The sequence below is a fragment of the Oncorhynchus tshawytscha genome, linkage group LG06 (assembly GCF_018296145.1).
Source record: "Oncorhynchus tshawytscha isolate Ot180627B linkage group LG06, Otsh_v2.0, whole genome shotgun sequence".
NCBI classification, from domain to species: Eukaryota; Metazoa; Chordata; class Actinopteri; order Salmoniformes; family Salmonidae; genus Oncorhynchus; species Oncorhynchus tshawytscha.
In genome coordinates this window covers 9276600-9520483 of record NC_056434.1, presented here as the reverse complement: position 1 = coordinate 9520483, position 243884 = coordinate 9276600, and the positions used below count along the sequence as shown (strand labels likewise).

The following is a 243884-nucleotide window of genomic DNA, read 5'->3' as shown; positions in this document are numbered from 1 at the left end:
AGGCACTCTTAACGACCACTGATACGGCCGACTTGACATCTTTAATCACTTCTGCCATTACAGCAGGGGTCATCTTCGGAGAGCCTGCACTTCCAGATGGAGAATTGGACATGCATGCAAGTTTGGAGAGAGAACCTTGCAGGCTGTCCTGCACACAGGTGACGAGGGTGTCCTCTGAGACACCTAAGAGGACTTGTAGCGAGTCAGAGTTGGTTGTCTTCTTCTGCACATCAGACAGAGAGGTTCTTGAAAAAAAAACAGAAATCATCACAGTCAAACAAATAATATGTAATGCTGTGAGGAACGTTGCTCTGGTGGAGGTGTGTCAAACACATCTGCACCATTGAAAATAGTGGGGGAATCGTTGCTTTTGCTCTGGGAAAACACCTTAGTGTGGTGGAGGTGTGTCAACCACATCTAATAATAAAAAATAATAATTTATTCAACTTCTATAGTTCTTTTCATTACAGAAAGATAAAAGAGAAAAGCTTCTGCCGGTTTGGAGAAGAAAAAAAAAGACTAAATTATTCTGTTTTAAAGTCAAATAATATGATAAATTAGAGTACTTTTTTTGTATAAGTAATTTGTATTGAAACTGGCTTGTACAGTTGAAGTCGGAAGTTTACATACACTTAGGTTGGAGTCATTAAAAGTCGTTTTTCAACCACTCCACAAATTCCTTGTTAACAAACTCTAGTTTTGGCAAGTCGGTTAGGACATCTACTTTGTGCATGACACAAGTAATTTTTCCAACAATTGTTTACAGACAGATTAGTTAACTTATAATTCACTGTATCTCAATTCCAGTGGGTCAGAAGTTTACATGCACTAAGTTGACTGTGCCTTTAAACAGCTTGGAAAATTCCAGAAAAGGATGTCATGGCTTTAGAAGCTTATGTTAGGCTAATTGACATCATTTGAGTCTGTGGATGTATTTCAAGGCCAACCTTCAAACTCAGTGCCTCTTCGCTTGACATCATGAGAAAATCAAAAGAAATCAGCCAAGACCTCAGAAAAAGAATTGGTTGGAGCAATTTCCAAATGGCTGAAGGTACCACGTTCATCTGTACAAACAATAGTACGCAAGTATAAACACCATGGGACCACGCAGCCGTCATACCACTCAGGAAGGAGACGCGTTCTGTCTCCTAGAGATGAACGTACTTGGGTGCGAAAAGTGCAAATCAATCCCAGAACAACAGCAATGGACCGTGTGAAGATGCTGGAGGAAACAGGTACAAAAGTATCTATATCCACAGTAAAACGAGTCCTATATCGACATAACCTGAAAGGCAGCTCAGCAGGGAAGAAGCCACTGCTCCGGAAGCCGCCATAAAAAACCCAGACTACGGTTTGCAACTGCACATGGGGACAAAGATCGTACTTTTTGGAGAAATGTCCTCTGGTCTGATGAAACAAAAATAGAACTGTTTGGGCATAATGACCATCATTATGTTTGGAGGAAAAAGGGTGAGGCTTGCAAGCCAAAGAACACCATCCCAACCGTGAAGCACGGGGTAGCAGAATCATGTTGTGGGGGTGCTTTGCTGCAGGAGGGTCTAGTGCACTTCACAAAATAGATAGCATCATGAGGATGGAAAATTATGTGCATATATTGAAGCAACATCTCAAGACTTCAGTCAGGAAGTTAAAGCTTGGTCGCAAATGGGTCATCCAAATGGACATGACCCCAAGCATACTTCCAAAGTTGTGGCAAAATGACTTAAGAACAACAAAGTCAAGGTATTGGAGTGGCCATCACAAAGCCCTGACCTCAATCCTATAGAACATTTGTGGGCAGAACTGAAAAAGCTTGTGCGAGCAAGGAGGCCTACAAACCTGACTCAGTCATACCAGCTCTGTCAGGAGGAATGGGCCAAAATTCTCCCAACTTATTGTGGGAAGCTTGTGGAAGGCTACCCAAAACATTTGACCCAAGTTAAACAATTTAAAGGCAATGCTACCAAATACTATTTGAGTGTATGTAAACTTCTGACCCACTGGGAATGTGAAGAAAGAAATAAAACCTGAAATAAATTATTCTTTCTTCTTCTATTATTCTGACATTTCACATTCTTAAAATAAAGTGGTGATCCTAACTGACCTAAAACAGGGAAATTTTACTAGGATTAAATGTCAGGAATTGTGAAAAACTGAGTTTAAATGTACTTGGCTAAGGTGTATGTAAACTCCGAATTCAACTTTATATGGCCATATCTATCCTCTAAAAAAAAAAGTGAAATTGCTATAAACATCAAATACTGTTTAAGGACAATCATAAATAAAAGGCAGTATTGAAGAATGGTTACAGACATACCTCATGGCTGGCTTGGGCAATGGTTTTGGGCAGTAGCTTCCACTGCCCAGACTGCCCATCTCCTTAGTCAGGTAAATCTCCTTGAACTTAAGTTGTTGTGATTCCTGCTCTTCTTCCTCTTCCTGATCCATACAGTTGGAGGAAGGGTAGGGAGTCGGGATGCGAAAGCTATTGTAAGACTTTCGACTGCCTGGCCTCTTAGGTACACCAGCCTCAGTAAATCTCACGCGGGACTTGGTGTTAACCTTATCGTCTAACAGACTGGTGAGTGACGCTGTGAGAGATCTCTGTGACAATGGAGAGGCAGCATCTTGGATGCCCAGTAGTTCGTAAAGACCTGGGATGATGATCTGCATCAGCTTGTCCGATAAAAACTGGACAATCCTCAGACACAAGCCGGCAAGCTGTTGTTTTGTCAGCTGTATTCCAGAAACAGAAGAAGTGTTTTAAAATGTTGCATAGTGCGTCTTTCAAAAGCTTATGAACAAGGCTAAACATTCAGTGATCATTGTATTCTAAATAAGCTTTCAGATCTTACCGGGTCAGAAATGCCATTACGAATCCTACTCCATTGCCTGAAAATTATTCATATGAATTATTCATATTAATAGTATTAATATTGTCAGAAATGTCGGTCAGTAGAGTCATCAGATTAAACAGTATTTTACACATGCTTTGTAGCAATTGTTTTGACAACATTGTGGTGTGATGTAACTTTTTCCGCAATGGAAATGTAGTTGATGAATCTGCTTTCATACAATCCTTTACAGGTTTGATAGTAGTACTGTACCAAAGAAAATAGAACATACTCCTCAGTTAGGTTCTGCAGGAAGTTGATGATCAGTGAAAAAGACTCAAGATTTTTCGCACTGTTGAGGCTCTCTTCTTCTGTGGTTTCCACAGTGCTGCTTTGCTTCTGGTAGAAATAAACATTATGAGTCTCAAATAATGGCACCAACAGAGTCAAACTTAACATATACAACAAATATCATACTGAAAGAACTTATGAACCGTTAGAGAGTGGAGGAGCATTGGCAACGTTGGACAAATTTAAACAACTGAAACACAACAGAGATGGTTGTGGTACGTCAACATTGCCAATGATAGCATCACTATAACATTTTATTGGATTAATGTTGTAATATGAAATGACAAGGTCAACTTACCATCTCATTGACAGCTTCAGAGGTCAGGTGGTCATCCATCACACAGACAGGCAGGTCTAGAGACTGGGACAAGGCTCTATGGTCATAACCAGGAGAGAATGGAAACAACATCAGAGCAGTCCCAATGGCAGAATCTAACCACTGTCTTCATGTCAAAGACTCACTCACTCCTTTGCTTTGTCAAACCTACCCCTTAGAATGACTTCGATATTAACACGGAATATATTTTGTTATTAAGACATCTCTCAATAATAATTCTCACAATAGCATATTGGTAGTAGTCAGTGACATATTAAAGCTTAAAGCAGGGCTGGGTGTAGTTAAAACCCTGGATGGGGTTCGATCCCGGGCTGAGGTGCTGCCTATTGTTTTTTTCTGAAAGTGTATATAATGTTGAAAATCTGACATGGTTTCAAAGGTACAAATTCAAGCTATTTTCTAACAAGGTTTGGCTATGCTGAATTTAGTTTACAATGATGACATCATCCTGTGGTTGAAATTTCACCCTCAAAACAACAGTTATATACCCCATGTATGATATGATTTATATTTTACCAATATATATGTAAAGCATTGTTCTAGAAAATGTGGATTAAGAGAAGCAAAATGAAGATCTCCATGTCAAACATTTCTGCGTGATTTAAAAAAATTTCCTAAAATGTTTTTGCTTTGTCAATTACGTTGAAACAACGTTGATTCAACCAGTTTGTGCCCAGTGGGATGCCTGCGCTGTAACGTGTTAGTAGAAGATAACACTAACCACTGGTACAGGGTCAACTGTTCTTTCACCCCCCTAATGGGTCATCTGATCCTAAACCTGTGGTTTAAGACAACCGATACCTTGAGCTGATTAAAAATACAAATTGACCAGAAACATGCTAATTTTGAAACAAACCTATTGTATATGAAGATGCTTGTGTTTCCAACTTCCCAAAGTTAGTAAACATCCAGAGTTTAGAGGATGAAGACAGTGTAGGCCTATACCCCATTTTATCCACGACCCCCCCACACACACAACTTTATATTTGACCAATATATATGGAGCCACCAGCCCTAAAGCATGAACATGTTTTTTTGCAAGAAAATGTGGATTAAGAGAAGAAAAATGATCCTTTTCGCTAGTTTCATCTAAATAGAAGGGCAACATGACATTGACAAACTTTGACATATCTGCTTTCACCAGGATTTAAAAACCCAGGCTTTCCTAAAATGTTTACCTCAGCCAGTTTAGAACCCAGGTGTGTCTACAAAACACATGTACTCCTCCATAAGGTTCATGGGTTCCCTATTGTTTTATCCCAGTACAAGAGGGGCAACTGGATTCAGGATTAAACACAAGCAGTCTTTAAGGTATATCTTATTACAGTTTAGGCCTACCTTATTATTTTCTTCCATCTGGCAAAATCATTTAAAGTAATGAAATCTGTTTTGTTGCTAGTATTATTATTAACTGTAGGGAAATACAGCTGTAGAGTACAAGAATCAGCTACTTTCTGAAGGGAAGCCAAGCTCATAAGCAATTTAGAACCTACAGACAATTATGACAAAATTGGAACGCATGAATGTGTCACAAACGCCTTGTGGTCACATGTTATTTTAGGGCGTGGCTCCGCATTCGTGACCGGTTCTCTTATTTCTATTTCCCGGTATCCGTTAGTGCTGGAATTTGCGATTAATACTTTTCTCATGCCGAAACCGGATTAAATACATACCGGTAGTTAAATGTCAAAAATGATTATATTCGCAATGTCATTAAGCAACAACATAAATAGCTACTACAATTTCGAAACATGATTTTGTCATCAGGTCAGTACCATTTGTTTGATTTTGTGGACCCACGACTAGACTTTATCCATGTTAGCTAGTTGCTAGCGACGCTAGTCAGCATAGGCTGCCACGTGATAAACAGTTCGCGTTAGCGAATTAGCTACCTAGCTAGCCAGCCTAACAAGCTGTCACATCCAGTGGAAACCGATGCAACCCTGCTGCCAAATAAGGGCTAGCTCGATGACCCGTGGTAACAGTGAGGTCCCCATGAGTTTCAAGGCTTTAATAAGTGCTATCGTGCAGAAAAAGCGAATAAAATACTGGTTGATGAGCTAGCTAAGTTAGCAAGACGGATATGACCGTTAACAGCGTGCATGCACAAATGCATGACGACACATTGAATATAAGTGAAGCAGGCATGCAGAACGAGATCGCCCCACCAAGCCAGATAGTAGAGGGGTGCAACAACGCTGAGACACAGAGGCATAGCTCATACAATTATATTTTGTTCCAGTCAATGACAATACATGTTGAAAAATAAATACCTGCGTCAAATATATGGAATCGCATGCTAGTGCAAAGATAGCTTGCATTATTATTTTTTTAAATCCGGTGACCACTAGATGTCCTCGTATATCCACATTTAGAGCAACTGTACTTGATTTTTCATCAGTACTGTGAATGACAAGCCCACTGAATCTAGTTTAATAATCTTTATACTCAGCAGGTAGAGGCCTAGGTACTTCAAATCAGTGCTTAATTTGAGCAGGATCATGCCAGAACAGGATCCGGCACCTTTCCGTTCTGGACTGTTTTGTTCCGGAACCTATTTGGACGAATCCGGTACCTCTCGTGCCATGAAAAATCATTTTCACTTTTTGCTATGTAACAATTATAATAAAAGCGATCAAAGTTCATTCGAGTTGCCTCTGTAACAGGGTTATATTGGTGATTCCCCTTTCCACTTTATTGTTAAAGCCAATGGGTTTTTGGTTTGAGTTTGTCTTGCCTTCACCTACTCAACATGGCATCTTATTGGCTGGTTTGCGTAGCTTGCTTACGAGGGGGGATGTTCCAGTTAAAATCGTCCCAGTGAACAAGCACCAAACCAGCGGTAAGTTGTTGGTTGCAAAGTACTGTACATCAAAAGTGATTTTTATACTCTCAAGTGATGATTTAAATGTACAATTTATATCAAATTGTTTGTAAATGTTATTCGAACATCACACATAAGATGCAGCGGTTTTTGGAGAATATTTGTTGTGCATTTTGTTGTAGAGAATTCCCGCCAGTACTAGCTAGCAACTTACTGTGTCTGGTGGGGGGTTCATATATTTTGTACAGTGCGTGAGTGCAGAGTTGGATGGTGAGACGTGCATTGCATGACGTGCAATTTTGTGCCGTTCCTATCAGGTACATTGTTTAAAGATATTATATTGTATATTGTAATTGTATTATTTTGGTAACTACCCCAGTGAACAAGCACCAAACCAGCGTGCGTGAGTGCAGAGTTGGATGGTGAGCTGCACTTCCTAACCTCCTGCCCAATGTATGACCATATTAGAGAGACATATTTCCCTCAGATTACACAGATCCACAAAGAATTCGAAAACAAATCCAATTTGGAAAAACTCCCATATCTACTGGGTGAAATTCCACAGTGTGCCATCAAAGCAGCAAGATTTGTGACCTGTTGCCACGAGAAAAGGGCAACCAGTGAAGAACACGCACCATTGTAAATACAACCCATATCTATGCTTATTTATTTTATTTTGTGTCCTTTACCATTTGTACATTGTTAAAACACTGTATATATATGTATATATATATAATATGACATTTGTAATGTCTTTATTGTTTTGAAACTTCTGTATGTGTGATGTCTACTGTTAATTTTTATTGTTTATTTCACTTTATATATTATCTACCTCACTTGCTTTGGCAATGTTAACACATGTTTCCCATGCCAATAAAGCCCTTGAATTGAATTGAATTGGTGAGACGTGCATTGCATGACGTACAATTTGTGCCGTTCCTATCAGAATAAATCTACATGACTGGTGCTACATGTTGGAGTTCCGTGTCGATGACTGATTGTACACAACGCAAGAAGAGTACTGTTACACCTCTTCGTCAATTATCCTGCCCCCTCATCTCTCCAGAGTTGCACTTCATCATTTGTTTCCTTATAGAATCATAGCTGCATGAAGGGTTCTGGAGGAATTTTCTAAAGTTACGGAATTACTGCTGTCTGTTCAGAAATAAATTAAATCATTCAGAATAGCCTAATACGTCATGAGAAACCCTATAATTTAGCTACAGAGGACCAATGGCCCCTTTTTTTTAAATAGCCTAGCTGCGGATTGTAGCCCAATAACAAAGAATAGCATGGTTAGTCGGGGGAGAAGCCTCCCACGCTGAGACAGCACTGGCCTTTTCCATATTTGGAATACAATCGTCAGTGGGAAAACACAGATTGAAAAGCAATGACTCTTGCTGAAAAGATAAGACTATGCTGTAGACTACCAAAATATTTGATCAACTCCCAAACATTGTTTACAAAACAGAGAGAGGGATGGTTTTGACACGAGCGCATCGAACAATCTCCAGCAGTGAGCTGCGTCATGGGTGAGTCAGAAAAGAAACTGGAAAGCAGTTTTTAGGAATATTTCCTGTCATATAGGCTACTAAAAATGTTCCCCAGTAGGAGTGTGGTTATGTGATAAGGGCTCTACCCAAAGTAGATGATATGGTTCAATGCTCTAGTAACAAAAGGTGTGATGGGGTTTACTACATGAGTTCTGGTTACCACAGAACCCCCTCTAGCACCCACTCTTTGTTACCAGTACCTCCATGGTTATGTGATTGCTCCTTCAGGCAGGAGACATGGTTATGTGATGGGGTGATAGTACTTTACAATAGGAGACATGGTTATGTCCTCACTCTTTGTTCTGGCACAGTTTGATAATTAAGACAATAGTACTCTACAGTAAGGAGACATGGTTATGTTCATGGGGTGAAGTACCTACAGTGGGTTAACATGGTTATGGATGGGGGATAAGACCTACCTTGTCAGGAGACATGGAACTGTGCAACCTTGGTTACTAGTCAACATGGTTATGTGATAGGCTACTTGTCTTCATGAATGGTTATGTGATGGGGTGTAGTCCTCCCAGTACTGAGACTGAGCTAGGTAACACAGTACGATAAATCCAGATAGGAGACATGGTTATCAAGATTTCTCAACGTGCTGGCCATGTACTTCCTCAGTAGGACTATATGTGATCCCAGTACCTGCCACCCCCCACTACTTATGTTGGGGTGATAGTACCACAAACCAGGCAGATGTTCTGGTTATGAGCTACATGGACCTGATAACACAGAGGAATCATGGTTATGTGATGGGGCGATAGTTGTCGCACCCCTATTACCAGCCTGTAGGAGACATGGTTATGTACTACAGTAGGAGACATGGTTATGGCATTCATAGACACCATAAGTAGTGGTTACCCTGATGGGGTGAAGCCTCAAAGTAGGAGACATGGTTATCGATGGGGTGATAGTACCTTCTCAGACTGGTTATGTGACGGGGTGAAAAGTAGGAAGATTCAATGGGGTGATAAAGTGACTTATGTGATGGGGTGAGTCATGTAACATGGTTATGTGATGGGGTGATAGTATGTAGAGACATGGTTATGTTTGGGGTGATAGTACACAAACAGACATGGTTATGTGATTGATAGTACTTACCTGACAGACATGGTTTTCAGGAGACATGGTTATGTGATGGGGCGATAACCTACAGTTATTGTCTAGACATTATGTTGGTGGATTTTATACAGTAGGAACATGGTTATGTGAGGGAAGTACCTACAGTGGAGACATGGTTATGCACTGATGGGGGATAGTACTTAGGAGACATGTTCCTGTGATGGGGTGATAGTACACATACGACATGACAAACATGGTTATTGATGATAGTACACACAGTAGGAGACATGGTTATGTGATGGCGGCATAGTACCTCTTAGGAGGCTGGCTGATGTACCACAAGGAGACATGGTTTCTGACAGATAGCACCTAAGTCAGACATGGTTATCCTGTGCGGGCCGATATACTAGGAGACATGGTTATGTCATGGGATTGAAATTATGATAATCAACAATGTTTATGTAGATTTTGTCTATTTTACATCATTATAAACTGGGTGGTTCGGGCCCTGCCCTTGGCTGACAGCCACCCGTATGCTCACTGGTATGACCATACATTTTTATTGCTCTAATTACATTGGTAACCAGTTTATATGCATAAGGCACCTCGTGGCTTCCTTGAGTGGCGTTGTGTCAGGCAGGTGCAGTAAAGCTGGCTCTTGAGATCTGGTTCAAGTCCAGGCTCTGTCTCAATGGCCAAGACTGTAACTACCCAGCCACCGGGTTGTAAAACGCACTTGACTCCTGTGGCTATGGCTGACACGGTCAACAGGTTAAGCGTGTGTCAAACAACACTTGGCTGTGATATAGGCCAGGATGACTCTACCCATTGATGGGAGTTGTAGCATGATGTAAATATATGTCAATTGGGTACCACTTTAAAAATGTTACTTACCCCATCAGTGTTGAGCCCTCTCATACTTGATTGTATCTATACATCAACACACCTCCTTATGTTTCCACATGTTCCTTGCCACTTTACTATCCATGGTTTAATACTGTATCTCAAGTAGGTGACCTTCACTGGGTCCTGATATCAGGCTATGCTGGTGCAATGCTGCTTCCATCTGGGTCCATGTCAGATGTTGGAATTCACCCCTACACTGCCATCTATGACACTACGGTTAAGGTTGTCTGCCAGATTACTTCCTCGTTTTGCATTGAAAAGATATCACTTCCTGAGCTGGCTATTGCATTGAACAGCTTCATACTATGTGTTGTAACATAAAATGTTGATGATTTGATTTGATTGTAGCCCAATAACAAAGAATAGCCTACAGTCGGGAACGCGAGGCAAATCTGTCAGTGAAAAAACAGCAGGCAGACAAAACAGGCCTTTTGCAATATTTCAAATACAATCGAGGGAAAACACAGATTGAAAAGCAATGACTCTTGCTGAAAAGATAAGACTATGCTGTAGACTACCAAAATATTTGATCAACTCCCAAACATTGTTTTACAAAACAGAGAGAGGGAGAGATAGGCTTTTGACACGAGCGCATCGACAATCTCCAGCGAGTGAGCTGCGCATCATTGGGTGAGTCAGTGAAACTGGAAAGCATTTTTAGGACTAATTTCCTCCTCATATTGTAGCCTACTATATGTTTCTCCACAAACCTAGGCCTATAGGCTATTGATGGATTCAAGACAAGGTCGTTTTTATTGATCTCAGATACTAAGTTTGTCAGTGTCAAAGTAGCCTGCCATTTCGATCATTTGTGCGGATTAAACAATTATAATGCCAAAGTCTCCAGTCATGTAAAATTATGTAGAATTGCACGAAATGCGGTTTTAAAAAGGCCAACACTTTCCCGGACCCTAGGGTTACTAAAAATGTTCCCCATGTGTGCACCTTCTATAAGTGGCTCTAACCAAATGTGATGATATGCGTTCAATGCTCTATTATAATAGGTGATCTTTTTTCTCATGAGTTCTGGTACCACAGAACCCCCCCTCTAGCACCCACTCTTTGTTCTGGCACCTCCCAATTTACAAATTAAGCTCTGCTTCAAATTTTAAATACTTTTTTGCCCCACTGTATAGTGTGGTGGTATATAGTATGGTGATATATAGTATGTTGAGGTCACCCTGCTTGAGACTTAAAGTAATATTGCCCTTGCTCAACCAAGACCATGGTTATGGTAGAGTGATTGGTTAGTAAGGACACTGCTTTATACCGAGACCATGGTTATGGTAGAGTGATTGGTTAGTAAGAACACTGCTTCGTGAGTGTGAAGTGTTGTTGTACAGAGGTCCCTGGGTACATGTCCAGAGCCAGACAGGGACAGAACTCACTCTGTTCCACAAAGTTCTGTGGAAGATTTGCTAACAGAGGAGAGTGGTTATGTATCTAAGTACAAATTTAACCATCAGAATAATGTTTATTTGTGTTCCTTACTCCTTACTTACACATCCCATCATTGACATAGTCAAAGCCAGACCTTCTGTCTGTCTCTCCTTCTCGCTGGTTGACTAGAGTGGAAATCTATAGTATTGTATGGTTGACCTGGGATAGAGCTGAAATGTGGCCCGATGTAGTGTTGCCTTTGTACCAAACACCCTTACAGTCATAAACCTTTTCCCCATGTAATCGCCTCGACCTCAGTCTGGTGTTCGCTAACAGTATCTGAAGAGTCTGTATACCCAGTGGTGTATAGTACAGTAGAGTACAGCAGACAGAGTACAGCAGACAGAGTACAGCAGAGTACAGCAGAGAGTACAGCAGACAGAGTACAGTAGAGCACAGCAGGCCGTATAGTAGGAGAAGAAGAGGCCCTTTGGGTTCATTGAAATACATAGTCATAATATTTCTGTTAACAATTTAATCTGCACCCAGATTAGTCTTCAATTTAATTTTCACCCAGATTAGTGTTCAATTTAATCTGCACCCAGATTAGTGTTCAATGTGATAGAACAAAACTCAGTACAGCACATGAATTAGAAAATGTTGTTACAAATTTGAGCCACGAGATGGTGGTAGATTATAAATTTAATTAGCATGGACCTTTGATTTGTCTCTGGATAGAAATTGCCCTTGGGCACAGATCTAGGATCAGTTTACTCTCACCAAATTCTAACCTTTACCATTAGCATTAAAAACACAAACCAGACCTAAGATCAGTGCAAAGGAGCCACTTCATTTTACCCCTGTAATTATATGACTCCTAACTTATATATACTGAGTGTACCAAACATTAGAAACACCTTCCTAATATTGAGTTGCACCCCGCCTTCTGCCATCAGAACAGCCTCAATTCGTTGGGGCATGGACTCTACAAGGTGTTTGAAAGCGTTCCCCAGGGATGCTGGCCCATGTTGACTCCAATGCTTCCAACAGTTGTGCCAAGTTGGCTGGATGTTCTTTGGGTGGTGGACCATTCATGATACACACAGGAAACTGTTGAGTGTGAAAAACCCCAGCAGCATTGCAGTTCTTGACACAAACCGGTGCACCTGGCACCTACTACCCCGTTCAAAGGCACTTCAATATTTTGTCTTGCCCATTCACCCTCTGAATGGCACACATACACAATCTATGCCTCAATTGTCTCAAGGCTTAAAAATCCTTCTTTAACCTGTCCGCGCCCCTTCATCTACACTGAAGTGGATTTAACAAGTGACATCATTAAGGGATCATAGCTTTCACCTGGATTCACCTGGTCAGTCTTTGTCATGGAAAGAACAGGTGTTCATAATGTTTTGTTTACTAGGTGTATAAAACACAACGTAGATATTTATGTAAAACAAGTGATTTTACTGTGTGTCCATGGTCTTATACTTCAGCGAGAGCCGGTGGTGCGTGTGTTCAGTGCCGTGACGGGGGAGACCCTCTCAGTCTTGGGCACTGTGTTTCTCCTGAGTACGTCTGTGGCCAGGCTCATGACCCTGGTGTCCCAGCAGTGTGGGCTTCCCGTCAGTTCCTTCAGACTGAGCTCTCCCACCGGCCTGCAACTCTACGACTGCAACCGGCTGCATGACTACGCCATTGACCTGGGTATGGCCTTCCTTGTGCAGTAGATCAATGGTCCTCTGGCTCAACACCTTATGGATGTAACACAGAGACAAATGGACTGTATGGAACACATTCTTGGTTCATGGCAACCAGGAGGACAACCTGCATGTGTCTCTGTCTCCCAGGGGCTACTCTACGGTTGGACACCTGGGATGGGTGGGCGGAGTTCCTCAGAGGCTGCTTCCTGGGACACAGACTGACCGTCCAACGACACCTGTCTAGGGAGAGACCTGTGATGAGGTCAGAATACACATCTACACACTGAACTGTATGACAGACTTACTATCAACAGTGATGGTACTGACCCTGTATATAGCTTACAATGATAGTACTGACCCTGTATATAGCTTACAATGATAGTACTGACCCTGTATATAGCTTACAATAAATGGTACTGACCCTGTATATAGCTTACAATAATGGTACTGACCCTGTATATAGCTTACAATGATAGTACTGACCCTGTATATAGCTTACAATGATAGTACTGACCCTGTATATAGCTTACAATGATAGTACTGACCCTGTATATAGCTTACAATGATAGTACTGACCCTGTATATAGCTTACAATGATAGTACTGACCCTGTATATAGCTTACAATGATAGTACTGACCCTGTATATAGCTTACAATGATAGTACTGACCCTGTATATAGCTTACAATGATAGTACTGACCCTGTATATAGCTTACAATGATAGTACTGACCCTGTATATAGCTTACAATGATAGTACTGACCCTGTATATAGCTTACAATGATAGTACTGACCCTGTATATAGCTTACAATGATAGTACTGACCCTGTATATAGCTTACAATGATAGTACTGACCCTGTATATAGTTTATATTCTCGTGTTTTTTTCCTTCATACGTTTTTTCTCTTACCCTGATATTTAATACTGCATTGTGGGAAAGAGCTTGCAAGTAAGCATTTTACTGTACTGTTTTATAACCCACTGTATCTTGTGAACTTGACAAAAAAAACTTGAAACGTGTTATAAATACATTGATTCTGTATTATTCCAGGTTCCAGCTCCGGGTGGCACTCTACATCGCTGCTTCTCTGGGCCACCTGGACCTGGCCGGCTGGCTGCTGGAGAGGGGGGTCCATGTCATTGAGCCGGTGGGGGTTCACCCTTACCGTGAGTGGTTTATAACCCCGACGTCGCCAAGTCTCCCGCTGTCACCTACATCGAGCGCGACCAGCTCACCATCTTCAAACTCTTTATCGCCAGCAGCGTTCTGACCCTTGCCTGTCGGGATCCCCAGGGTCGTGACCCCCTGAGGATCGCCCTTAGTAAATACATTGAGTGTGTATTATTCCACCTGGCCACAAGCTGTGCTCTGTGGTGGTCCTCCCAGGTATGGCCCTGCCCATGCGGACATACCTCCAGATAAAGGGCTGGGTCTGGGGGCCACATCCAGGCACTGCATGGGCCTCAACAGGGCTCCGTTCAGGACCAGGGTGGGCGACACGGTCCTGGTGGACGGCTTCACCCTCCCCAAGATGTCCTCCAAGCCCAGGAGGAGTGAGGCCAAGGCGGGTATCAGGGTGATGTCCACAGCCTCTCGACGTTTGACCCCCATCAACTGCCCATCTCATGTATCCTGCCCGCTCCGCGCCCTGGCATCCCAGGATAAACCTCTTCAACTACCGAAGCTACACCCTGTGGCCACGAGGGATGAAAGAGAGAAGAAGAGGGGATGTGGAGGGAAGGGATGTGAGGAGGATGAGAGTGGGGATCAGAACAGCAACCAATGGAGGAGCAGAGTACCGCTCCCGCCCATTTCCAGAGACACCAATCTCAGACCTGTTTTTGCCTCGCCAAACTCCGCCCAGATACTCACCACCTCACTGGAGGCCTTTTCTCTCCACTGCGATCGCACACCCAGATAAAACGCCATATACTGTTTGGCCTTGGCCAGGTTAGTCCAAGTTTAAATGACAGCTACGGTGAATATGAATATTTCTCTGGAGGTTTCTTATGAAAGGTGTGAATACTGTCAGAAGAAGCCTCCTATAATCAGTGGTGGGGGGGACACATGTAAAAGCTGTTTACACACTTTTTATTTTATTTTGTTCAAGCATTTACCCACCTTTTGTGGAAGATGCATTTAAAGTAGAGGGAGCGTTACTTCTTTAATCCTGAATGGCAATCAGCATTTACCAGTCAATGGTTTTACCACTTCATCACTGCCTATGATATACCCTTATCCTCCCTGAATAGATTTCAGTACAAACAAATCATGAGCCAACCATCATGCTTAGAAGGTATATAGTCAAATCAACTCAACTCAAACTTTAATTTGTCACATGCGCTGAATACAACAAGTGTAGATCTTTCCGTGAAATACTTTACTTACAAGCCCTTAACAAACAGTGCAGTTCAAGAAGAGTTGAAGAGAATATTTACCCAATAAACTAAAGTAACAAATAATAAAACAGTTGAACTTGTCCGGTGGCCATTTGATTAATTGTTCAGCAGTCTTATGACTTGGGGTTAGAAGCTGTTATTGGTTTACCCTAACAAGTCCTGAAACAAATCATGAGCCAACTATCATGCTTAGAAGGTATATAGTGTCAGTCTTATTGGTTCACCCTAACAAGTTGTTTCAGTATGGGGAGAGGATAGGATGTAAGGGCACTACATTAATGTATTGAGGCCATTACATATACAGTATTTCCAATGCTAGGACACATATTTGGTCTCCTAACCTTGTTCTGGTTGATTGACTCTAACAGTGCCTTCACACAGAGACCATGGTTGCAGCAGCTGAATGTAGCGCGGACTCTGGCCAGGAGGAGTGCTCAGCACATTGGGTAGACACCAGGATCCTGGTCATTAGACTGCTGAACAGCTTCTACCCCCAAGCCATACGACTGCTGAACAGCTTCTACCCCCAAGTCATTAGACTGCTGAACAGCTTCTACCCCCAAGTCATTATACTGCTGAACAGCTTCTACCCCCAAGTCATTAGACTGCTGAACAGCTTCTACCCCCAAGTCATTAGACTGCTGAACAGCTTCTACCCCCAAGTCATTAGACTGCTGAACAGCTTCTACCCCCAAGTCATTAGACTGCTGAAGCTTCTAGCTTCTGACAGCTTCTACCCCCAAGTCATTAGACTGCTGAACAGCTTCTACCCCCAAGTCATTAGAAGTCATTAGCTGCTGAACAGCTTCTCCCCAAGTCATTAGACTGCTGAACAGCTTCTACCCCCAAGTCATTAGACTGCTGAACAGCTTCTACCCCCAAGTCATTAGACTGCTGAACAGCTTCTACCCCCAAGTCATTAGACTGCTGAACAGCTTCTACCCCCAAGTCATTAGACTGAACAGCTTCTACCCCCAAGTCATTAGACTGCTGAACAGCTTCTACCCCCAAGTCATTAGACTGCTGAACAGCTTCTACCCCCAAGTCATTAGACTGCTGAACAGCTTCTACCCCCAAGTCATTAGAGTGCTGAACAGCTTCTACCCCCAAGTCATTAGACTGCTGAACAGCTTCTACCCCCAAGTCATTAGACTGCTGAACAGCTTATACCCCCAAGTCATTAGACTGCTGAACAGCTTCTACCCCCAAGTCATTAGACTGCTGAACAGCTTCTACCCCCAAGTCATTAGACTGCTGAACAGCTTCTACCCCCAAGTCATTAGACTGCTGAACGTTAATTAAATGGCCACCTGCACTATTTGCATTGACCCCCTTTGTTATTGATGTATTTTTCTAATTGTTTTCCACTGACTCTCTTGAATTGGCTCGATGCACACTCACTACACTCTACCCACACATTCACTGTGACACTGACCGACTTTCACACTAGCTGCTGCTACTGTGTTTATTATCTATCCTGACTGCCTAGTCACTTTTACCCTTACCTACATGTACATACTGTATTACCTCGACTGCCTCGCACCCATGCACATTGACTCGGTACTGGTACTCCTTGTATATAGCCTTGTTATTGTTATTGTGTTACTATTTAGAAAATATTTTCTTACTTTTTTAACTCTGCACTGTTGGGAATGTGCTCGTAATAAAGCCTCTCACAGTTGTTTTCTGCGTATGTGACCAATACGATTAGATTCTCATCTGAACAAATGAATGCTCTCGTTGTTATAATGAGGAATTTAATTAAATAATTTGGTTTTCCTTGAAGATTTGAATGGGCTGAGAAAGCCTTTCGTGATGGATCTAGACAATCTGGTGAAAAGGGAGGGTTTGCGACTCTTCTCTTCAAGTGGGAAGGACGATGCGATATCATAAATTCCCTCTGGAGAAAAGGAGCCATGAGATGTTGTCATCGTCTCTGCAACGAAAGACCATCCAGCATGCCATTAATTTACATTTTTACTCATTTATCAGACACTCTTATCTAGAGAGACTTACAGGAGCAATTAGGATTAAGTGCCTTGCTCAAGTGCACATTGACAGATTTTGCCTCGTGAACTCAGGGATTCTGAACCAGCAACCTATCGGTTACTGGCCCAACCTCTTAACCCACTAGGCTACCACCCAGCCCACAGTACAGTATGTCATAGGTAACAACTCAGAGGAGTACAATGTCTTTCCAAATGAATTAGTGGAATGGTAAAGGGATAATGTCTCAGTCTTGACTGAGCAGCAGCCTAAACAGCAGCAGGGCTTACCTGTAAAGTACACAGTAGGGGAAATGTTCTGAGGCTGGTACTCCAGAGACTCTTGAGGACAGAGGTTCTTACTAACTTTCTTGGAACCCTGGTTGGTGGGAAAAGGCACATTAAAACAAACTGAAAATTGTTCGATATCTTAAAGTACAGCTTATCAATTGCAAAGAAGCAGTGCAATGCCATGACACAAATAATCATATATCTCACAAAAGGTCAACAGCAGTGTTATTCATGAAAGATGTATGTGTACTATACCTTTGTGTTAAAGGTGAGGACCTGCTCTCCAGTACTGCTGATGGTATCCCTTTCCAAATCAAACACGCCTTCTACAATGTCACTGGTGGCCACGCTGGTAGCGGACTCAAAATAACATTTAGCAGTGGCTTTGGTGATCATTTGAAGAATGACCATGCAAGTAGAAGTCTTTGGATCGTTCTGGACTGAAACATCAAAGTTTATGTTTTCATACTCATCTGACCACTGTCTCAGGAAGCCCTTCACTGTCTCTTCAGCAAATATCTGGAGAAGCTGAGAGGAGAGCTCCTTGGATATGGCACATTGTTCCTTTCCCCATTTCAGCCTTGAAAGAATGGAGTCTGAAGCACTTTTGGCTGCTTCCAATGTTAAGACCTGTGGAGTGCTGTGGCTGTCCTGAAGGGCTATCACTTTATCCACCAATTCATGACTGAAAATGTGGATGGTCCAAGTGGAAATGATTTTTCTCAATTTCCTAACAGCAGATCGGAGGTCGTCAAGATGAGAAGCACCCTGTCCATCTTCCTGTGTGTTCTCAACACTTTCCACCATAATGTCCACTACCACCCCAGCAGCTTGCCTGACTTTGTCCACAAAGGTTACAGGAAGTAAGTCCTCTGTGTGAAAGAAGTCCTCAATGATTGTGTTTCTAACAATGGGAAAGTCCATCTGAGCAGGAAACTCAGTGGGGATGGGAGTCCCGGGTAAGGCAAAGTGCCATTTCGACTGCCTTAATTTTGAAGTAGGTGTTAGAGAGATGGAGGAGTGTGAAGAAGAGGTATTTCTTGTATTTTGGCTGTCAGCACTCCTACAACGGATCGTGCCAATATCCTCCAGCATGGATCCTGAGAGCTCAGTGGTTTTAGATAGTAATTTGTGCGGAATGTCCACACAGGCATCGTTTCCACCAGGTGTAACACTGCTCTGGTTGACCTCAAGATGGCCGAGACTTGCTCTTTGTGATGCAGGACTGCTTTGATATGTAAAGATTTGGATTGAACCAAGTGTTGTGTCTGATCTCTGAAGATCTTTTCTGAGAAACTCCGTAATCTTACTTTGCAGACTGTAGTAGATGTTACGAGCAACAGACCAGATCCTTTTCTCAGAAACCTGTCCAGTGGTGAGCAGGGAGGTTCCAGATACCATGTCAGATGATTGGGTGGTCTGGGTGAGCTCCTGCTGGTCTTTCACCATGGTTTGTATAATATCAGTAGATGTGGTGGATGTAGATACAGACTGGAGGTACTTATCTGTTGTGCCTTCCTCCACAATGTTAAATGATCTAGAGATGACCTCACTCACTCCTTTCTCAGCTTTGGTTTGGAACTCATGACTAGAGAGTTTTTGGAGGCTCTTTGTTGAAAGACTGTGGGAAGATGCAATGCCTTTGGAGGCAGCCGTGCTGCAATCTAGACTTACTGGAGAGGTTCGCTCAGGAGAACCTTGGAGACGTTCAAACATGTCTTCACATGGTGTTGGGGACCTTGACAAGGAGATGTCCTTCAGCTGAGACAGAACACCACCTACCAACATGTTGACCTCAAGGGACATATCAGATATTTTCTTTCCTACTGTGGAGAAGCAAGGTGCATTTGATGCCTGATCCTCGCATGAGGTCAAGATTGTTGAAATGACCTCTTTGGTACTATTGGTCAGTAGAGCCTCGTCTGTTTCAGTCCAGAGAAGTTTTGAACTCTCGCTGACACCCCTGTGTAGAGCCACTTCAAGGTTCAAACTGTGCAAGTGAGGCACACTCTTACTAGCTTGCCTCAAGTCCTGGCTTGCCAAACAAATGTGCTCCTTAGTCCCAAGATGTCCAGAGTCCTCTGTGGGTATATGACTAGACATTCTGCTCAGCATGTCTGACCTCCGCTGGTGAATGATGAAGTCCTTTAATGTCTTCTTAATATTGTTATATAAACTAGTGGTAGCAGACCAGATCCTGCTCTGTAGCTTTTGTGCATTTTCCTGGAGGTCAGGTTCTCTCTCCTCTACTTCTGCAGGTTGCGCCGAGCTCTGCAAGTCTTCCACAAATGTTTCAATGATGCCAAAGGCAGCAGAATCCGCACAAATATCCTTTGACCATGTGTACTGGTTTTGAATGGAACAAGACCTGGATGCTACAGAATAAGCAGGCTGTGCACTAGTTAAGCTACTGGTGGACTTTTTAACTAGGAACTCACTCACTGCTTGAGTGGCATTTCTCTTAAATTCCTCACTTGAGAGTTTTCTAATACAATCTAACAGACTGGTCAAAGAAGCTGTGGCCTTACTTCTGCTGTCCTCATTTTGACAGGAGAACTCACATACTATTGGTGATGAGGACCTGGAATGGGAGATATCCCCAAGCTGAGCCAGAACACCCTCTACAAATTTCTCTCTCTCAATAGAGAAGCCTGATCCTTTTTCTCCAACAGTGTACAGGGGTCCTCCTTTGACATCTCAGTGTTGTACAAGACCAGAAGCTCTGAGATGACTTCTTTGGTGCAAGTTGTCAGAAGGAGCTTGCTTTCTTCTGACTCAGTTTGTGCCCAAAGAAGTTTTGAGCTCTCACTTAGGCCTCTTTGTAAAGTAACTGCACCAGTGGACTCTGGCAACTGAGGCTCACTCTTACTGGGCCTATATTTCATGTTTAAGCAAGGAAGTGGAACTGTCTCCTTAAACTCAGCATTTGTGATGTTATCATCAGATGTGACAATGCTCTTTAAGGCACATCGCTGAAGCTTGCCGAAATAATCTTTCAAGTTGTTTTGGATGCTGTGGTAAATGTGAACAGCAGCAGACCAGGCACTCTTCTGTTGGGGACTCTCTTCAGATTCAGCCAAGGACTTCATATCTGACACGAAAGTCTTAACAACTACTGACGCTGCTGAGCCCACTGGGTGAATTGACTCTGTCTTTACAATGCCAGACAATGTTTGACCTGATACAGCACCTGTTAACTCAGACTGAACGACTGAACTAGGAAAGCTCAAACTACTGACTTTTTTGGCAAGAACTCCACTCACTGCTTGTATTGCTGATGTTTGAAACTCCCGGCTGGAGAGTTTTTGGATGCTCTTAGACGTGAGCGTGCAGGAGGAACCAGATTCACTAATATTGTAGCTGCTCTCATATTTCCTTATCAGGGCATCAAGATCGTCAATGAAGCCAACATGCGATGCCAAAAACGTGATCTTGTCCTTCAGATCTTTCAGCAAATTCTGTTCGTTCTCGTCAACAAAAGCCACCATTGTGTCAGAGATGGTGGTCATGACTTGCCCTGTTAGACTCTTGCTCTCTTGGTCAACTTTTTCAAGTTTAGCAGCCAGCTCTCTCATCATGCTCTCAGTCACCTTGGTCTGTGAGTCTCCCCTTACCGGTGTCACTAGAGAGGTTTGACTTGCGGAGGCACTCTTAACGACCACTGATAAGGCCGACTTGACATCTTTAGCCAACTCTGCCATTACAGCAGGGGTTAGCATCATAGAGCCTGCACTTCCAGATGGAGAATTGGACATGCATGCAAGTTTGGAGAGAGAACCTTGCAGGCTGTCCTGCACACAGGTGACGAGGGTGTCCTCTGAGACACCTAAGAGGACTTGTAGCGTCTCAGAGTTGGTTGTTTTCTTCTGCACATCAGACAGAGAGGTTAGAGTCCTTGGGAAAAAAAAAAACAGAAATCATCAAAGTCAAACAAATAATATGTAAGGCTGTGATGCACATTCAGTGTGTCAAATACATCTGCACCATTGAAAACAATGAGGAAAACGCTGCTGTTTCTCTGAGAAAAAACCTTAGTGTGATGTCAGCCTAACTGCTTAATTTCTAAAGCCCAATAAAATGTATTTTGTATAAGTCATTTGTATTGAAACTGGCCTGTAGATATCTATCTATCCTGGCAATATCTATCCTCTACAAAAATCCAAATTGCTATAAACTTCAAATACTGTAACTTCTAATAACTTCAAGGACAATCATAAATACAAGGCAGTTTGAAGAAATGTTAAAGGGAAATTTCTAAATGTTTCAACTTCATATTCATCATCTCCAGCACCACCCCAACATCAGCATATGTGAAAAACGGGCATTTCTATGTTTTGTAGTAAAAAAGAAAGAGGAAGATAAGTGTTTTCTATGACATCATCAACCAATTAGTAGGCAATGCCTACTCATAATTGGTTAAAATCACACGATGCACACTGATGATGTCATTAGAATCTAGAGCTGAGCATTTAACCAACATTTTTGTTATTTTTCGGTTTTTAAACAACTAATTGACCGACGTCGGCTCAATTATTTGAATTCCATATAGTTAATTTTTTTCTTCTTCTGTGAGCTCGATGCTCAGTTTCTGTAGAGATAAATCAGATCAAGCACGAACTATGCAATGTAGTAGGGAGTTGTAGTTTCCAACAGGCCAATATTCTACATAGTTTAGCACAGAAAAAATGGCAATTAAAGCCCATAATCCATTGCACGCCCACTTGTTTGTCCACTCTGTGTGGAGCAGATACGGAAACCTCATTGACTGAGACGGAGAGACGAGAGAATGCATGAGAGAGAGAGAAAAAGCAGTTGCATTGCGAGGATTCTCTACCTGGAAATACATGATCTAAGTGATTGACAGTTGGTGTTCAGCGGTCATAAAAGTAGGTCTTATTTACTTAGAAGAACTACTAAAATAGTGATTTTGTCAGACAGGATAAGCAGCAGCTCTATAGAGATGAGTTGATGACTTGGAATGAAATAATAAAGTCATCAAATAAATATTTTAAATGAGAAAGTAAATGATGGTTGATAAGTCATAAACAGTAATGGACAGTCACTACCATCATGGGACTTTTATTCATTGTTTTATTATGTGTTGTTACAGCATTCAACACACATAATCCATAGTGCATTCAATGTCTAAAAAAAGTATTGAAATCCAAAACCGTGATTATTTTTTAAATATTTGAATCGAAACCAAACCAACCTCAAAAAGCACTAATTTCTCAGCACTATTGGAAACAGTTACGTCCCTCTATATTTTTTACTACAAAGCATGGAAATGTGTAATTTTCACATATGGTGATGCTGGAGATGAATATGAAGTTGTTAAATTTCCCTTTAAGAACATACCTCATGGCCCCCTTGGGCAGGTAGCTTCCACTGCCCTTAGTCAGGTAAATCTCCTTGAACTTAAGTTGTGATTCCTGCTCTTCTTCCTCTTCCTGCTCCATACAGTTGGAGGAAGGGTAGGGAGTCGGGATGCGAAAGCTATTGTAAGACTTTCGACTGCCTGGCCTCTTAGGTACACCAGCCTCAGTAAATCTCACGCGGGACTTGGTGTTAGTCTTATCGTCTAACAGACTGGTGAGTGACGCTGTGAGAGATCTCTGTGACAATGGAGAGGAGGCAGCATCTTGGATGCCCAGTAGTTCGTAAAGACCTGGGATGATGATCTGCATCAGCTTGTCCGATAAAAACTGGACAATCCTCAGACACAAGCCGGCAAGCTGTTGTTTTGTCAGCTGTATTCCAGAAACAGAAGAAGTGTTTTAAAATGTTGCATATTGTGTCTTTCAAAAGCTTATGAACAAGGTTAAATATTAGGCAGAGTTTTCATGGTAATCTAATTAAATTGTCAGTAACATGATCTTACCGGGTCAAACATGCCCTCACGAATCCCCCTCCATTGCCTGAAAACAATATTGTTATAAATGTTGTCATATCAGGATGCGTGGCAGAATAGTTTTTATTTAATTATTTGCCTGATCGTGAAGTTATACTTGCTTTGTGTCAGTTGTTTTGGCAAAATTGCAATGTGACAACTTTTCTAGCACTGAACATTTTTTTCCGATTGATCAGTTTCTAATTTGATCCTATTTCCTTGAAGGTGTGATAGTACCAAAGAAAACAGAACATACTTCTCAGTTAGGTTTTGAAGGAAGTCCATCAGTGTCAGATGTTCCACATTGTTGAGCTTCCCCTCTTCTGTGGTTTCCATCACTGAGGTTGCTCTGCTCCTGGTAGAATTGCTCTGCTCCTGGTAGAAATGTAATTATATTGCAAATAATCAAACTTAATATACAACAAATATCATACTGAAATGATTATTAACTGTTAAAGAGTGGAGGAGCATTGGCAACGTTGGGCCAATTAAACAACTGCAACACAACAGAGATGGTTGTGGTACGTCAACATTGCCAATGATAGCATCACTATAACATTTTATTGGATTAATGTTGTAATATGAAATGACAAGGTCAACTTACCATCTCATTGACAGCTTCAGAGGTCAGGTAGTCATCCACCACACAGACAGGCAGGTCTAGAGACTGGGACAAGGCTCTATGGTCATAACCAGGAGAGAATGGAAACAACATCAGAGCAGTCCCAATGGCAGAATCTAACCACTGTCTTCATGTCAAAGACTCACTCACTCATTTGCTTTGTCAAACCTACCCCTTCAAATGACTCGGCTGGGGACTTGACCCTGAAAATATTTTGAATTAAGAGATCTGCCCAATAACAAGTTCTTTCAATAGTCATATTGGTAGTAGTCAGTGACAAATAAAGCTAACAGGGCTGGGTGTAGTTAAAACCCTGGATGGGGTTCCTGACTCTCTGAGTGCAGAAACATCATTGTTTTTTGTTCTGAAAGTGTATATAATGGAAAATCTGACATGGTTTCAAGAGGTACAAATTCAACCTATTTTCTAAAACTTTGGCTAATGACTGTTTATTTACAACTGAACCATTTCCTGTGGTTGAAATTTCACCCCCTCAAAACCCATTTTGTTGCCTTATAACCTGGAATTAAAATAGATTTTTGCACTGTCAACATTAAATGCCTGCGCTGTAACCAGATTTTTGCCCTGTCAACTGTGGGACACTTAGGTATATTTTTCAATATGTCAGCCCAATCAATTGAATTTACCCTAAGGTGGACTCCAATCATGTTTTTTTGCAAGAAAATGATTAAGAGAAAAAATGATGCCTTTTCAATAGTTTCATCTAAATGGAAGGGTTTGAATATTGACAAACTTTTTCATATTGCTTTCACCGTTTAAAAACAAAAATGCTTTCCTAAAATGTTTTTGCTTTGTCAGCCAGTCTAGAACCCAGGTGATTGATGAAAAATGTTGTGTAATCCATTTTAGAATTCAAGGCTTAACGTTTTATCCCAGTACAAGAAATGTGTAAAATCAAGGGGTTAAATACTTTCAAAATGCTTTAAGCAGTCTATATATCTTATTACAGTTTAGGCCTACCTTGTTATTTTCTTCCATCTGGCAATATCATTTAATGGAATGAAATCTGTTTTGTTTGTTTTGTTGCTAGTATTGAATCAGCTACTTTCTGAAGGGAAGCCAAGCTCATAAGCAATTTAGAACCTACAGACAATTATGACAAAGTTGGAACGCATGAATGTGTCACAAACGCCTTGTGGTCACATGTTATTTTAGGGCGTGGCTCCGCATTCGTGACCGGTTCTCTTATTTCTATTTCCCGGTATCCGTTAGTGCTGGAATTTGCGATTAATACTTTTCTCATGCCGAAACCGGATTAGATACATACCGGTAGTTAAATGTCAAAAATTATTATATTCGCAATGTCATTAAACAACAACATAAATAGCTACTACATTTTCGAAATATGATTTTGTCATCAGGTCAGTACCATTTGTTTGATTTTGTGGACCCACGACTAGACTTTATCCATGTTAGCTAGTTGCTAGCGACGCTAGTCAGCATAGGCTGCCACGTGATAAACAGTTCGCGTTAGCGAATTAGCTACCTAGCTAGCCAGCCTAACAAGCTGTCACATCCAGTGGAAACCGATGCAACCCTGCTGCCAAATAAGGGCTAGCTCGATGACCCGTGGTAACAGTGAGGTCCCCATGAGTTTCAAGGCTTTAATAAGTGCTATCGTGCAGAAAAAGCGAATAAAATACTGGTTGATGAGCTAGCTAAGTTAGCAAGACGGATATGACCGTTAACAGCGTGCATGCACAAATGCATGACGACACATTGAATATAAGTGAAGCAGGCATGCAGAACGAGATCGCCCCACCAAGCCAGATAGTAGAGGGGTGCAACAACGCTGAGACACAGAGGCATAGCTCATACAATTATATTTTGTTCCAGTCAATGACAATACATGTTGAAAAAGAAATACCTGTGTCAAATATATTACATCGCATGCTAGTGCAAAGATAGCTTGCATGGATTTTTAAAAAATCCGGTGACCACTAGATGTCCTCGTATACCCACATTTAGATCAAATGTACTTGATTTTTCAGCAGGACTGTGAATGACAAGCCCACTGAAACACTGAATCTACTTTAATAATCTTTATACTCAGCAGGTAGAGGCGTAGGTACTTCAAATCAGTGCTTAATTTGAGCCTTTCTGTTCTGGACAGATTGTTCCGGAACCTATTTGGCCGGATCCGGTACCTCTCGTGCCATTAAAAAACATTTACATTTTTGCTATGAAACAATTTGAATAAAAGCGATCAACGTTCATTCGAGTTGCCTCTTTGTCAATTATCCTGCCCCCTCATCTCTCCAGAGTTGCACTTCATCATTTGTTTCCTTATAGAATCATAGCTGCATGAAGGGTTCTGGAGGAATTTTCTGAAGTTACGGAATTACTGCTGTCTGTTCAGAAATAAATTAAATCATTCAGAATAGCCTAATACGTCTTGAGAAGCCCTATAATTTAGCCACAGAGGACCAATAGCTTCTAAGAAGAAATTCTTATGACGGCTTTCCAAAAGGCAAACGGCCTCCTGCGGGGACTGAGGCTGGGTTTAAAAATAAATTAATAAAATATAAATATAGGAAAACACATATCACGACAAGAGAGACCTAAGACAACAACATAGCAAGGAAGCAACACATGACAACACAGCATGGTAGCAACACAACATAACCTGGTAGCGACACAACATGGTACAAACATTATTGGGCATAGACAAAGGACAAGCACGTATAAACAACAATACTTCATGCAAGGAATGCACAACTGTCAGTATGCGTGTCCATGATTGGGTCTTTGAATGAAGAGATGGAGATTAAACTGTCCAGTTTGAGTGATTGTTGCAACTCACTCCAGTCGTTAGCTGCAGCGAACTGAAAAGAGGAGCGACCCAGAGATGGGTGTGCTTTTGGGGCCTTAAACAGAATGTGACTGACAGAACGGGTGTTGTATGTGGAGGATGAGGGCTGCAGTAGATATCTCAAATAGGGGGGAGTGAGAACTAAGTGGTTCTTGCGACAGGTATACAGAGATGAGATTACAGAGGCGTATGATGGAGATGGCTGTGAGCAGGTGTGATGTCGTTGATGTTTGTATGCTGTCGTATGTTTTGTAAAAAGAAGAAAATAAATATATATCTTACAAAAATATGAAATTTTGATATATGAGTATACGATGACACCTTGTGGTCGTAAGGGTGATTTGTCCCTAACCATCATTTAGCGCCAGTTTCTGTTTAGCCTGTTGCTATCTGGCAGTGATACTTATGTACATTTGGGGTATTTGACAACTTAAAATATACTTCAATGTATGGGATACTTTTGTATCCCATACATTTTCCCTGATAGACCACCACAAGTACATTTGGAATGGTCAGGCATGACAGCAATCAAATCGTGTTGGTCACATGAACCTCCTGACCCCTCTGGAGCAGGTTGTCATTACAGATCTCTCTGTACTTTGCTCCGTTAATCTTTCCCTTGATGCTGACTCGTTTCCCAGTCCCTGAAAAAAATCCCCACAGCATGATGCTGCCACAACCATGCGTCACTGTAAGAATGGTGCCAGGTTTCCTCCAAACGTGACGCTTGGCATTCATGCCAAAGAGTTCAAGCTTGTTTTCATCAGACCAGAGAATCTTGTTTCTTATGGTCAGAGTCCTTTAGGGACCTCTTGGCAAACTCCAAGCGGCCTGTTGTGCCTTTTACTGGGGAGTGGCTTCCATCTGGCCACTCAACCATAAAGGCCTGATTGGTGGAGTGGGGCAGAGATGGTTGTCCTTCTGGAATGTTCTCCCATCTCCACAGAATTACTCTGGAGCTCTGTCATTAAGAATGGAGGCCACTGTGTTCTTGGGGACATTCAATGCTGTAGACATTTTTCGGTACCCATCCACAGATCTGTACTTCGACAGAATCCTGTCTCAGCGCTCTACGGACAATTCCTTAGACCTGATGGCTTGGTTTTTGCTCTGATACGCACTGTCAACTGTGGGACCTTATATAGATAGGTGTGTGCCTTTCCAAATCATGTCCAATCAATTGAATTTACCACAGGTGGACTCCAATCAAGTTGTAAAAACATCTCAAGGATGATCAATGGAAACAGGATACACCTGAACTCAATTTTGAGTCTCATGACAAAGGGTCTGAATACTTATGTAAAATAAGGTATTTCTGTTCTTTTTTAATAATTTTGCAAAAATGTCTAAAAACCTGTTTTCACTTTATCGTTATGGGGTATTGTATGTAGATTGATGAGGAAAAATGTTTATTTCATCAATTTTATAAAAAGGCTGTAACGTAACAAAATATGGAAAAAGTATTACCGAAGAATACTTTCCGAAATCTCTGTATGTCTGTGAAAACAAATCAGAGGTTTGTGGCACCTTAATTGGAGAGGACAGGCTCATAGCAATGGATAGAGCAGAAAAGGTGGAATGGTATCAAACACATGGTTTAAATGTGTTTGATACCATTGCATTTGCGTCATTCCAGCTATTATTATGAGCCATTAGGCATTTTCAAGACACCAATGTTTCTTAAAAGGACTAGAAGAGAAGTAGTCAATTTCTCCTTAACCATTTTATATATATAGAGAGAGAGAGTTTACAAAACTGGAGTATGCGTATAACCTAGGGGTGGGCAATTCCAGTCCTCAAGGGCCTGATTGTTGTCACAGTTTTGCCCAGCCCAGCAAACACACCTGACTCCAATAATCAACTAATTATGATCTTCATTTTAAAATGCAATTTGATTAATCAGCTGTGTTTTCTAGGGATGGAGACAAAGTGTGACACCAATCAGGACCTCGAGGACTGGAGTTGCTACCCCTGAATTATAACCCAGTGCCACAATAAGTATGGCTACCTTTGCAGGTCACTGGGAAGAATGCGTTGTTATAGCAACTCTATATTCTCGCGATGATAAAAAATAAGAGGGTGTCGGCGACGGTTGTCACTAGTTACCACAGCCATAAAATAAGAATGGTTTATATCGTCAAAAATCATGAAAACTAAAGCTTTTTGGTCCTAATGTAAGGTTAGACATAAAGTTGGCATTGAGGCTATAGTTATGGTTAAGGGATTAGGTTTAGATTAAAATCAGATTTTAAGAGGAGGAATTGTAGAAACGGGCGGGGTTTAAGTCGTGACGACTGTCGGCGACTGCTGCGTTTTTGCCGCTAGTCGCCTCCTGTACTTCAGTGGTCGCCACAGACACAACAGCGTGCGACTTCGGGGGGACATACCAAATACTTTCAGCGGTGAAGTTAAGCGTGTTAATGAGACAACCGAGAGTTTGGAGTGCAGGAACAGTTGTAAACCAAATCGGGATTTTGTCTTTTTGACTCATAAAAGCAAAGGGCACAAAATTTAAGGTGCATCCGCGTACCAACTAGTTCTGATAATTGACAACCACTCTCCAGTGAGTGACCTAGCGCTTGTGGAAATGGCAGCTCCCCGGCCAATAAAAGGTATTCTGAAGAACAAGAACAGCGGGACGGGTATCAAAGTGGGCCCAGTCGAAGAAGTGCCAGTAGAGACTCCAGAACAAGGCGATCCTGGACTTCTGGAAGATGACCAACAGTGAGTAGACAGACAGTCAGCTATCTTAGTTTCTTGTTGACACCGACAGTCTTGGTAGCGTTAGCTTAGCTTGCTCTGCGTTGTGTGCTGCCCTGGCTGAAAACTTTATGGACTTGCTAGCTAACGTAAACTCGTCAACAATGTGCCAGGTAGTGCATAACACGAACTAACTAGATAACGTTAGCAAGTCAGTTGTCATTGCTTGCTTTACAATTCACTCACATTCTTCTCACTAGGACTGTTAACGTACCAGTTAATGTTGGCTAGCCAATTTGCTAGCTAGTTTGCCCGAGAAGGTAACATTGGCTAGCTACGTTACCTAGCTAACGCTAGCAACGTCCCAAATGTCTACTTGTCGATGTCAGTTGATAAGGTGGCTAGTTAATATTTTATCCGGTTTCACACCTGTAATCGCGAGTAAATGTGGCTTTATCATCAGCCAACTCACTGATGTTAGTTGTTTTTAAAGGTGGGCGATGAAATGGGTTGACTGGCTAGTTAGCCAAATTATAGTCTAGCCACAGACATTTTTACCAGGGCAAACAAACAATTTTGAAGTTTTTTTTTTTCCCTACAGATATGTTTTTAGTAACAGACGATTTTAGTAATTTAGTTAAGATTTAAGAAACGTTATGTTGGCATCAGGTATGTTAGCCAGCAAGTTACCCATTCCTACTCTCCATCACACACATGATGTACAGCAGTAGCTGAAGGATTCAGACCTGTAAATGATATTCACTTATCATTGTGTGGTGGGCACAGACTGTCCGATACAGTTTAGTTTCTAAGACTGTGGGTAAATGTGGAAGCTGGATGGTAGCTTACTGTACACTCCACCCTTAGTGCCTAGTGTGCCATCAGAGAGTGTCTGCTGTCAAGGCACTGACTTCCACATCCCAAGCTGTCACGTTATATTTACACCATTGCCCTCGGGTTGTCAGAACTATGGTGAGTTTATGCCTGAAGTAGCTTTGATTGATCTAATTCACTTTGCACATTAAACTGTCAGTGAGCTAGTCCTTTTGAGCTGTTCAGTTGCTCAAATGATACCTCTAGCAAATACACCTCGGCTAATTGCATCATGAGTGTTGTTTCTCAATTCCAGCTTGTCTTTTTAACAAAGAGCTGGTGGTCCATGTTTAGATGCACAGGTGGATAGAGATGGAGGTTGTTTGAGTTTCAATAATTCATGCATGTGATTTATGTAGTTCATTTATAGTGTTAGGTGGCTATCCTTCATATAACCTACTATGAGACTCATAACTTCCCGTCCATGTGAGACTTCCGTCCTTGTATGGCCTACTTATCAGTGAATTCCATTCCCAGCCGTAAGTCAAGCCAGTTCTGTGTTGATACCAAAATATTTTCTCTGTAGGAAATGGGTAAAAAGGTTTCCTGAACAATTCTCTTTCTTCAAATGGAGTGGGATGAGACCAGCACGGCTGACTGCGCTGTAGCCTACTCCTTCAGTTCCAGCTATGTCTGTAGCAAACAAACAAGAACACACACAGACAGCTGCATGCACACACCCCTTCAGCACCAGAACTCATAGGGTGGTGTTTATATCCTGTCTCTAACAGTCCTCACAAACCAAAACCACACACATGGCTTATTTTTTTCATCACGACAATTTTTAGGCTCTTTCCCAAATGTTTTGCTTAAGCCATCTGTCCATATTAGGGTACTACTTTCAGTCGAAATCAGATTTAAATTTGATGGATGAGCAGTAGGGTTGGGACGACACCATTGTCACCGTTTTTTCCATGCCAAAAATAAAACCACAAAGCAGGCAACTTTTTGGTCCTTTTAAAAACCTGCTTTATGTAAAATATTGTGTGCCATAGCTTGGAAAATAAATCTAATTTTGGATGACAACTGGTTGAGAGAATATCAAGGCAAAGGGTGGCTACTTTGAAGAATCTCAAATATAAAATATATTTATTTAGCACTTTTTTTGCTTACTACGTGATTCCATATGTGTTTTGATGTCTTCAGTATTATTCTACAATGTTGAAAATAGTTTTAAAAAAACCTTGTATGAGTAGGTGTCCAAATGTTTGACTTGTACTGTATGTGCCAGGGAAATTATAACACTGCATGCTATTGTTATGGCGAAACAACAAGCCACATATGAAGTACTTTATCCTTCTACACCAACACTATTTGGCTATACCATCTCAAGGTTAGCTTACTTCGTTCAGTTTGCTGTGCTGGCAGACAAATGAATGAACTAAAGCTATCGGAATTGTATCTATGTTAGGCTCATTACCACAGCAGTGGAGTTTTCCCATGCTTTTCTAGATTTTTTTATTTTTTAAATCTCCAGGTAGGCTAGTTGAGAACAAGTTCTCATTTACACCTGCGACCTGGCCAAGATAAAGCAAAGCAGTGCGACACAAGCAACACAGAGTTAAACATGGAATAAACAAACATGCAGTCAATAACACAATAGAAAAAGTCTATAGGCAATAAATAGGCCGTAGTGGCAAAATAATTACAATATAAGAGTTAAACACTGGAGTGATAAATGTGCAGAAGATGAGTGTGCAAGTAGAGATACTGGGGTGCAATGGAGCAAAATAAATAACAGTATGGGGGATGAGGTAGTTGGATGGGTTATTTACAGATAGGTTATGTGCAGTGATCTGTGAGCTGCTCTGACAGCTGGTGCTTAAAGCTAGTGAGGGAGATATGCGTCTCCAGCTTCAGTGATTTTTGCAGTTCGTTCCAGTCATTGGCAGCAGAGAACTGGAAGGAAACGCGGCCAAAGGAGGAATTGGCTTTGGAGGTGACCAGTGAGAGAACTGCTGGAGCGAGTTCTACTGGTGGGTGCTGCTATGGTGACCAGTGAGCTGAAATAAGGCGGGGCTTTACCTAGCAGAGACTTATAGATGACCTGGAGCCAGTGGGTTTGGCGACGAATATGAAGCGAGGGCCAGCCAACGAGAGCATACAGGTTGCAGTGGTGGGTAGTATATGGGGCTTTGGTGACAAAACGGATGGCACTGTGATAGACTGCATCCAATTTGCTGAGTAGATTGTTGGAGGCTATTTTGTAAATGACATCGCCGAAGTCCAGGATCGGTAGGATAGTCAGTTGAGCATGAGTGAAGGAGGCTTTGTTTGCGAAATAGGAAGCCGATTTTTCGAGATTACATTTTGGATTGGAGATGCTTAATGTGAGTCTGGAAGGAGAGTTTACAGTCTAACCAGACACCCAGATATTTGTAGTTGTCCACATATTCTAAGTCAGAGCTGTCCAGAGTAGTGATGCTAGTCTGGCAGGTGGGTCCGGGCAGCGATTGGTTGAAAAGTATGCATTTAGTTTTACTTGCATTTAAGAGCAGTTGGAGGCCACGGAAGGAGTGTTGTATGGCATTGAAGCTCATCTGGAGGTTTGTTAGCACCGTGTCCAAAGAAGAGCCAGAAGTATACAGAATGGTGTCGTCTGCATAGAGGTGGATCAGAGAATCACCAGCAGCAAGAGTGACATAATTGATATATACAGAGAAAAGAGTCTGCCCGAGAATTGAACCCTGTGGCACCCCAATAGAGGCTGCCAGTTTCTCATTCTAGATACAGTTTCTCATTCTTTAAGTCATGTATTGTTTGGGAAAACGTGTTCCTATCTGTTGCTAGGTTTTCCTCCAATTGGTGGCAGATATTCTAAAACCTGCTTAAAAACAATATGCACATTTTTGTCCACCTGAGATCAGTTTCCATCAAATTGACTTGTTGCCACTTAAAGGGTGTGCCTAACAAACTGCATTCTTTACTGAGTTGTAATGGGAGGGACCACACAACATACCATGGAAGTTTTCATTTGACCAACTCAAAAAAGATCCTACCTTAACTAGCATATATGGAAAATGTACTGATTTTTAAATGTGCTTTTTCCCATCAGGCCTGTCGTAACATAAAAAATCCAACATGTACTTTATTCATGTGAAATGGTTGGATGGAACCCTGGAAAGGGTAAGTGGTACCTAGTCAGTTGTCCAAGTGAATGCATTCAACTGAAACTTCTGCATTTAACCCAACCCCTCTGAATCAGAGAGGTGAGGGACGATGACTACTGCATTAATCCACGTCATTGGAGCCCGGGAGCAGTTGTTGTTGTTGGGGGTTAAGGGCATCTAGGGCAGATTTTGTTTTTCTTTTTCTCACCTTTCCGGCTTGGGGATTCGAACCAGCGACCTTTCTATTACTGGCCCAACGCTCTTAACCACTAGGCTGTGTTGCCATCTCTTGTTTACCAAAGGGGACAGAAAAGACTGGAGCTTTCAATTCATTATACAACACCAAGGGGATATCCTGAGCCAGCTTTCCAAATATCCATATTGCTTTCCAAATAAACGTGTTCCTATCACAAAGAAGTTGTCCACTCTGCACTTGTCCAGAGTCCAAACAATCACAACTTCCTGCCATAGAGTTCTAGAAAGTGTCATTGGGGCATGACTATTGGTGCCCCGTAAACAATAGTCAAGTATCTTCTCAATTTCAATGTAGGCCATTTCATTGCACTCACTAATCAGTCAACATTGACGCATGGACCCCAAGCTCAGTCATTCATTATTCATGATAGTCAATGACTTTTAACTGAGTCACAGGCATTGTTCCATGAAACTCTATCTCTCCTCCATTGTCTTAGATGCCCAATCTGACCATTTCATGAGTGGGTTGAGGGACATTCATCGACTATCATGACTTTTGTGGGGAGAAAATGCCATTGGAGCAACCTGCATAGTAGCCTACTTCCTGCTCCAGTATAGTAGATCAAATGGGCACTGCAGTCCCTTGACAATGGGCTTCACTGGGTTCAAGCAACAACAACAAAAATAAAATTATTTTTAAACAGATTTATCTCAACATGAGTGGATTTTTAGTCTTTCCCCGCCTCTCCAAGTCCCTACTACTCCCTATATTGACTTTAGTGTGCTCTGGTTTTTTACAAATAACACATCTTAACATTTTAGTCATTTAACAGATGCTCTTATCCAGAGCGACTTACAGTAGACCGCATGCATTTTTGTACTGGTCCCCCGTGGGAATCGAACCCACAACCCTGGCATTTTTGAAAGCGCCATGCTCTACCAACTGAGCCACACAAAGACCATGGCTGGAAAGCATAGACCAGAGAGCTGTTTTAACACACTGCTTGTCTTAGCATATGCTATCTGATAGTGTAGTCACCTCCCACTTTTAGAGGGATGTACCCAGCTGTTGGCCTCTCCAAGAGATGCTCACTGCACACACACTGAATGGGAGAGTCAAATAGCATCCGTTCTCAAATCAAAGTTTATTAGTCACATCATGTGCCGAATACAACAGATGTAGACTTTACAGTGAAATACTTACTTACGAGCCCTTAACCAACAAATCAGTTGAAAAATAATAATATAAGAATAACAGAAGTCATAAGATGTTGTTTTTTTACTTGAAGAGGTGGTTGTCGTCATTCCATTATGTATTTTTATTTTTTAGAAGAGAAAAAATCTGACTGGCTGCGTCAGGTCTTGAGTGGATTTGCACGGGTGCTGTGTACTGTAAATCAGGCCAGGCTGGCTGGCAGTGTCTGGGATGTGTTGTATAACCAACCCCCTCACACATACAGAAGGATAAAGACAGACGCAGAAATACACAGACTGACATACAGACATTTTAGAGCAGTGAAACTGGCTCCTCTCCTCTACTGGCTTGTCAACACTCCTCACATACAGACAAAACTCCCTATCTGCCCTGGCCCAGATGTAGTCACACTGGTTTGGCTAGTGTTTTAAATGATTTAGAAATTATCCATAAAGGTATGGTTCAAAGTCTGGTGAATGTAGACGCATCAAAGTAGGGTTGGTGAAATTTAAAAAGTAAATGCAAACTAGTCATTTCCACATATACAGTGAGCTCCAAACCTGTTTGAACAGTGACAGATTTCTGTTATTGTTTTGACTCTGTACTCCCAACACTTGGATTTGAAATAATACCATGACTATGAGGTTAAAGTGCAGACTGTCAACGTTAATTTGAGGATATTTTCAACCATATGGGGTAAAACATTTAGAAATTACTGCACTTTTTGTACATAGACCATTTTAGGCGACTAAAAGTATTGGGCCAGTCACTTGTGTTCTCACGTTTAGCATTACATCTCATATTCATAGCACGCAATGATTACATCAAGCTTGTGACTCTACAAACTTGTTGGATGCAGTTGCTGATTGTCTTTGGTTGTGTTTCAGATGATTTTGTGCCCAATAGAAATTCATTGTAAGTAATTGTATTTTGCCATTTTAGAGTCACTTTTATTGGAAATAAGAATATAAAATGTTTCTAAACACTTCTACATTAATGTGGAAGTGTACCATCATTACGTATAATCCTGGATGAATGAGAAATACACACGCACAAATATCATACCCCCAAGACATGCTAACCTCTCACCATTACAGTAACAGGGAAGTGTTTTTTGTTTGTTTTTGGTTATGATAATTATGCCTCAATTATTCATTCATTATTATTATTATTATTATTCATTCAGGATAATCCATAATTATGGTAGCTTCAACATTCATGTTGAAGTGTTTAGAAACATGCTATTCTTATTTACAATACATTCTTTACCATTTACATTGGGCGCAAAATCATCTGAAACAAACTGCAAATGCATTCAACAAGTTTGTAGAGTCACAAGCTTGATGTAATCGTTGCTTGCTATGAATATAGGACCAAATACTAAACTTTTGACTACTTTAAGAAGCATATGAACCCAGCAAAAAAAGAAACGCCCTCTCACTGTGTTTTATTTTCAGCAAATGTAACATGTGTAAATATTTGTATGAACATACGATTCAACAACTGAGACATAAACTGAACAAGTTCCACAGACATGTGACTAACAAATTAAATAATGTGTCTCTGAACAAAGCGGGGGTCAAAATCAAAAGCCAGCTGTATTAAGTACTGCAGTGCATCTCCTTCTCATGGACTGCACCAGATTTTCCAGTTCTTGCTGTGAGATGTTACCCCACTCTTCCACCAAGGCACCTGCAAGTTCCCGGAAATGTCTGGGGGTAATGGCCCTATCCCTCACCCTCCGATAAAACAGGTCCCAGACGTGCTCAATGGGATTGAGATCCGTGCTCTTCACTGGCCATGGCAGAACACTGACATTCCTGTCTTGCAGGGGAAATCGCGCACAGAACGAGCAGTATGGCTGGTGGCATTGTCATGCTGTAGGGTCATGTCAGGATGAGCCTGCAGGAAGGGTACCACATGAGGGAGGAGATTGCCTGCAATGGCAACAAGCTCAGTCAGATGATGCTGTGACACATTGCCCCAGACCATGACGAACCTCCCCTCCAAATCGATCCCGCTCCAGAGTACAGGCCTCGGTGTAACGCTCATTCCTTCGACGATGAACGTGAATCCGACCATCACCCCTGGTGAGACAACCACGACTCGTCAGTGAAGAGCACTTTTTGCAAGTCCTGTCTGGTCCAGCGATGGTGGGTTTGTGCCCATAAGCGACGTTGTTGCTGGTGATGTAAGGCAGGTTTTCACCAGACAACAGGCCTACAAGCCCTCAGTCCAGCCTCTCTCAGCCTATTGCGGACAGTCTGAGCAACGATTGAGGGATCGTGCGTTCCTGGAGTAACTCGGGCAGTTGTTGTTGCCATCCTGTACCTGCCCCTTAGGTGTGATGTTCAGATGTACCGATCCTGTGCAGTTGTTGTTACACGTGGTCTGCCACTGCGAGGATGATCAGCTGTCCGTCCTGTCTCCCTGTAGCTCTGTCTTTAGGTGTCTCACAGTACGGACATTGCAATTTATTGCCCTGGCCATATCTGCAGTCCTCATGCCTCCTTGCAGCATGCCTAAGACCCGCAGATGAGCAGGGACCCTGGGCATCTTTCTTTTGGTGTTTTTCAGAGTAAGTAGAAAGGCCTCTTTAGTTTCCTAACTGTGACCTTAATTGCCTACCGTCTAAGCTGTTAGTGTCTTAACGACCGTTCCACAGGTGCATGTTCATTAATTGTTTATGGTTCATTGAACAAGCATGGTTAACAGTGATTAAACCATTTACAATGAAGATCTGTGAAGTTATTTGGATTTTTGTGAATTATCTTTGAAAGGCAGGGTCCTGAAAACGGGACTTTTTGTTGTTGTTGCTGAGTGTAAGTGCATTTGTCCCCTACCATGGGGGGGACTAATGTACAGAAAGTGCTGTAATTTCTAAACGGTTCCCCTGATACAGATGAAAATACCTTCACGTTAAAGCTGGCCGCCTGCCCTTTAACCTCAGTCATTATATAATTTCTGAAGTACAGAGCCAAAACAACATGTCTCACTGACATACTTTTGGAGCTCACTGTATGTCTGACAGTTTAATGTAATGATATCATTTTATGTTTTGTCTTCACTAGCTTACATTGGTTTCTTACATGTATCCCATGGGTTATATATGTTGTGAAACAGTGGCTAAGAGCCGGCCTACCTCAGCAAGCCTGACTGAGCAGTATTGATATGTGCCTCATCCCATGATGTGCCATTCTAGTGTGAGACACAGCTGTACAGGGCACGTCTCCCATTGATTTAGCCCAGTGCCATCGACAGTCAAACTGCCTGCTGTGTGCCTGACTTATTGTGTGTGTGTGTGTGTGTGTGAGCAGCTAGCGATGGCTCTGCAGGATTACTGCAGCAGGGAGCAGATTTATCACCCCCCCCCGCCCCTCTCTACCATGATGGCAGGCCTCTGCCTCCATAAACACGCCCGGGAGGCTGGCTACTTTGACAAAGGGAGGGGGGCGCGCCAGCAGAGACAGTTTAACGGCTGTATTTGGCACTGTCTCCAAGTCCAGACAGCGGTGTTATTGAAGGCGCCAACTCTAGCCAGAAGCCCAGAGAGCGCCTACAATTTGTACCTGGGGAAAGTACATTTGTGAAGCATTTCAACCCACCCACTCACACTCACTTGCTTGATCAGCCTCCGCATCATGCTGAAGGTGAAGTGACCAACCTCTGTCATTTTTCCCAACAATGAATCATTTAATTGTACATAAGACCCTTATTTTTTTTTTTAAATTGCTGCCTTGTTTTTGTTCCCGAAATACACTACGGGAGTGAAAACTGGGTCACTGTGTAGTCCTAGATTAAATCCGCCAGGTCTCTAAGGTAATATCTGGTTGGTTTTTAGTACTACCCTGAGCTCATCTCTGGACTCATTCTTTCAGGAAGAAGTCACAGAAATGGGACGAGATGAACATCCTGGCCACGTACCACCCGGCAGACAAGGACTATGGGTTGATGAAGATCGACGAGCCCAGCACGCCCTACAACAGGTGAGTCGCCCCATTCGATGTGTAAAGCACGATGCAATTCATTCACATGAACAGGTAAGGACAAAGTTACCCAGCTACTGTCAAAATGGCTTCCCATAGACAATGTTATCCAGTATTACCCGTTTTCTACTTTTTTTGTTTACGAATACCTCATAATGGTATTCATTTATTCAATTAGTTAGGCCTATAACATGTGAAAATGACAGTTGGACTTTTCACACTACATATTCTTGGCCAAGGGAAAACCAAAAGACAAACTACTTTTCTCGAGTCAAATATACACATTTGTTGAGAACAGAGATTTGTGATTGACTTGGCCTGAGAAGAAACTCTGCTCTGGTAAGTTTGGCGTCATCCTGCTTTTATAATGTGTGTGAACAGTACCGAGATCCCAGACTAATGTGACGTAGAAAGGAGACTATAATTTGATCCATTTTTGTAGATAATATACTCACCCCGGATTAGATACAATTTAGATAGCAGATTGGCCTGCTCTCACAGGGCACCTCAATTTTGCAGTGCAGGTTCGGTGTGTGTACGTGCGTGTGGATGAGTTTCTGCCTAGTCTGCATAAAGCGTAGGTGGGGTGGGCCATCTAAACTGGCACGTAACTCAATCTCCAAGGCCGCTGCATAGAAAGTCACCGTTGTGACACACTGTTCTCTCCTTCTCTCTTCCTCAGGATGGTGGGGGACGAGGAGGATGAAGGGGCGCACAGCGACTCAGAGGTCAACTTGCCCACTGTGGGTGACCTGGCCTCCAAGTAAGTTATTTCTGACTGAAGAGGTCTGGGAGGGTGAAGGAGGGTCATCACTGACTGGATAGGTCTGGGGGAGGGTCATCACTGACTGGATAGGTCTGGGGGAGGGTCATCACTGACTGGATAGGTCTGGGGGAGGGTCATCACTGACTGGATAGGTCTGGGGGAGGGTCATCACTGACTGGATAGGTCTGGGGGAGGGTCATCACTGACTGGATAGGTCTGGGGGAGGGTCATCACTGACTGGATAGGTCTGGGGGAGGGTCATCACTGACTGGATAGGTCTGGGGGAGGGTCATCACTGACTGGATAGGTCTGGGGGGGAGGGTCATCACTGACTGGATAGGTCTGGGGGAGGGTCATCACTGACTGGATAGGTCTGGGGGAGGGTCATCACTGACTGGATAGGTCTGGGGGAGGGTCATCACTGACTGGATAGGTCTGGGGGAGGGTCATCACTGACTGGATAGGTCTGGGGGAGGGTCATCACTGACTGGATAGGTCTGGGGGAGGGTCATCACTGACTGGATAGGTCTGGGGGAGGGTCATCACTGACTGGATAGGTCTGGGGGAGGGTCATCACTGACTGGATAGGTCTGGGGGAGGGTCATCACTGACTGGATAGGTCTGGGGGAGGGTCATCACTGACTGGATAGGTCTGGGGGAGGGTCATCACTGACTGGATAGGTCTGGGGGAGGGGGTCATCACTGACTGGATAGGTCTGGGGGAGGGTCATCACTGACTGGATAGGTCTGGGGGAGGGTCATCACTGACTGGATAGGTCTGGGGGAGGGTCATCACTGACTGGATAGGTCTGGGGGAGGGTCATCACTGACTGGATAGGTCTGGGGGAGGGTCATCACTGACTGGATAGGTCTGGGGGAGGGTCATCACTGACTGGATAGGTCTGGGGGAGGGTCATCACTGACTGGATAGGTCTGGGGGAGGGTCATCACTGACTGGATAGGTCTCAAAGGTTTGGAATGTTAAATGTATCAAGGCTGTATGAGAAGGGTAGTGATGCAACTCAAACATAGCATCTTGATACGTCTCGGTCTTATGAGACTGAAGGTGGGGGGACTCCGTATGGAGTTACAGCTTGAACGCGCTATAACAGAATGTACTCATCTGGATTTCAACTATTTGCAATAGGGTCTGGCTGCAGCAGAAGCCTTCTTACGCCACAGATGCTATGAGACATACGAACTCAGACAGGATGTTGAATGGTGCCAGAGAAGATGGTGCGTTACCGCCACCAACAGCACAGGTTCTGAAATTACGTTTAGAATTAGAAGATGGGTACTTGCTAGTGTGCTAGCTAGCGTGTGCTAGAGAGTTTGTGCTAGCTAGCGTGTGCTAGAGTGAGTTTGTGCTAGCTAGCGTGTGCTAGAGAGAGTTTGTGCTAGAGAGCTGTTCAAGCCACGGTGGTTAACGCAACACCCTGGACCAGCGTTAGTGCGCCGACTGGTATGTGCACAGCACAGTGACGCCCTGGAATAAAGCCACTGACTCACGCGATACACCAGGCCCACAAAAGCCTACTGGTTGCGCACAGCCGGATACTTCTCACTATTTGACATCAAGGGCATGCCCCCCCAATAACATTGAGTATAGAGCGAATGTTAATCTTGGTTAAATTGAATGAGCTAAATACTTTAGTAGCTGTCAGAAGACGGTCTCAGCAGTTGAGTTAACAGTAGAGGTAAAACTGCAGAAGTGAAATCACCCCCATTAAAAAAAAAAATCAAAAATCAAAAATTAACACCCTTGCCTTTCGTGAACTTAAACTGTCGTATATTTTTTTTCCTACTAGCACTGACTTTGCTGATAGCTACTTTTTATTGAGGAAAAATGTACTTATTATGACTGAGATGTGGTTGTCCCACCTAGCTGTCTTAAGATGAATGCACTAATGGTAAGCTTCACTGGAAAAGATTGTCTGCTAAATGACTCAAATCTAAATGTAATCCATTTGAACTCTGCCATCAAAAACCCTTATCCCATCAGCTCCATTTGACTAAAGGAGAAGTAATTTTCCCCAAGTATCCACTGTTACTCTCAATTAGCCTACAGTCCAAGATTTTTAAAATGTTTTTTAATTTATTTTTTAAAATGTAACCTTTTGTGAACTAGACAAGTCAGTTAAAAAATAAATGATTATTTACAATGACGGCCTTCTCTAACCCAGACGATGCTGGGCTAAATGTGCACCGCCCTCTGGGACTCCCGAGCGCGTCTGGTTGTGACACAGCCTGTAAACGAACCAGGGTCTGTAGTGACTCCTCTAGCAATGCAGTGCTTTAGTCCACTGCGCCACTCGGGAGGTGTTAAGATAAGCCTCTTTCCAAACTCAAACATTGTGTGTGGTACACTTCCAGTAACTGATACCCTGTTTATTTACCTACAGTACCAGCCAAAAGTTTGGACACCTACTCCAATGGTTTTTCTTTATTTTTACTACTTTCTACATTGTAGAACAATAGTGAAGACATTAAACTATGAAATAACTAGTGAAACACCGATATTACATTTTTGACAGATACCGATATCTGATATTTTCAAAGCCGAAAAACTATGCCGGTTATCTCAAATTTTAGCGGCATTTTAAGCATTCTTTAAGTACAGTTTAATAGTTAACACACACATGGACTCAGCGTTCTAAGGCACTGCTGCTGGCACAGCATACCACTGCTGGCTTGCTTCTGAAGCTAAAGCAGGGTTGGTCTTGGTCAGTTCCTGGATGGGAGACCAGATGCTGCTGGAAGTGGTGTCGGCGGGCCAGTAGGAGATACTCTTTCCTCTGGTCTAAAAAAATATCCCTATGCCCCAGGGCCGTGATTGGGGACACTGTCCTGTGTAGTGTGCCGTCTTTCTGATGGGACGTTAAACGGGTGTCCTGACTCTCTGCGGTCATTAAAGATCCCATGGCACTTATTGTAAGAGTAGGGGTGTTAACCCCGGTGTCCTGGCTAAATTCCCAATCTGGCCATTAAACCATCACGGTCACCTAATAATCCCCAGTTTACAATTGGCTCATTCATCTCTCCCCTATAACTATTCCCCAGCTCGTTGCTGCAAATGAGAACGTGTTCTCAGTCAACTTACCCGGTAAAATAACGGATAAATAAGAGGCATCACTACAGTCCCTTGGTTAGAATGCAGGCTGTATCACATCTGGTCGTGATTGGGAGTCCCATAGGGCGGCACACAATTGGCCCAGCGTCATCCGGGTTTGGCCGCCCATTGGAAGTAAGAATTTGTTCTTAACTGACTTGCCTAGTTAAATAAAGGTTACACACACCACGCTGACCAAATAGTTATTTTTTTGGCATTTATTCATGTCCCCATTACCAGTAAAACATAATCAAAACCATATTTCTTTCACTTACTGTGCTGTTTCGTTGTTCAATCGTTTCATTCAACCAGGATTGCATCATACATGTCAAGCAGTGACGTTTCAGCACTGTCTGTCCGTGGCCTCTCTTCCTCGGTGCTTCACTGTCACTGTGTCCGTTTCCATCTTGTCTGTCCGAGGCCTCTCTTCCTCGGTGCTTCACTGTCACTGTGTCCGTTTCCATCTTGTCTGTCCGAGGCCTCTTCCTCGGTGCTTCACTGTCACTGTGTCCGTTTCCATCTTGTCTGTCCGAGGCCTCTTCCTCGGTGCTTCACTGTCACTGTGTCCGTTTCCATCTTGTCTGTCCGAGGCCTCTCTTCCTTGGTGCTTCACTGTCACTGTGTCCTTTTCCATCTTGTCTGTCCGTGGCCTCTTCCTCGGTGCTTCACTGTGTCCGTTTCCATCTTGTCTGTCCGAGGCCTCTTCCTCGGTGCTTCACTGTCACTGTGTCTGTTTCCATCTTGTCCAGCTGTGTATGTAACATTTCACGTAAACCCTGTTTCTTGTCTGCATCGAAGTAGCGGTCCTTGTACATAGCATCGAGCATGGTGGTGACACCTAGCCTGTGTGGGCAGTTTTGTTGCTAGGGCAAACTGTTGTCAAGGGCAACTGTTTAATTCGCCAATGTGGGCCAGTAAAAGCATCCACCTCGTCGGGAAAAGGGGCCATCTAACGTTACACTCTAGCTGCTAGCTAACTGGTTATCTTAGTATTAGCGAAGTCAGAATGGGCCACTGTCGTGACAGAATCGGCGGCGTTAGAATTAGGAATTAGAATACAAAGTCTACACTGAATAAAAATATAAACGCAACATGTAAAGTTTGTCCCATGTTTCATGAGCTGAAAAAAAAAATATTTCAGAAATGTTCCATACGCACATAAAGCTTATCTCAAATGTTGTGCACATTTTGTTTACATCCCTGTCAGTTTTGAGCAGGCGTTTCAATGCCATGACCGTGGGTATCACGTCTGCTGCAGGCACAGTTGATGAGCTTATTTCTCCAGTCTGTTGTTTGAATGGACCGAGCTAGTGTGTTCATGTTTAAAACATGTCCTCAAGTGCCATTTGAAATGGCAGCAGCGGTATGACAACCAGCATATTCATGAGCATGCAATACGACTTTCCTCAGTATGAAATCCTCTACGACCCACTGTGCTGTCAGATTCGGCATGCTCATGGGGCTGACATCTCTGGTCCAAATGTCAGTCGTAAAGCTAATAGCAGAGACGCTATTACTGTATAACTCTGGTAGGGCAACATCTGAAAAATAGTACCCCTCAAAATAAAAAGTGCTAGACCAGTCGGCAAAAGCCAACATCACCCACGGCAGAGAACGGTTGATTGTCAAGGGCAATGAATGCCTTTGGGTTGTCTCGCTGAAATGTTCTTACTTTCAAATGACTGCTCGACTTGACTGCTCAATCCACACAGCAGACATTGTGGGCTAGGTTAGGAATGCTGTGTAGCGCAACATTTTACATGGTGTCGTTACGTTATGTACCTACGTTACACATCAAAGATGTTCTTATCTGTGTTATATAGTTATGCATGTAAGCGTTGACATCGGTTTTGCACATCGGCGTTAAACTAGACATCGGGTCGATGTTGGCATTTTTAGCTAATATCGGACAATTCCGATATGTTCACCGACTAATCGTGCATCCCTAGAAATAACCAAGAAAGTGTTAAACAAATCTAAATATGTTTTAGATTCTTCCAAGTAGCCACCCTTTCAATTGACTGCCAAGAGTGTACAAAGCTTTCACTCAACCAGCTTCACCTGGAATGCGTTTCTAACTGTCTTGAAGGAGTTCCCACACATGCTGAACACTTACTGGCTGCTTTTCCTTCACTCTGCTATCCAACTCACCCCAAATCATCTCAATTGGGTTGAGGTTGGGTGATTGTGGAGATAAGGTCATCTGATGTCGCACTCCATCACTCTTGGTCAAATAGCCCTTACACAGCCTGGAGGTGTGTTTTTGGTTACTGTCTTGTTGATAAACAAATGACACTCCCAATAAATGCAAACCAGATGTGATGGCATATCACTGCAGAATGCTGTGGTTGCAAGTGTGCTTTGAATTCTAAATGAATCACGGATGGTGTCACCAGCATAGCACCATCACACCACCTCCATGCTTCACGGTGGGAACCACGCATGCGGCGATCATCCGTTCTCCTACTCTGCGTCTCACAAAGATACGCCGGTTGGAAGCAATCTGTCATTTGGACTCATCAGACCAAGGACAGATTTCCACTGGTCTAATGTCCATTGCTCATGTTTTTCTTGGCCCAAGCAAGTCTCTTCTCGTCTTCTTTTTGGTGACCTATAGTAGTGGTTTCTTTGCAGCAATTCGACCAATGAAGGCCTGATTTACACGGTCTCCTCTGAACAGTTGATGTGTCTTACTTGAACTCTGAAGTATTTATCTGGGTTGTAATTTCCTTTCCTGTAGCGGTCCTCATGAGAGCCAGTTTCATTATACTGCTTGATGTTTTTTGCGACTGCACTTGAAGAAACGTTCAAAGTTCTGGAAATGTCCTAAACTAATGATGGACTGTCGTTTTCTCTTTGCTTGTTTGAGCTGTTCTTGCTGTAATATGGATTTGGTATTTTACCAAATAAGGCTATCTTCTATATACCACCCCTACCTTGTCACAACACAACTGATTGGCTGAAATGCATTAAGAAGGAAAGAAATTCCCCAATGCGCTTTTAACAAGGCACACCTGTTAATTGAAATGCATTCCAGGTGACTACCTCATGAAGCTGGTTAAGAGAAGGCCAGGAGTGTGCAAAGCAGTCAAGGTAAAGAGTGGCTACTTTGAATAATCTCAAATATGACATCTACTTTGATCTACAGTGAGGGAAAAAAGTATTTGATCCCCTGCTGATTCCCTCATTAAAATGCAAATCAATTTATAGCATTTTTGACATGTATTTTTCTGGATTTTTTTGTTGTTCTGTCTCTCACTGTTCAAATAAACCTACCATTAATTATAGACTGATCATTTCTTTGTCAGTGGGCAAACGTACAAAATCAGCAGGGGATCAAATACTTTGTTCCCTCACTGTAACACTTTGTTTGGTTACTACATGATTCCATGGGTTATTTCATGGTTTCGATGTCTTCATTATTATTCTACACTGTAGAAAATTGTAAAAATAAAAAACTCTTGAATGAGTAGGTGTCCAAACTTTTTTGACTGGTACTGTATAAATATTAGATTGAGCAATGTCGGCGTGGCATTGACTAACACACAGTATGAGATGAGTAAAGCAGCATGCAAACATTTTTAAAATGACTAGTGATTCCAGGTCTATGTACAAAGGCCAGCAGCCTCCAAGGTGCAGGGTTGCGTAACCAGGTCGAAGCCGGCTAGTGATAGATGCTTCCTTTCAGTCTCTCGGTCCCAGCTTTGATGCACCTGTACTGACCTCGTCTTTTGGATGATAACGGGGTGAACAGGCCGTGGCTCGTGTGGTCGATGTCCTTGATGATCTATTTGGCCTTCTTGTGACATCAGGTGTTGTTGGTTTCCTGTGAGGGCAGGTATTCCCCAGCGACGCACCACCCTCTGGGGAACCCCTGCAGTTACGATGCGGTGCAGTTGCCGTGCCAGGCAGTGATACATCCCGACAGGATGCTCTCAATTGTGCATCTGTAACTGGTACCTTATATACCATAACACGGTGAGAGAGAGAGGGGCATGGCTATGATAACACTGTAGATTTTCAGTAGCGACGCAGTAGGAGCCAGTCTACTGCTTTAGCATTAGCTCTCATCATAGAGTGGAGCAGATGCTCCGTCACAGCCTGAAGGCCAAACTCCACTGAGGCAAAGGTCTGTCACATGTTCTGTTACCACATGTTTTTATACCCACTTAACAGGCAGGGAGGTCAGCCCTTTGTGTGTGTAAGTAACATGCCATTATAGCAGTTTTTATCTAGTGTGTGTGTGTGTGTGTGTGTGTGTGTATTTTTTGGGGCATATGTGTCCCATGCAGGAATAGAATCCACGACCCTGGTATTGCAAGCGCTGTGTCCACTCTAAGTATTTCTATTCCCTCTAAATCGACTCTGCCTTGGACGACTGCATTAATCTCAGTGTTACCTTTATCCCTCAATGTGATCACACTACTGATGCACTGAGTGTTTTCTTTGTGTTTCAGACAGCGTTTCAGATGAATGCATGTGGGTTAGAGGGAGTGAGTAAGCCCTTGTGTCTCTTCACTGGTATGTGTTCTCTCGGACATTTTCATCCCGGTGTTGACTACTAGGCCACAGATGCTCAAGGCACAGAACTATCTCTAACCTCACTGATATTACCTCTCGTCCTAATCTCCCCCCAGTGGAACGTATTGGCTAAACATCACGTAATGGTGTTAGATGGATCTGCGCCCAGGAATTTGTTTCAGTGAAACAGCTTGGATCAATAAGTGCCACTCAATAGATCCCATCAACCCTGAATCCAGGGGAATGAGGACAATGTAACGGGAGGCGATTACAAACTTGGATCAGTTTACTTCCTGCAGCGTTGACTCGACCTGTCCAATTGGTTTAAACCTGTGAAATGGAAATGAATAATTAACTTACACACAGCCTTATCTTGTGTTATGCCTCTTTTGACATGTTCAAATCAAAATGTGTTTGTCACATGCTTCGTAAAAACAAACTGTGTGGACTAACAGTGAAATGCTTACTTACGGGTCCTTCCCAACTATGCAGAGGAAAGGGTAGCCTAGTGATTAGAGCGTTGGACTAGTAACCGGAAGGTTGCAAGTTCAAACCCCTGAGCTGACAAGGTACAAAATCTGTCGTTCTGCCCCTGAACAGGCAGTTAACCCTGTTAACACATTTTGTGTTACAGCCTGAATTCAAGCTCTGTCAAATTGGTTGTTGATCATTGCTAGTCAGTCATTGCGTGTCTTGCCGTAGATTTATGTCAAAACTAACTTGGTCACTCCGGAATGTTCACTATCGGCTTGGTAAGCATTTTTTATCCCTAAAAAAACTCCCCGGTCCTTAACGATTACAAGCATAACCATAAAATGATGCAGCCACCACTGTTTGAAAATATGGAGAGTGGTACTCTGTAATGTGTTTTGGATTTTCCCTATAATAACATTTTTGTATTCATTTCAAAAAATGAATTGCTTTGCCACATGCTTTGCAGTATTACTCTGTCAATTAGGTTAGTATTGTGTAGTAACTACAATGTTGTTGATCCATCTTCAGTTTTCTCCTATCACAACCATTAAACTCTAACTGCCTCATGGTGAAATCCCCGAGCGGTTTCCTTCCTCTCCGGCAACTAAGTTAGGAAGGAGTCCTGTGTCTTTGTAGTGACTGGGTGTATTCATACACCATCCAAAATGAGGGAATGTTTAATCCTGATCTTTAGGCTTGCAGTAACTGAGGGGTTGATACTTGATTCAAGACTTTTCAGTTTTATTAATTAGTAAAAAAACAGTGCATTTGGAAAGTATTCAGATCCCTTGACTTTTTTCCAGATTTTGTTACGTTATAGCCTTATTCTAAAATGGATTAAATAAAATTAAAAAATCCTCTTCAATTTACACAATACCCCATAATAATAAAGTATGCAAATGTATTAACAAAAAATGGATACATTTACATAAGTATTCAGGCCCTTTGCTATGAGCCTCGTGCATCCTGTTTCCATTGGATACATTTACATAAGTATTCAGGCCCTTTGCTATGAGCCTCCTGCATCCTGTTTCCATTGATCATCCTTGATGTTTCTACAACTTGATTTTACCCAACCTGTGGTAAATTCAATTGATTGGACATGATTTGGAATGGCACACACCTGTCTATATAAGGTCCCACAGTTGACAGTGCATGTCAGAGCAAAAACCAAGCCGTGAGGTTGAAGGAATTGTCCGTAGAGCTCCGAGACAGGATTGTTTCGAAGAACAGATCTGGGGAAGGGTACCAACATTTTCTGCAGCATTGAAGGTCCCCAAGAACACGGTTGCCTCCATTCTTAAATGGAAGAAGTTTGTAACCACCGATACTCTTCCTTAAGATGGCTGCCCGGCCAAACTGAGCAATTGTGGGAGAAGGGCCTTGGTCAGGGATATGACCAAGAACCCGATGGTCACTGACAGAGCTCCAGAGTTCCTCTCTGGAGATGGGAAAACCTTCCAGAAGGACAACCATCTCTGCAGCACACCACCAATCAGGCCTTTATGGTAGAGTGGCCAGACGGAAGCCACTCCTCCAGTAACTGGCACATGACAGCTCCGTTGGAGTTTGCGAAGAGGCACCTAAAGGACTCTGACCATGAGAAACCTGATTTATCTGGTCTGATGAAACCAAGATTGAACTCTTTGGCCTGAATGTCAAGCGTCACGTCTGGAGGAAACCTGGTACCATCCCGACAGTGAAGCATGGTGTTGGCAGCATCTTGTGGGGATGTTTTTCAGTGGCATTGGACTGGAGACTTGTCAGGATTGAGGGAAAAAATGAACGGCGCAAAGTACAGAGATCCTTGATGAAAACCTGCTCAGGACCTCAGACTGGGGCGAAGGTTAACCTTCCAACAGGACAATGACCCTAAGCACACAGCCAACACAATGCAGCAGTGGCTTTGGGACAAGTCTCTGAATGTCCTTGAGTGGCCCAGACAGAGCCCGTACTTAAACCCAATCTAACATCTCTGGAGAGACTTGAAAATAGCTGTGCAGCAATGCTCTCCATCTAACCTGACAGCTAGAGAGGATCTGCAGAGAAAAATGGGAAACTCCCCAAATACAAGTTCACCAAAACGTGTGGCATCATACCCAAGAAGACTTGATGCTGTAATTGTTGCCAAAGGTGCTTCAACAAAGTACTGAGTAAAGGGTCTGAATACTTATGTAAATGTGATATAAACTTTTTTTTTTGCATTGTCATTATCGGGTATTGTGTGTAGATTGTTGGAGGGGGGATAAGGCTGTAACGTAACAAAATCAAGGCGTCTGAATACTTTCTGAATGCACTGAAGTTCCACTTTTATCTCATGGGGTTTTGTGTGTAGGCCAGTGACGATAATCTCAATTGAAAACATTTTACATCGTATAACAATTTTTGGGGGGATACAGTCTGTGGGAATACTTTCTGAAGGCACTGTATATGTACATATCTACTATTACCTCCTACCCCTGCACATCGACTCGGTACTGGTACCCTGCGTATATAGCCAAGTTATGTAGGAGTGAAGTGACTAGGGGTTACTAGGCAACAGGATTAACAGTTGATTTAGGGTATGTGATGAGTCAAAAGTGTTTGTGCAAAGAGGGTCAATGCAGATGGTCCTAGTATCTATTTGGGTAACTATTTAGTAGTGTTATGGCTTAGGGGTAGAAGCTGTTTCAGGGTCCTGTTGGTTCCAGACTTAGTGCGTTGTTACTGTTTCCCGTGCGGTAGTAGAGAGAACAGTATGACTTGGGTGGCTGGACAATTTGACCATTTTATTTTAGGTCCTTCATCTGACACCGCCTGGTATAGCGGTCCGGGATTGCAGGAAGCTACCCACTGTAGCGCCATGCGGTCAGATGCCAAGCAGTTGCCATACCAAGCTGTGACGCAGCCATTCAAGATGCCGTCAAATGGTGCAGCTAAAAAACTTTTTGAGGATCTGAGGGGCCCATGCAAAATCTTTTCAGCCTCCATAGGGAGAGGTGTTGGTGTGTGTGTGGACCATGTTAATTCCTTAGTAATGTGAACACGCTGTCGACCCGCTCCACTACAGCCCTGTCGATGTGCTTGGCCCTCCGTTTCCTGTAGTCCACAATCGGCTCATTTGTCTTTATCGCGGTAATTTATTTCTACATTGAAATGAATGATATATCCTAGTCCTACACACTTAACTGTCTCAACGGATGCTGCACATTGCATATCCCCCATTTTAGTTGGAGGGATAAAGACCACGTAGTTCAGTATTACATATTTAACACAGTATTCGTCGCGTGACACTACAAATTAAACATTTTTCCGGCTTTGTCACCAACACGTCTAAAATAATGTTTGTTTGACTATTCAGTCCATTTCTCCCTCAACTGTCAAACTTAATGCACCGCCATCTTCAGAACAAGACACAGGATATCATGACTGCTGTTCAAGGAAATAAAAGCACTTGGAAAGGTTTAAAGGACGCTGTTTGAAGTATTACATCAGTGGCCGTCTGGTCGGCTATTGTGCAATCATACTGGGTCTGGTCTAGGCTTGAAAGAAATGTCTGTTTATGCTCTGGGCCTGTATGCATTGCTCGTGTCTACTCACATCAAAAGCCTGGTGTTGTGGAGATGGATGTCAGTAAATAACTGAAGAGGATTGTTCTGCTCCGGCCTGAAACTCTATCTGAAGGCATTGTTTATTTTCACTCAGTGTACCATTGTTCAACCTCATCCTATTAAAATGGCTACTGCCTGGTCTCTCTGTTTTATTTGTCCCTCTTTCTCTTACTCACATACTCGTTTTGTTTCTCTCTACTTTCCCCTTACTCCCTTACCCTCTTGCGTTTACTCGTTCTCTCCCCCTCCCCAAATCTATCCTCCCTCCCTTTCTTATTCTGTCTTTTGTCTCACTCTGTTCCTGCCCTCATCTGTATCCCTCTCCAAGAGAACCAGGGCCTGTTTTTAAATCATTCTGCTCTTCCTCCTTTAAAAAGTCATTTAGAAAGTGAATGTGGACCAGGAACAGTTGTGACCGTGACTACTGGGATGCTCATCCTCTTCCAGTAGGGAACTTCATAGATATATAGAAGCTCATAATCATGCTATGATATTGTCTGAGTCAAGCTCTTCTGGCCTTCACGAACAAGAATGTTAATTAAGGACAACATTTTATTTTAGTAGAAGTGTTTCTCACAGTCAAAAGTCAGATTCTTGTGCCATATCCCAAACTTCACCCAGATTTTTTTTGAGGCAAAGAATTGAATGGTTTTGTCTGAAGGCGTGAAAGGTCACGCAACTGGAAAAATGTTTGCCTGATTCAGCTGGTGGAAAATAAGGGAATTAGCAAGGCACTGACTTAACACCAGCAGTGTGACTCTGAATTCCTCTAGGGTGTGCGCCTGTGTCGTACTGCATTTTCACCCATAAGAGTATAAGCCCTGTCTAAGCCGCAGGGGGGTCTTTGGTACCAAGGATCATTTTGCTATTTGATTTTTGACCATTCGAAGTATAAAAAATATATATTTTAAGAATGATTTGACATTTTTTATTTGGCCTTGCTGCTATTAGCTCATACAAACCCATTGAATAACAGATTCACTACATGAAACGATAGTTTGTTCTGAACTGTCTGTCCTATATCTGAAAGATCGGGAAACGTGGTTATTTTACATGTATTTAACCCCTTATTTTTGACACAAAACAGTCTCCCATATATACTTCTATAAATGTTTCAACTGATACCGGGGAACCTTCAGTCGTGAGATCTGTGGGTGACCTAGTGCACGACAACCAACATGTTCATGATTCTCACCTTTTACACAGAGGGGTCATATTACTGTGTAGCCAAATCTGTAAGGACGCTACAGAGACAAGTTGGCAGAGTTGGTACCGACTTCAGACAAGTCCCAAGACGCTTGTGGGGGGTCGTAGAGTGAAACGGAGAACACCATCGTGTTCGAGAGTCATCTTTCCGTAAAGGGGTCATAATAGTTTGTGGGCCATAAATGATTTTGTGAGGATACCTAAAAAAAAATTTGGGGGGGGATGTCTCATGGTCTGACAAACACCGCTCTAGCTCTGTCACCTTTCACCTCAGAAGTATTACGTAGGAAGATGTGGTGGATTGGAGACTCATCCAATGCAAATAAAATATCTCTAGCTTAAACTGACTCTGTCTGTAGCGTCCTTACAGTAATGGCTACACACTTATATGACCCTTCTGTTTAATGTGAGACCCTCATGAACACGTACATGTTGGTAATTAGATTTCCGTGGGGATGTGGACATTGATCTTGGAGGGTTGACTTTGATTCACGTGTGCTGATGGCCACATCTACTTCCCCTGCACATGTTTATTTCTGTCTTTTTAGACACTTTCTCACTTATTTCTCCCCCAGGTTGACGGCAGCAGAAGGAACAGAACCTCGCTTCATGAGAGAGGAAGAGGAGGAGAGCAGTGAGGAAGAGGATGAACTAACCCCAGAGGCTCAAGGTGGGGCCTGCCCCCCCCTTTGTTGTCCTCCTCTCACCCCCTCACATCCCTATTCCCACTGGGCATCAGGCCCTGACTTTTCCCTGACCTCTCCTTGTGTTGTGTCAAGCGTTCTGTGCCTGATAACGGATTCTCTCAGCTCAGCAGCCCTGGGCACTGCCGACGGTCCAAACGGAGCTTGCTCCCGGTGACTGTTCCAATTGACTGTAGTCCATTTTGGCTCCAGACACACTTGTCTCTCTCCTCGCTTTCCTGCATTTTTATCTCTGGAGTAAAGGGGAAAGCAAGAGCTTAACATGTAAATTCTCCCCAAATACTGAAATGTGTGTCCAGGCATACTCTCAGATTTATAGTGTTGCTATGAGTTAGAATCCTACCCGTTTAAAAAAAAGTTGTTTCTAAAAATAAATAAAAAATCACCTATAATATATTTGTATATGAGACCTGCTGACCTTCATACATACTATTCTTCAGAGTTAGACAGGCCATCAACTGAATACAACATGTATTTAATATTAGATTATCTTTTGAGGTTCTAAATTATGAGTGACCTGGATTTGAAGTAGTGTGCTTCGAACAATCAGCAAGGGAATTGATTGATTGGAGTGATCTTGACGACTAGTAGTAACAAAATTCATCCCCAACACATTGAGCCAGCTGTCCCCTAACCTCACACTGTTACTCCATGAGACTGTACTAATGTGACATCACTAAGCCTCCAGACATTGGCTTCCAAATTTGAAATCTGTGTCACATCCTCTCTGCCACCTAGTTTCCATGTAACAATGTCCCTCAAGGTTGTTGCTTCACACTCCAAAGCTATTGTTTGCTAAAAATAAGCCTCTCCTGACAGCCTCTCGTGTACGGCTGCAATTGCAAGTCATCTTTTGAAAGTGTCTCTTATTGCTTTCAGAAAGGGTTCCTGGTATGTTGGCTGTAAACATGTTATTTTATTATTATTATTTTTTAGCTCGTCGGCATTTACTTTTCATATAGCCGCCATTTTACTTTTCATATAGCCGCCATTTTACTTTTCATATAGCCGCCATTTTACTTTTCATATAGCCGCCATTTTACTTTTCATATAGCCGCCATTTTACTTTTCATATAGCCGCCATTTTACTTTTGCGGGGAAGGAGCAAGAAACGTTAAACTTTGAAAAAGGTGGCAAAAACGTTGACTGAAACTTATTGGTATGAAAGGTATATTTGTGTAGTAGTAGTAGTAGATTGATTGCTGGAATTAGAAAGCAGTTATTTTGACGGTTTCATCTCAGAACCATGTCCTTGAAGGTAGATTAGATTCAACTGGAACTGTTCAGTCAGGATCCTCAGGAAAGTTTGTTTATGGGTGTATTGATCCTTCAACCGCCATTTTGAGGATAAGCATGTTAAAACTCTCCCCTTTCAACTAAAACCTCCTCCCTTTTTTCCTTTAGCTTTTGAATACGCCATCCTAGCCTCTACTAAAGTAACTCTCTATGTATCACTGTCCCCTCCACAGACTGGAAATCAGGATATTTACAGTATGTGTCTGAGTTGTGGCTCCCCCTAGCCTCTCTTTCTCTCTTTCAACCCACCTCAATTCAAAGGGCTTTATTGGCATGGGAAACATATGTTTTACATCGCCAAAGCAATTGAAACCTCTCTTTCTCCCCATCAGCGAAAAAGAAGCAGTTTGAAATGATGAGGAAGATGCATTACAACGAGGGCCTCAGCATCAGGATGGCCCGACAACTCATAGCCAACGAACAGGCGGAAGAAGAGGACGAGGACGAGGAGATGAAGGAGGACATGGAAACAGAGGACTTTATTGTAGATCCCCCGCATGACGGTAAGACAAACGGGCATACTCAAACCTTAAGACGGTAAGCAGGGTGTATGCAGGTCCTTTACTATTGTGCCGTGTTCAAATACTCACACTAACCATACTATTTGTGATGTTAAATTGAGTACGCTTATTGGTCATAGTATGGATAGTTAGTATGCCAAAAGTTCCCGGATGTCGTACTAAATTCGCCAAAATACGAAGTATCCACCATATTTGAAGAAAATGGTGGAAAATATTCAGTCGAAGTCCGAGCGCATTACAAATTCATTACTTTAACTAATTATGACAAATGTTGAGCACTGTAATTAAGTAGTTATCTTTCAAATCAGTTACGTTACACGTTAGGTTGGCTGACAATGCTGTCCTTACGTACCGCATAGCATTACAGCAGTATGTGTTTTATTTTAAAAAATATATATATTTTACCTTTTAAAAAATGTTTTAACTAGGCAAGTCCGATAAGAACAAATTGTTATTTTCAATGACTGCCTCAGAACAGTGGGTTGACTGCCTTGGTCTGCCCCTGAACGACAGATTTAAAAAACTTTTTTTTTTTAACCTTGTCACCTCAGGGATTCGATCTTGCAACATTACTACTAGTCCAACGCTCTAACCACAAGGCTACCTGCCGCCGTTAGTTGGTTACTAATACATCGAACTTTCCAGGCAGTATATTAACTATAATCTAACTACCCAACGTTCATTGACTTGATTATTCACGTCATTCTTAGCTAAGTGGTATAGTCGTTGTGCGTTCTCCATGGACATGGCTAATTCTGGCTATCTACTCCGATTTCAGAGCACTCTTGTCTGAGTGTGCCAGAGTGCAGAATAACTGATGAGTTTACGAACGCTCCACACCTGTTGAATATGGCCGGGGCCAGTAAACATCGGCAATTAAATTGTTGCCAGCAGCACAGTTACAAGCACCAACAATCTGGATAACATAAACTGCCTAACCAGCTAGGGTGGGTAAAATGGGTAATGTGTTCTCTCATTTGTCTGGAAATAGCTAGTCAACGTTACCCAGTTAGCTTGGGCGCTTGACTGCCGTTGTGAGGTCAGAACTCGGATCAACTCTTCGGCCAGAGAGTCCAGTGAAGCGCTCCAAGAGCGACACGCTCTGAATTTACGAATGACAGAGCTCTTTACAAACGACCAGAGCCAGATTGAGTCCAGTGATTGAATTTACGCGCTCCAGATTGAATTTACGCGACCAGAGCGCTCTCTGAATTTACGAATGACCAGAGCGCTCTCCAGATTGAATTTACAAACGACCAGAGCGCTCTCCAGATTGAATTTACGAACGACCAGAGCGCTCTCCAGAGATTGAATTTCCAGATTGAATTTACGACCAGAGCGCTCTCCAGATTGAATTTACGAACGACCAGAGCGCTCTCCAGATTGAATTTACACCCAAAATCGTAAAATGTCTAGCTAGTAATTTGTTATGCTAGCAAGAGGTTGCATAGGAACAGCATCAACTTCCGGTAGATAGGCGAAGCTAGTATGTTCAACTGAAAGGATACAGTTTGTTTACAGTATACTAATAGTATGCAGTGTATTTTTTTTAAATTTATTTTACTAGGCAAGTCAGTTAAGAACAAATTCTTATTTTCAATGACGGCCTAGGAACAGTGGGTTAACTGCCTGTTCAAGGGCAGAACGACAGATTTTGTACCTTGTCAGCTCGGGGATTTGAACTTACAACCTTTCGGTTACTAGTCCAATGCTCTAACCACTAGGCTACACTGCCGCCCCAGTATATACTCATTAACTATGTAGTATACAGTATGTTAGTATGGGTATTCGACTACACAGCTTTGGTCTTAAATGAATGAATCTGATTTTAAAGGCCTTAATAATCTTAATGTATTTAATTTTGTTTTGAACGGTCCTAGGAAGTGCGACGGAGATGACTATGGTGTTTGTGCCACTGCTTAGTTGTTTGCACGTCATGTGCATTTTTCAAATGTCAATATATAGAGGAAATGATACCACTTGACAGAGTATGTCATTGAGATGATGTGCAAGCAGAACAAAGCATATTTAGAGTTAGCAATCTAGCTAATATGTGTTTTGAGTTTCCACTTCCTCCGGAGGTAAGTGATATGGGGCATAGCCTAGATCAATATGCACACAAAAAAAACAGGCAGGCAAATGAATCTCTAAAGAGACAAAACAAGATATCTGATTATAATGGATCCTATTTTAAATATCCATCATGCATTGCCTGAACATGTTAGATGACATAGCAAACTTTTTTTTTTTTCATGTCTCGCTTGCCACTGGAAGAAGTCCGTCCAGAGCCCTCCCACACCGCTAGACTACAGGAGAATGCTCATTGCTAGAATAGCACACCTACTTGTAAATATGAGCTATGTAGGTTATAGCCTTCGGTGAAAGAGCCAGCTCTACAAATACTACTCTTTGCCAACATTGGCTCATTTCTTGAGAGGAATATTAGGAGTGTGGTGCGCGAAGAACTCAAATGGTATTGCATTTCAAGTGTTATTAAAATGGTCTGAAGTCTTAAATTTAACCTCCGGATACTTTGGGTAAGACAAATGGGGGTTCTCAGAAACCTTAGGACAGGACTAGTCAGAAAATGAACATTGGGATCACACTCTGGCGATATCCATTGAAAGAGAGAAAATGGTTGATTGTGTTTTTGTATAACATTTACTGCAGCAAGCTGACAGCGTGCTAAGAATGAATAGCCAATCCATCACGGGCTGGAAGCTATAGCGAGCCTTTATAGGTCAATCACGCCATGACATGGCCAAGCTTTTTCTTTCTCCAACTTAAGCCCCGCCCACACTCTTTTCGCTGAGCTTTTTAAAAATGTTGTTGCCCAGCTAACTTCGTTTGTAGTGAACAAACGTCACTGCAGACATCTCGGTGCTCTTGCTTTTCTGTTATTACCATGTATGTACAGTGGGGCAAAAAAGTATTTAGTCAACCACCAATTGTGCATGTTCTCCCACATAAAAATGTGATTTTTCTGGATTTTTTTTTTCTCATTTTGTCTGTCATAGTTGAAGTGTACCTATGATGAAAATTACAGGCCTCATCTTTTTAAGTGGGAGAACTTGCACAATTGGTGGCTGACTAAATACTTTTTTGCCCCACTGTATATCCTGGGAGGATTTATTTTCTTTCAATGTCCCTCAGTCAAGCACTCGGATTTCCTTCAAGCCTTGCTGAGTAATATCATATGTTTTAGCAGACGTTTTTCTTTATCGCAGAGGTGGCACCGGGAATCGAACTCACAACCCTGCCGGTGCATGCGCCATGCTCTACCAACTGAGCCATACAGGACCACAGGAAGCACTGAGTACGCTGTGGAGACACTTCATTACCCTGTAGCCTGAAGTAGTAATATATAAACAGGGGGAAATGATAAATGTTCTCTTGGTTTTAAGACTTATGCACTAGCGTACATGCATGGGGAACCTTCTAGAAAGGCAGTTGGATTCTGAGAGGGTTAGATATGTGTAAAGCTCTACATAAACGTTACAATGCTCTGATTTATAGTAGGCCTTCCAAATTGCAAGAGGTCATGCAGTTCCTCCACAGGGGGACTGATGTGGCGCATTGGAGAAAAGATTAAAGGTGTTAATACTGGACTCAGCTGTTGACAGAAAACAGTCTGAATTGAGAAAGGGGCCCGTATTTAGGATCAGTTTGACCGACCCTTTTATTCATTCTGATTTAAAGGGGCAAAACCGATCCTAGATCAGCACTCTGACTCCGAGACACTTTGTGAATACAGGCCCCATGTTCACTCTACTATAAGACTACTAAAATGTTAGCGTTTCTCTGTTCCAGTTACTGTTGTAATGAATTAACGCATATGGTGCTGTCACTCACATGTCCTCTCTTTTTGGATTGCAGCTCTGGATTCCTAGAGGAGGAGGACACGCCACCTCTCCTGTCCCCAGCCTGTGTGTCTCGGCTCTCATAAAACATTCAAAAGAGACACTTTGCTACATGTGCCGGGCCATAGAGCCGACCGCTTCATAACCTCACCTCGAACCCCCCCCCTCTCCCTCCCTCCACGCGTGTGTATATTTCCCAGAAACACTGCAATGCAAAGCATATCGACCCTGCCGGTCACTTTTCCTCGTTGCGAAAGAGTCCCTCTCAAAAAGTTGCCGTCACTTCAAAGGAAACCAGACCTATAGGATCCGAGACCTAAAGACTGTTATAACAGACTGTTATTATCAGTGAGGACTCCTGCCTCACTCAATCACTCACCTGCTCGCTTGCTAGCTGCAGTCTGTCTGTCTTTGTTTGTCCGACTGTCCTGGCTCCTCCTGAGCCCCTGGCAAAAGCTGTCGGAAACCCCACTTCCTAAAAAAGCAGCAGCACCCATTGGATGGAAGTGGTGGTGTATAATTATGATGATGATGGTGGTAGGAGGATTTTGGTCTTTTTTTGTTGTTGTCTTTAGTTTCCCCTGTACCCGTACCTGTTTTTTATTTCATTTTAATTTGAACTAACTACCAACATAACTCGTTGAAGAAACCTTGGCGAGAGAGCTTCTGTCCTGGGTTTTTGTCTCCGTTTCCTCCGTTCCCCTGATCTTGGATGTAGGTTTGTCTGGTATGGATATAGGAACAGCAAACTTAACATTTACAACCAGCCTGCAAGGCACCTCGATGTCCAAGGTGACCAGCATTTCAGTCCTACATAATATATACACGCCCACTATAGGATATTTGGTACAGAACATACATGTCCACTGACTAATGGGAAAATATATGTTTCCAACAAGGTACCATCATCTTAATAGGGTGGCTAAATGTACTGTAATTGACAGCAAAACCCATTTATTTTCGTGCAATAAAATGACCATTTATTATGGATTGCGTTGTGATAAGTAACCATAAAACAGCGTAATATAACGTCATTTCTCACAGGACATCTGCATATTAAAATGGAGATGTCCAGGCTTGCCATTATACCTATGGGACGCAGCTGTATTGTGCATGGCTACTAAAGCCTTGTGCTTATCAGCACTCATGCCATGTTCGCTCACGAAGATAATAAGAAGGACAACATTTGGGAAAGGAACCTCCCAGAGAAGGGTTTGTACTACTGATAAGCAGGGGTGTATTCACTAGTAACCAAACGGGCCAAAACAGCGAGGGACTAACTTGCATTTTATCCATTAAGAAATGCTTGTTTTCATTGCAAAACATTTTGCTACAGTGTACACTAAGGAAAATACTCCAGGACTGTTTCCTGTACAATGTCAATAATACTACTTACCATCCTGCAGTAGGACTTTTGGGGGTTTATGGGTTGATTGGCTGCATGAACGGAAAGATTTCTGGTATGTAGTTGATATTATGTTCACTATTACATTCTGTATGAAAGGTATGGTATTGTGAGGTCGTTGATTTGGATCAATTTACCCCCTTTTTAGTTTTTGCTTCCCGTTACCTTTTGTAATTTGCTAGCTAGCTTGGCGGACAAAATGAGTGATATCTGGGCAACCAAGACAGTTGGTTACTGTGTATTTATTGCCTCTGATATTTACGTCATGGCACATCAATCTACATGAACCTCTGAGAACCACTGTCCTCCAGTGATAAATGAAGTCTTAAACATTGAGTTTTGATGTCCTCTTCCTGAATGAGCACATTTACAAAACATTTTTTTTTGTTTTATCAGGGCATGTAGAGATGGTTTATTTCTTCTCAGAACTAGACTACCAAGCCCTTTTAATTCTGGGGACTGAATGACCATATAAGCTAGGTGTCCATCCATTGGATTCTGTCCTCACGATTTCAAAAGCTCAGCAGTGCTGGATTCCTTTTGAAAATTACAGCATCACATCCACAGGAAACACTGATTGAAACACTGACTGTTCCCACTATCCTCCTTGCTCTTTGTTTTCTACTATTATCCAAATAATGAGGGAAGGCACATAGGAGAAAAACAAACAAAGTCATTAACACTTAAGAGTTATTACTATGAAGATTTTTTATTTTTCTTCCAATTTTCAGGACTTAAGACAAAAGGATGAGGTTGTCTGTGAATCAACTTGTATGACATTAACCCGGGGTGGTTATTACAAGGCAAATGTGCCTAGATGATGTATTTATGTGTATTGTGAATGAATAGGCTATGCTCATGTTCTTCCCTGTGCAGTTCAAGGCTTGGATTCTACTGGCTACTTGTTGTCTTGCTTATATTCCACCAAATTTTCTTTCTTTACGTTGGACAGTGGACTAACATTCTGTCTCGTGATAATTTGTCTGTCCCCAAATAATGGACTTTTGATTTATTTTAGTTTTTTTTGTATCTTTAAATTTGCATGTTCTTAAACATAAGGATGTGTGTATTTTTGTCTCCCATAATTAAAAGATGCTGTTTATGAAGCGTCTGCTTATGAGCTTGGTGTTTTTATGTGGAAGTAGAATGTAATACCATTGAACACCATTTATTCTCCGGTTCATGTTTTTGATCCAGTGTACCTACGCCTAACAGATCACGCAGTACTTCTCTATGGCCACCAGATGGCAATAGTATCAAATCTTCATGTTGAGAGGTGCTATTACTCCATGCTGTTAGTGCTCTGGATTCATATTATATACGTTCTCCTTTTGTATTAGAATAATCCATTGGCAACTAGATGAGGTATGATAAATTCTGTAAGGGTAGATGTATTTTAATTGAAAAATATTTAAACTCCTGATTTATTTATTTTCTTTTGTTACTCTACAAATCCTTATTGTTTTTTTTTTGTTCAGTTGCTAACAAGCGTGGGTCAATACTGAAGCCAATTTTTCAAAACTCTTCAGTCTGCATTATCAACATGCATTTTGGCCAAAGCTCACCTCCAAAATTAACTCAAAACACTTCATACATGTCTCAAAATAAGCTTGTTCAACCATAACACTGGCAATAATTCTCACTCAGAAAGCATACATTGTCACTCATAACACACGGACCTAAAAAATACTAACAGAGAGCATTACATAAATGATTAACTTTTATCTTTAGAAGTTTCTATGATTTTTCACATCAGTATTTCATTATAGAATCACACTTATTCACTTTATTGACTGTAAAAGTATATGTAACAAGAATGAATCAGAAATGCAGCAATTTGCTTCAATAGACTTTATTTTTTCTATATCTTTGCAAATAGTAATTTACTTGTGGAAAAATAAGTTGAAACAAAACAAATTCCCGAGATTCTAAGGCTGCAATAATTATTACAACAAACATGTATAGTATAATCACACATACTTGTACAGTCCTGTGAGAGTTCTAGTTCTCCCTCTCTCCTGCATTTGGCCCCAAGTTCTCATCACATCTTATGTCTTCTCTGGCGATGCATCTTGGAAAAATATCTAATGGAATGTCAAATCCAACCCTGGCAGTCTTCAGGAGAAGTGTCTCCACAACCCGCATTTATGGCATTCAGTAAGGACATCTGGTCATAAACCATCCACCTCCACGCAGAGAGAAACTCCTCTATGGGGTTTAGAAAGGGGGAGTATGGAGGCAGGGATAGTACTGACATCCTGGGATGTGCAGCAAACCAGTCTGTGACTGCAGCAGAGTGGTGGAATGCCACATTATCCCACAGAACAACGAAGGTAGGGGTGTTTCTTTCCCTATCCTCTGCGTGCACAAATCGATTATGCAGGTCATTCAGAAAATAAATGAACCTCTCTGTATTGTAGGGGCCAGTGAGTGGCTTGTGTAACAGCGAACCATCATTGGACAGTGCTGTACACATTGATGTTAGCTCCTCTCTGGCCTGGGACATCTATGGTTGCTCTCTGTCCAATCACATTTCTTCCCAGCTGTGTTTTTTCCCCCAGGTTGAATCCAGCTTCATCCACAAAGATGAATATGTGCAGTTTGACTGGCTTCCATCTCCATTACTCTCTAAAATACAGTTAATACAGTTTTGCAGTACTTTACATAATGCATAGCTGTGTATGTCTGTTCAATAAGCTAACAGGGTACATCTTACCTGGACATATTGATACTGGTGTTCTTTCACATGTTCACCGTTTCTCTTAAAGGGTGCAGTGTACAACTGCTTCCTCCTCATTTTATGTTTCTCTAGGACTCTGGCAATTGTCGTTGTGCTGACCGTATTCACATTCCCAACAGTGATATTGCCGTTGTGCTGACCGTATTCACATTCCCAACAGTGATATTGTCGTTGTGCTGACGGTATTCACATTCCCAACAGTGATATTGTCGTTGTGCTGACCGTATTCACATTCCCAACAGTGATATTGTCGTTGTGCTGACCGTATTCACATTCCCAACAGTGATATTGTCGTTGTGCTGACCGTGATTCACATTCCCAACAGTGATATTGTCGTTGTGCTGACCGTATTCACATTCCCAACAGTGATATTGTCGTTGTGCTGACCGTATTCACATTCCCAACAGTGATATTGTCGTTGTGCTGACCGTATTCGCATTCCCAACAGTGATATTGTCGTTGTGCTGACCGTATTCACATTCCCAACAGTGATATTGTCGTTGTGCTGACCGTATTCGCATTCCCAACAGTGATATTGTCGTTGTGCTGACCGTATTCACATTCCCAACAGTGATATTGTCGTTGTGCTGACCGTATTCACATTCCCAACAGTGATATTGTCGTTGTGCTGACCGTATTCACATTCCCAACAGTGATATTGTCGTTGTGCTGACCGTATTCACATTCCCAACAGTGATATTGTCGTTGTGCTGACCGTATTCACATTCCCAACAGTGATATTGTCGTTGTGCTGACCGTATTCACATTCCCAACAGTGATATTGTCTGACCGTATTCACATTCCCAACAGTGATATTGTCGTTGTGCTGACCGTATTCACATTCCCAACAGTGATATTGTCGTTGTGCTGACCGTATTCACATTCCCAACAGTGATATTGTCGTTGTGCTGACCGTATTCACATTCCCAACAGTGATATTGTCGTTGTGCTGACCGTATTCGCATTCCCAACAGTGATATTGTCGTTGTGCTGACCGTATTCGCATTCCCAACAGTGATATTGTCGTTGTGCTGACCGTATTCGCATTCCCAACAGTGATATTGTCGTTGTGCTGACCGTATTCGCATTCCCAACAGTGATATTGTCGTTGTGCTGACCGTATTCACATTCCCAACAGTGATATTGTCGTTGTGCTGACCGTATTCACATTCCCAACAGTGATATTGTCGTTGTGCTGACCGTATTCGCATTCCCAACAGTGATATTGTCGTTGTGCTGACCGTATTCGCATTCCCAACAGTGATATTGTCGTTGTGCTGACCGTATTCACATTCCCAACAGTGATATTGTCGTTGTGCTGACCGTATTCACATTCCCAACAGTGATATTGTCGTTGTGCTGACCGTATTCACATTCCCAACAGTGATATTGTCGTTGTGCTGACCGTATTCACATTCCCAACAGTGATATTGTCGTTGTGCTGACCGTATTCACATTCCCAACGGTGATATTGTTGTTGTGCTGACCGTATTCACATTCCCAACAGTGATATTGTCGTTGTGCTGACCGTATTCACATTCCCAACAGTGATATTGTCGTTGTGCTGACCGTATTCACATTCCCAACAGTGATATTGTCTGCCAGCACTCAGTCCCGAATTTCCCGCCGTTTTATTGCGTTGTTGCCAATCACCATGTCAACAATGGCAATTTCCTGCGCGTCTGATAATATTTTGCCTCTCCCTCCTGTGGGAGGCAACCTTCGGATCCTACTGAAAAACACAAAACAATCAATATATTTCAAAATGTCAGTACATGTAAAAAAATGTGAACATACTGTTTGAACACTGCAGATTTGGTTGGTTGCACCCTTAAACTGGCCTCTCTCAAAGAGAGACCATGGTTTACAACATGGTCAATAATTGTGGCCTCTCTCATTATAGACCACCGCTCTTGGTCTTCCTCTCCTTTGTCCTCCACACATTCTCCCTCTGTTGTTGTTATACAAAATGAACAACAGTGGGCCAAAATTTGAACCCTGCGGAACACCTGAGCACACCTTTATGGACTCAGATTTACAACCATCTGCCATTACACATTGTGTACGATTTGATAGGTAATTAATAAACCAATCTAGAGCATGACAATTAATTCCACAACATTTGAACCTTTGCACTAACACTGCATGGTCCACTGTGTCAAAAGCCTTTGACAAATCAATACAGACAGACATACAATGTAACTTCTTATCAAGAGCCCAGTGGATGTCATTTAAAACCTTCAGTGTTGCTGAAACAGTGCTGTGGCCAGACCTAAAACCTGATTGCATTCCATTTAAGATGTTGTTTTCTTGGAAGTAGGTCTTTAGCTGCTTAATAAGGACTCCAGTACCTTTGACAGTACAGACAATGTTGATATGGGTCGATAGTTGTCAAGTAGCGAAGGATCTCCACCTATCAAGAGAGGCCGTACAAAAGCAGATTTCCGTAACTTGGGGATTTCCTTCACATCAAGCGTGAGGTTTAAAATACATGTTAAGAGGGGAGCAATGATGTCAGCGGCTAGGTATAGGAAGCAGGGGTCTAGTTCATCAGGGCCAGGGGATTCCCCCCCCCCATCAATTTCTTTCAGGGCTTTACACACTTCTGAAAAAAGGGAAGGATGAAAAGGAGGAATTAGGAATTTAACCATCTCTCACACAGGCAATAGCACAGTGATCACATCTCATTTGCAAAAATACCAGAAGCATTCAAATGAAGAGTATTGGTTAAGATCAAATCAATCAAAGAGGATTTTTATATTCAACCTTGTTACACACTTGACAATCTAAGTGAGATTTAATAGGTATTGCATTGAATTTATTTTAAATTGTTTGGTAACGAGACTAAAAACAGGACACCTCCGTAGGGTTTCAGCTGAAATTGCAATCAGCCGTCTTTGGAATGTTCCGATATTCTACTGAGATGTTCCGATATTCTGCTGAGATTTTCTATATGTTTCAGTCTGGTTACTGCAGAAATGCAAGACATTTGCAATCATTCTGTTTTGAATGTGTTTTTAACAGTTTTGGAAACGGTGTTTTAGCATTTGAAAAGGTGCTGCAAATATATAGTTTTGCAGGTGGTGGAGTATGAATGAGAAGAGTTCATGGATTTCAGAGAATGTGGTCATTGAATGCATTTTTTTGTGAACGCAATGAAAAAGTATTCAGTTTGGTCCATACACTGCTGTTTCGCTGACTGTGTGAAGAATTTTGACAATGTGACTTCAGTTTTGACTGAATGTTAACAATTGAAAACAAACTAATGTTAGATCGAGGAAGAGGCGATGTGAGAGTTTTTACTCCGCCCAAAATCTATCCACGAAAATAAGCCCACAAAGTGGAGGATTTTTGTATGACGGTCAGCTAACTGCTAGTTTTCTACATGGGGCTCATTTGATTGAAAAGAAGTTGCGTAATGTTTAGGTTGTTATGAATGACCTGATAGAAGTGGACACATGCCATTTGGCCAATTGTTAAAACAACTACTATATGAGAGTATTTCTGCTTGTCACAGAGAGAGAGGAATCATCATGGATATAAACCATCTTAGTATGAACATTGCCATTGAGGGCTTCCACTATTTTAAAGTAGTCAACTGGTTGGGGATTCCTATGAGTTGGGAGCGATCGGCCAATAAAGAAAAAAATTGCCAAATTTTGGCACTTTTATGGGCTCTTGAGTGGAGTGACGCTGCGGTCTAAGGCACTGCATCTCAGTGCTAGAGGCGTCACTACAGACCTTGGTTCGATTCCAGCCTTTATCACAACCGGCGTCGTTAGGGTTTGGCCGGGGTGGGCCGTCATTGTAATTAAGAATTTGTTCTTAAGTGACTTGCCTATAGTTAAATAAAACAATTCCGCTCACCACTAAATATGGTGATGAGGCAGTCTAGTGGGAGAAGATGGAGCGAGATGGATGGAACATTTTTATTTCAATAGAGTTTTCTATTCCCAAAACTAGACTCTGTTACAAACAGAGTGGACTACGTTTTGTAGACTTTTAGCCTTTGTCAAAGTTTTTTTTAAATTACATTGTTTTGGAGTGCAAGAGCGAATTGACCAACTGCAAATGCGCTGCTCCTTAAAGTAGGCGTTCCATAACGGACAGCCAATAGAATCTCGCAAACTTGTGCTTGGCTCTGCCCACCTCCTTGCTTGTTCTGCCCACTATGATTTAATTTGCTCCAATTGGACAACAGCCTGCACCCCCCCATCTTGGGTTAATTATAAACATCTTTGGCATTAACATGGGCAGGGCCATTTGAAGAGCGTCCACCATTTTAATTTAGTCGACTGGCTGGGACTCCTCCTGGTGACATGTCCAACCGGGTTATTAAGAGGGCTCAGCCAATCTTTAAGAAGACCATGTACTTCATTCAGTATGGTCTATACTGTCACAGACGCTACACTCGCACAGATACACAAAGAGGAGTCCTCTATTTATCTCTATGGGTACAGTTCCCGACTATACCACATGTCCAGCCTCCTAGTCCCGAAGAGAGCCTTCTCTTTGGATGGTCCAAGTATCACTCAAGTCGTTTTTTCATGGATCAGGAAACACTGGACACGATGATTCGTAGATACAGCAGCTTGTAATTGTATGCGTGAAATGAAAAGCCTCATCCACTTGGCTGCTATAACCTAGCTAGTGAAGCGATATTTTCCTATTCAATTTAAACAAACAAAACAATATCCATTTTAAAAAATTATATCTATTTTATTTAAGTAGTTATTTTACTTGTAATTTGTTTATGGTTGCATTGTCGGGAACCTATTATTTGTCAGCCAGTTTTGCCGACGTGTTGTGGGTTGATTCCCAGCTCTTTAACGGGGTAGCCGAGTCCAAAACAAGGGACAGCTGTTTATAAATCCTAGTGTTTTAATCCCTGTTTTTACTTGTTCAAGAAGATGAAGATAACGGTGGAATTCGAGGAATGTCTCAAAGACTCTCCGAGATTCAGGTAGACCAAATGTCCTTGCTACTTTGTTCCTCCTACATTTATCTGACAAGTTAGTCAAGTTTTAGCGAGCTAATATTACGGAGACGTTAGCTTGCTTCTTGTCAAAAAAATAAATAATTAGCTTTATTAGCTCAGGGGACTCAGCTCTTGTCCCCTTAGCTAGCTAAATTACCTAACCATTTATCTGTGTATGTGAGACGGAATAACAACAAAATGTCAGTACAACGACTAGATGTATTTTATTTTGAAGAGGAATGGTAAGCTAGCGGAGTGATTGCTATTTTCATTGCCAGGGTCAACTCTGTTGCACAGTGCTACCTGCATTGTAACATCATCACAAGCACTTATTTTCTTTGGTTTGTTTGGTGGATGGGAGGTTGTCATATATTCTTATTACCAACATGAAAAATGGAGACCTCTGGAGATGTTCAACTGGCAACCATAAAGTTACAAGTTTTATTGTTGCTCATGATCCTACAGTAGTAACAAACATTGCAGCTTGGTTCTAGGTTTTCAACAGTGCTTTCATTGACCTCCATTTACATTGTCTTCAAGAATAGTAGGCAGTTAGTAGCTCCTAATATAATGCCCTGTGCTTGCTTTGAAACTGTAGACGATGCCTCTGCCTATCAAAGGTTTTCCACCTTGTGGTTAAATGTTTTTGCTTTTTTTGTTATCAAATTGTTATTTCATCCTATTCAGTAAAACGTGGGCTTCCCGAGCTTTGAGAAAGAGCCTCCACTTCCTCTCGGACTGCCCCCTTCTCCCTCCCGCTGCGCTCAACAACATCCTCTCTTAAAAAATGACAAGCAGATGTTAGAAAGTTGTTGGCAGGAAACGTGGAAAGAGGCTTTAAAAAATGTTTTTGTTGAATGAAAACATTTCCTCAAGGATCAGCTTGGGGGATGAACAAAAAAGCCTTACAATCAGCTGAGCTTGAAACGATGACTGGTACTCTGGTTGGCACTGGTTGTGGCACCTGCGCTTTTGTTTTGGCTCCTTGACAAGACTCAAAATGCCTGCAATATCATAATATACGCCATTGAGCAGATGCATTTAGCCAGAGCACCTTAGGCATGCGTACATTTTTTAAATATTATTTTTTTTTAATGATTTTTTTATACATATGGGTGGTCCTGGGAATTGAACCCACTATTTTGGGATTGCAAGTGTCATGCTCCACCAACTGAGCCACAGAGGACGTTGTCATATCACACAGCCTAGTTTCCCTATCTGAATAATGTAAGAGGCTCTGCTCTAGTGGACTGTCTGTGCCACTATTTAATTTAATTTTTTGTATTTGTTATCATATAAGGCAAATGTGCCCAGGTTTCTACTGACCCCTGCACTGTGACAGGTAGACCTATGGACAGAGCCCAGGTTTCTACTGACCCCTGCACTGTGACAGGTAGACCTATGGACAGAGCCCAGGTTTCTACTGACCCCTGCACTGTGACAGGTAGACCTGGACAGAGCCCAGGTTTCTACTGACCCCTGCACTGTGACAGGTAGACCTATGGACAGAGCCCAGGTTTCTACTGACCCCTGCACTGTGACAGGTAGACCTACGGACAGAGCCCAGGTTTCTACTGACCCCTGAACTGTGACAGGTAGACCTATGGACAGAGCCCAGGTTTCTACTGACCCCTGCACCGTGGGGGTCGTCGCTTCCAGTCACATGACCCTAAGCACCGCTGGGGTTCATTGTGGGTTAGAATTTGCCAAATATCCTTAAACAACATACATTCTTTCCACTTTGACCACCATTGCTTCACTCTGTTTTCCATCGTGTTTGATTTGGCAGAGAAGAGGACAACGAGAGAGCGGGCGAGTAATGGATGAAAACGGGGATGCAGACCAGCAAAGAACTGTCTTTTGACATCTGTTTCCATTTGTGTGTGTGCACTTTCAACTCTGTGTCCAATGAATGTTTTCTTTTATTCCCAAGTGGGTAGGCTACACCCCACATTACCACCTCTAAGGTCTCATTTTTAGATGTAGCCGAAGTTATCATGTTGCCCTGAAACCTGTTTTCTACAACTTCTCCGGGACTCGGATGCCAAAAGGCTGCTGATTCTGTATACCTTATTTGCGATATGTTATGAGATTGCTGAAATAAATACTCTAGCTCACGTATCTACAGTCAAAGTTTTCAGTGACAGACAGGCCGAGACTATATGTCAGCTTTTGATGAACTTTGAACCAAATTTTAGGCTTTAAAGTGCTTGTCAAACTCATTCCACGAAGGGAATGAGTGTCTGCAAGTTTTCGCTCCACCCTTGTACTTTGTTAATTAAGCTCACTAATTAGTAAGGAACTCTCCTCACCTGGCTGGCTAGGGCTTATTTGAAAAGAAAAGCCAAAAACCTGCAGACACTCAGCCCGTCGTGGAATATATATATATTTTTGTGACAGTTTGGTTTTGCGCACTGTTGTTCGACACATTCATTTCAGCCTACAGTATATTCAGCATTTTGAGGAAGTTTGTTGTTTAATTTTGCAATTCTGGATTGTCCTTATGTTCTCTTTCCTCCTCACCCTGTGACATTCTTTGTAATTGAGAGTGATGCAGAAACCGAGCTTGGCTGAGTGCCATTTACATGATGTCATAGGCCGCTCGATAGTGGTAGCAATTTGACCTGCCTCATTGACAAACCCACAGCTGACACCTCATCACTGACATTGATAATGCAGAGCAGAGGTCGGCCTCCGGGATACATTCACCACAGTTCAAGAACGTTGATGATGGGCCAGCCAGTCCCTGGGCTAACTTTAGTTAGCCTTTGAGTTTGTTCCTCACAGACGTCAAGTGGTGGTTGTACACTAACATCTTTGCTACCCTTCAGGTGAGCTCATTTGCACGCCCGATGTAGCCTCAGCCTAATCTACGATTCCCTCTGGATTTTACGGGATACCATTAGCAATGAACACACAGGACCTGTTTGCTTAACCGACTACTGAGCAGCTGGAACACTACTGGGTACAGGAGCTAATTAAATATTTATCACTGTCTTTTTAAAATAGGTATGATCAAGGTTGAGGTTTGTGGTTATGACTGATTTTTGGGTACACCTTTAGACCTGGCCTACAGTTGAGCAGAGCACTTGAGATGATGTCTGTCAGCCGATTTACACTGCAATAGAGTAGTGGTATGGGGATCGTCAGCCGATTTACACTGCAACAGAGTAGTGGTATGGGGATCGCCCGCCGATTTACACTGCAACAGAGTAGTGGTAAGGGGATCGTCAGCCGATTTACACTGCAACAGAATAGTGGTATGGAGATCGTCCGCCGATTTACACTGCAACAGAGTAGTGGTATGGAGATCGTCAGAGTTCTGGATGGAGTCAGAGGACTTGTGAAACACTAGGTAACACACTGATTGTGGTTCTCCCTTGGACTGGCTCCCTAGTTACTGTAACTGAATGACACACCCAAACACACACATGCTTACTCATTGAGTCACTTAGCCTACACCATATGGGGCCATACTGTACTTTGCCTAAGATCCTTCATTTGAATATTAGCACCAAGGATTTTATCTTGTTTGTTATTCCTTAGTTTGTGTGTAATGGTGGGTTCTTAACCCAGCGGACCCCCCCCTCCCCCCCTCCAACATCCCCGTTCTCTAACAATTACAGGATATACGCCACAGCACAGGGGCTCGACCCCGGTCTTTAATTTTTCCGACAAGTATGAAGTAGAAGTACCAATCGTTGGGACTGTCATCCTGTCCCTCTCAAACCACACTTCCTGCTTGTCTCGTAGGATCCTACATGATATCGACGTCCTAAAAGTTGTCAGGAAGAGGCTGTGAGACACGGCTTTTGATTTGGGAGGTGTTACGGGGATTACAATTCCTGGAACTTTCAATAAATTCCCAGATTTCCCAGAAATCCTGGTTGGAGGATTCTAGATGTTCTGCTTATTCTCTCCTGATTCTAGGGTACACCAGGGAATTTATAGAGAGTTCCCAGAAATTTGCAACCCAATAGTGTGACTAACCTGTTTTAAATACCTCACTCCCGCTCTTAAGCCTACCACACAAACCCTTCTTGGCTCACAGCCAGCAAACCTCCTCTAAGTAGCCAGAGGTTTACACAGGCAATGCTCAATGAGTCATTGGGAGGGAGTTCATTTACGTCTGTTTTTAGAATCGATACAGGTCAAAACCAGTGCTCCAGAACCTCTAGTATGGCCATTTGATTGTCTTTGTGGTGTGGGCATGGGTGAGAAGGTTGGCTGAATGTAGGCTAAACGGACTCCCCACTACTCTCTGTCTTGACAAGCCTGTCCACACCCTCCCACTTGTAGCTCTGCATTGTGAAATGGTATAGCGGATTGTGTGTGTCAGCCTGGGCGACTTGAGTGGTTTGGCCTAAAAAGGGGTGCTATATTTATGAGAGACTTGGTACAGATGAAGTTGGCCTTACATATGTGCCCTGTTGATGTCAAAGCTCCCCCAAACATCGATCTAGGATCAGCTTTCTCTCCCCTGATAAACTGAATATAAACTACAGCAGCCAAACCCAAAACATTCTTGGACCAGTGCCTTGAGTCTGCGTCGTGGCCTAGACGGCCTCCTCTCTGTCGTTGCTGTGGTTTCCCCAGACCTGACTGAAATGAGTCTTCATGGACCTGTTTCAGCCTCCGTCATGCCACACACCAGCCTGAATCTCACTCGCACCCGAACTGCACGAAACACAGTTCCTCTGTCAATTTTAGAATTTTCATACCGCAATAAAGGGCTATTAACAATTGTTCTGTTGTCTGGCTTTTTCTGAGAGGGAAATGTGTATTCGCATACTTTCACACTGACTCAAATGAAGAGGTTACTGAGTGTGCAGGTCTTGCCGGTCAGACGTGGATTGTGAAATGGAAGTAGACCAGATGACTCCCTGTCTGCCTTTTTGGCAGCTAGCTGTCTTTATTATTAGATGGAGAGACGCAGATACCTGCATTTTGGCCAGGATCCCTGTGAGAGGAAGACGGGACACCTCTATCTCCTCCATAATGTTGCTTTTATCACAGCTCAGCGTGAGTTCTGGTGCTGCTCGGATGGACGCTGGACTTTTTAAAATTTTTATTTTTTAAAGCCATTATGAAAGGATGTGGTAATAACCAATGTATTATAACGATTTAAGATGTGTTGGCGCAAGATATAATCATTCTGCTACTGTAGGAGCCTTTTATGAATGAACAATATTCTTCAAGTGAGCGTCCAATTTCATTATTCTGCATCGACGCCAGTTTTCTTTGACGTGCATCCTATTTAAAGTCTAGAGCTGCAGACCGGAGTACTGTGTCTGCTACTTTACCAATGCGTTTTAATGTTTGGAAATGCTGTGAAAGTATTCAGACCCCTTGGATTTTTTAAATATTTTTTTTACAATTTATTCTAAAAAAGGATTAAATAGTCTCCCCCCCTTATTAATCTACACACAATACCTCATGTCAAAGCAAAAACAGGTTTTTAGAAATGTCTGCAGATAAATACAGGTGGGGATGAAGTCAATCTCAGGCTGTAGGACCTGACTTGTTGATCGTGTTCAGAATGCAGAGCAATGCTTTATTATGGACAGACTTCTCCCCATCTTAGCTACTGTTGTATTAATATGTTTTGACCATGACAGTTTACAATCCAGGGTTACTACAAGCAGTCTAGTCTCCTCATCTTGCTCAATTTCCACATTTTCTTTTTACTATTTTCTACGTTGTAGAATAATAGTGAAGACAAACTAAGAAATAAGACCAATGGAATCATGTAGCAACCAAAAAAGTTTTTAAACGAATCAAAATATATTTTAGATTATTCAAATTAGCCACCCTTTGCCTTGATTACAGCTTTGCACACTCTTGGCATTCTCTCAACCCCAGTTTCATGAAGTAGTCACATGGAATTCATTTCAATTAACTGGTGTGCCTTGTTAAAAGTTAATTTCTGGAATTTCATTCCTTCTTAATGCATTTAAGCCAATCGGTTGTGTTGTGACACGGTAGGGGTGGTATACAGAAGATGGTCCATAATATTTTCCTGAGAACAGCTCAACTCCGCAAAGAGAAATGACAGTCCATCATCACTTTAAGACATGAAGTTCAGTCGATGCAGAAAGTGTCAAGAACTTTGAAATTTTCTTCAAGTGCATTTGCAAAAACCATCCAATTTCACCTCTATTTACAGAGGATAAGTTCATTAGAGTTAACTGCACCTCAGATTGCAGCCTAAATAAATGCTTCAGAGTTCAAGTAACAGACACATCTCAACATCAGCTGTTCAGAGGAGACTGTGTGAATCAGGCCTTCATGGTTGAATTGCTGTAAAGAAACCACTACCAAAGGACACCAATAAGAAGAGACTTGCTTGGGCCAAGAAACATGAGCAATGGACATTAGACCGGTGGAAATCTGTCCTTTGGTCTAATGAGTCCAAATTTGAGATTTTTGGTTCCAACTGCTGTGTCTTTGTGAGATGCAGAGTTGGTAGAATTAAAGGCACACTTAACCAGCATGGCTGCATCAGATGACCTGGCAGCAACATTGGTGGTAGCGGCAGTAACATTAGTGGTAGTGGCAGCAACATTGGTGGTAGCGGCAGTAACATTAGTGGTAGCGGCAGCAACATTGGTGGTAGTGGCAGTAACATTAGTGGTAGCGGCAGCAACATTAGTGGTAGTGGTAGCGGCAGCAACCTTAGTGGTAGTGGTAGCGGCAGCAACCTTAGTGGTAGTGGTAGCGGCAGCAACATTAGTGGTAGCGGCAGCAACATTAGTGGTAGTGGTAGCGGCAGCAACATTAGTGGTAGTGGCAGCAACATTAGTGGTAGTGGCAGCAACATTAGTGGTAGTGGCAGCAACATTAGTGGTAGTGGTAGTGGCAGCAACATTAGTGGTAGTGGTAGCAGCACATTAGTGGTAGCGGTAGCAACATTAGTGGTAGCGGCAGCAACATTAGTGGTAGCGGCAGCAACATTAGTGGTAGTGGTAGCAACATTAGTGGTAGTGGCAGCAACATTAGTGGTAGTGGCAGCAACATTAGTGGTAGTGGCAGCAACATTAGTGGTAGCGGCAGCAACATTAGTGGTAGTGGTAGCGGTAGCAACATTAGTGGTAGTGGCAGCAACATTAGTGGTAGTGGCAGCAACATTAGTGGTAGTGGCAGCAACATTAGTGGTAGTGGTAGCGGTAGCAACATTAGTGGTAGCGGCAGCAACATTAGTGGTAGTGGCAGCAACATTAGTGGTAGTGGCAGCAACATTAGTGGTAGCGGCAGCAACATTAGTGGTAGTGGTAGCGGCAGCAACATTAGTGGTAGTGGCAGCAACATTAGTGGTAGTGGCAGCAACATTAGTGGTAGCGGCAGCAACATTAGTGGTAGTGGTAGTGGCAGCAACATTAGTGGTAGTGGCAGCAACATTAGTGGTAGCGGCAGCAACATTAGTGGTAGTGGCAGCAACATTAGTGGTAGTGGTAGCGGTAGCAACATTAGTGGTAGCGGCAGCAACATTAGTGGTAGTGGCAGCAACATTAGTGGTAGTGGCAGCAACATTAGTGGTAGCGGCAGCAACATTAGTGGTAGTGGTAGCGGCAGCAACATTAGTGGTAGTGGCAGCAACATTAGTGGTAGTGGCAGCAACATTAGTGGTAGCGGCAGCAACATTAGTGGTAGTGGTAGCGGTAGCAACATTAGTGGTAGCGGCAGCAACATTAGTGGTAGTGGCAGCAACATTAGTGGTAGTGGCAGCAACATTAGTGGTAGTGGCAGCAACATTAGTGGTAGCGGCAGCAACATTAGTGGTAGTGGTAGCAGCAACATTAGTGGTAGTGGCAGCAACATTAGTGGTAGCGGCAGCAACATTAGTGGTAGTGGTAGTGGCAGCAACATTAGTGGTAGCGGCAGCAACAGCAACATTAGTGGTAGTGGTAGCGACAGCAACATTAGTGGTAGTGGTAGCGGCAGCAACAGCAACATTAGTGGTAGCGGCAGCAACAGCAACATTAGTGGTAGTGGCAGCAACATTAGTGGTAGTGGCAGCAACATTAGTGGTAGTGGCAGCAACATTAGTGGTAGTGGCAGCAACATTAGTGGTAGTGGCAGCAACATTAGTGGTAGCGGCAGCAACATTAGTGGTAGTGGTAGCGGCAGCAACAGCAACATTAGTGGTAGTGGTAGCGGCAGCAACAGCAACATTAGTGGTAGTGGTAGCGGCAGCAACATCAGTGGTAGCGGCAGCAACATTAGTGGTAGTGGTAGCGGCAGCAACATTAGTGGTAGTGGCAGTAACATTAGTGGTAGTGGCAGCAACATTAGTGGTAGTGGCAGTAACATTAGTGGTAGTGGCAGCAACATTAGTGGTAGTGGTAGCGGCAGCAACATTAGTGGTAGTGGTAGTAACATTAGTGGTAGCGGCAGCAACATTAGTGGTAGCGGCAGCAACATTCGTGGTAGCGGCAGCAACATTCGTGGTAGTGCCAGCAACATTCGTGGTAGTGCCAGCAACATTCGTGGTAGCGGCAGCAACATTAGTGGTAGCAACATTCGTGGTAGCGGCAGCAAAATTCGTGGTAGCGGCAGCAACATTAGTGGTAGCAACATTAGTGGTAGCGGCAGCAACATTAGTGGTAGCGGCAGCAACATTAGTGGTAGCGGCAGCAGCATTCGTGGTAGCGGCAGCAACATTCGTGGTAGCGGCAGCAACATTCGTGGTAGCGGCAGCAACATTAGTGGTAGCGGCAGCAACATTCGTGGTAGTGGTAGCGGCAGCAACATTAGTGGTAGTGGCAGCAACATTAGTGGTAGCGGTAGCGGCAGCAACATTAGTGGTAGTGGTAGCGGCAGCAACATTAGTGGTAGTGGTAACGGCAGCAACATTAGTGGTAGTGGCAGCAACATTAGTGGTAGTGGTAACGGCAGCAACATTAGTGGTAGTGGCAGCAACATTAGTGGTAGTGGTAACGGCAGCAACATTAGTGGTAGTGGCAGCAACATTAGTGGTAGTGGCAGCAACATTAGTGGTAGTGGTAGTGGCAGCAACATTAGTGGTAGTGGCAGCAACATTAGTGGTAGTGGTAACGGCAGCAACATTAGTGGTAGTGGTAGTGGCAGCAACATTAGTGGTAGCGGTAGCGGCAGCAACATTAGTGGTAGCGGTAGCGGCAGCAACATTAGTGGTAGTGGTAACGGCAGCAACATTAGTGGTAGTGGCAGCAACATTAGTGGTAGCGGTAGCGGCAGCAACATTAGTGGTAGCGGTAGCGGCAGCAACATTAGTGGTAGTGGTAACGGCAGCAACATTAGTGGTAGCGGTAGTGGCAGCAACATTAGTGGTAGCGGTAGCGGCAGCAACATTAGTGGTAGCGGTAGCGGCAGCAACATTAGTGGTAGCGGCAGCAACATTAGTGGTAGCGGCAGCAACATTAGTGGTAGTGGTAACGGCAGCAACATTAGTGGTAGTGGTAACGGCAGCAACATTAGTGGTAGTGGTAGCGGCAGCAACCTTAGTGGTAGTGGTAGCGGCAGCAACATTAGTGGTAGCGGCAGCAACATTAGTGGTAGCGGCAGCAACATTAGTGGTAGTGGTAGCAACATTAGTGGTAGTGGTAGCGGCAGCAACATTAGTGGTAGTGGCAGCAACATTAGTGGTAGTGGTAACGGCAGCAACATTAGTGGTAGTGGTAGCGGCAGCAACCTTAGTGGTAGCGGCAGCAACATTAGTGGTAGTGGTAGCGGCAGCAACATTAGTGGTAGCGGCAGCAACATTAGTGGTAGTGGTAACGGCAGCAACATTAGTGGTAGTGGTAGCGGCAGCAACATTAGTGGTAGTGGCAGCAACATTAGTGGTAGTGGTAACGGCAGCAACATTAGTGGTAGTGGCAGCAACATTAGTGGTAGTGGTAACGGCAGCAACATTAGTGGTAGTGGCAGCAACATTAGTGGTAGTGGTAACGGCAGCAACATTAGTGGTAGTGGCAGCAACATTAGTGGTAGTGGTAGTGGCAGCAACATTAGTGGTAGTGGCAGCAACATTAGTGGTAGTGGTAACGGCAGCAACATTAGTGGTAGTGGTAGTGGCAGCAACATTAGTGGTAGCGGTAGCTGCAGCAACATTAGTGGTAGCGGTAGCGGCAGCAACATTAGTGGTAGCGGCAGCAACATTAGTGGTAGCGGTAGCGGCAGCAGCATTAGTGGTAGCGGCAGCATTAGTGGTAGCGGCAGCAACATTAGTGGTAGTGGTAGCGGCAGCAACATTAGTGGTAGTGGTAGCGGCAGCAACATTAGTGGTAGTGGCAGCAACATTAGTGGTAGTGGTAGCGGCAGCAACATTAGTGGTAGCGGCAGCAACATTAGTGGTAGTGGTAACGGCAGCAACATTAGTGGTAGTGGTAGCGGCAGCAACCTTAGTGGTAGTGGTAACGGCAGCAACATTAGTGGTAGTGGCAGTAACATTAGTGGTAACGGCAGCAACATTAGTGGTAACGGCAGCAACATTAGTGGTAGCGGCAGCAACATTAGTGGTAGCGGCAGCAACATTAGTGGTAGTGGTAGCAACATTAGTGGTAGTGGTAGCGGCAGCAACATTAGTGGTAGTGGCAGCAACATTAGTGGTAGTGGTAACGGCAGCAACATTAGTGGTAGTGGTAGCGGCAGCAACATTAGTGGTAGTGGTAGCGGCAGCAACCTTAGTGGTAGCGGCAGCAACGTTAGCGGCAGCCACGATAGCGGCAGCCACATTAGCGGTAGCATTTGTGGTATTTAGCAGTACTGATAGCTGGGCCTGTTTTTATTTATAGCTTTTGATGTGTCTGTGAATTCCTGGTCTAAAGCGCTGCCTTTGTCTCGGAACTTCCCTCATTAGTGTGACTCTTGCTCTCTGCTCATTATACAGACATACAATGGACTCGCTCCCAGGCTGTGACTGAGGCTACGTTCTAGATTTTGTTTGCCGGAATCACTCCTCAGCACTTTCACCAGTTCTCCCCCGAGGCACAGTTTCATATTAAAAGAAAACATTCATTTTCTCTTGGCTATAGAGAGCAGGAAAGTGGGCCAATTCATTTAGATTTGGGTTTGATAGGAGCTATTGCGATTTTTCAAAGGAATTGACCAGAACTGGCCTCCGTTAATTACCAGACTACGTAGCCCTAGTGCTACGTTATTCCCAGGGGGATTTGAAGTTGGGCCTAACCTTTTTTAAGTCTGTCCTTAAAGTTGAATCAGGTTGGATATTGTTAGTTGAGTTAGTGTTGTCATCGCAATGTTACATTTGTGATTTATACCCTAGTCATCGTCCATTGATATTTTCCAGGAGGCATAGTCATCCAGTTTAACCTTTTTATTATGAATGATAAATCAATGAAATGGCATTTGTCTGTGGCCACCCAGACACAGCCATTTTGATTTAACAGTGCTCTGTTATTGTGGAGAGCACAGGGATCATTTTAAGCGGTTGAATCCATTTGTTTCTTTAATTTAGTCCCAATCTATTTTAATTTTTTTAAACTGAATGGGGGGGGATTATCCAATGCAAACTAAGTGGTATTTTGTGCAGTTGGGGTGGAATCAACTGCTTCAGCAGCTGGAGTGTGCAGTCTACCATTATTGTCTTTGACGTGTCTATATTGCACATTGCAAGTAGTAATCAGTGGCAGCTCATATCAACCTAGAACTGCCCAGCGGAATTGTGAAACAAAGGAATGTGGCCTATGGTATGACTTGGCTTCTTGTTTGAAATATACTGGGTGGCTCGAGTCATAGCTCTTTTGGCTTCAGCCAACTCCTGATTTAACAGTTCTCATTTGGATTGCTGTCAGACTGTGAGGATGCGTGGTGTCTGTAAATAGGCTTTTACTACTCCCTATTGTTTGTTAGTTCGGTGTAGGTGTGTTGATAAGTTGTTCAGCTCCATGTTATGCCAGTAGCCAAACAACCATTTCTTTGACTCCATTCTGACAACTTAGTATTAAGGGAAAGCGTCTGTCTGCACATCTCCCATACACACAGACAAGGACAGACGGACGGAGTAGTCTTTAAGGGCTGAATTGGGATGATCTTTCGAAAAAACATCTTCTCACTTCTCTAGGAGTCGACGGCAACATGTTTTCATCTTGTTATTCACACTCCGCTGCCAGATGCTGTGGCGGGACGTGGCAGTCACAGAAACAGCTGTAGGGGTTTTGGATGGGCTCTTCCGCCTGGTCCCCCCCCCCGCTACACTGTCTTAATTTGATTACGCCGGATGCACCATTCAACCCCAATGACGTCGCATCAAACCCAAAGGGGATCATTCCAACTTTCCCAATCGCCACTACCACGCGCTTATACAGTCTCGCTGATCCCTACCGGTGGCCCGTTATCCCGATGAGGAACGACCCTAGGGATGTTTGGAGGAAACGAGATAAGCTTTCACTGCAGTATGTGTTTGCAGTGCGGAGGAATATCCCAGACTAACTCTGCACTCATTCATTTACAGTATTCAGAAAGTATTCAGACCCCTTGACTTTGTCCACATTTTGTTACATTACAGCGTCATTCTGAAATATATTTTGTTTTCATCCATCTACACACAATACCCCGTAATAACAGTGAAAACAGGTTTTTAGACATGCATACACACTTTTAGACATTTGTAAACATTTATGTATGCATTGCATATGCAGGTACGTCAATTAATTTTCATACATTTGCTAAAAATGTCAAATCCCATTTTTGCTTGGTCATTATGGGGTATTGTTTGTAGATTGAGGGGGGGGGGGAACAATTTTAATCAATTTTAGAATAATATTGTTACAAAATGTGGAAAAAGTCGAGGGGTCTGAATACCTTATGAACGCACTTGTACCTTATGAATGCTCTGTCTTTGGCACTGTTTGTGCCAAATTGAAATAGTATACGCCTACATAATTGATATTTAGGAGTGAGGGGGATCAATACAGTTTAATATCGGGATATGATTATTGAGCTAGTTTGCTGTACCTGCACCAAAACGCCGGTATTTGTTCTTTCATAACAAAGCCCATTTGTTATCAGCCCTTCTATTTCCATGACTGATGAACTCGTTTTCTTATGTTCTCTTCCCTCTGCGGCGATATATGGTGAGCAATATGTTTTGGAACATCGAATTGCAATATAATCACTATAGAATCGCAATACCTATCCTATTGGCACCTAAGTATCGTGATCGTATCTTAGGTCCCTGGCAATTCCCAGCCCTAATATTTAGCTGGATTGCAGAATGTCTGGGTTACGTATTTTATTGATTTAACAGGACAGATGCAAGTATAGCGTGGGAGACGGACATGGAGGGGGAGGGTACAGCGTATTCAAAGAGCTATGCCTGTACTGTATTGGTCTTCCATTCTACTCTTTGATCAAATGTAGATATGACGAGGAAACAGTGCTAACATCACAAGCCAATGTGCCAGAAGGTTTTATTAGTGTTCAGTGGCAAGGGTCTCAAATACTTTTCACTAACCGGTCCTATATATGTTCACATAAGGGCTCAAAGTTCTCAGTCGAATTGAGATTCTGAAGCAGTGATCACCAATTGGTCGGTCTCCAAGGCATTCCTAGTCGATTGCCAAACATTCCTGAAAAAAATAAAACAAAAGACCAGCCTCTTATTTTTTTATTTATTTAAATTATTATTCTCGTTCTGTTGGTGGTAGGTGCTTCCATCTTTTCTTTAACCATGTTGCTATGTGCATAATAGCAAAGTTACTCAGCTTGTAGGTGTTGAGAGAGACAACTTAATTAGGTCTATAATCAACAGCCTAACTGTTAAATAAAAGTTTATTTGTCACGGGCGCTGAATACCTTACAGTGAAATGCTAACTTACAGGCTCTAACCAATAGTGCAAAAAAGGTATTAGGTGAACAATAGGTAAGTAAAGAAATAAAACAACAGTACAAAGACAGGCTACATACAGACACCGGTTAGTCAGGCTGATTGAGGTAGTATTTAGATATGGTTAAAGTGACTGCATATATTTGTTTTTTTATTTGACCTTTTATTTAACTAGGCAAGTCATTGAAAATAAGAATTTGTTCTTAAATGACAGCCTAGTGGGTTAACTGCCTTGTTCAGGGGCAGAATGACAGATTTGTACTTTTTCAGCTTGCAATCTCGGGGATTCGATCTTGCAACCTATCGGTTGCTAGTCCATTGCTCTAACAACTAGGCTACCTGCCGCCCCCGGCAGAGAGTGAACAGAGAGTAGCAGTAGCGTAAAAGAGGGGTTGGCGGGTGGAACACAATGCAGATAGCCCGGTTAGCCAATGTGCGGGAGCTCTGGTTGGTTGGCCCAATTGAAGTAGTATGTACAGTTAGTGACTATGCATATATGATAAACAGAGAGTAGCAGCAGCGTAAAAGAGGGGTTGGGGGGAGGCACACAACACAAATAGTCCGGGTAGCCATTTGATCACCTGTTCAGGAGTCTTAAGGCTTGGGGGTAAAAACTGTTGAAGTCTTTTTGTCCTAGACTTGGCACTCTGGTACCGCTTGCCATGCGGTAGTAGAGAGAACAGTCTGTGACTGGGGTCTTTGATAATGTTTAGGGCCTTCCTCTGACACTGCCTGGTGTAGAGGTCCTGGATGGCAGGAAGCATAGCCCCAGTGATGTACTGGGCCGTCAGCACTACCCTCTAGTGCCTTGCGGTCGGAGGCCGAGCAATTGCCGTACCAGGCAGTGATGCAACCATTCAGGATGCTCTCGATGTTGCAGCTGTAGAACCTTTTGAGGATCTCAGGACCCATGCCAAATATTTTTAGTTTCCTGAGGGGGTATAGGCTTTATCGTGCCCTCTTCACAACTGTCTTGGTGTGTTTGGACCATTCTAGTTTGTTGTTGATGTGGACACCAAGGAACTGGAAGCTCTCAACCTGCTCCACTACAGCCCCGTCGATGAGAATGGGGGCGTGCTCGGTGCTCCTTTTCCTGTAGTCCACAATCATCTCCTTAGTCTTGGCTACGTTGAGGGATAGGTTGTTATTCTGACCTCCTCCCTATAGGCTGTCTCGTCGTTGTCAGTGATCAGGCCTACCACTGTTGTGTCGTCTGCAAACTTAATGATGGTGTTGGAGTCGTGCCTGGCCATGTAGTCATGGGTGAACAGTGTGTACAGGAGGGGACTGAGCATGCACCCCTGGGGGGCTCCAGTGTTGAGGATCAGCGTGGCAGATGTTGCTACCTACCCTCACCACCTGGGGGCGGCCTGTCAGGAAGTTCAGGATCCAGTTGCAGAGGGAGGTGTTTAGTCCCAGGATCCTTAGCTTAGTGATGAGATTTGAAGGTAACTATATAGTGTTGAACGCTGAGCTATAGTCAATGAAGAGCATTCTCACATAAGTGTTCCTTTTGTCCAGGTGGGAAAGGGCAGTGTGGAGTGCAATAGAGATTGCGTCATCTGTGGATCTGTTTGGGCGATATGCAAATTGGAGTGGGTCCAGGGTTTCTGGGATAAGGGTGTTGATGTGAGCTATTACCAGCATTTCAAAGCATTTCATGGCTACGGATGTGAGTGCTACGCGTCTGTTGTCATTTAGGCAGGTTGCCTTTGTCTTCTTGGGCACAGGGACTATGGTGGTCTGCTTGAAACATGTTGGTATTACAGACTCAATCATGAACATGTTGAAAATATCAGTGAAGACATCTGCCAGTTGGTCAGCACATGCCCGGAGCACACGTCCTGGTAATCCATCTGGCCCCGCAGCCTTGTGAATGTTGACCTGTTTAAAGGTCTTACTCACGTCGGCTACGGAGAGCGTGATCACACAGTCGTCCGGAACAGCTGAGGCTCTCATGCATGCCTCAGTGTTGCTTGTCTCGAAGTGAGCATATACGTGATTTAGCTCGTCTGGTAGGCTTGTTTCACTGGGCAGCTCGCGGCTGTGCTTCCCTTTGTAGTCTGTAATAGTTTGCAAGCCCTGCCACATAAGACGAGCGTTGTAGCCGGTGTAGTATGATTCAATCTTAGCCCTGTATTGACGCTTTGCCTGTTTGATGGTTCGTCGCAGGGCATAGCAGGATTTCTTGTAAGCTTCCGGGTTGGAGTCCCGCATCTTGAAAGCGGCAGCTCTACCCTTTAGCTCAGTGCGAATGTTGCCTGTAATCCATGGCTTCTGGTTGGGGTATGTACATACAGTCACTGTGGGGACGACGTCCTCGATGCACTTGCTGATAAAGCCAGTGACTGATGTGGTGTACTCCTCAATGCCATCGGAAGAATCCCGTAACATGTTCCAGTCTGTGATAGCAGAACAGCCCTGGTTTTAGAAATCATCCATATATAAATAAGACGGATCCTGCTTGTGATTCAGTGAGCACCAAGCTTCACGCAACCACACGGATAAACAATTTCACAAATTCTTCTGTTTTTTAAAATCTTTGCTGTAATAAAGGTTTGACTTTTTTTTTTCTTCGTCTTTAGAACATCCTCTCCGGTATTACTTATATAATTTTACTGTTTACACTGTTCTAAATTCTCAAAAAATAACTTATTTTCCTTTATCTCCTTATTGTTATTACCATTGTTATTGTAATCATCATTATAATAAGTAATATCATCATTACTAGGCTTTGTATAGTAGTCTTGTACAACCACTATTGAGCTGTATGCCTAAGACTGCATCCTGTTTAGTCTTCATACCGTAGCTAACTTCTGTGTGTTTCAAATGCTTTATTATAGGTTACTGAATCATCTATTCGTTCGTCATTCATGATTTGTAATGCAATCAAGCATTTTAGTTATAAAATAAAACATCAAAGCAACCATTGAATATTTAGCGGAAAACAATAAACCGTTCCGTGTCGATTGCATGAGACTGTTTTTAGCATTTTCTGTAATAAAGGCCGAAAAATTCATTCCAACCAACTCTCTGGTACGCTTATAATTATTATAATTATTTTTACATTGTTCCAAACGGTCAGTAATTATATTGTAAGCTAACAGCACACAGCACTTGCTCCTTAACTTATTTTTCTTTATCTCCAGTATTTTCCACAACTAGTCAAATTTATTCCACACATCTGACTTTCCCTTTACCTCCTCAGCAACCAAACATTCCCCCGTTTTTCGAATGTATTTGTCACATAGTCTGCATCCGTTACGGTACGCTGCTATAGGGCAGGCCCTGCTGGTCACATCAATGTGTCACGCAAATAGAGCAAATGTTGAGGGAATGTATTTCCTAAACAAATGAGGGATTTCGGTTATAGAACCTTTCAGTCAGAAATGCATGTAATTATGTTGGAGTGTCATTAACACGGACAGCGTGATTAGCACTGTTGCTGCAGCAGGGAGGCGAGAGCGACAACGAATGCTAGTCGCACGTGCTATAATTTTTTTTAACACAGCGTAGCAAGTCTGATCCCGTTTGCACAATCAAATCGATTGCGGTCGGACACCCTCTAGTCATTTGTGTGTGTATTTTTTTTAAACGGCGCGCTTAACATCTGACAAGCTCAGTGCATGTAGTTGATTAAAACACACAGGATGTGTCTATGGGAAAATCAATTGATCGAAAGAACAGACAACTCTCGGTAGATTAAGATGTTGCTGTTGGACAGCCCTACTTTCTGTTCAATACCTCTTTTTTATAAGTCATAAAATGCATGTTCTCCTACTTCCACTCACGCTACAACCAGCACTGCAGCTGTAATGAATGACTACAAAAGTTTATCGATAAGCTTGCTTTGTTATTAGCGGCTTGCTTTTTATCAAAGAATGTCACTTTCTCTGGTCGTAGGAGTAACATGATTTTGTGCATGAGGCAGAATTAATGTGGTGCGACTTGAGTTTTTCCATCAGCTGGAAGACTGTTCCTTTTGTGTCGGCAGAGGAACTAGAGAGCGGAGTGAGTTTTGAGAGGTGGAGACTGACCATCAGATGCAGGCTCCATCAGCCCAGAGCCATAAAAATTAAAAATATTTTTAAATGTATGCTCACTGAGCTGTGCCTCACATGTAATACAACTGATATATTACCAGTGCTGAGAAGAACAACAAAGCATTGGCAGGGCAATTCAAGCAAAACCAATATGCGGTGCTGTTTTGCCCCTACTGCCCCCACCTGCACAAACCTCATTACTACAGAACTGTTTTTAATTGGTTAATGTTGCATAGTCTTAAAAAAAAAAAGATATATATATATTTTTTTTGTCATGAAAAAAAAAAACATGGCTGTCATTTTGACTCCGTGATCTCGATTCAAAAAGGTTGATGACCTCTGTTCTAAAGTGACTTCTTGAAATTGTTATTCCAGTTTCCTCTTCCTCCAGTGGCTTGCTGCTGCTCCAAGGGTGTTGTTCCTGGGAAGACCAAAATGTGCTTTGCCACGTTTTAGTTGGAACAAAGTGGCAGATTTAGGCCCATGGCGTTACCCAATGTGTCATCTCTCAATCTGGCCCCTCGTGGGGTGTGTTCCCTTTTCCCTCCGCTTTTTGCTTCCTTTCTGCGTCAACCCTACACACAGCACCAACATCACGTGGAATGCTCATTTCAGTTGAATGACTCACCTTCCAGTGCAAAGCAGTGTATCAACTGTCCATTTTCCCTTGTATCCTTTAAAATAAATCATTGACTGTTATCAGTTGAAATGAACCCCCCTTCTACAAGTAGAGTAACTGTAATGCTGTTTTTCTCCTCACAGGGCCACTATAGAGGAGGTGGAAGGGGATGTTGGAGAGTTGGAGTCCAAACTCGACAAGGTGAGTCCATATGGTCCAGATTTGTGCTTGGATGAACACAGTGATGGAACTCCTGCTGTTTGTGTAGATGAACTACTCCCTCGTTATAGTAACCCTGTATCCCGGTCCCCTTTAACTGGCCTGAGATCAGTACGAGTTGACCTGGAGCGACCCGGTGTCCCGGTCCCTTTTTATAACTGGTCTGAGATCAGTACGAGTTGACCTGGAGTGAGGGAACGAGAGTCTCAATCTGGAAAGATGGGTACATAAGGAGTGTGATGAAATCCCACTTGTAGTTCTATAAAGACCATGCAGCCAGTCACTGGAGCATTTTTCTTTAAAAAACAAAATGTTTTGTTGGACTGCGGACTGCATTGTTATTGGTGTCTCCCCCACCTCTCATACCATACCCTGGGGTCACTTCCCTGTTGCTCTGCAGAGGAAGGATCTGCTCCAGGAGTCGTGGTGTGACTGCAGGGTGAGGGATGGAGGGGTGCGCCTGGAAGAGGAGGCTAAAGTTCAGGCTTTTCTTAGAAACTAGGCCTTGCCATTGAGAAAGAGAGCTACCCACACAACCAAGTTGAATCTTAAAGCAACAGGTTTCATTGGGACAATATTAATTCCCCTTGGGTGTAAAGAATATAAACTACAGATAATAACGTTGAATGACCAGTCATACAATCAAGGAAATCAGTGGCTATTATTATTTATTTAAATTTTTTTATTCAAGATTGAATCTGCTGCAGGACAAACATTGAAGTATCTAGGAGGTAGCAGTCAATGATGGCACGAATGCCCTGACTACACCGCCCGCGTCGCAAAATAAATGTAGGAATCTATGTTATTCAATTATTGCACCCACACTGCTCGCGTGCGTCAACGAGCGTCAACGAGCGTCTGCGTTGCCAAGGGCTAAAATAGAAGTGATTTCTATTTCTGATGCAGATCGCGCTGCAAGTCCTGCCTCATCTCCTCATTGGTTTATAGAATCAGGTACCCACGTGCCATCTCCTCATTGGTTATACACACGTGGGTGATTGAAAGACTAACTTTGTTGTCGGTCGTCGTATGTGAAATACTATGAAAGTTTAGATGCCAATCACCATATAAGTTCTAAGATGAAAAAGCCTGGAAGGAGGAGAGATAACTAGAAATTATTCGGTTGACCATTTTATGTGTGGATTAATTGGAGTAGAGGACCTTGTGCATTTCAGGTAAAATAACAACTCAATGTTTATATCCCAGGACAAATTAGTTAGCAAGTGCAAGCTAGCTAGCGAAATTGCCATACATGTTTAATGCTTTTCGACCTGTCCCCAAATTAATGTAACGGGTTCCGAGTTTGTTTTGATATTTTAACCTGCGTGTCGTGAACGCGTTTGGTGTGGGGGGGGAAAATAAATGTATGCATGATGGCGCACGCAGCCAGTTTGGGTTCCGTGTTACACGGAAGTGCGCAGCTATCTTGGGAGGGAAATGCAACCTCAGTGACCAGTCTTTTTTTTTCTGGCTCAAAAAGGGGCTTAGGTGGTGGCCGTGGTCGGCCCGTTGGTGTGTGAATTTGAGAACATTTTAGAGGCCCCCCATCGTTGGCGGTGTATAGACATTTTAGCAATTTTCTTGCGGCTTTAAAGCTAATTTCCTTTATTCTACACATTTTGTCATTCCGCTGAGAGAATGTTGCCGTTTTTAAGGGATCCTTCGGTATTTTAACAATGAGGCCCTTTGTCTACTTCCCCAAAATCTCAGATGAAGTCGTGGATACCATTTGTCTCTGTGTCAAGTATGAAGGAAATTGGAGGTAGTTTTGTGAGCCAAAGCTAATGCATTTTGCCATGGCTAATGCTGCGTTCTTCTGCTCAAACATAACTATATACTGCTAAATATTATTAGTAGTATTTTTTTTATTCTTACTGTCTAGCTTTTATTTTGGTGATTGATAGTTCAAGGGTTATATAAAATAAAAAGTATATTTCTGGTGGATTTAAATGTTAGATTATCATCCTTTCTCCAAGTTGTTTATTTATCAAACTTCCAGTTTTTGAACATGGACAAGTGTTCCAAAGGGCCAGCGTGGAAAGCAAGTGCTATTTCATCCATTACTCACTTCTGTCATCCCTCTCCCTTTCTCTCCCTTTCTCTCTCGTTCTCTCACCTCTAGCTGGTGAAGTTATGCATCGGGATGATCGACGCTGGCAAGGCTTACAACACGGCAAACAAACAGTTTGTCAATGGAATCCGCGAGCTCGCTGCGAGCTCCACCAAAGATGAAGTCATTGAGGTAAAAGACCTATGTTAACTTAGCTTGAGATTCTCAAGTCCAAACTGTCTGTTCATACTGTTAGACAACCGCCAGTTCCCTCAACTCTCTTTACTGGGACTCCTCTGTTATCTTCTCAGACATTTCTGCATTGAGGGTTCTGCATTTCTGTTCCTTTTTTGTGTCACTTTCCTTTACAGCTTCTCCCCTGGGTCTGAAGTTCAGCCATAGTGCATTTTTCTGAAAGAATGCCCTGGCTGAAGAATTCTCCCTGAAAGCACAATTGTGCAATCTAATGACCTAAAGCAGCATAGCTCTACACTCGTGGATTTCCTCTTACCCATACCTCAGTCACCCTCCGGAGGTTCTACTAGTCTGGAATTCAGTGTTTATACCCCATCGCTCATAAGTGTGTTGTGTGTCAGGGCTTGACTAAATGTCCACTGGTGCCACTTCATTTTACAGTTGGTGGCACCAGCCCATGATTTGGTCACACCAGGAAAGATATCTGAAATGTCACTCAATAGAAAAAGCAAGTCATTTCTTATTAAGCCATTCACAGTGCTTTATTAAGACATGTAATAGACTACTGGGATGGTAGTCAAGAAATAATTTGAATCCAACGTATCCATACAGGAACGGTAAATTCCATGTCCTAAATAAAACGATGCGGTTGTAGCCACTCGTAATGGCCGATGCGGGTTTTGCACACTCCATATCTCATAAAGCCATATAAAAAAATCTTGGTTGTAAAATAGTTATAGAGCACAAATGGGAAATAAAAAATGATACCTACAGAAAGCTGAGAACCTCCTCTCTTTTTAAGTGTGTTTTTCCTGCAATTGGATTTTGAAATGTTAGTCTACAATCAGGACAAACACTTTATTCTCCCAGTGTGCTGGGGGGAGAGGGAGTAGGTCCACCGAAATTGGCACAGCTGCAGGGCGGGACTTTAATGACAGGATAAATGTGAGGATAATGCACATTTATGGTTTGTCCAAATCCTGATTTTAACCTCCTGGGAAAAGAAGTGACCATGTAGAAAGGGCAGCCAAGTCAAAGGGTCGCAAAATGCAACTAAATGGTCGCAGCCTGGAGCCGTGTGTGTGAGGCTATTTCATACAATAGGACTATTATCCATGGAAAATACATTGTCTTAGACAGAGGTTTTCACACAGCACTGTTCTGTCCCGTGTATCTGGACCTAACGTTGCAATACAGATTGATTTAGATTTTTTTTATATTTAACTTTATTTGTCACATGTGCCGAATACAACAAGTGTAGCAGGTAGCCTAGTGGTTAGAGCGTTGGACTTGTAACCAAAAAAGGTTGCTGGATCGAATCCCCGAGCTGACAAGGTACAAATCTGTCCTTTTGCCCCTGAACAAGGCAGTTAGCCGGGCACAGTTCCCCGATAGGGCACAGTTCCCCGATAGGGGCACAGTTCCCCGATAGGGCACTGTTCCCGATAGGGCACTGTTCCCGATAGGGCACTGTTCCCGATAGGGCACTGTTCCCGATAGGGCACTGTTCCCGATAGGGCACTGTTCCCGATAGGGCACTGTTCCCGATAGGGCACTGTTCCCGATAGGGCACTGTTCCCCGATAGGGCACTGTTCCCGATAGGGCACTGTTCCCGATAGGGCACTGTTCCCGATAGGGCACTGTTCCCCGATAGGGCACTGTTCCCCGATAGGGCACTGTTCCCGATAGGGCACTGTTCCCGATAGGGCACTGTTCCCGATAGGGCACTGTTCCCCGATAGGGCACTGTTCCCCGATAGGGCACTGCTCCCGATAGGGCACTGTTCCCGATAGGGCACTGCTCCCGATAGGGCACTGTTCCCGATAGGGCACTGCATAGGGCACTGTTCCCACTGCTCCCGATAGGGCACTGCTCCCGATAGGGCACTGCTCCCCGATAGGGCACTGTTCCCGATAGGGCACTGTTCCCGATAGGGCACTGCTCCCGATAGGGCACTGCTCCCCGATAGGGGCACAGTTCCCCGATAGGGCGTCCATGTAAATAAGAATTTGTTCTTAACTGACTTGCCTAGTTAAATAAATAAAAACTGTGAAATGCTTACTAGCCCTTAACCAAAAGTGCAGTTTAAGAACCAAATAAACTAAAGTAAAAGAGAATAATTCACACAATAAAACAATGAGGCTATATACTGGGGGTACCGGTACAGAGTCAATGTGCGGGGGTACAGGTTAGTCGAGGTAATTTGTACATGTAGGTAGGGGTGAAGTGACTATGCATAATTAATAAACTGAGTATAGAATGATTAATTTGATTTAACTGTTCAGCAGTTTGGGGGGGTAGAAGCTGTTAAGGAGCCTTTTGGTCCTAGACATGGAGCTCCGGTACCTCTTGCCATGCGGTAGCAGAGAGAACAGTCTATGACTTGGGTGACTGGAGACCTAGTATCTAACGTGCAGACCTAGTATCTTTGTGTTACTCTTATTTTTTTTCTCCCACAGTCCAGTCTCACAACATTTGCTGAGAGTCTACAGGAGATGATCAACTATCACACGGTATGACATTTGATTTTAAAACAGAACGTGTGTCTAACCCAAAGACCATCAATGTTAAGTGCCAGTGGGTGGTTTTGACAGAAATGGGACCTTAAAATAGTCGGGCTTTCGTCTCGCTGAAAAGCAGAACTGCAAAACCAAAAACATCATGTTCCAAACACAGCCTTTAACCGCATGTAACAGGGAACAAACGTCCTGCCTGCTTCAATGCCTCCCTAGTCTCTTCTTTCAAGTGTGGTAGGATACTTGTTAATGTCCTACCCTCTCTACCATTCCCCCTAAACCCTATGGTGCACCAGAGCAGGTTTTAGATGGTGACTTAACACTGGAGAGACCTCCCATGTCCTGTCTTTAGTGTCCTACTGCCTAAACCCTAGGGTCTGAGAGCATGACTCGACACTGGAGACTGCAGTGAGATCAGCTGAATGATTTGTTCCAAGTTTGCTACTCCAGTGTTAACCCCGAGCACATGATCCTTAAAGCACAGAGCCAAAAATCTGTTTTGTCACCAGAGCACGTCCCAACCACACTGGTCATATTGTCTGGTCCTGCATCAGCAGGTTCAACACCGTGAGGCCTTCAGCTTTGGTGTGTCTGAGGCTAATTTAACTAACTGTTTTTGGAAGGAAGCTCTGAGTCGGTCTCTGACTAACTAGCTGCGTCACAGCATGTCATTATTGGGTTTTGAAACCTTATAGGCTGGTGTGAATTTAAATATGTCTGAAGGGGGACAGTCCGAACAATGCTGATTTTTATTTGTCACGTTTTGTGAACTCCTCTATAAAGTAGAGGTACACACCCTGGTGCGATGGAGTGCTGACTTGCAGAACACACACCATTTGCGTGTTAATAAATGAGTTTCACACACTCCAGCTTGTAATAATTAAATGTGAAAAGGTTGCGGCTGTTACTCGGTTGGACAGGTACTTAATCAGTCATTTGTTTCTCTGCTTATAGATTTTGTTTGACCAGGCCCAGCGATCGATTAAGACACAGCTTCTAACATTTGTCAAAGAGTAAGTATAAGTATGTCAACACATCACTGTTCTTCTTGTACACAATAACAATGGACATTAAGTTATGAACAGTATCTCTGTATCTAACATACAAATGGTTTCTGATAGATCATGATCTTGGTCAAAAATAAAGGAAGTAAATGACATGGTCGAGCCGTGTAAAAAAAAAAATACAAAAAATTCACACCGCACAACTACTCAAAAGGAGGAAGCCCACGCACACAAAGCATCACATGCTTATGAATGAAGAGATTAGGGACAGCACATCGATACAATGGAGGATGGGATTAGACTCAGTCCAGGATGCAATGTGTAATACTAGGTTATTTGTTCAGAATATTAGCTTCTGTCATTTTCCCAGAGAGTTTGCGTAAGAGTTTAAGCCTGCCTTTGCCCACACCACATACAGGCAAAACTCCTACATCAGGGTTCTTTTTTTAAAAGAAACACTCAAAACTATCTAACCAAACAATTACTCACTCCTCCTAAGCAGTCCAAGGTGACTTTTATTTTACTCAGACTCGAGCAGTACAAGCCAAAAAACATTGAGTTGAGGTAGTAACCTTTTCCTCTGTTTAGAGTAACTAGTGTCCTCATATCTGTACCAATTCATTTTAAATGTACAATTCACACTGCACACACTAGCAAATGATTCAGGGTGCATGTGAAGCTAATAGCCGAATAGTCATTAATTGCTTTGTCAAGTACTTAACTCGAGCATATGACATCACTCTGAAGGCGGTAGACTCATTAGGACTCACAAGAAGGGAGAGAAATTATATGTTTATGGACGTTGCTTTCCTTTAAAATACGATAGACATTTTTCCTCAAATGATTAGCTAGACTGCTTGTTAATACATTTTTCAATGTCGCACATTTTCTTATTGTCGCCTGATTGGCATCAATTGGTCCTCTCTTCTTGGTATTTGGGCTATTACAGCCACTTTCTGGTAATTTTTTAGACTATGTGAATCATAGAATCTCACTTGCGCTTTTTAAAATTTATTTGAAAAACAAAATGAACCATGTGAAACCAGAGAGAATCTCATTGCCTTCTCCATTCAACTTGTACAACCAAAACATGGCTGCAAAAGAATGTCTCAAAAATAAAAACAATTGAATGCCAATGAATGAAAGAAATGCCTATATTCCTGGATGAAGTACAATTTGACTAAATTGACAAACATATAGCAGATATGAGGCTTTCCTCAGTGTCATACCTATTTCTGACCTATGTTTTAACTCCCGCCCTTAGGGACCTGCGGAAGTTCAAAGAGGCCAAGAAGCAGTTTGACAAGGTGAGTGAGGAGAAGGAGGCGGCGTTGAACAAGAACGCCCAGGCGCCTCGCAACAAGCAGCACGAGGTGGAGGAGGCCACCAACATCCTGACGGCTACGCGCAAGTGCTTCCGCCACATCGTCCTTGACTACGTCCTCCAGGTACAGACCCAGGATCAGTTTACTTTATAAATCCTTAACTTAACCTTCGGAGGTAAGTAAACATGCTTAGACTGACTGTTACGAATCCCTTTTGGCCCGACAGTCTAGGGGGGGATGGTAATGAGACCCGTAACATAACTCATGCAAATTATTATTGTGACAAAGTAAAAGTGTGAACGAAATAACCACGACAACAGAAATCTACCGTCAAACTCCAGGTTTATTTATAAACACACGGTAATGGGGGGGGAGCAGGAAAAGGGGCTGAGCTGGACCCAAGGAAAGAAACAATAAATATACAAAAAACACCCCTAAGCTAGACTAGCCTACTTTAACAACAGCTAACTAACTAACCAAAAATAGTGGGTGGTCCGCCCAGTTCTAACTAGTGTATTTAACAAAGTTCACCTACGGGTAGTGTATGCCCATGGGCGACTTGTCTTGGTTTCCCCCTTTTCCCACCAGCAACAAACAAACACCATAACCAAAACAATACTCACAGGTGATGACAAAGTGCTATGGAGGTGCTCAAACAAAAGAGGTTAAGACACAAAGCGAGAGTGAAACACAGAGACCTACAGACATGGCATTTACAGAGAGATTGAGCTCTAGAGCAAACAACTGATGGGGTTTTTAAACCAAGGGAAAGGAACTGTGATAGGGTAGGAAACAGGAGGAGGTGTGTCTTCTGATTGATGATTGATTGTTGACTGATTGGGGAGTGATGAGGGGAGAAGGAGAGAAGAGAAACACACACAGGATACACACACAGGATACTTGTATCCGTAACACTGACCTTTTTTTTTATATCCGTTTTTCAACTTCATCCTACTATGAAGTAGCAAAGACATGTGTTCACCAAGCCCTGTCCTGGAGCGCAAACCCCCAGTGTGCCGGGTTTAGTTTCAGGCCAACACCTGCAAATAGCAGATAATTGGCTGAATCCGTGTCATGTTTGTATTCAAGGGCAAAACTTAGCTGTGCACTGAAAAACAAAAAAATGGTGTTTCAGTCCCTCAGTTTCAGTCAGTTTTCTTCTGTTTGTTGTCAAATTAATACAATTCAGGTGTGACCGTGTTAGGCTGGAACAATAGAGCCCCACAGTGGAGGTGTCATAATAACCATTGGACTGTTCGCTTAAGAGGCCCATCGGACATATTCTTTGGCCACTATACCTATTTTGCCAATTGGCCTGGTTTACCACACGGAGCCCTGCTGATCCGTCTGCCGACGTAACAACACGAGGGGGCCACAACAGACTTTCTTCCATCGCGACGTCCCTCAAAGGCCCTTCTGCTAGCTTGCTAACCCCGGCTCGCTAGCTGCCTGAAGCCACTCACTGGACTCCTATGATCACTCGGCTACGAATGCCTCTCCCTAATGTCAAAATGCCTTGTCCATTGCTGTTTTGGTTAGTAATTATTCCCTTATTTCACTGTAGAGCCTCTAGCCCTGCTCAATACGCCTTCGTTAACACTTTAGTTCCACCTCCCACACATGCAGTGACATCAGCTGGTTTAAATGATAGTCTCTAGAAATATCTCTCATCTTCACTCTATGTACAGGTTTACCCCCACTGTATTCACATCCTACCATCCCTTTTTCTATACATTATGCCTTGAATCTATTCTACCTTGCCCAGAAACCTACTCCTTTTACTCTCTGTTCTGAACGTACTAGACGACCAGTTCTTTTAGCTTTAGCCGTACACTTATCCTACTCCTCCTCTTTTCCTCTGGTGATGTGGAGGTTAATCCAGGCCCTGCTGTGCCTAGCTCCACTCCCATTCCCCAGGCACTCTCATTTGTTGACTTTTGTAACCGTAAAAGCCTTGGTTTCATGCATGTTAACATTAGAAGCCTCATCCCTAAGTTAGTTTTATTCACTGCCATAGCACACTCTGCCAACCTGGATGTCCTAGCCGTGTCTGAATCCTGGCTTAGGAAGACCACCAAAAATCCTGAAATGTCCATCCGTAACTAAAATTTTCTGACAAGATGGAACTGCCAAAGGGGGCGGAGTTGCAATCTACTGCAGGGATAGCCTGCGGAGTTATCTTACTATCCAGGTCTGTGCCCAAACAATGAGCTTCTACTTTTAAAAATCCACCTCTCCAGAAACAAGTCTCTTACCGTTGCCGCTTGCTATAGACCACCACCTGCTCCAGCTGTGCCCTGGACGCCATATGCGAATTGATTGCCCCCCATCTATCTACAGAGCTCGTGCTGTTAGGTGACCTAAACTGGGACATCCTTAACACCTTGGCCATCCTACAATCTAAGATAGATGCCCTCAATCTCACACAAATTATGAATGAACCCACCAGGTACAACCCCAAATCCGTAAACACGGGCACCCTCATAGATATCGTCCTAACCAACCTGCACTCCTAATACACCTCTGCTGTCTTCAACCAGGATCTCAGCGATCACTGCCTCATTGCCTGCGTCCGTAATGGGTCCGCGGTGAAGCGACCACCCCTCATCACTGTCAAACGCTCCCTAAAACACTTCAGCGAGCAGGCCTTTCTAATCGACCTGGCCTGGGTATCCTGGAAGGATGTTGACCTCATTCCGTCAGTAGAGGATGCCTGGTTATTCTTTAAAAGTGTTTCCTCACCATTTTAAGTAAGCATGCCCCATTAAAATTTTTTTTAACCAGGAACAGATATAGCTTTTGGTTCACTCCAGACCTAACTGCCCTTGACCAGCACAAAAACATCCTGTGGGGTACTGCGTTAGCATCGAATAGCCCCCGCGATTTGTAACTTTTCAGGGAAGTTAGGAACCAATATACACAGGCAGTGTATGTTTCATGTGCATCCTATAGCACTAACTCCCAAAGGTTCTGGGACACTAAAGTCCAAGTCCAGTCCTCCTCCCAGCTGCCCACTGCACTGAGGCTAGGAAACACTGTCACAACAGATAAATCAGCGATTGAGAATTTCAATAAGCATTTTTCTACGGGGGCCCTGTTGTCCTCTGGCAGTCTCTATGGGTGTGCCACAGGGTTCAATCCTCGGGCCGACTATTTTCTCTGTATACATCAATGATGTCGCTCTTGCTGCTGGTGATTCTCTGAATCACCTCTACACAGGCGTCACCATTCTGTATACTTCTGGCCCTTTTTTGGACGCTGTGTTAACAAACCTCCAGACGAGCTTCAATGCCATACAACTCTCCTTCCGTGGCCTCCAACTGCTCTTAAATGCAAGCTAAACTAAATGCATGCTCTTCAACCCATCGCTGCCCACACCTACCCCAGCATCACTACTCTGGACGGCTCTGACTTAGAATACGTGGACAACTACAAATACCTAGGTGTCTGGTTAGACTGTAAACTCTCCTTCCAGACTGACATTAAGCATCTCCAATCCAAAGTTAAATCTAGAATCCTATTTCGCAGCAATGCATCCTTCACTCATGCTGCCAAACATACCCTAGTAAAACTGACTATCCTGCCGATCCTTGACTTAGGCGATGTCATTTACACAATAGCCTCCAACACTCTCCTCAGAAAATTGGATGCAGTCTATCAGTGCCATCCGTTTTGTCACCAAAGCCCCATATACTACCCATCACTGCGACCTGTATGCACTCGTTGGCTGGCCCTCGCTTCATATCCGTCGCCAAACCCACTAGCTCCAGGTCATCTATAAGTCTTTGCTAGGTAAACCCTGCCTTATCTCAGCTCACTGGTCACCATAGCAGCATCCACCCGCAGCACGTGCTCCAGCAGGTATATTTCACTGGTCATCCCCATAGCCAATTCTATCACATTTACATAAGTATTCTGACACTTTACTCAGTACTTTGTTGAAGCACTTTTGGCAGCGATTACAGCCTCGAGCCTTCTTGGGTATGATGCTGCAAGTTTTGGCACACCTGTATTTGGGGATTTCCTCCCATTCTTCTCTGTTTTCCAGAGGACTTCCTCATATAAGCTCTGTCAGGTTGGATGAGGAGTGTCGCTGCACAGCTATTTTCAGGTGACTCCAGAGATGTTAGTCCGGGCTCTAAGCAAGTCCACTCGAGCATTCAGAGACTTGTCCTGAAGCCGCTCCTGCGTTGTGCTGGCTGTGTGCTTAGGGTCGTTGTCCTGTTGGAAGGTGAACATTTGCCCTAGTCTGTGGTCCTGAGCTCTCTGGGGCAGGTTTTCATCAATGATCTCGTGGTTCTTTGCTCCGTTCATCTTTGCCTCGATCCTGACTAGTCTCCCAGCCGCTGAAAAACATATACGTAGTATTGGCCAGGTGGTGAGCGGTGCATGGTTTCCAGGCGTGACACTTGGCAATCAGGCCAAAGAGTTCAATCTTGGATTCATCAGACCTGAGATTCTTGTTTTTCATGGTCTGAGAGTTATTTAGGTGCCTGTTGTCAAAACTTTTGCTCTGACATGCACTGTCAACTGTGGGACCTTATATAGACTGGTTGGTTGGTTGCGGTCTCTCGTCTCTCGCTCTCTCCTCCATGTTCCTGTGTCACTTGGAGTAGCCTACACACACAGCACGGCCCCTGCTAGAACGTCACCTCTCTCCCTCCTCTCACAGTAGCCTACACACACAGCACGACCCCTGCTAGAGGGTCACCTCTCTCTCCCTCCTCTCACAGTAGCCTACACACACAGCACGGCCCCTGCTAGAGGGTTACCTCTCTCTCCCTCCTCTCACAGTAGCCTACACACTCAGCACGACCCCTGCTAGAGGGTCACCTCTCTCTCCCTCCTCTCACAGTAGCCTACACACACAGCACGGCCCCTGCTAGAGGGTTACCTCTCTCTCCCTCCTCTCACAGTAGCCTACGCACACAGCACGGCCCCTGCTAGAGGGTTACCTCTCTCTCCCTCCTCTCTCTCGCGCTTTATCAGATCCGGATGTAGCTTAATAAGTAGCTTAATAATGGACTTTTCTGCTGTTTCTCTCCCTCGGATCGGACCGGGTCTGGGTCAAACCAGGTCTATACGGAATGTGTCTAGTTGTCCTCGGGTCCGTTAAGAACGGGTCTCTCTTTTAAAAATTTATTTCTGCAAATCAGGGCCGTCTGGCAAAGTCCCTGGGCCCTTTCGGAACGAGTCCAACTTTTTGAAACTGTGAAGGCCTCTACTCTGTAGCATGAAACTAAAGGCCAAAGTGTCCATGCAATGCAGACCCTGATAAGAATCCTTATAAGACTCTGGGCTAAAGTAGTGCACTATATAGGGAATAGGGTGCAGTTTGTGACGAAGACAGTGTTGCTGTGAATGGGGAAGTGGACTGTTTTCTAGTGCATACGTTTCACAATGAGAGCATTTTTTTGTTTTCAAGGGCTGATTGATAAATTATCTCTCTCTCGTCCCTAAATGGGGTAGTGTAGTATTTAGCTTTTCTGTTATTAAGCGTCGATAACCTATAGCCCATGCCTTGAAATCACAGCTGGTAAAAACAATTTAAAAGGGGGCATTCCACCTAAGTTGTACATTTTTGAATGTGTTCTGTACGAGTGAGTTGTTCGTGTCGACGACCCCCTTTTAACAGCTGTACTGGAATATTAAGACCTTTTCCAGTTGACTCTGTGCTTTACGTTGCTCAATATCCTCTCAACTGCCCAGTGGGTAAACAACCAGCGCCCTGGAACCTTCCGCGGGTCTTTAATCCTTCAGCAGATATCAAGGAGATATGAAAGATGGTAGAAGCAACATGGTGATAGCACTCCAACTCTCCCGTCCTTTGTCGCTTGCGTCCACCGATCAAATATCTACACGCACTACATCATGAATTTGTCCGCGTTAGCCCAGATTAAGAAAAGCCCCTGTTTCTTTTATAGCTCCTCCGGCTTGAAATGAACCTGATTTGACCTGCAGACTGCAACAGGCTCGTGTGTGTGTGTGTGTGTGTGACGTTAATTAACTCTCTCTAAAGGGTAAACCCGATAGGTCATAGCAGTTTGTGTACAGTGCAGCTGGGCATATGAGATCACAGGACACATCCTGACTGCAGCATCTCTCTGCTAGAGGGAGGAGGGGCTCCCCCTGATGTCAAAGAGAGGGATAGCCATCTATTCAATCTAGAGTGGCGTAATTCTTGCTAATTATATGCTAGTCATGATGCCCGTTTTAATGGGGACCAATTCATTTGAAATACATTTAAAGTTGACTGGTTGGAACTAGGAAGTGTTTTGATTCCATAATTTCACTAGTACAGTGCTCTCACTAGCTTTCTCATAGACATAATCTAACCCTGAACTTTCCTCCCCCCCACACACAGATCAATGTACTACAGTCCAAGAGAAGATCGGAAATTCTCAAATCGGTAAATATTGTTTTCCAGAGGACTTCCTCATATAAACCTAAGTACCAGTATGTTGATCCTACATCTCTTGCCTCATAGCCGACATCTCTGATTGGTCCGTTTCTCTCCGCAGATGCTGTCCTTCATGTACGCCCACCTGACCTTCTTCCATCAGGGTTACGACCTTTTCAGTGAACTGCAACCGCTGATGAAACAACTGGGGGGACAGGTAGGCCTTTACCCTGTTGTCTCCCGTTGTACTGTAGCTACAGCTGGCCACAGCCCTGGGCCTCTCATGGACTTAGCGCAGTGTTTTATCAAACCTTGCCTCAGTTCAGGGCTATGAAACCTCTCCCATCTCACCTGATTCACCTAGTCGGTCTTTATGATTAGTCGACATGTTGAATCAGGTGCTCTTGATCCGGATTATATCAAATGCATGTAACGTCAGGGCGCCCCCCGAGGAGAGGTTTGAGAACCTCGGTCATGGGCAGGGCGCCCTCCGAGGAGAGGTTTGAGAACCTCGGTCATGGGCAGGGCGCCCTCCGAGGAGAGGTTTGAGAACCTCGGTCATGGCATTGCACTCAGTACAGAATGGTGTAGCCATGATGGAAGTTAACGCTCGGCCTCCCTGCTTCGGAGTTGAGCTGAAAACGAATTGCTTCTGCCTATAAACAGTTCTGGGTTCACAAATGTGCCCTAGTTGTGGCACTAGGCAGGGTCTTTGGCCAGAAATAATGCACTTTCGTGTGTGTGTTTGCCGTGGTCACTGGTCAGATAAACAAGCAGATTTCTTCCTTGCCAGGGGAGGTTTAAACGGAAAATGTGACCGAGCTCTTCCTGCTGCTGTTCCTCCTGCTGCTGTTCCTCCTGCTGCTGTTCCTCCTGCTGCTGTTCCTCCTGCTGCTGTTCCTCCTGCTGCTGTTCCTCCTGCTGCTGTTCCTCCTGCTGCTGTTCCTCCTGCTGCTGTTCCTCCTGCTGCTGTTCCTCCTGCTGCTATTCCTCCTCCTGCTGCTGATCCTCCTGCTGCTGTTCCTCCTGCTGCTATTCCTCCTGCTGCTGATCCTCCTGCTGCTGTTCCTCCTGCTGCGATGATTATTATCTTGGTAGAGCAGAGTGGAAATGAGGAAGCTGGATGAGGAATGGTTATTTGTGGTTCATTGGAACTCTAAGCCTAAGTAATACGTTTCCTCTGTCATCGGGTAGTGTTTTCCTCTCTGTGAGATGAGTTATCCTAGCTGCTGATTTAGATTCACAAGACGAGACTAGAATTACACTGATGTAGGAAACAAGCTTTGGTGTCATCCAGTGACCTAATTAAACAGTCAATAAGTTACTCAGTCTGAAGTTGTTTTAATGGAGTGGATGTGGCGCTAACCACGAAGGAGAGAATAAATCTCCCCACGATCCAATTTCACACATGATAACGCATCAATGGTGGCATCCATTTTGTTCAAGGAGGAGAGCTCATCTCTTAGAGGAGCAGTTGTTTATCCACGGTACATCGACATGGCTATGGGCTAGTTTGAAAAGGAGCAAGCAGACTATCCTCTAGCTACATCAAAGGGCTGTTCAAGATAGTTGAGTAGCCTAGTTTGGGGTCTCTGGTTGCTAGTTTTCAGTTTCCCCTACAGACAGACTTGATCTCCAAAATACTTGCTAATCTAAAGTCCCTTCCTCGTCTCACATCCTTCATCTGCACTGTTCTGAAAACACTAGATCCCCTATACCCGACTGGTGGGGTCAGTACGGGCCACAGGTCCTGACTACAAAATCACACACCAGAAAATATATATTTATTATAATTTTTTGGGGTGGAACTGTCAGGCTTCGACTTCTGGTATCATAAAAACACACGTCATGGAAAATGTGTCGAATTGCAGGAAATTAGCTTTAAAGTAGCGTTTTCTCTCCGTCCACAAGCGTGAACAGTTTGGGGTTGCGAGGTGGGGGGTTTGTTACTATGCCGATTTAAATGACAATATACATATGAACCTTTGTCACCTAGGACATTTGTGTGCCCATTGGACCTTCTCAGACAGTACTTCAGTACCCTAGCACTTCTCAGACAGTACTTCAGTACCCTAAGCACTTCTCAGACAGTACTTCAGTACCCTAAGCACTTCTCAGACAGTACTTCAGTACCCTAAGCACTTCTCAGACAGTACTTCAGTACCCTAAGCACTTCTCAGACAGTACTTCAGTACCCTAGCACTTCTCAGACAGTACTTCAGTACCCTAGCACTTCTCAGACAGTACTTCAGCACCCCCTAGCACTTCTCAGACAGTACTTACAGTACCCTAACACTTCAGACAGTACCCTAGCACTTCTCAGACAGTACTTCAGTACCCTAGCACTTCTCAGACAGTACTTCAGTACCCTAAGCACTTCTCAGACAGTACTTACAGTACTTCAGTACCCTAACACTTCTCAGACAGTACTTCAGTACCCTAAGCACTTCTCAGACAGTACTTCAGTACCCTAGCACTTCTCAAGACAGTACTTCAGTACCCTAGCACTTCTCAGACAGTACTTCAGTACCCTAGCACTTCTCAGACAGTACTTCAGTACCCTAGCACTTCTCAGACAGTACTTCAGTACCCTAGCACTTCTCAGACAGTACTTCAGTACCCTAGCACTTCTCAGACAGTACTTCAGTACCCTAGCACTTCTCAGACAGTACTTCAGTACCCTAGCACTTCTCAGACAGTACTTCAGTACCCTACACTTCTCAGACAGTACTTCAGTACCCTAGACAGTACTTCAGTACCCTAAGCACTTCTCACTTCTCAGACAGTACTTCAGTACCCTAGCACTTCTCAGACAGTACTTCAGTACCCTAAGCACTTCTCAGACAGTACTTCAGTACCCTAAGCACTTCTCAGACAGTTCAGTACCCTAAGCACTTCTCAGACAGTACCAGTACCCTAAGCACTTCTCAGACAGTACTTCAGTACCCTAAGCACTTCTCAGACAGTTCTCACTTCAGTACCCTAAGCACTTCTCAGACAGTACCCTTCAGTACCCCCTAAGCACTTCTCAGACAGTACTTCAGTACCAGTACCCTAAGCACTTCTCAGACAGTACTTCAGTACCCTAGCACTTCTCAGACAGTACTTCAGTACCCTTTCTCAGACAGTACTTCAGTACCCTACACTTCTCAGACAGTACTTCAGTACCCTAGCACTTCTCAGACAGTACTTCAGTACCCTAAGCACTTCTCAGACAGTACTTCAGTACCCTAAGCACTTCTCAGACAGTACTTCAGTACCCTAAGCACTTCTCAGACAGTACTTCAGTACCCTAAGCACTTCTCAGACAGTACTTCAGTACCCTAAGCACTTCTCAGACAGTACTTCAGTACCCTAAGCACTTCTCAGACAGTACTTCAGTACCCTAAGCACTTCTCAGACAGTACTTCAGTACCCTAAGCACTTCTCAGACAGTACTTCAGTACACTTCTCAGACAGTACTTCAGTACCCTAGACTTCTCAGACAGTACCTTCACTTCAGTACCCTAAGCACTTCTCAGACAGTACTTCAGTACCCTAAGCACTTCTCAGACAGTACTTCAGTACCCTAAGCACTTCTCAGACAGTACTTCAGTACCCTAAGCACTTCTCAGACAGTACTTCAGTACCCTAAGCACTTCTCAGACAGTACTTCAGTACCCTAAGCACTTCTCAGACAGTACTTCAGTACCCTAGCACTTCTCAGACAGTACTTCAGTACCCTAAGCACTTCTCAGACAGTACTTCAGTACCCTAAGCACTTCTCAGACAGTACTTCAGTACCCTAAGCACTTCTCAGACAGTACTTCAGTACCCTAAGCACTTCTCAGACAGTACTTCAGTACCCTAAGCACTTCTCAGACAGTACTTCAGTACCCTAGCACTTCTCAGACAGTACTTCAGTACCCTAAGCACTTCTCAGACAGTACTTCAGTACCCTAGCACTTCTCAGACAGTACTTCAGTACCCTAAGCACTTCTCAGACAGACAGTACTTCAGTACCCTAAGCACTTCTCAGACAGTACTTCAGTACCCTAAGCACTTCTCAGACAGTACTTCAGTACCCTAAGCACTTCTCAGACAGTACTTCAGTACCCTAACTTCTCAGACACTTCTACCCTAGCACTTCTCAGACAGTACTTCAGTACCCTAAGCACTTCTCAGACAGTACTTCAGTACCCTAAGCACTTCTCAGACAGTACTTCAGTACCCTAAGCACTTCTCAGACAGACAGTACTTCAGTACCCTAAGCACTTCTCAGACAGTACTTCAGTACCCTAAGCACTTCTCAGACAGTACTTCAGTACCCTAGCACTTCTCAGACAGTACTTCAGTACCCTAAGCACTTCTCAGACAGTACTTCAGTCCCTAGCACTTCTCAGACAGTACTTCAGTACCCTAGCACTTCTCAGACAGTACTTCAGTACCCTAGACTTCTCAGACAGTACTTCAGTACCCTAGCACTTCTCAGACAGTACTTCAGTACCCTAGCACTTCTCAGACAGTACTTCAGTACCCTAAGCACTTCTCAGACAGTACTTCAGTACCCTAAGCACTTCTCAGACAGTACTTCAGTACCTAAGCACTTCTCAGACAGTACTTCAGTACCCTAGCACTTCTCAGACAGTACTTCAGTACCCTAACTTCTCAGCACTTCTCCCTAGACTTCTCAGACAGTACTTCAGTACCCTAACTTCTCAGACAGTACTTCTCAGACTTCTCAGACAGTACTTCAGTACCCTAGCACTTCTCAGACAGTACTTCAGACAGTACCCCCTAAGCACTTCTCAGACAGTACTTCAGTACCCTAAGCACTTCTCAGACAGTACTTCAGTACCCTAAGCAGTACCCTACAGCACTTCTCAGACAGTACTTCAGTACCCTAGCACTTCTCAGACAGTACTTCAGTACCCTAAGCACTTCTCAGACAGTACTTCAGTACCCTAAGCACTTCTCAGACAGTACTTCAGTACCCTAAGCACTTCTCAGACAGTACTTCAGTACCCTAGCACTTCTCAGACAGTACTTCAGTACCCTAGCACTTCTCAGACAGTACTTCAGTACCTAAGCACTTCTCAGACAGTACTTCAGTACCCTAAGCACTTCTCAGACAGTACTTCAGTACCCTAGCACTTCTCAGACAGTACTTCAGTACCCTAGCACTTCTCAGACAGTACTTCAGTACACTTCTCAGACAGTACTTCAGTACCCTACTTCTCAGACAGTACTTCAGTACCCTAAGCACTTCTCAGACAGTACTTCAGTACCCTAGCACTTCTCAGACAGTACTTCAGTACCCTAAGCACTTCTCAGACAGTACTTCAGTACCCTAGCACTTCTCAGACAGTACTTCAGTACCCTAAGCACTTCTCAGACAGTACTTCAGTACCCTAAGCACTTCTCAGACAGTACTTCAGTACCCTAGCACTTCTCAGACAGTACTTCAGTACCCTAAGCACTTCTCAGACAGTACTTCAGTACCCTAAGCACTTCTCAGACAGTACTTCAGTACCCTAAGCACTTCTCAGACAGTACTTCAGTACCCTAGCACTTCTCAGACAGTACTTCAGTACCCTAGCACTTCTCAGACAGTACTTCAGTACCCTAAGCACTTCTCAGACAGTACTTCAGTACCCTAGCACTTCTCAGACAGTACTTCAGTACCCTAGCACTTCTCAGACAGTACTTCAGTACCCTAGCACTTCTCAGACAGTACTTCAGTACCCTAGCACTTCTCAGACAGTACTTCAGTACCCTAGCACTGGAGGCATTAAAGCAATATTGCAGAAGCCTACTGGGGATTGTGGGGAACAGCGCTGGACCATGTTCATTAGGCACCAGATGTAAGAACGGGAGGGACTTCCTGGACTTGTCCAATCAGATAGTCATATTCGATTATTGCCCAATGAACACAACCCTTTTTAGGTGAAGGAAGCCTCTTTAAGACTACTAGTATGGGCACAAGGTATTTGTAGGCTTAAGGTGAGCAAAACCATGCAACCTACTTTTAAAAATATTTTTAATTTTACCTTTATTTAACTAGGCAAGTCAGTTAAGAACATATTCTTATTTTCAATGACGGCCTAGGAACAGTGGGTTAACTGCCTGTTCAGGGGCAGAACGACAGATTTGTAGCTTGTCAGCTCGGGGATTTGAGCTTGCAACCTTCCTGTTACTAGTCCAACGCTCTAACCACTAGGCTAACCTGCCGCCCCACATTTACTCACACACTTAATGGTTTCACACACTCTGCTGTGTTTCAGCTGGATCTGCTGGTGGTGGATGCAGCCAAAGAGAAGAGGGACATGGAGCAGAAACACTCCACCATTCAACAGAAGGTACAACCCCCCACCGTCCCCGTCCCTAGCCTTGGACAGCTCTATGAGCCTCTGGTCTAGAGTGGTGATCTGGGAGAGGAGATCTCTCAGCGATTTTAAAAAGCCTTTCTTATTATATTCCTACCCTTTTCTATTAGGACCAGCCCTGAAACTCTGCTATTAGGACCAGCCCTGAAACTCTGCTATTAGGACCAGCCCTGAACCCCCCCCCCCAGACATAGAAAAATACAGTATGTATTGTTATGAATGGAGCCATTATTAACTATCTACATCATTGGACAGGCTTGGGTAATGGCATCTCATTGAACAGGCTTGGGTAATGGCATCTCATTGGACAGGCTTGGGTAATGGCATCTCACAGGCTACGTCCTAAAATGGCGTTCTGGTAAAAAGTGGTGCTCTACATAGTGAATAGGATGCCATTTAGTACACAACGTTAGGGTGATCTCATACAGTCACACAACTTACATTATTCAAGGGGGTCGGAAGCTCCGGAGGGCTCACTTAACAACGGGTACGTTTCACCATCACAGCCCTCTAATGCCACCATGTTGGGTGGTAGATGTCATCTAGGCCTAAGTCACCAACTAAATCCACAGAAAAATTCCCATTTAAAATGTGTGCATGCGAAAGAGACCTTGGTCTCAATGGAACTCCCCGTTAAAGGTCAAACAAATAAAATTCCTTTTGTATTGGTAGTTAATGTAAGTCCAAGACTCTTGGGACAAGTCTAACTGAAACCTGTTTTTGTACATTTTGGTGAGTTTTAAGTGCGTCTGTGTGTTTCTGCCTGGCCTCGTCATGTAGTCTGCGTCTTCAAGGAAATGTCTTTCTCTCTCCCTTTTTTAGTGTGTGTGTGTGTGTGCGCACGTGGTGAGCAGCAGCTGGCTCTCCAGCCTAAGCACCATTTCCAGCCAGGACCTCTCTCATAGGTGGCCCGTGCCAACTTCTGCTCGTCCTTGAGCTCATTGCTTCCCAGCGCCCTCACTCTCCAACCTCCCCCTCCCTCCCTTTCAGTAGAATGCTATTTTTATATTGTCTTGCTCCCTCCATCTCCCTCTGCCTCGGTACTTCATTCCCTCTTTCCCTCTCTCGCTGCCTCTTTCATACACTCCCTCTTTCCCTCTCTCTCTGCCTTTCTCCTAACTCCTTCTTTCCCTCTCTCTCTGCCTTTCTCCTAACTCCTTCTTCCCTCTCTCTCTGCCTTTCTCCTAACTCCTCCTTTCCCTCTCTCTGCCTTTCTCCTAACTCCTTCGTTCCCTCTCTCTCTGCCTTTCTCCTAACTCCTCCTTTCCCTCTCTCTCTGCCTTTCTCCTAACTCCTTCGTTCCCTCTCTCTCTGCCTTTCTCCTAACTCCTCCTTTCCCTCTCTCTCTGCCTTTCTCCTAACTCCTTCTCGTCCTTCCTCTCCCGCTCTTTCTGCCAGTATGTATAAGCAGTTCTAATCTCTCCTCTTTCTTCCTCCTCCACTCTCTACTCTTTCCCAGGCTGCTCTGCAGGTAAGCCTTTTCCCCTGCCCATTTTTGTCTCTGTCCTGTTTCTGTGCTGTCTCCTGTTCTTTCTGCATGTTGACTGCCCCTGACAGGGATTTAGGAGACTGCTAGAGCAAAACCGACCCAGTCATTCATGTAGACAGACTAGGGTAGTCACCATGATGTATTATTGACAAATGCCTGACGTGACCGGGTTAATTACATGCCTGACGTGCTCTGTGTTGTGTGTATCCGTTGAAGTCATTGCATGCCGACTGTGGTAAATGCCAATCATTCATTCACCTTGTGTGTTGTTGATACAGCATATTCTTTAACTCTCTGGTCATTAAGCCTTGCTGCAAAGGGAATGGAAGCGAGATTTTGTTAGGTTGATAAATCTCCAACAATAAGCTAAATGCTATAGGTGCTATTGCTATTGACATTCACCTTGCCTAGACTCATGTGCATTTAATTTTCATGAGTGTGTTTTAGTACGTCTTATATCTATCTACCTGTGTGAATTACTAATTGCCAGAGGGCACCATCGTGTCACAAAGAACCTCATTGGACGAAGGGGGCTTGAAGTTTGCTCATACTGCAGAAAAACATGTCTGTTCACAGGCGTACAGTGTGTGAGAGGGAGGAGTCGGCTCCATGGCTCTCAAACAGAAGCTGTATAAATGTTTCATGCCGGAGCTACTCTGCATGGAGTTGTGTTGGTTATTCTAACCCCATAGCACCAGCCAGCATCGACTTACACACACACTCACATCCCATCGACATACACACACACACTCACATCCCATCGACATACACACACACACTCACATCCCATCGACATACACACACACACTCACATCCCATCGACATACACACACACACACACTCACATCCCATCGACATACACACACACACACACACATCCCATCGACTTACACACACACACTCACATCCCATCGACTTACACACACACACTCACATCCCATCGACTTACACACACACACTCACATCCCATCGACCTACACACACTGTCACATCCCATCGACCTACACACACTGTCACATCCCATCGACCTACACACACACACTCACATCCCATCGACCTACACACACACTCACATCCCATCGACCTACACACACACACTGTCACATCCCATCGACCTACACACACACACTCACATCCCATCGACCTACACACACACACTCACATCCCATCGACCTACACACACACTCACATCCCATCGACCTACACACACACTCACATCCCATCGACCTACACACACACTCACATCCCATCGACCTACACACACTGTCACATCCCATCGACCTACACACACTGTCACATCCCATCGACCTACACACACACACTCACATCCCATCGACTTACACACACACACACTCACATCCCATCGACTTACACACACACACTCACATCCCATCGACCTACACACACACACACACATCCCATCGACCTACACACACACACACTGTCACATCCCATCGACCTACACACACACACACTGTCACATCCCATCGACCTACACACACACTGTCACATCCCATTGACCTACACACACTGTCACATCCCATCGACCTACACACACACACTCACATCCCATCGACCTACACACACACACACACACACTCACATCCCATCGACCTACACACACACACACTCACATCCCATCGACCTACACACACACACACTGTCACATCCCATCGACCTACACACACACACACTGTCACATCCCATCGACTTACACACACTCTCTCACATCCCATCGACCTACACACACACACTCACATCCCATCGACCTACACACACACTCTCACATCCCATCGACCTACACACACACTCTCACATCCCATCGACCTACACACACACTCTCACATCCCATCGACCTACTACACACTCTCACATCCCATCGACCTACACCACACCTCACATCCCATCGACCTCTCACATCCACTCATCCCATCGACACACACACACACATCCCATCGACCTACACACACACACTCACATCCCATCGACCTACACACACACACTCACATCCCATTGACCTTCGCAAGCCGATGGGGCCTTAGCGGAAGGGGGGGGGCCAAGCTCAGCCAGTAGCGGTGACAAGTGTTGATGACGGACACACACAGAGGGAAGGGAGGGAGGTTTTGTTGTGGGAGAGGCAGCTAACCTGCGACTGTGACGGGGCTGTCTCTAGAGATGCTGCGATGGGACAGGTGAAGGTAGATGACGCTAGCTAACCATCGTCACGGTGACTGGGGCACACACACACACACACACACACACACACACACACACACACACACACACTAACCTGTCACAGACATGGAGATGGAGATTTTCAGCAGGTTCCACTATGTGTGGTATCTGGTGAGAGCGCTGGAGGAATAGGGCAAAACGCGTGTGTTTCTTTTCAGCTTGACATGGCTCTGTGCTACGGGCATTCTCTGTGTGGTTAACAATCTCCATCTTGTATGTCAGAGAAACAAGCGTGTTCTTTTCTTTTTTTCAGTTTCTGTGTTTCTCAGTCTTTCTTGTTCTTCCGTTGTGAGTCTTTTAGGGGACAGAGGTTGATGGCCACAGCTTTTGCGCGTGGAGGTCCTCTGTACGTAATCGTTCATTTTAATTTGATATTTATCATTGACCCCCACCCCCCACCCAACCCCACCTCTCCTGCCTGCACAACCGTGAGTGATGACTGATTTGCATTGTCATGCTGTACATTAATGATTTTTGCCGAGGCGTGGGTTTTTTCCTCATTCTAATGTATGGCTCCAATTGTTTTCCTCCTCACTACAAAGCATTAGCCTGGTCCCAGATTAGTTTTGGCTGCCATTCCAACTCCTTGTCACTCATTGTCCAGTTGGCAAGGCCGGTTGCTGTCATTACTTAGGTCCAGTTTTGAAACATTTACTTCCTCTTCTCCTTGAAGCAATACCTGATTGAACATGTATGGGAAGCTATGTGGTACAACCCTGCCTTCACCTTCCAATCCTGTTAGATTGCTGATTACTTCAAGGTAGGAGAGAAGGATTCAAAAAAAAAAAAATCACTTTTAAAGCAGGGCAATGGTTTGCCCACACAATCGATTATTGCCTTGGTCTTTGACTGGTTGGGGTTTGGATTCTATGTCCCGGTCTGTCTTGAGCCCTTGCTGATTGGCCGCTGTGCTGTATGGCTTTGTGTTTGGGTCTTACAGACAGGCTCCAGTTGTAGTAGTGTCTTCAGAGGGATGGCATGTTTTCACCACTTCCCAAAATGAACAATTATTTCATTCCTCCGGGGTACATGCTGGGACACAGCCCCTGAATAATACATACAGCCCAAAAAGACTTAAGAGTCTGATGAGGCTACACACTAGTGAGGCTATACTGTACAACCAGGTTACACACTAGTGAGGCTACACTGTACAACGAGGCTCCACACTAGTGAGACTACACTGTACAACCAGGCTACACACTAGTGAGGCTATACTGTACAACCAGGTTACACACTAGTGAGGCTACACTACTCCACACTAGTGACTAACTGTACAACCAGGCTATACTGTACAATGAGGCTATACTGTACAACGAGGCTACACTGTACAACAACCAGGCTACACACTACTGTACAACCAGGCTACACACTAGTGAGGCTATACTGTACAACGAGGCTACACACTAGTGAGACTATACTGTACAACCAGGCTATACTGTACAACGAGGCTATACTGTACAACGAGGTTACACTGTGTACAACCAGGCTATACTGTACAACGAGGCTATACTGTACAACGAGGTTACACACTAGTGAGGCTACACTGTACAACGAGGCTATACTGTACAACGAGGTTACACACTAGTGAGACTACACTGTACAACGAGGCTATACTGTACAACGAGGCTACACACTAGTGAGGCTACACTGTACAACAAGGCTATACTGTACAACGAGGTTACACACTAGTGAGACTACACTGTACAATGAGGCTATACTGTACAACGAGGCTACACACTAGTGAGGCTACACACTAGTGAGGCTACACACTAGTGAGGCTACACACTAGTGAGGCTACACACTAGTGAGGCTACACACTAGTGAGGCTACACTGTACAATGAGGCTACACTGTACAATGAGGCTACACTGTACAATGAGGCTACACTGTACAACGAGGCTATACTGTACAACGAGGCTACACACTAGTGAGACTACACTGTACAACCAGGTTACACACTAGTGAGGCTATACTGTACCACGAGTCTATACTGTACAACGAGGCTACACTGTACAACGAGGCTATACTGTACAACCAGGCTACACACTAGTGAGGCTATACTGTACAACGAGGCTACACACTAGTGAGACTATACTGTACAACGAGGCTACACACTAGTGAGACTATACTGTACAACGAGGCTATACTATACAACGAGGTTACACACTAGTGAGACTACACTGTACAATGAGGTTACACTGTACAACGAGGCTACACACTAGTGAGACTACACTGTACAACGAGACTACACACTAGTGAGACTACACTGTACAATGAGGCTACACTGTACAATGAGGCTACACTGTACAATGAGGCTACACTGTACAATGAGGCTACACTGTACAACGAGGCTATACTATACAACGAGGCTATACTGTACAATGAGGCTATACTGTACAACGAGCCTACACACGAGTGAGACTACAGTGTACAACGAGGCTACACTAGTGAGACTACAGTGTACAACGAGGCTATACTGTACAACGAGGCTATACTGTACAACGAGGCTATACTGTACAATGAGGCTATACTGTACAACGAGGTTACACACTAGTGAGACTACACTGTACAATGAGGCTATACTGTACAACGAGGTTACACACTAGTGAGACTACACTGTACAACGAGGCTATACTGTACAACGAGGTTACACACTAGTGAGACTACACTGTACAACGAGGCTATACTGTACAACGAGGCTACACACTAGTGAGGCTACACTGTACAATGAGGCTATACTGTACAATGAGGCTATACTGTACAATGAGGCTATACTGTACAATGAGGCTATACTGTACAACGAGGCTATACTGTACAATGAGGCTATACTGTACAACGAGGCTACACACTAGTGAGACTACAGTGTACAATGAGGCTATACTGTACAACGAGGCTACACTAGTGAGACTACACTGTACAACGAGGCTACACTGTACAACGAGGCTACACACTAGTGAGACTACACTGTACAACGAGGCTACACTGTACAACGAGGCTACATTGTACAATGAGGCTACACACTAGTGAGACTATACTGTACAACGAGGCTATACTGTACAACGGCTATACTGTACAATGAGGCTATACTGTACAACGAGGCTACACACTAGTGAGGCTACACTGTACAACGAGGCTATACTGTACAACGAGGCTACACTGTACAACGAGGCTACACATTAGTGAGACTACACTGTACAACGAGGCTACACTGTACAACGAGGCTACACTGTACAACGAGGCTACACACTAGTGAGGCTATACTGTACAACGAGGCTATACTGTACAACAAGGCTACACTGTACAACGAGGCTACACTGTACAAGTGAGACTACACTGTACAACGAGGCTACACTGTACAACGAGGCTACACTGTGAGACTACACTGTACAGAGGCTACACTGTACAACGAGACTACACTGTACAACGAGGCTACACACTAGTGAGACTACACTGTACAACGAGGCTACACTGTACAACGAGGCTACACTGTACAACGAGACTACACTGTACTAGTGAGACTACACTGTACCAGGCTACGAGGCTACACTGTACAACGAGGCTACACTGTACAACGAGACTACACTGTACAACGAGACTACACTGTACAACTGAGGGCTACACTGTACTAGTCAGGCTACACTGTACAACCAGGCTACACACTGGTGAGGCTATACTGTACAATGAGGCTATACTGTACAAGGCTGAGGCTATACTGTACAATGAGGCTATACTGTACAATGAGGCTATACTGTACAATGAGGCTATACTGTACAATGAGGCTATACTGTACAATGAGGCTATACTGTACAACGAGGCTATACTGTACAATGAGGCTATACTGTACAATGAGGCTATACTGTACAATGAGGCTATACTGTACAACGAGGCTATACTGTACAACGAGGCTATACTGTACAACGGGCTATACTGTACAATGAGGCTATACTGTACAATGAGGCTATACTGTACAATGAGGCTATACTGTACAACGAGGCTATACTGTACAATGAGGCTATACTGTACAGAGGCTATACTGTACAATGAGGCTATACTGTACAACGAGGCTATACTGTACAATGAGGCTATACTGTACAATGAGGCTATACTGTACAATGAGGCTATACTGTACAATGAGGCTATACTGTACAACGAGGCTATACTGTACAATGAGGCTATACTGTACAATGAGGCTACACACTAGTGAGGCTACACTGTACAACGAGGCTATACTGTACAATGAGGCTATACTGTACAATGAGGCTACACACTAGTGAGACTACACTGTACAATGAGGCTATACTGTACAATGAGGCTATACTGTACAATGAGGCTATACTGTACAATGAGGCTATACTGTACAATGAGGCTATACTGTACAATGAGGCTACACACTAGTGAGACTACAGGATACAACAAGGCAACACTGTAAAATGAGGCCTTAGTTACTGTAAGTAGACTGTGCACACTAGGGTAAATCATCTCCTCTTCCTCAGGTGTCTTTCGAGCATTACATTATATTTGTTCATTTTGTCCGTCAGTTCGACGTCTCAGACAGCACAGGCCCAGGTTTTGACTAAACTTGGGGGAATGATGCGTGTTGCCATAGAGATCCGTCATTTTACTAAATGCCCCCTGATTGGCCCTAAGGCTGGAGCTATGGTAATGAACTGGAATGTGTGAGTCACACCAGAGAGGAAGAAGTGAGGGGGTAACTTTTGAAGGCATGTATTTTCAGTGTTAGATCGGCCCACTTGTATCTGGTCAATATATTGGATCATCTGTGGTCACACACACTAATTGAAATGTGTTAGTCACATGCAATATCTCAATTGGCCCAAGTGGGCGGGGGCAGGGGGGGCTGCTGCTGCTGCATCATTTGTGGAGGACGACATGTTCACTGTTGCCTTGTTTGATCATGGTTAGTGATAAACCCAGCTGTCATATGAGACAGGATTTCCTTACCAAACTCTCTCTCAAGACTGATTGGAGAGGGTGTGAGGAGGGCTCTGTCCTTTTTGTCTTTGTCTTATTTAGAGTTGTTATTGTCACGGTGGAGGGCTGAAACATAATTATTTCCCCCACGATGAAATGGGGGGTGGGGGGGAAGAGAGACTATGGTCTGGATCTATCTCAGTTCGTATGGCAGTCACACGCAATATCTCACACCACTGGCCCGACGACTGACCCGTCCTGCTCACCACTGACCCGTCCTGCTCACCACTGACCCGTCCTGCTCACCACTGACCCGTCCTGCTCACCACTGACCCGTCTTGCTCACCACTGACCCGTCTTGCTCACCACTGACCCGTCTTGCTCACCACTGACCCGTCTTGCTCACCACTGACCCGTCTTGCTCACCACTGGCCCGACGACTGACCCGTCCTGCTCACCGCTGACCGTCCTGCTCACCACTGACCCGTCCTGCTCACCACTGACCCGTCCTGCTCACCACTGACCCGTCCTGCCACCACTGACCCGCTCACCACTGACCCGTCTTGCTCACCACTGACCCGTCCTGCTCACCGCCTGACCACTGTCCTGCTCACCACTGACCCGTCTTGCTCACCTCTGACCCGTCTTGCTCACCACTGACCCGTCTTGCTCACCGCTGACCCGTCCTGCTCACCACTGACCCGTCTTGCTCACCGCTGACCCGTCTTGCTCACCTCTGACCCGTCTTGCTCACCACTGACCCGTCCTGCTCACCACTGATCCGTCTTGCTCACCACTGACCCGTCCTGCTCACCACTGACCCGTCCTGCTCACCACTGACCCGTCTTGCTCACCACTGGCCCGTCCTGCTCACCACTGGCCCGACGACTGGCCCGTCCTGCTCACCACTGACCCGTCTTGCTCACCACTGACCCAACGATTGACCCGTCTTGCTATGGAGATCCGGGGGGGGAATCTGTTTTTATTTTTATTTTTTAACAACAATGCATTTTAAAACCGTGATGATATTTACTGGTAGTAAGAGTTGTGGTGCATTTAGTAGTTACCCTCTCTTGGATTGAAGGGGTGCATTTAGTAGTTACCCTCTCTTTGATTGAAGGGGTGCATTTAGTAGTTACCCTCTCTTTGATTGAAGGGGTGCATTTAGTAGTTACCCTCTCTTTGATTGAAGGGGCTCATATAGTAGTTACCCTCTCTTTGATTGAAGGGGTTCATATAGTAGTTACCCTCTCTTTGATTGAAGGGGTTCATATAGTAGTTACCCTCTCTTTGATTGACACAGTTGGGCATCTTTGTACAGACAGTTTCCGTTCCCCCTCCATTCGTCTGCCTGCCATTGCCTACATTCTGTACTGTACTGTACCCCCCCCAATCCAAAAATAACCTCTGTTGTCCTACAGTATAAGTGTGTGTGTCAAACCAGGGGATTGCTAGGCTGAGATGTTTAGCTCCAGGCCCCTTTGCTCAGGTTACAGTGCAGAGTGCAATATGGTCGTGAGGACCCCCCCCCACCACCCCGTTAGCTGTATGTAGAGGCCAAAGGTTTGATGTTGAAGCACAACACAGTGGTCAAACTCCTGTTACACACAGATCAACCAACGGCGTATTGCAGACAGATGCAGACCTTACTCTGGAGCGATTGGGACGACTATAGGCCAGTGGAACCAAGATCTGACAGTATGGTTTTGTGTTGCCGGGGGCAGATTTGACCGTGCCACTCTAAGGACATGTTGTGTGCTAGTAGTCATTTGGAACTGAGAGGATTACTGCCATCGTTTTACACTTGTTTATGTTTATTATCCTACAACTAAAGTCTTATCTTTCCTATCACAGATAGAATTTGACTTGCCTTGTTAAATAAAAGTTTTAAACAGAAAACAAATGATCTGTTTTTATTAAATCCTATTGTTTGTCTTCAAACTCTTAACGACAAGTTCAGCAGCACTTTGAACAGTGAATTCATAGAAGTTTTATCACCCCCATTCCCAACCTCTGACTGCATGGTGTCCAGTGTCCCAGAGGCTTAGGAAACTGTGGCAGGCTGGAGGGGGAGGGCTATCTCATGACAGTGGTGGCCGGTTGGTCAAGTTACAGGGGTGTCGGTGGCTCTTTCAGAGAGAAGGCAACTCTGCCCCAGACCACAGGTGTTAAAGGATCGAGTCAGCTTACTGTCACAGCATGAGGACCGATGCAACAGAACTAGAATGAGTAGAATGGGCGTCCCCATTCAAGTTAATGACACTATAATGGGTGGATTGGCAGCTGTTTTAAGAGTCTATTTCTATGGTCACTGCTACGTCCGCCTGGATCTCTCTTGGGCCTGGATCTCTGTTGGGCTTGGATCTCTCTTGGGCCTGGATCTCTGTTGGGCCTGGATCTCTGTTGGGCCTGGATCTCTCTTGGGCCTGGATCTCTCTTGGGCCTGGATCTCTGTTGGGCCTGGATCTCTGTTGGGCCTGGATCTCTGTTGGGCCTGGATCTCTGTTGGGCCTGGATCTCTGTTGGGCCTGGATCTCTCTTGGGCCTGGATCTCTCTTGGGCCTGGATCTCTCTTGGGCCTGGATCTCTCTTGGGCCTGGATCTCTCTTGGGCCTGGATCTCTGTTGGGCCTGGATCTCTCTTGGGCCTGGATCTCTCTTGGGCCTGGATCTCTGTTGGGCCTGGATCTCTGTTGGGCCTGGATCTCTGTTGGGCCTGGATCTCTAGAACATTTCTATTTCAAAGGACCGGGCATGCTCAGTAGGCACTAAATAGGAAAATGTCTAGTTTGTGTGAGACTACCTCACCCGTTTACGAAAACGCATTCTCCCTGTTTAATTTTGATCAAACCCAAATATTGAACCAACATCTTTTCAAAGTACCCTGCTCTTCCTCTCCAAACTCCATAGAAATACAATTTAATGTGAGTTGTATAATTAGCCATGACTTTTATAGAAACCCATTGCTTTTGTTTTTGTATTTGTTACCTACTGAATTGTCCTTTTTTGTAAGGTCAACAGGATTGTTCATTAATGCCCACCGTAGAAAAACGTTGTGCAACGGAAAACGAAAGCAGGCTTTTCTTATTGGACAGGTTTAGTGGTTTTCTTCCTTTTCATGCCTAGTGAACATGACCCCAAAATGTGTTGTTCAATGGTGCTGAGTCGCTCTTCACCTGGACGCTCACAGTGAATCGGGATCAGACTGTTGTGCCCGCCTTACTGACTGAACGTGTCTGTACGCCACAAGCCTGTTTGTGTGCTGTGTATTCTGTGTAAAACCAAGTGCTACCAACACCAAATGCCATTGTCCATTCAAATGTCTATTTTTCTCCCTCCCTTTCTCCCTCTGTGTTCTCCTACCTCTGCTCTCTCCCCCTCTGTGTTCTCCTACCTCTGCTCTCTCCCCCTCTCTGTGTTCTCCTACCTCTGCTCTCTCTCTCTCCCCCTCTGTGTTCTCCTACCTCTGCTCTCTCTCTCTCTCTCTGTGTTCTCCTACCTCTGCTCTCTCTCTCTCTCTCTGTGTTCTCCTACCTCTGCTCTCTCTCTCTCTGTGTTCTCCTACCTCTGCTCTCTCTCCCCCTCTGTGTTCTCCTACCTCTGCTCCCTCTGTGTTCTCCTACCTCTGCTCCCTCTGTGTTCTCCTACCTCTGCTCCTCTGTGTTCTCCTACCTCTGCTCCCTCTGTGTTCTCCTACCTCTGCTCTCTGTGTGTTCTCCTACCTCTGCTCTCTCTGTGTTCTCCTACCTCTGCTCTCTCTCCCTCTCTGTGTTCTCCTACCTCTGCTCTCTCTCCCTCTGTGTTCTCCTACCTCTGCTCTCTGTGTGTTCTCCTACCTCTGCTCTCTCTCCCTCTGTGTTCTCCTACCTCTGCTCTCTGTGTGTTCTCCTACCTCTGCTCTCTCTGTGTTCTCCTACCTCTGCTCTCTCTCCCTCTCTGTGTTCTCCTACCTCTGCTCTCTCTCCCTCTGTGTTCTCCTACCTCTGCTCTCTGTGTGTTCTCCTACCTCTGCTCTCTCTCCCTCTGTGTTCTCCTACCTCTGCTCTCTGTGTGTTCTCCTACCTCTGCTCTCTGTGTGTTCTCCTACCTCTGCTCTCTCTGTGTTCTCCTACCTCTGCTCTCTCTCCCTCTCTGTGTTCTCCTACCTCTGCTCTCTGTGTTCTCCTACCTCTGCTCTCTCCCCCTCTGTGTTCTCCTACCTCTGCTCTCTCCCCCTCTGTGTTCTCCTACCTCTGCTCTCTCCCCCTGTGTGTTCTCCTACCTCTGCTCTCTCTCCCCCTCTGTGTTCTCCTACCTCTGCTCTCTCTGTGTTCTCCTACCTCTGCTCTCTCCCCTCTCTGTGTTCTCCTACCTCTGCTCTCTCCCCCTCTCTGTGTTCTCCTACCTCTGCTCTCTCCCCCTCTCTGTGTTCTCCTACCTCTGCTCTCTCCCCCTCTCTGTGTTCTCCTACCTCTGCTCTCTCCCCCCTCTGTGTTCTCCTACCTCTGCTCTCTCCCCCTCTCTGTGTTCTCCTACCTCTGCTCTCTCCCCCTCTCTGTGTTCTCCTACCTCTGCTCTCTCCCCCTCTCTGTGTTCTCCTACCTCTGCTCTCTCCCCCTCTCTGTGTTCTCCTACCTCTGCTCTCTCCCCCTCTCTGCGTTCTCCTACCTCTGCTCTCTCTCCCTCTGTGTTCTCCTACCTCTGCTCTCTGTGTGTTCTCCTACCTCTGCTCTCTCTGTGTTCTCCTACCTCTGCTCTCTCTCCCTCTCTGTGTTCTCCTACCTCTGCTCTCTCTCCCTCTGTGTTCTCCTACCTCTGCTCTCTGTGTGTTCTCCTACCTCTGCTCTCTCTCCCTCTGTGTTCTCCTACCTCTGCTCTCTGTGTGTTCTCCTACCTCTGCTCTCTCTGTGTTCTCCTACCTCTGCTCTCTGTGTTCTCCTACCTCTGCTCTCTCCCCCTCTGTGTTCTCCTACCTCTGCTCTCTGTGTTCTCCCCTCTGCTCTGTGTTCTCCTACCTCTGCTCTCTCCCCTCTGTGTTCTCCTACCTCTGCTCTCTCTCCCCCTCTGTGTTCTCCTACCTCTGCTCTCTCTGTGTTCCCTACCTCTGTGTCTCTCCCCCTGCTCTCTGTGTTCTCCTACCTCTGCTCTCTCTCCCCTCTGTGTTCTCCTACCTCTGCTCTCTCCCCTCTGTGTTCTCCCCTCTCTGTGTTCTCCTACCTCTGCTCTCTCTCCCCCTCTGTGTTCTCCTACCTCTGCTCTCTCCCCCTCTCTGTGTTCTCCTACCTCTGCTCTCTCCCCCTCTCTGTGTTCTCCTACCTCTGCTCTCTCCCCCTCTCTGTGTTCTCCTACCTCTGCTCTCTCCCCCTCTCTGTGTTCTCCTACCTCTGCTCTCTCCCCCTCTCTGTGTTCTCCTACCTCTGCTCTCTCCCCCTCTCTGTGTTCTCCTACCTCTGCTCTCTCCCCCTCTCTGTGTTCTCCTACCTCTGCTCTCTCCCCCTCTCTGTGTTCTCCTACCTCTGCTCTCTCCCCCTCTCTGTGTTCTCCTACCTCTGCTCTCTCTCCCTCTCTGTTTCTCCTACCTCTGCTCTCTCTCCCTCTCTGTGTTCCTCTACCTCTGCTCTCTCTCCCTCTCTTTGTTCTCCTACCTCTGCTCCCTCTGTGTTCCTCTACCTCTGCTCTCTCTCCCTCTCTTTGTTCTCCTACCTCTGCTCTCTCTTTCAGGACTTCTCGAATGACGACACCAAGCTGGAGTACAATGTGGACGCAGACAATGGCATTGCGATGGAGGGCTACCTGTTTAAGAGGGCCAGCAACGCCTTCAAAACATGGAACAGGTTAGCTAGAGGACATGATGCAAATCTCCCTCCTTCTCCTCCGCCTCCCCCTTCTCTCCCCTTCTCCCCCTGTTCCCCCTTCTCCCCCTGTTCCCCCTTCTCTCTCCTCCTCTCCCTGTTCCCCCTTCTCTCTCCTTCTCCCCCTTCTCTCTCCTTCTCCCCCTGTTCCTCCTTCTCTCTCCTTCTCCCTCTGTTCCTCCTTCTCTCTCCTTCTCCCCTGTTCCCCCTTCTCTCTCCTTCTCCCCCTGTTCCCCCTTCTCTCTCCTTCTCCCCCTGTTCCTCCTCCTCTCTCCTTCTCCCTGTTCCTCCTTCTCCCCTGTTCCTCCTTCTCCCCCTGTTCCTCCTTCTCTCTCCTTCTCCCCCGCCTCCCCCTTCTCTCTCCTTCTCCCCCTGTTCCTCCTTCTCCCCCTGTTCCCCCTTCTCTCTCTTCTCCCCCTGTTCCTCCTTCTCCCCCTGTTCCTCCTTCTCTCTCCTTCTCCCCCTGTTCCTCCTTCTCTCTCCTTCTCCCCCTGTTCCTCCTTCTCCCCCTGTTCCCCCTTCTCTCTCCTTCTCCCTCTGTTCCTCCTTCTCCCCCTGTTCCTCCTTCTCTCTCCTTCTCCCCTGTTCCTCCTTCTCTCCCTTCTCCCCTTCTCTCTCCTTCTCCCTGTTCCTCCTTCTCCCCTGTTCCCCCTTCTCTCTCCTTCTCCCCTGTTCCCCTTCTCTCTCCTTCTCCCCCTGTTCCCCTCTCCTTTCTCCCCCTGTTCCTCCTTCTCCCCCTGTTCCTCCTTCTCTCTCCTTCTCCCCTGTTCCTCCTTCTCCCCTGTTCTCCTTCTCTCTCCTTCTCCCCTGTTCCTGTTCTCTCCTTCTCCCCCTGTTCCTCCTTCTCCCCCTGTTCCTCCTTCTCTCCTTCTCCCCCTGTTCCTCCTTCTCTCTCCTTCTCCCCCTGTTCCTCCTTCTCTCTCCTTCTCCCCCTGTTCCTCCTTCTCTCTCCTTCTCCCCCTGTTCCTCCTTCTCCCCTGTTCCTCCTTCTCTCCCCTTCTCCCCCTGTTCCTCCTTCTCTCTCCTTCTCCCCCTGTTCCCCTTCTCTCTCCTTCTCCCCCTGTTCCTCCTTCTCCCCCTGTTCCTCCTTCTCTCTCCTTCTCCCCTGTTCCTCCTTCTCTCTCCTTCTCCCCCTGTTGCCCCTTCTCTCTCCTTCTCCCCTGTTCCTCCTTCTCCCCTGTTCCTCCTTCTCCCCTGTTCCTCCTTCTCTCTCCTTCTCCCTCTGTTCCTCCTTCTCTCTCCTTCTCCCTCTGTTCCTCCTTCTCTCTCCTTCTCCCCCTGTTCCTCCTCCTCTCTCCTTCTCCCCCTGTTCCTCCCTCTCTCCTTCTCCCTCTGTTCCTCCTTCTCTCTCCTTCTCCCCTGTTCCTCCTCCTCTCTCCCTTCTCCCTCTGTTCCTCCTTCTCTCTCCTTCTCCCTCTGTTCCTCCTTCTCCCCCTGTTCCTCCTTCTCCCCCTGTTCCTCCTTCTCTCTCCTTCTCCCTCTTGTTCCTCCTTCTCTCTCCTTCTCCCTCTGTTCCTCCTTCTCTCTCCTTCTCCCCCTGTTCCTCCTTCTCCCCTTCTCCTCCTTCTCTCTCCTTCTCCCCTCTGTTCCTCCTTCTCTCTCCTTCTCCCTCTGTTCCTCCTTCTCTCTCCTTCTCCCTCTGTTCCTCCTTCTCCCTCTGTTCCTCCTTCTCCCTCTGTTCCTCCTTCTCCCTCTGTTCCTCCTTCTCTCTCCTTCTCCCCTGTTCCTCCTTCTCTCCCTTCTCCCCCTGTTCCTCCTTCTCCCTCTGTTCCTCCTTCTCCCTCTGTTCCTCCTTCTCTCTCCTTCTCCCTCTGTTCCTCCTTCTCCCCCTGTTCCTCCTTCTCTCTCCTTCTCCCTCTGTTCCTCCTTCTCTCTCCTTCTCCCCCTGTTGCCCCTTCTCTCTCCTTCTCGCCTGTTCCTCCTTCTCCCCCTGTTCCTCCTTCTCCCCCTGTTCCTCCTTCTCCCCCTGTTCCTCCTTCTCCCCCTGTTCCTTCTCTCTCCTTCTCCCTCTGTTCCTCCTTCTCCCCCTGTTCCTCCTTCTCTCTCCTTCTCCCTCTGTTCCTCCTTCTCTCCCTTCTCCCCCTGTTGCCCCTTCTCTCTCCTTCTCCCCCTGTTCCTCCTTCTCCCCCTGTTCCTCCTTCTCTCTCCTTCTCCCCTGTTCCTCCTTCTCTCTCCTTCTCCCTCTGTTCCTCCTTCTCCCCCTGTTCCTCCTTCTCCCCCTGTTCCTCCTTCTCCCCCTGTTCCTCCTTCTCCCTCTGTTCCTCCTTCTCCCTCTGTTCCTCCTTCTCTCTCCTTCTCCCTCTGTTCCTCCTTCTCTCTCCTTCTCCCCCTGTTCCTCCTTCTCTCTCCTTCTCCCCCTGTTCCTCCTTCTCCCCCTGTTCCTCCTTCTCCCCCTGTTCCTCCTTCTCCCTCTGTTCCTCCTTCTCCCTCTGTTCCTCCTTCTCTCTCCTTCTCCCTCTGTTCCTCCTTCTCTCTCCTTCTCCCTCTGTTCCTCCTTCTCTCTCCTTCTCCCTCTGTTCCTCCTTCTCTCTCCTTCTCCCCCTGTTCCTCCTTCTCCCCTGTTCCTCCTTCTCCCTCTGTTCCTCCTTCTCCCTCTGTTCCTCCTTCTCCCTCTGTTCCTCCTTCTCTCTCCTTCTCTCTCCTTCTCCCCCTGTTCCTCCTTCTCCCCCTGTTCCTCCTTCTCCCCCTGTTCCTCCTTCTCCCTCTGTTCCTCCTTCTCCCCCTGTTCCTCCTTCTCCCTCTGTTCCTCCTTCTCCCCTGTTCCTCCTTCTCCCTCTGTTCCTCCTTCTCCCTCTGTTCCTCCTTCTCCCTCTGTTCCTCCTTCTCTCTCCTTCTCCCCCTGTTCCTCCTTCTCCCCCTGTTCCTCCTTCTCCCCCTGTTCCTCCTTCTCCCTCTGTTCCTCCTTCTCCCTCTGTTCCTCCTTCTCTCTCCTTCTCCCCCTGTTCCTCCTTCTCTCTCCTTCTCCCCCTGTTCCTCCTTCTCTCTCCTTCTCCCCCTGTTCCTCCTTCTCTCTCCTTCTCCCTCTGTTCCTCCTTCTCTCTCCTTCTCCCCTGTTCCTCCTTCTCCCTCTGTTCCTCCTTCTCCCTCTGTTCCTCCTTCTCTCTCCTTCTCCCTCTGTTCCTCCTGTTCCTCCTTCTCCCCCTGTTCCTCCTTCTCCCCCTGTTCCTCCTTCTCCCCCTGTTCCTCCTTCTCCCTCTGTTCCTCCTTCTCCCTCTGTTCCTCCTTCTCTCTCCTTCTCCCTCTGTTCCTCCTTCTCTCTCCTTCTCCCCTGTTCCTCCTTCTCTCTCCTTCTCCCCTGTTCCTCCTTCTCCCCCTGTTCCTCCCCCTGTTCCTCCTTCTCCCTCTGTTCCTCCTTCTCCCTCTGTTCCTCCTTCTTCTTCTCCCCCTGTTCCCCCTTCTCTCTCCAGCTGTGCCCTGTAATGACTTCACCGTTGCGCTAAACACCATGTTCAGTAGGTAGAACATTCCTGGTAGCAGTAATCTTTCTGTGTCCTCTAACCTTACGTTGGTTTTTGTTACTAGCTGAGTGGGTAGGTGATATGTCTCTGTTTAGTGTTCATTCATCCAGGGCAGTCAGTCAGGAGGGAAGAATGGTGGGAGGGAGGTAGTGACGTGGGCATCTGACACCCGGGAGAGCGCAGCCTGAATGGCGTAGCGCTCCGTGAGCTGCATGGAGCTAGCAAGGAGAACTCCAAGCCTTTTATTGTCCTGTAGCCTCCAAACACATTCCCTGTGCTGCGAGATGGTCTCCATGCTGTTTGAAAAATGCAATATTATAGTGCAGGGAAGCTTTTTTTCCAGACCTTCTATCAAACCGTGACAAACGGTATAGTTTTCTACCAGCCCTTCCAGAATAGGATTTAATCACCATAATATCAGATTATTATTTTGTCAATTTATTTGTCCTTCATTAAATCTCTATCAATTTTAATTGACTATTAAATACTTCAAATTGTCTCACCTGTTGACCGTGATGTGAACGTTCCTCTCCTTTCAGGCGCTGGTTCTCCATTCAAAACAATCAGCTAGTTTACCAGAAGAAGTTCAAGGTAAGTCGGATTATTCCATTCGTGTCCCAAATTGGTTCCCTGTATAGTGCACTACTTTTGACCAGAGCCCTATGGGTAGTGCCCTGTATAGGGACAAAGGGTCCCATTTGGGATGTGGCCAACATCGAGGTAGCGTTGAATGTGGAGCACAGTTAACACAAAACAGATGAGTTTGTGGAATAGGGAGGGAAAAACTATTAACTTTGCTGCAGGTAACCAGGTTACAATATGGAATTAAATTAACACCTGTGTTGTGTATACCTCTGAAGAAATTACATTTGCGTGCGTGTCTGTGTGTGCTCTCTTGAGGCTGCGCCGTGCAATTGTATATGAGTGTGTACATTGCATTGTGTGTGTGTGTGTGTTACGGAGGCTGTGTTCTCCTTTCCCAGGATAATCCCACAGTGGTGGTGGAGGACTTGCGGCTATGTACAGTCAAACACTGTGAGGATATCGAACGTCGCTTCTGCTTTGAAGTGGTGTCCCCCACCAAGTAAATGCACACACACACACACACACACACACACACACACACACACACACACACACATACACACACACACACATACACACACACATACACACACATACACACACACATACACACACATACACACACATACACACACATACACATACACACACACACACACACACATACACACACACACACACACACACACACACACACACACACACACATACACACACACACACACACACACACACACAACATAAACATAAACACACACACACACACACACACATACACACACACACATACACACACACACATACACACACACACACACACACACACACACATAAACATAAACACACACACACACATACACACATAAACACACACACACACACAAACACACATACACACATACATACACACACACACACACATACACACATAAACACACACACACACACAAACACACACACACACATACACACACACACACACACACATAAACACATACACCCACACACACACACACACACACACACATACCCACACCCACACACACACACTATAATGAACATATACACATATACACACAAAAGTATGTGGACATGCCTTCAAATGAGTGGATTCGGCTATTTCAGCCACACCCCTTGCTGACAGGCTTATACAATCGAGCTCACCGCCATGCAATCTCCATAGACAAACAATGGCCCATACTGTAGAGCTCAGTGACTTTCAACGTGGCACCGTCATAGGATGCCACCTTTCCAACAAGTCAGTTCGTCAAATTTCTGCACTACTAGAGCTTTCCCGGTCACCTGTAAGTGCTGTTATTGTTAAGTGGAAATGTCTAGGAGCAACAACGGCTCAGCCCCGAAGTGGTAGGCCACACGAGCTCACAGAATGGGATCGCTGAAGAACGTAGCGCATAAAAATTCTGTCCTCGGTTGCAAACTGCATCTGGAAGCAACGTCAGCACAAGAACTGCTAGAACTGTTCGTCGGGAGGGGTTTCCGTGACAGAGCAGCCACACACAAGACTAAGATCACCGTGTGCAATGCCAAGCGTCGGCTGAAGTGGTGTAAAGCTCGCCGCCATTGGACTGTGGAGCACTAAGAACGTGTTTTCTGGAGTGTTGAATCTCTCTTCACCATCTGGCAGTCCAACGGACAAATCTGGGTTTGGTGGATGCCACGAGAACGCAACCTGCCCGAATGCATAGTGCAAACTGTAAAGTTTGGTGGAGGAGGAATAATGGTCTGGGGCTGTTTTTCATGGTTCGGGCCCTTTAGTTCCAGTGAGGGGAAATCTTAACGTTACAGCATATATTCTAGACTATTCTGTGCTTCCAACTTTGTGGCAATAGCTTGGGGAAGGCCCTTTTCTGTTACAACATGACTATGCCACCATTACAAAGCGAGGTCCATACAGAAATGGTTTGTCGAGATCGGTGTGGAAGAACTTCACTGGCCTGCACAGAGCCAGTTTGGAATGAGATGTTTGACGAGCAGGTATCCACATACTTTTGGTCATGTAGTGTATATACACTTACACATACAAGTGCACACAGAGTACCTAGACACCCCAATATTGTCACACCACACACAGTCTGGTGCTGCTCAGTAACAAATTGAAATCTAGTGTGTAGAGGTCTATCAGGCCAGGAAGCAGGCTGACGTCCCAGTGTCCTTCCCCCTCCAGGAGTTGTATTATGCAGGCTGACTCTGAGAAGCTGAGGCAGGCTTGGATCAAAGCTGTCCAGAACAGCATCGCCACTGCCTTCAGGGAGCAGGGAGAGGACGCTGAGGTGAGTCACCACGCGCTGCCAGAACTAAAGACCTCCATGACATTTCTCCATGTTATTTATTTGCCATTTGTTTTTTATTTGCCATTTAGTACATGTCAGGATGAAAATGATCAGACGTACCTCGTGTGAACAAAAGTAAAGGATTTCCCTGTGTGTGTGTGTGTGTGTGTGACAATAGACAATGAAGTAACGTTCTTCTGGTGTTCTATGTTGTGTATAACGTCGTGGTCATGACCCTCCAGAAGCTGGACCGGAAATCTTCCACGTCCACAGGCAGCCTGGACTCAGGCGGCGAGCCCAAAGAGAGGTCACTGAAAGGGGAGAGCGCCCTCCAGAGGGTCATGGTCATTGGGGGCAATGCCTGCTGCTGTGACTGTGGTCAACCTGACCCACGCTGGGCCAGCATCAACCTGGGCATCACCCTCTGTATCCAGTGCTCTGGGATACACAGGTATACTACCAGTACTTCTGTATGTAATACACTGAACAAAAATATAAACGCAACATGTAAAGTGTTGGTCCCGTGTTTCATGAGCTGCACTAAAAAATCCCAGAAATGTTCCATACGCACAAAAAGCTTATTTCTCTAAAACGTTGTGCACAAATATGTTTACATCCCTGTTAGTGAGCCAATAAAAGGCCACTTTAAAATGTGCGGTTTTGTCACACAACAGAATGACACAGATGTCTCAAGTTGAGGGAGCGTGCAAATTGACATGCTGACCGCAGGAATGTCCACCAGAGCTGTTGGCTCAGAATTTAATGTAAGCTCCAATGTCTTTTTAGAGAATTACATTCGCAGACCACGTGTAACTTCGCCTGCCTCGTACCTCCACATCCAGCTTCTTCACCTGTGGGATTGTCTGAGGGGGGCTGGCTGGCTGGCTGAGGAGTATTTCTGTCTGTCATAAAGCCCTTTTGTGTGGGGGGGGTGAACTTAATCTGATTGGTTGCCTGGCTCCCCAGTGGGTGGGTCTATACCCTCCCAGGCCCACCCATGGCTGCGCCCTTGCCCAGTCATGTGAAATCCATCGATTTAAGGGCCTAATGAATTTATTTAAATGGACTGATTTCCTTTTTATATGAAAAAGTAAAATCTTTGAAATTGTTGCATGTTGCATATTGCAATATTTTAATTGCATATTTCATATATTTTTGTTCACTGTATATATGTGTCACCCAATGCTTCCAGGATACACAGTACATTCCTATCACTGCAGATACTACACATCACGGTACTACTAACTTCATATGTATTCGTAGGCGTCATGCACATAGGAGGCACCGGAGGAAGTGTTTAATTTTATTATAAAAATATTTTTTAAATTTGATTTATTATACTAGCCAGTTAGGAATGTTATTAAGATAGTTTTAGCTAGCCCAGACAGGTTCCCAACCTCATAACTAGGCTGTCAATCAAGTTTGAGTCGCTAGCTTGTCTAACTATCTTAGCAGACATGTCTGCTGGCATGATTGGTAGACTTTTTCAAAAAGCAAGCAATAACTAAATGTACTGAATAAGACTCACATTCCTTTCAATCGTTTACCCAGATGTTAGTAGAGAAGCCTATTCAGTTCCTCTTCAATAAGAACCACCAGTTCTGAGGATACAGACCGCTCGAGAAGTGTGCTTAGATATATATGTATTTTTTTTACATTTAATTAAGCATAATGGTGTTTCAGCTGTTTGAAAAATCCCAAATTCTCCAACGTGCGGATGGTGGACCGCATTTTAGACTGTAGATTGGTGCTGTACGACCACATACCGAACTGTAGACTGGTGCTGTAAGACAACATACCTAACTGTAGACTGGTGCTGTACAACAGTAGAAAGGTTCACCTTTTTTTTTTACTAGATGGGGAATAAAACAATCAAAAGCTCAGTAAATCTGTCCCCATGTGCATTTTAGACTGTAGACTTACTCTTACTAACTGCATACTCCTACCTTGTGGCCACAGTACAAACTACACCCTCAATTGAACAGCGTGTTCCTGTGATGAAGCTGTGTGGACTCAGTTATTTTTAGACAGTCTCTTTGATGCATGAGTTAATAACAGACTCTCACCATCTGCAGGAGTCTGGGGGTCCATTTCTCCAAAGTGCGCTCGCTCACCCTGGACTCATGGGAACCGGAACTACTCAAGGTGAGAAAAGAAATGGGGGAGGGTGAGAGATCGAGGGGCACAAAGAGCGAGGCAGGAGATTTTCACAATCACATACTCCCTCTCTTGGATTCGCTAGTGACAGATCAATGCTAAAATGTAATGGTTACATATTACTGTCTTTTACATGTCATGAATTTGCAAGAATGACATGCTGTCCTCAGAATGTCCTGGTTAATTTTGTCATAGTAACATAATTGTGTGTGTGTGTGTGTGTGTGTGTGTGTGTGTGTGTGTGTGTGTGTGTGTGTGTGTGTGTGTGTGTGTGTGTGTGTGTGTGTGTGTGTGTGTGTGTGTGTGTGTGTTGAACACAGCTGATGTGTGAGCTGGGTAACGGGGTCATCAACCAGATCTACGAGGCTGGGAAAGAAGAGCTGGGAGCCATGAAGCCAAAGCCGACAGACCCCAGGTACTACCGCCGTGTTGTTCTATAGCTACCATTCATTGCAAGATGGCGCCGACAGAGGTGCTCGCATCGCTTCGAGTCCTTAGGATTATTTCTGTATTATTTCTTACATTGCTAGCCCAGAAAATCTTATGTATTATTACATACAGCCGGAAAGAAGTATTGGATATAAGTGCGACGTCAATTTACCAACAACCACCAGGAATACGACTTTCCCGAAGCGGATCCCAGGACAGTGGATCTAATCCCAGAAACTGACCCAAAACAACGTCGCCGCAGAAGAGGCAGACGGAGCGGCCTCCTGGTCAGGCTCCGTAGGCGGGCACATCGCCCACCGCTTCCGAGTATACTGCTCGCCAATGTCCAGTCTCTTGACAACAAGTTAGACTAAATTAGAGCAAGGGTTGCCTTCCAGAGAGACATCAGAGATTGTATCTCTCTCGGGATACGTTGTCGGAGTCGGTTCAGCCACCGGGCTTTTTCATGTTCACGCCGACCGAGATAAACACCTCTCTGGGAAGAAGGGCGGGGGTGTATGCTTCATGATTAACGACTCATGGTGTAAACATAACAACATACAGGAACTCAAGTCCGTCTGCTCACCCGACCTAGAATTCCTTACAATCAAATGCCGGCCATATATTCTCCCAAAAGAATTCTCGTCAGTTATCTTCACAGCTGTGTATATACCCCCTCAAGCAGACACCACGATGGCCCTCAAGGAACTTCACTGGACTCTATGTAAACTGGAAACCATATATCCTGAGGCTGCATTTATTGTAGCCGGGGTAATTAACAATTTTGAGAACAAGGTTACCTAAATTCTATCAGCATATTGATTGCAGCACTAGCGTGGGCAATACACTCGAACACTGCTACTCTAACTTCCTCGATGCATACAAGACCCCATTTCAAGATTGTTTTGATCACGCTGACTGGGAAATGTGCCGGGCAGCCTCAGAGAACGTCGATCTATACGCTGACTCTGTGAGTGAGTTTATAAGGAAAGGCATTGGAGATGTTGCACCCACTGTGACTATTAAAACCTACCATAACCAGAAACCGTGGATGGATGGCGGCATTCGCGCAAAACTGAAAGCACGACACATTTAATCATGGAAAGAGGACTGGGAATACTGCCGAATATAAACAATGTAGTTATTCCCTCCGCAAGGCAATCAAACAAACAAAATGTCGGTATAGGGACAAAGTGGAGTCGGAGTTCAACGGCTCAGACGAGACGTATGTGGCAGGGTCTACAGGAAATCACGGACTACAAAAAGAAAACAGGCCACATAACCGACACTGTCTCGCTCCCAGACAAACTAAAGGATAATACAGTACCACAGTTGCGGCCCATTAAAAAAAGACTGCGCCCCCTTCTTCTCCGTGGTTGACCTGAGTAAGACGTGTAAACCCTAGCAAGGTTGCAGCCCCATCCTCAGCATGCGCAGACCAGCTTTCTGGTGTGTTTATGGACATATTCAATCGCTCCTTATCCCAGTCTGCTGTCCCCACATGCTTCAAAATGGCCAACATTGTTCCTTTACCCAAGAAGGCAAAGATAACTGAACTAAATGACTACCGCCCCATAGCGCTCACTTCTGTCATCATGATGTGCTTTGAGAGACTAGTCAAGGATCATATCACCTCCACTTTACCTGCCACCCTAGACCCACTTCAATTTTCATACCGACCCAACAGGTCCACAGACGATGCAATCACACTGCCCTATCCCATCTGGACAAGAGGAATACCTATGTAAGAATGCTGTACATTGACTACAGCTCAGCATTCAACACCATATTACCCTCCAAGCTCATCATTAAGCTGGAGGCCCTAGGTCTCAACCCCGCCCTGTGCAATTGGGTCCTGGACTTTCTGACTTGCTGCCCCCAGGTGGTGAAGGTAGGAAACAACATCTCTACTTCGCCTACCCTCAACACTGGGGCCCCACAAGGGTGTGTGCTCAGCCCCCTCCTGTACTCCCTGTTCACCCATGACTGCGTGGCCATATGCACGCCTCCAACTCAATCATCAAGTTTGCAGGCACAACAGTAGTAGGCCTGATTACCAACAATGACGAGACAGCCTAAAGGGAGGAGGTGAGGGCCCTCTGAGTGAGGTGTCAGGAAAACAACCTCTCGCTCAACGTCAACAAAACAAAGGAGATGATTGTGGACTTCAGTGAACAGCAGAGGGAGCACCCCCCTATCCACATTGAAGGGACAGCAGTGGAGAAGGTGGAAAGTTCCTTGGCATACAATTTACAGACAAACTGAAATGGTCCACACAGACAGTTTGGTGAAGGTGTAACAGCGCCTCTTCAACCTCAGGAGGCTGAAGAGATTTGGCCTGTCACCTAAAACCCTGACAAACTTTTACAGATGCACAATCGAGAGTATCCTGTCAGGCTGTATCACTGCCTGGTACGGCACTGCACCGCCCTCAACCGCAAGGCTCTCCAGAGGGTAGTGCGGTCTGCACAACGCATCACCGGGGGCAAACTACCTGCCCTCCAGGACACCCTACAGCACCCGATGCCACAGGAAGGCCAATAAGATCAAGGACAACAACCACCTGAGCCACTGCCTGTTCACCTCGCTACCATCCAGAAGGGGAGGTCAGTACAGGTGCATCAAAGCTGGGACCGAGAGACTGAAAAACAGCTTCTATCTCAAGCCCATCAGACTACTAAACAGCAATCACTAACTCAGAGAGGTTGCTGCCTACATAGACTCAAATCACTGGCCACTTTAATAAATGGATCACCAGTCACTTTAAATAATTCCACTATAATAATGTTAACATTATTATTGCTTCCGGCGCCGACAGAGATGGCCGCCTCGCTTCGCGTTCCTAGGAAACTATGCAGTGTTTTGTTTTTTTACGTGTTATTTCTTACATTAGTACCCCAGGTCATCTTAGGTTTCATTACATACAGTCGAGAAGAACTACTGAATATAAGATCAGCGTCAACTCACCATCAGTACGACCAAGAATATGTTTTTCGCGACGCGGATCCTGTGTTCTGCCTTTCAACCGGGACAACGGAATGGATCCTATGCGGCGACCCAAAAAAACGACTCCGAAAAAGAGGGAAACTAGGCGGTCTTCTGGTCAGACTCCGGAGACGGGCACATCGTGCACCACTCCCTAGCATTCTTCTCGCCAATGTCCAGTCTCTTGACAACAAGGTTGATGAAATCCGAGCAAGGGTAGCATTCCAGAGGGACATCAGAGACTGTAACGTTCTTTGCTTCACGGAAACATGGCTCCCTGGAGAGACTCTATCCGAGGCGGTGCAGCCAGCGGGTTTCTCCACGCATCGCGCCGACAGAAACAAACATCTTTCTGGTAAGAAGAGGGGCGGGGGCGTATGCCTTATGGCTAACGAGACATGGTGTGATGAAAGAAACATACAGGAACTCAAATCCTTCTGTTCACCTGATTTAGAATTCCTCACAATCAAATGTAGACCGCATTATCTACCAAGAGAATTCTCTTCGATTATAATCACAGCCGTATATATCCCCCCCAAGCAGACACATCGATGGCTCTGAACGAACTTTATTTGACTCTTTGCAAACTGGAATCCATTTATCCGGAGGCTGCATTCATTGTAGCTGGGGATTTTAACAAGGCTAATCTGAAAACAAGACTCCCTAAATTTTATCAGCATATCGATTGCTCAACCAGGGGTGGAAAAACCTTGGATCATTGTTACTCTAACTTCCGCGACGCATATAAGGCCCTGCCCTGCCCCGCCCTCCTTTCGGAAAAGCTGACCACGACTCCATTTTGTTGATCCCTGCCTACAGACAGAAACTAAAACAAGAGGCTCCCACGCTGAGGTCTGTCCAACGCTGGTCCGACCAAGCTGACTCCACACTCCAAGACTGCTTCCATCACGTGGACTGGGATATGTTTCGTATTGCGTCAGATAACAATATTGACGAATACGCTGATTCGGTGTGCGAGTTCATTAGAACGTGCGTTGAAGATGTCGTTCCCATAGCAACGATTAAAACATTCCCTAACCAGAAACCATGGATTGATGGCAGCATTCGCGTGAAACTGAAAGCGCGAACCACTGCTTTTAATCAGGGCAAGGTGACTGGTAACATGCCCGAATACAAACAGTGCAGCTATTCCCTCCGCAAGGCTATCAAACAAGCTAAGCGCCAGTACAGAGACAAAGTAGAATCTCAATTCAACGGCTCAGACACAAGAGGCATGTGGCAGGGTCTACAGTCAATCACGGACTACAAGAAGAAATCCAGCCCAGTCACGGACCAGGATGTCTTGCTCCCAGGCAGACTAAATAACTTTTTTGCCCGCTTTGAGGACAATACAGTGCCACTGACACGGCCTGCAACGAAAACATGCGGACTCTCTTTCACTGCAGCCGAGGTGAGTAAGACATTTAAACGTGTTAATCCTCGCAAGGCTGCAGGCCCAGACGGCATCCCCAGCCGCGCCCTCAGAGCATGCGCAGACCAGCTGGCCAGTGTGTTTACGGACATATTCAATCAATCCCTATACCAGTCTGCTGTTCCCACATGCTTCAAGAGGGCCACCATTGTTCCTGTTCCCAAGAAAGCTAAGGTAACTGAGCTAAACGACTACCGCCCGTAGCACTCACTTCCGTCATCATGAAGTGCTTTGAGAGACTAGTCAAGGACCATATCACCTCCACCCTACCTGACACCCTAGACCCACTCCAATTTGCTTACCGCCCAAATAGGTCCACAGACAATGCAATCTCAACCACACTGCACACTGCCCTAACCCATCTGGACAAGAGGAATACCTATGTGAGAATGCTGTTCATCGACTACAGCTCGGCATTCAACACCATAGTACCCTCCAAGCTCGTCATCAAGCTCGAGACCCTGGGTCTCGACCCCGCCCTGTGCAACTGGGTACTGGACTTCCTGACGGGCCGCCCCCAGGTGGTGAGGGTAGGCAACAACATCTCCACCCCGCTGATCCTCAACACTGGGGCCCCACAAGGGTGCGTTCTGAGCCCTCTCCTGTACTCCCTGTTCACCCACGACTGCGTGGCCATGCACGCCTCCAACTCAATCATCAAGTTTGCGGAAGACACAACAGTGGTAGGCTTGATTACCAACAACGACGAGACGGCCTACAGGGAGGAGGTGAGGGCCCTCGGAGTGTGGTGTCAGGAAAATAACCTCACACTCAACGTCAACAAAACTAAGGAGATGATTGTGGACTTCAGGAAACAGCAGAGGGAACACCCCCTATCCACATCGATGGAACAGTAGTGGAGAGGGTAGCAAGTTTTAAGTTCCTCGGCATACACATCACAGACAAACTGAATTGGTCCACTCACACAGACAGCATCGTGAAGAAGGCGCAGCAGCGCCTCTTCAACCTCAGGAGGCTGAAGAAATTCGGCTTGTCACCAAAAGCACTCACAAACTTCTACAGATGCACAATCGAGAGCATCCTGTCGGGCTGTATCACCGCCTGGTACGGCAACTGCTCTGCCCACAACCGTAAGGCTCTCCAGAGGGTAGTGAGGTCTGCACAACGCATCACCGGGGGCAAACTACCTGCCCTCCAGGACACCTACACCACCCGACGTTACAGGAAGGCCATAAAGATCATCAAGGACATCAACCACCCGAGCCACTGCCTGTTCACCCCGCTATCATCCATTAGGCGAGGTCAGTACAGGTGCATCAAAGCTGGGACCGAGAGACTGAAAAACAGCTTCTATCTCAAGGCCATCAGACTGTTAAACAGCCACCACTAACATTGAGTGGCTGCTGCCAACACACTGACACTGACACTGACTCAACTCCAGCCACTTCAATAATGGGAATTGATGGGAAATGATGTAAATATATCACTAGCCACTTTAAACAATGCTACCTCATATAATGTTACTTACCCTACATTATTCATCTCATATGCGTACGTATATACTGTACTCTATATCATTGACTGCATCCTTATGTAATACATGTATCACTAGCCACTTTAACTATGCCACTTTGTTTACATACTCATCTCATATGTATATACTGTACTCGATACCATCTACTGTATCTTGCCTATGCTGCTCTGTACCATCACTCATTCATATATCCTTATGTACATATTCTTTATCCCCTTACACTGTGTATAAGACAGTAGTTTTTGAATTGTTAGTTAGATTACTTGTTGGTTATTACTGCATTGTCGGAACTAGAAGCACAAGCATTTCGCTACACTCGCATTAACATCTGCTAACCATGTGTATGTGACAAATAAAATTTGATTTGATTTGACATTTCTTCCATTACTCATATGTATATACTGTACCTCATACCAGCTATTGCACCTTGCCTATGCCGCTCGGCCATCGCTCATCTGTACCTACTCTCATTCACCCCTTTTACATTTGTGTGTATTAGGTAGTTGTTGGGGAACTGTTAGATTACTTGTTATATACTACTGCGCTGTCGGGAACTAGAAGCACAAGCATTTCACTACTCTCACATTTAACATCTGCTAACCATGTGTATGTGACCAATAAAATGTGATTTGATTTTAGCCACCACCATGTTTTTTATAGCTTTTAAAAATAAAAAATCTATAAAGCAAATAAAGGGTAGTCCCATACAAGTTGGAGGTGTCGTACTACAGCATTGCGCAAAGATTGCCATCTTTGCGTGGGTTGCCAGATTGGTTTAATTTGTTGATTTAGATAAAAATGCTGCTTGCTATCTTTGCCTGATTTGTTCAGGTTGTTGAATTCTGTCTTCTTCTCTCTCGGTGTCTTTCCCCAGGCAGGAGATCGAAGCCTACATCAGGGCCAAGTACGTGGACAGGCGTTTCGTGCAGCGCCCGTCCAATGAAGAGTTACGCGCCAAGGTGGTGTCCCTGGCCAAACGGGAGAAGAAGCTGAGCGGCAGCACGGAGCACCTGCCCCCCCGGCCGCCCCCGCCCACGCCCAAACTCCGGCCCTCCTCCAACGCCTCAGGTCAGTCAGGTAGGTGTCAACCCGTCCCAGGTCCGGTCTCTTAAAGGTGCACTCTGGAGCTCTTCCTCCTCGGTGGTGGTAGTATTGCGAATTCATGTATACACTGTACGCTAACTGTACATAACACATAAACATGGTTCTAACCATGCAAATTCGCCAAAAATGCCAATCGATAGCGCCTGTTCCGTTTAGATTTTACACTTGGAAAGACTTCCTCCCACTCAGTCCTTTAAAACAATCAAGCCGTAGGGCCTGTTACTGTTGACCCAGGAATACAGTACAAGCTACGGAGTGTGCCTTTTTTAAAGGATCAGCAACAGAATTGCGCTAATAGAACGATGTCATGCTCAGGACACACAACGGAAGGCACCCTCCCATCTTCTCTCTCGCGTTCTCTCTTTTCGTTGTAGCCTAACTGCCTGTGCTTCTATCCTCCTCCTCTCCTCTCAATCCCCCTCTTCTCCACCACTCCCCCTCTTCTCCACCACTCCTCCTCTTCTCCACCACTCCTCCTCTTCTCCACCACTCCTCCTCTTCTCCACCACTCCTCCTCTTCTCCACCCTCCTTCTCTTCTCTACCCTCCTCCTCTTCTCCACCACTCCTCCACCCTCCCCCTCTTCTCTACCCTCCCCCTCTTCTCTACCCTCCTCTTCTCCACACTCCTCCTCCTCTCCACCCTCCTCCTCCTCTCCACCCTCCTCCTCTTGCTCTGTGCTTCTGGACTAACCCCTTTCCCCTTGCTGCTTGTTATTTCTATCTTCCTACCCCTCCACCTTGTGCCCTTTTCTCTCTGACCTCATCCACTGCCCTTGCCTAGCTGCTGCCAAAGGCTTGAAGGCGCGCCGTGACTCTCTCTTCTGTCCAGACGAGCTTGACTCGCTCTTCTCCTACTTTGACACCTCTGCCAAGCTTAGGAGCAGTAAGTATAGCTCTGTGTTTCACTCTCCTCCTTCCTTCCCTCCTTCCTTCCTTCCTTCCCTCCAGCCATCCATCTGTACTCACTGCTCTGGCTGTAGACTAATTCCCATTCCACGTTCCCTCGTCTTGCTCCCTTAATGAGCCGTGCCGTCATGTTGAGTGTGTCGTTGTGGTCAGTGTCTGAGTTTCTAAGTCTCATTTGTCTTATTGTGGCTGTGGGGGTCAGCTGGGAAATTCTCACTGGCTGTGGTGACCAAAATGCACTGCATTCTCTAACCACTTGGTTAAAGTTGGTGAATGTGTGTGTGTGCTGGTGTGTAGTGATTGACTGCTTGATCCCTTACAGTAAGAAGTGCAGACAGTGGCATCCAGAACAGTGCAGAAGGAAGTAGGGAGATGCTGGCCACCAACAGCCTGGCTGAAGCAGGTGATGCTCTCTCTCTCTCTCTCACACACACACATGCCCGATGAGTCTCACTCGTATCCAGCTTATGTTCAAACAGCTGTTCAATAACCCCACACACGAACGCCCACTGAAATGACCCCACACCTCTTAACTCCCTCTCTCTCTCCACCTTTCCCTCCACTCAGAAGCTGCCGAGGCACCCCCCATGGCCATGCCTGCCACCCTGCCCCCTCCATCGCCCTGTAAGGAGCTGGTGGTGTTCTCGGAGCCCAAGGAGTACTCCTCGGGGCTGCAGCTGTACTGGGCCTCGTGTGCCCGCAGCCTGCCCGACATGGCCGAGGCCCTGGCCCACGGAGCGGAGGTCAACTGGGTCAACACCGACGACGACAAGAGGACCCCGCTCATCATGGCTGTGCAGGGGGTGAGGATACTTGAGTGTTGTGGACAGGCGTGGGGAGTGTTGTGGACAGGCGTGGGGAGTGTTGTGGGCGTGGGGAGTGTTGTGGACAGGCGTGGGGGTGGATCTGACCCTGTGTGTGTGTGTGTGTGTGTGTGTGTGTGTGTGTGTGTGTGTGTGTGTGTGTGTGTGCTCATGCGCGATAAATGTACTGGTACTTTTCTATTCTTCCAGGGCTCGTTGGTGACCTGTGAGTTCCTGCTCCAGAACGCAGGAAACGTGAACCAGCAGGACGCCCTGGGTCGAGGACCCCTCCACCACGCCACCATCCTGGGACACACCGGGTCCGTTCCCACCCCTTACCACCTACCACACCATCCAATCTGTCTGTTAGCAGAACGTTTAAAGACCCCATGACCACGACTGCTCTCATAGAGAAGATATTAGAGAATACATTTATTTATTTAACGAGGCAAGTCAGTTAAGAGGGACGGCAGGTGGCCTAGTGGTTAGAGCATTGGACTTGTAACCGAAAGGTTGCAAGATCGAATCCCCGAGCTGACAAGGTAAAAATCTGTAGTTCTGCACCTGAACAAGGCAGTTAAAAAATAAAAAATAAGAATTTGTTCTCTAGTTAAATAAAGTTCAAATTAAAAATGTAATTACAAATGTTCAATGATGGCCTACAGGGGAACTGCCATATTTGTACCTTGTCAGCTCAGGGATTCAATCCAGCAACCTTTACTGGTCCAACTCTCTAACCACTAGTCTACCTGCCGCCCCACAGCATTGGAGGTCTGTTATTTCTAGATCTCACCTGGCATAGTAATACACGGCAGACTGTTCCTTTTGTTCATGTGTTCTGGTTTAGATTAAAGCCTTTATGGCAAGCCTCGGCTAAGCCTTTTTGTATGTTGTATTTGATTTGTATTACAATTTATTTTTTTCCTTTTTTAAATGTTATTCTCCAATCCCAGTCAAGTGTGTTTGTTCCTGAAAAGAGGAGCCAATCAGAACGCGGCAGACATTGACGCGAAAACGCCCCTATCCATGGCAGTGGACGCTGCCAATGCAGACATCGTCACATTGTGAGTGCCAAGCCTTTTGGCCTTTAAAAAAAAATATATATATATATATATATATATATATACACACACACACACTGAACAAAAATATAAACGCAACATGTAAAGTGTTGGTCCCATGTTTCATGAGCCGAAATTAAAAGATCCCAGAAATGTTCCATACGCACATAAAGCATATCACTTTTTGTGCACAAATTTGTTCACATCCCTGTTAGTGAGCATTTATCCTTTTTTAGTTTTGTTTATTAGTTCGACCATTTAAAAAAAAACAAGCATACATAAAACTTAAAGCCATATACATGCGCATGAATAAAATCATGGAGGATAACACAAAGTCTGGGACTTATTTCCATTGTGGTCCTCTTGAGACAAGATGGCTGGACAAGATCCAACACAGTTAAACACAGTATGGCAGTGAAACAATTAACAAAAACAGAGAAGAAGAACATCTATCTCATCAAAAACAGAGAAGAAGAACATCTATCTCATCAAAAACAGAGAAGAAGAACATCTATCTCATCATTCCAGTTACGTCATAGAGGTTATTCATATGGACACAGAAGACATATTTGACAAGGTAACCCATCCACCTGACAGGTGTGACATATCAAGAAACTGATTTAAACAGCATGATCATTACACAGGTGCACCTTGTGCTGGGGGGGGGGCAATAAAAGGCCACTCTAAAATGTGCAGTTTTGTCTCACAACACAATGCCACAGATGTCTCAAGTTTTGAGGGAGTGTGCAATTGGCATGCTGACTGCAGGAATGTCCACCAGAGCTGTTGCCAGATAATTTAATGTTAATTTTCAACCACAAGCTGCCTCCAACGTTGTTTTAGAGAATTTGTCAGTACGTCCAACCGGCCTCACAACCGCAGACCACGTGTATGGTGTTGTGTGGGCGAGCGGTTTGCTGATGTCAACGTTGTGAACAGAGTGCCCCATGGTGGCGGTGGGGTTATGGTATGGAGCAATCATGCGCTACGGACAACTAAAACAATTGCATTTTATCAATGGTAATTTGAATGCACAGAGACACTGTGACGAGATCCTGAGGCCCATTATACCACTGCACTGTTGGAGTTAGGAACCCGAAGCATTTCGCTACACTCGCCATAACATCTGCTAAATATGTGTATGCGACCAATAACATTTGATCTGATGATAATGCATGGCCCCATGTCACAAGGATCTGTTCACAATTCCCTGATGCTGAAAATGACCGTTCTTCCATGGCCTGCACACTCACCAGACATGTCACCCATTGAGCCTGTTTGGGATGCTCTGGATTGATGTGTTTGACAGCATTTTCCAGTTCCCACTAATATCTAGTCACTTCGCCCATCCATTGTAGAGGAGTGGGTACAACATTCCACAGGCCACAATCAACAGCCTGATCAACTCTATGCGAAGGAGATGTCGCTCTACATGAGGCAAATGTTGGTCACACCAGATACTGACTGGTTTTCTGATCCACACCCCTACATTTTTTAAAAGATATCTGTGACCAACAGATGGATAACTGTATTCCCAGTCATGTGAAATCCATAGATTAGTGCCTAATAAATTTATTTAAATTGACTAATTTCCTTTTATATAAACTAAAACGCAGAAAATTCTTTTGAAATTGTTGCATGGTGGTTTATATTTTTGTTCAGTATACATAAATATTAGATAAAGTGCATTTATTTATCACTTAATCTCAAATTCAAAATGGAGTACTGAGGCAACATTTTATTTGCCTTTACACTGTCCCAATTCATATTGATTGCTTCTATAAGTCTAAAGGTGGGTTGGATAAAGATGACAAAATGAATGACTGTCCTCCCCTCGCTCTCCTTTCCCCAGACTGCGATTGGCCAAGATGAACGAGGAGATGCGGGAGGCGGAGGGGCCCTACATGCAGTCAGGTCAATATTCCACCAACAGCCCCACAGAGATGCAATACAGGAAGTGTATGCAGGAGTTCATTTGCCTGCAGCTGGCTGAGCCTTAGAGATCATAGAGCCCCAATACAAAGACGAGAAGAAGCAACATACTTTTATTAAGCAGACATTGGGCCCTGTGATGTCCTGTGTTCAATACCAGCCAGGTGGTGAGCGAAGCTGCACCTTGTGATTTAGACAAAGGTGCTCTGCTTTTTATTTCCAACCGGGGTCGAAGCCATTAGCTCCAGAGCCATTGTTTTGACTACTGAACAGCGGTGACATAAACAGTATTTTTTTAATTTAATTTTTTAAGTCGTCTGTTGCGTCCCAACTTTCAAACCGCCACGTCTTTATTAGTTGTGATGTCGAAGAGCACCGTGCGACAGAGGTTGTCATTACTTTCGAACAGCAACGTCGGTCTTGACTAGCAGGCAGTAATCCCGACTTTTGAATGGCGGTTTTGACCATCAGGCTGTTGAGTGGCTAGCAGTGTGTTGCCATGCACCAAGTGTGATTATTAGTGATTTACCTGAGGGAATATTTATGCACATTCCTGGTATGCTTATGCAATATCTCAGTGTGTTACATGTATAATTCCCACAGTGAGTCTTAACCTCCCCCTTTTTAAAATACTTTTTCTTCTTCAGTTGTTTGAACTGTTTGTTACAATGATGAAGTATCAATTTTGGCACATTTTATGTATGCATTTGACTTTTGTGGGGGAAAACAACTTTTTATTTTATTTTATAACAATTGGAACCATATAATGATAAGATGTCATTGTAAATGATGTATTGTACATAAATATACATACATTTCTATATCATATACGGTATAAGCAGAATAGGAAGTAAAGTTAAGCGAGATTCTCGGAAGCGGTAATGTCAGAAAGACAACACATTATGAACAAGGGTGAGTACTGGAAGTCGATTGTGCTTGCATCCTTGTTTTTTTTGTTTGTATTTTCTAAACCTGTTTTAAGACTATTATGATTTAATTGATTGTTGGTCTAGCTGGAACATAGAACCCCGGCAATCCTGTTCTTTCTGACATTTGACATGAATTATACAGTCCTTAAAGGGATACTTTGGATTTTAGCAGAGTCTACTACTTCCCCAGAGTCTGAGGAACTTGTGGGTACCATTTTTATGTCTCTGTGTCCAGTATGAAGGATGTTTTTAGGTAGTTTTGCAAGCCAATGCTAACTAGCATTAGCGCAATGACTGGAAGTCTATGGTTATCTGCTAGCATTAGAAGTATCCTTTTAATGTTAGCTGACGCTGGTAAGGGTGTGAATTTAAGTTTAGACGAGATATCAAGGTGGTAGAGTGTACCAAAAAGGAAGGGCAATAGTCTAGAAAAGTATCCACGTTTACCCATGTACAGAATTTTACCGCATAATAGTTACATAATTAACTTAACTTATTGGATAACAAAGAGACGTTCACAAAAATGTTTAATATAGGACAGTGTGAAGCTCTCTCCAGTATTGTTGGTAAATAATGAATGAAATGTTCCCCTTTTTAAATGTCATCCTTTCGTCTTCCCCATCACGCAGTCTTTGCCACCTGTCAATGTACCTGGGCCTGATGGGTAATTTTTAAATTGGCACAAAAAGCACTTTTATCAGCCTCATAGTTACTGACGTATCCAAACTGAAGTTTGTACAAGTCAATATTCCCCCTAGTGCTTACTGAGTATCAGTGTTCCATGATCCAGGCTCTGTGGCCAAAGAGGATGGATATCAGCTGAAAGAGAACACGCTGGCCCAATCCCAAATCCATCCCCAAGCCCTAAGCACATGTGAAGATCAGAGAGGATTTGATTGGTGTACGCAATATGTTAAACATAGGATTTAGGGGTGGGATTGGGCCAGAGACTCCATGTCTCTCATCAGCCATCTTATTGTATGTTGAGCCAGTTGGACATTTCAGAGGCAAGACGCGTTTCATTATGTCAATGGTTAGGCTAGTTTGTATTGGGTCTGACACAGTGAGGAAACAACTAGTTTGTATTGGGTCTGACAGGGTGAGTAGCAACTAGTTTGTAGTGGGTCTGACACAGTGAGGAAACAACTAGTTTGTAGTGGGTCTGACACAGTGAGAAATAACTAGTTTGTAGTGGGTCTGACACAGTGAGGAAATAACTAGTCCAATTACCTTGTGTGGCCACTGGAGGGAGTGCTCCATTTAGAAATTCCCCACTTCACTCTGAGTGAGTGGAATATAAATATAGAGTTTGACAGGGAGGTGACCCAGCATGCTGTTCTTTGGACTTAATGTAGTTCTACTGGATATAGTTCCTCCACTTCAAAAGTGTTTGGTCATTGAGTATTCCAAACTTTTGGAACACCTTCCACCTTCCTAATATTCAGTTGCACCCCCTTTCCCCTCAGAACAGCCTCAATTCGTCGGGGCATAGACTCTGCAAGGTGTCGAAAGCGTTCCACAGGGATGCTGGCCCATGTTGACTCCAATGCACAGTTGTCAAGTTGGCTGGATGACCTTTGGTGGTGAACCATTCTTGATACACACGGGAAACTGTTGAGCGTGAACAACCCAGCAGCATTGCCTGGCACCTACTATCATACCCCCCCCGTTCAAAGGCACATAAATATTTTGTCTTGCACATTCACCCTCTGAATGGCACACAATCCATGTCTCAAGGCTTAAAAATCCTTCTTTAACCCGTCTCTTCGCCTTCATCTACACTGATTTGAAATGGATTTAACAAGTCACGTCAATAAGGGATCATAGCTTTCACCTGGTCAGTGTCATGGAAAGAGCATGATTTTGTATACTCGGTGTAGATTCAGTCAATGACCCATAGATTCTTGGACCTGTAACGAGAAGAATAGTTGATTTTAATACGGCTGTTCATGTACCGTTTTCTGTCATGATTTAAATCCAATGTGAGCGATATTTGCCTGTTATTACCTTGAAGTCAACAACAGACAGTTGTAGTAGTTGGGGATACAGTAGTGTTTTCTACAAAGACAATGTTTTACATTTTGTTAGTGTACAAACCTGAAGTGTATGAATGTGTTGTAGGGAAGGGATCCAATGGAACGATGCTGTCTGCTCAGTTACTTTGTTGCACTCTTATTCTCTCATTGCTTGTCTCGGTGTCTCTCTCTCTCTCATTGCTTCTCTCTCTCTCTCTGTCTATCACTTTGTCCTGTACTCTTTCTCTCTCCCCGGAGTTTGTGCCTTTCTTCTGTTCTCTCGTTTCTTTGGGATGCTGAGTCCAACACAGCTGTATTTTTGTACATAAATCCTGCACTTTAAATACAATACAGTTGGTAACTAAACTAATCTTGTGGGCATCTTTTTTTCTTCCACATCACAATTCACTGCAAAGAGTGGGGCTCCTTGCCTTAGTACTGCTTTAGGCCTGCACACTCCTCAAACATTGGGCTGCTTCTTCTTTCATTGTTACATCTTCCTCTGCATAATGCTGTTTCTCTCTACTGCCTCACAGTGACGCTTTAAGGTATGGCCACTTCTATTTCTTTCACTCCCTCTTCAAACCTTTGGCAATAAAAAAAACCTTCCTATCTTACCTGTATTATGTGTGTCTGTGACAAAAGTCTGAGCTCTTGAAAATCTTCCTTTTGCAAGCTTGCATTTTATTCTACAATACCAACTAGTTTTATTCTACAGTACCAACTAGTTTTATTCTACAGTACCAACTAGTTTTATTCTACAGTACCAATTAGTTTTATTCTTTAAGTGTCTGATAGTATTACTCCTAGTATTACCGAGTCGTACTTACACTGTAATGGTTTACTTTGTCCTTGCAGGAGATGAAACCTACCAAGACATTTTCCAGGATTTTTCCCAGATGGCTTCAAACGATCCGGAGAAACTGAACCGCTACCAGCAGTATGACTCGCAGCAGAGGCCATGAGGGAGGGAGACGACCTGGAAGTCTGTGGAAGCCGTCTGGGCTTTTTCCTGGTCAGTGCTGTACTCAGCACGAGTATTGGAGGGTCTGTTTCACCTGAACCTCAATGGTGAAGTGGTATATCACTTTAATTGGTTTGAATGGGTCTAAAATTGTACATTTCAAAGTTAAAAATGTATACATTTCATTGAGGCTGGATGGCTCAGGATTGTGAACCTAAACAAGGTTTTATGAGACTCTGGACTGGTGCCTAGTTGGTAAAACAGTTCACATTTGAACCTGAATGGTACAGTATTATGCTTTATATATAATGTGACAGTTTGGTTCAAAACATAACCATAAACAAAAATCAAGTTGAGTCGTAATTGTTGTTTCTGAATTCATATAAACCAAATAGACCACTCATCGTGTCTTTTGAGGTTTAGTAGGCTTTTTGCATGTAGATACTTTTTAAAAATATATATAACAAATAAAAATATTTTTTTTTATTTGTGCTATCAATTTGCTTATATCGTCCCAATTCAATGTGGTGTTTTTGTTGATAAATAAGCAGCACCTTTTTGTGATTTTAGCTATAGTGTGTTTTCACAGCATTTATCTGTCGTATGTTAAAAATGAAAGTTAATGTTAATGGCTGGCCACCCACTTTCCTCGTCAACACTGTTTTGTACGGTGAAATTTTGGTGTGAAGTGCTCATGTTGCTGAGATGTAGGTTTGTCACTCTTCCGTTACTGTTAAACCCCTTAATGTGGCTCATGCATAAATGTTGATTGTGGGTATTTTGCTGTTTTACATTTTTTTGATGAGGCAATACTTTTGTTTTGTGATTTTTAAGATCTGAAGGAGGGTAAATCCGTTTATTTGTGTGTGTGAGGAAGACGAGCCTTACGTTTTAAAGTATAATTTCATATTCAATCTTGTTTTAGATCGGAAACAATGACTGTTAAAAAGAGAAAAGATGACATGTTAGGCTCTTTCTGCACATGCCTGTTTGAATTTAGGTCCCCATATTGTAGTATCCACTTTTTCTGACGTCTCACTATTTTAAACAGTATTATAGCATCCTGTTCATTGGATGGCTAAAAACGACTTCTATAAAATATACCTTGTTTATTAGTGTATTAGAAACACTAACGAGCATGTACCACCTTCCTGGATACGTACTACTGTGGCATTGCATTTACAATATGAGGAGCTCTCTTAAGCCCTGGTTATACTTGGTGCTAATGCTCTCAAGCCCTGTTTATACCTGGTTCTATCATTTGCCTTTTGTCCTGATCTTGTCCACATTCTGATTGTGCCCACATTTTTAAATGGGTGTAGATGATTAAAGCAACTGATTGTGATCAGATCCTCCTTACCACTTCTGGAGGAGGTCTTTGTAAACCGATCTGGATTGGCAAACCATTTAAATCCACCCTCATCATTGACATGGGCCACCATGGACCGAAGGCATCAATATTGGTCTATAACGTAAAATAAAAATTATATCACATGTAAATGAAATGTGTAAATAGGGATTTTTCCTTTCTTGACTTTTATTGGACTCTAACTTGTAAACTCTGCCCACTGAGCTTTCATCCAACCAATGAATTTGTCCCAACTACTTCTGTAGGTGGTCAGGAAGATCTGATCAGTGTTTTTTACATTTTTTGTTAGCACCAGTTATAAGCTGGGCTATTCTTAAATACAACATGTGATACAGATCTTGTACAGCTTTTGAATATGCATAAGTTAAATCTAAAGTAGTGGTACTTGAATCATTAAATAAGCGCTTGTAAATGCTGATAATATAAAAAAGACAATTACAAGATGAAATTGTCTCCCTATACCACTCAGATATGCATATTATCGATATAATTAAGGACTATATTACATTTACTGCAAATCATGGACTGAATTTCTTGCTGAATGTTGAACTGTTTTGTTGTATTGATTTTATAAAGCAATTTTCCTTTCTGATTGTCTGTTTTATTACATTAATTAAAGGGATACTTCACTATTTTGCCAATGATACCATTTTTGTCTGCATCCAGTATGAAGGAAGTTAGAATTGACTCCCGAAACTACCTCTAACTAGCGCAACAACTGTTAGTCTATTGTATCTACTAGTATGCTAGCAGTTACCATAGACATCGTCATTGCGCTAACCCTAGTTAGCGACTTTAAACTGCACACAGAGTTCATCTGACTCTGGGAAAGTAGACAAAGGGCTTCACTCCCAAAATCTTGAAGTATCCCTTTAAGGGCTTTACTCTTATACACAAAAATTGGCGTCCTCATTTTATCCCTGACGCATAGATGTTATCTGATCCTTCTGAGAAATGTTGTCCACTCTTCCATGCAGAGTGCTTACCTCATGAAGGATTGCTGTTTCTACTTCATAGAAGGCTGCCAAATATACTGAACAAAAATGTAAACACAACATGCAACAATTTTTGAAGATTTGACTTGAGTTACAGTTCATAGAATGAAATCGGTCAATTGAAATTCATTAGGTCCTAATCTACGGATTTGACATGACTGGTGGAGGGGCATAGGCCGGCCCACCCAATCAATCAGAATCATTTTTTCCCCACAAAAGGGCTTCATGACAGACTGAAATGCACCCCTCCTCAGACAAAGAAGCCGGATGTGGAGGTCCTGCCTAGGCTGGCGTGGTTACACGGTCTGCGGTTGTGAGGCGGGGGCTTGTGGTAGAGAAATGAACATTCAATTGTCTGGCAACAGCTCCGTTGGACACTTTACATGTTGTGTTTATGTTCAGTATACAAACAATGCATGGGTGTCTGAGCCTCTCCAGCCATCCTTTCGCTGTGCTCACAGCTGTGATGTCACAGAGAAGCTATTCTTCGTTTTCCTATGGATAACCTTGTTGCTCCAACACAAGCCGCGTTTGTACCTGGGGCTAACATGCATCCGTTGTCCACATTCAGATTGTGCCCACATTTTCGGGAAGGGAAAAGAGATGCCTAATTAGTTGCATAACCGAATGCATTTAACCTGTTGTGGAAATTCTACAAAGGGATACAGTCAAACTTAGATGCATAAAATACCAGTCCGAAGTGAGCTTTTCTGGTCTGGTTAGTTCTCGAATATACTGCAGACAAGTTATATTTGCATGATTTAACTTATCGTTCATTCATGTCACCGACCAATACTGGTTCGTTCATAGCTATTGTTCATTAATGTCACCGACCAATACTGGTTCATTCATAGCTTATTGTTCATTCATGTGACTGACCAACACTGGTTCATTCATAGCTTATTGTTCATTCATGTGACTGACCAACACTGGTTCATTCAAAACTTATTGTTCATTCATGTGACTGACCAACACTGGTTCATTCATAGCTTATTGTTCATTCATGTGACTGACCAACACTGGTTCATTCATAGCTTATTGTTCATTCATGTGACTGACCAACACTGGTTCATTCATAGCTTATCATTCATTCATGTGACTGACCAATACTGGTTCATTCATGTGACTGACCAATACTGGTTCATTCATAGCTTATTGTTCATTCATGTGACTGACCAACACTGGTTCGTTTATAGCTTATTGTTCATTCATGTGACTGACCAACACTGGTTCATTCATAGCTTATTGTTCATTCATGTGACTGACCAACACTGGTTCATTCATAGCTTATCATTCATTCATGTGACTGACCAATACTGGTTCATTCATGTGACTGACCAATACTGGTTCATCCATGTGACTGACCAACACGGGTTCATTCATAGCTTATTGTTCATTCATGTGACTGACCAACACTGGTTCATTCATGTGACCGACCAATACTGGTTCATTCATAGCTTATTGTTCATTCATGTGACTGACCAACACTGGTTCATTCATAGCTTATTGTTCATTCATGTGACTGACCAACACTGGTTCATTCATAGCTTATTGTTCATTCATGTGACTGACCAACACTGGTTCATTCATAGCTTATTGTTCATTCATGTGACTGACCAACACTGGTTCCTTCATGTGACTGACCAACACTGGTTCCTTCATGTGACTGACCAACACGGGTTCATTCATAGCTTATTGTTCATTCATGTGACTGACCAACACGGGTTTATTCATAGCTTATTGTTCATTCATGTGACTGACCAACACTGGTTCATTCAAAACTTATTGTTCATTCATGTGACTGACCAACACTGGTTCATTCATAGCTTATTGTTCATTCATGTGACTGACCAACACTGGTTCATTCATAGCTTATTGTTCATTCATGTGACTGACCAACACTGGTTCATTCATAGCTTATCATTCATTCATGTGACTGACCAATACTGGTTCATTCATGTGACTGACCAATACTGGTTCATTCATAGCTTATTGTTCATTCATGTGACTGACCAACACTGGTTCATTCATAGCTTATCGTTCCTTCATGTGACTGACCAACACGGGTTCATTCATAGCTTATTGTTCATTCATGTGACTGACCAACACTGGTTCATTCATAGCTTATTGTTCATTCATGTGACTGACCAACACTGGTTCATTCATAGCTTATTGTTCATTCATGTGACTGACCAACACTGGTTCATTCATAGCTTATCATTCATTCATGTGACTGACCAATACTGGTTCATTCATGTGACCGACCAATACTGGTTCATTCATAGCTTATCATTCATTCATGTGACTGACCAATACTGGTTCATCCATGTGACTGACCAACACGGGTTCATTCATAGCTTATCATTCATTCATGTGACTGACCAACACTGGTTCATTCATAGCTTATTGTTCATTCATGTGACTGACCAACACTGGTTCATTCATAGCTTATCATTCCTTCATGTGACTGACCAACACTGGTTCATTCATAGCTTATCGTTCCTTCATGTGACTGACCAATACTGGTTCATTCATAGCTTATCGTTCATTCATGTGATTGACCAACACTGGTTCATTCATGTGACTGACCAACACTGGTTCATTCATGTGACTGACCAACACTGGTTCATTCATGTGACTGACCAACACTGGTTCATTCATGTGACTGACCAACACTGGTTCATTCATGTGACTGACCAACACGGGTTCGTTCATGTGACTGACCAACACTGGTTCATTCATGTGACTGACCAACACTGGTTCATTCATGTGACTGACCAACACTGGTTCATTCATAGCTTATTGTTCATTCATGTGACTGACCAACACTGGTTCATTCATAGCTTATTGTTCATTCATGTGACTGACCAACACTGGTTCATTCATGTGACTGACCAACACTGGTTCATTCATGTGACTGACCAACACTGGTTCATTCATGTGACTGACCAACACTAGTTGGTGGTTGAAGATATCCCTCTAGTGGTGTGGGGGCTGTGCTTTGGCAAAGTGGGTGGGGTTATATCCTTCCTGTTTGGCCCTGTCCGGGGTGACCTCGGATGGGGCCACAGTGTCTCCTGACCCCTCCTGTCTCAGCCTCCAGTATTTATGCTGCAGTAGTTTATGTGTCGGGGGCTGGGGTCAGTTTGTTATATCTGGAGTACTTCTCCTGTCCTATTCGGTGTCCTGTGTGAATCTAAGTGTCGTTCTCTAATTCTCTCCTTCTCTCTTTCTTTCTCTCTCTCGGAGGACCTGAGCCCTAGGACCTGAGCTCCAGGACTACCTGACATGATGACTCCTTGCTGTCCCCAGTCCACCTGGCCATGCTGCTGTTCCAGTTTCAACTGACCTGAGCCCTAGGACCATGCCCCAGGACTACCTGACATGATGACTCCTTGCTGTCCCCAGTCCACCTGGCCATGCTGCTGCTCAGTTTCAACTTCCACCTGACTGTGCTGCTGCTCCAGTTCAACTGTTCTGCCTTATTATTATTCGACCATGCTGGTCATTTATGAACATTTGAACATCTTGGCCATGTTCTGTTATAATCTCCACCCGGCACAGCCAGAAGAGGACTGGCCACCCCACATAGCCTGGTTCCTCTCTAGGTTTCTTCCTAGGTTTTGGCCTTTCTAGGGAGTTTTTCCTAGCCACCGTGCTTCTACACCTGCATTGCTTGCTGTTTGGGGTTTTAGGCTGGGTTTCTGTACAGCACTTTGAGATATCAGCTGATGTACGAAGGGCTATATAAATAAATTTGATTTGATTTGATTTGATTTGGTTCCTTCATGTGACTGACCAACACTGGTTCCTTCATGTGACTGACCAACACTGGTTCATTCATGTGACTGACCAACACTGGTTCATTCATGTGACTGACCAACACTGGTTCGGTCATAGCTTATTGTTCATTCATGTGACTGACCAACACTGGTTCATTCATAGCTTATTGTTCATTCATGTGACTCACCAACACTGGTTCATTCATAGCTTATTGTTCATTCATGTGACTGACCAACACTGGTTCGTTCATGTGACTGACCAACACTGGTTCATTCATGTGACTGACCAACACTGGTTCATTCATGTGACTGACCAACACTGGTTCATTCATAGCTTATTGTTCATTCATGTGACTGACCAACACTGGTTCATTCATGTGACTGACCAACACTGGTTCATTCATGTGACTGACCAACACTGGTTCATTCATGTGACTGACCAACACTGGTTCCTTCATGTGACTGACCAACACTGGTTCCTTCATGTGACTGACCAACACTGGTTCCTTCATGTGACTGACCAACACTGGTTCATTCATGTGACTGACCAACACTGGTTCATTCATGTGACTGACCAACACTGGTTCGGTCATAGCTTATTGTTCATTCATGTGACTGACCAACACTGGTTCATTCATAGCTTATTGTTCATTCATGTGACTCACCAACACTGGTTCATTCATAGCTTATTGTTCATTCATGTGACTGACCAACACTGGTTCATTCATAGCTTATTGTTCATTCATGTGACTGACCAACACTGGTTCATTCATAGCTTATTGTTCATTCATGTGACTGACCAACACTGGTTCATTCATAGCTTATTGTTCATTCATGTGACTGACCAACACTGGTTCATTCATAGCTTATCATTCCTTCATGTGACTGACCAACACTGGTTCATTCATAGCTTATTGTTCATTCATGTCACCGACCAATACTGGTTCATTCATAGCTTATTGTTCATTCATTTCACCGACCAATACTGGTTCATTCATAGCTTATTGTTCATTCATGTCACCGACCAATACTGGTTCATTCATAGCTTATTGTTCATTCATGTCACCGACCAATACTGGTTCATTCATAGCTTATTGTTCATTCATGTCACCGACCAATACTGGTTCATTCATAGCTTATTGTTCATTCATGTGACTGACCAACACGGGTTCATTCATAGCTTATTGTTCATTCATGTGACTGACCAACACTGGTTCGTTCATAGCTTATTGTTCATTCATGTGACTGACCAACACTGGTTCATTCATAGCTTATTGTTCATTCATGTGACTGACCAACACTGGTTCATTCATAGCTTATTGTTCATTCATGTGACTGACCAACACTGGTTCGTTCATAGCTTATTGTTCATTCATGTGACTGACCAACACTGGTTCGTTCATAGCTTATTGTTCATTCATGTGACTGACCAACACTGGTTCATTCATAGCTTATTGTTCATTCATGTGACTGACCAACACTGGTTCGTTCATAGCTTATTGTTCATTCATGTGACTGACCAACACTGGTTCGTTCATAGCTTATTGTTCATTCATGTGACTGACCAACACTGGTTCATTCATAGCTTATTGTTCATTCATGTGACTGACCAACACTGGTTCATTCATAGCTTATTGTTCATTCATGTGACTGACCAACACTGGTTCATTCATAGCTTATTGTTCATTCATGTGACTGACCAACACTGGTTCGTTCATGTGATTGACCAACACTGGTTCATTCATAGCTTATTGTTCATTCATGTGACTGACCAACACTGGTTCCTTCATGTGACTGACCAACACTGGTTCGGTCATGTGACTGACCAACACTGGTTCCTTCATGTGACTGACCAACACTGGTTCGGTCCTGTGACTGACCAACACGGGTTCATTCATAGCTTATTGTTCATTCATGTGACTGACCAACACTGGTTCATTCATAGCTTATTGTTCATTCATGTGACTGACCAACACTGGTTCATTCATAGCTTATTGTTCATTCATGTGACTGACCAACACTTGTTCATTCATAGCTTATTGTTCATTCATGTGACTGACCAACACTGGTTCATTCATAGCTTATTGTTCATTCATGTGACTGACCAACACTGGTTCATTCATAGCTTATTGTTCATTCATGTGACTGACCAACACTGGTTCCTTCATGTGACTGACCAACACTGGTTCGGTCCTGTGACTGACCAACACGGGTTCATTCATAGCTTATTGTTCATTCATGTGACTGACCAACACTGGTTCATTCATAGCTTATTGTTCATTCATGTGACTGACCAACACTGGTTCATTCATAGCTTATTGTTCATTCATGTGACTGACCAACACTGGTTCATTCATAGCTTATTGTTCATTCATGTGACTGACCAACACTGGTTCATTCATAGCTTATTGTTCATTCATGTGACTGACCAACACTGGTTCATTCATAGCTTATTGTTCATTCATGTGACTGACCAACACTGGTTCATTCATAGCTTATTGTTCATTCATGTGACTGACCAACACTGGTTCATTCATAGCTTATTGTTCATTCATGTGACTGACCAACACTGGTTCATTCATAGCTTATTGTTCATTCATGTGACTGACCAACACTGGTTCATTCATAGCTTATTGTTCATTCATGTGACTGACCAACACTGGTTCATTCATGTGACTGACCAACACTGGTTCATTCATGTGACTGACCAACACTGGTTCATTCATGTGACTGACCAACACTGGTTCATTCATGTGACTGACCAACACTGGTTCATTCATAGCTTATCGTTCATTCATGTGACTGACCAACACTGGTTCATTCATGTGACTGACCAACACTGGTTCATTCATGTGACTGACCAACACTGGTTCATTCATAGCTTATCGTTCATTCATGTGACTGACCAACACTGGTTCATTCATGTGACTGACCAACACTGGTTCATTCATAGCTTATCGTTCATTCATGTGACTGACCAACACTGGTTCATTCATGTGACTGACCAACACTGGTTCATTCATGTGACTGACCAACACTGGTTCATTCATAGCTTATCGTTCATTCATGTGACTGACCAACACTGGTTCATTCATAGCTTATCGTTCATTCATGTGACTGACCAACACTGGTTCATTCATGTGACTGACCAACACTGGTTCATTCATAGCTTATCGTTCATTCATGTGACTGACCAACACTGGTTCATTCATGTGACTGACCAACACTGGTTCATTCATGTGACTGACCAACACTGGTTCATTCATAGCTTATCGTTCATTCATGTGACTGACCAACACTGGTTCATTCATGTGACTGACCAACACTGGTTCATTCATGTGACTGACCAACACTGGTTCATTCATAGCTTATCGTTCATTCATGTGACTGACCAACACTGGTTCATTCATGTGACTGACCAACACTGGTTCATTCATAGCTTATCGGTCATTCATGTGACTGACCAACACTGGTTCATTCATGTGACTGACCAACACTGGTTCATTCATGTGACTGACCAACACTGGTTCATTCATAGCTTATCGTTCATTCATGTGACTGACCAACACTGGTTCATTCATGTGACTGACCAACACTGGTTCATTCATGTGACTGACCAACACGGGTTCATTAATAGCTTATCGTTCATTCATGTGACTGACCAACACTGGTTCATTCATGTGACTGACCAACACTGGTTCATTCATGTGACTGACCAACACGGGTTCATTCATAGCTTATTGTTCATTCATGTGACTGACCAACACTGGTTCATTCATAGCTTATTGTTCATTCATGTGACTGACCAACACTGGTTCATTCATAGCTTATCGTTCCTTCATGTGACTGACCAACACTGGTTCATTCATGTGACTGACCAACACTGGTTCATTCATGTGACTGACCAACACTGGTTCATTCATGTGACTGACCAACACTGGTTCATTCATGTGACTGACCAACACTGGTTCATTCATAGCTTATCGTTCATTCATGTGACTGACCAACACTGGTTCATTCATGTGACTGACCAACACTGGTTCATTCATGTGACTGACCAACACGGGTTCATTAATAGCTTATTGTTCATTCATGTGACTGACCAACACTGGTTCGTTCATGTGACTGACCAACACTGGTTCATTCATGTGACTGACCAACACTGGTTCATTCATGTGACTGACCAACACTGGTTCATTCATGTGACTGACCAACACTGGTTCATTCATGTGACTGACCAACACTGGTTCATTCATGTGACTGACCAACACTGGTTCATTCATGTGACTGACCAACACTGGTTCATTTATGTGACTGACCAACACTGGTTCATTCATGTGACTGACCAACACTGGTTCGGTCATGTGACTGACCAACACTGGTTTGTTCATAGCTTATTGTTCGTTCATGTGACTGACCAACACTGGTTCATTCATGTGACTGACCAACACTGGTTCATTCATGTGACTGACCAACACGGGTTCATTAATAGCTTATTGTTCATTCATGTGACTGACCAACACTGGTTCCTTCATGTGACTGACCAACACTGGTTCCTTCATGTGACTGACCAACACTGGTTCGTTCATGTGACTGACCAACACTGGTTCGGTCATAGCTTATTGTTCATTCATGTGACTGACCAACACTGGTTCATTCATAGCTTATTGTTCATTCATGTGACTGACCAACACTGGTTCATTCATAGCTTATTGTTCATTCATGTGACTGACCAACACTGGTTCATTCATAGCTTATTGTTCATTCATGTGACTGACCAACACTGGTTCATTCATAGCTTATTGTTCATTCATGTGACTGACCAACACTGGTTCATTCATAGCTTATTGTTCATTCATGTGACTGACCAACACTGGTTCATTCATAGCTTATTGTTCATTCATGTGACTGACCAACACTGGTTCATTCATAGCTTATCGTTCCTTCATGTGACTGACCAATACTGGTTCATTCATAGCTTATCGTTCATTCATGTGATTGACCAACACTGGTTCATTCATGTGACTGACCAACACTGGTTCATTCATGTGACTGACCAACACTGGTTCATTCATGTGACTGACCAACACTGGTTCATTCATGTGACTGACCAACACTGGTTCATTCATAGCTTATCGTTCATTCATGTGACTGACCAACACTGGTTCGGTCATGTGACTGACCAACACTGGTTCATTCATGTGACTGACCAACACTGGTTCATTCATGTGACTGACCAACACGGGTTCATTAATAGCTTATTGTTCATTCATGTGACTGACCAACACTGGTTCATTCATGTGACTGACCAACACTGGTTCATTCATGTGACTGACCAATACTGGTTCATTAATAGCTTATTGTTCATTCATGTGACTGACCAACACTGGTTCGTTCATGTGACTGACCAACACTGGTTCATTCATAGCTTATTGTTCATTCATGTGACTGACCAACACTGGTTCATTCATGTGACTGACCAACACTGGTTCATTCATGTGACTGACCAACACTGGTTCATTCATGTGACTGACCAACACTGGTTCATTCATGTGACTGACCAACACTGGTTTGTTCATAGCTTATTGTTCGTTCATGTGACTGACCAACACTGGTTCATTCATGTGACTGACCAACACTGGTTCATTCATGTGACTGACCAACACGGGTTCATTAATAGCTTATTGTTCATTCATGTGACTGACCAACACTGGTTCCTTCATGTGACTGACCAACACTGGTTCCTTCATGTGACTGACCAACACTGGTTCGTTCATGTGACTGACCAACACTGGTTCGGTCATAGCTTATTGTTCATTCATGTGACTGACCAACACTGGTTCATTCATAGCTTATTGTTCATTCATGTGACTGACCAACACTGGTTCATTCATAGCTTATTGTTCATTCATGTGACTGACCAACACTGGTTCATTCATAGCTTATTGTTCATTCATGTGACTGACCAACACTGGTTCATTCATAGCTTATTGTTCATTCATGTGACTGACCAACACTAGTTCATTCATAGCTTATTGTTCATTCATGTGACTGACCAACACTGGTTCATTCATAGCTTATTGTTCATTCATGTGACTGACCAACACTGGTTCATTCATAGCTTATCGTTCCTTCATGTGACTGACCAATACTGGTTCATTCATAGCTTATCGTTCATTCATGTGATTGACCAACACTGGTTCATTCATGTGACTGACCAACACTGGTTCATTCATGTGACTGACCAACACTGGTTCATTCATGTGACTGACCAACACTGGTTCATTCATGTGACTGACCAACACTGGTTCATTCATAGCTTATCGTTCATTCATGTGACTGACCAACACTGGTTCGGTCATGTGACTGACCAACACTGGTTCATTCATGTGACTGACCAACACTGGTTCATTCATGTGACTGACCAACACGGGTTCATTAATAGCTTATTGTTCATTCATGTGACTGACCAACACTGGTTCATTCATGTGACTGACCAACACTGGTTCATTCATGTGACTGACCAATACTGGTTCATTCATGTGACTGACCAACACGGGTTCATTAATAGCTTATTGTTCATTCATGTGACTGACCAACACTGGTTCGTTCATGTGACTGACCAACACTGGTTCATTCATAGCTTATTGTTCATTCATGTGACTGACCAACACTGGTTCCTTCATGTGACTGACCAACACTGGTTCATTCATGTGACTGACCAACACTGGTTCATTCATGTGACTGACCAACACTGGTTCATTCATGTGACTGACCAACACTGGTTCATTCATGTGACTGACCAACACTGGTTCATTCATGTGACTGACCAACACTGGTTCCTTCATGTGACTGACCAACACTGGTTCCTTCATGTGACTGACCAACACTGGTTCGTTCATAGCTTATTGTTCATTCATGTGACTGACCAACACTGGTTCATTCATAGCTTATTGTTCATTCATGTGACTGACCAACACTGGTTCATTCATAGCTTATTGTTCATTCATGTGACTGACCAACACTGGTTCATTCATAGCTTATTGTTCATTCATGTGACTGATCAACACTGGTTCATTCATAGCTTATCATTCATTCATGTGACTGACCAATACTGGTTCATTCATAGCTTATTGTTCATTCATGTGACTGACCAACACTGGTTCATTCATAGCTTATTGTTCATTCATGTGACTGACCAACACTGGTTCATTCATAGCTTATTGTTCATTCATGTGACTGACCAACACTGGTTCATTCATAGCTTATTGTTCATTCATGTGACTGACCAACACTGGTTCATTCATAGCTTATAGTTCATTCATGTGACTGACCAACACTGGTTCATTCATAGCTTATCATTCATTCATGTGACTGACCAACACTGGTTCATTCATAGCTTATCGTTCCTTCATGTGACTGACCAATACTGGTTCATTCATAGCTTATCGTTCATTCATGTGACTGACCAACACTGGTTCCTTCATGTGACTGACCAACACGGGTTCATTCATAGCTTATTGTTCATTCATGACTGACCAACACTGGTTCATTCATAGCTTATCGTTCCTTCATGTGACTGACCAACACGGGTTCATTCATAGCTTATTGTTCATTCATGTGACTGACCAACACTGGTTCATTCATAGCTTATCGTTCCTTCATGTGACTGACCAATACTGGTTCATTCATAGCTTATCGTTCATTCATGTGATTCACCAACACTGGTTCATTCATGTGACTGACCAACACTGGTTCATTCATGTGACTGACCAACACGGGTTCATTCATAGCTTATTGTTCATTCATGTCACCGACCAATACTGGTTCATTCATAGCTTATTGTTCATTCATGTGACTGACCAACACGGGTTCATTCAAAACTTATTGTTCATTCATGTGACTGACCAACACTGGTTCATTCATAGCTTATTGTTCATTCATGTGACTGACCAACACTGGTTCATTCATAGCTTATTGTTCATTCATGTGACTGACCAACACTGGTTCATTCATAGCTTATTGTTCATTCATGTGACTGACCAACACTGGTTCATTCATAGCTTATTGTTCATTCATGTGACTGACCAACACTGGTTCATTCATGGCTTATCATTCATTCATGTGACTGACCAATACTGGTTCATTCATGTGACTGACCAATACTGGTTCATTCATAGCTTATTGTTCATTCATGTGACTGACCAACACTGGTTCATTCATAGCTTATTGTTCATTCATGTGACTGACCAACACTGGTTCATTCATAGCTTATTGTTCATTCATGTGACTGACCAACACTGGTTCATTCATAGCTTATTGTTCATTCATGTGACTGATCAACACTGGTTCATTCATAGCTTATCATTCATTCATGTGACTGACCAATACTGGTTCATTCATGTGACTGACCAATACTGGTTCATTCATAGCTTATTGTTCATTCATGTGACTGACCAACACTGGTTCATTCATGTGACTGACCAACAGCTTATTGTTCATTCATGTGACTGACCAACACTGGTTCATTCATAGCTTATTGTTCATTCATGTGACTGACCAACACTGGTTCATTCATAGCTTATCATTCATTCATGTGACTGACCAATACTGGTTCATTCATGTGACCGACCAATACTGGTTCATTCATAGCTTATCATTCATTCATGTGACTGACCAATACTGGTTCATTCATGTGACTGACCAATACTGGTTCGTTCATAGCTTATCATTCATTCATGTGACTGACCAACACTGGTTCATTCATGTGACTGACCAACACTGGTTCATTCATGTGACTGACCAACACTGGTTCGGTCATGTGACTGACCAACACTGGTTTGTTCATAGCTTATTGTTCGTTCATGTGACTGACCAACACTGGTTCATTCATGTGACTGACCAACACTGGTTCATTCATGTGACTGACCAACACAGGTTCATTAATAGCTTATTGTTCATTCATGTGACTGACCAACACTGGTTCGTTCATGTGACTGACCAACACTGGTTCATTCATAGCTTATTGTTCATTCATGTGACTGACCAACACTGGTTCATTCATGTGACTGACCAACACTGGTTCATTCATGTGACTGACCAACACGGGTTCATTCATGTGACTGACCAACACTGGTTCATTCATGTGACTGACCAACACTGGTTCATTCATGTGACTGACCAACACTGGTTCATTCATGTGACTGACCAACACGGGTTCATTAATAGCTTATTGTTCATTCATGTGACTGACCAACACGGGTTCATTCATGTGACTGACCAACACTGGTTCATTCATGTGACTGACCAACACTGGTTCATTCATGTGACTGACCAACACGGGTTCATTAATAGCTTATTGTTCATTCATGTGACTGACCAACACTGGTTCATTCATGTGACTGACCAACACTGGTTCATTCATGTGACTGACCAACACTGGTTCATTCATGTGACTGACCAACACTGGTTCCTTCATGTGACTGACCAACACTGGTTCCTTCATGTGACTGACTAACACTGGTTCGTTCATGTGACTGACCAACACTGGTTCATTCATAGCTTATTGTTCATTCATGTGACTGACCAACACTGGTTCATTCATAGCTTATTGTTCATTCATGTGACTGACCAACACTGGTTCATTCATAGCTTATTGTTCATTCATGTGACTGACCAACACTGGTTCATTCATAGCTTATTGTTCATTCATGTGACTGACCAACACTGGTTCATTCATAGCTTATAGTTCATTCATGTGACTGACCAACACTGGTTCATTCATAGCTTATCATTCATTCATGTGACTGACCAACACTGGTTCATTCATAGCTTATCGTTCCTTCATGTGACTGACCAATACTGGTTCATTCATAGCTTATCGTTCATTCATGTGACTGACCAACACTGGTTCCTTCATGTGACTGACCAACACGGGTTCATTCATAGCTTATTGTTCATTCATGACTGACCAACACTGGTTCATTCATAGCTTATCGTTCCTTCATGTGACTGACCAACACGGGTTCATTCATAGCTTATTGTTCATTCATGTGACTGACCAACACTGGTTCATTCATAGCTTATCGTTCCTTCATGTGACTGACCAATACTGGTTCATTCATAGCTTATCGTTCATTCATGTGATTCACCAACACTGGTTCATTCATGTGACTGACCAACACTGGTTCATTCATGTGACTGACCAACATGGGTTCATTCATAGCTTATTGTTCATTCATGTCACCGACCAATACTGGTTCGTTCATAGCTTATTGTTCATTCATGTCACTGACCAATACTGGTTCGTTCATAGCTTATTGTTCATTCATGTGACTGACCAACACTGGTTCATTCATAGCTTATTGTTCATTAATGTCACCGACCAATACTGGTTCATTCATAGCTTATTGTTCATTCATGTGACTGACCAACACGGGTTCATTCAAAACTTATTGTTCATTCATGTGACTGACCAACACTGGTTCATTCATAGCTTATTGTTCATTCATGTGACTGACCAACACTGGTTCATTCATAGCTTATTGTTCATTCATGTGACTGACCAACACTGGTTCATTCATAGCTTATTGTTCATTCATGTGACTGACCAACACTGGTTCATTCATAGCTTATTGTTCATTCATGTGACTGACCAACACTGGTTCATTCATAGCTTATCATTCATTCATGTGACTGACCAATACTGGTTCATTCATGTGACTGACCAATACTGGTTCGTTCATAGCTTATTGTTCATTCATGTGACTGACCAACACTGGTTCATTCATAGCTTATTGTTCATTCATGTGACTGACCAACACTGGTTCATTCATAGCTTATTGTTCATTCATGTGACTGACCAACACTGGTTCATTCATAGCTTATTGTTCATTCATGTGACTGACCAACACTGGTTCATTCATAGCTTATCATTCATTCATGTGACTGACCAATACTGGTTCATTCATGTGACTGACCAATACTGGTTCATTCATAGCTTATTGTTCATTCATGTGACTGACCAACACTGGTTCATTCATGTGACCGACCAATACTGGTTCATTCATAGCTTATCATTCATTCATGTGACTGACCAATACTGGTTCATTCATGTGACTGACCAATACTGGTTCATTCATGTGACTGACCAATACTGGTTCATTCATGTGACTGACCAATACTGGTTCATCCATGTGACTGATCAATACTGGTTCATTCATAGCTTATTGTTCATTCATGTGACTGACCAACACTGGTTCATTCATAGCTTATCATTCCTTCATGTGACTGACCAACACTGGTTCATTCATAGCTTATTGTTCATTCATGTGACTGACCAACACTGGTTCATTCATAGCTTATTGTTCATTCATGTGACTGACCAACACTGGTTCCTTCATGTGACTGACCAACACTGGTTCCTTCATGTGACTGACCAACACGGGTTCATTCATAGCTTATTGTTCATTCATGTGACTGACCAACACTGGTTCATTCATAGCTTATCGTTCCTTCATGTGACTGACCAACACGGGTTCATTCATAGCTTATTGTTCATTCATGTCACTGACCAACACTGGTTCATTCATAGCTTATTGTTCATTCATGTGACTGACCAACACGGGTTCATTCATAGCTTATTGTTCATTCATGTGACTGACCAACACTGGTTCATTCATAGCTTATCATTCATTCATGTGACTGACCAATACTGGTTCATTCATGTGACTGACCAATACTGGTTCATTCATAGCTTATTGTTCATTCATGTGACTGACCAACACTGGTTCATTCATGTGACCGACCAATACTGGTTCATTCATAGCTTATCATTCATTCATGTGACTGACCAATACTGGTTCATTCATGTGACTGACCAATACTGGTTCATCCATGTGACTGATCAATACTGGTTCATTCATAGCTTATTGTTCATTCATGTGACTGACCAACACTGGTTCATTCATAGCTTATTGTTCATTCATGTGACTGACCAACACTGGTTCATTCATAGCTTATCATTCCTTCATGTGACTGACCAACACTGGTTCATTCATAGCTTATCGTTCCTTCATGTGACTGACCAACACGGGTTCATTCATAGCTTATTGTTCATTCATGTGACTGACCAACACTGGTTCATTCATAGCTTATTGTTCATTCATGTGACTGACCAACACTGGTTCATTCATAGCTTATTGTTCATTCATGTGACTGACCAACACTGGTTCATTCATAGCTTATCGTTCATTCATGTGATTGACCAACACTGGTTCATTCATGTGACTGACCAACACTGGTTCATTCATGTGACTGACCAACACTGGTTCATTCATGTGACTGACCAACACTGGTTCATTCATGTGACTGACCAACACTGGTTCATTCATAGCTTATCGTTCATTCATGTGACTGACCAACACTGGTTCGGTCATGTGACTGACCAACACTGGTTTGTTCATAGCTTATTGTTCGTTCATGTGACTGACCAACACTGGTTCATTCATGTGACTGACCAACACTGGTTCATTCATAGCTTATTGTTCATTCATGTGACTGACCAACACTGGTTCATTCATGTGACTGACCAACACTGGTTCATTCATAGCTTATTGTTCATTCATGTGACTGACCAACACTGGTTCATTCATGTGACTGACCAACACTGGTTCATTCATGTGACTGACCAACACTGGTTCATTCATGTGACTGACCAACACTGGTTCATTCATGTGACTGACCAACACTGGTTCATTCATGTGACTGACCAACACTGGTTCATTCATGTGACTGACCAACACTGGTTCATTCATAGCTTATCGTTCATTCATGTGACTGACCAACACTGGTTTGTTCATAGCTTATTGTTCGTTCATGTGACTGACCAACACTGGTTCATTCATGTGACTGACCAACACTGGGTTCATTAATAGCTTATTGTTCATTCATGTGACTGACCAACACTGGTTCGTTCATGTGACTGACCAACACTGGTTCATTCATAGCTTATTGTTCATTCATGTGACTGACCAACACTGGTTCATTCATGTGACTGACCAACACTGGTTCATTCATGTGACTGACCAACACTGGTTCATTCATGTGACTGACCAACACTGGTTCCTTCATGTGACTGACCAACACTGGTTCCTTCATGTGACTGACCAACACTGGTTCGGTCATAGCTTATTGTTCATTCATGTGACTGACCAACACTGGTTCATTCATAGCTTATTGTTCATTCATGTGACTCACCAACACTGGTTCATTCATAGCTTATTGTTCATTCATGTGACTGACCAACACTGGTTCATTCATAGCTTATTGTTCATTCATGTGACTGACCAACACTGGTTCATTCATAGCTTATTGTTCATTCGTGTGACTGACCAACACTGGTTCATTCATAGCTTATTGTTCATTCATGTGACTGACCAACACTGGTTCATTCATAGCTTATTGTTCATTCGTGTGACTGACCAACACTGGTTCATTCATAGCTTATTGTTCATTCATTTCACCGACCAATACTGGTTCATTCATAGCTTATTGTTCATTCATGTCACCGACCAATACTGGTTCATTCATAGCTTATTGTTCATTCATTTCACCGACCAATACTGGTTCATTCATAGCTTATTGTTCATTCATTTCACCGACCAATACTGGTTCATTCATAGCTTATTGTTCATTCATGTGACTGACCAACACTGGTTCGTTCATAGCTTATTGTTCATTCATGTGACTGACCAACACTGGTTCGTTCATAGCTTATTGTTCATTCATGTGACTGACCAACACTGGTTCATTCATAGCTTATTGTTCATTCATGTGACTGACCAACACTGGTTCGTTCATAGCTTATTGTTCATTCATGTGACTGACCAACACTGGTTCATTCATAGCTTATTGTTCATTCATGTGACTGACCAACACTGGTTCGGTCATGTGACTGACCAACACTGGTTCCTTCATGTGACTGACCAACACTGGTTCGGTCCTGTGACTGACCAACACGGGTTCATTCATAGCTTATTGTTCATTCATGTGACTGACCAACACTGGTTCATTCATAGCTTATTGTTCATTCATGTGACTGACCAACACTGGTTCATTCATAGCTTATTGTTCATTCATGTGACTGACCAACACTGGTTCATTCATAGCTTATTGTTCATTCATGTGACTGACCAACACTGGTTCATTCATAGCTTATTGTTCATTCATGTGACTGACCAACACTGGTTCATTCATAGCTTATTGTTCATTCATGTGACTGACCAACACTGGTTCATTCATAGCTTATTGTTCATTCATGTGACTGACCAACACTGGTTCCTTCATGTGACTGACCAACACTGGTTCGGTCCTGTGACTGACCAACACGGGTTCATTCATAGCTTATTGTTCATTCATGTGACTGACCAACACTGGTTCATTCATAGCTTATTGTTCATTCATGTGACTGACCAACACTGGTTCATTCATAGCTTATTGTTCATTCATGTGACTGACCAACACTGGTTCATTCATAGCTTATTGTTCATTCATGTGACTGACCAACACTGGTTCATTCATAGCTTATTGTTCATTCATGTGACTGACCAACACTGGTTCATTCATAGCTTATTGTTCATTCATGTGACTGACCAACACTGGTTCATTCATAGCTTATCATTCATTCATGTGACTGACCAACACTGGTTCATTCATAGCTTATCGTTCCTTCATGTGACTGACCAATACTGGTTCATTCATAGCTTATCGTTCATTCATGTGACTGACCAACACTGGTTCCTTCATGTGACTGACCAACACGGGTTCATTCATAGCTTATTGTTCATTCATGACTGACCAACACTGGTTCATTCATAGCTTATCGTTCCTTCATGTGACTGACCAACACGGGTTCATTCATAGCTTATTGTTCATTCATGTGACTGACCAACACTGGTTCATTCATAGCTTATCATTCCTTCATGTGACTGACCAACACTGGTTCATTCATAGCTTATCGTTCCTTCATGTGACTGACCAATACTGGTTCATTCATAGCTTATCGTTCATTCATGTGATTCACCAACACTGGTTCATTCATGTGACTGACCAACACTGGTTCATTCATGTGACTGACCAACACAGGTTCATTCATAGCTTATTGTTCATTCATGTGACTGACCAACACTGGTTCATTCATAGCTTATCGTTCATTCATGTGACTGACCAACACTGGTTCATTCATAGCTTATTGTTCATTCATGTGACTGACCAACACTGGTTCCTTCATGTGACTGACCAACACTGGTTCCTTCATGTGACTGACCAACACGGGTTCATTCATAGCTTATTGTTCATTCATGTGACTGACCAACACTGGTTCATTCATAGCTTATCGTTCCTTCATGTGACTGACCAACACTGGTTCATTCATAGCTTATTGTTCATTCATGTGACTGACCAACACTGGTTCATTCATAGCTTATTGTTCATTCATGTGACTGACCAACACTGGTTCATTCATAGCTTATTGTTCATTCATGTGACTGACCAACACTGGTTCATTCATAGCTTATCGTTCCTTCATGTGACTGACCAATACTGGTTCATTCATAGCTTATTGTTCATTCATGTGACTGACCAACACTGGTTCATTCATGTGACCGACCAATACTGGTTCATTCATAGCTTATCATTCATTCATGTGACTGACCAATACTGGTTCATTCATGTGACTGACCAATACTGGTTCATCCATGTGACTGACCAATACTGGTTCATTCATAGCTTATTGTTCATTCATGTGACTGACCAACACTGGTTCATTCATAGCTTATTGTTCATTCATGTGACTGACCAACACTGGTTCATTCATAGCTTATCATTCCTTCATGTGACTGACCAACACTGGTTCATTCATAGCTTATCGTTCCTTCATGTGACTGACCAACACTGGTTCATTCATAGCTTATTGTTCATTCATGTGACTGACCAACACTGGTTCATTCATAGCTTATTGTTCATTCATGTGACTGACCAACACTGGTTCATTCATAGCTTATTGTTCATTCATGTGACTGACCAACACTGGTTCATTCATAGCTTATCGTTCATTCATGTGATTGACCAACACTGGTTCATTCATGTGACTGACCAACACTGGTTCATTCATGTGACTGACCAACACTGGTTCATTCATGTGACTGACCAACACTGGTTCATTCATGTGACTGACCAACACTGGTTCATTCATAGCTTATCGTTCATTCATGTGACTGACCAACACTGGTTCGGTCATGTGACTGACCAACACTGGTTTGTTCATAGCTTATTGTTCGTTCATGTGACTGACCAACACTGGTTCATTCATGTGACTGACCAACACTGGTTCATTCATGTGACTGACCAACACGGGTTCATTAATAGCTTATTGTTCATTCATGTGACTGACCAACACTGGTTCGTTCATGTGACTGACCAACACTGGTTCATTCATAGCTTATTGTTCATTCATGTGACTGACCAACACTGGTTCATTCATGTGACTGACCAACACTGGTTCATTCATGTGACTGACCAACACTGGTTCATTCATGTGACTGACCAACACTGGTTCATTCATGTGACTGACCAACACTGGTTCATTCATGTGACTGACCAACACTGGTTCATTCATGTGACTGACCAACACTGGTTCATTCATAGCTTATCGTTCATTCATGTGACTGACCAACACTGGTTTGTTCATAGCTTATTGTTCGTTCATGTGACTGACCAACACTGGTTCATTCATGTGACTGACCAACACTGGTTCATTCATGTGACTGACCAACACTGGTTCATTAATAGCTTATTGTTCATTCATGTGACTGACCAACACTGGTTCGGTCATGTGACTGACCAACACTGGTTCGTTCATAACTTATTGTTCGTTCATGTGACTGACCAACACTGGTTCATTCATGTGACTGACCAACACTGGTTCATTCATGTGACTGACCAACACTGGTTCATTCATGTGACTGACCAACACTGGTTCCTTCATGTGACTGACCAACACTGGTTCCTTCATGTGACTGACCAACACTGGTTCGGTCATAGCTTATTGTTCATTCATGTGACTGACCAACACTGGTTCCTTCATGTGACTGACCAACATGGGTTCATTCATAGCTTATTGTTCATTCATGACTGACCAACACTGGTTCATTCATAGCTTATCGTTCCTTCATGTGACTGACCAACACGGGTTCATTCATAGCTTATTGTTCATTCATGTGACTGACCAACACTGGTTCATTCATAGCTTATCATTCCTTCATGTGACTGACCAACACTGGTTCATTCATAGCTTATCGTTCCTTCATGTGACTGACCAATACTGGTTCATTCATAGCTTATCGTTCATTCATGTGATTCACCAACACTGGTTCATTCATGTGACTGACCAACACTGGTTCATTCATGTGACTGACCAACACAGGTTCATTCATAGCTTATTGTTCATTCATGTGACTGACCAACACTGGTTCATTCATAGCTTATCGTTCATTCATGTGACTGACCAACACTGGTTCGGTCATAGCTTATTGTTCATTCATGTGACTGACCAACACTGGTTCATTCATAGCTTATCGTTCATTCATGTGACTGACCAAGACTGGTTTGTTCATAGCTTATCGTTCATTCATGTGACTGACCAACACTGGTTCCTTCATGTGACTGACCAACACTGGTTCATTCATGTGACTGACCAACACGGGTTCATTCATAGCTTATTGTTCATTCATGTGACTGACCAACACTGGTTCCTTCATGTGACTGACCAACACTGGTTCATTCATAGCTTATTGTTCATTCATGTGACTGACCAACACTGGTTCATTCATAGCTTATCGTTAATTCATGTGACTGACCAACACTGGTTCGGTCATGTGACTGACCAACACTGGTTCATTCATAGCTTATTGTTCATTCATGTGACTGACCAACACTGGTTCCTTCATGTGACTGACCAACACTGGTTCCTTCATGTGACTGACCAACACTGGTTCCTTCATGTGACTGACCAACACTGGTTCCTTCATGTGACTGACCAACACTGGTTCCTTCATGTGACTGACCAACACGGGTTCATTCATAGCTTATTGTTCATTCATGTGACTGACCAACACTGGTTCCTTCATGTGACTGACCAACACTGGTTCGGTCATAGCTTATTGTTCATTCATGTGACTGACCAACACTGGTTCCTTCATGTGACTGACCAACACTGGTTTGTTCATAGCTTATTGTTCGTTCATGTGACTGACCAACACTGGTTCGTTCATGTGACTGACCAACACTGGTTTGTTCATAGCTTATCGTTCCTTCATGTGACTGACCAACACTGGTTCATTCATAGCTTATTGTTCATTCATGTGACTGACCAACACTGGTTCATGTGACTGACCAACACTGGTTCATTCATGTGACTGACCAACACTGGTTCATTCATAGCTTATTGTTCATTCATGTGACTGACCAACACTGGTTCCTTCATGTGACTGACCAACACTGGTTCATTCATAGCTTATTGTTCATTCATGTGACTGACCAACACTGGTTCATTCATAGCTTATTGTTCGTTCATGTGACTGACCAACACTGGTTCATTCATAGCTTATTGTTCATTCATGTGACTGACCAACACTGGTTCCTTCATGTGACTGACCAACACTGGTTCCTTCATGTGACTGACCAACACTGGTTCCTTCATGTGACTGACCAACACTGGTTCGGTCATGTGACTGACCAAACACTGGTTCATTCATAGCTTATTGTTCATTCATGTGACTGACCAACACTGGTTCATTCATAGCTTATTGTTCATTCATGTGACTGACCAACACTGGTTCATTCATAGCTTATTGTTCATTCATGTGACTGACCAACACTGGTTCATTCATAGCTTATTGTTCATTCATGTGACTGACCAACACTGGTTCATTCATAGCTTATTGTTCATTCATGTGACTGACCAACACTGGTTCATTCATAGCTTATTGTTCATTCATGTGACTGACCAACACTGGTTCATTCATAGCTTATTGTTCATTCATGTGACTGACCAACACTGGTTCCTTCATGTGACTGACCAACACTGGTTCGGTCCTGTGACTGACCAACACGGGTTCATTCATAGCTTATTGTTCATTCATGTGACTGACCAACACTGGTTCATTCATAGCTTATTGTTCATTCATGTGACTGACCAACACTGGTTCATTCATAGCTTATTGTTCATTCATGTGACTGACCAACACTGGTTCATTCATAGCTTATTGTTCATTCATGTGACTGACCAACACTGGTTCATTCATAGCTTATCATTCATTCATGTGACTGACCAACACTGGTTCATTCATAGCTTATTGTTCATTCATGTGACTGACCAACACTGGTTCATTCATAGCTTATCATTCCTTCATGTGACTGACCAACACTGGTTCATTCATAGCTTATCGTTCCTTCATGTGACTGACCAATACTGGTTCATTCATAGCTTATCGTTCATTCATGTGACTGACCAACACTGGTTCGTTCATGTGACTGACCAACACTGGTTTATTCATAGCTTATTGTTCATTCATGACTGACCAACACTGGTTCATTCATAGCTTATCGTTCCTTCATGTGACTGACCAACACGGGTTCATTCATAGCTTATTGTTCATTCATGTGACTGACCAACACTGGTTCATTCATAGCTTATCATTCCTTCATGTGACTGACCAACACTGGTTCATTCATAGCTTATCGTTCCTTCATGTGACTGACCAATACTGGTTCATTCATAGCTTATCGTTCATTCATGTGATTCACCAACACTGGTTCATTCATGTGACTGACCAACACTGGTTCATTCATGTGACTGACCAACACAGGTTCATTCATAGCTTATTGTTCATTCATGTGACTGACCAACACTGGTTCATTCATAGCTTATCGTTCATTCATGTGACTGACCAACACTGGTTCATTCATAGCTTATCGTTCATTCATGTGACTGACCAACACTGGTTCATTCATAGCTTATCGTTCATTCATGTGACTGACCAGCACTGGTTCATTCATAGCTTATCGTTCATTCATGTGACTGACCAACACTGGTTCCTTCATGTGACTGACCAACACTGGTTCATTCATGTGACTGACCAACACTGGTTCATTCATAGCTTATTGTTCATTCATGTGACTGACCAACACTGGTTCCTTCATGTGACTGACCAACACTGGTTCATTCATAGCTTATTGTTCATTCATGTGACTGACCAACACTGGTTCATTCATAGCTTATCGTTAATTCATGTGACTGACCAACACTGGTTCGGTCATGTGACTGACCAACACTGGTTCATTCATAGCTTATTGTTCATTCATGTGACTGACCAACACTGGTTCCTTCATGTGACTGACCAACACTGGTTCCTTCATGTGACTGACCAACACTGGTTCCTTCATGTGACTGACCAACACTGGTTCCTTCATGTGACTGACCAACACGGGTTCATTCATAGCTTATTGTTCATTCATGTGACTGACCAACACTGGTTCCTTCATGTGACTGACCAACACTGGTTCGGTCATAGCTTATTGTTCATTCATGTGACTGACCAACACTGGTTCCTTCATGTGACTGACCAACACTGGTTTGTTCATAGCTTATTGTTCATTCATGTGACTGACCAACACTGGTTTGTTCATAGCTTATCGTTCCTTCATGTGACTGACCAACACTGGTTCATTCATAGCTTATTGTTCATTCATGTGACTGACCAACACTGGTTCCTTCATGTGACTGACCAACACTGGTTCATTCATGTGACTGACCAACACTGGTTCATTCATAGCTTATTGTTCATTCATGTGACTGACCAACACTGGTTCCTTCATGTGACTGACCAACACTGGTTCATTCATAGCTTATTGTTCATTCATGTGACTGACCAACACTGGTTCATTCATAGCTTATTGTTCGTTCATGTGACTGACCAACACTGGTTCATTCATAGCTTAGTGTTCATTCATGTGACTGACCAACACTGGTTCCTTCATGTGACTGACCAACACTGGTTCCTTCATGTGACTGACCAACACTGGTTCCTTCATGTGACTGACCAACACTGGTTCGGTCATGTGACTGACAAACACTGGTTCGGTCATAGCTTATTGTTCATTCATGTGACTGACCAACACTGGTTCATTCATAGCTTATTGTTCATTCATGTGACTGACCAACACTGGTTCGTTCATGTGACTGACCAACACTGGTTTGTTCATAGCTTATCGTTCCTTCATGTGACTGACCAACACTGGTTTGTTCATAGCTTATCGTTCCTTCATGTGACTGACCAACACTGGTTCCTTCATGTGACTGACCAACACTGGTTCCTTCATGTGACTGACCAACACTGGTTCCTTCATGTGACTGACCAACACTGGTTCCTTCATGTGACTGACCAACACTGGTTCATTCATGTGACTGACCAACACTGTTTCATTCATGCGACTGACCAACACTGGTTCATTCATAGCTTATTGTTCATTCATGTGACTGACCAACACTGGTTCCTTCATGTGACTGACCTACACTGGTTCATTCATAGCTTATTGTTCATTCATGTGACTGACCAACACTGGTTCATTCATAGCTTATCGTTCATTCATGTGACTGACCAACACTGGTTCCTTCATGTGACTGACCAACACTGGTTCATTCATAGCTTATTGTTCATTCATGACTGACCAACACTGGTTCATTCATAGCTTATCGTTCCTTCATGTGACTGACCAACACTGGTTCATTCATAGCTTATTGTTCATTCATGTGACTGACCAACACTGGTTCATTCATAGCTTATCATTCCTTCATGTGACTGACCAACACTGGTTCATTCATAGCTTATCGTTCCTTCATGTGACTGACCAATACTGGTTCATTCATAGCTTATCGTTCCTTCATGTGACTGACCAACACTGGTTCATTCATAGCTTATCGTTCCTTCATGTGACTGACCAATACTGGTTCATTCATAGCTTATCGTTCCTTCATGTGACTGACCAACACTGGTTCCTCATGTGACTGACCAACACTGGTTTGTTCATAGCTTATCGTTCCTTCATGTGACTGACCAACACTGGTTTGTTCATAGCTTATCGTTCCTTCATGTGACTGACCAACACTGGTTCCTTCATGTGACTGACCAACACTGGTTCCTTCATGTGACTGACCAACACTGGTTCCTTCATGTGACTGACCAACACTGGTTCCTTCATGTGACTGACCAACACTGGTTCATTCATGTGACTGACCAACACTGTTTCATTCATGTGACTGACCAACACTGGTTCATTCATAGCTTATTGTTCATTCATGTGACTGACCAACACTGGTTCCTTCATGTGACTGACCAACACTGGTTCATTCATAGCTTATTGTTCATTCATGTGACTGACCAACACTGGTTCATTCATAGCTTATCGTTCATTCATGTGACTGACCAACACTGGTTCCTTCATGTGACTGACCAACACGGGTTCATTCATAGCTTATTGTTCATTCATGACTGACCAACACTGGTTCATTCATAGCTTATCGTTCCTTCATGTGACTGACCAACACGGGTTCATTCATAGCTTATTGTTCATTCATGTGACTGACCAACACTGGTTCATTCATAGCTTATCATTCCTTCATGTGACTGACCAACACTGGTTCATTCATAGCTTATCGTTCCTTCATGTGACTGACCAATACTGGTTCATTCATAGCTTATCGTTCATTCATGTGATTCACCAACACTGGTTCATTCATGTGACTGACCAACACTGGTTCATTCATGTGACTGACCAACACGGGTTCATTCATAGCTTATTGTTCATTCATGTGACTGACCAACACTGGTTCATTCATAGCTTATCGTTCATTCATGTGACTGACCAACACTGGTTCGGTCATGTGACTGACCAACACTGGTTTGTTCATAGCTTATTGTTCGTTCATGTGACTGACCAACACTGGTTCGTTCATGTGACTGACCAACACTGGTTTGTTCATAGCTTATCGTTCCTTCATGTGACTGACCAACACTGGTTCATTCATAGCTTATTGTTCATTCATGTGACTGACCAACACTGGTTCCTTCATGTGACTGACCAACACTGGTTCCTTCATGTGACTGACCAACACTGGTTCATTCATAGCTTATTGTTCATTCATGTGACTGACCAACACTGGTTCATTCATAGCTTATCGTTCATTCATGTGACTGACCAACACTGGTTCGGTCATGTGACTGACCAACACTGGTTCATTCATAGCTTATTGTTCGTTCATGTGACTGACCAACACTGGTTCATTCATAGCTTATTGTTCATTCATGTGACTGACCAACACTGGTTCCTTCATGTGACTGACCAACACTGGTTCCTTCATGTGACTGACCAACACTGGTTCCTTCATGTGACTGACCAACACTGGTTCCTTCATGTGACTGACCAACACGGGTTCATTCATAGCTTATTGTTCATTCATGTGACTGACCAACACTGGTTCCTTCATGTGACTGATCAACACTGGTTCGGTCATAGCTTATTGTTCATTCATGTGACTGACCAACACTGGTTCATTCATAGCTTATTGTTCCTTCATGTGACTGACCAACACTGGTTCGGTCATGTGACTGACCAACACTGGTTCGGTCATGTGACTGACCAACACTGGTTCCTTCATGTGACTGACCAACACTGGTTCGGTCATGTGACTGACCAACACTGGTTCGGTCATGTGACTGACCAACACTGGTTCCTTCATGTGACTGACCAACACTGGTTCCTTCATGTGACTGACCAACACTGGTTCTGTCATGTGACTGACCAACACTGGTTCCTTCATGTGACTGACCAACACTGGTTCGGTCATGTGACTGACCAACACTGGTTCGGTCATGTGACTGACCAACACTGGTTCCTTCATGTGACTGACCAACACTGGTTCATTCATGTGACTGACCAACACTGGTTCATTCATAGCTTATTGTTCATTCATGTGACTGACCAACACTGGTTCCGTCATGTGACTGACCAACACTGGTTCCTTCATGTGACTGACCAACACTGGTTCCTTCATGTGACTGACCAACACTGGTTCGGTCATGTGACTGACCAACACTGGTTCGGTCATGTGACTGACCAACACTGGTTCGGTCATGTGACTGACCAACACTGGTTCGGTCATGTGACTGACCAACACTGGTTCGGTCATGTGACTGACCAACACTGGTTCGGTCATGTGACTGACCAACACTGGTTCCTTCATGTGACTGACCAACACTGGTTCCTTCATGTGACTGACCAACACTGGTTCCTTCATGTGACTGACCAACACTGGTTCCTTCATGTGACTGACCAACACTGGTTCATTCATGTGACTGACCAACACTGGTTCCTTCATGTGACTGACCAACACTGGTTCGGTCATGTGACTGACCAACACTGGTTCATTCATGTGACTGACCAACACCTCACAACGCTTCTTCTCTCTAATTCCTTTACTTGTATTTGTGTATTAGATATTACTGCACTGTTGGATCTAGAAACACAACATTTGATTTGATTTTAAACAGATCTTTCATTCTCAAAATAAGGGTCTGTGCATACTGCCAAAATGCAGATACTGATGAAGATTTGTTCAAACAGTCACTTGTATGAACACAGAAATTGGTCATTAGAAAAGAAAACAGCATTTTCTTTCACAAACCCAAACCCTCAATCAGAGCTGTGCGGGGGGCTGCCTTAATCAACATTCACGTCATCGGGGAGCAGTTATCGTCGGGGGCTAACTGCCTTAAGGGCAGAACGTCAGATTAAAAATGTTTTTAAAAATCCACGAGGGACCTTTCGGTTTACTAGCCCAATGCTAGACATGGTATTAAAATGAGTCTGTTATCTGTCCAATGTGTCTGCATTGTGACCAGATTTTATTGTCCCTCCCTGTATGTAAACTATTTGAAAGATATTCTTTCATAACAATATACATTTTAAGCCACATTAAATCATCATTGACTTCTGGCATCAAAATGGTCCATCGACACTTGCGTGCCTGACTACCTCAGGAGGTGGTCAAGAAGATCTGATCACAATGTGTCTTTTAATCATCTACACCTGTCTGAAAATGTGGGCACAATCAGAATGTGGACAAGATCAGGACAAAAGATGCATGTTAGAACCAGGTATAAACAGGGCCTTAGAGCATTAGCACCAAGTATAACCAGGGCTTAAGAGAGCTCCTCATATTGTAAATTGAACATACGTCCCTGATGGTGTGTCACCCACTCAATAATTACACTGTTTATTTCTCCTGGTGCAAAAATGTAAGGCATCCAGTCCTCTTGTCCTTTCATGAGCTATGGTCCTCACAGCGGACATGTTTAGTCTGTTTCAAAGCATTGTCCTGGGCCACATCACAAAACTCCTACCCTGGTCACATACAGTAACTGCTATTGGCTATGGAAAACATCTGCCGTGTAGGCCTGACTCTGCTATTTAAGATCCTATAGACGCGGAGTCAGCCTGTACCTGTCGAGCTCCAGACTGGTCGTGGTGGTAAAAGCTCAACTGTCCAGTCTGTACCCAGCCACAGGGCCTGGATCCTGGCCTTTTTTCTGGGAAGTCTGTGGTGGACTCCCCTGCAGAGAGGCAGAGTGCCGCTGCTGGAGACGTTTCCCCTCTATAAAAGAGAAATGTGCACAAACGCAAAGAGGCCAAGCTCCATTAATGTCACTAGCCGCAACGTCCAAGGGTCTCGGTACACTGAGACTGCCAGGACTACATCTACCCTGGAAGGGGGGTAGATGTAGTCCCTGGAGGGGGAGGGAGGAAAGATGTAGTCCCTGGAGGGGGTAGATGTGGTCCCTGGAGGGGGGGTAGATGTTGTCCCTGGAGGGGGTAGATGTTGTCCCTGGAGGGGGGGTAGATGTGGTCCCTGGAGGGAAAGGGGTAGATGTTGTCCCTGGATGGAAAGGGGTAGATGTGGTCCCTGGAGGGGAGGGGGTAGATGTTGTCCCTGGAGGGAAAGGGGTAGATGTGGTCCCTGGAGGGGGTAGATGTTGTCCCTGGAGGGAAAGGGGTAGATGTGGTCCCTGGAGGGGGTAGATGTGGTCCCTGGAGGGGGTAGATGTGGTCCCTGGAGGGGTAGATGTGGTCCCTGAAGGGGGAGGGAGGAAAGATGTGGTCCCTGGAGGGGGTAGATGTAGTCCCTGGAAGGGGGGTAGATGTAGTCCCTGGAGGGGGAGGGAGGAAAGATGTAGTCCCTGGAGGTGGTGGATGTGGTCCTTGGAGGGGGAGGGGGTAGATGTTGTTCCTGGAGGGAAAGGGGGTAGATGTTGTTCCTGGAGGGAAAGGGGTAGATGTGGTCCCTGGAGGGGGTAGATGTTGTCCCTGGAGGGAAAGGGGTAGATGTGGTCCCTGGGGGAGGGAGGAAAGATGTGGTCCCTGGAGGGGGTAGATGTAGTCCCTGGAAGGGGAGGGGTAGGAAAGGAAAGATGTGGTCCCTGGAGGGGGTAGATGTGGTCCCTGGAAGGGGAGATGTGGTCCCTGGAGGGGGTAGATGTGGTCCCTGGAGGGGGAGGGAGGAGATGTGGTCCCTGGAGGGGGTAGATGTGGTCCCTGGAGGGGGTAGATGTGGTCCCTGGAGGGGAGGGAGGAAAGATGTGGTCCCTGGAGGGGGTAGATGTAGTCCCTGGAAGGGGAGGGGGTAGATGTGGTCCCTGGAGGGGGTAGATGTAGTCCCTGGAAGGGGAGGGGGTAGATGTGGTCCCTGGAGGGGGTAGATGTGGTCCCTGGAGGGGGTAGATGTGGTCCCTGGAGGGGGTAGATGTGGTCCCTGAAGGGGAGGGAGGAAAGATGTGGTCCCTGGAGGGGGTAGATGTAGTCCCTGGAAGGGGAGGGGGTAGATGTGGTCCCTGGAAGGGGGGAAAGATGTGGTCCCTGGAGGGGGTAGATGTGGTCCCTGGAGGGGGTAGATGTAGTCCCTGGAGGGGAGGGAGGAAAGATGTGGTCCCTGGAGGGGGTAGATGTGGTCCCTGGAGGGGGTAGATGTGGTCCCTGGAGGGGTAATGTTGTCCCTGGAGGAGGGGGTAGATGTGGTCCCTGGAGGGGGTAGATGTGGTCCCTGGAGGGGGTAGATGTGGTCCCTGGAGGGGGTAGATGTGGTCCCTGAAGGGGAGGGAGGAAAGATGTGGTCCCTGGAGGGGGTAGATGTAGTCCCTGGAAGGGGAGGGGGTAGATGTGGTCCCTGGAGGGGGTAGATGTGGTCCCTGGAGGGGGTAGATGTGGTCCCTGGAGGGGGTAGATGTGGTCCCTGGAGGGGAGGGAGGAAAGATGTGGTCCCTGGAGGGGGTAGATGTGGTCCCTGGAGGGGGGGGTAGATGTGGTCCCTGGAAGGGGTGGTCCCTGGAGGGGGTAGATGTGGTCCCTGGAGGGGGTAGATGTGGTCCCTGGAGGAGGGGGGTAGATGTAGTCCCTGGAGGGGGTAGATGTAGTCCCTGAAGGGGGTAGATGTTGTCCCTGAAGAAAGATGTTGTCCCTGGAGGGTAGATGTTGTCCCTGGAGGGGGTAGATGTTGTCCCTGGAGGGGGTAGATGTGGTCCCTGGAGGGGTAGATGTGGTCCCTGGAGGGGGTAGATGTTGTCCCTGGAGGGGGTAGATGTTGTCGCTGGAGGGGGTAGATGTGGTCGCTGGAGGGGGTAGATGTTGTCCCTGGAGGGGAGGGGTAGATGTTGTCCCTCGAGGGGGTAGATGTTGTCCCTGGAAGGGGGTAGATGTTGTCCCTGAAGGGGGGGGTAGATGTGGTCCCTGGAGGGGGTAGATGTGGTCCCTGGAGGGGGTAGATGTGGTCCCTGGAGGGGGTAGATGTGGTCCCTGGAGGGGGTAGATGTGGTCCCTGGAGGGGGGTAGATGTTGTCCCTGGAGGGGGTAGATGTGGTCCCTGGAGGGGAGGGGGTAGATGTGGTCCCTGGAGGGGGGTAGATGTTGTCCCTGGTGGGGGTAGATGTTGTCCCTGGAGGGGGTAGATGTAGTCCCTGGAGGGGGTAGATGTGGTCCCTGGAGGGGGTAGATGTGGTCCCTGGAGGGGGGGGGGGTAGATGTGGTCCCTGGAGGGGGAGGGGGGGTAGATGTGGTCCCTGGAGGGGACGTCTACATCTACCCACCCAGGTCATCTATAAGTCTTTGCTAGGTAAAGCCCCGCCTTATCTCAGCTCACTGGTAACCATAGCAAAATAAGGCCTTAGGATCAGTCCTCTAGTTATGTTGCCATTTGGGTTTTTATAATGTGGTCCCTGGAGGGGGAGGGAGGAAAGATGTGGTCCCTGGAGGGGGTAGATGTGGTCCCTGGAGGGGGTAGATGTGGTCCCTGGAGGGGGTAGATGTGGTCCCTGGAGGGGGTAGATGTGGTCCCTGGAGGGGGTAGATGTGGTCCCTGGAGGGGTAGATGTGGTCCCTGGAGGGGGTAGATGTCCCTGGAGGGGTCTGTTGTCCCTGGAGGGGGTAAATGCCCCTGGAGGGGGTAGCTCCCTGGAGGGGGGTAGAACCATGTCCCTGGAGGCCTTAGATGTGTCCCTGGAGGGGTATGTTGCCCTTTGGGTTTTTATAATGATCTTGTGATCATATACAACATTGCAGACGCCTAAACTGACTTTTGCTCTTAAAACATGCAAAAAAGGAAGCTCCTAAGCCAGCAGGAGAATGGCAACTGTCACATGACAAGGTAATAACTTAATCTACTGGACAAAGAGGCAGAGACTGAGGCCACATGGACAATGGCTTGGCAGGATACAACGGTTCCTCCCTCTCAGACCTTGATGTATCCACCTCATTAGCGGTAGCCCTCATTTTGCCCTCACCCTCTAACTCTCCAGTCCCACAGCTCAACGAGCTAACAACACTAATGGGTAGACCGCTCATGAGTTCACTCTGAAAGAATGGCTTGGGTTTCATACTTTGGAACTACTTGTGCAAAGAATCCAAAACAGTCCTGCCTGTATTTTCTAAATGCTGATGATGAATGGATGGCCAGAATGAATAGGCACAGTGTTACAGGCATTCTTTCACACCGCAAATCCTCCATCCTCCTCCACACATCCAGGATCCAGGGGGGTGAAAGTGGAGGACGTGTCAGGTACTATACCTTCCTTCCACCCCTCCTCTTACTTGCTACTTCATTCTGCAGTTGTGCTGTTTATGTCTCCAGCCCTGGTTCCCAGAATGGGCTGGCCCTGTAGCGCCTCCCCTTTAGAGGAGACGATATTGAGTGTGTGGGGGGGGGGGTGAGAGAGGGCTCCCTGGAGGTCTGTCCTCCACACCCGGTGAGCAGCCAGCGGTCAGCCTTTCCAGTGGGACGACCCATATAGGAAAATGAAGTCCTCACCATCACAGGTCTGGCCTTCAGCTGTTCAGAGGGCCACAGAACGCCCCTCTCTGCCAGGTGTGGGGAACCGAAGCTGGAGAGAGTGAAGAATGGCTAGTCTACCCATACTGACATGCCTCCTTAGCTATTACCATTACACCTTTATGGAAGTATATGATATTATGGCTTCCATACTTCTGTGAGATTTGTTAGGAAGAGTAGCTGCTGCTTTCGCAATAGCTAATGAGGATCCTAATAAAATACCCCTAGACTGCCTCATCTTCCACACTGGTCTTGGGTGGTTGTGTCAGCCCTCCGAGAGCTGAAACCCAATACGTCTGAGGTTGACAGAAGAGGACATTTGAGGTGTTTAAATCAGCGGTCGCAGAAGCTTTGATGTTCCAAAAACCTTGCTGAACAGAACCTAACCACATGCAAAAGCAATAGGACTCCTGTTGCGGAGGGTGACTGGAATCAAACATACAGTAAGCCATTCATGTAAAACACGAGAAAGCTAGGTCGCGTAAGAGCAGCTACTCTTGTGATGCAAACTAGACTCATGTCATTGGTACAGTATTTCTCTGCAATTGTACATTGGACATATTTATTTGTAATATAGCCAAACAGGTCTTCCATTCTCCAATGCAATGGATTAAGGAAGAGTTCTGAACTCAGCTGCACTAGTTGATTGTAACAGGGGGGGAAAAGCTCAATTTAGTATATTTGAAAATTACATTTGTCAAGCACTTCAGAAGAAATTGCGACAGAGGCAAACAAACAAAACCACAGCATATTCATCACATCACGGAGACATGAAAACAAACCACAGCATATTAATCATATCATCACGACCCAATAGATTGTCTCTCCATATTTTCCTAGATGATGCTCGTCTCAATGGGAGGTCTGACTGAAGTACCCTGCCTTTTAGTTCAGAGATACTAGGATTTTGGACATCAGCCTAGATGCACAACATCCCACCCGTTAGATCTCAAGTCTCATTGAGGAGTCAAAACAGTCTGCCCTGTCCAGAGTCCCATGGACCGCCTGCATGTCACTCGCTGGCCTATAAGTCAAGCAAACACGCTGGGGCCTTAACCCTGCCTTCAGCTCCATAGCCACACAATCAATTTAACAACCATCCCCTCCGACAATTCTATTGGCCCACCCTGACCTGGTGGGACTGCTTGTTTGCCTAAACAACATGAGAGCTGTTGAGCTGCAATCATTTCATCGACACTTACTCACCAACGTTTCCAACAGACGGTGACTCCACGGGCGAGAACGCCAAAGGTATGCTGGTTCCTTCTCTCATTCATCAGTATGCTGAAACGGCACTGGAGGCGCCAGTCTACCGCCTGGCCAGAACTGCTCCCCAGGGTTCACGGCTCGGACTGGCTGGACGCCACATCAGGAGTAACTTTTCGCCTTGTATGGTGTTGGGCATATTGTCCCCGTTGGGAAATGACGCCGAGGAGTTTCACTTCTAACACCAACTACATCACAGCTCACCAATTTTAGAACTGATGTTGCGCCAGATATTGATTCATGAAGACAAGTTTGTGTTTTAGAATTTAAGGTTACATGACAGGTTCAGGTCACAGAATAAGGCCATGGTTAGAGTTGGTTACCTATAGAATTATTCCATTTGTCAGTACTGGGGTCATAAAGAACCAATGCTGCTGATGGAAAGGGTGTGTGTGCCAACATCTCATTACTCTGTTAAATTACTTGGTCAGATAAGTGAGTGCCAAGGATGGCATGTTGAAGAAGAGAAACGCTGAGGCAAAATAAACAGACAATGTGAACTATTTCAGATTTACAAGGTTCTTCCAGGAATTTAGATTTTCCACTTTTTCCCCCCAGAAATCTACAATATCCCACCCGCATAGAACAGACATACGGGAAGTGAAACATTGGCGGTCATCTCATCTCCTTTGGGAAACAGGGTGGAGAAGGGAGGCTCAGAGTATGACTAAACATTTCCTCGTGTCAGTTGGGGACTACAGGCTGTTACAACTTCCTGTGGCATGTTTGAGGTTCAGTTGTTCCAGTGTGACGTGTCACCTTTCCAACACCCAGGAAGCTCAGATTCAAACTCTGACAGCTCTGCAAGCGTTATACCAAAATAAGTTTGTTACTCACCAAATATGGAGTTTCACTGAGCAACTATTTTCATTTACTCCTGTATGTACTTCCAAAAAAAGTCCAAATTAAAACGTAGAAGCAACTGAAAACAATGTCTCTTCAGCACCTCCAACATATTGAGCTGTTGTCATTGGAGGTGCTGAAGAGACACTTTTTAGGTTGCTTGTAAAAACACATATTTAGATTTTTTTTGTAAGTACATACCGGCCGTAACGGGAGTAAATAAAAGATAGCAACTTAGCGAAACTCCATATTTGGTCAGTAATTAACATATTTTGACATAACGCTTGTAGAGCAGTCTACTGGGAGTTTGAATCTGAGCTTCCTGGGTGTGAAAGAGGAGGCGCATCTCTAACACACAGATACTGGAGCTTGGTTGGGTACAATGCATTCGGAAAGCATTGTTATTTTTTCACCTTTATTTAAATCAGGTAGGCCAGTTGAGAACAAGTTCTCATTTACAACTGCAAACTGGAGTATTCAGGCCCCTTGACTTTTTACACATTGTGTTCTGTTACAGCCTTATTCTAAAATGGATTAAATAAATCCTCAATCTACACACAATACCCCAAAATAACAAAGTGAAAAGATGTTTTTAGAAATAAAAAAACAGAAATAGCTTATTTACATAAGTATTCAGACCCTTTGCACTGAGACTCAACATTGAGCTCAAGTGCATCTTGTTACCATTGATCATCCTTGAGATGTTTCTACAACTTGGAGTCCACCTGTCGTAAATTCAAATGATTGGAGATGATTTGGAAAGGTACACACCTGTCTATATAAGGTCCCACAGTTCACAGGTCATGTCAGAGCAAAAACCAAGACAATGAGATCGGAGGAATTGTCTGTAGAGCTCCGAGACAGGATTGTGTCGAGGCACAGATCTGGGGAAGGGTCACTCTGACAGAGCTCCAGAGTTCCTCTCTGGAAGGTTCTCCCATCTCCACAAAGACAAATATCTCTGCAGCACTCCACCAATCAAGCCTTTATGGTAGAGTGGCCAGACGGAAGCCACTCCTCAGTAAAAAGGCACATGACAGCCGGCCCAGAGTTTGACAAAAGGCACCTAAAGGACTCAGACCATGAGAAACAAGATTCTTCTGTCTGATAAAACCAAGATTGATCTCTTTGGCCTGAATGCCAAGCATCACATCTGGAGGAAACCTAGCACCATCCCTATGTTGAAGCATGGTGGTGGCAGCATCTTGCTGTGGGGATGTTTTTCAGCGACAGGGACTGGGAGACTAGTCAGGATCGACGGAAAGATGAACAAAGCAAAGTACAGAGATCCTCGATGAAAACATGACAACCTGCTCCAGAGCAGTCAAGACCTCAGACTGGGGCATAGGTTCACCTTCCAACAGGACAATGACCCTAAGCACACAGCCAAGACAACGCAGGAGTGGCTTAGGGACAAGTCGCAATGTCCTTGAGTGGCCCAGCCAGAGCACAGACTTGAACCCGTTTGAACATCTCTGAAGAGACCTGGAAATAGCTTATAGCATTTTCTGCATGCACTCAATGATACAGTAGCTGGTTCATATAACAAAGTTTAATTTGATTAGGTGCATTGAAATGCTCCCCTGACAAGCAGGAAGATGGAGTGACATACTTTTTGTTTATTTTCTCAGGTGCACAGTAGACTTAACCAACCAGGGCTCTATTTCTTTAACCTTGTTTTTAACACGTTGTGGTGACAGACCACAGCTGCATGGGTTAGTGTTACTAAATAGCTGAGGTAGAAAGGACTATAGTGAGGAGGAATAACCATTGATTGTTTTCATGCAGTGAAGCACACTTCTCTCTCTCCCAAAATAGCAAAATAGGTCAAACGTTTGTAGCGACATAAAATGAAGTAAGTTAATTGTTTTCCGACATGCAACACATTCTATAGTGGCTTCACGTCGCCCAACTTGCTTTGTTAATTCTTGCCCAGCAGCATTTCATGTAAACTCATCTTTTCCCCCAGATGGTAATGGAATGAAGAGGGCACATATTAAAACACTAACGACCTTAAAGTATTAAAGAACAGTTGCTTCTAATGTTACATTTTCAAACGTTAGCTCCATAACCCCAACTGGCATTCCACAGGCTTTCCTAAACAACCGAACCCAACTTGGGAAACTAACACCCTGTGTCACTTAAACTCAATGTGGAACATCCCTCATCTAGTTCTCCGTTGACGGTTCGCACTTCACAGCCAAAGACTAAAACGCCCGTTGAGATGTCTACATTTATCTTTTATTTATTTGTTTAAATCTGATGTGTATGTCTAAGAGTGTATTGCCCTTGTGCATTCAATGTGAGTGTGTGTTCAAGCCCTGGGTATGGTAAGGAGACTTCAGCAGTGTGATGGGGAGACCGTTCACTGTGTTTTGTGTAAACTAGACTGGGCAGAATAATAGCAGGCTGGTGGCCAGGCTGTGATGAAACACTGGAGGGAATGTAAACTATCCTAAACGTGTATGATTAGGGGGATTACACTATGTACACACAGCACATGCAGGGAAAAAAATAAGCACACATGCTCCACTTTTTCATTTTATTGTACTGACAGAAAATGATACCATTTAACAAGAGAATGTCAAACATTCCCTGTCTGACAAAGGGGGCCATGACAGGGAAGGAGCATGTAAAATAAGTAAGGGGGAGTAGACAAAGAGGTGCATGCTGGGATGTGAAGATTCTTCCTGTAGAAGCCTGGTAACGTCACCTGTGGAAGCAAAAGGACAGAGCGGTTAGGATACCACCTGACCAGGCTCTGTGTTTGATCACAAAACACCCATAATTCATAACTTTTTTTTTTTACAGGAATGTTTTGTTTATTGGGCATATCTATATTCAAATGTTTATTAAATGACAATGAACTTTTAAATTATCGTAACTGTCATTAAAGTAACTGTGCAGCGAAAAATCTTACTTTTAAAAGTTAATATTCTGTTAACTCGTACCCAAATAATGTTGACGACTCGTCATATACTCGTGTGACCAAAGCATCAATTGTAGAAAAATAAGCACTTCAATAAACACTTCAAAAAAATACTAAAACTTTATGTCAGATAATTTTAAAAATGCCTGTCATTTCCTCAGAGGAGGATGAGTTGGCCAATCAGCAGTCTACTCACATTAATATTTTCAATTACAGGTATATTACGCCCACAACATTCCTATACAGAATAGCTGCTTTTTAACATAATCAATTACCATTTTTTTCAAAGGAAAACTATTTCAACTAGACCTCTGGAAATATTGGACAGTTTAAGAGATTTCTTTTAAAATATTGACCACAGTGGTGTGTTTTTGAAATCATCGTACTCGCAGAGCAGGAGCATTTTTGTTCCCAAAGGGCATAGCAATATCTAAACTTTAATCTTGTTTAACATACAGTATGTATGTACAACCCTGGGGGATAAAATGAGGACCAAGACAAACATAACATTGTTTTGTCGTTTTTGGCCATCAGCACAATCTAGCTCGGCTCTCTATGCGGTGCAATTACAGATGGAGGGTTTGCCCTCGGGGGGGTGGTTTGGCGACGGCAGCACGGTTTACATTCCATAGACACTGATGAACGCGAGCCAGGTTAGGCATGGGAACAAGAACCCAAAGACCTGCACACTGTACCATTACCTCTCTCTGAACCATCAATGTGACATAGCTACTCTGAGACGGTTGTCTGTATAATTACAAGGCGATGCTGAATATTCAGGTTGCTTGATCCTGAATGTTTGAGTTCTTGCACAAAAGCGTGAGGAAATGATCACTATATTTACCCCTAGGCTGGGGATACAACGTGTTCAGCACTATCTACAGCATTTGCTGAAACAAAACTTGTTTCTAAGCAAAAACCCTCACTTTCAGAGTGAACCCATTCAATTTTTTTTATCTGCAAACCATCAATTGTAGCCAGATCCATCATGTGGTAAACACTGGTGCAGGACACATACCTTTTTGCTTGGACAGCGTTCATTCGTCAACGTACTCGAAGGACTCGGGGGCCTCGGGCTCCTGTTCCTCCTCCTCGATCTTGGGGCCGTGGGCAGAGACAGGCTCCACCAGCTCCTCCTCTTCCTCGCTGGTGTCCTTCATGATGATAATGCCGCCGGTGTGCAGCTGGAGACAGATAAGGGACACGGACATGAGGGACTAAGCTGTTCGACCAATGTTGGGTGTCTTTTTTTAAAAAAAAGGTTAATTTTCTGGGGGTGGTGCAGGTGTCGTATTACACAACACCTCGTCTACCTCCCCAAATGAGTTCGTTGTCTCGTCATACTCTGTGAGCACATGGCCCTTGTAGTGGTTGTACAATACATCATGCAGCTTGGTTATCACTGTAAATCATTTAGAGGTATGGTCAGGTCCAGACTAAAGCATCAGGTATGGTGAGCACTGCCCAGACTAGATTTTTCCTCCTACATTATCTCTGGGCAGCTAAGTAATACTAATTTACACACAGACCACACTACAAGACCTTTGGAACAGTTGCTGTGTGCTCGGATTGCCTTCTATGGAATAGGTGAAATGGAATCATCACAATATAGAAGGGGAGGTGGGAGGCATACCCTGGCCCCACAAAAATGATTCACTTCATCTTACAACACCGCCTTCAAAAAAAATTGTTTTAGAATACAGACAAGAGCAAAAAAACTCAAGTGTCATATGATATGACCCATGATGCATTGCTCTCAGCTCGATGCGTGTTGATTTGACATGTAACCAAACGATAGTCCTCTTTATAGGAGTGGGATTAGGATAAGTGTGTGGGTGACTGCATATCTCATTTTATTTACTGTGGAAAGCTGTCAACATTTTGCGCAGGGCCAGAGTGATTTATTCTCAGGCAACTGTAAGACACCGTGGATATAACCGGGGCTTGGTTGGAAAGACGAAAAAAAGATGACTGATGACAGCTCCAACGCTGGATCCAAAAGCTAAAAAAAAATTTAAAAAATGAAAATCTTTATTTTTGACCAAATTGAAATGGCATTGCAATTAACCCAAAACTACCACCCACCGGTCTGGATCATCATCAAGGCTAAAATAAATAAAACATGCGTAATGCAACAATTCTGTCAATAGAAGGATAAACATCTTTCAAATAATTTGCCACGGATACAGTGCATTCGGGAAGTATTCAGACCCCCTTGACTGTGTCCACATTTCATTACATTACAGCCTCATTCTAAAAAATTGATTAAATCAAATCCTCACTCTACACACAATAGCCCATAATGACAAAGCAGAAACTGGATTTTCAAAATATTTACATAAGTATTCAGACCCTTTGCCATGAGACTCGAACTTGAGCTCAGGTGCATCCTGTTTCCATTGATCATCCTTGAGATGTTTCTACAACTTGATTGGAGTCCATCTGTGGTAAATTCAATTGATTGGGCATGATTTGGAAAGGCACACACCAGTCTATATAAGATCCCACAGTTGACAGTGCATGTCAGAGCATAAACAAAGCCACGAGGTCGAAGGAATTGACCGTAGCGCTCTGAGACGGGATGTGTCGAGGAACAGATCTGGGGAAGGGTACCAAAAACAATTCTGCAGTATTGAAAGTCCACAAGAACATGGTCTCCATCCTTCTTAAATGGAAGAAGTTTATAACCACCAATACTCTTCCCAGAGCTGGCTGCCCAGCCAAAATGAGCAATAGTTCCTCTGTGGAGATGGGAGAACCTTCCAGAAGGACAACCATCTCTACAGCTCTCCACCAAATCAGGCCTTCATGGTAGTAGAGTGGGCAGACGGAAGCCACTCCTCAGTAAAAAGGCACATGACAGCCCGCTTGGAGTTTGCCAAAAGGCACCTAAAGGAATCTCAGACCATGAGAAACAAGATTCTTTGGTCTGATGAAACCAAGATTGAACTCTTTGGCCTGAATGTCAAGCATCACGTCTGGAGGAAACCTGGTACCATCCCTATGGTGAAGCATGGTGGTGGCAGCATCTTGCTGTGGGGATGTTTTTCAGTGGGAGGGACTGGGAGATTCAGGAACGAGGGAAAAATGAACAAAGTACAGAGAGATCCTTGATGAAGTCCTGAGTGCTCTGGGGCAGGTTCTCAGACTGGCGCGACGGTTCACCTTCCAACATAACAACGACACGGAAAACACAGCCAAGATAACACAGGAGTGACTTCGGGACAAGTCTCTGAATGTCCATGAGTGGCCCAGGCAGAGCCCGGACTTGAACCCATTCGAACATCTCTGGAGAGACCTGAAAATAGCTGTGCAGCGATGCTCCCCATGCAACCTGACAGAGTTTGAGAGGATCTGTAGAGTGGAATGGGAGAAACTCTCCAAATACAGGTGTACCAAGCGTGTAGCATCATACCCAAGAAGACTCAAGGCTGTAATCGCTGCCAAAGGCGCTTCAACAAAGTACAGAGGAAAGGGTCTGAATTCTTATGTAAATGTGATATTTCCGTTTTGTCTTTTTTAAACATTTGCAAACAGTTTTTGCAGTGATGTCCTTGTCCCATTGCGCACTATCGACTCCTGTGGCGGCCCTGGTGCAGTGCACGCTGACCCGGTCGCCGGGTGTACAGTGTTTTCTCCGACACATTGTTGCAGCTGGCTTCTGGGTTAAGCCGGCGTTGTGTCAAGAAGCAGTGCGGCTTGGCTGGGTTGTGTTTCGGAGGACGCGGGGCTCTCGAGCTTCGCCTCTCCCGAGTCCGTACGGGAGTTGCAGCGATGAGACAAGACTAACTAACTAGAATTTTAAAAAGAAATGATTGCAGTTGATATGCGGCCATTATCAATGGTAGAGTATGCTGGCTTCACTGCCCTGATGGCATGACTAGAACCAGACTACAAGATGACATGTCGAAAAACCGTGACGGCCCTGGATGAAAAATTGTATAATGATCGCTATGCAAGTATAAAGCGCGAGTTCTCAAACAACATATGTGGCGTTAACAACAGGTGGTCGAATGTCTATGAACACGTCGCCATACATTACTGCAACGAGCCATCACATTGATGAGAAGTGGGAAATGAAGTCCAATGTACTACTGACAACCGAGCACATGGAGAGGAACACAGCAGAGAACCTGAAATGGCATTATCTAGTGGGTGGGGGACAGCAGTAAGGTGAGTGCTGTCTACTAGGTAGCCAGGACTGCAGTAGATTGAACTGCTCTGTCTGGTAGGTAGCCAGGACAGCAGTAGATTGAACTGTTCTGTCTGGTAGGTAGCCAGGACAGCAGTAGATTGAACTGCGCTGCCCCCTAGCGGTCATAAGCAGGACCATATCTGAATTGTGAATTCACACCATTTTATGATTTTTTAAAAAACCCCAGTAAAAAATAATAATAAATATGTGTCACATCTCTACCAGAAACGCACTTTAGAAAAGTCACGCGTTCACAGACCCACACACCAACCGTACGTACCGGTTTGAAGGGCTGGTAGCGGCACGTCTCGGGCATGTTGAGCACTTTGAGCTGGGCGGGCATCACTCTGGCTGGGTTCTCCATCAGCTGGAAGTTGGGCTCGGGTTCTTTCTTCTTCTCCTTCTCCTTCTCTTTCTCCTTCTCCTTCTCTTTCTCCTCATCTTTCTTTTCCTTCTCAGCCTCCTGTACCTCCTGAGAATTCAACAAATACAATGTTAAGCGTTTTCCCTCCCTTTTCCTGATGAAAACCCACGACTCAGTGAGCCAGCAATGCATTGGATGATAAAAAAAGATGACGATGGCAGTAAGGGTCACCTCGGAATAAAGTGCGTCTTCATTTCATACGTTTCCTGACACCACCACCCTGGAAGACGTGTTAATCTGGAGATGGGTGACACACTCCTTATTGGTTGTCTTGCACTTGGTGGCCAGTGATTTGTCAGGCTCTCCCTGCCTCCTATCTGTCCCTCTCCCTGCTGCTACCACAAGGCCCTGCACCATCTGACGCTAGGCTGAAAACTGGACCATAGGTGTGCAATGACTTGTATCAGCAGTCCTGTTTATCTACGTGTGTGTGTGTGTGTCAACTAAAAACAACACTTCCACACAGTGTTTGTGTGAGAGAATAAAACAAAATCTCCACTGTCCAATGCCTTTGGTTAAAACGAACAAACTGATATAACTGAGGGTTAAAATACTCCCTCCTTCTCGTTAACCTCGATGACACCAAGTCCAATCAATCAAACTCAGCGGATCCAACTTTGCCTGAGATCGCAGAGCCATCCCTCAACGAGGACGTGAAATCTAGCATGGTGGACGCCATCAAACATAGCGATCACGCCCAGCAGTCAACATCCCACTGAAAGCAATACTGGCACTGGGTTGACAGAGGCTGTCAGTAATGGTATGTATTCCAGCCGTGTGCTTCATGGATAACTTGGTCACATCAGTGGGGGGGGCTGGGGGACTTTGCCAGGGCTGGCAGATAGCTGCTCCTTAAAGGGATACTTCACTCATTTCCTGAGAACTGATATTTTAAAAAGGCCTAGTTCACTCACATTTCTTAAGAACTGCTACGTTAACCCATAAGAGTCTAAGCCCTGGGGGCAGCGGGGGGGGACACACACACACACACACACTTCGGTTCCTGATTTGAAATTCTAAGACCCCTTGAAAACATTTTTTGTTGTTATTTGAATAAAAATATATTTTTGGCCTTTTAGCCGATAAACACATGGAATAACAGATTCTCTACATGGAACAAAAGATTGTCCCCCCCAAAAAAAAAAAATCTAAAAGCAAGTTTGTTCTGAAGTGTCTGTTTTAAACATTTGTTATCCTTTTATTTTATTTTACGTATTTTCATGTGGTCATATTAGTTTCTAGGCCAAACCGTTCGGACAATACAGACGTTTTCGTGAGAAGACTGATTTTCGGGATGTCTCATGGTCTGACAACACCGCTGTAGCTCGGTCACCTTTCACCTCAGAAGGCCGGCATTGGCGGACGCGGAGGACTTAACGCGATGCTCATGCAAAAAAACAACAACGTATTTCTCTAGTTGAAACTGATGGATTGATGGGCATTTTTTTTATTATTACGCTAATTAGATTTCAGCGAGAGAGTTCACTCAAGATTTCCTGAGAAAATTATTCTCTCTGCATGGTTGGTTAAGGGCTTGGAAGTAAGAATTTCACTGTAAAAGGTTGTTGTATTTGGCGTATGTGACAATTAAAATTTGATTTGGAACTGCTACTTAAAACAAAACAAAAAATGGGAGAGTTGACTCATTTCATTGATGGTTTTCTTACCTTTGAAATGGTCTCCTCTGCAGGTGTCTGTGTGCCTGGACATCAGACATAAGAAGCTTTGTGGGATACTGAGTGAAATATTAGTGGCAGAAGTTGCAGACTGCAGAGGTCCGAGACGTTAAGGGAGACTGTTTTCAGGTCTTTGAACCATTAGTTCCTCACGACCAATTACACAGAACATTCCTCAATAGGCTGGTCAACACGAGCAAAGATCTGTTGTTTGGGACAGGGGCTACAGGATTCCTACTTGAGGAAGGTTAAAAAAACATCTACATAAAAAGCAAGACTTAACTTGAAGAAAAACTATTTAAAAAAATAATAAATAGAAAGTGGTCTCTATGAGGCTGGCCGTCCTATGAAATGATTGTGTTCATATACTCACTACTTCCATCTTCTCCTCCTCTTTCTCCTTCTTCTCCTTCTCTTTCTCCTTCTTCTTAGCTTTGGCTGTGATGGAGAGAACAGCAGTAGACACCTGTAATGGAGGAAGAGAGAGAGACTAAATGAAGGGGGTGTTGGCACAGAAATAAACAAGGCACCGAGGGGCAATGGCAAAACCTCTCAAAAATATCCTCTGTTTTTTTTATATTACGTTATTAAAATGTACCCATGTTCTATAATGAGCCAAGACTCTGAGTGGCCAAAATAACATGGTCTCAGACTGACAAAATGGAAATGAGAGTTCAAAAGGGACTCTTAATAACAATAAATGGATCTTGGCTGAGGACATTTCATTCAGGATGAGCATGAGAAGCTGCGAAGGCGACTTCAGTCCATTAAAACAGGGTGACGTCACTATTGAGGGACTCTCACCTTCTCCTTCTCTTTCTCCTTGGGTACCTCCAGGGCCGGAGGGTAGGCGAAGGTGGAAGGCTTGCAGTTAGAGCGGTACTGCACCTTGGGCATCTGGACAGGGAAGACAACAGCTGAGAGAATAGTCTGGCATGGATACAGTGGGGTGGGAAATGACATGGATACAGTGGGGTGGGACTGACATGGACACAGTGGGGTGGGACTGACATGGACACAGTGGCGTGGGACTGACATGGACAAAGTGGATACGTGGGACTGACATGGACACAGTGGGGTGGGACTGACATGGACAGTGGGGTGGGACTGACATGGACACAGTGGGGTGGGACTGACATGGATACAGTGGGGTGGGACTGACATGGACACAGTGGGGTGGGACTGACATGGACACAGTGGGGTGGGACTGACATGGACACAGTGGGGTGGGACTGACATGGACACAGTGGGGTGGGACTGACATGGATACAGTGGGGTGGGACTGACATGGATACAGTGGGGTGGGACTGACATGGACACAGTGGGGTGGGACTGACATGGATACAGTGGGGTGGGACTGACATGGACACAGTGGGGTGGGACTGACATGGACACAGTGGGGTGGGACTGACATGGATACAGTGGGGTGGGACTGACATGGACACAGTGGGGTGGGACTGACATGGATACAGTGGGGTGGGACTGACATGGATACAGTGGGGTGGGACTGACATGGACACAGTGGGGTGGGACTGACATGGACACAGTGGGGTGGGACTGACATGGACACAGTGGGGTGGGACTGACATGGACATGGGGTGGGACTGACATGGATGGGGTGGGACTGACATGGATACAGGGGGTGGGACTGACATGGACACAGTGGGGTGGGACTGACATGGATACAGTGGGGTGGGACTGACATGGACACAGTGGGGTGGGACTGACATGGATACAGTGGGGTGGGACTGACATGGACACAGTGGGGTGGGACTGACATGGACACAGTGGGGTGGGACTGACATGGACACAGTGGGGTGGGACTGACATGGATACAGTGGGGTGGGACTGACATGGACACAGTGGGGTGGGACTGACATGGACACAGTGGGGTGGGACTGACATGGACACAGTGGGGTGGGACTGACATGGACACAGTGGCGTGGGACTGACATGGACACAGTGGGGTGGGACTGACATGGACACAGTGGGGTGGGACTGACATGGACACAGTGGGGTGGGACTGACATGGACACAGTGGGGTGGGACTGACATGGACACAGTGGGGTGGGACTGACATGGACACAGTGGGGTGGGACTGACATGGACACAGTGGGGTGGGACTGACATGGACACAGTGGGGTGGCACGTTTACCTTGAGGTCCTTGTTGAGTCCGATGATGGCGGTGGGGGTGAAGGCCAGGGAGAGGAAGTGGGAGAGGGGGAACCAGAACCAGAACTGGGTGAACACAAGCAGGCCCACCACTGACGGCATGTGGGTGTGGCCCGTCCTCGACTGCAGGGAGATGGTGACGTTACGACCACCTGCACACAAAGGGCACAGGGAAGTAGAGGGTTTTGACATTTCACTTTGGTATGTATTGCTTCCATTATAACGCTCAAATCTCATATTATAACTTTATATGATGTTATGGTGGGTTCCTCTACTGTCATGCTTATTTTTAATTTTTATTTGACCTTTATTTAACTAGGCAAGTCAGTTAAGAACAAATTCTTATTTTTCAATGACGGCCTAGGAACAGTGGGTTAACTGCTTGTTCAAGGGGGCAGAACGACAGATTTGTACCTTGTCAGCTCGGGGGTTTGAACTTGCAACCTTCCGGTAACTAGTCCAACGCTCTAACCACTAGGCTACCCTGCCGCCCCATGTCATTATAAAGGCTGCGTCCCTAAGGGTACTTTGGCCTAAATAAATACACTATAAAGAGGATAGGGTGCCGTTGGGCACGCAGCCACAAACAAGAAGTGAATAATGAGGGGTTAATTAACTAACATACTACACTGACAAAAGCCAGCCATTTCACTAAATCATTGTGATTACTCCTAATCCCAGGCCCCCACTTTCATTTCCTTTAGATCATTTATGACCTTTAAACTTATATTTTTTTTAAGAACAAAATGGCAGTAAGACAATGTGGCATGGCTAGTGTGAGGTAATAAAGCCTTGTCCAGTGTACAAAACGGGGTCAAGGGCTAGGATGCAGACAAGTAGAACAATAGACCTCTTTTGCCCTCTGGGAGACCGCTAGGGAGAAGAGGATGAAGGGAGCTAGGGAGTGGGAGGAAGAGGGTTGCAGAGGAGTGACAGGATGGATGAAAAGGGGATTGGAATCAGTTGGGAGGTCCTTCCCCAATCCTCATACAAACATTGTAAAAACTCCCTTCAAAACAAGAGTTACTAAGGAGGAACCCTTTGATTAAAATACATTATAACAGCAGAGACAGCTGGAAATGTTTCCAATGTGAAATCAGATCAGACAATGGTGGTTGAATCACGGGCCGTTTTTCATTTAAACAGGCCTACCCGCAGCCCAGTTGACTGGGCTGGTAATTACAATGATGACTTCTGGGTGATTTGATAACTTTATTTTGACGGCTGAAATGGCCCCCTAATGCCCCGAACAAATTGATTTACTGGTTGCCAGAGTGACTCACAGATTCTAGTTGCTGTGCCACAATGAGAGCGCGCACACACACACACACACACAGTCTCTTAAAACTTGAGATGCAGCTTGACAGCAGTGTGCAATTTACTTGGGGGGGGGGGATCCTGTCATTTTTGTCAACCTACTTTATGGCAGTTTAATTTTTATTCCTGGGGAAGGGGACTTTCTTTCCCAGAATCCAAGGTGTTATGTAATTCCGAGATCAACCAGCATTTTTCCGTGATGGCATAAGGTCCTTCGGCACAACAGAGCTGAGGGATTTCTGTTGCTCTTGATAAGAATGTCTTAAAAATGATTAAAAAATACATATATTTTAAGGCTATAGAATGTCCGCTAAATGATAAAATGTGTATATTTTTTTAAAGAGAGAACATCCGGAGAGCGGGAGAAAGAGGGGGAATGTCCGGAGAACGAGAACATCCAGAGAGCGAGAGAGCGAGAACCCTTGGGCGTGTGGTTGTTTGCGAGAGCTGTTTCTGAATGCTAAACCTTCGGTAATGAACACCAGAGATCATGAAACGGAACCCTGTCATTTCATACGATTATCCAACTGCCCCCAAAATCACAACCACACTTATAACTACAGACTAATACTCCCCATCACCTTATCTGAAATCAAAGTGGTACACTAGAAGTGAAGTGATGGTTCTTTGGGAGGAAGCTGCCTTCCTGACGTTACTCAACACCCTGCCTTCTAGGCCGTCTCAAAACATGGATGTGTATCAGGTAGCAGTGGCCTGACAGTTAAGGGTAGTAAAGGGAGAGGAGAGAGCCTCCGTGTGCCATCTTACAATGACCCCATACTAAAGATTTTGTCTGGGCGGTTTCACACGATGGAAAACAGGGAGGGGGGGGAACTCTGCAGTTCATCTTGGCAGGAGAACGAGGGCTCCCAGATTGGTCTCGACTGTCGCTATAGTGAAAAAGATCTGAAAGCATTATGGGAACAAAAATAAACACTGCTACAGTACACGAGCAAGTACCACACACATACACACACACACTAACAGTAATCACAAGAGTCATGTGGCTGTTGACATTGCTGACCCGCCAGGCTCTAATACATCGTAACCAGATCGCTTCCAGAGAAGACAGTTGGGAAAAATCACAGGGGGAGGCGGGGTCAAGCCCTGGGGGGAGCTGGGACTTCCTGTAAACCACACACGTACGCAGACACACCTCCCCTTAACAGCAGACAGAAACAGATGAATACACCCACTTGTCTTCTAAAGAAATCCAACCCCTGTGACTCCACATGTCACCACATACTGACCTGCATCCAGGATGCCCTGGGCCAGGATGGCCCCGAACTTGGCCATGACGTCATCGTGCTTGTCGTTGATGACCTTGGAGTAGAGCTGCCGGAACTGGTTCACCTGTGTGTCGGGAAAACAACAAATAAAAACACAAAGACTCCCTCCCATTGTTCAGTTCTTTTAGTGGGTCTCCACATTACAAATCTAACATTCTTATTAAATGAAATATGTTAAACATTTATTCTGCCACGTTGCTTTGATTCTGAGTCAATGAGCACGCCCGGGCCCACAAGCCCTTACCCCCCCCCCACCTTTAATAATATTAAAAACAGGTTAAAACCCGTTGACGAGAGCCACTGTTGGTGGAAGGTAAGGACTAACTCAAGTCTATTTGACTCTAGAAATCCTTTTATGTTTCTCTAACTGACTTTTTACTGAGAGACCGGCTATGTATTGGCTTCACTATTTGGAGAACAGCGGCATATGGCTAAAACACTACCACTGTGTGTGACCATGTAGCATCCGTAAAGGGAGATTAAAATGTGACGGAAGTGATCCACCTGCGGGGCACATAGAACAGATCTGCTGCTTCTTAGACTTCCTTTCAATGAGAATGACAGCTCTATAACTCACATTTCTATGAGTTTGGTCAACAACAAAAAAAGTGACATACTGCAGCTTTAAAACCAGTCTCTCTTGAACAAGTGTCGTGGCCTCCTGCTGTTTCTAGTTTAAAACCAGTTTCTCTTGAACAAGTGTAGTGGCCTCCTGCTGTTTCTAGTTTAAAACCAGTCTCTCTTGAACAAGTGTAGTGGCCTCCTGCTGTTTCTAGTTTAAAACCAGTCTCTCTTGAACAAGTGTCGTGGCCTCCTGCTGTTTCTAGTTTAAAACCAGTCTCTCTTGAACAAGTGTAGTGGCCTCCTGCTGTTTCTAGTTTAAAACCAGTCTCTCTTGAAGTGTCGTGGCCTCCTGCTGTTTCTAATTTAAAACCAGCCTCTCTTGAACAAGTGTAGTGGCCTCCTGCTGTTTCTAGTTTAAAACCAGTCTCTCTTGAACAAGTGTCGTGGCCTCCTGCTGTTTCTAGTTTAAAACCAGTCTCTCTTGAACAAGTGTAGTGGCCTCCTGCTGTTTCTAGTTTAAAACCAGTCTCTCTTGAACAATCTCTCACACCGCCCCAAGCACAAAGCCTGTTGCTGTAACGTTACAGGCCATGACCAGATGATGCTTGAAAATGGGTCTGGCATTTCTTAAAACAGCTGTGACAGAGCTTGTTGTGCAAAATGGAGAGAGAGAACAGCTATTTTTTAGCAAGCCTCCCCACCTTTTTTCGCTCCCTCCTTGTACTCGGTATAAAGCTGTGGTCATATTAGGCACTGAGTCCCATCAACACTCTGCTGAAAGTTCAAAACACTTCAGACAGCTTTTGGTTAGAACCTAGAGCCTCCACGGGGGTTAGGATACATCAGGAGAGAAGAAGAGGACTGGACTCAAAATAGAGAACCTTTCTATAGGCTAGAATCACATTTAAAACAGATGATTACATTAGCCAATCAACTTCAAGATATTTTAGTCTGAATAACAAAGTTACTGGTGGCCAATTTCTCTGGTAAATGTGGGCTGTGAATGAGATGGGCTGTTTCTCTGGTAAATGTGGGCTGTGAATGAGATGGGCTGTTTCTCATACACCCACCTTGGGACAGGTGACCTCGGTCTGCTGGATCATGATGAGGGCAGAGGAGATGAGGGCACCCTGTCTCACGTAGTTCACTGGGTCGTTGGTCATAGGTTCCAGCAGGTTGATGGCCTCCTGAAAGGGGAAGAAGGAAATAAAACTTGTCAATGACAATAAAATACACAAATTAAACTAGATCACCCTAAAGATGAGATAACCTAAAGGTTATCGTGCCGAGTCGCTTAGAGTAAGTAAATAGAAGTTTGGTGATATTCCCTAAGTACAAGTGCAGTACTACCAGAGTATAAGCACCAGCTCTTTAAGGGAGAAGAGGCTTGGGAAGGTCAACGGTGAACTCTCTCAGCCTGGCTCAGAAACCTCTGGCCTAGTGATTGGACCAGCGCTCTTCTGGGTATTAAGAGTTAAGCGCTGGCAGAGGGTGCTAGCTCAACCGCTTGGAAATCTTACCAGAGATGGGCTCAGCTGTGCCAGGAAAAACCTTAGCATTCAGCAGTGAGGATCCATGATGAGGCCTACAATCACTACAAATCTCTATCGGATTCATAGACTGAAACCTTATTGTCCTTAAAATGATTTATTTATTTACACTCTGCATATTAAAACCATATAAAAGGATGAGTGAGCATCCCCTTTTAACAAAAGGCTTTAACAACTCAGAATCTGTTATCTTTGGTTTTAGAATCTTTGCCACGGCAAGCAGAGCGGAGAGCTGTGGCGTGCGGGGAGCGATGGCGTAGGAGGGGCACTGGTAGAGCCCTGGCTACCACTTCCACTTCCTGATTGGTCAGCGGTAGCGGTACACGTATTCGTACCAGATCGTTCGGTACTGGGACCTTGGTTGGGTCCGCACTGTGAACCCAAATGAAGACATAATAAATAAATAAAACATTTTAAAACACTAGTTGTTTAGGCTATACCTACACTGTGTTGTATGCCTCTTACTGGGTAAATCTGATCTGGAAAAAAAAACATTTCAGGCATTACAGGATAAACAACTAGAGCCTGTGAGCACATTCTAATCTAAATTCAAATCTTTACTGGCGCATTTCAAAACGATCCTTTAGTGAAGTGCAGCGGGGGAACTAGTTCTGTATGGTGGGGAGTGGTAGGGAACGTTTTGGATTCCCAGATTACCACAGCGATGGACAGAGAGTTGTGGATAAAACATAAACAGTATGGGGGCATCCCAGTGCTTGAGGTGTCACTACAAACCAGTGTTCGATCCCAGGCTGTCTCACAAGCAGCCGTGACCGGGAGTCTCATAGGGCGGCGCACAATTGGCCCAACGTCGTCCAGGTTAGGGAAGGCTTTCCTTGGCTCATAGCGCTATAGCGACTCCTTGTGGCGGGCCGGACGCCCGCAGGCTGACTTCGGTCGTCAGTTAAACGGTGTTTCATCCCACACATTGGTGCAGCTGGCTTACGGGTTAAGCGGGCGGGTGTTACACAGCACTGCATAGAGCTATGATTCAGGTAGAGACGCATGCATACACACATGATAACATACGCACTATACACAGACATGCACATGGATTTTGTGTTGTAGATATGTGGTAGTGGAGTATGGGCCTGAGGGCACACAGTGTGTTGTGAATTCTGTAATTAACGTATTGTAACGTTTTTAAAATTGCATAACTGCCTTAATTCTGCCGGACCCCGGGAAGAGTAGCTGCTGCCATGGCAGGTAGGTTGCTACTAGAGCCAACGGGTAGGTTGCTACTAGAGCCAACGGGTAGGTTGCTACTAGAGCCAACGGGTAGGTTGCTACTAGAGCCAACGGGTAGGTTGCTACTAGAGCCAACGGGTAGGTTGCTACTAGAGCCAACGGGTAGGTTGCTACTAGAGCCAACAGGTAGGTTGCTACTTAATAATCTGAATGGAGTTGTTATTTGAAATTGTAGGACAAGGAGGAAGCAGGCAGTCTCAATTAGCCTAGCTAGCTAGTTTAGCTAACTTGCTTCTAAAATCGGCTTGAAGCAGTCAAGACGGGTATTAACGTAATCATATTTTATGATAAATAATCGAGCTATGACAAGCTAGAAATTAGTCGGCTTGGTATGCTTGATATTTTCTTCTGTTTTTTTTAGCGTGGATTGACGTCTCTCTGAATCTCCCTCCCCGTGCCACTTGCTCACAGTAAACACACCGCAAGGCCATTCCTCCGCCTGCTAGAGTTTCCCTCTTGCGCTTCATCGGCTCTGGTTAATAAAGTAGCTTACAAATGTACTCGTCTACTGCTTCCCTCACCTTGGATCGAGTCTGGATCCAACCAGGTCTATACGGAACCAGCCTAGTTGTCCTCGGGTCCGTTTGGAACAGGTCTCTATATTTTTTAAACAATCATTTATGCATATCGTGTTCGGGTGGGAAAGCCCCAGGTCCATTTCAAAAACAGGTCCAACAACCTCTACCGTAGTCGGTTGAGGTTTCAATTGAGAGTATTTAATGTTAAGTTCAATCAGCAGAGCTGGCTGATGCAGAACATGGCATACAGGGGCCTCAGTAGTACTGAAGGGTGACATCACTCCTTCGGGCTTGATGATAAGTTCTCCACTGTTAAGAGGTTTAAATATATTGATTGAGTCAAACAAAAACGGCTGCCATTACTTGCCTATTTGAAATGTATAGAATATCTAATGTCAAACATGAAAAGGACTGCATAGTCACTTAGAATAATGAAATCATTTGAATGTTTACACAAGGCTGGTAAATAAAATAAAAAGTGGCTTCTCACGCAGAGTGCATTTTCTACCCAATTCGTCAAAACCCCAAAAATTGCACGTAAACGCATTAAATGTTCATGACGACGCACAGGGAGCGTGAAATCAGTTCCAATCCAACTCGCTTTCCTCAACATGTTTTTACCCAATACCAGTCAGCAAGAACCCCAAATTACAGGGCAATAAAAAAAAATATCCAAACCCCCAGGATGTATAAATGATGACAGAGTATTCGCTCCATATGTAATAGCTAGCTGACCCACTTCTCCAGCCACAACACCATTCCACTCACCCAAGGACGGAACTAAAACGTACTGGAGGACTGGCTGTGTGAAGACTGGAGTCCTGGTCTGGCCCAAGTCCAGTGTAGGCCTAGAACGTTCTCCCCTCTGGGCACCAAGGCCCGAGTGAAATGGGCTGTGACTGTTTGGGCTTCGGGCACCTGAGAGTGACCAGTCCACATCATTAAGCAGTTCTGGGCCTGGCAGCAGCGTCTTCTCTCTCCCCACCCTATCCCTGACCACAATGTCCTTGTCTGGCCGACAGGGTACAGCTCAGTGGCAATATGCCAACCAAACTGCGCAATATATCAAAATGTATCTCAGGCATTGTATTTCATTTATTACACTCTGGATCTACGTGTACGACAACGTGTTTCAGCTCCCGCTGAAATCCAGCAACTTCGCACAGACGTTGAAGAGAAGTGGGACAACATTCCTTAGGCCACGATCAACAGCCTGATCAACTCTATGAGAAGGAGGTGTGTCGCGCTGCATGAGGCAAATGGTGGTCACACCAGATGCAGACTGGTTTTCTGATCCATGCCACTAAAAACAAAAATAATCCGTGACCAACATTTGAAATCAACAGATGAATGAATGTATTTCAATTGACCTTATACTGTGTGAATAGTAACTCAGTAAACTCTTTGAAAATGTTGCATTTATATTTTGTGGTTCAGGATATAATTTGCTGACAGAGAAGCCGTTGTTTTAGCAGCGTGGACTAGTAGTTAACCCTACTGAAGGCCTTTCACTTCAGATGAACCCCTGCGATCAGCATAGGACATCAGTATCGGTGACAGACAAGGGACTACAAAGAACCAAAATGGTGATGAGGAAAAAGGAAAAATTGCCATCACCGCTTCATTATATGACCCAACAGAGGTCAGCAGGAATAGGCAGGCGTCATCCTTCCAGGGTATCAACATTGTTGAAGCATGTCTTTAACAAGCATTCCAAATATAGACTCTAGCCACTGGTCAAAACAGGCACTTTCTCAGATCTCACTGTGAAAACCAAGTGCACAAGCATTTTCACTACACCCACAATAACATCTGCTAAATATGTGTATGTATGTTGAATGCTTCAACAGGGTTGGTTCAGATTGAAGCCCCTCTAAGCCCAGTCTCCACATAGGAGCCACGCTAGATCCTATCCTAGCTGTGATTCTCACTGTGTGCCAGGAGTGATCATGGCCCCTATTCTAGCAAAGTCCTGACACTTTATCCAGTCTGATAGACACGAACAGCTGCTAGAAATTCCTCCGGGGGGGCAGCTTCCTAGGTAGGAAACAGTGGTATCCGTTTGTTTTGCTACACTCATGGTGTGGCAGGCTCGGAGCCGACGGGGCAGGCTCGGAGCCGGGAGGAGCTGGCTAGAAGGAGCTTTCCCAATATTGCATAGACCCTTTTGATTATCTCAGAATCACTAGGCTGCATTAAAGAAGTGTTTATTTTGGACTGGACAATGAAGTTGGCAGCTTGTTCACAGAGAAGTGAGGACGGGAGCGCGGTAGGGTGGGATAAGGAAAAGAGGGGCACTTACCTTGTTGCCTGTCCCGGCACAGCAGATGCCCAAGGCCATGGCGGCTCCGCAGCGCACATGGGGGTTGTAGCTCTCTGACAGGAGAGACACCACACTGGGGCATTGCTCTGGGGTCCTATAGAGACAGAAAGAGCGAGAAAGAGAGACAGACGAGACATGGTTATCTTTTATTTATTTATTATTTCACCTTTATTTAACCAGGTAGGCCAGTTGAGAACAAGTTCTCATTTACCCCTGCGGCCTGGCCAAGATAAAGCAAAGCAGTGCGACAAAAACAACAGAGTTACACAAACAAACATACAGTCAATAGGTTATTCATTTACGCTCATTGTTAGTCTGCAGTCTTGCCTCTTGTACAGATACAATGTAAACATGGTTAATACAACATCTATAACTAATATGAATCATGATGAACTTTTTTGACCATTTTTGAAGAGACTGGGGTTGTGTCAACATTGCGGGTCATAGGAATGAATCCAATTGGACGTGGTCCAAGACTTTAATATCATTACAGAATAAATGTTCAGGTGACAGGCGGCTAAAAGCTGCAGCACAACAAAGGGATTACAGCAACAGAACCGGTGATAGAGGGAGGGGGAACTTGGGGGGGCGTGTACGGTGTGTGAAAAGGGGCAATGATTTATAGGTCTGACACCTCCGCAAGTCTTGATGAATTGTATCCGGGGCTGCTGCTGTATGAAGACAAAAACCTTGTGCTTATAACCATTTTGCAAGATTGAAATCTTTGACTTGAAGTATAATGGCACAGGTCTAGAGCAACATTTTTTATCTTTTTTTATCTCTTGCTTATCATAAATAGTTATTTCTTTGCTGACTGAAGCGAAGACTGAGCCAAGACAATTAAAACATACAGCAGAGGAGACTCTGTCCTCTTAACTAGCCTACTACATGTCAAAATCCTTTTTAGTCTTACAAAAAGAACAGGCACGCTCAAACATAACGCCCGTCCAACAGGCACTGTTAATAATGATTTTTATATTTAAAAAATTATGATCAAGAACACAATTTAGGTGATGGGACGTTGGCAGAAAAAAAACTGTGCCCCATGGCAACTTACGGTGTAATTTGGCAGAATGTTACCTCAAGTCTAAACACTGCCAGTGTAAGTGAATATTTCGGTCTAACCCTCCCAATCCACTACCTTCAACCATCGTGTTTTACATTCAAATGCCAGGGTATCTTCCCTCATCACATTTCCCTGGTTTCCACAGGTCCAAACGTCTCATTGTGAGGAAACTCCTCACATGTTCATTTTGAACCGAGACCTTATACAAACTCTCCCAGGTCTGCAGCTGTGTCAAGATGGTTTCTTTAAACAATTTACACTACGTAATTATAGTTAACCCCCCCCTCCTCCCCTCAATAGCACCCTAACAGGAGTATGGGGTGAGAACATAGAGGTAAGAGCAGGGTGGGATGTAGATTTTGGACCCTAACCTCATCTTTACTTAAGGCTCAAAGTGCCGTTAGGGTAAGGGCCATTTGCCATTAGGCGCTTGAGATTTAAAGTGAATTTAAATGGGCTCTATTCTAAGAGTAAAGTGGGAACGGAGAGCAAGTGGCTCTGGGACAAGAAATGTAGGTTCTATAAAAGAGCAACTGAAGTCAATAAACAACGTATCATCTGATAGAAAACAGCCTCTGTGGCATCGATATTAAATCAGAAACATTTATTCTACTATCAAAATTGACTACAAAGTATAAAGAGGATAATTTTGGTCATAAAGTCAGTCTGGTCCAAAACAGAGTTTTGTAAGTGAGTTCGTCATGATTTAGGGTTGTTCACTAACAGAGGATACACAGCTTCGGTGATTGAGCTCTTTCCAATCCTACTGCAGAATACAGTGAGACAGACCTACACAGAGGATCTGTCTTTGGTTTTATTTGAGAGAAACACTGCATCAAACACCTCAGGGGTTCCCTAACTTTTGTCGTCCACAAACCCATTTTGATGTGAAAATTCTTCCGGAACTATATATATATATATATATAAATAAATAAATAAAAATATATAAATAAATAAATACATATATAAATAAATAAAAATAAATATATATAAATAAATAAAAATAAATATATATAAATAAAAAATAAATATATATAAATAAAAAATAAATATATATAAATATATATAAATAAATAAAAATAAATATATATAAATAAAAAATAAATATATGTAAATATATATAAATAAATATAAATATATATAAATAAATATAAATATAATATAAATAAATATAAATAAATATAATACAAATAAATATAATATAAATAAATATAATATAAATAAATATAATACAAATAAATAATATAAATAAATATAAATAAATATAATACAAATAAATATAATATAAATAAATATAATATATATATTTTCCCCAGGGCTATGGCAGTCAATTACAAAACATTCTAACAGTAGTTCTGATGGTCTTAACTCACGATACATACTTTTATTGTGGGGCTATGACAGTCAATTGCAAATGAGTCTGACAACGTCTCATCTCACCACCACTGATGAGATGGGTGTGTTTGATGCATGTCAGAGCTTCTCAAAGTGAGGGGGCATGGGGTCAACAGTGTGCACCTCACCTCTTGCGGTCACATCCCACCTAAATGGATATTTGGTTTTAATGCAGGCGAGAGCACTGATGAATCCAGCGTCACACGGATATGAGCTGCCGAAGGGCACTGTGAGTTTTAATGGTCTGAGTGAGACTGCAGGGTATTTATTCCCTTCAAGTCAGGAACCAAAACACATGTGAATGCTTTGTCTGCAGCGCTCGGTCACACAACAGTTCGAAAGGCCGCACTTGAAACATTCCGATTCAAGAGCCACAGTCACGGCCTTTGCCCACGATCTAAGGGAACCGATTGAATTTATCTTTTAGATTTCAATACTTCTCATTTAGATTTTTAAGATGAACCACATTACAATGATTTTAAGATACAACGATGATATTTAAAAACGTTCGTTATTTTGGAAATTCTCCCGCAACCCCATTTTCATACGACCCCTAGTTTGGGAACCGCGGCCTTATCTAGATGTAAAAATTTAGCGACTAAAACATCCTCGTCAAAAAGAAAATCCTAATTAATTACAGATTTCTTTAGGCATCTTAGATTAATTCTGACTATTTTGAGGAAGTGATACTGGCTTTGTTCCATCCACCTAATCATCCTCAGCTTCCAATTGGCTCATTCATGCCCCCGTAACTATTCCCCAGGTCGTTGCTGTAAATGAGAATGTGTTACTGCAATGCAAATGAGTCAACTGTTGTAGCCTGTGCAATGTGTTCCAGTGTGTCTTTCAGTGAAAAGTCCTGCCAAACCGGTCAGCTAAATTAAACATGTATTACTCATATTTGGTCACAAAAAAAAGGGAACGCAATTACGACTGGTCAGGAACAATACTGCCTGAGAAAGAGGGATTTCATCAGAAGTAGTGGTGACTTCACATTCACTTCTTACTCAAATCACTACAATGTGTGCTACATTATCAACACTGGAAATGTATTACAGCATAGCCCATGGTAATGTCTTGAATTAGGGAATCTGTCGAGACAGAGGCAAACAGCCACTATGGGATGAGGTCAGCAGCATTATATTGAGCGTGTTATCCAGCCTGCTATGCTGTAAAAAAGGCAGTTGGATAAGACCCATGGCACGGACAGTGAAACCGATGAGGATATTACCATATGCCTTCAGATTTCCCAGAAAGGTTCCGTTCTCCGTAATGGTCATTGAGAGTCTGTCAGTTAGGTTTTAATCGTCATTCATTCACCCAAAAAACGATAGGCGGTAAACCAATCCTCTATAATAATAAAAAAACAGACCCCTCAGCCTTTTCCAAAAAAACAAGCATAATCGTCAACGTCGCAAATCCCTCGCCATGACTCTCATGCCACTAACTCACAAAAAAAAAAAAATCAAAATAGCGCAGCTCAACCAGAAAATATGATGCGTCCCTGCAATCGAAGAGGTCCTTTCTGTTTCTCAGAAAAAACCTCATCGGTTTGATGGCGTCAAGAGGCCAGGAGGACGTGATAATTATCAAGCGGCTTAAGAAAGCTCAGAGGAATATGGATCCCTTTTGCCGGACACGTTGTACACATTATTACAGTTGTGCTACTGCTCAAACCATAGTCCTTCAAACCAGAAACAGGCCATCTTCATTTTAAAACCAATTTAAACTAGTAGTGTCAAACCAAATGCACATTTCTCATAGAAATGTGTGTTACAGATATGCCATTCTCATTGAAAGGAAGTCTAAGGAGTCAATTCTAGGTGCACTTTTCTATGATTCCCATTTTAAAGTTGAGTTTTTACGTCTTTCACTTTTGTACACCAGCTTCCAACAGCTGAAAATACTACATGTTTGGTTATGGAAAACTGCACCTGCAATATCTGCAAATCTGTGTACACAACCAATAAACTTTGATTCGATAACATTTGGAGTTAATAAACACTGCTCCGAGAGGCAGCAGGTAGCCTAGTGGTTAGAGCGTTGGGCCAGTAACCGAAAGGTTGGTGGATCGAATCCCCGAGTTGACAAGGTAAAATTTAAAAAAAGAAAAACTCTGCCTCTGAACAAGGCAGTTAACCCACTATTCCTAGGCAGTCATTGTAAATAAGAATTTGACTTGCCTAGGTTAAATAAAAGTTAAAGAATAAAAAACACCTAGTCAATTGTACAACTGAATGCTTTCAATCGAAAATGTGTCTTCCGTATTTAACGCAGACCCTATATAGGCTGTGTGCACCTGATGGTGTCCGACGCTGAATTTAAAAATAATTATTAAAAAGCACAGTAGCACCAGCTCAATCCATCCTGTCCCTTCCACTCAGCCGCCAGAGATGCCCAGCACAGTGGCACACGTAGGAAGCAGGGAAACACTAAGGCTAATCAAACCAATACCAGTTCATACATACACTGCCAAAAAAGTCAATATGATTTACTTCGTCATTCCACTCGATCCAAATGAGTCATGAAAAGCAGTGTTTCTTTCCACACAGAGACATAAGAACATTTTGCAGGACTTCTCTGTACTCCATGAATCCCACTCCAATTAGAAATGACTACAGACTTAAACATGAGTGAAATCATGCCCATTGCTATCCTGTCTAGCTAGAAGATACGAAGAATTGGACGTCATTGACGTAAAATCTAAGTCAGCGGAATGTTCAATCAAATTGTATTTAAATATTTTTTCGAGTAGCATCCGTAGCGTTAATGCAGAAAGGTAGAAAACAGATGTTTGTGAGGCGCTAGCAGGAAGTCCCTGGGCAACTCCTAACATCAGAGGATCAGGAGCATCCAAGTGATTCACATGGGAATCAGGCGAGGAGGGGGGTGACCTTTGGCTTTTGTTCTAGTCAAAAGACAATTGCTCCGACTTGGCCGGGGGTGGTTAGGCTGTCAAGATAAGCGAGATTTGAGATGTCAAACATAACCCCCTGTACAGGCACGGAAAGGGAGACAAAAAAACTTGGCTCTGCAATTTCTTATATAACCATCATCCGGAAAATGCGTTTTTAGTTTTTATCTAAAAAATAAAAAAAAGTGATAATGCTGTTTCAACAGGACACGTGAAGCAACATTTAACCTACACAACTAAAAACTCTCTCCTCCTCCAACCACCATCCCCAGCCCCTACTGGAGGAGAGAACAGAAAGAGACAAACATAAACAGTAAGTCGGCTGTGTTGAAGGAAATTGCCTCCCAGAAACGTCGGCATTCGGCCAGCTCTGAGACATTCATCTGTCTTCTCCCTAGCCTGACTCATGGATAAGTGAGGTGGTAAGAGAGAGCGAGATAGGAGGGAGCGAGGGGGATGGAGAAGCAGTATGGGGGAGTGAGAGACAGAGTGCGAGAAGGGGGAGACAGGACATCTGAAAGTTTTCAACCTGTGATCGCGGTAGGTGATGCGAATCGAAACCGGGGGCTCATCCAACAAGCGGGACAAAGGAATTTCCTACGGATGGAATGCACCAAAGTGAGATAATATTAGGCAAATATTTTCACAAGGGGAGGGCTGCCTGTGACATTTTTAGATTTTGGAGGAGTCCTAAGTTATAAAAACATGATCGGGGACCAGAAGAAAAAAAAGCAGTCATTGAAGGAGTTTGAGGATCGAGTTGTTTGGTGATGAACAGCACTGGTTTTGCACGACTGGGAAAAAAAAAGTGGATTATAGCAGCTCAGAAGGCGATACAAATGTACAGGACAAACCAAAAAGGAGAACACAAGGGCTGTTGCCTTTGATGAAGGTAAGAAAGACAAACTATTTGTTAAATCATTCTAAAATAAAAATCAGTCAAATCTACAGGAAATGGTTAATGTTTTTGATCAAAAAGTCTGAGAACTTCTGAGCTGTGCTTGATTTTAATGTCAGACAGTTAACTTTCAAAGGAAGATTTTTAAAAAATGTATGAGTTATAATTAATGGCATGGAAATAACATGTATAAGCGATTTAGAGATTGTGACAATATTGAGTGTAATATTATTGTCAATTAAATAATGACCAAATATGCTTGTGTTTGCATAACTTTGTTCTATAAAAATGGAGGGGGAATCATAATTACCCAAGTGCCACAGACTTAAACCCCTATGATATGCAGTGAATAAGCTAGATGTGTTACGAGTAACCATTTACACTACAAACCAATAGGGGAAAATTATTTTTTACAAATAAAATTGCTTTCAAAAGTGAAATGCAAAAGCTTTATTAAATTGTATGTTCAAAACTGAACCTTGCATAATTTAACATTTAGTTCAAGAAATAATTCTAGCAATGTTATGACATGCAATCGTTTAACCTTACGTGTTAACAGTTTTGTTTGACAATAAAATGTTCAAACCACTACACAGAGACCCAGAACGACCATGTACACAGTTGATAAAAACATTTTTTTTTACACACACACACACAAAAAAACATGTAGAAAAACATGCCAGAGTTAAGCGCGCAAGCAAGCAGTGATTAGCCGATAGCTGTTTCCTTGGTCTAGAAATTATACTAATGACTGTGGAGGAAAAACCCATGACATTTGTTATGATAAATGTCACTCATCATTAGAGGTCTTCACACTGAAACTAATGTCCAAGGGGTTTAACATTGTCACTTTTGTTTCCTTCTAAAACTTTTAGTAGAAACTTGTCTGTTCTAGAGCGTACACAAACCAGAAGACAACGGCGCCCGGATTACGAGTCAGACAACCAACTCTTGACCTAACACCCCTTTTTCCTGTGGAGGTACATTCTGTGCTTAGATTACTGCCTTGAACACGTTTTGAGGCGACATGTTAAGTTTTGGAGCTGCTGGGCATTTTTGATTGTGACGTGGTCCTTTTGGTTTATACGGTGCACCCGGGTATGAGCCACCGCCCTGTGTACTGGACCTAAGCTGCCCTCCACCCACCCCTGCCCCTAGGACCATGCTGACCAAGCCCCCTGAACCAGCCAGAGCAGAGCCCCGACCCGCGCCCAACCCAGCCGTCCTCTCCACAGCAGCATGTCCCAGCCAGAGGCACCCCCGCTGGTGGTCAACGGTTCGGGGTCCGGGGAGGTGGCTGGTGCTCAGCTACGCTGGGCCGCATTGCTCATCATTATGGTCATCATCCCCACCATTGGGGGCAACATCCTGGTCATCCTGGCAGTGTCGCTGGAAAGGAAGCTGCAGAATGCCACCAACTACTTCCTGATGTCCCTGGCGGTGGCCGACCTGCTAGTGGGACTCCTGGTGATGCCCGTCGCCCTCATCACTGTGCTCTACAGTAAGTCATCTCAACATGGTTGACCTCTTGCCTTGTCATCAGAAAGGACCCCTTCATTGGTTCCTTCATTCAACCAATTGTAACTCAAGACCCTGCTGATAATAGTGTTGGGCGGAATACTGTATACTGGGGTATTTTTTTTTTAAATACCCCCGGTATGATTTACACCTCACAAAAATGTTCAATTGGTTCTTTTAAAATAAATACCCGCAGTCAACTTGTGTCAATAGATAAAGCAGATGGCGTTCTTAATAAAAAGAAATATGCAACAGGATAAATTAAGAAGCCATTCAACATAAAAACACCATGACTGGCTCAAAGAGCACATGGAAACTTTTGTGAGGATCCTACTAATGGTTTCCAGCTAAATATCTATAGACGCGCCAAATAAATTCTCTCCAGCTCAGGGCTCCAGCTATGCATTTGGTTTACGAACCAAGTGTCTAGATGTCAAGATCAAGTTTCTTGGTTACAGCAGAGACAAATCAATCCTCTCCTGGATCAACATTCTTGTTGTTTGATATTTGTTTTCTGTGTGCAGAAAAACCTCAGTTAATTGTACAACTTCATGAGCTGGGGGGGGGTATGTCTTCGCAATTGGTTTACGTTCGCGTGCATTTTTTTTTTTTAAGCATAAAATGTATTTATTGTTACATTTTTAAATAAATCTCCACTAGTTTGCACTGACGATAATACTGTATACCCCAGGATGGTACAGGATTTAGGTATGAACATCTGTATACATACAACCCAACCACAGCTGATACTAAAAGGTACTGACACTACAAGTGTGAACAGTTCATAGAAATGCAACACCATGATTGCCTCAACATCAATTTGAATGATTATTTTTTGGGCCCCAACACAGCAGCTGATTTAAGCACAAAGGCTGGCCTCTTACTCGTGTTTAGCTTGGCTCCCATCGATCAGGTCTAAATTGCACTTGGCTCACCCCAGTTCCCATGGAGCCGCAATTATAAAGCTGCTGTCAGTTGAGACCAGAGAAACACCTGTAAATGTGCATTGCAAAGCAGATATCCACCTCAGTAGGTAAGCCACAACATTTGAATTTAATCTAGTAGATCTAGCATTTGATGACAAGAATTGCCGCCTTCTTTTGTTAACTGAACAACAGAGCAAAAACATAAATATGCATATTCATAATATAATAATTCAAGAACAGCAGAGTTCGGACACCACAAGAGATGCTGCTGAATCTCCGCCAGCTACAGTATAAATAAATTAATAGCAGATGGCAAAAACACAAGATAGTGGACAATAAACAAGGTACTTCCTTTGGCTGTGTAATCTCAGCAGAGGCACATTCACATCAGGTAGCGATGACCCAATTTCTGCGTGACTTATACAAAACGACTTTCCAATCACAAACCAACCTCTCCCTCGGCTCGCACACTCACTTAGGTCGCCAGGGAAAAATACAGATATAAGAGCGAACTGAAAAGATTTGCATTCGATTCCATTAAGTGACGTAGCTTTACAATTTATTTATTTAACTAGGCAAGAACAAATTGTTATTTACAATGACAACCTACTGGGGAACAGTGGATTAACTGCCTTGTTCAGGGGCAGAACAACAGATTTTTACCTTGTCAGCTTGGGGATTCAATCCAACACCCTAACCACTAGGCTACCTGCCCCCTAACCACTAGGCTACCTGCCCCCCTAACCACTAAGCTACCTGCCGCCCCCTCTAACCACTAGGCTACCTGCCGCCCCACAAATGCAGCTGTGTTTCAAAGCGCAAAATTAAAACACACCCCCCCTCTAGCATAGTCCTCTTTCTCCTGACACAGAATTTATAGTCGAGCCATTACTCCTCATTCATTCTGTTGGAGTAAACGGCCCTGTGACACACACCCCACCTCGACTGTGCTTGGCAGGAATCTGATTTCAAGTCATGCTTTCAGAAAACAGGCACCATCTTTGTATAAGAACCATATGTGCCGTGCAAACAGTGGGCACGAGGCTAACTGTAAACTGTATAGTGTGGGGGGTGGGGCCTCCATCCTTCCATCGGACCTTAATGACGTCCATCAGGCCTAGACGGAGGGAAAGGAGAGGATCGGGCCTAGACGGAGGGAAAGGAGAGGATCGGGCCTAGACGGAGGGAAAGGAGAGGATCGGGCCTAGACGGAGGGAAAGGAGAGGATCGGGCCTAGACGGAGGGAAAGGAGAGGATCGGGCCTAGACGGAGGGAAAGGAGAGGATCGGGCCTAGACGGAGGGAAAGGAGAGGATCGGGCCTAGACGGAGGGAAAGGAGAGGATCGGGCCTAGACGGAGGGAAAGGAGAGGATCGGGCCTAGACGGAGGGAAAGGAGAGGATCGGGCCTAGACGGAGGGAAAGGAGAGGATCGGGCCTAGACGGAGGGAAAGGAGAGGATCGGGCCTAGACGGAGGGAAAGGAGAGGATCGGGCCTAGACGGAGGGAAAGGAGAGGATCGGGCCTAGACGGAGGGAAAGGAGAGGATCGGGCCTAGACTGAGGGGGAAGGAGAGGATCAGGCCTAGACTGAGGGGGAGGACGGGGGGAAGGAGAGGATCAGGCCTAGACAGGGGGAGGAGGGGGGGAAGGATAGGATCAGGCCTAGACAGAGGGGGAAGGATAGGATCAGGCCTAGACGGAGGGGGAAGGATAGGATCAGGCCTAGACGGAGGGGAAGGAGAGGATCAAAGTCAAGGCCATGTGATCACATAAATAAGAACCAGAGGCTTCCGAGGAGTAGTAGCCCAAGCTCAGTGGGAGGGGGGCTGTGTGTGTACGTGTGCGCACATATAAGTTCGCACAGAGTTCCATGTCTGAATGGACGCAAGGTACGTTTGTGCAGGGGCAGCTGTCATTTCTCTACTGGCTGGAGACCGAGCACACAGCAAGGGGGGCCCCTTTAGAGCCACTCGGCAGTTAAGGCCTGCAGCTCTAAGAACAGTGTGTGCAGGCAAACGGCGAGAGAGGGAATCAGTGCAAACTTCCAAATACCACCTGAAATTTACCAGAGGACAGAGACAAGCTGTTGTAGCTACAGTATTGTCACCACTAATATATCACCTCCAATAAACACTAGACTCTCTAAATTCCCAATAAACCACAACAACTACTTGCTTAAAATAGAGAGAAAGTAATAGCGACTCCGTTTTTTGACCATTTATCCACTTTCTTCTGTGTCTGCCTGGGTGGATCTCCTCTCCATCCCAAACCCTGGCTGCGGGAGAAGTTTCAGACTAACCGGGAGTATCTATTGCCTCAAACTAGTGACGTGCAGTTGACTCTTTTACCAACCAAAGAGTTGAATCCCCACCGAGTAACTTGAACATTTATTTTGTTGTATGTTTGCCCCGCTGGCCGAAATGAAAAGAGCAGCATTAATATGCGCTACTCTAGATTGTACTGCAGCATAGAGAAGAAAAATACATGTGTTTAGAACTACTGATCGCAAGGTACACAAATGAATGCAATTAATTAATTATTGACCGCTATCGAAGGACAGCAGGGATGTTTCTGCCATAATAATTCTTGGACGGGCCACATCAGCGTTTTCAGGTCCAAGCAGTGTTTAAAATTATTATTATTATTATTATTTATTTTTTTAAATGATTGCTATCGGTTTATTTTATTAAATGGAAAAATGCGTTCAGTGTAAACTAAAACCAGATAAAATATGTACAAAAGATCAATGGACCTACATATTCGTACATAATATAATCTTTGATAACTAACCAATCACCAGATTAATAGCTAGACAGTCAGGGAAAATTGAAATGTCCAAAAACAATGCAGTATTAAATTGTTAGGTTGAGCAAAATAACAGCGTTTAGCCATGGCAAAACGCATAGCATGGCAGGAAACTAGCTTTAAAACAGCAACGGAAAATAAATCTCAGAAAAATTAAACATTTTACTGGAGGAGGACATGTCTAGTGTGCAACTGCTTTTGATAAGAGCTGTAAAAGAAGTCCTGAGGGCCCCTTCCACATCTGCCCAGCAGATGAATGTAAGGCTTCTACAGTCAACACCTTGAAAAATGACATGGTTCCAAATGTTTAATGGCTGCCCTGTAGACTGACTACACTGCTAAACTAAAAACATACAGCTGACTGAGGCTTGGGTGACGAGAGAGAACAATTAAGAAAAGCTATTTGAAGGATTCGGGAGGGGAGGGGGGATGCACTTAACCATAGCGCCATATTTACGAGGAAGCACCATTAGAAGTGTTTACATTGCGGACAGATAAATGTTTACCTCAATATATTTGGGCCGTGGCATAAGACCTGGCAGTGCAGAAAACTTGTTCATTGTTCTATAAATCAGAATGAAGAGTAGAATTAAGATTGCACGAAATAGCCCACCAGGCTATAAGAGGATGACGACAGAACATTCTTACCCTTCTTCACTAATGAGCTTAAAACTGTTTCAGAGAGAGGTCACTCTTTCGCAAGACAAGCTTCGACCCCAGACTCACCCAGTCTCCCCACACACACACCTGGTAGGGCCTAGGTTTAGATCTACGTTTCAACCAGCGCTGTCTTTTAACCTAAACTTCAACATAATTCATTTTGAGAACCCCAGAATGTCATTAAGTCAAAAACATGCCTCATTTAAAAATGTAAACAAAACCGCCAAGCGATCCATTTAGTGCTCTGGCAGAGAGCTTTATAACGAGAAAAATACAACGTATGAAATAATGCTGCATTGAAGGACGTCGGTGCAGAATAGAAAACTCTAGAAGGGCTGTTAAATCCTTCAAAATAATAATAATTTTAATCTGTGGGACATCGATTGTCAATCAAATTCCACGGAGTGCCGAGTGCCCCCGGGTTTTCGCTCCACCCTTGTACTTGATTGATGATTTAAGGTCATTAATTAGTAAAGAACTCCTCACCTGGCTCTTGGTCTCAAAAGGAAAAACCTGCATAATGATTGAGACACCCCTTATCTACAGTGACTTCGGAGATTATTCAGACCCCTTGACATTTTCCACATTGTTACGTTGCAGCCTTATTCTAAAATGTATCAAATAAAAAATAAAAATCCTCAGTAACCCACACAATACTCCATAATAACAAAGCAAAAACAGTTGTAGAAATGTTGGCCAATTTCTTAAAAATAAAACAGAAATAGCTTATTTACCTAAGTATTTAGACACTTTGCTAGGAGACTCGAATTTGAGCTCATGTGCTTCCTGTTTCCATTGATCATCCTTGACACTTTCCTACAACTTGGAGTCCACCGGTGGTAAATTCAATTGATTGGACATGATTTGGAAAGGCACACACCAGTCTATATAAAGGTCCCACAGTTGACAGTGCATGTCAGAGCATAAACAAAGCCATGAGGTCGAAGGAATTGTCCGTAGAACTGAGGCAGGGTTGTGATGAGGCAAAGATCTAGGAAAGGGTACCAAAATATTTCTGCAGCATTGAAGGTCCCCAAGAACACAGTGGCCTCCATTCTTAAATGGAAGAAGTTTGGAACCACCAAGACTCTTCCTTAAGCTGGCCGCCCGGCCAAACTGAGCAATCGGGGGAGAAGGGAGGTGACCAAGAACCTGATGGAAGAAACGTCACTTCTGGAAGAAACTTGGCACCATCCCTACGATGAAGCATGGAGGTGGCATCATCCCTACGGTGAAGCATGGTGGTGGTAGCATCATGCTGTGGGGATGTTTTTCAGCGGCAGGGACTGGGAGACGTCAGGAGAGGGAAAGATGAACGGAGCAATGTAGAGATCCTTGATGAAAACCTGCTCCAGAGCACTCAGGACCTCAGACTGGGGTGACGGTTCACCTTCCAACAGGCCAACAACCCTAAGCACACAGCAAAGACAACGCAAGAGTGGCTTCGGGACAAGTCTCAATGTCCTTGAGGTCCAGCCAGAGCCCGGACTTGAACCCTATCAAACACCTCTGGAGAGACCTGAAAATAGCTGTGCAGCAACGCTCCCCATCCAACCTGAGAGCTTGAGAGGAGCTGCAGAGAAGAATGGGAGAAACTCCCCAAATACAGGTGTGCCAAGCTTGTAGCGTCAAACCCAAGAAGACTTGAGGCTGTAATCGCTGCTTCTACAAAGTACTGAGGAAAGCGTTTGAATACTTAAGTAAATGTGATAAGTTTTATTTTTAATAAGTTGGCAAACATTTCTAAAACCTGTAGTTTTGCCTTTGGGGTATTGTGTCATTATGGGGTATTGTTTGTGTAGATTGTTTTAAATTGTTTTTTCCCCCTTCATCAATTTTAGTATAACATAACAGAATGTGGACAACGTCAAGGGGTCTGAATACTTTCCGAAGGCACTGTATATATCATACATAGAGACTATAAAACAATTGTGATGTCTAGATCAGCTTTTACCAGATTTAGGATCAGTTCTTCTTACAGAAGAAAAAAAGGATTCTCATATAAAGTATGGAGGCCCTTAAGAACTGTGGGCATGTCTTGTATAATCAGAGCCTGACAAACAGATGACTCAGGTCAGATCGTTTACACCCCGGTATTTGCTGGAACGGGGACATTTTCTAAAAAATAAGCAATAATCATGATTTACATAATGACAATAATACTACTCAGACACAGCACTTCACCAAGACAGCGATCTCAGCGTAGTTTTTATTTTGAGTCCAACGCGGCTTTTTCCACAACTCTGGAATGGTGACCTCACCCCTAGAGGTTGGTAGCTAGGTTTTCATAGAATTCTCTTTCTCGCTCTTGAAGCTGGTGTACTGCAATGACTTCACACGTTTGTCTTAGAAATGTGGCCTTGGATGGACACCTCTGTAGCCTTGGCAACACATATCAGAAACTTTACCAGCAAACAGCTTTTTAAAATCTGGTATAAGCACACAATATCCTCACATGTAGAATTTGTTGAGTATTATTCCCATCGAAGGAAGGGGCTCACAAAAAATTATATATACTCTTAGAAAGTAGCCTACCTATCAAAGTATAAATATCCCACAGAAAATATTTCTAAATGAAAAAAGGAGAAAAGGCAAGTGGTGCGTGGAGCTGAACAAAGCCCCTGAAATGGTGAGCAGTAGACGTGGAGCTGAACAAAGCCCCTGAAATGGTGAACAGTAGACCCCCAACATTATGAATGCCCACTACACATTCATAGGGCACATCTAGAACAGGGAGGACACTAAAATATTGTGATCAAATGTGTATTTATTTTATAGTTTATTATGTATATACAAATATTAAAAGTAATACTTGTTTTATTTTTTTGTTAACATATCCACTAATGCTTGAATTATGAAATTACAAGCCATCAGCAAAACAGGTTGACAAGAAAATCATTCAAGAACCTTTCCAACACACAATTATGGGGCAATTTCACACCCAGGACCCAAAACAAACAAACACGTATGGCGAGAAGGGGCCAGAACACATCTACATCAAGAACATAGCGCTTTCAGCTCCATACAAAGTCATAAGAAACATTTCTCGGCAGTGAATTAATTATTTACTAAAATAAACAATTCTTTACATCAGAGCTGGTTTTAAATCATTAGCTATTGAAGCGTATCTCCCCAATGCTGGTGGCCTCACTGATGTCCACAACACAAGTTCTGTTTAGAATGCAAAAGGTTTGCTGGACAAAATGGGACTAATCAGAAATTAGTCCCTTTTTCAAACGGGCTACTTCCTCCTCAGGAATTAAGGAACATAAAACACCTGCGTCATAGGCCACCAAATGAAGAGAAACGGCATGAATAAATGTCCAACATCTTCACACTTCATTTCCTATTAGAAAAATATCCTACATTTCCACCTTTAATTTTGGCGTCTTTGACAAATCTCTATTCCTCTCCCACACACACACACACACACAGCCCATGCAGTCCTTGACATTATAAAATGCAACAATTTCAACAATTTTACTGAGTTACAAATCATAAGGAAATCAGTTAATTGAAATAAATAAATTAAACACTAACCTATGGATTTCACGACTGGTCAGGGGCCGAGCCAGGGCCAGCCAATCACAATGAGTTTTTCACCACAAAAGGGCTTTATTACAGACAGAAATACTCCTCAGTTGTCCGGGTCGCTGGTCTTAGACGATCTTGCAGGTGAAGAAGCCAGATGTGGAGGTCCTGGGCTGGCGTGGTTACACGTGGTCTGCGGTTGCAAGACCGGTTGGACGTACTGCCAAATTCTCTAAAATGACGTTGTAGGCGGCTTACGGTAGAGAAATTAACATTCTCTGGCAACAGCTCTGATGGACATTGGTGAAATGCAGTGGTGGAAAAATTACCCAATTGTCATACTTGAGTAAAAGTAATGATTCATTTTCTATTAAAAGATGTTACCCATCCAGTAAAATACTACTTGATTAAAAGTCTTAAAGTATTGTTTTATATATGCACTTAAGTATCAAAAGTAAAAAATAAAAGTATAAATCAGTTCAAATTCCTTATATTGAGCAAAGCAGATGGACACATTTTCGAGTTATTTATTTACAGATACCCAGGGGCACGCTCTGACGAAGCACGCGTCTAGTGAGTCTGCCAGTTTAGAGGCAGTAGGGATGACCAGGGAGGTTCTGTTGATAAGTATGCCAGTTAGCAGGACAGAAAAATGTGGTCTAAGGCTAAGCATTCAAAACGTAACAAGTACTTCTGGGTGTCAGGGAAAACGTATGGAGTAAAAGTACATTATTATCTTTAGAAATTTAGTGGAGTAAGTCAAACAGATAAGAATTTTTTTCTTAAGTAGTTTTTTGGGGGTAAGTACTTCGTCACTGGAGAAATGCTCACTAACATGGATATAATCACATTTGTGCACACAATTGAGAGAAATAAGCTTTATGTACGTATGGAACATTTCTGGGATCTTCTATTTCAGCTCATACACTTTACATGTTACGTCTTATATTTTTGTTCAGTGCAGATGGTTATAAATTACTTGAATGGCTATTATGTTGATTTTTACAATGACTTAGAAACTAAAATCTAAATAGGCTCTTCTCAGGGTAAAAAAAAAAAAAAAAGATTTAGCACCATAGTAATGAAGTTTGAGAATTTGTCTAGAAAGGCATGGTTTACATTTCAAATGGTTCTGTATTGGCCTACGAGAGCAGCTAACAATCCAATGCTTCCCATCATCTGTCCATTTCTCAGATTCCGGATGGCCTCTTCCGGAGTTTCTCTGTCCAATCTGGCTCTTCCTGGACGTCCTGTTCTCCACAGCGTCCATCATGCACCTGTGTGCCATCTCACTGGACCGCTACATCGCCATCAAGAAGCCCATTCAGTACAGCCAGTATAAGTCCAGGGCCAAAGCCATGGCCAAGATAGCAGTGGTGTGGTTCATATCTATTGGTAAGCTGCTCGGTTTCTTTTTTGTTGTTGTCCTGTGTTGATATCAGGAGCATTCTCCAATGTGTTGTTTGAACAAGTTTCTTTACGCGGTTCAATTCCCCGGGCGCCTGTGACGCGACATGCCTCAAAAGCAGGATGCAATAAAAGCTGTATAAAAACGTTTACATACAGTACCTCCCTTAAAAACTTAACCCCGACTTACACATTATCATAGTGTTAGCAGTCAAGGGGACCTGTGGGTAAACAGTTAATGAGCCGGAGAGATTTACACAAAAACGGCATCAAATTAAAAAAGGGAGGTTTAAATGATCGAGTATGCCCCCAGGAAGGAAATTAATTTCACATCACTGCCCTTGTGATGAGCGTAGTGAAACACCACAAGGCTTAGCGCGCGTTATTTTTGCAATTGTATCTTTGAGCAGTACAACGGCTTTACAATGTTGCTAACAACGCTATGGATCACAGATTTGTTTTTCAGAAAGGTTTAAGCCAAAATAACATTCAAGACAAAACCAAGCATTCAAACCACAACCTTATTTGAGGACTCCTGGACCAGTAACCACTTGACTCTTCACAATAAGCATAAATGTGCACTGCAGAACAGAATCTGCAATTTTACAAAACTGAATAGTAAAGCAACACTGAAGAGCCTCTGGTATTTTTCAGTAAAATTAGGTTACGAGACAAAAGGACATTTGGACTGAAGAGGATAAGGGGTAAGAGATAAAGCTAAGGACCATACCCTTAGTCCATAAACAAGAGGGAGATGGAGCAGCTGAGCCACTGGAATCCTCTTCACACAGAACGTGTTTCATACAACGGAATGTCAGACAAACTGGTTTCCCATATTTGGCCCAATCAAAAGTCTATACTCAAGTTGGTAATTTGACACAGTCCAATAAGACAGTTTGAGACATAAACATAGGTTTTATTTTCCTGATTGTTGGGCTTCTTATTACTTCTTGTCCACAGAGTATTGTTAATGACTGGCCAGTGAACCCGTGATAAATAAGTTGGTTTGCATTGATATATATATATAAGCTTTCCAGTATGAAATTAAATTTAACACCCCTATTCTAGTTAACATCGTTAGCCATGACGGTTCCTCTGGCTGAAGCATTTAGGCAACTGGTGTGAGGACTTGGCAGAGTTCAGCCTGGCATTAATCAAGTTTCCAGTTTTATTAGTTACATGTACAGGATACACATTGTATACACCATCCAACGGACATGCTTACTAGCAGGTTAATGGAATTCATAGGGCGTTCAGACTCATTCACAACAGCACGCTCTCAGTTTTCACCTCGGGGCTAAGGTTCGACACATTGACTTTCTTTCGGTGAGCAAAACCAGACGATTGCTTAAGAGTTACGCGAGCAGCACTTAGACGCCACGACAGTAGAAGGGTCTCTTCGTCCAGGGTGTAGTGCTCACAGTCACTGTATTATAGCTGGTAATATATGATTTGTTTATTTGATTTTTAAGCAAAGAATGAGAACTTCCAGAAGTCCCAGAATGACCCTTTGCGCTACCTCTGCTGTCCTCAGTCGTGAAAGCCTGAAGCTTTAAACAGAGTTATACTCTGGCAACATCAAAAGGAAATTCAGATGTGAAGATTTCATGTGCTATAATAAAAGCAAAAAGAAAAGCAGCATAAAGTGACCACTGGCTGTGAGAAGATCCTGTCTCTACTCCCATAACACATTTAATCCCAAACAACCAAAGTTGTTAGTCTTCCCATCTAACATTGTGTAGAGACAACAAAGTTTGGATTGATGATTTGACTGACCAAACTTCTCTCTCTCTCTCTCTCACACACACACACACACACAGGTATCGCAATTCCCATTCCCATCAAGGGGCTGAGAAACTACCATCTTCCCAACAATGTCACCTTTAACAGCAACCACACCTGCCTACTGAAACCAGACAGCTTCCGAGAATTCATCATGTTTGGCTCCATGACAGCTTTTTTCATCCCTTTGACTATCATGATGGTCATCTACCTGCTCACCATCCAGGTGCTGCGCAAGAAAGCATTTCTGCTCAGGTCAAAGGTGACCCAACGCTTCACTCGCCCAACCGTCTCCTCAGTCTTCCAGAGGGAGCAGTCTGTGGCTTCTCCCACAACTGAGAAACTGCCAGGAAAATCCATTTCTCCCGCCAACCCAATCATAGGTGACGAGATCCCCATCCGTCGCATGTCCACCATAGGCAAGAAGTCAATGCAGAACCTGACCAATGAGCAGCGTGCCTCCAAGGTGCTGGGCATCGTCTTCCTTCTTTTTGTGGTCATGTGGTGCCCATTCTTCATCACCAACATCACCTCTGTGCTGTGCGCCAGCTGCGACGTCCATGTGATCGGCCGTCTGATGGAGATCTTCGTGTGGGTGGGCTACGTGTCATCAGGCATCAACCCGCTGGTCTACACCCTCTTCAACAAGACCTTCCGCCAGGCCTTCACACGCTACATCACCTGTAACTACAGCAGCACCACTAACACGCCAGCCAGGCAAACTAGGGAACAGCATGGCTGCAGGAATCTGACACGGATCTCCTTTCATTCATCTGTGGCGGAAAACTCCAAGCTGTTCATGAAGCGGGGGATGAAGAACGGCATCGGGCCGGTGTGCTATCAGAGCCCGCCGAGACGACGGCAAGCACCCATGGAGTCCTCTGCTAGCGTTCTACTGGACACTCTGCTCCTTACAGAGAATGAGGATTGCAAACTCAAAGAGCATGTCAGTTATGTGTAGTTCAAAAGGAAACAATTAGAACCAGAAAGTCATGTGAAAAAGACAGCCCAGGCTCGAGTTGTCCAGGGGTTCAGGTGACAAGACACCTTCTTTGAGCATCACTTCTGTGGATTCGGTGCTATTAAAAGAAAACACTGTGTGCTCTCAAGGGCGAAACAAAAGGAGATGCCGATCTCTGTCAAACACTTTGGCGAGAAAGAAGAGGCCCTCCGATTCTATAAAGAGATTACTGAACATTAGGAGTAAAATGAGACAGCAAATAGGTGCATCGAGGTAGTTAGTTACCTTCAATAAAAGACGAACCCTATAACGCTCAGGTCAGATTGTCCTTAAGGAGGCTGCCAGACAGATAAGGAATGATGACAGACGGTCTTGAAACACTCAAGTGGATACAATGTGTATTCCCATGCCACCTTGGGCTATTTGGTGGTCTGCTATGGACAATTTCCATGGAGGAGATGACATGCTTACCAATTGAGAGGACAAACACTCCTCCCACATAAACTAGACATTCAGCCTCCACATCACACAGAGTTCTGAAGGAATACACTATAAATGCCACCCATTTTAACGGCAATGTTTTGGTAAGTGTTTTTATAAACTGTGAACAGATGTTATGAAAAGTCACAAGACCTATTTTCCCCAAAGTGTTATAATAATCCACTTGGATGTTATATATATATACATATATACATACATTCAACATAGACAAAACCTTTGCAAATGGGAAGCTTGTCAAATACAAAATGTATAGCCTACGAATGGATGTGTGATGGTTCAGAAATGTATAAAAACTGTGCTTGGCTTAAAGAAAAGCCGTGTCCTTTTTTTACAGTTCTTAAGAGGATCTTGAAAGCAGATGTAACTACCGACCAAGTCATCTTATTTTAAACACGTCTTTATCTCTGAAAATATGTGTTTTGCAGCCGCAACGGCCGCTCTACTGTTTCACTTTCATCAGAGTTTATATAGTGTCTCCTTGATGGGGTGGTAATGAGGCAAAGCAAAGCTAACTGGACACGAGAGCCAAAATAAACACACCATAAACCACTGTGCTCGGAGTTCATCGTCACAAACAACGACTACGAGGAGGCTGAATCCTGAACGTTAAGTGCGTAGGGACATGATCGCTTTATGAGGGGCAATAAAAAGGGCATTTTGATTCATTCTCCGTACCAGTGAATTACGTGACGTAACAACAAAAAAACAATTGACTTTATATAAACCTAAAAAAAAAAAACACTTTTATGGTGAGTGTACTAAATTAGTCCACAGCATAAAATCTATAATAATAAGTACCAAGGATGTACCACATGGCCAGAAATGTAATGAGAGAGCCCATGTTTGGTTCATTTACAAATTCCAATGCACATTTCTGCCATCATGAGACTAGACGGGTATATTCCTCCCCACCATGCCCTTTCGAAGCAGTTGGGGAGTGAGAGACGCCAGCACACCAGCGTTCACTCTGACCTTTGACCCACTCAGAGACAGCAGCTCTGAGCACCACGTCCTGGTTTCCCAAGACTGTAAGGGTGCCTGGAAGCCATGGGGGGAGTGGGAGCTCAACTGAATTGTTGCCGCTCAGGAGGATCTCTAAACAGAGGAAGGATTTACACTAGGTTTATCTAACAGCCAATTGATCATGTGAATATCGCATAGCCTTTTTTGGGCTTAAAATAGTCCCTCCATTTTCCTCTGCTTGGCTCAGTGCCGTTGAATGCTGCAGTGCTGTCTGATGCTGTTGAATGCTGCAGTGATGCCTGATGGGTAAATTCACGTCAGAGAATGAGTGATAAGCCTCCGTAAACAGACCGAAAAACAATAATGTGGCTCGGGAGGATGACATGGAGCCAACGTCCTCAGACACTGAACTACCTGTAAAGAGCCAGGAAGTAATTGTATCCTCTCAGCTAAAAGTTCACCTAAATTCTGTCATCCATTTGATGAGATGCTGATCACTATGTCATGTTGATAATCTGCATGCAAACCAATCACAGGATCACTTAAGAGTGCCAACACTAGGAAAGTGAGGGATAGTTTGTAGCTGATCAATGTAGGTTAGGCTATGCTTTCTGAAGAGTAAAATCACTTCCAAAAGCATCATATCTTTGATCATGAATTGCATTTAAAAATTACAAGAGAATACTGAAACCATTGCAGACGACAAGGGTGGTTCAAAGATTATTCATGTTCCATAGATTTAACTTGGACATGAAACAAATTCTCACATTGCTGAAACTTAAGCACACTTTCAAAACATTTAACTGTGTTGGTTTTTCAAACGACAAATGATACCCAGCGCTTACCAGGGTTGAGCTCAATTCAGAATTTTGGAATAGAATCCCATTCAACTCTTGACATGAAATTCAAATTGTCTACACCCCCACAGGATGTAGAATTTGAATGACAGGAAGTAGAATTTAATTTGATTCAATTAAAAATTCCACTCAGTCATTGAATGTGTTTCATTGAATGACAGGTGACACGTCAAGACAACAAAGAATATCACTTTTCTGCAGAAACATTCTATTTTAACCTTAGTGCTTAGAATAGCCAATTAGATTTTCTTAACAAATAATAGTTATATTAGACCCTACCTTATATATTGTGTTTTATATTCTAAAGCCACAATCCATGATTGGTACAAAGATATTGTACTTTTTTGGGTATAAATGTAAACCTATTGACTCCTGGAGAATATCACTCAGAGTGTATAGCCCGATGTGCTTAGAACTACAGCCCGATGTGTATAACCCCCCCCCAAAAAATTCATTTGTTTGTCTTTATTTTTTGAAGGCCTCAGGGTCAACTTGAGGGTTAAACTTGAGGGTATTTTCCCTATTTTGAACAGAATTTACAAGGCCCAGCGCAGTCAAAAACTAGATTTACCTGTGTTTCATATATATTTCCATACCATGAGGTTGGAATAACACTGAAATTGTGAAAATTATGACACACTAAAAGGGCGTAAGAGCTGTTTGAAAAGACATTCCCTCATTGTGAAAAGTAAATAAGGTCTGAGAGGACAGAGGAAGTGGCAAACATCCTGCTTATCGATCTGTGGCTGCCAACTGACTTATGGCACTCGGTGGCATTGCGCAAACACACACAGCAGCGCGTCCATCACACTACAGAGCGATGGAGTTTTGGCCTGCCTAGTGACATCACCAGGTGTTAATTAGTTAACAGATCGGGCAATAACAGATCGTTTTTCTATCCCCACGCAGATCACTCCCAGACAGAACTAACATTCTTGAATGACAAATTGGTCTTTGCTAAGAAGCTATTTTGTGAACATTTAAATATAAAACAAATCACAGTAAGGTACTCAAAAAAAGGTGCAACATGAAGAAATTGCTATGCCATTTCCTGGTTGCTAAAATTCTAATAGTTTGCAAAATTTCAGTTTGTGACAAAACAAGGAAAATGTAACAGAGAATCATTGTACCATCTAAACCACTGTGAAATACCTAAACCAAAATATTGTATTTTCAGCCGTTTGCAGCTGGTGTACAAAACCGATAGTTCAAAGCAAAAAAACAAAACTGAATGGGAAGCATAGAAATAGTGCACATAGAACAGATCTGAAAGCAAGTCTTAGACGCAGTAGATCTATAACTCACTTTTCTATGCCAATTTGGCCAGGTCACCCAAAAAGTTACATATTGCAGTTAATTGTTACCCAGAAATGATTTGATATTGAGATAGAAACAACTGCATTGGAACTTTACAGATATTCTCTGGTACTTTTGAAAGTAGTGCCCGAGCCAAAAGGTGGTCCCTGAAAATTGCATACTACGTCACAAATGTGCAGATATGTGCACCACATCATTGCTCTCTCGCTGTACTGTGTCTTGCTAGCTGTCACTCAAACCCCCACATGAGGGTAAAGGTAGGGAAAATGGCATCACACAGCTTCTAGAAAACAGTCATTTTAACCTAGGGTTTTGGTGGCTAATTGAGGTAAGACAGTTAATTTGCTCATAGATTATGCATGTAATGAACTAAACTGACACGTCCAGCCCAAAAACGTACTATTTTCCAAAGTACCTGAGCAGGTCTAAGCGAATAATGAAATATAATAACTTAGAATATTAGCACATAGGTTTTGTTTTCCTTGAGCATGAATTGAGTTTCTTGAAAATCTAAAAATTGTTTCAATTGTATTTACATACATACATACATACATACATATAAATAACGACATGGTTGATGTTATGTACAAGCTGTGTATTTGTATAGACTACTCCTAATATATAAATATATAAATCCAGTAGCGTTCTATTATTACACTAGTAGTTTGTATTGCTTACATCTGCAAACAGCTAGTTTGTCTTTTCTTAGCAAGTTGGGCCAAAATATTGTTAGCCGCTAATGCTAATCGCTAGGGAGCAAGCTAATAAATGTACTGAGTCAGAGCAAACATAATTCATTATACAGCCTGATAATACCAGTGGTGGTGTAGACCTAAATCAGCATGTTGTTTGTGCAACAGTACCTTCCACATCAAAGAGGAATACAAGAGGCATTAATATAGGCTAGCTACATGAAGCAGAAAACAGACAATGTAGCCAAAGATTAAAGGGTCCCCTATGAAACAATTAACATTTGATTCGAAATAAGATTTAGATTGTTTGCCCATGTCGTGCAGCCCCACATGGCAGTGTGGAAATACTCAAATGAATGCAGAAAATGCAGAAATTTATGAAAATGCCCCAAAAAATAGTTTGGATTGAAGTTGAATTGAACAGTAGAAAACAAAATCAGAATGGAGACCCGTCGAAATCACTTAGAATGTACGCGTTACCACCCTGAGGTCATGCACTATTTATAAAGCAAATTTAGAAATTTCCTTACTTAAAAACAAGTGTCAAATACCATCATACATCATTTTAAAAATTTTTTTTTAAATAAATACCGTGATATGATATTTTGGCCATATCGCCCAGCACTAGCGCTTACATAAACAATTCGGTGTATAAGAAAACGCAAATCAGCCCAGAGCTCCATCTGGGCTAAAGGTTAACCCTATTGCATGCCCTTGGTTACTTAAAACTCCCAAACAGTGTTCAGACAACAAATTCTTCAGGGGTGAAAATTCCACAGGCTTTGGTGAGAACTTGCAAAAAACCCAATTCTTGATGGGGAAAACATGGAACTTGGAAATGTGGGTTAAACTCAGGGCCAAAGATGGGTAACAGCCCCGGTGGCAATCAGGAGTGGAAAAGCCCCATCTATTTATCTGAGGTCTAGGCGGAAGAAATCTCTCTCACTGTTTGTTTTAACGATCAGGATGAGGGGAGGGAGGCTACATAAACTGCCAACAACACCCATCTGAGGATATACTCCAAAATCATTTGGAAATGATGCCCGGGCTATGAGAGGAATGCAGTCTTTGTGTATACAAGTAGGAGCTGATTGATCAGTTAGCTTGGGCTAAGAGGCTAGCAGTGGACCAAGAGGCTGGAAAGTAGGGGGACCTCTGCTGGGTGGAAAAGGGATTACATAGGGGATACAGGGTTGAATAAGGCCTTACCTGAACATGATGAATCCAATGGACTCCACCGCTGCCCTTCTGACATCATCGTTCACGTCGCTTACCTGACAGGTAGAGAACAATGTATTAATAGCAGAAAAAAAAATACAGTAGGGCAAGGAGATAACAGCTACTAATAACCATTTTCCTGCCCAAACACCAAACTCCCAATCTGCCCAGATATCAAAGATTTGGGGAAAGCCTATACTTGTTCATAAAAAGCTCTTGTATCACAACATCTTTAGCTTGTGCAGGCTGCCATAGGTATGAATACCAACTCAACCATCTGCCCCAGTAACATTAATGAATCTATCAGGGCTTCCTGTACTACCCAGGAATGGGGCGGCAGCGTAGCCTAGTGGTCTAGTAACTGGAAGGTTGCAAGTTCAAACCCCCGAGCTGACAAGGTACAAATCTGTCGTTCTGCCGCTGAACAGGCAGTTAACCCACTGTTCCTAGGCCGTCATTGAAAATAAGAATTTGTTCTTAACTGACTTGCCTAGTTAAATAAAGGTAAAATAAAAAAATAAAAGGAATGCATTTCATTACGCCGTTTAACATACCAACACATTTTAATTTACTATGAGGTATACTATTGTCTGACATAACCATACTCCCAATTCCAATACTTCACAGCTGGACTATCCCTACTCTGATTCCTGGTTGTCCCTGTTTTGCGTGAGGAAGGAGAATACTTACAGCCACATGCAGCAGGCGTCTGATGGCCTTGTTGTTCCCGGAGCCACAGTAGGCCATGCCCACTGTGTACATTCCGGAGCGGCGCAGGATGGGGTCCTACAACAAACGCAGTGGTGGAACACAGAGCCTTAGCTAAGAGAAGAGTCTGAAGCAGTAAGGTTGCAACATTATTCGGTATTCCCGAAATCCCAGTTGGAAAATTCCCGTAATCAGGAGGGAATAAGCAGGAAATCGAGATTTCTGGAAAACCAGAGAATTTATTGAAAGTTCCCAGATTTTGCAACCCTAGTAGGTGGAAACAATGTATGGTCAACAAAAAGGTATACCTCTTATTTGACAAATAACACATTTAAGTATGGGTACTGCATGCATCATTCATACTACGGTTCAGGACAGGTACTCATTGTCGCAGTAAATTGAAACAGATGACTACAGGCTGGAAGAAATCAAAAACACCCACAATAGGCAACAAGGTTAACAGTCATGGTTGCATAGCCAAGGAATTAAAGGAATGAAGGTCAATATATTGGTAGTAGGGGATGAGGTGAGTTTCCGCACCCTACAACGCATAGCGGAACCCATCCCCACGGCAGGCATAGCGGAACCCATCCCCACGGCAGGCATAGCGGAACCCATCCCCACGGCAGGCATAGCGGAACCCATCCCCACGGCAGGCATAGCGAACTAGTGTGTGTGTGTGTTAGGGTGGTCCCGAGAAAAAAAAACGTTTGGGTCGCCCGAGAGTAGTCCTGTTCTTTCAACCAATCGATTGATCGAAATGTTTAAACATATTTTTCCCATATTACGTAGTTGAATAAAATCAACTACATACGCACTGAGCTTGTCTACATAAGCATATGGTTTGATTAAATAGTTAGACAATTTATTCAAGAGTGTTAAAACAAGTGACAGCGAGTGCCTGTGTGACTGGCAGACGTTGTCTCTCCTCCCTACTCCAACGAAAAGGCACCACAGCAAGTGTTTAATCGCACTACCCGTGCTGAAGCTGCTACATAAATTTCAGCCATGTAGTTTTACTTGTTTGACTGAAACGTTATCAAAATCCCTAATTTATTTAGGAAAACCTTTCCCCTCAATCCTTGCTCTCTTTATGTGAAACATGTAATTAGAGCAGGGCGATATGGTCAAAATCTCACATCCCGATATAGGTCATTTCATATCCCGATAACGATACATATCACGATATAGCACATTCTGTAAATTCTAAGAACAGTTTACATAAAATGCCCACACGTAAAGGCCTATTTCTTGTTACATTTTGAATTAACTCAACGGGAAAAAAAGGTACTTACTCATATTTGATTATTTCTCTTTTATTTAGAACCTTTGTGCAAATGTTAAATTAAGCATTTAACAAAATCTAAAAAAGGTAAATAGTTGCACAAAATAAATATAGGCCTAAAATATAAATATTTTGGGGGGGGCTTGCCTGTATTGCATGTTATTTTGGCATTAATACGTGTCACATATCAATTTGCATTTGGTACCTTGGGTCGAGTGTTGGCACCAACTCACGAAACCCCCGTTTCCTCGACCGTGTAAATTAGGGCCATGTCTTTGCAGATATAAGTTGTAACGGCAGCTGTTATCTCCTTCCATCTTCATGGTTCTTTGCCATATGGTGTGCCGCGGGCAAAAGCCTCTTGCAACGTCTGAGTCGAGGGTTTGTTTTGAGCACTAGACTGTACTTTTTTGAGTCTCATCCGTAGACTCTCTCCGAAATGTTTCACATGATTCTTGCGTAGGTGGTAAAGGAGGTTAGTGGCGTTTGAGCCTGTTGTCGGGGCCGGCCTGCGGAATATTTTGCAGAGGACGGTTCCGTGTCAGACTTTTCATATCCAAACCGAGACCATGCGACCGAAGTAGCCCCTCTTTTAGGTATGAGCTCCGTGTCACGTTCACTCTCCTCCACGTTTGTTTGTGTTGCAAAGTTCACGCAAAGCGTCGTCCAATTGACGGAAAACATTACCGCAAAGAGTGCGATTTGCGACACCTAAAACGATAGAGCATAATATGAAACGATAAACGTGTTTCTATCGTCACACGATATATATCGTCATATCGCCCAGCCCTACATGTAATCATAGCATGCACATGACCAATAGGGCCTGACCTATAGCCCATCATAATCACATCAATAAATTGGTTATAACAAACTCCGAACACAGTAATGTCGACTGCAAAACGGACGTGAAAAAGAAACTCAAAAGGGTGAATGTTTACTGGTTGCTCAGGAGGGAAAGGGGAAGTCAGATGTGTGGAAGACATATGACCTAGTTGTGGAAACTACTGCAGATTAAGGAGGGTATAGGTGCAAGCGTTGCGTGAGAATATACTTTTTTTTTTACCATTTGGAACAGTGTAAACACTAATTAAATGTACTGTTCTACCAGGGAAAAACATATATAATATATACACATACATCTATCTACACACACACACACACACATCTATCTAAGTCTTTATTACAGCAGACTATTGCATGCATTCATGAATTGCAGTTTATTGTTTAGGCTAATTATTCAATATCGGTCAAACAGCCTAACGACCAAACAAAATAAATGGGGTCAGTCCTAGTACACCCGAATGCATTTCCAAGCCCCATAGTTACCTTGTCCCTGCAGAGGCTCTCGATGAGCGTGTCTGCCTCCTCCATGCGTCCGTACATCACCATGGCGATGCCCACGGCCAGGCCGCGCAGGATCTTCTCGTGCTGAGTCTCCTGGGCGTAGCCCACCATGTCCTCGATGGCCTGAGCAGACTTGGAGCCCAGCATGACGAGCCCCAGGGCCAGTCCTGCTGCCTCGCCTGTGAACAGAGGGTAAAAACATGAGCACCGCATAATGGCACCAAAGAAAAGTCCTTTCTAAATCTGAACAACTGGCAGCACAGAGTTGATTTTGCTAGTATCACTGATCTCTTTTAAATTGCACAAGCAATGCCGTTTTTGTTGCAAGCTTACTGTATATCAACAGATGCAAATATGTCAAGATGTTTTTAACTCTAAGGGCTACAGAGATATAATGAACAAAAATATAAACGTAAAGTGTTGATCCCATGTTTCATGAGCTGAAATAAAAGATCACAAAAATATTCCATATGCAAAAAATGCTTATTTCTCTCAAATTGTGTTTACACCCCTGTTAGGGAGCATTTCTCCTTTGCCAAGATAATCCATCCAACAGACAGGTGTGGCATAAAAAGAAGCTAATTAAACAGCATGATCATTACACAGGTTCACCTTGTGCTGGGGACAATAAAAGACCACTCTCAAATGCACAGTTTTGTCACACCACAATGCCACCGATGTCTCATATTTTGAGGGAATGCTCAAATCTCTATCATAAGCAGACTCCAACGTAGTTTTAGAGAATTTGGTAGTACGTCCAACTGGCCTCACAACCGCGACCATATGCATGGTGTCATGTGGGCGAGCGTTATGCTGAGGTCACGGTTGTGAACAGAGTGCCCCATGGTGGCGGTGGGGTTACGGTATGGGCAGGCGGCATAATCTATGGACAACAAACAATTCCATTTTATCGATGGAAATTTGAACGGACAGCGATACTATGACCTATTGTCATGTCATTCATCTGCCACCATCACTTCATATTTCAGCATGATAAAGCACAGTCCCATGTCGTAAGGATCTGTACACAATTCCTGGAAGCTTCCTGGAAGAATATGTCCCAGTTCTTCCATGTCCTGCATACTCAGACATGTCGCTCATTGAGCATGTTTGGGATGCTCTGGATCAACGTGTACAACAGCATGTTCCAGTTCCGACCAATATCCAGCAACTTCACCTAGCCATTGAAGAGGAGTGGGACAACATTCCACAATCAGCCTGATGAACTACACGCAAAGGAGATGTCGCACGGCATGATCCCGATCTGTTTCCTGATCCACACCCCTACCATTTAAAAAAAACACGCATCTGTACTCCCAGTCGTGTGACATCCATAGTTTAGGACCTACCGAATTTATTTCAATTTACTGATTTCCTTTTAGGAACTATAACTCAGTAAAACCTTTTGAATTGTTGCTTTTATATTTTTGTTCAGTGTATAATAGTTGGCTAAATTTGAACTCGACTAGCACCAAATGCCTCACTGTCTGTTCAGGGTCGTGTACCTGTGACTGCATCGTCCTGGTACAGGTTAGACTTGAGCAGATCGTACACATCCTGCCTGGCTGTACCCAAAGCAGCCAATCCCAGGCCCAGACCTCCCCCGTGACGAACAATCTGTGGGAGGAAACAAAGCAAACCAAAACAGCCATCACAGACACAAATATAACTTTGATTTCAACTCAAATGTGACATGATATCCCCCTGATGGGCTTCGTTGGAATAATCTCCGTATTGCTTAATGCATCAGCATGCTTCAGTTTGACTGGCGCCTAGCCGGAACCGAACGAGTGTGTTCGCTTACTCCCTTAAAAAAGACCTACGCTTGAAAAACTAGAAAAAAGTGCCAATCGTACTGTTTGTCCATCTTGAGATGCTGTAGCCAGTAGACACTTCCTCAAAATAGTCAGAATTCATCGAAGAGAACTCAAGAAATCAATTCAAGAAACTCAATAAATTAATTTATGTTTTTGCCGAGATCTTAGTCGCGCAATTGTACATCAAAATTTTTTGATTCAGTATTTCTCAATTTTAAAAAAAACGTGTCAAATAGTTTATAATATAAGCACAAACTGTTCTGAACTGTTTCGGCTGGGTATCATGCAGATGCCTTTACACACACATCCGATCAAATCTAAGTAACCAAAGGGGTGGGGGATATGGGTTGATTTGGAATTGATTAAGGGAAATGTGACGTGTCTGCATGTTGCCACTCACGTCGTTGCTGGCGTTCTTGAGCTGACTGAGCAGGTAGTCGATGATGTCCCCCCCGTGGTTGGCGTGGATTAGCCCGAGGGCATACAGGCCACCTCCCTCCTGGTAGGCTGATCCGGGTGAGGTGTCTTTGGGCAGATAAGTGGCCATCAACTGCAGTGCCTCTTTCTCGTGACCCTGAAAATATGCAGATTATTCAGTGAAACTTTTTTTTTTAAATATATATATATATTTTTTTAAATCAGAAAAACAGAGATATCCTCTTACGTTTTAAATAGTTCCCGCTAAAGTTTACCTTGTGAATGACGCCAAGACTGGCTGTGGCTGTGAACTTGGCCCAGTTGGTGGCTCTTGCAAGCCACTCCAAGTTCTCTCTGTTGAAAGAATGAATAAAATCCCATCACACAGCCAAACACAGCATTAACCCTTTATATCCCCACACCAGGCTTCAGCCAAAAACTATTTTGATTATATAAATAACATTCAAATATTTTTGGGGAGAAAATATAAGTAGTTGAATATTGGAATGTATTTGGAAATAAAATTGGGAAGTATAAGCATTTATTAGAAAATGTTATTTAATACAGAGTACATACAAATTCAAATAAGTACTCCGATGCATTTGAACACAGGTCCTAGGAGTATTTGAAATAATGCATTTGGAAATAATAGTAGGCTATTTATAGGAATTATTTTAAATACTTCAAGTAGAAGTAGTTGATTTCAGCCACATTATTTGAAAATACTCAGAAGCCAGGTCTGCCTCACACCAATAGAATGTACCACATTACCACCAACACAACGAAATATAAATATATATATTTTTTTATATATAAATACAACTTCCTGGAGGGTATGTTATGAAGTGTGCTGGCAAAACAGAAAGTGATATTCTCTATGTGTTTATGCTATAGCTAGTGATGTTATAGTATAGTGGCTATACCTGAGGAACTGGTCACTTGTGGTCCCCGTATGCATGAAGGAGTTGGCTATGACCGTGGCTGTGTGACACACTGAATTTCGGACTGCATCCTGGATTAGGTAGACAAAGCAACAACAAAAATAATTGTGAAAGCCTTTTTAATAATGCAGTACATGTCATATGCCTATGTAACATGCAATACATAGCCTGTTTAATACTCATAATGGGATCCTTTACCTTTGTGTTCTTGAGAATCATTAAGTCTGTGTTGTTGTTCCGGATGAGGAACTGCAGATGAAATTCGATGGCCATTTCTCCACTGAGAATTTTGATCATCTTCGCGTTCTGGTCCTTAGGCTCGTCCTTCTATGCAAGCAGAGGAAGGGAAGACCCATTAATTTGGGTGACAAGAACAGTTATATAAAATTGACAGCTTCTCTGCATGGCCATAAAGAAGCACCAAGTAGAGCTACTCACACTGTCTGCAGCTTTTCCTGCAGGGGAGCTGCTGGCCTTGTCGTCCGTCTCCATAGCATCACTGAGACATTTTTTAAAACATATTGGCTAAATCAACTTTGTATCACAGTAGGTTACCTGTGATGTGTCAAGATATTTCACCTACACCGATCGTACTACATTTCCTTCACATTTTCCCATCATCTTTCCCCAACCTACCCATCTCACCCTGTGACTACACCCTCATCCTCACGCACCTGTCTTTGTCTGCGATGGGCACGGTGCCTGTGTTGGTGGAGCCAGGCACGGCGGGGATGGGCGTGCCCACGGTGCGCAGGTTCTGGATGACGGAGGAGAGGAACTGCTGGCTGGCACTCTCGTACAGGTCGAAGCAGATTTGGTAGGCCATCAGCAGGTTGTCTTCCTTCACCAGCTTCTCCAGGATGTCGCTCACCGCCTGTGGGTCGTCCAGGAAGATCAGGCACTGTGGAGGAGAAAGAGAAGGAGGAGAGACAGAGTTTGAGTGTGATGCATGGTGGTCAAGTGGTTCCTTCCTCATATTAGTAAGATGGGTTTATTTGATATTGTACATATTTGCAGCTAAAAGCTGAATTGCAGTAATCAAAAAGAGATTCAGGTGGGGTGAGGAGGAATAAAGAGCAATAGTCTGTAGTCAGCCTCAAAGTGACTGCCTCTGCTGGTAACACGTGTGGGTTTGGGCACATGCAACCTCATAAAGATCCACCTCAGACAGAAGCATTGTTAGATTTAAGGTGAACAATATTTAGTGGATCTTTTCATTTCATTATGCACAGTTTCCCCCCTCTAACAATAACGTGTACACGTGACTGTTTATTTTCAAAGAAATTCACTATTGAATGACTATGTAATTCCACTGGATCAGGATGGTACTGTTTCAGATTGTGAAATCAGATAACCATCGCACCACCAAACTGCAGGCAGCTGAATGGATATTTTTTTTAAATCAGATCCCAATTTGAAGTGTGCTTTCTCCCCGTTACCTGGCAAACGTTGATGAAGTCAGGCTTCTCCAGATTCATGTAGAGCTTGACCAGCACTCGGAGGACCTCGTTGCGGAACTTCTTGTTCTGCATTAGTGACATGCAGACCTTCAGGCTGTAGGCCAGTAGGCCACTAACGTCATTCTGTACAAGAAAAAAGGAAGAGGGTTAGGATCTCAACATAAAATGTAAGTTGTTTTAAACCACAACAAAAACATTTCAATAAAATGTAGGCTAAACCAAAAGTCGTGGATCTGTGGATTTTCATTAAGCTAATTATTTATTTATTACATTAAGTAGAAGTTGCGCCAAATTAAACAATCTGTGGAACCAAAACAGAATGTGTTCAGAAGACGACCCGGAGCCACTGACCGATTCAAGGATAGTCTTCTCGAAGATGTCCAGGCGTCGAGTCTCCAAGGCAATGCCGATGGCCTGCTTGTACTTATGGTCGCCCAGGCAACGCAGGAACATCTTGTTGACGATGCCCTCCAACCGGGGGTCGATGCTCTTCTTCTCCTCGTCCTCAGGAAGCTCAGCGTTCTCCACCCGCTGCTTGGTGTAGTGATCAATGCATTTGGCTACGGGGAAAAGACCAGAGGTCATCAAAGAACTACTGTATACCGCTGTGGAATAATCAATTGCCATGATTAGTGGCATGCATCAGTGTGTTGATATCTAAATTAGCAACAGTGGGTATACATAAATTGAACATTGTTGGAGGTGACTATGTGTAATGTAACTAAAAAGGTAAGCCTATGGATTAGCATTAGAAGCCCTTGAGGTCAGTACTAAGATGGAATACTTGTGGATACCAAAACATGCAGTTGTGACATCACTCACCGATAATGGTCTCCACATATTCAGTGTCGTCTGTGACATTGAAAAGGTCTCCTGCACCCAGAGCGTAGTTCAACGACTCATCAAACGCCCCGAGGTGGTAGAACACTTTGGAAGCCACCAAGGCAGCAAACGCCCTGCTCCGAAATGTCTCATCTTCATACAGGACCTCGCTGTGAGGAGAGAACACATTTTTTCCCCCCTTGAGTAATTTCTTTATTCTAATTAAAGTTGCACTATGCAGAAATCACTCCGCCATTTCCTGATTGCTTAAACTAAATAGTTTGCCTAATTTCAGTTTGTGACAAACTAAGTTAACTATAGTGTAGAGAATCAATGTATCATCTAAACTGCTGTGAAAAATACTTTACAGAACCAAAAATATTGTTGTTTCAGCTGTTTGAAGCTGGTGTACAAAACCGAGAGTTAAAATAAGCAGAAACAGAACGTTAAGTGAATTTGGTCAGGTTGCCCAAAAAGTGACATATTGCCAATTTGAACTGACCATGTAAATATTTGTGGCTTTTTTCACCTTGTTTAAAAACTTACATTTTGTCAACAGATCCCGATATCTCAGCCCAGAAGTCATTGACAATGGAGTTCAGCTTGTGCAGAGCAAACTCCTACAAGCAAAAAAAAATTACAAATGTTAAGACACTTTACGCAAACAATAGTCAAGAATAATCATTGCCAAGTCAATAGGAATGTTAGCGGTCACCAAACATGGTCCAGGAGAGCTACTGTCCAGCACTAATGACTGCTTCCACTAACTAGCTACTTATGATGGTCTTTAATGTTATTGTACAAGGCTTTTTGTCTTCTCTGGGGCCATGGTTGGTGACTACTGGTGTATTCTCACTGGATAACAAGCTTAAATTCATGATACCTTGAGTTGGGGCTCCTCCTCATCCAGCAGTGAGATGATTCCAGCTAAAAATCAAATGATGTGTAGTCAGTTTCAACATCATGGATAAACCCTGATGTGTGTGTAAACCCTGATGTTAGTGTGAACCCTGATGCACTTCAGTGTACGTAACGTAACTAGCTAGGTTAGACAGAAAACGTTAACCATTTATGACTGACATAGAAAAGTTTCATGTGAAGCTTAAACAGGTCAAACTCGAAAGGGAAAAGGGGAAATCTTGCCAGTTGTATAACTGAATACATTCAACTGAAATGTGTCTTCCGCATTTAACCCAACCCCTCGGAAATCAGAGAGGTGTCTTAATCGACACATTTCAATTTAATAACTGGACTACGTCTCCCCTTTCCCTTCCGAGTTTGACCAGGGGCAGACTTAAACGTTGTCGGCTCGGGGATTCGACCCAGCTACCTTTCGGTTACTGGCCCAACACTGCTACTAGGAGCAGGAGTGACTAGAAATCCTAGCCGCCGGGCTACATGCCGCCCGTTTACCGGGCTATGAAAATATTACATTATAAACTAGCTAACTACGTTAGTTTGCCAGGGCACAGCTAGGTAACGTCAGCAGCTAACCAACGCGGTCGGTAAATTCCTGGCTAATGTTAGCTAGCCATCTGGCTAACGTCATTGTCCAACGACTAACGTTAATGGCGACTATAGACATGAAACAATATGATAGGAATAAAGTTGTTATCCAGCCACATAGGTAACTAGCTAACATTTGTTAACGTACAGCAGCTAAATTAGCTAACTGTGAGTTTTAAAAGTCTGTAAACTGGTTAGATAGCTAGTTAGCTAACCAGTTAGCTATGTGACTCAGCTAAATCAATGGATGCTAGCTTGCTACCATTAGCAATCTTTTACAAAACGCTGACATTTGCTAGTATGTTACTGCTTACCGGCAGACGTTATCATGGTTGGTTCTTTTTTCTCCCCCTCTTAACTCCACGAACCCAGGTTATACCGTTTCAGTTAGTGACAATGAAATGATAAAACATCAACACCTTGAAAGTACAGTAGATGTGTCAGTTGTCCACAACAGCGGGACACTTGTCTGTTGAAAAATATTTTTTGGTTCTAGAATGAAAGCCCCCTTTCCAAAAACCCATAGTTAGGTATACCTAGATAGTGCCTGATGAAATTACAGCTCGTCGTCATTGTCAATTATTTAATCTCATCCTGATTCTTGGATAGGGGTAGGAAAAGTGTTGAATAAAATAAGTGTAATGGGCTGTATATTTTGTATTCTTAGCTAGAATATTTAAAACATAATTTCGGTTTTAAAAATTATCCACAAACCGGCTTCTATTCTGCCAGTCTCGAATGAATCAGTTATTTTACCTTTCCTACACACGTTGTTTTTCTGCCCCCTAGCGCCCCTTACATAAAAAATATTACAGCTTTGAAACTGCATTCGACTGTGGTATTTTGGACACAGTAATAACATAATAAATATCGGAGTTGTGTCGGTTGGAGATCTTTGGTTATACGAAGGGAGTATCCGCTTGGTACGGTGCTGGCGCTAGCACTTTTGCTACATATCAGTCTTTCGGGTTGAAAGGGAGTAAGCAAACAATCAAACTGGCGGCGGGTCGGCACGGCTGTGACTGGGTCAGAGATTGTAGGCAATTGTGATGGAGAAGGGAGTAGGAAAGAGAAAACATAAAACAAAAGCAGTAGAGAAATTGAGCAGAGGTTTGAATGGGAGCAAGAGGTCTATGGCGGCGGGGATTAAGTAGAAAAGGAAGTTTGAGGAGAGCAACAGTTTTAAATCAAATTGTATTGGTCACATACTCGTGTTTAACAGATGTTATTGTGGTATGCTTGTGCTTCTAGTTCCGGCAGTGCAGCAATAAAAACAAAATACTGCAAGTTTCCTAAGGACTAGAAGCGAGGCAACCCTCTGTCTGCACCATTCAAGCAGTGGATTAAAGGGGTGATAACAGGATTGCCTGTGAGTGTTAGCTCTAAAGAGGTAAACTTGAAACTGAGGAGTATTTATGTCTGTAATAAAGCCCTTTAGTGGGGAAAAACTCAATGTGATTGGCTGAGCCTGGCTCCCAGTGGGCGGGCCTATGCCCTCCCAGGTCCACCCATGACTGCGCCCTTGCCCAGTTACGTGAAATCCATAGATCAGGGCCTAATTAATTTATTTCAATTAACTGATTTCCTTATATGAATTGTACCTCAATAAAGTCTTTGAAATTGTTGCGTGTTTCATTTATATTTTTGTTCAGTAGATAATCCTTGTCAGATATTGAACCTAAAAGTACTGGAGAGGTTGGAGGGCCATGATAGAAGTAAGGTAATGTGGTGTGGGGATTTTAATGCCCACAACACTCTCTGGAGAGGCAAACGGGTGGATGGAAATGGCCAAGGGATCTGGTGTGTCGGAATGATGGCCGAGGGACCAGGATTGATGTAGCTACAGGGAAAGAGTCTGCCTTGGACCTCACTCTGGTATCTAGTGCGATGGCAGGAATCTGTGTGTGGGAGTTATGGGAGGAGTCGACAGTAGGGAGTGATCATTACCCCATAGTATGCACAATAGGCTGGAGGGAGGAGGAGGTGTCAGTGGATGGAGTAGGCAGGTGGGTGTTTGGAAGGGCAAAGTGGGATCAGTTTCAGGAGCTGAGTGAGCAGGTGATGGCTCGGGTGGATATGAGGAGGGATGTGGATAGTATGAATAAATGGGTGAGAACAGCTTTAGTGGGGGCAGCTACTAAGGCGATACCTAAGAGTTCAGGGAGGAGGAGGAGGAAAGCAGTCCCATGGTGGACGGAGGAGTGTGGGGCAATGCTGAGAAGTAGGAACGGGGCATTTAGAGTACTGAAAAGGATGTGTAACTTCCAACATCTGATTCAGTATAAGCAGGCTCTGGTGAGGAGAACCATATGTCAGGCAAAGAGGTCATGTTGGCATCGGTTCTTGGAAGGACGACACCTGTGGGGAAATTGTGGTGGATGATGAAGAGGATGAGTGGGGTCAGAAGGGAGTGGGACTATCCAGTGTTGACGAGTGGAGAGGATATGGCAGTAACAGATGAGGAGAAGGCAGAGATGATGGCCAAAGCATTTGTCAAAGTGCATAGCTTGGCAACTTTTTCAGAGGATGGGGAGAGAGAGAATGAGAGAGGAGCACCCTGGAGTGCTGGATAGGAGGAAGGATGTAAATAATGCATTGAATGCACCATTTACATTTGGCAGAGATGAAAAGGGCAATAGGTAAGGATGGGTTAACTTCACCTGGGAAAGTCACGGTGTGCAATGTTATGTTGGCCCATCTTAGTGATGAGGCACTGGATAAGGTATTGATGTTGTACAGATTGTGGGAGGAGGGGAAACTACCAGGCAGCAAAAAGGAGGCAGTAAAGGTACCAATCCGGAAGCCAGGGAAGGATCCAGCGAGACCAACAAGCCGGAAGCCAGGAAAGGACCCAGCGAGACCAACAAGCCAGAAGCCAGGGAAGGACCCAGCGAGGCTATTGCCGAATAGCTTTAACATCACATGAATGTAAGAAGAGCTTCTGGATATCAGGACAGCGATCACTCACCTCGGATTAGACAAAGATTTTTTCTTCAACAAGCAGGACGCACAGGACATTCTCCGAACACCTGACAAGGCCAACATCCCAGTTATTGGCAAGAGGAAGAGACGCAGGTACAGAGGACACAGAGCAGGATGCCTTGTTAGGATTCGCAGAAGGCGATTGGAAAGCTGCCGTTACCATCAATATTACTCGCCAACGTGCAATCATTGGACAATAAATTAGACGAGATACGATCACTAATATCCTACCAATGGGACATCAAAAACTGTAATATCTGATGTTTCACGGAATCGTGGCTGAATGATGACATGGATATTCAGCTAGCGGGATATATGCTGCATCGGCAGGATAGAACAGCACACTACGGTAAGAAGAGGGGGAGGGGTCTGTGCATATTTGTAAACAACAGCTGGTGCACGAAATCTAAGGAAGTCTCTATATTTTGCTCGCCTGAGGTAGAGTGTCTTGTGATAAATTGCAGACCACACTACTTGCCTAGAGAGTTTTCAGCTATACTTTTCGTGGCTGTTTATTTACCACCACAGACAGATGCTGGCACTAGGACCGCACTCAGTCAGCTGTATAAGGAAATAAGCAAACAGAAAACCGCTCCGGCGCTCTTAGTGGCCGGAGACTTTAATGCAGGGAAACTTAAATCAGTTCTACCTCATTTCTATCAACATGTTAAATGTGCAACCACCTGTACTCCACACACAGAGACATTTACAAAGCTCTCCCTTGCCCTCCATTTGGTAAATCCGACCACAATTATATCCTCCTGATTCCTGCTTACAAGCAAAAATTAAAGCAGGAAGCACCAGTGACTCGGTCTATAAAAAAGTGGTCAGATGAAGCAGATGCTAAACTACAGGACTGTTTTGCTAGCACAGACTGGAACATGTTCTGGGATTATTCCGATGGCATTGAGGAGTACACTACATCAGTCACTGGCTTTATAAATAAGTGCATCGAGGACGTCGTCCCCACAGAGACTGTACGTACATACCCCAACCAGAAGCCATGGATTACAGGCAACATTTGCACTGAGCTGAAGGGTAGAGTTACCGCTTTCAAGGTGCGGGACTCCAACCCGGAAGCGTATGAGAAATCCAGCTATGCCCTTAGGCGAACCATCAAACAGGCAAAGCGTCAATACAGGGCTAAGATTGAATTGTACTACAACGGCTCCGACGCTCGTCTTATGTGGCAGGGCTTGCAAACTATTACAGACTACAAAGGAAAGCACAGCCGTGAGCTGCTCAGTGACACGAGCCTACCAGATGAGCTAAATCACTTCTATGCTCACTTCGAGGCAAGCAACACTGAGGCATGCATGAGAGCATCAGCTGTTCCGGACGACTATGTGATCACGCTCTCCGTAGCCGATGTGAGTAAGATCTTTAAACAGGTCAACATTCACAAGGCTGCGGGGCGAGACGGATTACCAGGACGTGTGCTCCGG

At 43.9% G+C, this 243884-nt stretch overlaps 6 protein-coding genes across 15 annotated transcripts in view; 3 read left to right on the top strand and 3 right to left on the bottom strand.

The window, feature by feature from the left end:
• LOC121846705 overlaps positions 1-3977 on the bottom strand; it is a 6376-nt gene extending 2399 nt beyond the window's left edge. Inside the window, exons 1-5 of the mRNA XM_042323683.1 lie at positions 3484-3977; positions 3127-3233; positions 2856-2892; positions 2318-2736; positions 5-245 (exon numbers count right to left, since the gene is read on the bottom strand). Of these exons, the coding sequence (XP_042179617.1) occupies positions 5-245; positions 2318-2736; positions 2856-2892; positions 3127-3233; positions 3484-3594 (915 nt within the window). The 5' untranslated portion in view covers positions 3595-3977. The remainder of the gene's footprint in view (positions 1-4; positions 246-2317; positions 2737-2855; positions 2893-3126; positions 3234-3483) is intronic.
• Positions 3978-17093: 13116 nt separating this feature from the next.
• Positions 17094-24254, bottom strand: LOC112253236. The gene is made up of 6 exons (XM_042322936.1): positions 24121-24254; positions 23773-23891; positions 23508-23544; positions 22985-23376; positions 17627-21520; positions 17094-17286 (listed from the first exon to the last, which is right to left on the bottom strand). The coding sequence occupies exons 1-5, from the start codon at positions 24229-24231 to the stop codon at positions 20248-20250; spliced, it is 1932 nt and encodes a 643-aa protein (XP_042178870.1). The 5' UTR covers positions 24232-24254; the 3' UTR covers positions 17094-17286; positions 17627-20247.
• A 4829-nt stretch (positions 24255-29083) lies between these two features.
• On the top strand, positions 29084-61602 carry ppp1r2 (protein phosphatase 1, regulatory (inhibitor) subunit 2). 2 transcript variants are annotated; one of them, XM_042322935.1, is made up of 6 exons: positions 29084-29695; positions 38923-39030; positions 39713-39793; positions 53272-53366; positions 55029-55199; positions 58445-59087. In XM_042322935.1, the coding sequence occupies exons 1-6, from the start codon at positions 29559-29561 to the stop codon at positions 58504-58506; spliced, it is 654 nt and encodes a 217-aa protein (XP_042178869.1). In that variant the 5' UTR covers positions 29084-29558; the 3' UTR covers positions 58507-59087. The 2 variants fall into 2 exon arrangements, with proteins under 2 accessions (XP_042178869.1, XP_024278636.2); XM_024422868.2 differs by lacking the exon at positions 58445-59087 and adding an exon at positions 59094-61602 and having other exon boundaries at positions 29233-29695.
• Positions 61603-67682: 6080 nt separating this feature from the next.
• On the top strand, positions 67683-147752 carry LOC112251982 (arf-GAP with coiled-coil, ANK repeat and PH domain-containing protein 2). 8 transcript variants are annotated; one of them, XM_042322928.1, is made up of 27 exons: positions 67683-67822; positions 68133-68185; positions 86831-86888; positions 89029-89148; positions 91612-91665; positions 92623-92681; positions 93937-94120; positions 100362-100406; positions 100519-100614; positions 106661-106735; positions 108222-108233; positions 110788-110832; positions 121117-121229; positions 125245-125296; positions 125689-125789; positions 127476-127581; positions 127824-128032; positions 129657-129726; positions 130059-130153; positions 136954-137156; positions 137966-138067; positions 138413-138493; positions 138658-138893; positions 139104-139213; positions 139847-139957; positions 141807-141868; positions 145689-147752. In XM_042322928.1, exons 2-27 carry the CDS (start codon positions 68133-68135, stop codon positions 145793-145795), a joined length of 2559 nt encoding a protein of 852 aa, XP_042178862.1. In that variant the 5' UTR covers positions 67683-67822; the 3' UTR covers positions 145796-147752. The 8 variants fall into 8 exon arrangements, with proteins under 8 accessions (XP_042178862.1, XP_042178863.1, XP_042178861.1 ...); XM_042322929.1 differs by having other exon boundaries at positions 67685-68185; positions 136954-137147; XM_042322927.1 differs by having other exon boundaries at positions 67685-68185.
• A 38313-nt stretch (positions 147753-186065) lies between these two features.
• Positions 186066-239944, bottom strand: psmd1 (proteasome 26S subunit, non-ATPase 1). Of its 2 annotated transcripts, none has more exons than XM_024422843.2 (25): positions 239772-239944; positions 238835-238878; positions 238498-238571; positions 237952-238121; positions 237481-237689; positions 237109-237252; positions 236344-236570; positions 236108-236168; positions 235868-235996; positions 235652-235740; positions 235004-235082; positions 234712-234885; positions 234000-234111; positions 232477-232673; positions 229845-229940; positions 229146-229210; positions 203723-203837; positions 199175-199291; positions 197502-197604; positions 194917-195086; positions 193566-193658; positions 193135-193227; positions 190942-191133; positions 187485-187650; positions 186066-186250 (listed from the first exon to the last, which is right to left on the bottom strand). In XM_024422843.2, exons 1-24 carry the CDS (start codon positions 239785-239787, stop codon positions 187504-187506), a joined length of 2916 nt encoding a protein of 971 aa, XP_024278611.2. In that variant the 5' UTR covers positions 239788-239944; the 3' UTR covers positions 186066-186250; positions 187485-187503. The 2 variants fall into 2 exon arrangements, with proteins under 2 accessions (XP_024278611.2, XP_042178860.1); XM_042322926.1 differs by having other exon boundaries at positions 235868-235993.
• Positions 209425-224548, top strand: htr2b (5-hydroxytryptamine (serotonin) receptor 2B, G protein-coupled). The gene is made up of 4 exons (XM_024422857.2): positions 209425-210010; positions 210892-211517; positions 220651-220851; positions 222684-224548. The coding sequence occupies exons 2-4, from the start codon at positions 211256-211258 to the stop codon at positions 223604-223606; spliced, it is 1386 nt and encodes a 461-aa protein (XP_024278625.1). The 5' UTR covers positions 209425-210010; positions 210892-211255; the 3' UTR covers positions 223607-224548.
• Positions 239945-243884: the final 3940 nt, after the last annotated feature.

What these genes read in the sequence shown, in the direction of transcription:
- LOC112253236 (XM_042322936.1), bottom strand. Translation starts at nt 24,231, where the DNA reads ATGTTGTTTCCATTCTCTCCTGGTTATGACCATAGAGCCTTGTCCCAG. An exon ending in CTGAAGCTGTCAATGAGATG is followed by an intron (nt 23,892 to 24,120) that starts GTAAGTTGACCT and finishes CATTTCTACCAG; the next exon opens with GAGCAGAGCAATTCTACCAG. An exon ending in GTGAGGGCATGTTTGACCCG is followed by an intron (nt 23,377 to 23,507) that starts GTAAGATCATGT and finishes TCTGGAATACAG; the next exon opens with CTGACAAAACAACAGCTTGC.
- ppp1r2 (XM_042322935.1), top strand. Translation starts at nt 29,559, where the DNA reads ATGGCAGCTCCCCGGCCAATAAAAGGTATTCTGAAGAACAAGAACAGC. An exon ending in GTGGGTGACCTGGCCTCCAA is followed by an intron (nt 39,794 to 53,271) that starts GTAAGTTATTTC and finishes TTTCTCCCCCAG; the next exon opens with GTTGACGGCAGCAGAAGGAA. An exon ending in TGTAGATCCCCCGCATGACG is followed by an intron (nt 55,200 to 58,444) that starts GTAAGACAAACG and finishes TCTTTATCGCAG; the next exon opens with AGGTGGCACCGGGAATCGAA.
- LOC112251982 (XM_042322928.1), top strand. Translation starts at nt 68,133, where the DNA reads ATGAAGATAACGGTGGAATTCGAGGAATGTCTCAAAGACTCTCCGAGA. An exon ending in TGGAGTCCAAACTCGACAAG is followed by an intron (nt 86,889 to 89,028) that starts GTGAGTCCATAT and finishes TCTCACCTCTAG; the next exon opens with CTGGTGAAGTTATGCATCGG. An exon ending in TTTGCGCGTGGAGGTCCTCT is followed by an intron (nt 110,833 to 121,116) that starts GTACGTAATCGT and finishes TCTCTCTTTCAG; the next exon opens with GACTTCTCGAATGACGACAC.
- htr2b (XM_024422857.2), top strand. Translation starts at nt 211,256, where the DNA reads ATGTCCCAGCCAGAGGCACCCCCGCTGGTGGTCAACGGTTCGGGGTCC. An exon ending in CCTCATCACTGTGCTCTACA is followed by an intron (nt 211,518 to 220,650) that starts GTAAGTCATCTC and finishes TCCATTTCTCAG; the next exon opens with ATTCCGGATGGCCTCTTCCG. An exon ending in GGTGTGGTTCATATCTATTG is followed by an intron (nt 220,852 to 222,683) that starts GTAAGCTGCTCG and finishes ACACACACACAG; the next exon opens with GTATCGCAATTCCCATTCCC.
- psmd1 (XM_024422843.2), bottom strand. An exon ending in CCCATCGCAGACAAAGACAG is followed by an intron (nt 236,169 to 236,343) that starts GTGCGTGAGGAT and finishes AAAATGTCTCAG; the next exon opens with TGATGCTATGGAGACGGACG. An exon ending in GACGCCTGCTGCATGTGGCT is followed by an intron (nt 229,211 to 229,844) that starts GTAAGTATTCTC and finishes TCTACCTGTCAG; the next exon opens with GTAAGCGACGTGAACGATGA.